At 40.4% G+C, this 232,119-nt stretch overlaps 3 protein-coding genes across 4 annotated transcripts; 1 reads left to right on the plus strand and 2 right to left on the minus strand.

The window, feature by feature from the left end:
• Positions 1-21,797: 21,797 nt before the first annotated feature.
• On the minus strand, positions 21,798-162,069 carry LMO7 (LIM domain 7). The gene is made up of 33 exons (XM_054163008.1): positions 161,985-162,069; positions 126,466-126,536; positions 122,525-122,594; positions 100,744-100,850; positions 69,224-69,254; positions 68,735-68,848; positions 68,055-68,253; positions 66,676-66,925; positions 65,250-65,540; positions 64,810-65,010; positions 63,507-64,223; positions 61,903-61,932; positions 59,479-59,596; positions 58,067-58,209; positions 56,643-57,081; positions 55,690-56,010; positions 53,044-53,158; positions 47,162-47,323; positions 45,684-45,787; positions 44,936-44,996; positions 43,858-43,914; positions 41,698-41,723; positions 41,322-41,426; positions 39,467-39,559; positions 37,747-38,138; positions 35,086-35,151; positions 34,730-34,795; positions 32,878-32,930; positions 29,813-30,032; positions 28,607-28,879; positions 27,111-27,219; positions 25,374-25,476; positions 21,798-22,526 (listed from the first exon to the last, which is right to left on the minus strand). The coding sequence occupies exons 1-33, from the start codon at positions 162,051-162,053 to the stop codon at positions 22,504-22,506; spliced, it is 5,199 nt and encodes a 1,732-aa protein (XP_054018983.1). The 5' UTR covers positions 162,054-162,069; the 3' UTR covers positions 21,798-22,503.
• A 6,347-nt stretch (positions 162,070-168,416) lies between these two features.
• On the minus strand, positions 168,417-216,597 carry UCHL3 (ubiquitin C-terminal hydrolase L3). Its single transcript, XM_054163128.1, has 9 exons — positions 216,404-216,597; positions 216,165-216,176; positions 208,246-208,374; positions 203,595-203,751; positions 202,517-202,602; positions 201,406-201,453; positions 176,009-176,084; positions 170,199-170,257; positions 168,417-169,000 (listed from the first exon to the last, which is right to left on the minus strand). Exons 1-9 carry the CDS (start codon positions 216,443-216,445, stop codon positions 168,917-168,919), a joined length of 693 nt encoding a protein of 230 aa, XP_054019103.1. The 5' UTR covers positions 216,446-216,597; the 3' UTR covers positions 168,417-168,916.
• Positions 216,598-219,862: 3,265 nt separating this feature from the next.
• Positions 219,863-228,292, plus strand: COMMD6 (COMM domain containing 6). 2 transcript variants are annotated; one of them, XM_054163096.1, is made up of 7 exons: positions 219,863-219,952; positions 220,567-220,625; positions 221,159-221,224; positions 221,411-221,487; positions 223,262-223,430; positions 224,492-224,644; positions 225,625-228,290. In XM_054163096.1, the coding sequence occupies exons 1-7, from the start codon at positions 219,892-219,894 to the stop codon at positions 225,673-225,675; spliced, it is 636 nt and encodes a 211-aa protein (XP_054019071.1). In that variant the 5' UTR covers positions 219,863-219,891; the 3' UTR covers positions 225,676-228,290. The 2 variants fall into 2 exon arrangements, with proteins under 2 accessions (XP_054019071.1, XP_009910038.2); XM_009911736.2 differs by lacking the exon at positions 219,863-219,952 and having other exon boundaries at positions 220,470-220,625; positions 225,625-228,292.
• Positions 228,293-232,119: the final 3,827 nt, after the last annotated feature.

Genomic DNA, 232,119 nt, shown 5'->3' on the forward strand with positions numbered 1-232,119 from the left:
TTTTGTTACAGATTTCAAGCAGCAAAGTAGAAAAATGTAAATAAATCACTACTGGGTCTAAAAAGGAAAACCAAAGATAATTCTAAACAATCTCATTGGAGAGATATCTGCTATAAGACTGCTTGTACCAAAACAATTTTCCCTCTTCTGATCTCTTCTCTGCTTGCTTTGTGCTCTGAAGGGATACTAATCTGCTTCTGCTTGACCCTGGCTGCATTGTTTTGGTTAAGTCTAACAGCAACTTTTCCTCTGCTCCTTTGTCCCTTTTGGACGGGGAGCGAGGGGAAGGGGGCAGAGGGACAGCTTCTTGACCAGGTCTTCTTGACCAGGGGGCTTCTTGTGTCATTTGTTAATTGCAAATACCTGTAAAATATAGTAAATACTGTCTATTTTGTACATATTCATTGCATTCCATTGTAGAGTGTAGTTTTGCCTGTAAATACAGCTTTCATTTGCTTCCAACTGAGCTGATCCAGCAAAGTTAATGTTGGGGGGTGTGTGTGATATGATCAGTAAAAGGCTATTTAATATTCAATAAGTGGAATGATTAATAAAAATATTAATAACTTTCTTAATCATAAAAATCCCTTGGAAAATATTAATAAAACCTATTTACAGGTTCAACATATTCAGTTGTGGAACAGATACCTCACCAGCAGGAACAAGTAACAATTTAAACAATATGTACAAAAATCCAGAAACGACAAACAGCGCTTTAAACTGTAAATTAAAAACAGGAACATTGGCAATGAAGCCGGAGATTGCTCACAAGGGAGGGGAACTCCAGAATTCCCTTGGGCAACAGACCTTCAATAGATGCTTATAAAAAATCAGATTTTGTAATTACTCACTGATCCTGATCCCTCGTGGCACACTTGAGGATTTAAACAAAACCAAAATGGCGTCGAGCACGTGGAAGCTGCAGGAGCACAGTTTCACTTTCTGTTGGTGTCTGCAGCTTGTTGCTGAGACAGGATGTATTCCCAAAGGCTTTGTAGCTGAAAGCTTTGTAGAAAAGAGGTTCTTCTGCTGCAGTCCTTCGCAGCCACACTCGTCACCTCTCCCAATCAAATGAAACGGTCCCGGGGGCTCAGCTCCTGCGGGGGTTTGCCTCTCGGCCCAGCAAGATGTGTCTGTCTGCTCCTGGGCTTTACAACGCTAATAGAGCAAGGGGTCTTCCTGTCTGGGTAAACTGAAACACAGTTCAGCTTCCAAGTGAGGCTTGTGATTCCTTCCAGAGCTTGGACAATTGCAAGGCAAGGCTCTGGCTCTTTGGGCTGGTACTTTAGATTTCCTGAGACAATAATGACCAGTGACAACACAGATTGCGGGATAAAACCCTGATACTCTAACCTATAAAAAGGGTTTTTCTCCAAATGTGGCCAAAGCACACCCACCTGGCCCACTTAGGCCCCAGGACATGTTCAGACAAGCCTGGGTAATGAAACGCCAGACCTGAAAAACCAAACCTACTAGCTCCTGCCTCATTGTCTGGTTCAGAGCATTTTTGAGGCTTTTTGTCCCTTCGGGATGGGGGGGAAATTTCAACCCACCACAGAGAGTCAAACAGCCTCCCATAGCACCTGCATGTATCATAACAACCACGCAAGATCTATAACAACCATCCAAGATCCACAACAATTTGAATTTTGAATATAACATAGAAGACATATGCTTCTCTTCCATTTATTAGGATTCCAAGTGTATGCAAAGGAAATACAATTGATGATTAATCTAAAAGAAAAAAAGAAAAACCCTTAATCTCAACAAATGAGACTGGTAGAAAGTAAAATAGAAAGTAGCATGTTCATCTAATTGAATGCTATACTGAGCTATGAAATCAGTTCATTAACTCCAATAAAGTTTCTCAGCACAAAAAGGCAATTAAGTACAGTATCATTTTAAAGAAAAATCTTAACACTCGTTCACTAAATATATTTAAATGGCATTTAAGGAAAAGAACATGACCTTTTATTAAATGGTCTGAATGAACTTATCCTGATCAGATTAGAATCATGCTGCCTGACAAGAGTTTTGAGGTGAAAAGAAGGTCATTAGGTTGAGTCAAAAAATGTACAGCTGCTTGTGCTAGCAGGTGCAGTTTTGTATAGTTATTTAATATTAATTATTTCCATAAGTGTCCAGTGTGGGCTGTGAGCCTCACGGCTTGGAATTCAGATCCATGGCTTCTGAGTTTAGGATCAAACTAGAGCACACAAGGACAACAGAGAACTCAATGTTTGGATGCACTTTGCAAGAAAACCTCCATGTGCTCTGAGCAGTTCTTAAGCAAACTAGAAGGACTGAATAAATTGGAGTCCTCAAACATAACAGCAGCTGAAGCCAACTCAGGGCAGAACAAAGGTTTCAGCTTTTTAGTACTGTTTCCTTTTTTCTTTTCCCCTTCCTTCATTTTAATTAAAAATTAATTAAAAGGCATATCTAACTCTTTAATCACTGTATGGATCTGCAAAGCCAGAGGCTTTGCCTCAAAAGCCACAAATGAAGCAAGGTCAAACCTACAAAGAGCTTGGATACGAAAACTCAGAGAAAATCCACCATCTAAGCAAGAAAGCGTCAATTACAGATAGTCTAAATCCAACATTGCTTCCATGAAACACGAAAAAATGTCCAGATAGAAATCCCTGAAGTTCAGCTTTTTCATCATTCTAATGCCAGTGGATCAGACACTATTGTCAATGAGTCAGTCCCAACTAAAGTATTCAAAGACAGGTCTATAGAAATGTGGCCATTGATTGAAATACAAAAAGAAGGGTTTATCCCATCCTAAAACCCAAGAATTCAAACCTGTGAGATCCTCTGTTGATGTAAAAAATTTTGTATCCAGTTGTCCATTATGTTATACAAGCCATATCTCTATCACATAGTTCTCCAGTAAAGTGAAGGGTTTGCTAAGCTAGTTATATCATCTTTGACAGTGGAATTAAATAAGGCTGTTAGAAAACATGTCCAGAGAAGGGCAACAAGGCTGGTGAGAGGCCTCGAGCACAAGCCCTAGGAGGAGAGGCTGAGGGAGCTGGGATTGTTTAGCCTGGAGAAGAGGAGGCTCAGGGGATAATAATAACATTCATGTTATTATTATTTAAGTTCTTTTTTTTTTTTTTAAACCATCAAAGTCGTAGCTCCAGATATGATAAGGGAAACAGCTTTCAGTGACTGCTAGCAATAAAGTTGGAGAGTTGCCCTTTCTTGCTGTGATTTGCCTTCATTCAAATTCCTGCAGTCAGCATTTACCATCATGCTTGTCACAGTTTTACCTAAAGCAACACACTCATCACAGAACCACCTAAAAAAGGGACAGAACCCTTCATACAGTTTCCCATACTTTATGCTTCTTGAGAATAGGATACAAAAGATGAACAACTCCCTTGCTAAACAGCTCATGATTGTATTTCTTTTACCCTAAGTTTATATTGTTCCTCCACTGCCTGATTTAGACAGCCAAAGGGTCAAAATGTACTGCTCCCTGGGGGTCTCTGACAGGAGAGGTGGCTTCTGCTGAAAATAAATAATGTCCATCGCATGGTGACAAAGAGATACACAGCTGATAGAAATCAGGAAACTCCAAGAATGCTTTGCATTTAAAGCAGACGATTTATGAAACCTACAAATTGACATGGGTACAAGGTCAATAGGGAAGAGTTCTCCTCAGCATACTGATTGCAGAAAAGCAACTTGACCCCTACCTGGATGTGTAAAGTGCTGCTGAAGCAGAGCAGAAGGGAAGAAATAATAACTTAAGCAACAAGTCACGTGCAGGCTAGCTGCAAAGAGACATCTCTCCTGCCAGCAACACGACTCTAAGCAGATAATAGCTGAGCCAACCTGACAGTGCAGTAGGAAAATGAGGAGACTGCCACCTTTTGCCATCCAGCATGGCTGCAAGAAGCCCAATGCCTACTGCTTGGCAAGTGAAACAGGGCAGTTAATTACTGGCATTATAGGGAGAGGTTGATAGAGGCCGAACATCAGTTTTCCTCCTATTTCAGCTGTCAGCAATGCAGAAAAACTGACTTTATTGCTGGAATGTGAGCATGCGGAAGATAAGGACAGCAGCCATGGTATTGCAGAGTGTTCAACCCACTTGGCCGGAACCACTAGTGAAGAAAATGCAGCAGAAAGCACTGTTCTGCTCAGAAGAGTAACTAGGTAAACATCAAATTCTGCCTGATGCAGCCCACAGGGCAAATAACTGTAGCAGCAGAAAGAAGAGACGCCATTCTCTAATGGCGGAGGAAGTGGGACAGTAGAACTTGTCTGGGATTTATCTGTCCCGTCTGTTATCTGCCCAGTCTTGCATTGAACAGCTATGGTAGATGAAAGCAATTTTGTATCTTTTACAGTTTCTAAGTGTTAAACCAGGTCTCAGGGGTTTGGGGTTTAATATCTGAGCAGAGAAATGAAACAAACACTACTCCTCCTAATCTGACACAATGCAGCAGAGAAGGACCTGTCTAGCAAGAAATTTGAGTTCCAAAATCTACCACTGCTGGAGATGATATAATGCAGTACAATCTACCCATCCACACAGTGAGTGTCCACAGCACAGAAATAATGTGCCAAAGAGGAAGCATTTTAGATTGTGGACAAACTTAAACAGAAGCACTTATTTATCATCCTTCTAAGCAGTTTCCTTACAGGTTGGTTAGTTAGAATACTAAAACCTGCTAACAGCTAATGGGTGCTACAGATATGTCTGGAAAACTTAAGTCCTCAGGTGGAAAATAGGCATACAGCTTACAAATATCTAACTAGAAAAAGTAGGAACTATTACCCAAAGACTACTTTTTTGAAGTAGTGAGGGTTCACAAACCCATCACTCAAGAGTCATGAAACACAGATTGTCTCAGATTAATTTTATAGTTTAAGAACGAATTCAGCCTTGGCATTTCTTTTGGTGAAGCAACTATCTATCAAGGGCTCTTCATGCTCTATTAGCTGATGAAATGACAACAGAAGTTCATTTTTCAATTGAACCATTTCATTTGCTTTTATTTGTTTTTCTTGAAGGGGAATAAAGGTCACCTGGTTTACAAAAATTGCCATTTCATTAGTCAGTTTGAAGTCAGAAGCTTCAAGAACATCACAAAGGAGACGTATAGTCCAACAAAATAAGTGAGCTCTCAATACTTTCACAGAATCACATTATATTGTTTTAAACACTCAGATCTCTAGCTACTCTCAAGCTTACCAAAAAATCCAAACCAATCAACCCTGGTGACACCTGTACAAGATTGCTCTGGAACCTATAAAAAAATCTTAGAGATGAGAATTACAAGGTAGTAGTAATTTAATCTGCACCGCACATAGATGTCCAGCTGAGGCAAACTGGTGCAGTTCTGCTCACAACAGAGCTGATTCTTATAATGCCATCCAGCAATACAGCCTTTAGTATTTAGCTCAGTCAAGGTTCTCACTTTACAGCTCCACTAATGTGCCTTGCTGATCCAAGTCATATTCTTGTTCTAACTGGACAGGAATGAAGTAAATCTCCAGTGGTGCAGGTTCTTCTTTCATGAAATCTACTGGATTTTACTGAACAGCAGAACACACCCATGGGTTTCATAGGGAAATCTTTTTCCCAGGAGAGAAAATGGCAGAGCTGTTGCAAGGAGTCTGTTCCATTACAGGAGGTAAAAGGCAGACAGACAAATCCCAGCTTCTCTTTTGTTGAGTGCTCCGCTTAAAACCAATCAGGCGCTGTGGGAATCGGCGAGCTGCAACTGATCTACATGTATGAGAACAGCATTGTAAATGCATCTGTTTTGCTTCTTCAGCATGAAGCCTGATCAAGAGATAAATATATTTGCTGAAAAGTGTAACTGTTGTTATTATCACAGGAAAAGAAAACATTAAGGCTGGTGAGATGGGAAAAAACAATACTTGGACTATGAAAATCAGTGAACTTGGGGGACAGACCCAGGAATATTTTTACTGTTGTTTATTTATGCTTTTATAGACATATTTCCAAGGTCATAGCCTTGAGACATTGAAGGAAAGAATTCAAATGTTTTCTAGTACTAGGTCATAAGATACTCTGGTTTTACAAGATTAATGAAGTTAGCACCTCCAGTTAGTATTTTAGTCACAATTCAGTATTATAAGCAATTCATGATCTGGCAAGAAGATTATGACTAAAAGACCATGTGAAGAGAGCTGCTGAATAGGCAGGTGTTTTGGCTTTGAGCCGAAGATATTGTAGAGAAATAAGATTTGAAACATCAGTGCATGTGATACCAAGAATACACTAAGGCTGTGTATCTTCAAAGTGCTATAGGAAAGACAGCATTAGCATAACTGGGGTAAATGGATTGTGGAGCCTGTATACCTCCTCTTGTTTTCTATCTACTCATCTTTCCAGTACCAAACTGGTGTTTATATGCTTACTTTTTGTTTCCCATTTAGCATTACATCACTAGATGCAATAGATTAAATGAAGAAGGTTAGGTGATGGTGAAATCAAGGTGGCTGGTGTAACACAGAATGTTCTGGACAACCTAAATACCTTTGTACATTGACAGAGATGACCATCAGTCAGGAATTACCTTTCCTTTATCGCTAAGTTGACACAGTGCTCAGGGAGACAAAAAAGAAAATCCTGAGGATTGAAGATGTGAGACAAGCTACAAACTATTGTGGGCAACAGAAAATTCCAAAGGCTACTGAGTCAGCCAGTCCAAAGCCAAAAATATCCAATTAGCCCAGCAGTAAAGGGCAAAGAAATTATTTGTCTTTTATATATATATATATATATAAATTTTTTTTTTTACTTGCTGATGTCCAAAAGTACTTGTAAGCATCCAAACTGTTGATAGAGACTCATACTTGTTTCTTAACATGATCTTTGCATAAAATGTGCTGACTAGCATAGCTCATGACTGCCATGCTTTATTGACAGACAGTACTGTGCCTGGATGAAGGCTTTACAGGCTTCAGTATGGCTTTTCCTAAACTGTTTCAGAGTTCTCTGATTTGGGCAGACAGGAGTGCACTGGTAAAGCTGCTGGCATTAACAATGAGATGCTGCACATACCTATCTCATAAATACAACAGTTAAACTCAGTAGGGATGAGATCTACCTAAAAAAATCCAGCATCACATGCAAGTAAAAACCATGTTTCTCTGCAGGAATCTTGTTCATGTAGGCATCAAAAGACAGCAACTGTTATCTTTACAGAGCTAGTTTGAGGAAAGTTGAACTCTTCCTATCGATACACACCAAACATAGCAGGAACTAATTGCATTTTTGCAGCTGACAGATCATACCAAGAAATAAAAATGGAATGTGATCTCGTCCCCTTTCTAACTAAGATGTGTCAGCATAGGAATCTCTGACATGTGCTTCCCCAGGACAGAAAAATTAGCAGAGCCACATGGGAATTTTTGCCACAAGTGCAATTCAATGCCGTACTAATTATGCCAAAAGATCTATAAAGCCAAATTCCCTTGTGGATATAAGCTCTTATTTGAATTTGCACATTACACAAAGAAATTCTTACAGAGCTTCAGATTTTTAATGCTCTTAATGATTATTTCCCCTCTCTTCTAGATATTTGCATGGGAGAGTTTTGTGTTGCCATTCACTGGAAGAGGGCCAGTCTATACACATGATTCTCCCATGGAGGTAACTTTGCATTTTCTGACTGATGCAAGCAATAAGGCTTTCTGTACAGGTATGAGAGTGGAGATTGTATCAGTCATATGTACAACCTAAGACAGAAAAAGTGGGGGAAAAAAATAAGTTAATCCAACTGCCTAAGTGCCTAAATCAATTTAAATGAATGGAAATAAAATGATAATAAGCCAGAAATCTCATTAAAATAAAATAGCTAAAAATAAAATTAACCTTTTTAAGAATCCTAATTAACCACTGGAAAATTTATGTTGACATGCGATGGATTTTCCATCATTTGCATACCTCAGATCTACACAGAGCTTCTTTCTAACAAAGAACACTGCTGTTCACACAGAAGTTGTGTGTTCAATCAGGAATTATTGGGTTAGAGCTTCTGGTCTTTGTAGTGGTATAGGAAGATCAAATGATTGCAGTAGCCTCATCTGACCCTGAAATCTGTGAATTTTTATCCTATAAGGGCCATATGCAATTGATGCACCAATAAATGCCACATCTGGTTGACTGCCTAGGAGCAAAAGAAAATTCCAGCTCAGGGAATCAGAAACACTTGCTCTGGCACAGCTACTTAGAAAAGGCCATTTAAGATGGCACCATACTGTGCTGCCTGCCTTCTGGCTCTGACTAAGGTGTGTTTATGAACTGTCCATTCAACTGCACTATCTTTTCCTTTCTTACATTGTAATAAATAAGAGAATCTCTGTGTGTACACACCCTTCTACATAACTTTGCAGTTGGTTAGTTGGTTTTTTGGGATTGTTTTGGTTTTTTGGCATTTTAAGTGCTTTATACAATGTTGACTGTGAAGGCAAACCTATAGAAGCTAGTGATTCCCATTGCATGACATCCCTTTTGAGTGTTTGCTGCCCACAGCAGCTACTTAACTGGCAAGTGGGTTTTTTTCAGTAGGTTGAACCAATTAAAAATCTTCGTATTTAATAAATTGATACCCTACCACTCACCTCAGAATAATCCTTTTGTGAGCAAGTGCTCTACCTAATCATCCCATGTTGGTTTATGCCAGTGCTGAAGAGCTTCCAGCATGAAGCTGCTCTTTCATGTAATTATGCCTGCTGCTAATAGCTTTTCCTTACAGTCATGGCACAGGTTTTGCTAATCCATTACAAACAGTTGGTTGGAATTGAAAAAACTGCTGCAAGCAGAAAAATTCTCACATTGAGCTCAAATAGTCAGATTTCAAACTCTTTTACCCTCTGTAATTGATAAGATGGGCCATGCTGCATCAGCTATCACCTAAGAGAATTGTTGGACGTACCATTTGGACCCTCCTCAGGGTTCACCTGTGCAGTACTTTCCTGACAATGAGATAGGCTCTATCCATTTCTGGTGTCAGTGTGAGTTCTGAATTCACACACCGGGCTCTAACAAGGGGATTGCTTCATAAATCTCACTACTAATCAGCATCACCTGCAGTACTACAGCTTGCCTGAAGAGATAAATGCATAGGTAATTGAGCTTGAAGTTCTCTGAGAAATCTTCTATAAAAAACAACTTCTTACTGAAATCTCAACAAAACTCAGAGTATATGCAGTTCCTTGAATGTCACTCTGAGATATTTGATTTTCTTTTTGTTGTTGTTCTTCTGGAATAAGCCCCCAGCAAGTCCACACTTAAAGTTACAGAAAATATTTTCTATTTTCCAAGTGTCCTTTCATTTAAACATTGCCCTGTGCCACAACCACTATCCACAGCCCACTAAGTTATAAACCCATTGTGGTTGTTTGAGGCTGTGCCTTTAAGAACAAACACTGCTGGAACACACTGGCTAATGTTTTTGGTACTAGAACCAAAACATTCTGATATTCTAAACGAATTTCATTGGTTGATAAACAAAAATTCAGCTTTAGATTGTGAAGCGGTTGGAAAATTTTTTTTTTTCCTCAGTTCAGTTCGGTTTGGGAGTTGGGGGAGTTTGGTGTTTCAGCCTGTTCTCCCTGCCTGCTTCTTCTGCGAACTGCTGGACTTGGCCTTCAGATAAGCAAACACTAATCCTGCATGGGCTTTTGAAGCTTGCTAACAACTCTTTTCCTTAGTAACTTGCCTTTCTCTCTCTCTAACCCCTTTTTGGGGAAAAAGGGAGGTAAGGGGGGGAGAGAGGGGGTTCCAAAGAGGGGATCCCTCCCTGAGGGAGGGATTTTTGTTGTGTTATTTGTCTTTGCTGTGTATTTCTGTGTATATATTGTAAATACCTGTATATATTGTGTTATATATGACCTGCTTTCCATATATGCTTGTAAATATATAGCTTTTGCTCTTCGACTGAGTTAGCTGTGGTTTCTTGCTCTGTGGAGGAGGGAGAGCTAAGCCCTCTCTCAACCTACCACATTTATTGGCTGCCCAACTCGGGGCTTGCTGACAAATTAGTTTGATTTATTGCTTGCTTAAGTCGAATGAGCAAACATGAAGGTGTTTTGGCTTTTTGAGCATCTGCTCTTCTCGGTCTTCAGTGTATTGATCTACAAGTATTGCCTGGGTATGATTATCGATAAGATAGGTAAATATATAATGCAAAAATTATATTTGTGGTTTAAGTACAAGATTCGGCTTCTGTATGATCAGTGCCTGGAATTCTTTTATGTTAAAAAGTACAGGAATGTTACATCTAGCACACTCCCTATTGAGATAAAAGAGTTTAAGATTCCGCTCGGTGAAAGGGTAATTTTAAGTGATGGCTGGGATCCAAAGCTGATTTTCTTGATGTGTGTAGTCCTGCTGATGATGATAATTAATGTGTATTTGTTGGTAGCACTGTACCGGGAGAAAAAAGTGTCCAAGGCATGTTTTGTTATAAAACGGAGGGTTAAGAGACGAAAACGCCACCCTAGCTCTGTTTCAGGAACATCCAGTGAGGATGATAATGGAGAATCTGTGTCAGTTAAAGATAAAGCTAAAAAGTCAATCGGCAAGGCAGCTCTGAATAGCAATGGTGATGATTCTGGCAAGCAGCCAGGGGCTACAGTAGCCCCAAACATGGCGGCTCCTGTGTCCCAGGCAGCCACCATTAACGAGGCAAAGTCATTTCCTCCTTCTTCCATGGCAGGAGCGGAAGCGTCCTCCAAAGCAGCTAATCTGTCTCAAAGCTTATCAGCTTCTGATAATAAGGCAGCTGGAAACCCAAACACAGCTCCAGTAAAGCAAGTAGCAGTTTTAACAACAAGGAAGGGTAAGACTAAAGCTGATTCAGGAGCTGACGGGGATGCACAGCAAGGTTCTTCTGCTGGGGAGGAAGAGAAAATCTGTCTTAAAAATATAGCTGAGTTATTGAGATCATCAGAGGATCGAGATGCATCTCTTGGTAGGACAGCAACTAGTGGTGGTGCTTCTCAGCTTAAAGGGATCCTTGAGAGGTTGTTGGGACCACAAGTTGAGGAACAGGAGGCAGAGGAGCAAGAACAAGATGACATAACCGACTGCTCTTCACCACGTGAGGAGCTTAGAAATGTGAGAAAAGACTATCTCAGAGCAGATAAGGAGCCAGTTCTCGCTTGGCTTGGTAGATGTTATGATACAGGTGCTCCAGCTCTAATGGTTGGAGACAAGTCAGCAGCCCAGCTAGGAACTCTCTCGAAGGATAATGGAATAGATAGACATCTAGGCAAGGCTCTCGGTAAGGTTAATCTGTGGATACGCCTTCTAATGGCGGTTCTCATGAGATACCCTTCCCGAGATGATCTTCCATGGAATCCTAAGCCCTGGACTACCATAGATGAGGGAATTAAGCGTCTGAGAGAATTTGCTGTTAGAGAGGTACTCTATGGTGAACATGAATCTCTGAATCCTGATGATGTTCCTGTAGGAAATGGTCTTACTAAAAAGCTCATCAAGCTTGCTCCTTCCAATTATGCAAACATTCTGGCAAGCAGAATTGTAGCAAGAAATTATGGTGGAGCTCCTCTTACGGTTGGCCAATTCACTGATCAATTGAGACAATTGGATGATAGCATGACACGTGTTTCTTTGGTTTCAGCCATTGAAACTCTGTCTGGAAAACTGGAGAATTGCATGAAAGAGCTGAAGGATGAATTTAAAAACACCATCTCCCAATTGGCACAAAGAGATGATTCCAATTCTTCCTCCAGGTGGGTACAGGTTTCATCTGTGAGGAATAGACATCCTCCAAGGAGGTCATTCCAAAACAGATCAAACCAAAACAGACCACCAAGGCAGTCACGTAGGACTATTTGGATTACCCTGCGTGATCAGTTTGGTGAGAACATGAACAGGTGGGATGGTCAACCAACTTCTAATCTTTTCAGGAGACTGAGAGAACTGCAAAGTGGCAGAACCCGAGGTAGCAATACCAGAAGGGTAGCTGTTACTTCTACAGTTCCCCAGGACAACTCTAGTAGCTCCAACAGTGGCTCCAGTTCTAACACTGCACAGTGTGCTCGTTGCACCTGTGGACATGTTCCCCATAACTAGGGGTGCCCTGCCTCCCGCCAGGGGGAGGAGAGGGGTAATACAGATAACAGAATCTATTGGGATGTGTACATCCAGTGGCCTGGCACTTCACACTTTCAGAAGTACAGGGCCTTGGTTGACACAGGAGCTCAGTGCACCATATTGCCATCAAATTATCAGGGATCAGAGTCCATAACTATTCTGGGAGTCACTGGTGGATCTCAAGAGTTAAGTAAAGTGGAGGTTAATATAAGCTTAACTGGTAAACAATGGAAAAAGCATACAGTTGTGACCGGACCTGATGCACCTTGTATTTTGGGAATTGATTTTCTGAGAGAAGGGCGTTTCAAAGACCCTAAAGGTTACAAATGGGCTTTTGGAGTAGCTTCTGTAGAAATTGATGGACAAAAACTGAAGCTGTCTGCTAGACCTGAGCTTTCTGATGAATCTGCAGTTGTGGGACAACACAAGATTCAGGACATTAAGTTGCCGGTTGCTTCTCGGACTGTGCATCACAGACAATACAGAACCAACCGTGACTCTTTGTTGCCCATTCAGAATCTGATTCGTCAGTTGGAGAGTCAGAAAGTCATCAGCAAAACTCATTCACCTTTCAACAGTCCAGTGTGGCCTGTGCGAAAGCCGAATGGAGACTGGCGTCTGACAGTGGACTACCGAGCCCTGAATGAAGTAACTCCGCCTATGAGTGCAGCAGTACCAGACATGATGGAACTCCAGTATGAGCTGGAATCCAAAGAGGCCAAATGGTATGCTACCATAGACATTGCTAATGCCTTCTTCTCTATTCCCATAGCAGAGGAATGCAGGCCTCAGTTTGCTTTCACCTGGAGAGGAATCCAGTACACTTTCAACAGACTGCCAATGGGCTGGATCCACAGCTCCAGCATCTGTCATGCAGTGATCCATGATGCTCTGGAGGAAGGTGGTGCTCCAGAACACATCCAGTTCATCGATGATATCATCGTCTGGGGTAAAACTGCTGAGGAAGTCTTCGAGAAAGGTAACAAAATCATGGACATTCTCCTGAATGCAGGTTTTGCCATCAAGAGAGACAAAGTGAAAGGTCCTACCACAGAGATCCAGTTTCTGGGAGTGCAGTGGCAGGATGGACGCCGACACATTCCAGTGGATGTGGTAAATAGAGTCTCTACCATGGCAAATCCCACAAACAAGCAAGAAACTCTACGTTTCTTGGGGATAGTGGGATTTTGGAGACTACACATTCCTGGATACAGTCAGATTGTGAAACCTCTGTATGATGTGACTCGAAAGAGGAACAGTTTCCACTGGGGACCTGAACAACAAGCAGCCTTTGACCAGATAAAGCAAGAAGTAGTCCAAGCAGTGGGTCTGGGACCTGTGCGAGATGGTCCAGACATTAAGAACATTTTGTACACGGCTGCAGGTGACAATGGTCCAACCTGGTGCTTGTGGCAAAAAGCTCCAGGTGAGACACGTGGACGACCTCTTGGTTTCTGGAGTCGAGGTTACAGAGGTTCAGAGGCTAATTACACTCCAACAGAGAAAGAGATTCTAGCTGCCTATGAAGGAGTGAAAGCAGCTTCTGAAGTAATTGGAACTGAGTCACAACTTCTCTTAGCTCCCAGATTGCCAGTTTTGAATTGGATGTTCAAAGGCAAAGGTTCCACACCACATCATGCCACAGATTCCACCTGGTCTAAGTGGATGGCCCTGATAACACAGAGAGCTCGAATGGGAAATCTTGAAAGACCTGGTCTGGTGGAGGTGATCTCAAGTTGGCCTGAAGATACCAACTGTGCTAAACCTCCAGAGGAGAGAGTAACTCGTGCTGAGGAAGCTCCTCCTTACAATGACCTTTCTGATGATGAAAAGAAATATGCTTTGTTCACAGACGGTTCCTGTTGTCTCGTCGGGAACAAGCGAAGGTGGAAGTCTGCCGTGTGGAGTCCAACACGCCGAGTTGCAGAGGCGAAGGATGGAGAAGGAGAATCCAGTCAGTTTGCAGAGGTAAAAGCTGTCCAGCTAGCTCTCGACGTAGCTGAACGTGAGAGATGGCCAAAGCTTTATCTCTACACCGACTCATGGATGGTAGCCAATGCTCTATGGGGTTGGCTAAAGAACTGGAAAAAGAATGGCTGGCAGAGGAAAGGAAAACCCATCTGGGCAGCTGAACTGTGGCAAGACATTGCTGATCGAATCGAGAGAATTCCAGTGAAAGTGAGACACATTGATGCTCACATTCCCAAGAGCAAAGCTACTGAGGAACAGCAGCACAACCATCAGGCAGATCTAGCTGCAAGTGTTTCTCAAGTAGACAAGGACTCTGAACTTGATCTCGACTGGAAACACCGAGGTGAGATATTCTTAGCTCGGTGGGCTCACGATTCGTCAGGACATCAAGGCAGAGATGCAACATACCAATGGGCTCGTGACAGATCCATAGACATTTCCATGGATGCCATCACACAAGTCATCCATGACTGTGACATTTGTGCTGCTATTAAGCAGGCAAAGAGAATTAAGCCCTTGTGGTATGGTGACAGATGGTCCAAATACAGGTATGGTGAAGCTTGGCAGATTGACTACATCACTCTACCACGTTCTCGTTCTGGTAAGCAGTACGTGCTTACTATGGTAGAGGCAAACACTGGATGGCTGGAAACTTACGCAGTCCCACATGCAACTGCACGCAACACCATTCTCGGTCTGGAGAGACAGATCCTGTGGAGACACGGAACTCCAGAGAGGATTGAGTCAGACAACGGAACTCACTTCAAGAACAACCTTGTAAAGAGCTGGGCAAAAGAGCACGGTATTGAGTGGATTTTCCATATTCCTTACTATGCACCAGCTGCAGGGAAGATTGAACGCTACAACGGTTTGTTGAAGACCACTCTCAAAGCCATGGGAGGTGGATCTTTGAAAAACTGGGAGAAACATTTAGCACAAGCAACCTGGCTGGTGAACAGTAGAGGTTCAGTGAACCGAGCTGGACCTGCACATTCTGATCTGCTACAGAAAGTAGAAGGTGATAGAGTTCCTGTTGTTAGGGAAAAGAATCTGTTAGGTAAAACTGTTTGGGTATTTTCGCCCTCAGGAGAGGCTAAACCTGTCCGAGGGGTGGTTTCAGCAGAAGGTCCGGGTCACACTTATTGGGTAATGCAAGAGAATGGTGAAATTCAGTGTATTCCACAAAGAGATTTAACTTTAGCTGAGAGAGTTTAATTTCAGAATGTTGTACAGCTACAGCGCGTCCAAAGGAAAGAGTCCCTGAGGAATCTACGGTGCACGAACCCTGAGAACCCTGAGAGCCCTGAGTCAACTGAGAGTCCCTGAGTCCCTGTTTCCCTTTTTCTTCGCTTCGTCTGCGGAGAGACAAACTGTTTTCCATTTTCTTGATTTTGGATTTTCTTGGACTTCTGAATCATCTACATCTGAGTATAGCCGGAATGGACGATGAACTTAACTTACGAACTGTAAATATTGTTCTGGATTGGATGGACAGTACGAACAGCCAATGAAATTGTTTAGAAAGGGGTGGACTGTGGTCGTTTGAGGCTGTGCCTTTAAGAACAAACACTGCTGGAACACACTGGCTAATGTTTTTGGTACTAGAACCAAAACATTCTGATATTCTAAACGAATTTCATTGGTTGATAAACAAAAATTCAGCTTTAGATTGTGAAGCGGTTGGAGAGGGACCTTGACCGACTGGACAGATGGGCAGAGTCCAATGGGATGGCATTTAATAAGTCTAAGTGCCGGGTGCTGCACTTTGGCCACGGCAACCCCATGCAGAGCTACAGGCTGGGGTCAGAGTGGCTGGAGAGCTGCCAAACGGAGAGGGACCTGGGGGTGCTGATTGACACCCGCCTAAACATGAGCCAGCAGTGTGCCCAGGTGGCCAAGAAGGCCAATGGCATCCTGGCCTGTATTAGGAATAGTGTGGCCAGCAGGAGCAGGGAGGTCATTGTGCCCCTGTACTCTGCATTGGTTAGGCCACACCTTGAGTACTGTGTCCAGTTCTGGGCCCCTCAGTTTAGGAAGGACATCGAGACACTTGAACGTGTCCAGAGAAGGGCAACAAGGCTGGTGAGAGGCCTTGAGCACAAGCCCTATGAGGAGAGGCTGAGGGAGCTGGGATTGTTTAGCCTGGAGAAGAGAAGGATCAGAGGCGACCTCATTGCCCTCTACAACTACCTGAAGGGTGGTTGTAGCCAGGTGGGGGTTGGTCTCTTCTCCCAGGCAACCAGCACCAGAACAAGGGGACACAGTCTCAAGTTGTGTCAGGGGAGGTTTAGACTCGAGGTGAGGAAGAAGTTCTTCACTGAGCGAGTCATTCGTCATTGGAATGGGCTGCCCAGGGAGGTGGTGGAGTCGCCGTCCCTGGAGGTGTTCAAGGGGAGATTGGACGTGGCGCTTGGTGCTATGATCTAGTTGTGAGGTCTGTTGGAACAGGTTGGACTTGATGATCCTTGGGGTCTCTTCCAACCTTAGTTACTGTGATACTGTGATACTGTGTGAAAATTTTTTTTTTTCCTCAGTTCAGTTCGGTTTGGGAGTTGGGGGAGTTTGGTGTTTCAGCCTGTTCTCCCTGCCTGCTTCTTCTGCGAACTGCTGGACTTGGCCTTCAGATAAGCAAACACTAATCCTGCATGGGCTTTTGAAGCTTGCTAACAACTCTTTTCCTTAGTAACTTGCCTTTCTCTCTCTCTAACCCCTTTTTGGGGAAAAAGGGAGGTAAGGGGGGGAGAGAGGGGGTTCCAAAGAGGGGATCCCTCCCTGAGGGAGGGATTTTTGTTGTGTTATTTGTCTTTGCTGTGTATTTCTGTGTATATATTGTAAATACCTGTATATATTGTGTTATATATGACCTGCTTTCCATATATGCTTGTAAATATATAGCTTTTGCTCTTCGACTGAGTTAGCTGTGGTTTCTTGCTCTGTGGAGGAGGGAGAGCTAAGCCCTCTCTCAACCTACCACACCCATATTCAAATGTGCACTTCAATTAATTATCTGGTAGCCTGCAAGCCCTAAATAAGGGCAAATGAATGATTTAGCTGAATCAGTTTCTGAGACATTTTTGGAAGTATTCAGTTAGTAGTAAGATAGGTAAGGACAGGCATGTAAAAACACAGATGAGCTAGGGTACACATGCCATTTTAAGTCAGTGAAGCTTAGACAAGCAAACATCTCATGCAACAGTGAATACCTACTTAATAGCCCATGAAATTCCACCTTTGCCCCAGTCTATAGGGAGCTGACCTTGATTTAGTTGCTTGCTCATAAATCTCTGCTGCCCTTTGAGATGCTCTAAAGCATCCCATGACACCTGCACTGGGAGCTGCATGAGTATCTCTTAGACTTGCATCAGCTGCAGCCCTGGATGGATATGCTAGACACTTGACAGCATCACAAGCAGCACAAGGTATCTGAGAATAAAGAACAGAGTAGAGTAATGAATCCAGTCAGACTTTAATAGCAGTGCAGAGGCCTAGATCATCTGTGGAGACCTTGTGGTGGGCTGAAATTCCACACCACCACCCCCACCCCCCCAACATTAACTTTGCCAGACCAGCCCAGTTGGAAGCAACTGAAAGCTGTATTTACAAGCAGAACTATAATCTATAATGGAATGCAAGGAGTATGTACAAAATATACAGTATTTACAGATATTAACAATTAATAAACAGCACAAGAGCCCCCCTGGTCAGAGACCAGGGGAAGCTACTAGCTTCTCCTTTTCTGCCTCACCCCTACCACCCTGTACGAAAGAAGGGAGAAAGGACAGAAGCAGAGGGATGTTAATACAAAACCAATGCAGCCAAGGTCAAGCAGAAGCAAGTTAGTATCTCTCCCAAGCAAAGAAGCAAGAAGAGAAGATGGAATTGTTTTGGCACAACCGATATTATGGTAGATATCTCTCCAATGGGATTGTTTAGAATTATCTTTATTTTCCTTTTCATACCCAATAGTGATTTATTTACATTTTACCACTTTTCTGCTCAAGATCTGCAAAAAATTTTAAAGGCATAGCCTAAAACTACCACAGACCTGTATTTAAGAGTTTGAACCTTAAACAAAATGTCTGATGAACTGAGGGAGACCTCAGGGTCCTCCTTGAAGAGCAGTTTAAAAATGAGTTCAACAAAATCACAGAATGTTAGGGGCTGGAAGGAACTTCAAAAGATCATCTAGTCCACCCCTACTGCCAGAGCAGGATTACCTGGGGTAGGCCACACTGGAATGCATCCAGGCAGGATTTGAATATCTCCACAGGAGATTCCACAACCTCCCTGGGCAGTCTGTTCCAGTGTTCTGTGACCTTCACAGTGAAAACAATTTTCCTTATGTTTACATGGAACTTCCTGTGCCTCAACTTCCACCCATTACCCCTTATCCTGTCGTTGGGCATCACTGAGAAGAGCCTGACTCCATCCTCTTGGCACTCACCCTTTTCACATTATAACCATTAATAAGGTAACCCCTCAGTCTCCTCCAAACTAAAGAGACCCAGTTCCCTCAGTCTCTTTTCATAAGGGAGATGTCCTATCCCCCTAATAATTATTGTGGCTCTGTGATGGACTCTTTCAAGCAGCTCCCTGTCATTCTTAAACTAAGGGGCCGAGAACTGGACACAATGTTCCAGATGCAGCCTCACTAAGGCAGAGGGGGAGGAGAACCTCTCTTGACCTGCTAATCAGACCCCTTCTAATCCACCCCAGGACGGCATTGGCCTTCTTGGCCACAAGAACACACAACTGGCTCATTGTCAACCTCCCATCCACTAGGACCCCCAGGTCCTTTTCCCCATTCACTGCTCTCCAGCAGGTCAGTCCCCAACCGATACTGATACATGGGGTTGTTCTTTCCCAGGTGCAAGTCTCTACACTTGCCCTTGTTGCATTTAATTACATTTCTCCCTGCCCAGATTTCCAGCCTAAGTCCTGCTGAATGGCAGCACAACCCTCTGGTGTGTCAGTCACTCCACCCAGTTTGGTGTCATGAACAAACTAGCTCACAGCACTCTCTGTGCCTTCATCCAGGCTGTTGATGAATATATTGAATAGTAGTGAGTACAGTATTGACCCCTGATGGACTCCACTAGATACAAGCCTCCAACTAGACTCCATCCCATTGATGACAACTCTCTGACTTCACCCCTTCAACCAGTTCTCAATCCACCTCACTACCTGATTATCCAGACCATACTTCCCCAGCTTAGCTGCAAGGATGCTATGGGAGACAGTGTCAAATGCTTTACTGAAATCAAGATAAACCACATCCACTGCTCTACCATCATCTATCCACCCCATAAAAGGATATCAGGTTGTTCAAACATAACTTCCCTTCGGTAAAACCATGTTGACTGCTCTTGTCCTTGATATGCCTAAGGACAGTGCCAAGGAGAAGTTGCTCCATTACCTTTGCAGGGATGGAGGCAAGGCTGACTGGTTTATAGTTACTTGGGTCCTCCTTCTTACCCTTTTTGAAGATTGGGCTGACATTTGCCTTCCTCCATTCTAGCAAACCCCTCCACTAGAAGTCATGTAGTTTATTTTTCCTCAGAGGAAATGTTCTCTTTACCTCTATCCCTACTGAGTGCTGGTTTAAGTAGCAGTTAATTAATGAACTGGCAAACAATCAAATGAGTCTGCTCACATTCAGTTGCACATGACACTACTGCCATGAAGCTAGGTGGAGAGAAAGGCCCAAGATTAAGTGCAAGCTCTCTCTACAACTCTCATTACGCTGAAACTTTAGTATCATTTAACAAAAGCAACCCTTTTTATAGAAGACTTAAAAACCACGGAAAGGCTCTTTATTCTGCAAATTGCACTCACACACTGCCATCTTGTGTTGAGAGTGAATAATCTGCTCTGCTGAACTTCAGAGCCAAACAGGCATCAAGCACTGTAGCAAGGATCAAAACACCCGAATAAAACAACATTCATAGAGGGTTTTCTCGACCTTATTTCCCTCCAGAGGAAAGAAAGGAGGAAGGAGTTTTCATTACTCACATTTGCCAACTCGAATTATGAAGTGCAGGTTTGAAGGAGCCTTGTTAAACCAGGCCTTTAGCAAGTGTGAGAAACTCAGCAAGAGCTTCAACTTCAACTCTTCGCGCCCCATTAAATCCAAAGATCCATTTATGGTTTGCTCCCAGGCAAGCAATTTGGTACAAGCTAATGAAATAACCCAGTTTTTCACAGGCATTTTGTGGGAAAATGAAATCAGAGCCTGCATGGAAATTCTTGACGTCATTTAGGAAAAGCCAACCTGGCTCAGAGAACATCACTCCAGGCTGTGGAACAGCAATCAGGCAGCTCTTGCAGCATTGCAGACTACAGCTGCTAAGTTGTATTTTTTTTTTTTTTTCTACTTCCATTCTTAACCCCAAGGTGATTTCCCTGCCCAAACCATTCCCAGGGATAGGGATGTGCTCAAGATGCAAAAGATGGCACGGCCATTCGTGGCCTTTCCCACAGCTTTGCTGCAAAACACAATGCCGGGAGAGGTGAAATGGATAGGCTAGGATAAATTCGCTAGTGCCTTAGAGACTGAGAAATTTTGGCCTGTGGCAAAAGAATTTGGGTCTGTCAGTGTATTTCAGGGCTGGTGATGGGGACTTTTGGGAATGTATTAGTGGGAGAGGGGCAGCTGTTCACAGGCTGATACTTGCCTATTGTAAAAGAAGGGTGAAAACTAGACAACAGCATAATCTTCTCTTGCTACCCTCAGCTATCACAGCCTCCTCAGTCTGCCGAGCTCTCTTACTGGTTCCTGACATCTCCTAAGAGGAAGGAGGCTGCTTTGTCAGTCTCATTGCAGCTACTCCCAGTGCCATGTACAAGCTTGAACTCAGAGCCCCATTGTCTTCCCTACATCTCTCAGCTGTCCCCTTCATCAGTTTCATCCACAAAATGCTCCTCTGAATTCTTCTGATCCTCTCCACATTCCATTTTTGATTCACTGCTTCCAAGGACACAGAAGGGTACATAACTAGGGATGAAGTGATCTGGGGAAGTCACTGACCAAAGCAATTTTGGAGCCACCACTGAACAACACATATTGTACATTCCAGCTTCATTTTCAGGAGGAGCAGAACCCAACCCACAGTATTTCCAGCTGGTTCTGAAAACTTCTAGTCCTGGCAAAGAAGCTTTGGGGAACTTCCACCTCCTCTAGTTGCCACACTCCAGGAATGAGTACAGGACAGTCTCACCACTTGTATTAAATGCTGAAGGCAAAAAGAATGAGGAGTTTGACAAGAGAACTATATACAAAATGTGATGTCATAGAATCGTAGAATCAGTCAGGGTTGGAAGGGACCACAAGGATTATCCAGTTCCAACCCCCCTGCCATGGGCAGGTTCACCTCGTATTAGATCAGGCTGGCCAGAGCCCCATCCAGCCTGGTCTTAAAACACCTCCAGGGATGGGGCCTCAACCACCTCCCTGGTCAACCCATACCAGGGCTTCATCACTCTCATGGTGAAGAACTTCCTCCTCATGTCCCGTCTGATGTCAATTGTAAAGGAAAGGAGAAAAGCAAGAACTATTGTTCTTGCACGTATTTAGGTGGACATCTTAATGCTTACACACACACACAACATTCCCAAGATGAAATGTAAACTATTACATATTTCAGCAAATCATCTCAGACATGTTTAGCTGGGCAGAAAGAAAAAACACCCAAACCACATAAATGCAACATCAGAAATTTTATTTACAAATATACTGTAATTCAACAACCATTCTCCACTCAGTTTGTGGGGGGGGAAAAAAGTGATAGTTACATTTTTTTCCAAATGGGAAAACTCTTTGCCTTAAATGCATTCCACAGAACATTATGCCAACACCACTGAGCAAACAGATTATTCTTTGTATTTAAGTTTTGAAAAAGCACATCATTTTAGAAACCAGCATATGGAAAGCAAACACATTTGTGTGCATTTAAATGTAGCTTCATATTAACCTAGAGAACTCACTTTCAGCATATGTCAAAATATAAAGACAGCAATTGCAAATATATATTTATATTAGCTATCTCTCTAATGCTCACCTGAAGAGCTTAGAAACAAAACACTCTCTTTTTTATACCATTGGAAAGTCACCTAGTCGATTATAAGCCTCAAAAATATTTGGAAGTTATTACTGAAAATATACTTAATTCTCCCTTGTGCTCTCTGTACTCAAAGCTGAAAAAGTGAAAGCATTTCCCCAGATACTTCCTTAATGCAATTACTTTCTTATAAATAAAAATAGTTATATGAAGAATACAAGGCATTGCTATGAAGACTAGACAAGCGAGCGTTACTCTTAGAAAAAACACACACAAAATACATATATTTATAGATCTACAACAGCAGCAATCACCTCTTCTTGTATCTGCAACAGTGGTTTCAGATCTTCATTTGCTTCACATGGAGGTTGGTTGTCCAGCTGTTAGCGAGAGACACAAGAGATTGCCGTTAAAGTGCAGCCACTGAAGAATCTTTCTGATGAAAATTAAAATTTTTCAATTCAAAAGCAGTCAGGTCATGGCATTTCCAATACCTATTGATCATGGTGTTTCCAGTACCTATTGATCATGTTAACATAAACTAAGATATACATTCTGAATCTAACAACCCAAATTTAATGAACAATAGAAATTTTAGTTTAATCTAATAACAGCACTGCAAGTAGTTCAGGCCAAGTAATATTCCACAGAAACATGCACCTTACCAAGTTGGTAAGAATGTCCAGAGAAGGGCAACAAGGCTGGTGAGAGGCCTTGAGCACAAGCCCTATGAAGAGAGGCTGAGGGAGCTGGGATTGTTTAGCCTGGAGAAGAGGAGGCTCAGGGGAGACATTATTGCTGTCTACAACTACCTGAAGAGGGGTTGTAGCCAGGGTTTGGTCTCTTCTCTCAAGCAACCAGCACCAGAACAAGAGGACACAGTCTCAAGCTGCACCAGGGGAAGTTTAGGCTCGAGGTGAGGAGGAAGTTCTTCGCTGAGAGAGTCATTTGCCATTGGAATGGGCTGCCCAGGGAGGTGGTGGAGTCACCATCCCTGGAGGTGTTCAAGAGGGGATTGGATGTGGCACTTGGTGCCACGGTTTAGTCATGGGGTCTGTGGTGACAGGTTGGACTTGATGATCTTTGAGAACTCTTCCAACCTTGGTGATTCTGTGAATTATTTTTGCTATTAGCATAGAGTCACAGGATGGCAGTTTTTCTAATCCTATCCTTCAGTTATCAAATTTATCCTTCAGTTGTCAAATTAAAATTTGCTAAACAACAGTAACAATGTTTAAAAAGAACTTTCTTGTCCTCCCTCTGTACATATTTATGGGCATCTGCCAATACACTGGTGCTTCTCTGCAACGTTCCAAGTTTAAACCACAAAATTAACATTAAAAAAAAAAGCAAAAATATCACATCATAAAATTACACAGTGAACATTAATTATCCTACAGTTTATCAAACCTTTTAGCCAAGATGTTCACGTTCCAAACTAACAAATAATTAGCCAGGTCGATGTCAAATGCCAGCTGCAAACAAAGTAATTTGCATCACAGACCAGTGCGGTGTCATCAGTATATTTTCTTGCAGTAATCACCCAGCTGGTTGGTGTTGGGGTTTTTTTTGTACTATTCAGAACAGCTAATTTAAATTACTAATTTAAATATTTTATTATGCACCTCGAAGTCCTTACAATTCCTGATTTATTAATATCTCATACAGTTGTGTTTTGAGGTGCCCACTGGCCAAAGTAGATGCAATCTGAAGGGAAGAGGATGTATAACAACTTTCTCATAGATCAACTCTGCTTCTGAAAGGCATTGCTGTAGCTTTCTGGGCTGTAATGTCAGTAAGACAGTAACAGCAACTTATCCATGGTACAATTTGCTGTTATTACCAAATCACTGAATTCCTGAAAAATGTCTTGGCAGAGGATAATAAAACCCAGATTTTTTTCAGTATTAATCTCATCCAACTCATCCAGCATTTTTCCCTCCAAAAGAAAGGACAAAGACAAAATAACATGAGCAGGGCTCCAGATTGAATCTCCCACACATCTGGGTGATTTGAATGGGAACATTGTCACATTGGTGTAGTCTTATAGTCAAAAGAGTGATAAATTCTCTGAACATGACAGATGGAAGGGGGTGATGTCTTCCTCCTTCCACAGAGGCATCCTTCCACCTAAATATTAGTCTACATGAAAGCACTGTTAGCATCAAGGCCAGGTGTGGGATTTGTAGCTCAAGCTACAAATGTGCGGACAAGCATTTCTGTGGGACAGGCAGCTTTTCCTTTTTCCTTAAGCCAAAAAGAGCCTGAAAACAGCAACAGTATCAAATGCAGAGCTTCTCTTTTTCTGAGCTATGCTTCTCAGCCAAGTAGATGCCCAAGAGCTACAGCACAAGTATCCTGTTCCCTTCACTGCCTTCTGATTCGCCACGGGAAAAATGTGCTGGGCTCATGAAAAAATGCAGACATGTTTCCCAGGAAGTAATTCATAAATCCTTTCCCTCAGCTGAATTTTATCATTCTAGAGAATTCCATATTTGTTATACACAAACAGAGCCATATAAAACACCTGAGACTTGTCAAAATTAGGAGGTTGTCTACCATCATCTATGACAGCAGAAGAAAAAAACAACTCAACACCATTATTCAAAGCCTTAACATCATGCTCCAGTAAATCAGAATTCTGCAAACCATAAAAAAAGAAAAAAAAATTTATACTGCACCTTTTAATTAAGATCTGTAAGTAAATCAATTCCTCCTGAACTTGTACCTAAATGAATAACCAATCACAGACCTATAATTCAAATAATAGCAGCATCGGAAAAAGTAACCAGCATTTGTGCCACCTGCACAGGATAAACTAACAGCTTTCCAGGTATGTGTTAGGATTGAATTAAATTCTTGCTCAGACTACTGTCTTTAAAAATGTAAGCAATTTTTCAACACCAGTTCTCTATTATCAAGACAAGTCTGTTCAGCAACTGACAACTCCTTGACATCCCTTTCTCGGATCTATGAAGCAAGATGACTATACCACATTGCTACTTAATGACAAGGTGGCAAAATCAGCTACCACAAAGTTAGAAGTTGGGAGTGACTAAACTACAAAAGACAGAAAATGGCAACCAAAGCTTGCTGAATCTATTTACTAATGTACCAGCTTAAAGTTAAACATGAGAGCTCTCAAGTGGTTCAGCTGTGCAAACACTTGAGGCTGTACAGCAGAGAGAAGCACCACAGTCATGCACACTGCAGCTGGACTGCCTTACTTTTAAATCTGATATAGCAGTCGTTGCAGAAGAGTTTATTGTTTCGGATCCTGACTTCGGCTCCTGCTCGGGATCCCCCAAGGTCGCATCCACAGGCAACACACTGTGTGACAGAAGAGTAATTAGCAGCTCCGGACAAAACATTAAGGAATTAAAATGCTGTTCAAAAGCAGCTCGGAATAAGATCAACGAAGCTTGAACCATAAACCCACAATCACTAGAAGCAAATGTGTAACAATTAGTAGATCAAAACGCAACCAACTCTGAGAAAGTATTTTAAAGGCAATGACTGGACAATGAAGAGCAGATACACCAACGAAGCAAACAGAGAGCAGACAGCTTTTAGAGATTAATTCATTAAATCTAACCTGAATTTTGGTTTATCTGAGAACAAAAAGTGACTCACCACAGTAAAGACAAAAGTTTGTTGTCTAGATGGCAACAGCAATTTTGGCACAGAACAACTGGGTATGCTGCTTGCAGATTTCCATGTGGCACCATATGCTTCTGATATCCTCAGCCCTTTAGCACTCAAAGCAGCAAATACTCAGGAACCCACAATTTTCTGGGTTTGCATCACAGAAAGAAGTCCTTACTTGGAGAGAGGGGATCCAATTTTTTTATTTTATTTTTTAAAAGAAAAACATGAATAAGGGGCTTGTTAGCTTTTATGCTGACAAGAAACTCTAACTATGGTGGCTGAATGTGACTTCGCTGTGAATACTGCTTTCCCCTGGAAGGAATGTAACCCAAAATGTAGCACTCTCCTCAGTGAATTTATGAAGCATTTAACTACAGAGGATCAGAAAGTTTGCCTGCTTAAATGAGCAATGAATCTTCTGGATGGCAGCCTGCTTAACAGCTCATAAATTTTCAGAAATTTGAGAAACATATTTGGTATTTTGTTATAGAATCATAAAATGGTTTAGATTAGAAGGGACCTCCAAAGGTAATCTAGTCCAAACCCCCTGCAGTGAGCAGGGATGTCCTCCATTAGATCAGGTTGCCCAGAGCCCGGTTGAGCCCAGCTGTGAATATCTCCAAGGATGGGGCCTCAACTACCTCCTTGGGCAACCTGTTCCAACTCTGCATATGGCTTATGCTGACTGGAAGTCACGTAACTACATCTCAGCTCTGAGCAGGACCTAACATACCCTGGCTTCTGGCTGGGTATAGTCAGTTTACCAGTACTAAACACAGCTTCTGTGTAGTGATGGGTTTTATCCTGCCAAGCTGACCACTGCCTACATGCCTTTGCCTGAAAATACCACTTGAATGCTGTTTATTAGGATTAACTTGAACGATCCAATTGCCAGGCTGGGATGTTTGGGGTTTGGTTGTTTTTTGGTTGGTTTGCTTTGTTTCTGGGTTGGTTTGTTTGTGTTGGGGGTTTTGTTGTTGTTTTGTTTGTTTGTTGTTGGGTTTTTTTAAGGAGCTGTTTTCTCTGGGATTTTTTGCTGCCAGTTCGAAGGAGGAAGAACTTTAATCTCACAGTCAACATGCCCATCTTACTTGTCAAAGTCCTACTAGTTAGCTCTGGTGTCAAAGAAACACTTCTGGAGTTGAGTGCTAAATGCTTGCAGGTAGGACTGCCTCATGGAAATATGCATGCAGCAAGCTGTCAAGAGTAGAAGGCAAAGCAGGTGATTAGTAGAGCCCCTGTGACCATAACACTGAGCAGCCATGCGTGCTCCTGATTAGTTCCTGTTTCTTCATGATGCGACTCCCAGCTCTCACCTTAAAGCACTGTAAATGATAACAAAGACCAAGAGACTCAATGATCATGGCTGCTCCTTTGCCCAGAACGTTATTACAGTATGAACAGATTTTCTTCCCACTGACTGACCTAAATATAGAATGAAAATCCTTAAAACAAGCTTGAAAAGGTTTAAAAGACAAAGAAAAGTTGTCAAAGAATTTTTTTCAGATTAAGAATACAAACAAACTGGTAAAAAGTGGAGTTTAGGGTTCCTTGGGAAAAATAAACTGAAAATTATTACTTTTTTATGGTAGATATGAAAACTAGGGGAAGCTGAAGTGTTGTAATTTAGATCAAAGTTATAGAGGAACAAATGAAAAACTTCTGTCACATTCTTGGGAAATCTTTCACTGTATAAAATACTTGACAAAAATAAGCAAAAAATATTGTTAAGTCTGGAGAGTAAGAAGATAAGCTTTGTGCTTCTGCTTTACTTGTGGGGAATTATCCTGAAGGCTAAGTTTTAGCAAGCACCCCTGCCAAATCCCACCATCTGCACCTTGTTAGATAGCAGAAGGCTAGTCCTGGACACATAATATTAAGTGTCTGAACATAAGTCATATGGAGGTCAGTTTCCATAGATTTATCAAGATGTTAGCAAATGGAAGTAAAAATGAGATAAGCCAGCACCATTATGAAGGTAACTTTCTTACATTCTAAAGGATGTAGGAGCATAGCTTTCGGGGGCAGGGGGGAGGAGTGGGGGAGAGAGAGAAAAAAAGAGGGAAAGAAATACAAGAAAAGTCAATTTACCACTAAATATCTGAGGGTTGAAGAGCTAGGGAAGCAATGTTCACACTGTTGCTGTTAAATGTATTGTATCTACATGTTGGGATGATTCTTTACAGTCTTATCCCAAGGTATTTTAAAAATGTTTCAGGCACATAAAACAGCAGAGTTCTCTACCCCACCATAACTGATTTCTATTTTTGTTTCAAAGCATGTTGCAATTCTTGCTTTCTCCTCCTAGATTAAAATCAACATTCTACTCTCTAATTCTCCAGGGTCATGGGTTATGAGCATTCCTGAGTGCTCCTTGAGATGATATTGACCACATGCCAGGAAGGGGGGAGAAGAGACCAAGATGAGGGCCATAAAGCGTGGGTTTCAGGAATCTTTTGTTAAAACAAACCTAAGAAAATAAATGTCAGAAATGCCATCTGGACTAGACTTTTACTAATCATTTTGGTAAGCAGCACACAGCTTGGAGACTGGAGATTTATTATTCCAGTCTCTTTGGGTTCTTTTTAACTGATGTCAAGCAGCAATGACAAACCCAGGGAATTTTCTGAATGACTGGCACAGGGAAGTAACATCAGCCCTTGTTTCCATCATCCATCCAGAAAACTCCAGGTACTTTTCAGATTTAATCAATGTTAATCAAGAACACTGCTCTGGACCACTATACATACAAAGTCCACTCTTTAGTGCAGCCCAAGATTTCTGCTTTCACAGTAGAAAGTCATCCACTCACCTGCTTCGTGTCTGGGACCCTGGCTGAGAAGCAGAGAGGGGAGATTGAGCCCGGGGAGCTGCCTGGGACATAGAGGGGGCTCTGGCAGAGGTGGTCACAGGAGGTACTTTGCTGGAGGAAGGAGTGCACATGTAAGCTCGGTTTGAAGTGGACACTGGACGACTGACATCTTGATTAGAGGACAGAGATGAAGAGGAGGCAGACTGGTTCAGCCATGAGTGGTGCCTCCAGGAACTTGTTCTTGAAGAATCAAGGTTGTCCAAAGACTCCCCTCTGTAAAACAGGTACATAAAACCATAAATGGCAGTATGGCTGAAGCTGCATGCTGATTTTTTGAAAAATAAACCCATTATCCTATCATTTAAAGAATTTACTAGCATAAATGTCATCACCCTGAAAAATACCCTTTGCATACTTGTTTAAAATGTTTGAGCATCCTCAGTGTCCGAGTTCTAGCGTCATGGGAAAAAAGCAGGTGAGGCAAAGGAGAGGTGGCACTTAACCACTACAGAATATAGTCAAAACAGTCTTCACTGCAGCTTTATCAGAGTGAACTGTATTATCAAAATCTGCTGTACAGAGCCGGACCTCAGCTACCAGGTTTGTTTTTGTTTTCTCCAAGGGATACCAGATGGAAAATAACAATCCACCCAGAATGGATAGCATCGTCTAGGTACAAGGTGTTGGCCCAGTAACTAAACATACTCCTAACTGATAACTTGGCTGTTTCCTAAGTGACAAATCAAACACTTAGACATGACCTAAAGCAAGAAACAAACTCCAGACTTTCTGACTATTTCTATGTTGAAGAAAAAAAAAAAGTACACTCCTTAAATTCCACAATAAATTGTCATGCTGAAATCCTTAAGCACATCTGTCAATGACAAAGCACAATGCTGATATCCATTACGGGCATACCAACCAAAAAATAAGCAGCTGAGTTATCTACAGGTCACATCCACATTCTTTACTTGCAAAACCCAAAACAAAACAAAAAACCACCCCAACCAAAACCAACAAACCCCAAACCATTTAATCCCAGATGTAATACAGCTGCTTCATTCTATCTGTGCTGCTATGCAGTTTACCTTACAGCATTTCACAGGCTCAATTTGTTTCTGTGCTCTGTAATACAAGCTGCAGTTTAGAATAACCAAACAAAAATATTTGATGAGAGACAAAGTAAATTTTTAACGTGATTCCTACCTCCTCATACTATTGCTGTACAGACTGACAGGCTCTTTATGTATACTGGAACTGCGCTGCCTAATCCAGCTGCTGTCTGTGTGTAGAGATGTTTTCTTTCTCATTTCCTGAAGGATTTGCTGTCTCTCCAACTCTGCTGCAGAAAGGTTGTGCTCCTTCTGAGCCTTCTTCTGTGACTCACTTGTGGTCCAGGACCTCTCTGAATGCTTGCTCTGGGTACCTGTTTGAACAACATGCGCAAGCTTCAGCTAGACACCTTAAGGCATAAAAGCAGCGGTCATGCATTCAGCACTGGCTATAACCCCAAAAGCAGGCATTCATCACCACATTCACAAGCTTCTCCAGTTCCCTTTCACAGCTGGATGCCCAGTACCAAACCTCAGAACACATTATTAAAATTTTTGACCCACAGAATCACAGAAACATTCAGGTTGGAATAGACCCTCAAGATCACTGAGTCCAATGATTGCCCTAGTCTACAAGGTTCATGCCTAAGGTTCATATCCCCAAGCACCACATCTAAATGACATTTAAACACATTTATGGTTGCTGACTCAACCACCTTCCTGGGTAGCACATTCCAATGCCTGACCACTCTGAAATTTTTTTTCCAAATGTCCAGTCTAAACCTACCCAGTTGCAGCTTGAGGCCATTCCCTCTTGTTCTATCACTTACTACATGTGAGAAGAGACCAGCACCAGCCTCTCCACAACATCCACTAATGTGGCTTTTTACATGATGTTTAACTTAAATACAAGTAGGCATTTTCCTTCATTTCCCAAGTATATATGCACATACATTTGTGTGTGTATGTATATACACACAAACATGTATTTTTAAAAGGCATGACCTCTTTTAGTGCCACAATTGGGACTTTTTAATCTGATACAAACTGAAGCAAGTATAGAATATATTGTTGAATGGTGGGATACGTTAATTCCCTGTAAGAGTTCATACTCCTACAGATGTTCCTGTTTTCAGTAATTCTTTCCTTTTCAAGGCAATAAGCACATTGCTTTATCTTGCTTTAGACAAACATGTATGTACATTTGGGGGCAGAGTAAAAATCTTAGCGCTTCTCTGTTGTTTGGATGTTGTGTTAACTAGTCAGTTGAAATGAGATTTTATGGTATAAATGTCCTTTGAAATTTCGGAAGGGGAAACAAACAAGTTGTCTTTCTTCACTATGTATTAACAAGTTAGAAGGCAACAATTTTTTCTATATTTCCCAGATTCAGCAACTATTATTTACAGTGAGGCTAAGAAAATTACTCAGCAATAAGTTGTTCTACTGGAATTTAAATCCCTTTGAATACTGCCCTAACTATGGATTTGCTCTTGGTTTTATTTCTATACATTACCATTACAAAATATTGTGGAAGTTTACTTGCTCATTAGTTTCAACAATCCAGCTTTAACTCATGGAACAACAGGTAGAAGCTTGAACATAGAAGATTTCACCTCAACATGAAGAGAAACTTCTTTACAGTAAGGGTGACAAAGCACTGGAACAGGCTGCCCAGAGAGGCTGTGGAGTCTCCTTCTCTGAAGACTTCAAAACCCACCTGGATGCATTCCTGTGTGGACTCCCTAGGTGATCCTGCTTTTGCAGGGAGGGTGGACCTGATGATCTCCAAGTTCTCTTCCAACCTCTAATGTGCTGTGATACTGTGATGTGCAAATAACGTCAGTCTGCCATATATCCTCTAATACAGCATTTAACTAACGGGCTGCCCAGGGAGGTGGTAGAGTCAAGAAGGGATTGGATGTGGCACTTGGTGCCATGGTCTAGTCATGAGGTCTGTGGTGACAGGTTGGACTTGATGATCTTTGAGGTCTCTTCCAACCTTGGTGATACTGTGATACTGTAATTGGATTACTGTATTTAACCATGTTTAAGACACAGGGACAGCTTCTGGGCATCTTCTACTGTAGCCTATCTAATAAACACAGTTTCTTTACTTGCTTTACACACATTACTCTAAAAACACAGTAATGTAATTGAAGGACAACTGAAGAAAGGCAGCAAGGAACTGGAGTCCAGGAAACCAGCTATTGCTGGCCTGCATTAGGAATAGTGTGGCCAGCAAGAGCAGGGAGGTCATTGTGCCCCTGTACTCTGCACTGGTTAGGCCACACCTTGAGTACTGTGTCCAGTTCTGGACCCCTCAATTTAAGAAGGACATCAAGACACTTGAACGTGTCCAGAGAAGGGCAACAAGGCTGGGGAGAGGCCTTGAGCACAAGCCCCGTGAGGGGAGGCTGAGGGAGCTGGGATTGTTTAGCCTGGAGAAGAGAAGGATCAGGGGTGACCTCATTGCCCTCTACAACTACCTGAAAGGTAGTTGTAGCCAGGAAGGGGTTGGTCTGTTCTCCCAGGCAACCAGCACCAGAACAAGGGGACACAGTCTCAAGCTGCACCAGGGGAGGTTTAGACTCAAGGTGAGGAGAAAGTTCTTCACTGAGAGAGTCATTCGTCATTGGAATGTGCTGCCCAGGGAGGTGGTGGAGTCACCGTCCCTGGAGGTGTTCAAGAGGAGATTGGACGTGGCACTTGGTGCCATGGTCTAGTCATGGGGTCTGTGGAGACAGGTTGGACTCAGTGATCCTTGGGGTCTCTTCCAACCTTAGTTATACTGTGACACTGAGTATCAAGAGCAGACTTCTAGCTATGTTACTTCTACACTAGTGGAAGTTTAAAAAGAGCAAACAGTATGTACAAAATGTGTCAAATATATTAGCATCTCGGTATGGGCAGTTTTTTATTGATAGAGTCAACATATAGAGAACACATACATCTTCAATGATACACCTACATATCCTGTTTAATCCCATAAATATCAGTGTCATCAAAAAAATAGTTAATTATGTTTGTCTTAAGCTTATATGTTGACTGTATGAAATCTTGCTGTTGCAACTTCATGGAATTGTTGCATAGTATGAATCTGAATTACAGTGCAGCTATCAAAAAGCACTTTGACAATTGTCTTATGATGACCACATCTGATACACCTTTTTCCAAAACAACACATTTTAAAAATAATGAAAATTAATCAGTACTTACCATTTCTCACTGTGTTGAACTCATTCAGTTCTGAAGTTGACTTGGACTTATTCCTAAGGATATAGAAAACATTAATTTCTCTATTTCAACTAGGCGACCTCATCTTGGACAAAGATCTTACTGTAGACTACAGACACACAGTCCATTTTTTCCACCATCAACATTTTATGTTGTACTTAAAGCAACAGGCAAAATTACCTAAAGACCAACAGGATATTGAGCAGGGGCAGGGGGGGATGGGAATATTTAGATGTCAAAAGGTAATTGCTGATTAACAGTTAAAAGTGTGCACTAAAAGCTTTCAGTGCTTCAGATATAAGGGACTGATCATTGCATTTGCTTCAACAAAACAATGTGAAAACCAAGTCCTTCCCTCTAGAAGCTTTGTGAAGACTATAGCCAGACAGTCAAAGAAGTGTTAACTTTCAAAGCAGGTTTATAAATTATTTAACTTCCTGAGTAACTTAAATCATATTTCAGCCACCTAACTAGACAGTAAACAAAACACCTCCTCAAACACTGCACACAGATTGTTCTCGGGAAATATATTACTCACTCTTTGTCCCCAGTGGCATAACTTTTTAATGAGTTTTAGCAAAGAAATGTCATTCAATATACAGGAAGACAGATGTCAAAAAGATGTTTTCCTGACAGTACAGAGCAGGAGCTTTATCAACAATGATGAGACAATTTCACAGTTGCTTGTAGTAAAAAGGAGCTCCAAAGAGTAGGTCAGCCTTGCCTGAGATGCTTTTAGCACCTAAGTGTCCTCCTCAAGCTGCACCAGGGGAGACTTAGATTGGATATTAAAAGTTCTTCACTGAATGGGTTATCAAATACTGCAATATGCTCCCCAAGGACGTGGTTGAATCATTATCTCTGGGAGCGTTTAAATGATGCATAGACTGGTGCTAAGGGATGTGGTTAAGTACCAGGCTTGGCAGTTCAATAATGGTTGGGCCTGATGAACTTTGAAGGCCTTTTCCAAGTGAAACAAGTCTATGATTTTATGATTCGAGGTGCAACTATTTAATGCAGGCACCTCCTGAAAGTTCAATATTCCATTTGCAACAGCTCCATTAGTGCTACCATGTAAGTTTTGGGGTTCTTTTAATCTAAAAAAGAAAAGGTATGCTTACTATAAGAACTTATTAAATAAGCAACAGAGATGATCACCAGAAGTCCTATGGGATACCACCTAAGACAAAGGCTTAATACAAATATTCTGGATTTAGTTAACCCCAGCATTTTTTTATCATGGTTCAGTTACTAAAAGGCAGAAGAAAGCTGTCTATTCAAAAAGCCCAAGTCTGCAGTGGCTACTGTAGTAAAACAATGAACCCCCCAAGCAAATCACAAAACAAAACAAAACAGAAAATAGCCAAGGTAAGAGATCATATCTTAACAAGTGGCACATCTGCTATCTTTGTGATATATAAGCTGCTACTGCTTCTCGCTTCCCTCCCTGCTTACTTTCTCTTGAGTTGCACAACCCTGATTGGGATGACTGCACCTTAGTTTGTATAGAACGTTATGACACAACCACAGTATTATCTGAAATTGTTTTCTAGCCAGGTAAGTCTAGTACCACCCACATATTTACTTCTTTATAATTCTGCTTCTCCCAGTAAAATCCTACTGACTAACTTGTTTACAGCACAGTGTACAATCTGCCAAAAGCCTGGCTGCTTGTTTTATAAATATGAAAGCAAGCTAGAAAAACTGCAAAACGCAGCAGCAATACAAAGCATACACTTAGATGCCATGGCTGAAGTTTGTTAGAAGCTTCAAAGCTTCATGACACAGAAACAGCATTGTAATGATCTATGCCAAGATTCAATTTCACACATACCTGTCAACAAATGACTGGCTAGGATGCTCCTCAGTGGTTTTGGAAACTTCGTAGCGTTCATAATGCCTATTAAAAATGAAAACAAACCAATGAGACTATGTTCATATACCAAAAAAAGGCATACATAGACTTAAGTATTTCCCCTAAAAATATCCAAACCAGATGCTTAAAGGAACAACATGGAGAAGCCCCCAAACAGTAAAGTTGTAAGGAGGCTTTGTTTTATTAGTGAGAAACACAACTCACTAAAGAAGGCAGAAAAAGAGAGGTTGTTCAAAAAACTGTCTGAAATTACACTTTTGGTAAGTATCAGCATGGTTAATATTTATTGATGAAGACTATCAATTTCTTATTACCTGTCAATGACAGGATGGCCACCACGTTCCTCTATTGTTTTAGATACTTCATATCGCTCATAATGCCTAGAAGTATATACAGATATAAAAAGAAAACACACATTAAAAAAACCCAAACAAAAAACCCAAACCCCAACATCTTCTGGAAATTGAGCGAACAGTAAGTACAGATAGAGAAAACTGAGGGAGTTCAGATGTGCTACAAACATGAAAATGCATGAGGAAAAAAAGCCCAAACACTTCATGTGCTGCAAGAACTGCAAGTACCAGTATATGACAGTGATTATCTCATCCATTTCAAAGCCAGTAGGCAAGCTTTCACAGAATCATAGAATGTTAGGGGTCGGAAGGGCCCTCTCGAGATCATCTAGTCCAACTGCCCTGCTAACACAGGTGTGCCTAGATCAGGTTGCACAGGAACACGTCCCCGTGGGTTTTGTTCAAACACAGCAGTTCTCTAACAGTTACATGGGTACTCTAGGAAATTGTATAGGCACGGACTGCAGCCCATGGAAAAACACTCAAAACTTCCACTGACAAAACTCTTGCAGCTGCCTGTGACCAACCTCAGTGCTCTTTCCAGCAAATAGCATGACTTCAGAGATTTTTATATAACATTTTAGATTTCAAGTCATATCTCTGGACATCATCATAAAGCAAACATTTAAGGCTAGGTATTTTAAATCTCTTTTTCACTGAACTTGCTCCTTTATTATTAAGCAAGGCCATTCTTAGCAAAATACATCCTTTGGCAGAAGCCTCAGATGCAATGAAATCCCCTGGGACTAAAGCATGCATCAAGGATTTAGATATGCAGATATTACAGAAGCTTAATAAGTTACCACACATAGTGCTATTATCTTGCAATTGGGGCATCCTAAAACTGGAGAGATATGCTGGACTCAGCTGCCAAGAAGAACCTGTTTAGCTGTTTTAACTATGCCCCTGCTTTGCTCAGCAGGGATCTCAAACAGTAGTTTTTTCCAATGACCTAAAACAACTCCAAGTCTCACAATCTCCCCTGCAAATATATGTAATTTTATAACCATATTTTCTTCTAAGAATTAAGTTGATAACATGCATTATATTCAGTCATCTCTTACTACTCACATGAGGGGAAAATCCTCAAGAGAAACAGCAAAGCTACTCATACACAAGGCAATAAACTAAAAACACATGAAATAAGGGAAAGTTACTGTTTTAATCTGTTCCAGACAGATTAATCTCCCATGATGCCTGTAACAATAGTCTGAAAAATTCTGGGCAAGAACATGAGCTTGTAAACTAATAGTGAGGAGGTTTTCTTGTTTGTTTAGGTGTGTGGGTTTGGTTTGTTTCATTGAGTTCTTTTGTTGGGTTGTTTGGGGTGGGTTTTTTGCCTGTTTGTTGATTGGTTTGGTTTTGATTTTGTTTTTTTGTTGTTGTTGGTCTTGTTGGTTGGGAGGTTTTTTTGGGGGTTTTTTTTTGGGGGGGGGGGGGGGGGAAGTTCATTGTTTTGTTTTTTGTGTTTGGTGGTGGGTTTTGGGTTTTTTTGTTGTTTTTTTTCCAAACCAAACTGCTGAAGAAGGTAATGAAATAAACTTTTTTCTTGCTGTAGAGTATCCACAGTGGGTATTTCTATCAGGCTACAATATCTAAGCCAGTATCTGTTCTCTCATACACCACAATATCTCTCATCAACAAACCAACCCAATGGTGCAATTAAAATTTATTCCTGTATTGTCAAATTAAAATGAAAGAGGAGTCTGGAAAATCAGTCATGCATTTGCTAAAAAAGAGTGAACTTAGTATGTCTTCTGAAAGTCCTGTACGCTGAGCCACTGGCTCTCAATTTATAAGCTTATGCAGGGTGCTCACAACAAACCTTCACACTATGCACCTGAGGTCATAGTATCAGTCAGGGTTGGAAGGGACCACAAGGATCGTCTAGTTCCAACCCCCCTGCCATGGGCAGGGACACCCCACACTAGATCAGGCTGGCCACAGCCTCATCCAGCCTGGGCTTAAACACCTCCAGGGATAGGGCCTCAACCACCTCCCTGGACAACCCATTCCAGGGCTTCACCACTCTCATGGGGAAGAACTTCTTCCCTCACGTTCAGCCTGAAACTCTCCAACTCCAGCTTCATTCCATTCCCCCTAGTCCTAGCACTACCTGATATCCTGAGAAGTCCCTCCCCAGCCTTCTTGTAGGCCCTCTTCAGATATTGGAAGGCCACAATTAGGTCACCTCAGAGCCTTCTCTTCTCCAGACTGAACAGCCCCAACTCTTTCAGTCTGTCCTCATAGGAGAGGTGCTCCAGCCCTCTGATCATCCTCGTGGCCCTTCTCTGGACACCTTCCAGCAGGTCTATATCCTTCTTGTAATAGGGGTTCCAGAACTGGTCATCTTTGATTTGGCTGTAACTTCTGTATTGACACTTCCCATTTAAAAAATGAGCTTAAGTGGGTTAATAGATCACTTGATGCTTTGGATAAGACTGTCATATGTCTGATCTTTCTACCTTTGTAAAGAAAGGCTATAGTGTGGTGTCTTGCAGTGAGTGATTATGGTACAAGTCTTACATTAATACCTGTATTTAGGACACACACACTCCCATTAAAAAAAAATCTGTTTGAATTTTTAATGCAAAAGGAAAAGAGTACATCTCAGGTGCACACCTTTGGTACTGAGGAATCTCCATCGATACCTCCTTCTCCCTCTGCCTTTCAGCCTGCTGCCTCTGCTCCTCCATCTCTGCCTGCCGCCTTTGCTCCTCCACCTCTGCCTGCCGTCTCTGCTCCTCAGCATACTGCACTTCCCTCTCTTTGCGTTGCCTCTCAAGCTCTTGAAGTTGCCTTTCTTGCTCAAAACGCTGGGCTGCTTCTTCCTGGATCCTCTGTTCCTCCTGACGCCTCCTTTCTTCTTCTTCACGCAGCAACTGCACCGCCATCTGACTTCCTCCACTCTCTCTTGGCTCTTCAGTATTCACTTCAGCGCTTGCTCTCCAGCTGGACACAGACGGAGCCTGCACAGGGACAGACGATGTGTTTAAGGTCAGAACAGTTTGCTCCTGCAGCAAAGGAAAGGATAAAAAAGGTTTTAGGTAAGGAAGCTGGTTTTTAAACAGGTTGCTTACTCAGAAAAGTTCACTTATTCTGTGAGGGAAGACTGTGTGAAACCATCCCAAACATTCTCAATGCAAGACTCAGGGTGTACTTTCATGTTTTGAGTGCCTGTTAGCACATTCTCCTAATGTAAGAGCTTCATTCCATGCAGTAGCCTTAGCAAGCACCACATGCAGTGTGGCCACAACTATGTGAAACATTCTGCTTTCTGGAGTATCACTTACATGGCAAGCCATCCCATTCCCACTTAAATACCCATGGAAAACAAACTCTTCCATGATACTAAGCATTCTCCCTACTGTTTTGACTTCAAAACCTGAGAGCTACCTAAGAGTGTATACACTGCAAGTGGGTAACAGACCAATGCATTTCACATGAATCCTCCTATGGAAGAAACCTAGAGCCTCCTCCATTTGGAAATCAAGCCCCAGACCTACCACTCTATGACTCTTCTCTCAAACATGAGAAAAGGTCTTTCAGTGGTCAAAAGATGTTTTTGTTGCAGAGAACAAACACTGTGTGTCGATCCAAACCTCTAATGACAGAAAGATATATGAAATGGTTTACATTCTTGCACAGTAAAGTCCTCTAAGAGAACTTTCTTACTGAAGTCCCAAGCCTTAAATTACAGTCTACTGTATAAACACAACTGATCTAGTTAGAATGGCCCGAAGCAGCACTTGCATAGCAATAAAGAAGAGATATCTGAAACATCTCCCGCACTCAGAAAAAACCTGTTCGCCATCCTATATGCAACAGCCACAGAAGTCGACACCTACAGAAACCACACACATTCAGTGTTCTGAAGCATATGATTGCAAGTCTGCAGTTGATCTGATAAGTAAGTTTATCAGAGATAGGATGAACTTGCTGCCAGCACACTTACAAGTCAGACACTTACAAACAAGCCTCACGCTGAAGTATTGATGCAGAATTCCAACAAATAGCATCAGTCAGTAAATACACAGCAAAGGTGACCACTTCATTCTGGTCATAATAATTAGCACATGCTTTAACTTTTTGCCAATGTATTTCTGGTGTTAGTTAGGTCTCAAAATATCCCCATTTATTGTTGCCTTCCAATTGTTGTGTCCTCTTCCTAGTGAGTTACAGACAACAATTTAGTTTCCAAAACGAGAAGGTAAAGTGATATAGCAAAAAAACTAAACCAAACCACCACAAACTTGTTTGCCTACTTGCATGAGTCTACTATAAGGAAAAAAAGCCATCATGAAACTAAACAGGCAAAGGTGAAGCCATACTCATAGCCTACCTCATCAAAATATTTGGAGCTTTCTTTCTCTGCTTCTTGCTTAGCTCGTAGCCATTCTTCCCTCAGTTTTTCTTGTTCCCGTTGGTACTTCTCCTGTTAGGTTAGACAGAAGTTAAACACACAAATAAGAAACATGGTGGGGTTTATTTGCATGATTGCTGGTATTTGATGTGTTTTTCTTAACAGACTAGCCTAGTAATAACATGCTGGAGCTTCACTAGGACAGTAGGAATGAAATCCTGTCTTGAATACAATCCAAAGGGGTTCTGCAACTGATTTCAGAGAATCCAGGCTTATTACATGCTAAGTTTCGTAACAACTAACCTCACATCTGTTAAATTCTCTGTCTTACAGTTTATTTACCATTTGAACAAAATCAGACATCTAAGGTATTTCTTGAAGGATGGAGTGATTATATTTGATTTGGAATTGCTTACCATACTAATGTGCCCAAAGTAATCATCAAGTGAAATATGAGGCAGTAACCTTGATCTTTTGGAGTGTTATCTAAATAAAACCCAATTTCTGTTATCTAAAAAGCCAAATTTGTCCTGTGAGTGGATTTGCTATGAAATCAATGTAATATCTTAAGGCATCACTCCAGGTAGATAACGTTTTGGTGGTTTTGTCAGTCACCCGTTACATCTGCTGAAATGCAAAATATTTAATGATGTCAAAAGCATTCTAAGATGTTGGAAATGTGCAAAGAAAGACTTAGCTTCCTTTCTCTGTTACTTAAATATTCATTGGTGAAGACAAAAAAAAAATTGGTCAAATTTACTGCTTCAGGACAGAAAAAAAGGAGAAGCAAAGGAAAGAAAAGTGATAGCAGAGGGCTGAGACTGCCCTCAGGACAGGGAAGTCAAAGTTGAGTTTTTATATCTCTTCAGTCTTTATATCTCTATATATCTTTATATCTATAGATCTTTATCTCTCTTTAGTCTTTATATCTCTTCAAGCAACAAATGGAGCACCTAAACCATAACATAAATGTGTTCAGAAAGGTGCTGGTCTTCCCTTGCAGAGTTTGTATGCTAAAAGGAATGCCAAACAAGAAATCATCGAATACCCAACAGCGTTACTATGCTGTACTTTGACATCACAGTTTTCTGCCGAATACACCAATTTTATTCTGCATAAACCCTCTTGGTAAATGATGTTCACTGACATCTCTCCTAGCCAACACACTTTAGGTAACTTTAATTTGAAGAACTGTATCTTGGTGAATTTGGTTGAATGGGCTTATGCTTCACTGAGCTAAGATCTTTGCACAGTGTTTTTGTGCTATCCTAAGATGACAAACAACTTCTGCAACACCTCTCCATCTCTAGCAACTTATCAAAGTGGTTTTGCATTAGTAAGTTCAGCTTCCTGACTCACAGAGATCCTGGGAACCAGGTTGATTCTGACTGATTAGCTGATTGCTTAATGGCAGAATGCTAGCAGGAATCTAACCACAGCACTGGCTGCCTTCTCTTCCTCTCCAGTGAGGATATTCTAGAGACAATTTTCTAAAGGGGAAAAAAAAGCCCTCATTGTCTAAAGTGAAGACTGCTGCCCCTCGGGTCTTTGTTTATCCTTTAAACGCTGTTACCATTAAGAGCATATCAGCCTTGTGATGACGAGCAGTTCTAGATGTAGTGAACTCTAAGTCTGGATTTGATTTTACGAAGCTCAGTAATGCATTGTCCTGTTTTTGCTAAATAATTGTTAGCTTGCAGTCTAACAAACATATCTGAAAGTCCTCTTAGGCCATCAATGAGAAGAGTTGTAGGAGTCACATGTTATTTTTTTGTCCCTAACAGCTGCTGTGCCTAAGGGATTGCTGACCTATGCTTATGAAGACAAATTATACCTGCAATAAACGGTCTTGCTCCTTTTGCCATTTTTCCTGTCGTTTTCGTTCTTCCTCTTGATCCCAAACGCGACGACTGGGAGCACTAATGGATGGGACTGGGAGCTGATATAGCACAGAAATGAAATATTATGTTCTCCCATGCAAATCAATTTAAAACATTTGTTTGTGAAGTGAGAAATAAAAGGCACTACAAACACCACAGCTTCATAGTGACAAGGATCTAAATTAGTCTTTTCTTCAAAGGGACAGACTGCAACCATTCCATTACACATTAGAAGATCTTAGTCAGTATAAAGCAATAGAAAGCAGTGGGCTGCTTGAAACGACCAGTATTATACAACTAATTAATTAGTGGTTTGTGAATAGTACTTACATCAGGCATTGCAGGCTCCGGGCCTCCTGTGAGATTTGGAAGACAAAACCCAAAAATCATTAGAACCTTACATACTCAACTACTGCAAGAGTTCTGTATATCTGGAAAGTCTGAGCTTCAGACTGATTTTTGCTTCCTTAGTAAGTCATGCTTGCATTTTGCCCCCCTGAACTTACTTGATGTGCTTTCAACTACCGTGTGCATCTGTTCAAAAGCTTTACATGCTTACAAGTGCCATCAGCAATTGCTTGAAGTAGCAGTACATCTCCCACTGTGGCAACACAGAGGTTCTTTCTATGCCTCTCCTGTTATTCTGAAACATAACTGTTTAGCATGCCCAATACCCAGAACACTTCTCCAAGGCAGAAAAGCTGCTCACCTACTGACCTAGATGTGAAGTAAAAGCAAATGCTCTACCACAAAATCATGCATTGCTTTTCCTTTACAACTGTCCTCTTCACCTACTCCCAAAGCACATGAAGTTGGTAAGCCACAAACCTGATGCTATTTGAGGCTATCAAGTCTGGTCTTAAGAGTGTGCCAGGGTGATGATTAGACAGAGACATATTATGCTAGAAAAATTCAGAAAATGCAAAAAACTCCACAGGTGTAAACCTTTTCCAAGCATCATCTTCATTTTGATTTGCTGCCAAGGTAGTTGATACTTAGCTGACCACCTTTCAGTTAATAAAATGCAAAAAAAGCCAGATGTCCTAACAGTTTTCTGAAGAGTGACCACATAAAGTGGAGGAAAGGTCAAACATAGCATACACAAGGTATCTAAGGAGTCATGGACTAGTGTCCAACACTATATATGCACAATTTCTTCATTATCAGATCACAACAGCCACAGTGACAATGAGATAAACAGACTTTATCTTCTTCAATTGCACCAGCAGACATTAAAGGGATGCACAGGCAGCATCCGGTTTTGTTTCCCTTTTCATTCAGCCTTGAAAGCTTATGCTGGCCTGTACAAATTTAGGAAGATAACTCTCCTGTGTCATTGCAATGCTAAAGTCTCAAAAGTTCAAAATGAACAAAACTGAGTATACACTCTGGAAATACACCCTTCTCTTCCTTCTCAAGCACAAGTTAAATACTTCAAATATTGCCATCTAATTTATTAAGATAAAAGTCAAACTTCGTAGCCAGCCTTAAAAAGCAAAACAAAACACAGTAACAAAACCAACAAAAAGAGCCCAAAACCAGACACCGCCCCCTGCCCAAACAACCAGCAACCAAATAGTACCATATTGCAGATACAATGCATCAGAAATATTTAGAAGCAAATAGAACCACAAACACAGATCTATGCTGCAGCACTTCACATATCACTTTCTGGGAAAAAAATAAAGAAGCCATCTTCACTGAAGGCAAAGTCCTGGCCCCACTAAAATAATTGGAAAAGTTCATGCTAAGCTTTCAGTGAGCCAGAATTTTACTCTTCAGGGTACAGCAAAACCGCAAGGCATACAGAGTCTGAAGACAGCATAAGACACGCAACATTAGTGGAAGTATGTGAGTTGTGACATGCAAAATGCCAAGAAGCAACCTACAAAACCAAAATTGAGTGCCTCGTTTTTTGCCTTTAAAAGCCAGCATATTCAATTCAAAATTTATATTGGCCACCTTGGGACCTTGTGACATCACCACAGAGTGGAAAGGCAGCAGCTCAGCTGCCTTTTTCCACCATTCCAAATGAAAGCACAGAGCTGCAAGTCAAGATAAACTTAAATTCAGAATCAAGCATTTTATCAACAGCTCTTTGAGATCTGCGCTAAGCCTCTGCTGGAACATTCAACATTTTTCTTGTTTTGTAGGTAGTAGCAAACCTGAACAGAGTGTGCTATCCTTCTTACTCCTACCCAGTGAAAGAAAAAACACACAAAAAATCGAAGTATGAAAAACATAGAAAAGACTTAAACAGCTACAGATATAGTAGAATACACAAAGACCCATTACCACAAAGGTAGACCCATGAATTGTAAGAATAACCTGATGACCCTGGGAAAAGAAGGGAAATTAATTATGTTGCTTCGTTATAACTGCAACAAACAATGCTGAAGAGGTATAGTGCCCAGCACCAGACTTGTTAGGAAGAGTGTGCAGCAGGAACAATTTCATGGAAGTACATGAAATGTTAGCACTTTGGTTTACCTTGTCCAAAAAATTGAGACCGTCTTTTAAAGTTTTTCAAAGAAATAGGTTCAGATGCTATTTGAAAAATACAAAGAATACAAACAGATCAATAAGGTGCTGTCTTCTCTGGGTTATTTTGGGTTTTTTTTTTCCCTCTCCTCTACATGACTGACACCACTGGATAAGAAACTTTTGTTAGATCTTCAATTTACAGCACTGTTACTTCAGAAGAATAAAAAGCCCTTGAAACACAGAGGAAATCTAATCTTCTATAATAACAAATACAGGTTTTAGTAGGTTACATCATATACTGATTAGTATTTCATTTTATCACTAAGAATGTCCAATTATAACAACAGCATAAGTGTCAAATTTGGACTCTGATTCTCCCTGTCTAATTTAAGCCTCTCCAACTGAGATGCCAAATTGGACTGCAGAGCCTAATGACCATTTAAGGCCATCAGAAAGGTATCTCCAGAGGGCAACTGATCTCTTGAGTGAATTCTTTTATAAATCATCATGTGAATTCAAGATAAAATGAAATACAAAGTTCCTATTTAAGGATTGTTGCTCCATTAGGAAGTTTACGTACCTGGTTTCTCTCACTGTCATCAAGTAAGGCTATAACTGTTCATAGCATCATAAGTAATTATTATTCATACCAGAAGCAATATCATTCTCCAGGAATAAAAATAAAATAATAATAATAAAACAACTACTGCCCCCCAAACCTCACCTCTTTAAGACTGCTCCTGGGCCGGGAAATAAATCAGTGCTCATACTGTCTCTGTCTCCACACAACGCATTACCAATTACAATGCACTGTGTGCCTTCTTTCCTTTCTCCCCTACCACAGTAAATTTACAGCCACTAATTCAGAGACAAGTTTGTTGCTGCTTTGTTTTCATTTCTCCAACTGCCGAGCACTCCGTGGAAGCAAACTACACCCAGTCTGGATGCAACTAATTCTCTGTGATGCAGCTTTCAGTACATTAAGGTCTCACTTTGCCCACTGTATAAAGCTTGTGATGATTACAAGCATCTGTGCTCACTCCAAACCCACACAATTACCAGATGAAAAGCAACAATGGTTTACCTCTTTGTTCATTAGAGCCAACATCTCCTTGCATTCCATTTATCAATTTTGTTTCTGTATCCTAAATAAATGAACAGATAAAAAAATAGGGCTTAGATTCCTTATACTTGTTGAAGTTTATACAATTATGTGTCTCCCCTGACAGTAACTTTCTAGCACTGAACACTTCAGAACACTATACACAGAAAGGTAAAAAACTCTATGAAAAACTTCCTGAGTGTATTATATGATAAAACGACTGCAGGCACTTGTGGAGATCAATAACCAGCTGCGAATTGGTGGCTGCAGTAAAAGCCATTAGTTTGAAAAAAAATGCCAGAAGCAGAGATCTTTTTGTTTCAGTTCCTTGGCAGGCAAGGTATTATTTGCAAGTAATTTGAAAGCCCATACACATTTATTCTTTGGGGATGAAACTCTCATTAATAACGGAGGTAAATGTCTTTTCTAATGAATAAAAACCCTACAGACTTGATTTACAATATAGTCTGTGAATATTTTAATACTTATCACTTAGTAGTGTCCACTCACAAATGGGTTAAGATGGTTTAAGGGTTTGCTACTTTATTTCCCTTAATACATAACTACATCTCTGTATGTGCAGAATCCTATAGGTTCCTTAAGCAATACAAGTGAAAAATAAATAAATCAGATTTCAAGGGTTTGTCCTCCATCCTCCCTCCTATCAAGGCACTACATTTTTACTTTCTTCCTCCCTCCAAATCCCATGACCCTTCAAAAACATACTCACAGAGCTTTGAAGGCTGCTGGAGAAGTCTCTTTTTGTTGACATGGTGGAAACATTTGAAAGGTGTTCTCCAGAAGTTGCATCAATCCATTTATTTTCAGAGGTACCTATAATGTTGGTAGCCATACTGGTGAGATTGAGGATTTTATGCCTTACATGTGGCAGGGAAGGCTGGTCTTTGCCCCAATCTTTTTGGTATGTGGAGGATCAAGAAATTAATGCAGACAGTAATGTCAAAGAACAGAACAAGAGTCAGTGAAAAGACATTAAAATAACACCAAAAACACATAACAGAAGAGGGAGACACAAATCATGTGGAATTTGTGAAGACAGAAGAGCGAGCTTTTAGGAGCAGACCGCCTTCCCCAAAAATGTGTTAGTAATAAGCCAGTTACAAATTTAATAGTTGTTTTCCTAACATGGACTATAGTAGTTCAACATTACAGAGTAATTAGTATTAATTGGAAACTATTTCATTATCATTAGTAAGAATTGAGAAAATTCTTCCAGCTTTACTCACACAAGGTGCAGTTTGACTCACACACTATCCAGAGGAGTGCCATTTTTCACATCCGTGCTCCTCAGGAAATACACGGAGGACAAAAAGAAGGCAGCCTAAACTAAACTAGCAAAATTGATGAGGTGAAGACAAATTATCTTCACTCAGACTCCATCATTTCTCTCATCAACTCTCTAAAATTTATTCAATGAGCTCTTCACCACTAATTTCACTCTTCATTTGTTGTAGGCCCTGTATATGTTGTGATTGGTTTCCTTCCTCTTGACCATTCCACTACTTCTTCCCCTTACTTGCTAGCAACTTACTCAAACTAGCTTCCCACTAAAAGAATGTTTTGTCTTTAAAATGTGAAAGAAGTAATTGGTGACACTTTCAACCCTGGAACAATTCTTTCAGGACTTCAAAGGGTATCCTGATCAAACCCATGGCAAGACTTTCCAAGATGAAAATCCTCAGTAGCTAGAATAGGTAGTACCCTTCTGGGATGATCTCAGCATATCTGACACTACTTGAAAACAAACAAACAAAAAAAGAACGCAAGATCCTCTCTTCTCTGGGAAAAAAAAGGAGCTGATGACTGAAGGAAAGATGCTCTAAAAATTACTATCATCTAGAGATCAGTCCCTCTGGTTTTGTGGTATGGCGGGAACAAAAATGTCGTATTCCCTTGTGTGATGGTTGCACACTTTTTCACCTGCACACCCCCTCAGACACAGGCCAGAGCACAGGAGAGGTCAGTAGTTCAATGCTTTGCAGACTTGCTTTTCAAGACAGTTCTACTGCAAGGGCAGTTAAAAAAAGCCAAGTTGTGTTAAAATGCAACAAACAGTAGCAAACTACTTAAGCTTAAGTACATATTACTACTTTAAGGCCAATTAGAACTCTCAGCTGTCAGGTACAGCAGAGGCAAAGCTTATTTGCCTTACAGAGAGCTCTGTATACGCGCGATGAAACAACTCACCATTCTTTCCATATCGTCTGACATCCAGGACTAGGTTTCCAGTTTCTAGTGCTCTGTTGATGGCTTCTTCCCACTGACTAGAGTCCATATGTGAAACCTTTGTACCATTGATAGCAATGATCTCATCATTTACATGCAACTGACAAAGTGCTGCAGGGCTCCCTGCAGAAAACAGAAGAAAAATAATATGTCTCCATTCACAATTATCTTTTTAATGCAGTTGTGACTGAATGATTCCCCCCCCCCCCAAAGAAATGGTTATTGGTGGATGTTAAGAAACTCTTGGGGGGGGGAAGAAAATAAAATTTAAAAAAAAAAAAAATCTACTTCACTGTGAATATAAACTCAGCTAAAAACCAAACTAAAACAAAACCAAAAGGGAAATAAAAAAATCCCCAAAACAATGTACTGTTTCAGTTTGAAACTTATGAAAGGGACAAAGGACATCAGTGTTTTCAACCTACAAATGCTCACACTCTGGCTAGCCCATTTAATAAACAATCTCTGGGGCCACACCTGCCTTCGATAACTCACCTTTCTCCTCTGGGACAGCGAGAGAGGCAGCACCACAGTGCCTGTAGCCAACAATTTGCTGAAATTCAGCCAGTGTTTAGGTAATCCTCTTATTTGCTTAAAAGAAATTTCCACTTAGTTATTTCTAGCAGAAGCTGGCTTTCTCAGTCTTAGTTACTTTTCTTGGGCTCTGCTGACAACAGTATGCTGCTTTATTGCTTTGCTAAAAGAGTTTGCTAACTCTGAATTGAATGGCAATTGGAATCAAGATATTGCTGAGGTGCTGTCCTGTTAGATTTCTCTGGATACTACTTATTTTGTCAATTAAGCACAAATTTTATTGCAGCTTGGACTTTGAATTCTACTGACACTCTGCAAGACAGGCTGCACTTTATACTCTTTTTCATCTACTAAACACTGACAGGTGATCCCACTAGCCTAAGGACAGAGAACACATGGGACTGCTTAATAAACTTCTCCCTATTTAATTTAGAGAACAGACCATCTGACTAACTCAGATTTGCCCAAGTAAGATTTTATGAATTACATCTGAATGTTTCTTGCATTAAGACTTAATCTCATAGCAGAATAGGAAGTGGAAAAGCTATGAGAACACATAGTTAAAGATTTCACAATAAATCCTCACTTAATAAATTTGAATTACACAATGGGAGCATTTTCCAAAGTACTGAAATCTACACATCTTCTTTAAAATATAACAAAAATAATGCTATATAGACAAGAGAAGAATTTAGACATTTTGTGTTTCATCATGACCTCCTTCTGACTCACCAGTGTAACGCTGCTTGAGGTCTGGATCACCCACTAAGGATTCAGATAATGTTTTTAACATTCCTGGCACTCAGGGAAGTTAAGAAATTTAGCAGTGCTATGATTCCTGATACTATACCAACCAGTGATCCATCACAGTTCACAGAAAAAAAACCTCCCCAACCCACAACACTAACTCCTATATTGGAAGAGCATAGCTCCATGTTCTGTTTTTATGAATTCTTATTAAAGTATGGACTAAAACCACCTTTAAGCAGCTACCAGCAGTAACATTTTTAAAAGACAACCTTTATTTTTTAACATTATAAAATAAACAAATAAATGTGCTTTTCATTTGGGTGGGGGGAGAGGGGAGGGGAAGCAACACAGGTGGTAATTTAAAACAGAAAAATATGCATTTCCTTAGAGCCAAGAAAATGTTAATGAAAACCACATTTTCAAATCTATTAATCGCAGGTACTATTAAGGATATTATTGAAGATAGTACCACTGAAGTTACTATTTTCAACAACATCCTGTAACACTTGGAATTGCATCTGATATCAAAATTTAAGATCTTTAGCACCAGGCAACTTGACCATATATAGACTGAACATTATGCTCATGGTCCAGAGAACTCTCTATGCGCAAGGATAGTAATCAGAACTAATAATTTCACCATTTTCTGTTGTGACAAAACAAAACAGGTGTTAGTTAGACAAGTTGACTGGGATGAGACCTAGCTCAGAGGTGAAAGCTCTGTTATTGTAAACATGTGAAGGGAGAAGTGGGCTACCATCTCAGGTTTTAGGGAAAGAAGAAAATTGGTTCCTCCTACACCATACCTCAATCATACAGATATGAATGAACAGCAGCAGTTTCTAGATTGTGTGTGTAAATCTACTACAACCAAGACAACCTAACTGTTTTTGGCATATAACTTTGCCAGCTGCTCTATTACCTCTACAGTGTGGCTTCTCAAGAGCACAAAACAGAGCTCCTATATTGGGTTTCTGTTCCTATTCATCTCCAGAGAAGCCTAAAGGCATTATCTGGCAATTAAGGAGTCAAAAGTTGTACAGTACCAGTTGTCTTTGTCCAGCTCCTCCAAGACTATAGGATTTATGGATAATTTCTTTATACCATGGTAGAGGATTTAAATTAAATTACATAAAACACGTATTTCTGTTCCTCAGTTTTGGCTGAAGCTAGAAGAATTTTCTTTTTAACTACCCCCAATGAAAACAAAACCATCAAAATTGCTCACTCAATTACCCATATGTATTTAGTTATCTCCGACCTATCGCCATCTGTTGTTATTACAGCAGATAAATACCAGATATTGAAGGAAGTTGGTCAAATTTACTTTGTCCTACATGCCTGCAAACATTTGACCACAGATGTGCACTCCTACATCAACACCATCTCAAAAAACATGATCATGAATAGGGTGGATGAAAGGCCAAGGACTGAAACAATAAAGATTATACAGCAGAGGGGAAGCTGGCAGAACAATGTCTAGATTAATGACTTCAAGGATTTCTTTTTACCTAGTTTTTAGCATAAAGGATGAAAGTTCTAGGAAAAAGTGAGCATTATCTTCTTTTATATGTAGTAAATCGGCCTCACACAAAACATGTTATAAGCTTAATTGTTATGATTGAGAACACTTTTAAGAAGTTAACCCAATTTTGGTGGCCAAGTAGTTGTCTTAATTTTTCAAAGGAAAAACATGTGTAGAATACTGAGTCATTCAGAAGTAGTTAAAAGAGAAATACAAGTTATCACCTGGGGAAAAACAAAATAAAATCATATAGCTAGTTAGGATGGTGAGTGTATCAAGGCAATCAGAAAGTCTTCCAAGACAGTATTTCTGAGCTCACAGAAGAGAAAACAGTAACTGAAAGCAGTTGGCATGGACTTCAAGCCTCAGTCATGCTTGATCGACATGGTTGTCTTCAGTGATTAAATGACTAGATCTACGGATGAAGGGAGAGTGGTGGATACCATTAACCTTGTATTTACAAGGCTTTTGACACGATCTTCCTCAGTATACTGGTGTCAAAGTTGGGACAGTACTGTCTACAGGGCAGAAAGACAAGATGGGTGTAGTCAGGCTCTATGGGTAGCAGTTAATGGTTCATACTCAACCTGGAGGGGGTGACAAGTGGACCTCCTCCATCCTGACACCTGTCCCCTCCAACATGTGCACCAATAACCAGGAGAAGAAACAACCCTGGCAGTTGTGGAGCTATATGAACACTAGCAGGACACGAGATCACGAGAAGTGACTATCCCCTTCACTCGTCGCACCTTATCAACATGACATCAGGAAACTGAGGCAAGTTCACAGGAGGCCATCAGAAGGGTCAAGGCTGGAACACTTGCCCTGAGAAGAGGATGAGGGACAGGGGCTTGTTCAGCTTGGAGAAGAGAAGCTGCATGGGGATGTAACAGCAGTCCTCCCAATACCTACCAGAAGGTCATTGAGAAGACAATTCTGCTCTTTATTGAAACTTACAGAAGAACAACACAGCACAGTGGTTATAAAACTGAGGCTGAGTGGGTATGTGCAGAAATTTTCTACGAGAGCATAATCATTCAATGCCCAGAGAGACTGTGCAGTTTCCATTCTTGGAGGGTCTTCTACCCACCTGAGTAAGGCCCTAGGCAACCTGATGTGAATTCAGACTTCACATTACTTTGAGCAGAGGTTTAGTTTAGATGGTGTTACAAGCCATAGAACGAAATCATAGTATGCTTTGGGTTGGAAAGGATCTTTAAAGATCACATGGTCCAACTCCTCTGCAGTGCAGGCCATCCTCAAGTGGAGCAGGTTTTAATTTAAAATCACCCCCTGTACTATTGCAATAGGCCATGACAAAAAGGTCTGTCCCGACCTTTCTGACTGGCCCTTTTAAATACTGAAAGATCACAACAAGGTCCCACTAAAGCGTCTCTCTTTTCCAGGCTGAACACCCTCAACTCCCTCAAGCCTGTCCTCACAGAAGAGGTGTTACAGCCCTATGATCAGTCCTCCTTTGGCTCTGCTTTAACAGGTCCATATCTTTTCTGTGTTTTCCTTCCCAAGCTGAATTATCCTATGACTTCCAAAGTAGGAAATCCAGCATTCAGAAGTGCCTAGCTGAAATCACATCTCACTCAATGTATTGCTCACCTCGTTCATTCCTTTAAAGGAGGGTGTAACTATTGATCAAGACTACTTCATGAGCCAGTTGGTGGGGGGGAACCCCACCTTAAACAGGCTATAAATGAGAACACCAAGATGCAGAGTCCACAATCAATTCAATCTTTATACTTTGCACTCTTCTTTGTGAGAATGCTAATAAAGTATAACCAAGATAAGAGAAACAAGGCCTTCACATTCTCCTTGCCTACAAAGCTTGGAATAGAGTCCACGTGTTCTTTTTGAATGACCAGCAGGCACATTTGCCAAAGAGACAATCCTGAGTCCTCAAGTAACAAAATTAAAGCAGAAGTCCAACAGCAGGGAAAACAAATTGAAAGTTACTCTTTATGCCAAGCAAATATTAATGGTTACAGTGTAATTATGAGAAGTACCCAGCTACAGTGAAGAGAGCTCTAACAAACCACAACAAAAAATGCGTAAAAATCAAGGCTGCTCAGGAAGTGCTGTTAAATAGGTTCCCTGCCTGGCCCCAGCAAGCAAAATGAAGGGCTAACTAAAAGCAAAGTTTCCAACTATTTCTCCATTCTCAGGATGATCTTGTGTTAGCTGTATGAAAGGGCATAATTCAATATTCCCCAAGTATCATGTCAATGGGAAAGATCACTGTTCAGAATAAAAACAAATTACAGATGATTTGCTTGGGGTTTTTTGTTGTGGGGTTTTGGTTGGGGTTTTTTTTGCATTTTTTTAAATTAAAGAAATTGAGCTTGTTGTCTGCAGGAGACTATTTAAGCTTAGAAAGAAAAGTTGTTTGCTTCATTTTAAGACAAAAAAAACCCTCTTTGCTTTTTCTCAGTATTAAGACATCTGTGGGGACAAAAAAAACCAAAACCAAAACAAAACCAACAACAAAACAACCAACCAACCCACAAAATAAACTGCACTGGAAACCAACCTAGAAGTTTCAGCTGCTTAAAAATATTAACTGCCTCCAGCATTTAACATGACTAGGACAGAGAAAACTGAAATACAAATACTAACTCCTAAGTAAACTTCTTCTGCATGTGTTTACAAACCATATGAGGTGAAATCTTGTAAGCTTTGCTGAAAACAGTCTGCATATTGGATGTCTGCATGTGCCCCTTACTACCATTCTATGAGGGGCTTGGTGAACGCTTGACTAATCATATTTATGCCTTTTCAGCAGTTAAAGCGTCCTTGATTAGGAAAATGGGGGTTTGGTATTTCTGAATTCAACTTGTTTCAAGAGATGAGGATTCAGAGAAATACGTTAGCAAACCAAACACCTGATGTTTCAATTCTTCAGCTGATTTTAAATAGAAAACAAATAAAATTTGCAGCATTTATAACAACCAATGCCTTACTTTAGAAGTCTCTGTAAATTGAACACAAGAACACAAAACTTGGGGACTTCATACATATTTACCTTCTTCAACTGTCTGCACAAAGGCCCCTGAAGTACTCCAATTTGTTGTGAACCCAAAGCTGCGACTGTGGCCAGGTCTCTGGTTTATACTGATTCTCATTTCACTGTACTGTTCCTGAAAAATAAAACATGACACTACAGTATCTGGTATCACAGGAATCTAAATGAGGGAAAGTTTATCCTCCAAATAAGTAAGGCTGCTCACACTGTGCACTTTAATCATCTATTATTAGCATCACAGACAAAGGAAAGAGCACTGAAGGCAGTTAAGTACCTAATTTGGCGGGGTTTTTTATTCAAACAGGCACCTTTTCTGTTGACATTTGTATTCTCCCTACACATATAATTAGCTGTATATTTGTTTTAATGTTTCCTAACATGATGCTACAAAATGTAAGAAATTTGAGTAAACTAGAACCTTAAATGGGTGATCACAGTGCTGGGAATCTGTGGAATGCACTGCCTCCTGAGAGAATGTCACTCAGAGATATGAAAAAGCTAAATAAGAGTAGTTTCACATTAAAAAGCTGCTAAACAGCAACTCATCATATTTTTTTTTCTTGCCCATCCTACAGCAGGCATCACCAATTTCCTTTGGTTTTTTTCCCCAAATGCTGTTAAGAGATAAATTTCAGCCATGCATGCATGGAGGAGACCCTGCATGCTTCTATGTGTGCACTAAAGGTACACCTACATTTTACTTGCCTAGCAAATCAGCCTTCCTAGAGGATGGGATTAATTTTCCCTAACTTTAAATATTTAAAAGTCTAGGTATCTAAGTCAATTTCCCAGTGCTTCTACATTGGTTGGATGCAATAAGCAGCTGCAAGGGAGCACTGAAGAGTCAGATGTAGTTATCCAGAATCTCCTGTCAGGATGCAGCCTGGGGAGGCTTCAGCCGTACCTAAGTGCTAGGTGCAGAAGACAGTAACATTGCAAGGCAACATCCTGAGGTTTCACTTCATGCTACAGTAATGTTCCTAGCACAACACTCCCAGTAACAGCCCAGGGCAGAAAATACGTTCTTTCTTCTAACCACAGTGACTAGCTTGCCAGTGCTCCCATACAAACCAAGTAATCAGGTGTGTAACAGTACATTAAGTGAATCTATTAACAGGCAGGTTAGCAAGCTAGGCTAAAGTACACGTAAGACAGTGTTCTCCTGAAAATTATTGTTATAATTGTTTTTATTTCCTCCACCCCATCCCAGCTCTTCTCCAAATCCAGCTCCAAGTAATTTGACTTCAGACACCGAACTTCATAATTTGGACAGGCTGTCTTCAAAGCACTTAGTACCCCACAAACCTGGTGTTTCTGCCCTAATGATGGCAATGATTTACAAACATGCTAAACAGAACTCGCATTCCTTAAGTCATAGCTTGGCTTGAGGCACAATACAAGCTTCTTTTTAATTTTTAATTTTAAACCCAAACACATTACCCATCTGCAGGAACGACAACTTATCATCTTGTGACTGAAGTCAGGGCAGGGGGGTGGGGCAAAGAAAAAATGAAAACTAAAAATGACTTTGTTTTCATTTAGCTTCTTTAAAGTGATAGAAAGAACCCATATCTATGTTTTCACTGACTAAAGCAGCAATTCCTCTGCCTGGTTTTGCTACAATGCAGGAAATAAGGAACATGATCTCCTTCCTTACACAATAGTCAAAGTTTCAAAACTTATGATAATTTCATTGCAATGGCCAAGGGGTACCAGGAGTATTAAACTGAAAGTTGTTCATTTTCCACAAGTGATTACAAAGCAGAATTGTTCCAGGTGACTGAATTTATAGAAAACTGGTGTGGGAAGTGATTTCCTAAATCAGCATACAAGGTCTTATGATCCTCACCCAAAATAAACAGCACAATTAACTTTTACAGCACAAGAGGAATGCAGAGAATTAATCTCTAATCTGTCAAGGGGTATGAACAACATCATTAGGTATTGCAGAAAGGTACCAACAATTAAAGCTATTGCTGGTTACTTTTCACATGAAGCAGGAACAATTGGAGGAAACAGCACTTGAAGATACACATTCCAAAATAAATAACATTTCAAGACTCAGTTCTTGGATAAGCACAAACAGATAGTGATTTGCTTTCAAATTCATTAATGTGAACATGACTTAGGTTAATTTCAAGTAAGTAACTATTTTGAAAGAACGGAAGGGCTCAAGCCACAACAGATGGAAAAAAGGATAGCATGATAGTAATGTTTGAGGCTGGCCTTTGAAAAGCTGATCTTTATTTTCCGCCACCAGTTTAAAAGTGCAAATGAATGCTACGGGCAGCTCAGATCATTCATCTAACTGACAGTCTTGACTATGCACACAACGTGCTAATTTGGAGAATAACAAAAATTTTGCAAGCTCCAAACAACATTTAGAATAAGTCTTTTTAATTAGAATGAAAAATAAAATTAAGCACAGGACACAAAGGATAAGGAAAAAAATGTAGCAAAACAACCAATTATTTTCTTTCCAAATATTCTCTTTCCCCTGAATTAAGTCAAAGGAAACAGTAGATCTCTGAGCTTTTTTCTTACTACCCAAAAAAATACTTGCATGAGATGTAATTTTTTTCCCTTGTCTTTTACTCTGCTGTAGCATTCAGTTACACTAAGTAATTATATTCTTTCCACACTTACCGGGGATTTTGAATCCTCAGGCTCTGCCAGAGTCACATTTTCTGCAGAGGATGCAAGTGAAAGAGAATCAGGAGGAGAGCAATACTCTGGTTTAAGAATACTGCTTCCAGAATCTTGGTCTTGGGATTTTACAGGTAATGCCAAACTAGGAGGAGGTGTTGACTGAACACCTTCTTTGTCCTCCTCCTCACCTCTGTTTCTGAATGCACCAGTGGAGAGAGGGTGTGCAGAGTCTGGTTGTGAAAATGAAACGCTAGTGAACAAAGTTTGGGTTCTTTTAGCTTTTTCTACTTCTCCATTGTATTTCTGGGCATCATCCATCTAGGACAAAAAAAAAAACCAGTTTGGTGAATACATGCTTTTGAATAAAGAAAAAAAAAAGTCTAATCTTTTGGCAAATCTAAATATTTAACAACAACAACAAACAACAACCCTCTTCATTTCATGCAAATAGTCTAGACTTCTAAGGATAAACTTGTTAAAATCATCTGCTTAGAATTATTTGCATTCTTGACACTTAAAAGAAACCAAACCACTGAGTTTCAATGCTTTACTGAGTAAGGAAAACTTTAGGTTAGCACAAAATTTCAATCTCAAGTCAGCAGAGCAAAGGAAACATATCACCTGAAATATTTGTCTTTAACACTTTATTATGTTAACTTAGCTTCAGAAAATTACATCTGACAAAGGCAAGTTTGCTGATAAGGAACACTAAGGAGACTTACTACAGGTAATAAAAAGATTACCAAATATATTTATCAGTCTTATTTCTAGGAGTTCCTTTAAGCACAGAAACATGAGTAAACACCTAAAGCCATGACAGAAATGCATGCTCTTAACACAGCCTTCAGGCAGCATACAATTTTTAACAAAACCAACAAATGTTAAAATTCTACTGTTCCCCCAACTATCCCCCAATATTTACAAAGTACAGGAATGAAGTGGAATTTTACCGTGAATGACCGTGGAAGTGATGAGATTCCTCTAGAGTGGACACCAAAAGGTCTTGGTGTAACCACGGATGTTAACCTAGAGGTATCAGTTTTCTGGTAACTTCTGGGGAGAGAAGCTGAAACCTGAGCTGACCCAGTTTGAGCATTCACTGAGTAGCGAGTAGATAAAAGAGCCGAGCTCTGCTCCTCTGCCAGGCTCTTTGATGGAGCAGGAGCTTCACGAGCAGCAGAGCTCTCTGGCAGGTTCTCTGTGCGCGGTTGTACAGTATGTGTGCTGTTGTCCTTAGTGTTGTAAAAGGTATCTTCTTCCAGAAGGTAATCTTTTGCTGCTGACTCTGTGGAAGGTGCTTTTTCTTCACTAAACACATCATCGTTCAGCGAATATGTCCACCTGCGGTCATGTTTTCTCTGCTCATAGGAGTCCTGATCCCTGTCTTCCCTATGGGCACAGAGCATGTTAAAAAAACCAAAGTGATCTGACAAAAAGGCAGGACCCAAGTCTTTCAAATATTGAATGTTCAAAGCAGAGCATAAACTGAAAAACTCATCTCTAGTAAGAGAAAATGAATAGCATCCTCTAAAAAAATGTTATTATTTTAATATATTTTAGAATCTACCACCTTCTCCCCATTGCAATACTCCCATATTATTCAGGCATGCTACTGTCACATTATCAGGTTGCCACCACGACAGAAGTCTTTTTGCTCAGAAAATGATACAGATTTTCAGGTTACATACTCTGAGAAATTCAGATTTCATTGAAGAATAAATGGGCAGAAGGTAATTCCATAACATTATATGAACTGTATAGCTCTGCTGATGCCCCTGCTCTCTGAAACTGCTATACCAAACATTAGATAACAAAATAAGATGGGTGTCCTGAAATTCAGATGGTTTTTTTCCTGCTATTCATTTCTCTGTCAGAAACAAACAATCAGCACAGAAATAATTTTTACCACATCATTTGAAAGATTCTGCACAGTCAATACAATTAGCATGCATATTTTTATTCAAGAGCCTGATTTCTTTACCTCACAAATAAATAATCTAGAAACTCAAAACATTCAGTGGTAGAGGAAAGGGAAATAGTTAAGCTGATCCAAGAATTAAAAGGCAATTATCCAGTTCAATACTATTGTTTCAACCTTTACAAAGCAGATGCATATACTGACTTCTCAATGTGGATAGAGTAAAACATCGTTTATAGAGCAGAATTGTTCAACATTCTGTGAAAACAATTTGTTAGGAGACCATATTCTGTCCTGCAATTGTCTAGATTGCTACACTATAATTTGCAATAAGAATTGTTGAGATCACTCCAGAATGAATTGCAACTTGCCAATAAAAGCCACTCAAGAATTTGAGGGAATAAAAATGCTTAGATTTAAGTTCTTAAACATATTACTCCTGTTAGGGCTCATTACCTCTCCTGCTGCATTTCTTTCAGTGACTTGGCACTCCTTTCAGACACTTCAGAGGCTCTCCTTTCTATTTCCTCTCTCTCTTCCTTTTTCTTTTGCAATTCAGAAGTGAAGGTCTTCCTGCGATTCTTCCATTTTGCTAGATCCTGCAAGAATAATATGAATGTACACAACCAGATTTTCTTAAGACCTTGTATATCTACAGAGGCATCCCACCACATGCTACCTACAGCCCAGATTCTGCTTGCATGTCTGCAATGAAGCCGCATTTTCATGCCTTCCCCTAAATAATAAAGGGGTCCTCATATTTCAGTAAGGGTCACAAGCTCACTGCCTGTTAAAGTTCATTTTAATTACTGCACTATAAGTGGGAAAAAAAGTTTTATCCTTTTTTTTCCCTTGTCATCACCAACTTCATCCGAGAGTCCTCCACCCAATGTCATGTAGTTTCTATCAGAGTTTGGGATATTATTCTTTTCCAAATCACTAGTATATTAGACTGTTAGATTAGCCTGAGAATAATCACGCCCTAAATTCCAAACTGAAAATATATACTTCTATATTTTCTTTATTTCCATAAACCCACAATGTGAACTGGCAACATTCTCCATGAAACACCAGAGGTGGGTTAAGAATCAGAGAATCATAGAATCAATAAGGTTGGAAAAGACCTCAAAGATCATCAAGTCCAACCTGTCACCCAAGACCTCATGACTACTAAACCATGGCACTAAGTGCCATGTCCAATCCTCTCTCAAACACCTCCACTGAATATTAAAACGGAGATGCATTAAACAGACAACCATGGACCTCTTGCTTGGTGCTCTGTTCTTAGTTTCATCTTCTGGTTAGTAATTGTTGCAAACACAGATTTTAATTTACAAATACATAAAGAAAGGCCTTCAGATTGCCTCATGATGCCATGCAAAGCTACCACATCAGTTTACAAGCTGGATTTTAAACAGAATTACTGAGGGATGGGTGCCTAAAGAATTAGCACAAGGAAATACTACTTCCCTCCCTTCTCCCAGAGGATCAAATATTCAGATGTTCCAATTGTTTCACCAAAAAGTATTGATAAATTTCAGATAACACATGAAAGTGTGCCCTGACTTTTCTTTATGTCCACAGAAATCACGCCTGAAGGCTTCGTTATAATACATACATACATACAAGTCTTATCTGGAAGCATTAATCAGATACTTGGGATTTTAAAAATCATTTCAGTTCTGCGTTAAACAGACATTGTCAAAATCACCAGTAGCTTTATAAGATGGATTGGTTTAGAACATGACCCCACAGATCACTGTGCACATGCCAAAACCTGTTTTCTAGGTACACTGAAGGTAGGCAGCATCCAGCCCTTCAGCAGGACATGTGAAAAGGAACAAAAAGGAATAAAAAGGAGTATTTACTTCTTGCCATTTTAGATCTTGCTCTTGTAGCTGCTCTTTTATCTTTTGTAGCTCTTCATAACGGATTTTGCGCAACGACTGAAGCTCATCTGCGCTGACATCATTCAGTGATTTACTCCTAGGAAGAAAAAGAATACTTGGCTGTATCACATCTTAGCTACCATTTGTGGAAGTGATGCCTTAGAGAGAGATTCATATTAGTACAGCTGAACGCTGTCCAGCGTTACTTCAAATAGAGCAGAAACACACAGGTAGCTGAACGAGCAAGGCTGGGGCATGCTCTACTGACAGCACTCCAGTGAGTAAATGCATGTTTGAGCAAATACAATCAGGTTAATGGAATAAGCAGCTCTACAGCAGCTCCATGTTTATCGGAGCTCCTCCTACCCACCTGATACTTCTGTCTGTAAATTGTTATTTTCTCTTATTGACCTTTCTTTGATCTAAAAGGCATGTCCTCCCTTCCTTAAGTCTGAATTCCTACCCTTTCACTTCCCTCCAGCAACAGCCCCAGCATCACCTTGTGGTCCGTCCTTCCTTGGGACAATCATAAAATCAAGTCAGTTATTGATGTACCCTTTTAAATGATAAGTTATTTACTGATAATGGTCAGTTCACACATGTCATGAGCCCCACTATTCTAATTCCCCCTCAAGCCTCCCTGATGCTTTCCATCCAAGTTGAGATGGCTAAGACATCTTCTCACTAATTTCTTCAACACAGCTACAAGTTCTGCCCCAAACTCCTACTGATTAGCTCGCTACATTACTCAAAGCTCACTTTTCATGCCTCTTTTCACCTCTTCCCAATGCTATTATCGCCTTTATTTTTTCACACTGCAGTGATAAATACAGCAGGACTTTTACTTTAGATATAGGAGAGGATGACTGCTTAGTGCCAACCACAAGCCCCTGAGACATCAAGCAAAATGCAGGTGTTTCATCATAAGGTTCAGTGCTGTAGCACCAAAGGAAAGCTAGATTTCTGCTGTTTGCTTGGGTTTGGCTTTCTTGTTGTTGAGGTTTGGTTGGTTGGATGTTTTTCCGAAAATATTTTTGTTTGCATTTATCCAAACAAAACCAGATTGACAGAGGGGTATAACCGAGTTCTAACTGGACTTTAAAATGCAGCACTTCATGGATACAACAGCAAACCAGGTTAAAACCAAAACTCATTCAGCACAGGGCCTCGCTCTAATCTATTACATACCAAGAGAGCTCTGAACTAACAAACCAGACTCTCTCATTTCCTCTTAAGAGGCCCACCTCATCTTTCATTGGTAGCATAAGACTTTGAACTTCGGCCTCCAGAAATAAAGGCTGGAGCATTAACTCATTATACCTGTTTGCTTATTTTCTGAATGGGAAGTATGCCAAATTTCACTAAAAAAATTAATTGTTTCCTGGTCACAACTGCTGAAGTTCTGTTCTTGTACAATTCTCTCTCCTCTCCTTCCCGCCCCACCCCCATGGTTACGTTATATTACATATCAAAATGGTTTAGGGTAACCAAGCTGTACATAAGTATATAAAATAATTTTAGATTCAGTCAAGATAACGTACATGACTATGGTTTCCATATCTTCCTGCAACAAAGTAGGAAAACCTAGACCTAAATACAACACACCCTAAGAAAGGTTATATTCCTACCAAGGAAGGAGATATCCGTTTCAGTTCTAGTCTTAACTTCAAAAGTGATTTTACCCTTCTGAGTCTCCCACCCCTAACATTTAACTTTTGAAACATTTTTGGTTTTTCCTTCTGTAAGCGCTTACCAAGTAGTCATTTACCAGGTTTTGCCTCAGGGTGAAAACAAATATGTAAATAAATAATTATAATTGTAAAAAAAAAAAAAAAAAGCATAATCATGCATAAACCAAGTATTTAACATGTCATCACACTAAGCGGGGAAAAAAATACTTCCTTCTTTCAGTCACATTACATCACAAGCAGGGCCTAAGTTCATATGGCACTAGCCAATACATTTATCACTGAGGATTCAATAATGTGGAGTATATAAAATAACCACAGAACATTCATCACTCCCATGATAAGCATCATGCCATTCATTATTTTCAGATTCTATCTATACCGCCTGTGAAATAAAATATCTACCTTCCTTTGTATTTCTGAATCTTTTAAAGCCCAATTTAAATACAGAACATCAAGTGCTTTACTCCGGCAGGAATGTATCAGAGCTGACTTTCAAAATGCCTGAGAACCGCAACTCGGATACCCTAGGTACCAGTCAGAACTTTTGCCAGGTGCGTAGGTTTTAGTCTTACATTCATTACACAAACTGCCCAAGCACAAACAACAAAGCAGCATGCACAAGTTGCTTTCAGCATGAGTTTCTAGCTACTGTGCATGCATGCAAATTTAAGTAAGAGGATAATGTAGCATTTCAAGCTTTTCTAAAACTTACCCTTGCTCATCAGAAAGCTTTTGAAATAGTCTGAGAAATCAGAAACCAAAAAAAGAGAAAAGATTCAGTGTCTTGATATTTGTAACAACATTAACACCATCAGTACACCAGCACTCTAAGTGAAGGGAAAACTGAAAGCTTAAGGACCAGCCAGCACGGAATAACACATTGCACATTTGACGCTAGTCGAAAAAAAAAAAACCCACCAACCCACAAAACGAAACAAAAACCAAAACCCTAACACATCAGGCCTTGCATGATGTGTAAATTGGGCAGAAAACTGACAGAACAAGGCATCTCACAAGGTTCCAAAGCTTGTGATTTACCAATACTGCACAAATAAGGCCTTGTATTAATTCTGCAACATTCATTCCAGTGATGCTGAATAGCACAATGCTCAAAAGATACTCCTTTCAAGAAATCAAAGTTAATACTAACTTGCATCCCAACAAGAAGCCTGACATTACAGAGGCCGTTTCCTTCCATTATTTCTGATACTGAAATCATACTTGGAACGGTTAAGAATAAAATGCCCTACATATAAGTTTAGCACTGAAGTGTGGAAGAAAATTAATCTAGTGTGATTCAAGAAAATGTTTAGTACTCTTGAGCATGATTGTTTTATTCTATCAAGTTAAATCTTAAAATGTGAAATATTTTCAAACACTTCAGAAATATCCCTCAGTGAAGTTTGCACTCTGTTAACAGTATTAAGCTTTGAAATTAAATGCAGCAACATCAAAGTATCAACCAGAACATGGAAGTGTCTTAGTCACAAAGTAATGATGCACAGCTGGGAGAACCGCAACTTGCAATGCCGTATTTTCAGAGCTAAGGAAACATTTGAAACCCCTTTCCCCCAGGAAGTACAAAACCCAAAGGAGAGTCAAGAAGTCATTAAAACAGTGCTCAGACATAGGAGAGAAATTTTGAGTATACCAGGAAAGGATCAGAAAAAAAGTATTCAATAAGGACTGTATGAAAGCAGGGGGAAAATAATGGCAGAATAAAATATGTCACAGTGTAATTTAATGTTATATGGACACAAAACTTGCATGCACCATGACTTGGGGCGGGCAAAACAATACTAATTTCCTTTTTTCACCTAATCTAATCGTCTCAAATCTGTGACAGGACAGTTTACAAATATTTTCAAGCATGGGTGCAAGCAAGAGTATCAGGTTGTCCATTTCCAGAATCTGCCATTAAAGCCTTCACGTGTTTCAGAAACGTTTCTACCATTTATAATGGGGGGGGGGGGAGGAAGGGGGAAATATTATATATTTATAGTCTCCATAGTGGCTTTAATAATCACTATTCCTGTTCAACCATGGCAAGAAATTTATGCAGAACTTTGTGCCAGAAGTAGCGGTAACATTTTTCCTAAAATAGCATCCTAAAACTGGAAAACATTGTAATTTTTTGTCGAAAATATGGTATTGCAGTCGTTAGCTTCTATTGAAAGCAAATAAAAAGCTTGTCCAGGATGGCACGAACAAATAGCAGATTGGCATTCTACAAATGGTTCAACACAAGATGATGCTTGTCTGAACGGAAAGGGTTCAACTGCACTCAAGCACAATCCGTGCAGGACACAATCTGACCTCTCTACCATCTGCCGTTTCTTGTGTCTAGCTTTGCTGGCCTCCCTGATCGCTTCCCACTTCTTCCAGTCTTCTTCGCTGCATGGACCCGGGATGAAATTCACTGGCTGGACATTGCTGCCCACCTTCCAAGATTCAATCTTCCGAGTCAGCATATCATCCTTCTTATGGTGGGAAGATGGTGACAGAACTCTACCGTCGCTCTTTTTTTCCTCTGGCGTTGCATTCTTTTCAAGTAAACACAGGAATTTGGAGCGGATCTCCTCCGGAAGACTCCAGGGATCAGGAAAGAGCGCTGGGTGGTACTTGTCTGGAGCACCTGATAAAGGTACCTCTTTTTTCTGAGAGAGGATTTTACGAAGGATCATGTCATCCTTTTCCAAGTCTGGAATCACCGTTTGTCCTTCCCTGGGCTGCAGAATTATCTCACCCTCTAGAGGAGGCTCCTGCTCAGAGAATCTTTTTAGATACCGAGGGTCTTGGAGAACAACTTGATTCACATGGAAAGCTCCAGTTTTCCGAACAAACAAGTCATCGTTTTCTAAATCTGGATACACGCATCCATTTTCTGCATCTCCTTGCTTGCATCCTGGTACAAAGGAAATATTCTTTCTACATTTTATGAGCCTAGGGCCAGAAGTAGGATCAATTTTAGTCTTCGTTTCAGAAGACAAGTAGTCAGAGTATTTTTGCAGGGCCTGAAGTAACGAAAACTGACTGAAGCATATAAAACAAGAGGAGGGAAGTAAAAATATCATTAACTAGCAAGAAATAAGCAGATCACAATGTATTGTGATACACAGTTGGTTTAGACTTGCAATATCCCAAGCAGTACAACTACATCATTTGGCATTCACCACCACTAACCGTAGCACAGCACACTTCAACCATTGTAAAGGAATCACAACATACTAACCTGCTCAGAAACAGCACACTGACATGCTCACACACAAAGCCAGTAGCTCTATAGCTCTACGCAACATGTTACACTTGTACATTAACGTTTTAGAAGACCAGCAACTTATAGCTACTGAAAAAACCCAAAACAAACCAAAACAAACAACCCTCCTCCAAAAAAACCAAACCACAAGAAAAAAAACCAAAATACCCCCAAACAAACAACCCCCACCCCCAGAAAAAAAACAAATCCTCCAACAAAACAAAAAACCACATCTAAAACCAAAATAGTAATAACCAAAAAAAGCATAACATTACAGGGCGCAGTTTAATTTCATTTAGCTGTTGCATATCCAGTCATTTCTTTTTGATGCAGCAAGAGTACAGCTCATGCAGCAGTATCAACCTGGGCTGATCGGAAGCCTCCAAGATTTTTCCTTCTGCAATCTGTGACAATGAGCTTCCCATATATTCAGCAGTTGGCTTATAGTTCTGATCCCTTCTGCAACTGCTGTTCCAGTCAAAAGTTGATCTTGGTTTATTAGCAACAATGGCAGAACTTTTTTTGTAAGCAAATTCCTCATCCTCAGAATCTGATTTCTTTCTACTGTGCAGCAGCACAAAGAATGAGCAAAGGGAAAGAAAAAAAAAGAACACATGAAGTGTACTCACTTGAGCAAAATGCACAGTGGCAACACTGCAATAATTTTTTTCTTATGTGTTATTTGTCTTAGAAAATAAGAAGACATATCCTGCTGCTCCACTAGCAACAAAATTGAAAAACAAAGTCATACCACTGCACTTCATTTACACAGAAGAGAAACAGGGGCATGCACGAAAACGCACCTGAACCCTTGAATCTCTTTATACCAGGGTTTGAAAGAGGATTTCTTGATTTTTTTCCATAGCAATTCTTCTTCTGGAGTCCAAAACTTAGGAAGAAATTTGTCAAAAGCAACAACCGTACTTGCTGCTGAAGCACTTAGCTTGCGAAAATAGAGATCATCTTTCTCAATGTTTGGGATGCCTATTTCTTCTTCCTCGTCCTCATCAAAATACCCAGATAATTCTGAAGGAATGTTAACTCCCGATTTGTTTTCCTCTTTAGTATCCAACTGCCTCTGCCTCCTCTGGTTACTGTTCAAAATACCCAACCAGTTAAGATATTTTAAGAGCAACTTGACATAAAGAATGCAAAAAGGCATGCTTTTTGGCTCAAGAGTTCAACCTCGTGAATGAAGCAAATTAGTTCTCAATTCCATCACTGCAGCACCAGAAACAACAAAACACATTAAAAAAAAAAAAAAGGTTAAGTGGTTATATCAGCATCCTATTGCCTCCAACAAAAATACACAGTTTGACAGAAAAAGCATTACAGATTAACAGCTGTATTAAAATGCCAATTAAAAGGCCAACTCTATGGAGTTATTTATGGACTGCAATTAAGGTAACACAGTAGTTACTGGATCTTGGATTAGTATCTCTGACCTCAGTGGTTCAAGCTTTGCAGCTAGCGGACCAGCTGGGTAACTTTCTTGTGAGCAAGATTTAGGAGGGTCATTGTGTAACACGAAACGATGTCCAGGTGCAGCAGAGCTCACAGGGCTCTTTTTGACTAGAAATCTACGATTTGCTAAGTCATCCATAACCAGGTCAGGTAGCCTTCTTTCATCTTCTGATTCAGAGCCACTGTCATACTCATAGATCATCTGGAAGGAAGCTGGATTTGTGAGCCCACATTCTGCTCTCCTATCTTGGCAGGAGGCTACAGGATTCCTTTCACATCCACTGAGGTTGACCAAAACAGGAATAGAATGAAGACAGTGAAGTCATGAAGGCAATGATAAAACCCAAGAGCTGCCCACTAATCTCATCTGGAAGAAGAAGCTGGACAACCAAAATTCATCACCGTATTTTGGAAGGCTTTAATGAGAAATTAAAATTATAGGTCTGTCTCTTGTGAACTTGCGTTTAAGATCACTTTAATTCTCTTTATCTGGATAAAGAATCTGAGCAGCATCAAAATATTACTCAAACACCAGAAGACTAATTATGGGGGAGGGGGGGAATAAAAAATAAATAAATCAAAGAATCAAGAAAATCAAACCCAATGCAAACACACAACCACACCAAAACATCCCCCTGAATAAATTATGGACCCTCACATACTGCACTTTGTATTGCAGGAAGAGCAGCTTTTCTTTAACAAATAAAGAAATAAGTTGTTTTTAAATAAATCCATGTCTTTTTTATTAAGGCTGCACTCTGATACCTTGAAAATGTTCCATCTGACTCGGTGACAGGACTTGCCCAGCTCCTCCTGTTGTCCTCATTCTTCTCTGTCCTCTTCTTCCTCAAGGGTGCTGGCACATATGCCGTCTGCTTGTTTTTGTTGGGTAAGAAGCGGTTGAAGTCAGTGGTGGGTTTCGGTTCAATCACAGAAATCCTGCGGTAAGACCTGTCGTCTTTATGGGAGTCATGCATTTTGAAAGGCAGTTCCAAGTCTGTGTCACTGTCACAACCTTAGAAGAATGGGGAAAGCATAAAAGTTATTCTATTGATGTAAGATTTTAGCTAAAACATACAGCAAAAATCTTCTAAAATCAATTTAATTCCATATTCAGGATGTTTTGCCAAATTTGCTGAGCTACTGATGGGACAGTAGGAGAGGCATTTGTAGAAGGCAAGGGCAAAGCTGCAATAAGGTCCATTAAGATGAGCTTGGTTTGCATGACCCTGCTACCATTGTTCCATTCTTTCATTATCACTGCTCCCTGCAGGAAACAGTGCAAACCTGTAGGCTGAAGACATAAAACAGCACAGAAGTTTTTGATTTAAAAAAAAACAAAAACAAACACTTGCCACTCAAATTTACTAACAGCAAACAGTACAGCAATGTGCTTATCTTACCAGATTAATGCCCAGTAGAAGCCCAGGGTATGTCACATGTATAGTGTAGCTACACGTTGCTTTGCTCAAATCAGAAATGCTCCATGTGGCCTCAGCCCAATGATTTTATGTTATTTGCATGGAACAAAATCCAAAAGCTCACTACTTTCTTAACTTTAAATTAGACTGCAAGTTTATACTGAATCTTAAAGCTGGGAGAGAAACACAAGTTAGTGTACAACTGTAGGGATCCAACATCACAAGCTTCATACTACATTGCTTTCCCTGTCTATCAAAGGTAATAACTAGTATTAATGTTTGAACACAGGTGGGGAAAGAATCCTACAGAATACTGACAAATGGAGTGAAGACAGAGGTTTGACACATGCATGCTAGGAGCAACACAAGAGACTTTTGCAACTGTTGAATTTTAGGTCATCCTATTAGGGTCTGAATTTTAGAAATTTCCCTTCCTGAACACAGGAAAATGCTCTGTCCATACCATAAATACTCAAATCTGCTAGTGAGAGCAGAGGTTCCAGCAACCCCTCCTATGAAAATTCATGTGAGTATCTCCTTGTTTCTATCAATGGCTAAAGGTCAATATTTACTTAGGCAAAACACAAGTGCAGCAGTTGCAAGACTAGAAGTTGTCTTTCAAGCCAATTTAGGTATGGGCACCCAAAGTGTTAGGTTCATACACCGTCTTCCCCCACAGTCATAAAACATACGTCAACAAAAGATTTAAAGGGGAAAACATACCTTCACTGCCACCTTTCAAAGTTATATCTGACGAAAAGCTTGTAGAGGATCTTGAGCCGAGAGAGTCCAAGCTATCAAAGGAATCGTCTCTTTTATGGCTAGCTGAAGATGGAAAGGGCTCTCCCCGGTCAACGTACCAAATATCACCGTACCCACTATCCCTGCCACTTCTGTTCAGGTGGCCGGACTCTTCAAGTGCCTATGAGAGTAAACATTGCATGACCTTATACAATAACTTAAGATGCAAATGCTACTCATGAGTTTTCACTCACCTGTTTTGATTTTTTTTTAATGTATTGTGAATGCATAAACTTTAACAAAGACTACTGTAACGCCTCCAAAACACATACTGCAGTGTGGATAGAACACTCAACACAAGATCTTAAATTTCTCTTCTCTCAGCCAAAGGGAATCAAGACAACATTTTTAACAATCTAACACATCAATCAGAGCAAGTGGATTCTGAATTTCATTATTATGCGGGTCACATAAGAATCAGTGAGAGCTCAAAATTATTCCCTTCACATGGACATTGGGAGCAAGCAGAAGAAACAAATTATTACATACTCCAAATTAAGAATAAAATTAAACACCCAAGATATTGCTTAGAGTTGTTGCTAGAATGTATAACAAACTATAAAAACCGAGCTTTAGTTTACTATTCTTTTAAGATTCCTTACCTTAGTCAATGCTTGCCCTAATAACTTCTCAAATGCCTTAAGATTGAGGTATGGACCATTATAATGAGGGCTACTTTGAGCTTTTCTCCCAAGCCAGTATAATGTAATCAAAACCTAAACATAAACAACAACAAAACCAAATACAAGTTTAATCACTGTCATGCTACACCATGTTTCAACATAAAAGAATCTCAAATGAGATTTTTCCACTATGAATTGTAAAATCTTGTTTATAACTATGATCTCCATCAAAACAAATTAAAGTGTGTTACGATGCACCTCATGTATCTCAAGTAAGTAGAAATAAACAGTGTTTCATATTAGTACAGCTCTATACAGATCATTGTAAGATGGCAGTAATTTGCATCAGATAAATGAACAGCTGAAGAATAAGGTAAAATTGACAATGCCATAAACAACAATGTTTTTAAAATTAATCATAATTCATACAAAATTGTTTCAGAAGGCATTGAAATAGATGTGTCTTACATTTTTCACTCTTCTGTTGGTCTCCTCCGGTCTGAAGCAGGGCAGGGAGTGAGAAAAACAAAATAAAGAAGTTATTTTAAAACATGTGACTTAAAATGTAATTATTATCCAAGATCTAAAAGGTTTCAAGTGCAATTAGTTGTGTATTTTATACTGGCCTGTATGACTGTTACAAAAGAAATAAAAGCATGTAGCATTGCACTGATATTCATAACACTGTACTATTCCAGTCATTAGAAAGAAAGAAACAAACTAGCTCATCGGTTATAGTTTCTGATTTCAGATGTCCTCAGAAAGGCTCTAGGCCTTTTTTTGATTAGCTAAGTAGTTACCAACAAAATAAAAATGGAAAAAAATAGTAATGATTTTGTGAAATATAGCTTTTAGTAGCCAGGAAGATCTGCAGTTCCATATGAAAGCACACTCAAATTCTTACTTTTTCCCTGAGTGTATTAATGTTTTCTAAACTATTCTCTTCAGCCTAGAGAGAATCTCCCTGGAAAGGAAAAAAAAAATAAAAAAGGAAAAAAAAAGAGAGAGAGAGAATGTAGAGATAGAAGGAAAACAGAGTAATTTTTTTTTTAACTATATAAAGCCAATTTGTGGCACACCTCAGAAGTATACCAATGCAGTGGTCCTGTTCTCCTGTTCATTTTAAGAACAATAAGAAACTTTTTGGATGGAACACCCCCAAAGGTAAGGTATCAAAGATTCAGTCCTCAGGTGTAAAGATTCAGGACAGGACTGCAGGCAGCAGCTGAACAGACATCCCTGCACTGTCAGCAGTTACGGAAGAGCAAATGGCTCAAATACACCAAAACAACTTTTCGCTGGCCTTAGTCACTGCTGGCCTGAGTCACTGCTGGCCCGTGGTTGGTTCAGTGTCAAGCTTCACACATATCACAGTGAAGGGGGTAAAAAAAAAAAAAAAGGAAAAGGAAAATAAAAAGAAAAAAGAAAAGCGGAGAACAAACATACAGCAGCAAAAAGGCCCCCACAAAACCTCTTAAAAGGTCAGACTAATGGTCTATCAGGGCACCATCTAGGAACAAGCTGGACAAGGGTTGCAAGAAAAAGGCAGAAAAACTCTTCAGAGGATGGGGCTGCAAGTGAGCAGAATGATGACATGTCCTGATAAGCATATATGGCAATATGAGAACTTTCAGGAACACAGATCATCCCTCTTTCTTCCTAGTTAAAGAGTGTCAGATCACACCTGGTGTACCTGTAATTGCCTTGCCTATCCCTACACCATAAAGAAATCAGGCTGCTGGCCATACAGAGTTCTAGGATGGATTTGACCTGCATGGTGCTCACCTGCAACTTACTTAGTATCACATGCCAGAGACACTACTGGTTTTGTAGTCAGTAATCTTTTTCTCACAGATATGAAGGAATTATTCTTAATGTGATATATAAATACTTTAAATAATTTATTGTTCCCCCCCCTTTTTTTCCCCCTTAAAAAAAAAAAATCCTTCCCAAACAGAATGCTGTTGTGTTTTTTTTCCACACTAGTCTACTTTTGAAGGAAAACTTCCCCTTCTGTTTCATCAGCATGTGCATTTCTTTTCCTGTGTCCATGCTGCAGAGCACACAATGGCATGGCTGTCACCTAATATTCTGACTAGAGACAGCAATGTAGTTAGGAGTGAAAAACTCTGCCCTTAGTCAGCTGGAGCCTGTATCCAAGAGTTTGCCAACCTGCATGTAAAGATATGACCAAACACAATCATGTCTGCTTGTGCCTTCTGCGAGTTCTCTGGGATCATTTAGAGATCATTTGCAACAGGAACAGCACATATACACCTTGAGTCCTCTGTCCAGTTCTGGGCCACTCAGCTTAGGAAAGATGTTGACTTGCTGGAATGTATCCAGAGAAGGGCAACAAAGTTGGTGAGAAGTCTGGAGCACAATCCCTATGAGGAGAGGCTGAGGAAGCTGGGGTTGCTTAGCCTGAAGAGGAGGAGGCTCAGGGGAGACCCTACTGCTGTCCACAGTTACCTGAAGGGAGGTTGTAGCCACGTGGGGGGTTGGTCTCTTTTCCCAGGCAACCACCAACAGAACAAGAGGACACAGTCTCAATCTGCACCAGGGGAGGTTTGGGCTGAATATTAGGAAGAAATTCTTCATAGAAAGAGTGGTTGGCTATTGGAATGGGCTGCCCAGGGAGGTGGAGTCACCATCACCAGAGGTGTTTAAGAAGTGTGACCATTTCAGGCTGTGCCTTTAAGAAAGGGACAGTGCTGGAACACTCTGGCTGAATGTTTTGGTGTAGAATGAAAACATTCAGATATTCTAAACAAATTTCATTGGTAAATAGGTAGAATGCAACTTTAAGTTTTAGTTCAGTTGGAATCTTTCTCAGTTCCACTCTGTTCTGCCTTTCCAGCCTGTCTGCTTCTGAGCAACTAGCCAGAGTTGACCTTGAATACCAGATAAGAACTAATCCTTGCATGCGCTTGGAACCTAACAGAATTTATTCCTTAATAGTTACCTTTTCTCTCTCTTTCTAACCCTTTTTGGGACAAAAGGGAGGTAGGGGGAGAGAGAGGGGTACGGGGGGGCAATCTTCCTCTGGACAGAGGAGGGTTTTGTTCTGTATTACTTTCTTTGCTGTATATTTCTGTATATATTTTAAATATTGTATATATTGTGTATATACAACCTGCATTCCATATTGCTTGTGAATACAGCTCTACCTTTTGCTTCTCCAACTGAGCCAGCCGTGGTTTCTTTCTTTGTGGGGGAGGGAGAGCTGGAGATTGGATGGGGTGCTTGGTACCATGGTTTAGTTCATTAGATGGTGTTGGATGATAGGTTGGACTTGATGATCTCAAAGGTCTTTTCCAACCTGGTTAATTCTATTCTATATTTGTCTATTTCAGTATGTTGTCTATACAGCATAATCAGTGGCTGAATATGAGCCAGCAGTGTGCCCAGGTGGCCAAGAAAGCCAATGGCATCCTGGTTTGTATTACAAAAGCTGTGTCCAGCAGGAGTAGGGAGGTGATTGTCCCCCTGTACTCAGCACTGGTGAGGTTACACTTTGAGTATTGTGTCCAGTTTGGGGCACCTTAATACAAGAGGAGATATTGAGGTGCTAGAGCAAGTGTAGAAGAGGGAAACAAAGCTGGTGAAGGGCCTGGACAATAAATCTTATGAAGGGCGACTGAAGGAGCTGGGGCTGTTTAGTTTGAAAAAGAGAAGGCTAAGGGGAGACCTCATCACTCTCTACAACTACCTGAAAGGATGCTGTGGAGAAGGTGGTGCTGGTCTCTTCTCAGAGGCAGAACAAGAGGGAATGGCCTCATGCTGCAGGTTTAGACTGGACATTTCTGTGGACTGTGAAAAAATTTTCACAGAGTGGTCAGACATTGGAATGGGCTATCCAGGGAGGTGGTTGAGTCACCAACTCTGGATGTGTTTAAAGGTCATTAAGATGTGGTGCTTGCAGATATGCTACTTTGCAGGGTAGGGTTAATGGTTGGACTTGATGATCCCAGAGGTCTTTTCCAACTTGAATAGTTTTAGAATAGAATAGAATTAACCAGATAGGAAAAGACCTTCGAGATTATTCAATCCAACCTATCACCCAACGCTATCTAATCAACTAAACTGTCGCACCAAGCGCCCCATTCAGTCTCTATTTTGTGATTCTGTGAACCATAATACACTAGGCTTGGGTATTTGGGCTATAAACAATGCAAAACTTAGGACATTCAGTTAAACCAATAAGCACAGTTGAGACTCAAAATGCAGGCAGAGAGATATTTCACACACTTGAATGAGATTGTGCTCCATTCACATGTTTGCTCAGTTAACAACAAAAGCAGATGGACAAGTTGTTTACTCTTTGTGAGCAAAGTTTCTTTGCTTGCATTACCACTCTCCTCCAAACTATGCCTATTAGTCTCTAAGCTTTTTCAGTGACTTGTCATGATAGATGTAGTCCAAGCAGAAAAGCAAACAGAACAAGAAAACCCCTGCTAATCTAGAACATCACTTCCTCATTTATATAGAGATATATTAATTCTTCAATGGTGCTTAAAGAAGGAAAAGGAGGAGGACTCTGCTTGATGAATGAACTGTTGTAGAATCTGTGTAAAACAACAGGTATAGCATTCTTTGCCAAAAAGAAATCCTGTATAAAGAAGCAACGTTCTTATGAAGTCCTTAAAAGCCATTTGTCACCTACAAACTTCACAGTTGCTTCTCCCTGAGGCATGCAACTTGCAGAAGATGTAATTTAAATACACTTGCTAACATTCTCTGAGCGAGGTAAGAGGCTGTATGTACGTACAATCTGGCCAAGTTCATGATGCACATCTGGGCTTATGCATACAAGCCATTGCCCAGTTACCCTCCAGTACACTGCATTTAAAATATCTGGGCAAATCTCGACTCCACAAAAAAGCATCTCAGTTTGAATCACGCTTAAGAGGAATGACTTTATGCTGTAAGCATCAACATAAAACAAAAAATGCAAGATTTAAATTCAAATGCAGTAAATGAAAACATAAATTGAATTTATAATAATTGAATTTATAATAATTAAATGGAAGTTCTTCTTGAAGTGCTATCACAATGTAATTATAACGCAGTATTATGCAAAGAATTCAACTGTGGTCTTGTGCATAGTTCTGAACAACTGCAGGTCATAGCATGAGACAAGACAAAGGCACCAACCTCAAGCCTTGCAAGCTCTTTGCTGCTGTGAGATAAGGCATGATCCTGCTGTCTCCGACAGCCTGTTGCTACCCAACAGCAGGTTCCTGTTCTCACCTCCTCTCTCAGGTCTGGCTGTAAATACACAGGGCTGAAACACCGAGTTTCTCATGCTGTGCTTAAAATCAGTTACAAGATGGAGTGCAAGAAGTTCAGCAATGTAAACTTTATGCTTTTTAAACACTCCTGGACAGTTATAAACTTATTGTGAGATAAGTCCATGGCAATGAAGTGCATGTGCAATTCTGCTTGTAGAGATGTTTGTCCTACTATTTTAGGAACTGAAGAGGTAACCTTCATCAGTGCAAATAACTGCAAATCCTTCATTGGGAAACTGTGAAAGAAGTCTGCTTTTTAAAGTTTTCATTCAAAAATCTTCATCGCTTTCAGCCGGTGCAGGCTGTATTCTTTACAAAAACACTCTTTTTAACCTAATTTCTGGCTTGACTAAATGAATACCATTATGCTGAAAGTTATTAAGCAGGCTGATGCTTTGCTTAGGAGGGCACAGCCAAGGCAGCATCTTAAAAACAATTTGCTAAAAGAAGTGGGCTCCTCTCCAAATGACAGTGCAACTCTACTTACTGAACCACTTTCTGTCATTTCAAGCATTACCTTCTCTGTCTTCCTAGAACTTTTTAGATCTCCTTTCACTAACAGTTCAGCTCACTAACAGTTCAGCTTCTGTAAGGATGTGTGAACTAAGCAAAATAAGCTGCTCCTGCCAGTCCCAGCATTTTAGCATTTGTTCTGCAGTTGAAAAGAAAGGCAACATCAACCCCCTCTGTTGCCCAACCTAGCTCCTACGGCAAACAAAGAGGGATCAAAATTTGGAAAGTACAACTTTGAAGTCACAAAGCATGAGTCTTAATTGCTCAGTTGGTTTCAGTGAAAGTTTATGTGCAACTTCCAAGATTAGCCATTCTGAAACGGAGCTATCAAATATTGCACGAAAGTCTAAAGGTCATGAGATAACAATATGTGGGAATCATTGTAACAGTTATGAAGTACAACGGCATGATTCCAAACTGAAAACTGATGCAAAGAAATGTGAAATCACCTGTGAAGAAATAATACCTTCTGTGTAAATCATCTCATCTACGTCAATCCTTTAGCAAACAGAAAAGAAAAAAAACAACCCACCACAAAAACCAAATGGGACAGAAATAGCTCTCATTTGCTAGTAGGTGTTATGCTTAGAGACCAATTATCTCTGTTACGTCTGACCATGACACACATTCGCAGACATCACTTAAGCTTGGACCAACGGGTATTTTTCTAATAAGGACCATTCTACAAGAATAAAGCAAAATGACATGGTAAATCATCAGGCTGAGACATAGCTTAAGGAATTTATTCTCAGCTCTGTTGTTTGCTTAAGGTTAAACAGCAAAATTAGTCAACAAGGCCCTAGCCTGACAATTACAAAGGCTTTGGCAGCAGCTGTAGCTGAAGCACTTCCTGGTCTCACTCTGCCTTCCAGCCACTCCTGTTTGCTGTCCCCGTGGTTATGCCAACAAAACTCTGATTCACATTGTAGTTCCACACTGTGCATCAGGACCAGAGGGCTGTGTAAGATTTTCCTAATACACAGTTCTTGAACCCCAGACTAACTCACCTATCTGGTTCACAGCATGCTTATACAAGTGAGGGTCAGCAGTGCTGCAGAGGCAATGGATTGCCACAGAGAGGGCAGAGGGCTCTACAGCAGAGGACCCAGCTCCACACACCTGGACCATAGGAGTTCTGGCATGATGAAACCTCAACTAGAGGTGGCCTGTGCTTCCCCTTAATCCACTGACATCTCAAAGTAGAGCGAGGAAAGCTTGCTAGCATTATGTTAATGCACTTTGAGGTACTTCAATAATGGGGGGGGGGGAATTTAGAAATTGTACAAGACAGTCCTATACCTCACAGTAGCTAGCAGACCACAGTACTTTTAAGAAATCATGAACTAAGCTTTGCCCATAGATACATTTTTATAACTGGTTAATGCTGACACCTATAGATATACCCCTCTAGTGACTCCTTGCAAAAGAGCAGTGCCATTTTAAGTAGCTATGTTTGGGTCGACTTATTTCAAGACTTCTAGCGACTATGCCCTCTTGTTTGGATAATGTACTAGGAAAACAGAATATGGCTTGGTTCCCTTACATATTAAGTGACAGAAACTATCACTTCCTTATGTCAAATCTACTTTGACACTTCACTTAATTCTATTGTCCAGGGATAACATCAACATGCAGTTCCAGACCAAATCCAAAATACTGAGAAAACCGAGCAAAATTCTGGAAGATGATTTTACAGCACCCTCTGTAGAAAGTATGGTTTTCTGAGGCCCTGTTTCTGAAACATATTTACAGCATAGAAATCAATCTATTATTTAAGACCAAAAGAAGCTAGATTAGAGAATCCCTCTGCCCTAAATGAGGGTAATTTCCTGGGAAGAGGCTATGCAGTCACACTAAATGAGGTAAGACATATCCAAATACATTTATATGGAGAAAGAAAGGACAGAGACACTCCTACTGATAGAAAGGAATGTGCCAGTGACACATGTGCCCTGCCCAGTGCCAAACCCTTTCCCTGATGACAAATACTCCAGAAACACCAACAGCTGCCAAAGCTATCTGTTTTCCGTCCATTTCTCGGTACTACAGATGTCACAAACACAGGACTTTAAAAGATTTTTGTTCAGAATGACGTATCAGTGCTCTCCCTTTAAAGTTCCATCCACCAAGGTTGCAGTTCCACCTCCCAGATGCCTCTTGATGGGCTTAAGAGAGCCATGCTCTGCCCTGGGAGTGAAAGCAGACCAGCAGGCTGCAGATCAAGCCTACTCCCAAGCTCTTAGCCAACCTCCAGGTGCTCTAGCCCAACACCAGACAGCTTCACTTACACTTCTGACGAGTACGGCTGAGGGTGTGAAGGATTCCTCACCCTTGGCGAGCTGTGCTGCACAGGAGATGAACACCGTCTGTCCAACTAGCAGAGGGCTTGTGCTAAATTTTAATCTCTTTGGCCACCTACTCAACTGCTATTAATATTGCTGTTATCAGATTTCACTGAATTCCCATGTGCTGCTGAGAATAGAATGCCTCTAGTGGAAGATGGGGCTGCCGAATGGGTACAGAAACATAAGGACATTCCTCCAGCACTTGGATTCTTACCAAACTGATATTCAACCCCAAGAACTGCAGTTCACTGCTGAAATAAAATGGTTGGGTTATGGTTGCAGTGTTCAAGAACAGCTTTTGGAAATGCACCTTTTCTGTTTGACTATAAAAAGCACATTTATTTTTCCATGGCAACATATCCACCAGACCCAATGCCACCTACATCGCAACAGCACATGGAGTCAGGTATAAAATGACTGCAGAAAGCATTTCTCCATGTCCCCAGAAACCCACTGCCTGGCAGCATGGAGTTCTGTGGGTCCCCCTGACTGAGCCACCTGCCTCTACAGCTTTGCCTACTAATGAAGGAACTGAGGGGGCAGAGATGAGATGCCCAAGAAGGGAAAGGCAGAGAAGGAATGCAGTCAGCCAACACCTTCCATGGGAATGCATCCTTGTCCATTGCCTCAGAGCCCATCCTTTCATATCACCTCTTGGGCATAATGCTTCCTTGCTGACCTCACCCTTTATGCTTCCATGTTATTCTTAAAATCCTTATCAAAACAAAACCAGACACTTCAAGAAATGCATTCTAGAAGTGCATCAGCCCTGAAAGTCACCAGACACTAACATTACCCATTTCTTCATGCTTTTTTCCGACCCCTCCCTGGGTGGTCCATCTCTCTCAACTTCCTCATATCACAGTTTATTTTACTGATGCTCTCAAAGAGAAAAATCAGTATTTAGGGTAGTGTAAGGCAAAAGGAGTATCTGTCAAATAAAAAGAATAAAAGTAACACCACCACCACCAATCTATCCCCAGGGGGGAATAGGGGGGAGGGGGGAAGGGGGTGTGCAAAGTATCTGTGCAGGGGAGAGCACAGTCAATAACCTGAGCACTCCTTGGCTCTCATCTTAAGGGTGGGCAGGGAAAGAGGGATAGAGCATTGCTGCAGCAAAAACTTGCAGAGAAAGAGGAGATGGATAGGATTTGGCAGCTTCCTACTCAAATCTTAAGCTATATAACAATCAGTGTTTTGTTGTTGACCGGTTTGTATTTATTGTTGGGGTTTTTTCTGACTCCATTCCTAAAAAACACCTAAAAGTCAGCAGCTTCATTAATCAGAAGTAGATAATTAGGTATTTATTCTACTGTTTTGTTTGTGTGTTTTTCCAGGGCAAATCTAGAATTTTTTTCCCAATCTGTACTGGTTGCTTTAAATTCCATATCTAGACTGGTACCTATGGAAAAATAAACAGTGATTGTTTTGTTTCTGAAAGCTACCAGTCACGTGCCATATACTTTGGCCAAGAAGCCTGAGAACATCCATTGACTCTTTAGAGAAGTGATGGACTATCTGCACAATGAATTAGAAGTTATGAAGTTGACTGCAAGCTCACAAGGAACATTAGAAGATCTCAAAGGAAAACAAACATTTATTCACATGCAAAAGGATGTTTGAATTTCAGAGATTAAATCTTTTTCTTTACAAGAAAAAGACCACTTCAAGCTACACAGTAAATTAAATAGATTGATAGAGAGTTATCATATCACCACTTACATACCCTCTAGATTTTTATAACTTCCAAAGTATTGGTCTTTATAACTTGGAGAAGAGTACTTTGATGAATCTCTCCTTTTAGCTCCCTGATGCCTTTTTTTTTTTAACCTGTACATAATTCAGTTGACCCTTGCACCAGGGTTATACTAAATGTTACCAATTCTACCTTTTTCCTTACTTGTACCATTTCAAAATGTTCAGATTTTATACTCCCCGCCCCCAAGAATCAACAAACTTGAGCTTATCCTGTGATCATCAGCATAACTGTTAACTTCTCTTGCACTTCTCCTCAAAGCTAACTTTGAAGATCCTTTACCTTCACTCCCCACCCCGCTCCCCCAAGCTAGATTATATTGTGTAAGTTTTTGTGTAATTTGAAGAGAAATCTATATGAGGAACACATAATTGTGGTCGCACTGTTTCAAAAAGGAATAGTTGGCATATACTTGGGAGACAAGGTAAAGTATCAAAATAGGCATTTAAGTGCAATCCTGTAGGTTTTTAGAAATATTTACAAAACCCATGGTGCTGCAGGCCTTAACAGTACAGAAATAGTTCAATAGCACTATACAGATTATATTTTTGTAAAAAGTATATTATGTGCTTTGGACAAGTTGCAGCAACCATGGCAACTCAGCATTTTTTTCAAGATAACACCAAAATTTACTTTCCATATTTGCCTGAAATCCTTACAAAATGGTTGTCCTTTTTATTCCCATTACTACAAGTACCCATTACTACAACTATTACAAGTGCCTCTTCCCACAGGCGGATACCTGAGGTAACTTTGTAGAACAGCCCCCAATACTGACTCATTCATTCTCTCCAAGCATCACTCAGACACCTCTGCACCAACTTTGACTACAGATAAATTACTGAAAGATAAGTCAGGGTGAGGAAAAAAAACTTCACCTCCATCAATGCCTCCATAGCAGTTGTTTGTGTGCACTCTTTTACCCTTGAGCCCCAGGATTAATACAATTGTTCAGTTAGGATAAAGCGTTCAGAGGTAGTCCCTCAGGAAGAGCTAGGATTTGGCTGGGTAAACAACTTTGCCGGTTCAGAAAGACAAGAGAGGTTTTTATAGCCTCTATAATCAGAGGGGAGGGAAAACACCCAACCAACGAACCTCCTGCATTCAGTCTCCTCCCTTGGTTCACTCCCTGGGAATTATTCAGTAAATGCAACCCTTTGTTATTTTTGTGTCAAGCAAACAGGTGTGATATACAAGTGCCTTCTGTATAAGCAAATCAGTTTATCGCAGCTTATAGCACTGAATAGCAAGGTTTATTTAATTTCTAGAGGTATGCAAAAACGGGATAACAAGACACAACTCAAGTGCATCCTCTAGAATTTATGCCATATTATTTGGTAATGAACATCTCTGCTGATAAAGAAAAGGAGGTGACTGGCAGTAACTTATACTGAGTATCGCTATGTTCCTGCCTGCGCTAACATCAAGTTTCAACCAGTCCAAATAAGTATCGGCTCGCTTGCTGTTCTAAAACATACACAGGACAAATCAGCACAGAAGTGACTCACAGAGTTAACATCAAAACCTATAGATGTCCTCTCTTCCCATAAGTGGCAAGTGATCACAGATGTCTCTCCACTCTAGTCATCTCTTCAGGGCAGCCCAGACCTATAAATGCCAGCTATACCCACGAGAATGGATATATCCTCCTGATAGGATACAGACCCCCTGCTAATGCAGGGCTATGCAAGTACCCAGGAGTCACTTCAGATCTATGATGCCTCTTTTTTTTTTTCCCTCCACTTGACCAATTACATTGTTGTGCTGGCCAAACTATTGTACAGTAGGACAGAGAATTGGGGCAGGGTCTACCCCAGCCCCTCTTTTCACATTCTCAACTTTTGTCATATTATTAAACAAGTGTTTTAGCACTTTAAAGTGGGGCTAGTAAAAGCACAGCTTTCGGAAAGGTGTCTTACAGGTGATATTTGGGGCAAGAAATATTTTGATTTATTTATAGAGATGGACAGAATGAGGATGACAAAATGGAAGTGGAAGGTAAGCACAGTTTATTCCATGATAAAGATTTTGGAAGCAAGCTAAAGTGATGTGGTAACTATCCTGAAGTAGAAATAAATCACTACTGCAAGACTGCATCATTTAGTTTAGTCTCTACATTTGGAATACGACATTTACAGGACTACTGGGTTTTCTCACCAATGTTTTGGCAAAATATTTCACAAGCAAGTAAGCAGCACTGAAAAAATTCTAATGCTTCCTTTTTGAAATGTTACCATATTTTCTCCATGTTTCTCCAGGTTACCCTAGCAACGCAGAACACATCATCACTCATCACACAGAGCACAAAAGTATGAATCTGACTTCTCTCTACTTCTCTATTAACTGAGGTTGATGCAGAGGTACACAGATACAACTGAACTTTATTATGACCAATTGTCTCTTGATCTGCCTTCATTTGTGAGGATGCATTTAGAATGAGGAAGAAACACTTTAACATCTGACTCCACATTAATTAAGTGTTCACTTTTATCAGAACTGAATACTGAAAGATGACACATTGCCTTGGACTCCCTCTCCCAGAAGACACGGCATGGAAGAGCCGTACCATTTGAAATACACAAGATGCACAAACACACACACAAAAAATCAAGTAAAATACACAAAATGTATTACTCTTAGGAAAACCCTGCCCTTCAGTTTTGCAGAAAAGGCAAGATCTAAGATGAGCAAGTACTATTTTCTGTATTTGCTACAATTCTCACCTCCCATACTCTGTTCCTGCAACATCCACATGTAAAGGAGTTCTTTGAAGATGTAACTATTCATATTCAGGTTCTTTATGGCTTCACATTTATCAGTGTAACATTTAAAATTACTAAATTATATTTATTGCTATCAAAGTTACTGAATAAGTATTAGCTTTTTGGGGGGACAAAGAGAATGTCCACCCCAGTGGACAACAGTGCTTTAAGGCTACTTAGAGCAGCCCAGTCGGAGGCTATTTTTACACATTTGGTCAAAACATTAAGCTTTTCAGGCCAGATGATTTTCCAGCCAAATTTTTAATGTTGGAAACATGAATGCTTCTTTACAGCAAAGTGAGAGAATGGGTAAAAGTCCAAATACTTGCTCTGCCAGAATGTTAGAAAGCCTGTGTGGGAGGCAAAGGAGGGAGGGAGAGAGAGAAGAAAAATTAAGCTAGTCTGACCATATATATCAATCAATTCTGAGCATCCCAACCTAGTGAAACTGAATCTGCTATTAGTCACTTGGGAGTTTCTGTTGTAAGGTTTGAAGAGTCTGAGAATAAAAACTTGAACAAAATTAATGATATGAGAAAGCAATCCCAGACAGGGAACTCTTTTACTGGTACTCATGAAGCATGTAATTTCTGCCACAAAACTGATGACCAAGGGGAAAAAAAAAAAAGGAAGAAAGACAAAGCAGCTTAATACACTAATTAAGACACCACCAAACATTCCAACAAGCTGTTACAACTAAATCTGATGGTAGAGAGAACAAGGAACAAAATGATCCCATTCTGCTCCAAGTGAGGCCATGGCAATATTCCTAACATCTTTAATAGGAGCATGAGTAAATGCTAAATTAGGAATCTTCCTTCTCACAAGAAAGGAGATACTATATGCACCAACTCTTGGAAACTACAGTGAGCCATCTGCAGAAATACACCAACTGTTTAGCCAGATGAAACACTGGAGAAATAGGCTACTTCAGACACACATGGTGGTTGCAAGCTATCCTTCCCAGAAGTCAATTAAATCAAAGAGCCAAGACAACACAGAACTAACTCCTGGGCTCTGGAAGAGGCAGATCTACAAATCCTTTCCTCAGTCATCCTCACCATCTCTTCACAAAGACCAAGCAGACCCAGATGAAATTAACAGAAACCTTGAAACTCATCTAGGAATCCACAGCTTCTAAAGTCTAAGGGTCTCTTGAAATCCCTGGGAATGGCAATCATTATTGCATTTGATCATCATGAAGGTTAAACTGCAAAGTATAACAGCAGCACCAGCTTGCTACAAGGCTCAGCTACATAAGGGACAGTATGCATGTTGTGTTAGTGACTGCTAAATCCAGACCTGCTATCTCAGAAGTGTCTACAGAAGCAGCCCTCTTATCTTTTCAGTCCAATTCAAAATTCCCAACAACACTAGTGTTGTCCCTACATTCACTGTTCAACAAATCAATGAAAAGCCAAGACCTTATAATTCTCCAATTAAAACTGATAATCTAGATGGGATGAGAAATGCAAAGGCAGTTTGCTAATACTAATTGGATGGTTCTCCTCTTGAATACACTTAATTCTAGTGTAACCAATCTGAAACAAATCATTATTGGGGAAGATTCACAGAGGAATTCACAGATCACCAACGTGCACATTAGCACAGTGAGACTCAGAGTAACTTCCAAGAGTTCCTCTCCTGTTCACCTTGAGCCTAACTGAACTACATGAATAACTCAGTGCAGCAGAGGAATAACCAGAAGCATCCTCCAAAGAGAACAGGATAAATCAGTCTCTGCTGATGGTTTAGGAATAGGATGTCAAACTGCCAGGTTTTGCAGCAGTTGACAAGAAGGCAACCACCATAAAGCACAGGAGAAGAGAATGGTATTTAAATACCTTTATCCTTTGACCCAGAGAGCATACACAGGAGATAACCCTGGGCATTACCATCATGTTTCATTGCCAGATGACAAACTGCTGACCACGTTATCCACACAACACTGAAAGCTTCTTGCAATATACTTTCACTTTCTTGCTGCATAGGTGGAGAAGACTGTGTATTTAACATCCTCTCTACATTTCAGAGTGGATGCAGTCAGTGGCCAAATTAACCTGCTAGAGTATACATTTTAAAAATAAATTTAGTAAGAATCATTGTTGTAGGCTTGGAGTTGTTTTTAGCAAGTAAAGGTACAAAGACATGCAAAAGTCTTCACCATCAAGGAAATAACAGTTACGAAAGAGTAGGACAGTGTACAAGTCTTCTAAGGTACTAAAAAATAGCTTATATTACAGTGTAAGTTATGCAAGTCTCAACTTTAGCAACTTAAATCAGAACTATCAAAACCAGCTCATGATATAACAAATCAGCCATCTGCTCGATGCTAATTTATTAGAAGACACTAATTCAGAACCACTGCAGTAGTCAGATATTTGAGAAAGAAGATGAATGTGAAGTCTTCTGCCACAGTGCATTAATTAAATGCTTTTCACTTGGAAAACAGCACATTGAGTACATGTGAAAATATGCACCTCAACATTTTTTTCAGGTAGGAAAGAATCTGTGGAAGATTGTGCTAGGCAAAGAAATCCAAACTGTTGCATGAACTCCGGACAGAATGCCAACTTTGTAATAATTTGAACTATTATTAAAGGTAATATAGTTATTACTTAGACCCTTGAAGAAAAAACCCTAACATGCAGAGGACAGGTACATAGCTGAATATATTTGAACTTTTTTGTACAATAAAGTTACCAACAAAAATCAGGCTATGCTGCAAAACTGAAAGCCATCAAGAAAGAAATTAAAAGCACAGAGTTACTGTTTTTTGCAAAGAAGGAAAAAAACCCAAACACCTCCAATCAAAAGCACTCCCAGACTGCTTCTCCTCTTAAGCAGTGAAATTGAAATTCTAGAATGAATGTAGATAATTTAGAAATCAGCAGATTTTAAAATACACACAAGTTCATTTAGGGTTGATTTACAATGTATAAAATCTCAAATATACTTATTTTGAGTTCACAAAGAGACTTAAGCATCCAGAGCAGCTCACTGAAGTAAAAATCTGATCTCCTTCTATGTTCAGGTGACCTGCCTGGTGGATGTGGGGAAGGCTGTGGATGTAGTCTACCTGAACTTCAGCAAGGCCTCTGACATCATCCCCTACAGCAAACTCCTGGCCAAGCTGTCAGCCCATGGCTAGGACAGCAGCACTCGGCACTGGGTTAGGAACTGGATGGAGGGCCGAGGCCAGAAAGTGGTGGTGAATGGTGCCACATCCAGCTGGCAGCCAGTCACTAGTGGTGTCCCCCAGGGATCAGTGCTGTTCAATATCTTTCCTGATGATCTGGACAAGAGGATGGAGTCCATCATCAGTAAATTTGCAGATGACACCAAGGTGAGGGCAGGTATTGATCTGTTAGAGGATGGGAGAGCTCTGCATAGGGACTGTGATAGGCTGGACAGATGGGCAGAGTCCAAGGACATGAGATTTAACACATCTGAGTGCTAGGTTCTACACATTGGCCACAACAACCCCAAGCAGCGCTACAGGCTGGGAACAGAGTGGCTGGAAAGCAGCCAAACAGAAAGGGAGCTGGGGGGACTGGTTGATAGTAGGCTGAACATGAGCCAGCAGTGTGCCCAGGTGGCCAGGAAGGCCAATGGCATCCTGGCCTGTATCAGGAACAGTGTAGCCAGCAGGAGTAGGGAAGTCATTGTGCCCCTGTACTCTGCACTGGTTAGGCGACGCCTTGAGTCCTGTGGCCAGTTCTGGGCCCCTCAGTTTAGGAAAGATGTTGAGTTGCTGGAACATGTCCAGAGAAGGGCACCAAAGCTCCTGAGGGGTTTGGAGCACAAGCCCTGTGAGGAGAGGCTGAGGGAGCTGGGGTTGCTTAGCCTGGAGAAGAGGAGGCTCAGGGGAGACCTTATTGCTGTTTACAACTACCTGAAGGGAGGTTGTAGCCAGTGGGGGTTGGTCTCTTCTCCCAGGCAACCAGCACCAGAACAAGAGGACACAGTCTCAAGCTGTGCCAGGGGAGGTTTAGGCTGGATGTTAGGAAGAAATTTGTCATAGAAAGAGTGATTGGCCATTGGAATGGGCTGCCTGGGGAGGTAGTGGAGTCACCATCACTGGAAATGCTTAAGAAGAGACTGGTTGGTTAATGCTATTCTATTTTAAATTGTTTCAAAATTATCTTCTTCAATGGCTTTTATTTTTGCTATCTTTTGGCATGCAGAGAGGCTCCTGTGTTTTACAGGTACAGCCAAACCTTACCAAAGTGCTTTCACAAGCTGAATATTGGCCAGTGAATACCACCAGTGGTAAGAGCTTTAGTTAAACCAAAAAAGAAATACTCTATCAAAAATGCAACCTATTGTTTTAATTGGATAATTATATCACATACATGCTCTCTTAATTAAATTTTATTGAGGGTACAAAGATTAGGACAGACTGCAACTCACTCTGTTTAATGAGACAACTTTTTTCTGCTCTCTCCTACAAGGCTTTTAGAGTTGACCATCTATACCCACTTTGTTTTATACTCATCTTTGTCCCTGCATCTTGCTTACTGACCACCACGTAAAGAGCCACATTCTTTCAAACCATGGCTATAGATTAATTTTTGTTATAACTTCCACCACAAGGAAAGTACCACACATTTTTTTCCAATAATTATCCACCTTTTTTTTTTTTTTTTAACATGTAAGTATCAAGGTGTTACACACTTTAATAAGGAAATACATTGAAACCTCCTCAGCTAACTTTTGTAATACCATTAAGGCTAACTTTTTATAACTGCCACCTGCCCTCTACTTCAAAGTCTGCACTCTTTGATGCTGACCTAGTGTTGCTGTTTGTTTTGTGAGTTGCCTGGCAGAGGCATCCATGCAATGGAGAATGAAAACAGCAAGAAATCTTGGCTGCCTATCCCAAATTAGCTGTACAGTTATCAGAAGACTATTTTGAATGGTGGCAGTGCTGGCATTCAGGCCACCCACAGTCAAGGAACTAGAAACTGAGAAGATTCTACCACCTCTTCATTTACAGTGAAGGCAGATTCTAGAACATTTTACAAGATTAATGTGAATATATTTGTTTTGAAACTGAAGGGCATCTTCATAAATAACTGTATAGTATTATGAAGAAGTCACAGTACAAAGATGATGGAACCTGGAGTACTTTCCTATGGGTGAAGCACAAACCCCCCACTGTGTAGTAGTTTCCTTCCACTGTTTTCACTGCTACTTATTTCAGCTTATAACACACCGAGTCTCTCCTGCTACAGGTGCACAAATAATAGGAACATGTTCCATTAAACATTGCATGCCAAAACCTACATGCAATTAAGCTTGACCAAACAGTTTCTAGGAGCTTGAACATATTTGCTTTCCTGACAAAAAATTCTGCAAACAAAAGCTCCTTCTCTAAGTAAGGTACACGTGCCTTTGGTAGATGTCCATCAAAAAGATTTCTTTCCTGGGAGATAAAAGCAAGCTTCTGTCTCCCCTCTGATCAGACAGCAACACATCGTTTTCACATGATGAAAACCACACAAACACATTCCTGGGCCATGGGATGCAACAAGAAATTTCCAGTGTTCACTGCCTCCCCCTCCCCTAACTGGAATGAAGCTTATACAGAAACTTACAACTCAGGCTCCTCTCAGACCTTAAAAACAAATAGAAAAACCCACAACAAACCCAAAGTCTGTACATAGGTAAATGCAAACCATCCTACCATATGATGTGTTGTACATGAAAGTGACAAAACACATTTCTTTGATACTGAGAATATTCCCAATGCTTCTCTAGGACTAGTGACCCAAAGAGACACATTTCTCCGTCAAAGTTCAAGTGAAGTGCTTGATTCTTTTACATTAGTTTTGAGTCAAATTTTGCTTCAATTTCTTTTGTCTCCACTATGCTGTCCTCTAACAAGTTCTATAGAGGAACACATTAATTTGGGTAAGCTGAGGTTAAATGGCTACATCAAGCAGCATGGTACAGATGGATTACAACTCTTATGGAAGGGGAAAGATAAGTGAAGGAGAAAGCTGTGATGTGAGGCTATTCCAGCAGGGTACAGTCACAGGCACCCACAAGGTATGCTCCAGATGTGCCACAGTGGCACACAGCTTTGGGTCAGCACTTGCAGTATTATCAGAAGAGGCTACTGTTTCCATGGCTCAGGTGTTAGGCCAACACAGCACCAGTAGACTCCTTTCTTCTTCACAGACTATGCTAAATGGGAAGAAGCAGTCACTGGTTATTGGGTGTTTTTTTTTTTACTTCTTTTCACTGAGGTGCTCATACTTGAACAGCTTGAGAGAATCGAGCCTTTGCCTTTTGTTCTCATATATAATGATATTCAGTTTGCATTTCTATTTAGGTATTTTTTCAAGCCATTGCACTTTTTCACTGTAAAATTCATCCTTTGGGAAGGAATATATAAAAAGGACATTTTAAAAAGTGCCAAGAAGTGAACTTATTTATCATACTGAGTTCATTCTTAATTGTAAGATTTCTTATCCCTTCTCAGCTCTATTTTGGTTAAAATTTGAGTGAAGATGTCACAACTGCTCAGATTAAGCTCCAGTTTGAGAATGGATTTTGAATCCTCTTTGAATTCAGACTCATGTTTTTTACCTTGCCTAGCTTCCTCCCCCTTCTCTGCCCTTGCACTGCAGTGCCTCATTGTGTAAATACACTTTGAGAAGACCAACAATCATCAGTCCTTCATTCCAGCTTTTCTCCCACTAAAACTTACATTGTCCATTAAAGACAGCAACTTAGAAAAACTATCAAGCAACCTTATCTGACACCTAACACAGCATAAACACAGAGTACCTGCCTTAGTTTATTCTGAGAGTCTGATCCAGCAATCTTCCAAATCAGTACTGGGCAAGCCAGGCGATGAGCTGATGTGTCCTCCTGGGTTGGCAGCCTGGTGTGCTGCTGAAAGCAGCTACTGTGTGCTCACGTGGTACCCAAGCAAGCAAAGCATGGGCACGCAGACTCACACTGTTTAGTATCATCACTTCCTAGATCCCATCAGTCCCAATCAATGAAAGAGATATGCTGAACAGAAATAGAAGTAGTGACTTTACAAATGCAGTCACATCATTTTGGTAATGATTACCACCCCAGCCTGACTACATCCCCTGAATAACTGGAGATTTCTCTATAGGTTATTAAATAACTAAACAGGCTAGCTTGTTGAATACATTCACAAATTATCCAAGGCAGTATCAGAGACAACCGAATTAAAGGAATTTGACTGCAGCTCAAAGAGGAAGATGCTTCAGAAAAACATTGTTGTTTGTAAAAAGAAAAGCATCCTTTTGCAAGAGAATCCTTTTCCTCCTGAAGGAATGAAAGCATTGCAATGAAATGGCAAGCTCCAGTAAATCACCAGCGCTAAGTGATTTTTGCACGATTTCTCAGCAGCAGTCAACATTCAATACAAGAGGCCAGCTCAGATTTCAAAGAATAAAAATGTTCTGCATAGAGAAGGCGAGTGCTTTGCAGGATGAGCATAGCAGAGGAGTATCATTACTTATGCATCTTTTTCTGTGCTTATTCAATCTGGGTGGGTGTGCCTTCTGCATTACCATCTGATGTGCGATCTTACAGTTACATTACCCATGCCAAAATCAGTAACCAAGCCTCCTAAATTAACTGATCTTTTTACAGCAAAAGTAGGTTTTAAGTAATGATGCTGAATATAGTATATGCAAATAATGTGCCATTTTATTTCAAGATTAAATTCATCCATTCTTATTATTCTAATGAACTTTTACTAAAATTTTGAATGGCTTGATGAAAAATACCATCAAATGTTACATTCCTTAGAACTCATAATAATGGTTTTTCCCCTGTGACTGCATAAGATGGCCACACATAGTAGTAGTCAGATACTGGCCTAGATTAAGAGATTTATATTCCTTCCCTACCCCACTTTATATTCATCTTTTCAGATACCTCTGCACTCAGTGTTCCATGCTTGCTACATCTTAGCAATAGTAGATTGCTTGACTGCTCTGCTAAGTCAAATTAATTGCTTCCATAAGATTCATGTCTGGTTTTTCCTATAGTCTTGCTTCTTGGAAGAGACTGTTACAGATCTACAGAAGTTAAAAGCAGGTTTCATGGGATGTGACATTTCAAAATGACACACAGGATCATCCACATTGGGCCACATCAAAACTATCTAACCCAAGATCCTATCTTCTCCTGCAACCTCAAGAGGTTGCCCAGGTTAGAATGAAAACATAGCAGGCAAGATGCTTTTTCCCTTGAGGACTTTGCATGCTAGATGTGATTTCCTCCTATTAAGTCACTCTTCAGAGATTTCCCTTCTGTGAACTTCTCCCACTACGCCTTGAACTCAAATAAGCTTTTATCAACCACAGCATCTGTTGACAAGGAAGACTACTCCCCTTCATTTGATCCATCAATCATTCGCATAAGATGGAACATAGCAACTAGTTGAACCACTTTATCCATTTGCTAGGGGTTTGGTTTTGTTTGCAGCTTGCTGATTTGTCTGTTTCTCCTCTTCATCCATCATCTTTCAGGCTCTGGACTCCTGGTACGTTTAACTAAACATGAACTTAAAGCTATTCCTACCTCTAGTCAGATAAGCATCATGAGGAAGGAGGTCTTCTATTTCCATAGATTTGAGTTTGGGGGTATTTGGGGAGGCAAGGTGGGGGTGCAAGGAAAGGGAAAGTGATTGAAGTTCAAAGCTGCATATGGGTACTTAAACCCCTGGCAAATTACCTGAAGCAGCGCAGTCACATATTTATTTTTTTCCTCCCCCATTATTCCTAATACTTCTTAATGTTTGGGGGTTTGTGTCTGGGTTTTTTGAGATCTAGGGAGGGGGGTTTGTTTGTTTGTTTCTGTGTTGTTAGAAGGTTTTTTTCCTTCCCCTCCCCTTGGATTGACACTACACAGATCACCTCATGAAACTCTCACAAAACTCCTAACTCTGTTACATGAGGCCTGAACAATATCAGCTGTTCTAGAACTTATTTTATACACCAAGTTGGAATTGTTCCAATTTTCCTGCTCTTAAGTAATCCAAGTTTTCTTTCTATTTTATAAATAAAAAGGTCACAGTTTCCAAAACATTAACCTGTAAACTATCAGAAGCTGTTTACTAGAGTAGTCAATACTGGTAAATTTTGACAGATTAGAATTACTTTGTGGAACTGTACAGTAATTCCCTAACTGCACAGATCTGTGATAAAAATACCTCACACCCTGAAGTCAAAGCATACACAAATATACTTCACCTTCTGTTAACTCGGGTATATTTTAGCCAGTGTTTTCCCAAGTACCTCCCTCACCTCAGAAAGTGATGACAGCTGAGAACATCATACAATCATCAGGTCACAGAGTTAAAAAGAAGGCATTACTGCACCGTGAATCTGATAAGCATATTTCAGCATTTATTCACAAGGCACAAGTGGCTGTGTGTAATTTAATAGCCTTTGCAAAAGTAGACATATTCTGAACTTAGCCTCCCTTTCCCCACCCCAGTTAAATATTTTATCATATAACACATTGGAATCTACGTCAGGTGATGCATATCTGTACAGTGAGTTCAAAGGTGTGTACATGTTTACATTTGCAGGGCTTCTTCTTCTAGAAGGGAAAGGAAAGACAAAAATGTCATCTACATTAGTCAGCCTTCTTCCTCTAGTGCCAGCAATCAGCTGCAGCAACATTCAAAATCCTTCTGAGTCAGTTTCTGATACCACACTCCCTTGAGCAGACAGGAGCACAGGGAGGGTTAGGTCAATAGACCTGAGGACAAGGCTACCAGGGCTGGTTCCGCAGGAACCGAACCTCATGACATCCAACAAGGACAAAGTCCAAGTTCACCACCCCAATGGGCCTAAACTCTGCAATGGCAAACTGAGAAAGGGGAGCCAGGATCCTGCTGGACTGAGCATCAGGCAGAAGAAAACCATGGCAACACCAGCCAGCATCACCTGAGGCTGTATGAAATGGAGCATGGCCAGAAGGCTGATGGACCTGATCATCCCCACCCTTTCCTCAGTGCTTGTTACACCTGTCTATAAAGCTGACATCTCCAGTTTGGCACCCTTGAGTACAGGAAAGACCTTGATAAAGTGGAGCAAGTTAAATGGAGGTCATAGGCATGGTCAAAGCTGGAGACTCTGAGCTTGATCGTCCAGCTTGTTCAGTTCAGAGAAGAATTCTTCAGTTGGTTTTTCTTTCATTGTTGTTGGTTGGGTTTTTTATTGATGGGGGATTGGGAATTTTTGTTTGGTTGGTTTGGTTTTGTAACAGATCCCTTTCATTTAAAAGAAATATGAAAAAGTGATGCCTCTGTGTGGTTAAGCTTGGCTGATATCTAGCACTCTCTCCCCCCGCCCCCTTTTTTTTTGTCTTCTAACCATATGGTGAGATATTATTTCATTTAACTGATTTCAGTGATAAGATGAAAATGACCCTCCAACTCTTTTGACACTTTATAGAAGTATTTCAATTTCTTATTACATTACCTATCACATTTTGCTACTTACAGAAGCAAACCTGTTAATGCCACATTGGAGGATACTATGAATGAGTGGTCCAAATAAGCTGTAATAACAATTAAAATGGAAATCTCTGAAAGTGCTGTAACAATAGCATTAGTCACAGCTCAGGAATAAAAATGGCCAAGTCATTAGCCCTACAGTTTTGTATGAGGTAGGAGACAGAACTGACAATTCAACATTCACCTTCACTTTATTTACAGGCTATGGTTAACTGATGGAACTCCTGTATCCATGGAAAACTTGACATCACCTTCTCCCAGTGTTTAAACAGAGGATCTCTTCCTACTGAATTGTCTGTCTACAGAAAAGCTAACTCAAGTTTAAGCAGTTTAATGACAAAAAATATATTAAAATAACACAACAGTGAACTTGCATACGTGTACTTTGTATTATTAAGGTATCACAGGCTTATTCTTCATAGGACTGTTTCAGCTTCTAGCCTCAGACACTACTACTGTCTTGGTATGCAACAACCCCAACTCACAAGCCAACAAAAAACACACCACAGAAAAAAACCACAAAAATGAAGCCAAACAAAACACCAACCAAAACCAACCAAACAAAAGAACCCCAGGTTTTTCTCTTTACCTTTTTTGGTAACTCACTGCTACTCATACAAATGTTTTCCCTCTACTGCATTGTCTTATAAACTGCATTTAAACCTGGGAAGCTAAGGGATTGATGTGCATGCTTAAAATGAAGACAGGTGCTTAAAGTTTAAGCTTTTGGAATTCCATTTGGAATCCATCTAGAGACACTTCTCTTAACACAAAGCAAAAGTGTCTTGAACAGTCTATTAAAGGATTTTGGTAAAAAAAGCTTTTTGTACTCCCTCCAACACCATCCCACCACTCAAAAAAAAAAAAGTTATTCCAGGGATATATTTAAAATGTAAAAGGATAAAAAAAAAAAAAAAAAAAGAGTTCGTTGAACAAACCAACAGCTTTCATCAGAAGGCTACTGTAACTCCCTTCAGCAAAACATTCCATTTCGTAGCATTCATTATTTAAATTTCAGTATAAGACTATAGATCTGTGTCATTAGAGCTCCCTAAGTGCCCTCAATAAAACTCACACACATTAATGCAATTGTTATCCAAATTTGTTCAGATTCCTCCTGTACACACGTAGATACAGGTATACAACTCCAGCAGCTTTTCATTCTTACAGCAGAGTCATCTCACTGAACAGATACTGGGTAAAATCTAACACTACCAAGAGTATAATCCCATAGAGGAAGGGCAAATGAATTAATGTTAAGACCCAACAGAAAAGACAAACTATCTCTTAATGTTGAGAAACTCTTTGGAGAAAGCAGAAATATCGAAACAGCACCACACCCAACACTATACAGACTTTACACTGAGAAGGTGGAAGTGAATTTCTTGCAGGTATGGTCCAAAGTCTGGAACATATTTTATTGCCTACAACAGTTTTACTGCCACCATGCAAATCTTTTGCAAAATTAATGACGTGTGTGAATCTTTTACACTAAGTGCCACAGTTTCACAAGCCTGATAAAATATTCTCTGTTTTAGTTTCATCTCTACGTAACTGTCATCAGTATGAACAAAAGTTAGATGTGAGAACTAATTTTAGTATTATGTAACCAAAAGAAAGCAAATACAGCAATTTCAGTGTTCAGAATATAGCTATGCCAAGGAAGATTAGGTGCTACAAATATTACCCATTTCTATGAAAAGTGCCTATAGGAAAAAGAAAATTCCCACACGTACAAAGTTGCAGGAACATTTCTACAGTCACTCTGAAGCGAGGGTGCTGCACTTTTCCACTTCAAGGGAAGTGTCACTAAGAAACTCAGTTACCACAATAAATGCCTATTACGACCACATGTGTCATAAATATTATTTCCTGGAATATAAGAAGGAAAGAGAAGCAGGGGGGGGGAAGGGGAGGGAGAAAGGTGGCCTTCCTTGTTGTAACTAAATTTTGATTAAATGGAATGCATTTCACTTTTCAAGACCCACAAAACATTGCCTTTTATTCCTTTCTTCTCAACTTGAATTCAGACATAGTTTCTCAAACCCTTATGTTCATGTAGTCACACAGGTAGTATAAGACCCGTGCTAAAGACCTTATACAGGTGCAAATCGAGGCCTATCATACTTCCTGCACTGAAGTGTTTTGTGGCATATTAAGGGCATGGACCCCCAAATCCCCACAGTACTTGCCTTTCACCCAGTCCACAGCTTTCTAGTTTACACAGCATAAGAAGGCAGGAAAGGGTGGTTCTGTGTTGTGTGTTTTGGTGGTTCTAGGGTTGGGTTTGGGGTTTTTTTGGTGTGGGGTTGTTTGTTGTTGGGTTTTTTGGGGTGGGGTTTTATTTTTGGAGGGCACGGGTGGAAGAATTCATTACACCAAGTTAAGGCTCAGGTCTTAGGAATTCAGTCTTATCAAACACCATGTCACCAGCTCTGGATCAGGTAGCTCAATCTCCCTGGCAGTGCAAGCCAATTTGTGGGCAGTTTGTCTCTCTTGACTGTTCCCTTTGACCAAACATGGAGGCTTTTGCCAAAGCAGGATAACAAATCCTTAAGGAGTATCCCATCCTTACACCTCAAGCTTCTAGTTAGGTCTCTTGCAGACAGTTCAAAGATCTGAGCGTTACTAGTAAAGCAACCCCAGAAAATTCCTCCTAAGACTGGGAGTTGGTACTGCTTCCACAATTAAAGCTCTCAAAACCTCAGATTTGTAGAAATACTGACAATAACCATCCACTTAAAAAGAACATATTTTTTAGTGGTTTCTATGCAGACTGTTTCTTTAGTGATTGGTTTGGTAGCACACAACAGTGTCTTTTTTGCTCAGGGTACTTCCTTTTGTAGGGTCAACAAACACAAGCAGAATGCCTATTTCCCAGAACTAGGCAAGAAGCACATGAAGGTAATGGGGGGGAAATAAATTTATATTAGAAGACAAAAAATCAACTATCTTTTCTAATTTGAAACAAAAAAATCTACAGATCTTTTCCTGCTACATGAAGAATGGGAAATTGCTAAAGGACTGACCACAGAAGTGGAAGAGGCTATGTCTGCATTTGACCCTTCTCTACTACTGCTTCATTGCTATTTACAGGAACCTCATTATACCCGCACTTTTGTGGTTGCACCCAAAAAGATAAGTGAGTCTGCTTCATCGCTGAAAGGAGGCACTGGCTTTATCCCATAATTTAGATTGCAGTTAAGATGGTAGGTACTAAAGGAACCTTTGTATTTGTCTTATCTTGGTGCTAGACGACTTCCTTTTTGACAACTCCCCAAAGGAGGAGATGGTAGCTTAGAAAGGGACAATAGTTGTGATATGGCAGGTAGTAATCCTGTATGTATGCTTAAAATTTTTTGTGTGGGTATAAGGGGTATAATCGTTCGTTCTTACTGAATTAGAAGAGCCATAAAATGTATCCTGCTCCAGATGGATGAAAAGATGCAAAATATATGCTTGCAATACCATCTCTTAGCAACTATTTAATTTTCTCAGGCTTTATTTTAAAAAGCATATAATCTCTGAACAGCTTTGTGGCATTTTAAAAATCAGAAAGTATTACATCTGAACGGAAATAAAGAGCCTGTCTCAAAAAGTCAGCTTCTGAAATGCATGAACACAAGGATGAACATGACATAACAGTTGTTATTCCCTTCCAGTTGGCTCTAGTTATGTAGAGCTACTGAAAGCACAATTTATTTTTCAGGATCATATTTTGTTTTAGGAAATGATGAAAAAAAATTAATATTAAAGGAACATGAAAAATCAGTAGAGAAAACTAACCAGAAGTTAGAAATGTCAGGGCTAGCATCAGAGCTCTGTTGCTTTGTCTCACGTACATTCCCAATCCTACTCCAGCAAGACTTCTCTAACAGGGTTATTTGCTTCATAAGGTTTACACTCCATTTAGCACACAGATGAGTAAGTGAAGAAACACAGAGGAGCAAAAAGTTGAAGGTCTTATCCAAACCCAAGTTCTGCAAGGTGCCAAAATACTTCCAGTTATCTCTGGAGATGATTTTAGGATTTCATTCAAGACCTACTCAAGACCTACTCTAAATATTGGAGTCTAAATTCAAGACCTACTCTAATACTCTATAGTACTAAAATTAAGAGAAGCCAAATATATATTAAAAAAAACACAAACAAACAAACAAACTTAAATTTAGTAAAACTTCAACATCAGGACTTCAGGGTTTCTGGTAGCTTTCAAAGTTTGCTATTTAGGATTGTAGCTCGCTCTATTTAGATTTAGGATAAAACAGTGCATTTTCTGTTTTCTTTTAGCTTATTTTATTATTTTAACCTATTAAACCACTGTAGTTTGGATTTATGAGGAGTATTTAATGAGATTCTTTAAGTGAATATCTCATTTTACAGAATCAGAATTGTTTTTAGCTGGAAGAAGTAATTTTCTTGAAAGACAAGACCAATTTCAATTACGCCATCTGATTGTTCAAGGCTGACCCCTTGAAAACTGCTAATTGGGGTAACATCAGATCAGAATTGATTTTTGGTGTCTGGTTAAGCAAATTCACTTTTAACTCTATGGCATGATTTTACTGAGAACCCTCCCACAGCTGGCAACAACTGGGTGTGTCGCTTCTAAAGAGCTGGGTACGGAAGTGCTTAGCATTTTTAAATAGTAACCATGATGACAACTGAGACTCACTAAGCTCTTACTACATTCTTATTTGACAGAACTAAAAAAAGAATCAAATTGAGAAAATCTTGCAGTGCTATTAAAAGAATCAGCACACCGTTGGCCTTCCAGGCTTTAAAATAACATCCCCTGCGAGTAAAAGTTACAAAAATTGTAGACTAAATGTTTTAAACAAATAAAATATACTGAAAAAATCTGAAGAGGGGGAAACACACACATTTATACAAGTAACTACCCAGGGAACAAGAAGATGACTACTGGACATGGTATATGATGAATAAATCCATCTGGATAAACGTTATTGGAACACATGACACATTACTGTACTATACCATTGAGCAATAACTTTTGCAGATTTACAGAAAGACTGAACTATAAATCTCAGGCATTAATTCATACTCCCATTTTCATTGGCAGAAAAGAAATCATCCATGCCAGCATATTTTTTCCGTATCAGCCAACTCCTAATCTCATTGCTGATCTGGCGAAGCGTAATGTTTGCTAGGCTTTGAATAGCAACCAGTAGTTTTAACTAGTCCTCTTCACACACACTTCTAAACAATAAAATTTTAAAGAGCTTTTTCTTTGCAAAAAGGATTACCACATAATCACTTGGAAGCAAGAGTTTGGATATTTAAGAGGATTCTTGCCTCTCCTCTCCCATATACTAGAGTAATTACTGAGAAAAGTTTCACATTTTGCCTCTGCAGCATCTCAGTTGCAATAGAAAACAAAATAGAGGTTAAAGTTGCAACCTCCTTACCAGATAGGAAGATTATTTTCTTAATACAGCTTCTGGCAAGCTATGAGGAACAGAAGGTCCCTACCTTAACTCAAATGATACAAAAACATAACACCACATACAAAATAGAGTGTGGTATCTCTGAATGGCTTGGTAGTGTTGCTGATGAGTCAGACCATGTGCTGTCACTGACAGTAGAGTGAAAGGCAGGAAGCACACTCAGAAATTAAGTAAAAACTTTTCCTGCTGGGAAGGGAACCTGCCCTGGTGGGACAGGACAGTGGTTTGAGATGCATGCAGCCTGATGATATAGGATCTCCCATGAGGTAAGAAGGAGGTGTCCTACAGAAATGCCAGGCAGCAGAGACAGGAGGAACAGAGGAAACATTTCAGAGAACACATGATCCTCAGCGGGGAGGTGTTTCTGTCAGGACATTCCCAGCACCACAGTAATGAGCCAAGTGTACAAAGCCAAGCCTGGCACAATGCAGAATCCCAGCCAGTGCATAAACTGGTTTAGTACTGACACAAGATGACAACTCTCATGTCCTCCTTAGCAGACCCCACCCTTTTAAATGCTACCTTCCTCTTATCTGTTTTCCACATACAAGGCAAATGAGGCATCTTCCTATGCCCAGCAGTACATCCGTCTATCCTCCCAATATACTGTTCTCAGCAATCCCAGCCTGAAAAGCTGACTGCTTAAGCCACAGTTTATTTAATCTATTTTGGGTAGATAAAAGCACACGCTAACAGTGGTGCAACAGCAGAACACTGCAATATTGCTGAGGTGTCAAAATACACACTGCTTCAGGCACACGTTAATGTTATCCTGTACAACCTATCACAGCTGGGTTAAGATGTGGGCAAATTAGCATCAGGTGACAGCTGCAAAATGAATTTGCCTAGGAATGTTAAAAAGCCAAACATCAAACACACTCTTTCATAAAAATCAGCATGTTAAAAAAAAAAAAAGCCTTCCCTCTTTGGACAAGAAATTATTTACTTCTAATGATAAAACTAAGGTTAACAAAGGGTAACACAACAGCAAGACATGAAATAGCATCCCTCTTCTGAGGCCTGGCATCCTACGAGTTTTGAAAGAAAATTGTAGTTCAGCTTGAATATATTAAATTGATTTCTATCAAAGAATTTTTTAAAATCACAGAAGATAAAGCTCCTGACCCAACAGCATTTCTCTCCTGACACACACATGACTCTCTGGAAACCCTCAACTAGCTTGCCCTCTGGGCAATCAAATGATACGTAATTAGTTTTTCAATGCAGAGAGTTATTTCCTTTACTCCTTGGAATAAAGCTTCCCTCCTGTCCCTCTCCAAACTCCTAAACTTATGAAAATGTGCTAGTATAGTTAGGTTACCACTTTACAGCATGCTCAAATACAGAAGTTTTAAATTACTCTGCAAGCATTTTACACACACTGTGGGACTGTCATATGATACACAATGTGGGGAAAAATCAAGCTTACATTGAAACTAATTAAAAAAGCATGGCTTTACAGCTGGCAGCTCCTTTTTGACTCTCACTCAGCTCCCTTACATTGCTGTCCATAAGTACTCAGTGGCTAAATCTGCCCTTCCCCCCCCCCCCCCCCCCCCCCCCGAAGAAAAACATTAATCTGTGCCAAGTAGGTATGACGTAAAACCCCCAGTGCCTTATGGTAACTTCAAATTCCAACCTTACTCTCTGCTACCGGAAAAGATGGAAAGATGATGAAGGAAATCAGCAGAACTGCAAGGATTCAAAAAACAACCAACCACCAAAAAAACCCAGAACAAACAAACAAAACCCCCCAAACAACCAAAAAACCCAAACCAAAGCAAAAAACAACCCCAAAAACCCCCAACCCAGCTACAGACCCAGTGGATGAATTTCATGGCTGACCTCACTTGGGTTAATGTAGGGACAAGTTGGACAACATACCTTGCACAACGGTTTGCTAACTCGACCTCCCCAGGGTTTCAGCTTCACTATTGACACGGCTGAAGAGCAGCTCCTAACTGCCTCCAACTCTTTCCAGCTATACCTTTGGAGCAAACCTCCACCAAAATAACTTCAGCAAGGGTTTTGCAAGATAATTAAAGCATGGCAGAGGTTACCAACACTCTGGCTTTTAGCATGACGTAGGAACCAAGGGAGAGAATACCAGCCTCCTGGAAAGATGCCAGGTTCCTAAACACCACATTAGTGAGAAACTATGTTTCGGGTATGAGTCAAAGGTTGGAAAACACATTGCCATCTCAAGTATCAGACCTCAAAACAGTATGAACTTTCATTCTGAAACCAGGCAGAGACTATATCAACACGTTACTGCCTGATCCACCTACAAATGATTTCTTTGTAATTAAAGCAGTTATGTGTCATTTCACATTCTTTATTTTTCACTTGTACTTACAGAAGGATCACTGCCTATTAATCTGTGATAAACCTAGCAATTTAAGGCAGGAATCAAATCTTAATGTTTAACTTGACAGGTTCCCAGCAAAACTCACTGAATCTTTTTAAAAAAAAATAATAAAATATTTTTTGGAGACTTAAATTCACTCTCAGTACTAAACACAAAACCAGCTAATAGTGGAACAAAGCAAGATGCCCCAGATGATTTTTTTTTTTTTAATCTTAAAATACCTGCTAAGTGTCTATATAGTTTCAGCTTAATCTTGCAGAAATTAGTAATAAAACCTCTATTACACACACTAGTCCTGAAATTTGAGAATCCACTATTTATATTTCAGAACCAAACCACTGTTATTTCACAGGAAAACTTTCCTCTGTAAACATGACAATTGCCCTTTGTGCAATTCAGTACTTGGTTTCTACTCGCTCACACTCACCCTCCTTGACAGGAGATGTGACATTTGGTGACAAGCACCTGATTAATCACAGTGGTGAGACCAGAGGTCCTTTAGGAACACCATACCCAAGCCTCATAGCCATTCAGGTAAGTATCAGAAGTACCACCTCAGCCTTTCAGATTTTATATCGGTAATCTCAAAGCATAGAGGGAAGTGATGCTTTAGATACCATTTAACAGCTAAATTTGCTCCAAGTTTAAAATAATCTGAACAGTTTCCATCTCATCTATTAAATGCTTTAAAAATTCATTAGAAATAGGTTGCTTTTAGGGCACAATACTACTTCATTTTTTGAACTAAATTTGTGCAAATCTCATTTACCAAACTTATAACAAGGTTTAAACCCTCACAACAGTATTCAGACCTACTTACAGCAGATTAAAAGAAGAATTTTCCATAGGCAAACATTAAGAAAAAGGACTGTGAAACAGTTTAAAGGACAAAGGGGGGGGAGGGGTGGGGGGGAAGTGGAAGAAAATAAAAGGAAAAAAAATAATCAGAAAACTTACTTGACTGTAACTCGATTGGACAAATCCTGAAGGTCTCCTGGGTGAAAAAGCTGAGCTTCTTTCAGTCCAATATTTTCACACGCTTTCAGAAAAACATTTATATTATCCTGCGAAGAGAAGTAGAAAGCAGTTGCTTAGTTAAAAGCACTAAGCAGGTTTTGCAAGATGATTAGTGAGAGTCTTTAAATGTCAAAGTCCAGCTCATGGAAATAAAACTGAAAAAGCAATCTTCTGGATCATATATGCAGATCGTTTCTCATGCACACAGGCAGGCTGGGTTGTGATCTCTGTGACTGAGGGGTACGTTAAAGATTACCTGGCATAAGGCAGTGGTGAGCCAGTAGGCAGCACTCTCCACTTTGATGTCAGCTCTGCTCAGCAAACAAACGCCCTCTTCCTAGCTTTGCACGACAAGCCTCACCTCCTGCCTTTAAAAATAACTCCAGCTACTGACATTCACCACCCAGAAACTCTTGGCAGGGGAGGAAGAAGAGGAGGGACGCGCCGTTTCTATGCTCACAGACCGATGAGGGAATACTGCACCTGGAGTCTGGGTTTGGTTGCTGAGCAAAGCTCTGAAGAGACAGAAACCAAACTGCATTCAACTCTACTGCTTCCTTACTTGGGGTGTTTCCTCTCATTTGTTTTCCTCCCCTTCTCCACCACCCCCAGCTCACACCAACCTATAACAAAATACAGGTGCAGTGCATTACAGCACCCACTTGCTGCACCTGCTGTGAATCAATCGACTCACATGAGCAAGGTTTAAAAATAAAAAAATTAAAATTAAAGCAATATAGAGGGAGATTATACAACTTGTGATCTCTTTCCACTTCATAAACAATAGGCATCGGCAAGAAATTCCTTCTCGTTAAGGCGGAATGCTATCAACAACAAAAGAATGTGCCCTCTTGCGCACTTGTTCCCTTCAGCTGGAAGCCACAGGAAAAGGTACACAAAGTTACTTAATTCATAAGCTACACACAGCCCTGTCATTGAAAGAGTCTGCAAGCTAAAGGACTGGGGTCAGAGTTTCACAGTATGGGAAAGCTCTGCTTCAGAACTCTAATACCCTTTTTGGGGTTTGGTGTGTTGTTTTGGTTTTGTTTTTTACAGTCACAGAATTTAACAATCATTCCATTATTTCAAATGTATTAAAAAATGAAATCCACAAAGAAAACAGCTGCTTCTAGTACAGACATTAAACAGTAAAACAAACTGAAGAATCTCCATAACTTACTTTTTTCTTTTTGAAAGTCCCTAGGATTCTAGTATTTCTTATCAGTCTGTAAACATGCCATCATTTAAGGAAAATATTTGAACAAGGTATTCCTTGTGCAGGCTGAGGGCACCACGTTACCACATTCAAAAGATCCCAAGTGTCTCACATTGTGAAAGCGACGCTCCAAAGCCTGATGCACCATAGTGAGGGCTGTTATGTTTTGGGGGGAATGGATGCATCATGACAATGATAATGGGGAACACAATATGGTGTCAGAGGAGTGGAGAAGGATGGGAAGGATGAAGGACGGGCAACCTTGACTCTGCACGAACTCCTGCAGTACCCAAGCGGCTGTTTGCACAACAGGTCTAGGACATAGCTTCATGCTGGAGGGTGCAACCTCAGGAGGGGCATTTACCTTCCCTTTCCATACAATGTCCCTTTTTTCTTGCCATGAAATACAGGCAAAGCTGGCTAGATGCGTCAGTCTTATTCAAAGAACATCTGAGTGTCACATTAGCACAGAAATCCCAGGGGCTAGAGAAGGCATCAAGAGGCCACATGTTAAAATCCCTTTGCAAGAAGAGGAACTACTTGTTAAACAACAAAACACATCCAACCATCATGTCAGCATTCAGGGCTGTGGGGAGTCCAAGAAACAGGCAGGTAAGGTGAAAAAAAAAACAAAAGAAACTAGTAGTTGCAAAGTCCTGCACAGAACTGACACCAACACCAAGGCACAGACATGCCCTGATTGGTCTGACCGGTCACCGAAACTCAGAGCAAACTCCCAAACTGATGGGTTACATCAACTGGACTGCAGAAGATTAGCACATTGTGCAGGTAAACAAGGAAGAAGAGTTTGAGATTTAGAGAAATGAATGCTGCCTACACCCCAAGCCCAAGGAAAACAAAGCAGAGGAATTGCTCATCAGCGGCTGCTTGGCGGCACAACCATCAAACTGTTGGCACAGGAGAGAATTAAATAATTTTAAAAGGTCTTGCAGCAATTAAACCTATCAGCCCATGAGAATGTTGTTGACGTGAGTCAAGACCTTCCAAAGCAGGGCAGAGAAGCAGATAACACAGGAGGCAGAACACAGCTTGTTGCAGCACTCATTGGCATGCAGGATAAAACAGGATTCAGAATCGACCTTCCTCCCCCATCTCTGAAGCCAACAGTTTGATCATGTCTGCCATCTCAAAGGTGACTGCCCAATCCCCAGCTCTCCTCTAGTCAGGGCCTGGAGACCCAAAAGGTTATTGCTCGGTATTTGACATTGACACAATAAGGTATCATTGCAACAAATCCACACTTCTAAGTACTGTCCTTGCCAAGTTACTCTTGACCACCTCTAATCAGCATATTAAATGACTGATGTTACAGGTCTCAAAATAGCTAGCAGCCATTTTAAACACTACCAGAATAATGAACCTGAAAATGAATTTTTAATAGCACCACAGAAATAACTAGGGGCAGGGAGGGGGAAAGAGAGACAAGCTATCAACCTTGCAATTAGATTTATCATTAGAAATGCGAACAGGAACATTGTTCGATGATTAATGCATTCAAATATAGAAGCCATCACACTATTCCTTTTACCACTATAACTGTACTTTAGTAAGACTAATGGTCGTTATCACTTCAGCTTCAAAGAGTAATACTACAAATCTGAATCTCATTGCACTCCACAAAAGTGATTCTTTTTGAACATTCAGAACACAAAAGCCTGCAGAAGCACAATACACCAGATCTATCTCCTGGCGACCACAAGTCACCCAGGCAGCATGATTGAGAAAAAATGGTTTCATTCCTGTGTCCACAACACCTCCTCTGCCACTGAGGCATACCCAATCTCTGTAAATTTAAGCAGCCTGCCCTTGATTAAGAAAGGTTCAAATCAGCAGAGTTGCAGAAAAATAGGAGAACACTAGACACTAGTGAGAGAAGACAAGGCACCTACCTAATGAGAACTGGAAAACTCTGTTGTTGTATCAATAAAGTGTGGCATAAGAGGCAATACTGCTGCCATCTACCAGCCCAGGGAAAGCAAAGCATGAAGGTAGAAGAGCTGCTCAGTCCAAAAGTAAGGATCCACAGACAGGCAGATCTAACACATTTTTGCAGAAAATAACATTTCTGACCACTGAAAAAGAAAGCTCTTGACCTAACAGGAATAACATAGACTACAAGCAATTAGATTATTTTACTATGGAGCTTGATCAATGCTTTTCCATCAGCATCTGAGGTTGGAATTAGCATGGGAGAACTACGAGTTTTAAATCGTAACAAAAATAAAGCCTGAAGTCTTAACCACAATATTCGACTGCAATTTATTTCTGGTATGTCATTACTGCTTTATGTGTTTTGTTGGGAAGGGGTGGGGAGGTTGGAAGGAGACTGGGGGGGCTGTTTTTTTATCCCAGATGGCATACATGATGAAACAGCAGAGCATTTCAGAGCTCCCAGTGCAACTTGAGTTTCCCACATGCCATACAGACTTTCATTAAAGGCACACCACAGAATGCTGACTAGGTAGAGCTATTACCATTCAGCATTTCATTTTTGCTTCAAACTTCAAAGTAAACCGCGCCCAAAAACTCTGCAAAGTTGTAACACAGGAGGGATGAAGCTGGCAGTGGGAAGCAGGTCATCCACGAGCAGGCATTTAAATACCACTGTTCACGGGAATGACAAACAATACTGCAAGATTTCAGGCATGTGGCTGCCTTTCTGGTCCCCATGTGGCACGTAATGGGTTGGGGCAGATCCCCTCCCCACCACAGGCAGAAATAACGACTCAGGCAAACGGATTGCAAAAGTAATGAAAGTTTAAATAGAAAGCAGTGAATGTTACAGAAAACCCAAAGCGCAGTGACAAAGAAAGATCCCATCCCCACCTGAGGGTGCATCCAAAACCCCCAGGGCTCCTTCTTCCCCCTCCCTCTGCTGGGCTAGTCTCAGCTGGCCAGGCCTGAGACTGCCCATCCCTCTGTGGCCTTGGGCCCAATCAGGCCCATGGCCGGGAGATCTCTCCCCCAGTTACCAAGTCTCGGAGAGGGAAGGAAAGAGGAAGTGCCAGACCCCGCACTGGATCTTATAGTGGTGCAAAGAATTATGGTAGGAAATACACAATTTCCTGTGTCCATCCCTCTGGGCTGGACTTCTGGACACAGGAAGTGAATGCACCAGGGGGGCACCCAGCTCAAACTACAACATGGCATAAAACCATCTCTCTGCCTATTGCTTAAGCATCCCTCTCTAACCAGTGTTGAAAAGGAGCCAAGATACTGAAAGGGAGACTTTGGGCCATGCCCTCCCTCCAATGTCCTAGCAGACTCCACCAACTTTATGGACACAAGGAGAGGAAAGAGCTGTCTGCTTTGTCCTTTGACAGACTGCAGTGCTGCTTCTGCTCTTAGGCAAGGGTTGGACTTGATGATCTTTGAGGTCTTTTCCGACCTTATTGATTCTATGAGAGAGGGGCAACACCAGAGCTCTGGATGGTGTGGGAAGAGCAGAGTTGATGCTTCAGGGCTCCTCAATCCTATCACTATCCTACAGACAGCAAAGAAAAAAGCCAGCCACTAGAAGGGAAAACACAAGAATATGAACAGCTTTCTTTAAATAACTAATAATTAAAAGATGTAATTTAAAGTAAAAATAAATTTGAGGGACCATAACCAGCAGTGCTACTGTGTCTGCACTTGTAATTTGCTTCTAATATATGTTACTGTGGCAAGAACTTTAGACAAAGGTGAAGCAGCACTATGAAAAAAAGATGACAAACATACAATGCTGATGAGGTGGTGGAGGAAGTACCCGCCAGCATTTCACATTTGCGGTACATAGGTTCCTCAACAACTGAAACAGCAACAGAATAAAAAGAAAGAACACTTCTAAATGAGAAAAAAAAATAAGAAGGTATCATGAGCAACAGGGAACTGATGTAAAAGACAAAAGTAGAGATGGAAAAATAATGAAGACAGTTGCATGAAGTAAGGATAGGAAAAACAAGCAAACAAAAAGAACCAAACAAAACCAACAACCACCTAAGCAAGCATATACAGTGCATAAAATACAAAAATACTTTAAAAGAAATCTCTAAGGTGAAAAAGTATTAAGTAAAGGGTAGTTAAGAGAGATCTCCACAAAAGAATGCATACACACAATTGTATTTTGATTATTTATGTACAACACAACATCGCACTAAATTTGGCTTGTGTGTTCAAGCTACAATTTCATTAAATAAATTAATCCCTCATTATCATTGGGGTGGGGCAGAAATAGAATTTAAACAAATGTGTAAATATATTTTTCTTTCTTTAGGGTGCAGTCATGCTGTGTGGTAAGTCTGCCTTCTCCCTAGTTAACTGTTTCTCTGAAGCCCTATGCACGCACCAAAACACAGTGAGATCTTGTAGACATACAAGTTGTGGCACATCTTTCCATTCACTTGGCACCTCAGAGGAAAATAATTTCATTAACATGATGTCTTTCTGTTTTTCCTGGCTGCATCAGCCAATAGATGAAGACAGTCTGTTGTCTCTCACTCTCATGCCAATATCCACTGTTTTAGTTAGAGTCCTTACTTCTACTGCTATTCAAGCTCTGTTTTGGTTTGGTTTTTTTGATTTGATGGGAGGTAGGGTTTTTTTTTGTTTGGTTGTGTTTTTTTTTTCCCCTCCAGAGTGTGAAGGAGAAGGATGCCAGAATTTCATAATGGCACCTAATGCTCCCAGGACTGTGAAGCATACTTGCATGGAGTATTACAGCATCACCAAGACTGTGACTCAGAGCCAAAAGTTGTTTTCAATCTCCAGGCTCAAAAAAAAAAAGAAAAAAAGGCAAACAAAAGGAAAACTCAGAACCTGCAGTGCCTAGCAACACAATTTTTTTATATTTTCAGAAGCAAGGCTGATGCAATTCCTTTTGGGTAAAGATTTCAGAAAATCATCCAAATAGATCATATTTAACAGGCATGTCTCTTAGTCCTACATTTATGAAGACATGTGGAGTCACCTTGAAAGCTTATACTGTGCCTCCTTCAGCTCTGCATTCACAATAAACCCTCCTTGCTGGCACCCTCATTCTCTTAAGCAAGAGCTTATCTCCTTTACAGCAAGTATTTTTTGAAAGTAAAAACGTTCTTCATGGATGCAGCACTGTACTGTCTCAAATCAGTTTAATACAGAATCTAGAGCTGCATTTTGCAGCATCACCGTACAACAGATATATGCTGTTTATGTTCAGAGGTGGGGTAAGCGAAGAAACCAACAGCAGGAGCTCGTTGAACAAGTTGGGTAACTTGCTCCTCCTCAGAGGTACATTTCAGTTGTTAATGCTGGCTGGGTGTGCGGGGTGGGGGGGAAAGCAAAGGGGTGAGGAGGGGAGCAGGGCTGAAACAACTTCGTGGTTTGACCACAGGCCTGGAAGCCAGGAACTCCCAATTACCACCTTAGCCTTGCCCACTGGGATGCTCAGTGCCCATTACTCATTTATCCCATCTGTAGACTGAAATCACAGATCCTACAGCTCTCCATGTTTCTGAAGCTCTGAAGGCTGCTAACAAGTTCAACCTTGAACTGAAAGGAGGAGTGGGTGGAATAGCTAAAGCACTTTTTCCATCTCTTGTTGGGCCCCAAACTAAAAATAATATTTAAAAGAAGCATAATTTGACTCAGAATGACCCCAAGGGTTGTTTGGTAAATTATCCCTTCTATTACAGTGTGCAGCGAGCGCTGTATTGGTCAAAGATCAGAAATAGTGCTAACTGCTCTGCCACTCCCTTCTGTGTGCCTTTTGTTGTTCCTCTAAATTGCGTTAAATAATAAATGTGATCCTTGACAAGGATTCCCTGCTCCAGCTCTACGTGCAATTACAGGTACCAGCTCTTCAATTATTCACTCACAGCCCTCCTTTCAAAAAGCAAGCACTTCTGATGCCAAATACAGGAAACTTTCTCCGTGAACTTTTCTCTTAACTTGGTGCTCCCAGTACCAGTAATAATAAACTGTAACCAGGAAGAAGAATTCCTCTTTGCTGTTACAATTCACAGGTGCCACCAGAGTTCAGTCATTACAGAAACCACATTCTGAAACAGTCTTGGATGAGAAGCATCTTGGCTTGGGACAAAAACAGTCCATCTCCTAAATCCTAACTCCATCTGTGATGACAGCATCTGGTCATGGATCTTTATAAAACCAAAGTATGCCTTAAAGGATCTTCCCCAGAATTGGTTCCTTGGCTCCTAGCATTGCCCACTGCTGAAATGGCTAGCAGAGGACCTCTATGCCCAGCTCACCTCATTGCATTTAACCTCTTGCAGTACCAAACTCCACACTTTAATTTCAACAGGAGTAATGAAATTAAGGAAAACACACAACATATTAATGGGATTTTTTTCTGAAGCAGGACTTTCAAGTTGACAGCTTTCAAAGTGTCTGACACAGGAAGGGGCCAGCTACCCCCAGTGACTCAAAAACCCTCACAGCCCCACATATCTTACTGTGCTACAGCATAACCTTGGCTATGACATTACAGCAACAACATGTACCAAGCAAGCTTTATTTGTAGGAGAGAATGAATACCAGGCTGTAAACCATAGGTGTGTTTCTGGGATGTCACTGCTACCAAATAAGGCCAGATGGAAAGGAGAAGGGCAAAAGTACAGCAGGTGGGCACCCAGGACAGACTTGCCTTGTTCATCAAGAGAACTTTTTGCACTTCAGAGCTTCATCCCGTTTTGGACAGTATGAAGGTTATTTAGCTCACCCAGTCACAGGTATTCTTATTGTAAAGAAAGTATAGGCTTGAAAAGCCAGGATGGAATAACCATCCTGGGCTATTTCATGTTTAGACAAACCTTAACTTTCCCACCAGTTACTTACATTCCAATCAGTGTCAAGGGGAGAAGGGAGAAAAACAAAACCAAACCAAACAGACAAACAAAACACAACCCACCCCACCAAAACAAAACCACCAATAAAACAAACCCAAAACATACCCTACCCCCCATAATAACAGTTTAAATTAAAAAAAAAAAACCAAAAAAAAACAAACAAAAAACAAACACCTTAAAAAACCCAACCCATACCCCAAAACAACCAAGGGATGTTTCCCACCCCAAATGGTTTACACAAAACAGACTTTACAAGCGAAGTGTGTAAAATACTCCAGCACCACGTAACACCACTACACAGAACTGCAATGACAGTAATCCACTTAGAAGGTGAAACTTCCCTGAAGCCTAATGAGTAATAAAAGAAGTAAAGACCTCTTGTTCTTGAAACACTGAAGGTTTTGGCAGAGCTTGCCTTCCCGCCCCCCCCCCCCCTTGTTTTTTTAATTGGATACTCAAGTTTTTCTGTTTTGCTTACACAAGTTAACAATATGATATAGACAAAATTCAGCCCCCTCTGTACACAGTGCTTGAAATACAGCAAATTGCCTCAGGCCCTCATTTCATGTAGTCTCTGACTATGATTCAGTGCTTCATTCTTAGAAGAGAATGTGGAAGTTTCCTCTAACTTTCCTTCCTTCACCAGCCAGGCATCTTTTGTTTCTCAACAGGAGTAGCATCCTACTACTCTAACTCTTGCTTCCCTGGAGTTAGAAAAGCTCCCTCTGCACACCTGGGTCAACAAGCATGTTGGGAGATGATCTGCCTTAGATCTGGTCTTCCTTGCATCTTCCCTAATCCCCATGCCCCACAGAAAGCAAACTTGGTCACTGCAGCAACAGCGTCTCAGCACCCTACATATGGCAGCAGCTGGTGTTGGTATCATATTTAATTGATCTCTTACACACATTGCCAGAGGAGGTTGATTCAGCATGGGTACATGGGCACAGAGGTGTTCAGACAGGCGTTAAAAGTATGTGGTATGAGGATTTCGTACCAAACAGAAGAGCAAATAGCACAGCTGTGTGGCTCCAGCATTGATACAGCAGGGGAAAAGTTACTATAGCTGCAATTATCATCTACTTTCTTTGGAAATCAGCATGAATTTTAAGCACCTCACATTAATAAATATTTGACAAGCCAGAGAGAAAAGTACTGTAGTACCCAGCTTATGAAGATTTAATGCAGATAAACACCGACTGCCACAAGAAATCTCAAATCCACGTTTCCTTGGCAAAGGCAAGACAAATCAGATTATGAATGCCACAAGTATAATTTAAGGTGTGTACCTTTTCTGCGTGGTTGACATTCCTTTTCTAGTCAGTAAAGAATGTTTCTTTACCAACACAGAAATAGTCATCAGTTATTTAAGGAAATAAAAATAGCATATAAATGGCAGAGTATACTAGAGACCACAGCTGATTGAGTTCATAAATAGATTTTTTTTTTGCAGTTTGTTTGGCAACAGTATTTAAATGCTGGCAAGTTGAGGCAAAAAAAGGTGATACTTTTTTAGATGTTTGGTTTAGAGCAGGAAGAAAGACAAAAAAATTCCACATTAGAAAATTCTTGCTGCAAATCATATTACTTTACACTTAGTTCACAAGACTTTTCAATTAATTCATTAGCATTTTGACATCTCTTCCCAGTAACACACTGGAAGCATCAGTTTGGAACATACACTCTCCTTTAAAGTATCCCCAAAATACTACTTTTAATTCACAGAGATCAACCAACAGGCACAGGACTTCCTGTACCTTGACAAGAGACCAGCATGAGTAGTTGACACAAGGTTTCTCAGGGCCTGCACCCATACCATTTCTCCCCAACTTACGTCTCCTAGATACATTTCACTTCAACATCACCCACCCAAAACCTGTCAAGTTCAATCCAGCATCTGGGTCTCATTCAGCCTGACTGAAGTCTTGAGCAGCTACTAAAAATGTCACAAAGAGTTTGCATCAACCTCCCCTTTCCCCACACCCTACATTTCAAAGTGTTTAGGCAGCAACAGAAAACAATTAAAGGAAATTCAGAGCTGAGGCTGAAACATACCATATGTTTTCAAGCAGAAGGGCACAAAACATCAGTAAACCACTGCTGAGATTACATACTCCCACTATCAGGCATTGAAAGACTACAGAACAATGTCATCTCTAACTATTAATAGCCATACTTCCTTTCTAGCACACAATCCTCTTTTCTTAATTGTCTAAGAAAGGTATTTCCATATAAGCCACACTCTTCTTTCCCATAAGCCAGCAGAAAAAGTACCAGAAGTGATGCATAGTGCCACATACATTCCTATCAGGTCTTGCATCACTCCTGACATTTGCTAATTTATAGTTTTAGGTTCTCAGGACTCAGGCCAGCAGGGCTTTTGGGGAGCAGTGAGGGAGGGCTTGCACTGTAGTATATGAGAAGACTGATATTATGACTCTCAGTCCAACTCTATCCTACTCTTACTGACTGACCTGAGGAAAGTCATCAAAACTCCCTCTGCCCACAATGCTATCTTCAGGTATAGAACTGAAACCATGGTCAAGAGCTCCTTGAGAAGTACTTTGAGATCTAACCGTTGAAAAACTTCTTGTGTAAGAAATAAGACTTTTCTTAAATTCTTAAGCATAATGATCAGGTCTCTACAGTGCTTCATAAATTTACAAAGACAAAAAGATAAGTCATAACTTTCTGCTTTAAATTATTATTCTTCCCCACACACACCCCACAATATATATCAGGTTTTAATAGATTCATAGATTGGTTTGGGTTGGAAGAGACCTTAAAGATCTTCTAGTTCCAAGCCCCCTGCCATGGGAAGGGACACCTTCCACTAGACCAGGTCGGTCAAGACCTTACCCATCCTGGCCTTGAATGCCTCTAGGACAGAATTCACAAGCTCCCTGATCAACCTGTTCCAGAGACTCACCACCCTCACTGTGAAGAATTTCTTCCTACTATCTATTCTAAATCTACCCTCCTCAAGTTTCAATCCATTCTCTCTCACCCTATTACTGCAAGACCTTGCAACGAGTCCCTTCCTCGCTATCTTGTAGGCCCTTTTCAGGTACTGAAAGGCTGCTATTAAGATCTCCCCAGGGCCTCCCTTCTCTAGGCTGAACAGCCCCAACTCTCCTGTCCCCACAAAGGAGGTGCTGCTTTGTGGCCCTCCTCTGGACCCACTCCAAGAGTTCAACATCCCTCCTATGCTGAGGGCACTAGAACTGGACACAGTACTCCGGAAAGCAGAGTAGAGGGGCAGGATCACCTCCCTTGCCCTGCTGGTTACACTTCTTTTGTTGCAGCCCAGGATAAGGTTGGCTTTCTGGGCTTTCCTCCCTCCAGTTTCTATGCCAATCATTTACACAAATCTGAAGCAACATCTGCTAAGGAGTTTGAAGTCATGACTTCTGAATTTCAGAACAGAGGCACACACACCGATTTCCAATTGCATTTTTATAGCACTGACAAAAATCTCACTAAAATTCATTAAGAAATTTAATCCATGGCTTGAAGGTTACATTTGAAATACCATGCTGCTTCACTTTCCAGGTGAGAAGATATTTCCTCAGACTAATAAATTATTTTTGCGTCCAGGAAACTTGCTTGAGCACTTCAGCTGAACCACTGATCAAAGAAAAAAGTTTCGCTTCCCATGTAATTGTACTTGTCAGAACAAAACTAGATACTTAAGGTGTATCCTAATCATCTGTTTGGTAATAGCCAGGTAGAAGTCCTCATCTTGTTTAAGCACTTTATAAGTCTGAAGATGTTACTGCACTTACTTTTAAAAATGCAGTAAACACACCACTGCACATTAAAGTGATTTGCACTATTTAATTAAACTACAATTTGCCAGAGCAGACAGCTAAGCATAACAACAGGCTGAAATATCTGGAGGGGATTTAAAAAAAAAAAAAAGTAGAGAGAGAAGAAATCTAAAGTAACCCCACAGAGTACAGAGAGTATGGGCCCCTGAGGGGCACCACTTGTAACCGATGTCCATCTGGACATCAAGCCCTTGATCACTACCTTCTGGATGTGACCCTATCCAACCAAGTCATTACCCACCAAACTTTCTACCTATCAAATCTGTATCTCTCCAGTTTAAAGAGGGATGCTGTGGGGCATAGTCAAAGGCCTTACAGAAGTCCAGAGAGATGACAACCATAGTTTCTCCCTTGTTCACTGATATACCTGAAGGGAGGTTGTAGACAGACAGATGTTGGTCTCTTCTCCCAGGCAGCCAGTACCAGAACAAGAGGACACAGTCTCAGGCTGCACCAGGGGAGGTTCAGGTTGGGTGTTAGGAAAAAGTTCTATACAGAGAGAGTGATTGCCCATTGGAATGGGCTGCCCGGGGAGGTGGTGGAGTCGCCGTCATTGGAGGTTTTCAGGAGAAGACTTGATGGGGTGCTTGGTGCCATGGGTTAGTTGTTTAGGTGGTGTTGGATTGGTTGATGGGTTGGACGCAATGATCTTGAAGGTCTCTTCCAACCTGGTGTATTCTATGTATTCTAACCTAACAGCATGAATACTCACACCATCAAAGACTCCTAGGTTGGTCTGCCAGGACTCATCCTTAGTGAAGCCATGCTGGCTGTCCTGAATCACCTCCCTCTCCTCCATGTGCTTTAGCATAGCTTCTAAGAGAATCTGCTGCATGCTCTTCCTAGACACAGAGGTGTGGGTGACATGCCAGTAGTTCCCAGAGTCCTCCTTTTTACTCTTTTTAAACATGGGTGTAATGCTTCCCATTGTTTAAAATGGGTGTAATACTTTCCGTTTCCCTCTTGCTTCCCACAAGATAAAGGAAAATAACACATTTGGTCAGTTTTGTTACCTGAAGCACTGCCCTGGTTTTAGGCAAGACAGAGTTAATTTTCTTCCCAGTAGCTGGCATAGCGCTGTGTTTTAGATTGAGTACAAGAATAATGTTGATAAGAAATTGATGGTTTTAGTTGTTGCTAAGTAGTGCTTGTACTAAGTCAAGGACTTTCCAGCTTCTCATGCTCTGCCAGCAACAAGGCTGAAGTGGCACAAGAAGTTGGGAAGAGACACAACCAGGACAGCTGACCCAAACTGGCCAAACAGCTATTCCATACCACACAATTTCATGCCTAATACATACTAGAGGGAAGGCTGTCCAGGGGCCACGGCTCAGGAGACGACTGGGTATGAAGTGGCAGGTGGCAAGTAATTGCTTTATGCATAATTTCTTTTATACATTCTAATTCTTTCATTATTCTTATTGGCACTTCATTATGTTTTTCCTTTTCTGTCCTATGCCTATCCCTCTGTCCTATGTCTATCCCAAGCCATGGAGTTTACTTTATTTCTTCCCTGATTCACCTCCCTATTCCATAGGGTGGGAGGACTGAATGAGAAGCTGCGTAGTGCTTAGTTGCCAGCTGGGGTTAAACCATGAGAAGCATAAAAAGGAGGTAGGTAACTACTACTGTAAAGAGGAACCTGACCTCATTCCTGCCATCTGCAGTTCTCCTGAGCTTGCATTAAATATACAGACCACTTTATACAGGACATAAGCCATAAGCATAAGCTGGATGCAGGACAAGAGTTCTGTCACAGCATAGGGACTTTCACTTTCTCTCTCTTCAGTTTTAGATATATTGAATTTAAAAATCACAAGAAAACACCAATTATTACTGTGAAACAAATACCTCCACCCATGTAACTAAATATTATACCAAGCAACTAGAAATTTTAAATACTTGTTTTTCTGTATTCCCCAATAACTTGGGTATATTCACCAGGAAAACAGGTGAGCATGCCTCTTGAACTTCATTTACACATTGAAAGTACCAACTTTTCAGAAAAAAGACATGTACCATCTTGTGCCTTGCCTTATGAAAAGTCATACCAGACTAATCAGCTCTCAGGTGAAAGACATCAAACAGGACTTATGCAACTTCACTCTTTGCAGCAACGCTGCGTATGCACTCCCTGTGCACCTCTCAACTGAGAGTCCAGTCAAATCAAACTTCTAAGAGCCAAGTCAGCCACAAAAGATGACAACAAAGAGCCCATAGCTGCTGTGTTAGCCATGATGTCTTCTGGTCCTCAAACAGGCAACTTAAACCTTCAGAAGAAAAAGCAATGCTCCACATAACCCAGTATTAGTCCCTCATCACCAGACAAGCAAACAGAGCCTGTAAATGGTTATTAATTCATTAGTCAGCTCTTGGCCAAAATTTATAAGGCTATTTCTTATGAGCAATTTCGCACACTTGGTACTTGCAGTGCAACCAGCAAGCCTATCTGGATTTGAGCCTTTATTTTGGTGTGTTTGGTAGCAAAGCAAAGAAATCAATAGCTTTTATGCAACTTAGTTTACGTATTTCTGATTTGCCCTTCCACATTCACCAGGAAGAATAAAAAGGGGAAGTTCTTAATACTCATTTTCTCATACCAAATAAGTTGCTATTCATATTACTAAGGCAGCCCATTCTAGTCAAGTCACAGAGCAGGAGCTAAATATTTAAAAATTCAAATTACTTAAAATCAAACAGCAAAAGACAAAATGCAGGAAGAAAGCAAACACGGACCATTATAGGCTATCCTACACATGAGGACATGAACAGCAGGAGAAAATAAATGCTCAGAATTTACAGTATGAAGCTGTTTTGAAAAAAGGGTTCTTTCTTTAATTAAAATACCTCATTAACATAACCATTAGATTTTTAAACTTAATTGGAAAACATGACTAATTTGATTGTAAGGAATCTACAGAAGGAATTTTGTAGCCAAGTTCTAAATAAAACATACAGCTGAAAATCTTCACTTTGCAAGTCTGGATTTTACCTGAAAATTGGTTTTTAATGTGTCCTATAATAAAGTCAAAATGTGATCTGCATGCCATTCCCTTGCAACACACAAAACACCCAAACTCTGCCTAAAAACAACAACAAACCCTTTCCCACAGAAAAGGGAATTTTGGCCAGCTCTACTTGATGACAAGAGATAAGGAAGTACCAGGGCGGTTCCATGGTTTGCAAAGTGTTAGGCACAAAGAAAAACATTTTTTAATAGCAGCATTTTTTGTCTTCTCCACCCCTGTCTTTATCTCCCCTTTCATTTCAGTATAGCTTTCCTCCATATTGCTCCTTTCTTACCTTTGTTGTCCCCCAATTGGCTGATGTAGGAGGTACATGCCAATGATCACTATAACAAAGCAGCTCTCCCTCACTGTTTGAGGTGGTTGTTTTGGTGCATGTGGAATTCATATCTTATGATAGATTAAGTAAATTATAGAATGGCATGGTGTTTCACTAGATTGCATTAAAAGAGAGGGAATAATGATGTATGAGTAGCACTTGTCAGAAGGTTATGTTGGACCTTAGTGAACCAGGAAAGTAAGTGTTTGAAAAATCCTACCTGTAAAACTCTCTTCACCATAAAAATAACCTGATGCCTCACTGGAACAAAGAAAATCCTACTCCACAGTACTTCAGATGCCCCTCACTGAGCCTGGGACTGCCTAGATACGTGCAGCTTTATTCTCTTGTGTGAAAGGGAAACGAAAGTTCACCAAAAAAAGCCCTATTACCAAAGCTGAAGAACTTCATGAAGATGACATCTGGTGCCAATAATCATCCAGCACTGATGTTGAGAGAATCAGTTAGCAACATCTCCACTCATTTGAAATTAAGCACCATCTTAAGAAAAAACAAAGGTGGTAATATAATTTCATTTACAATTTGAAAAACACAGTAGCTTTCTTCTTGGTCCTGTGGTTTGATCATAGCCCTCAAGCCTCTAGTATTATGACACACTTCCCAACCACTTCCATCTTACTCACAGGAAAAATAGATGGTTTGAACAGCCAAATCAGCAGGTTGCATCACAAGTTTCTCCTTTGGAAAGTGGTAGCTAATGGGATTTCATCCCTGAATTTGCTTTACCACCTGGCCTCAGCTGGAAACTTATTTTAACTAAAAACCTACCATGCTACAGAACATACAGTTATTTATCCTGAGCAATGAGGATCATTATTCTGTCAGAAATGTTGAACTTGTGTATAATACACACAACTCATTTATCTTCCAACTGTCTCAATGTCCCATGACTTCCATCCCAGTTCATGAGTCTCTGTTCAGCCAAGTGAGTGGGAAATGTGACATGCCTGGGGAACAAGGACACCTCAAAATGCTCCACAGAGCCTTTTTGGAAAATACATTGTCTGAGCAAGTCCTCCCCCTTATATTACTATAACCAAATCATCTCACTTGCTGAGACTCAAGCTGAAAAGCTCATATTCATCAGGAATCAGGTTTCCTTTGAGCTTTCTTTTGCTAAGTATCGGTTTCATTTCTACCACAACTCCCCACTCCAAGAACTCAAAAATAGATCCTGCAAAATTGAGCCCAGTAAGATTTATCCATTTAACTAGTTTTCTTTAAATTCTATCTCTGTTTCACATAAGTACCTAACAGAAAAAGTAGATTTTAAAAGGCTGACTTCACTTTCATTAGCACAGACAATGAAACCTCAGCTTTCACAATCCTCTGACCTTTCAGTTACCTTTACCACATCCCCCAGGAAATTGTGGTGTGGTGCTATGTGCCAGTTTTGCTTGCCTGGTCTGCTGTACAGGGAAAATATATGCACTGCTCTTTACACAAACTGTCTATTTCAAGCAGTTGGAAAAATAAGCAGGAATTAGATTTTCATTTTTCAGAAACCATTTTAATGCAAAGGTTTTACATAAACAATATTAAGGGGGAAAAAATTCCAAACTTAGAGAAAACAAAGCAACAGCTACACCCCAGCTAACTCCTCATGAGACTCTACCTGGAGCAATGCATCCAGCTCTAGTGCCTCCAGCATAAGAGGGACATTGAACTCATGGAGTAGGTCCAGAGGTGGTCCACAAAGGTAAGAGGGATGCAGAACCTTCCCTACAGGGACAGGCTCTGAGACTTGGGGCTGTTCAGTCTGGAGAAAGGCAGCTCTGAGGAGATCTCATGGCAGCCTTCCAGTACCTGGAAGTAGCTTACAAGAAAGCCAGGAAGGAACTTTTTACAAGGGCTTGTAGTGACAGGGTGAGAGGGAATGGATTGAGGAGTACAGATTTAGACTAGATATTACAAAGAAATTCTTTACAGTGAGGTTGGTGAAACAGTGAAATAGGCTGCCAAAGGAGGTCATGGATGCCCCCTCCCTGGAGATCATGTTGGATGAGGCCTTGACCAAGTGTCCCTGTCCATGGCAGGGGAGTAGAACTAGATGACCTTCAAGGTCCTTTCCAACTTAAAACATTCTATGAAGCAGTTCAGGTTTTTAAATTGGAACATAACGCAGTAAATAAACATGGCTAAGATGATGGCTACCTTTCACCCCAACCACAAGAGGTATATGTCTCTGAACAGAAATCGAGCACCAGGGCTGCAGTGGCAAGCTGCTAGATGAAGTCATGGTCAGATGCAACTCCTTCCTAAACTGTGTTAAAGGGTTTATTAAAACAAGCTGCAGCCCAGCTTTCCCACAACATGCTAAACCAAGTGTAAGTTGAATTATTTTTTAAAGTCTGCATGGTATCAAGTGAGTACTTTTTTGCTAAATGAATGCCAAGTTTCATTTCGGTATTTAATCTAAGATATATATGGGTTTTCTTTATCCATTCCACCATTATTACATCTGAACCACTGCAATCCACACCCAAAAACGTTAGATGAAAGCTATAGTTATTTTTGTTCTTTAAAATGTGTTTGGAATTTAGGTGACACTGCTAATATAATGTCCCTATTAGATTTTATGAGAATTAAAGTGTCATAGAAGTGACACATGACATAAAAGATTTACTTCATTTAAGAGAAACTAGAACACTTCTCCCTTCTTATATATATAAATCTAGCATGTAATATTCCATATAAAATATAACATTCTAATATTCTTATAGGCTTTCACTTCCTATTTTACTCAGGAAATGTGTTTTCAAAATAACCATGAAGTCACAGAAATTATGTGATGAAACCCTTTGGAGATTCAGCTGAAGATGCCTGTTGAGCACTGTATTTCTACAATGCCGAAAAAACAGCTGCCAAATATTTATAGTGAACACAAAGCTTAAAAAACACACCTCTATGTAAGTCAAATATATTAACTCCCTCTAGAATAAAAACAAACCTAAAGACATTCCTAGAGAAGAGGGAAAAACACAAACAAAAAACACAATTTGTTTTCTTCCGATTCCTTGCTAGAATCAATTGGAAGTAGGGAGAATGGCTGTGTGAGATATCAGCAGGTGCACTATTTGCTCAGTCTGGCAGTACAGCTAAGTAGATAGGGTAAGGAACATTAGGGAGTTGGAGAGATAGACATATGGAACCACACTGAGGCCTCCCTGAGGCAGAAACAACCACCACAAAAACCTCAGAATAAAAGGGATCCCACAATCTCCCCACAAGGATGTAGGTAGGGTCTGGAAAGTAAGTAATGAGTGGAAGCGAAGTCTGTTAGGAAAGGCAAGCAAACCCTCTGGTTGCCCACCATGACTCCCTAGTGCCATAGGTCAGTAGGTATGAGACTCTAGAGGTGGAGGATCATTCAGTAGACAATATGGGTGTTGATTCATCCACACCAGGAGTCACTAACATCAAAAAGAACCAGCTTCCATAGTATTGCTACCACCTCCATAAAGAAGGAAAGAGAAGTCATAACTGTAGGTGACTCTTCTGAAAGGAACAGAGGGTCCGATATGCTGGGCAGACCATTCTCACAGGAAGGTCTGTTGCCTCTTAGGACCCCAGGTTAGAGGAGCTGGGGTTATTCAGTCCAGAGAAGAGGAGACTGAAGGAAGACCTTATCCCTCTCTACAACCACCCACAGGGAAGTTAGAGCAAGGAGGGAGCCAGCCTCTTCTTGATGACAAGTGACAAGACCAGTGTAAATGGTTACAAGCTGTGCCAGGGGAGGTTTAGGGTGGATATTATAAATATTTTTTCACTGAAAGGGTTATCAAACATTGGAATGGTCTGCCCAGGGCAGCAGTGGAGTTGCTATCTCTGCAGGTGTTCAAGCAAAATGTGGACCTGGTGCTTAGGGACATGGTTTAGTGTTGACCCTTCTGTGCTGGGTCAAGGGTTGGACTGGATGATCTTAGAGGTCTCTTTCAACCAGATACACCCTGTGATACCACTGGGAAATTCCCAAGCCTGGTGAGACCATTGGACAACTACCCACTATTACTCTTCCATGTGGGTGGTGAAGAAGCTGTAGTAGGTAGGCCGAGGGCAATTACAACAGACTTTCCTGCAGTACCCCTGCTTTTCTATAGATGCACAAAACCATTGGCTTGGGTTTGTCTTTTACACGTTGGGTATTTCAAACCCAGCACAGTCCTCTCAAGCCTGAGAAAATCCACTTCCTCTCCCACTAATCTGCATTCATAAGCACATCTTCTCAAACCCTCCCATTATGGCCCTCATAATCATGGCCTTCTGAAATGGATGTCTGTAAAGCTTTTTCCATGGGTTTACAGAAAACCTCTCTCCATTACTATCTTCCAGTAGTATTTTAACAACAACACATCTGGATGATCTTGGTTTAAAAGAATCATTCATCTTTTGCACTCATGCCATTATTTTTGAAGACTTGTAGGTAGTAGAATCAACTTGCAGGAACAATATACTACAAGCAAAATATAAACACACCCAATGAGTACTTCAAATACTCCATCTGGAAACAAGAAAAAAATGCATGTAAAATGAGAGTTCTTACACTTATGATTCAAGACAGCATTGAAGTCACCACAGGGGAGGGGAAAAAAAAACACCAAAGGAATCTAGGCTATGGTTTTCTGTTTGGATCAAATGGCTACTTCAGAAGCCATTCAGGCAATTAAATTGCTGATAGAATAACTGTGCTGTCCTCCCCAGAATGACTTTGGTTTCATTTTAATTCTTTTTTGGATGCCTCATGGGAAAAGAATGTGCAGCACTCATTATTCACAGTGCCTAATACCCTAAACTCTTCTGGGACAAAGGCAATTAATACTTTCTACATTCATTTAATGTGGAAAAGCACGTTCTCGGCTTGTGCAATAATATATGGCAAGGTAACCCAATCTTATGACCTCTGGGCAAGTTAACTACACTTCTTCTCTAACAAAATATATAACTGGAGAAGAGGAGGCTCCAGGGAGACCTAACAGCAGCATTCCAGTACCTGAAGGGGGCCTAGAAGAAGGATGAAGAGGGACTGTTTACAAAGGCCTGCAGTGACAGGATGAGGGGCAATGGCTTCAAACTAGAGAAGAGCAAATTTCAATTGGAAGAGGTTCTTTACTATGAGGGTAGTGTAACACTGGAAGAGGTTGCCCAGGGAGGTGGTTAGGGTCTGCAGAGGGGGTTGGACTAGATGACCTTTGGAGTTTCCTTCCAACCCAGAGCATTCTATAATTATATGATAACCAGCAAAAGAAAATGTTTTGTTGGCTCATCCCACTACAACATATGAATACTTGTCTCTCAGGATGGCCTGCATTCTACTCCTATCAAAAAATTGGGTAGCTTTCACTAATATTGAGGCTGCAAGTCCAGCATGAAGTGGGATCAGTCACTTGTTACCACACAACCAAGCCAAGAAAGCTTTCATAGGAAAAACTTATGAAGAAATTTTATTTTAATTCATTTAGTCACAAAAGGGTTTCTTACGCTGAACGGCTACAAAATTTATCCTAGTCTCTGATCAGTGGATTTGCCAGACAGCATATAGGAAATTTTAAAAATTTCCTGTGAAAGTTACATGTGTCTCCCCCTTTTCTCCCTGACAACACGATCTACAACCAAAACTCTGTCAGATCCCTCAAGGGAAACCTAAGACTTTTGCACCAGAGGTCTTTTAACACAGATTCTAGAAATACTTCAGCTCCACAGAACATTTCCTAGTCTGCCCATTCCCTAATAAAGGGATATCTGCACTGGGTTATGAATGTAAGACAGTGTCCTTTATTTAAAGATAAGTGACACTATATAGATTTGTGCACAGAAACCATCAGTGTCTGGTACTCAAGGCCACACCTTGTGTCCTGTGTCCAGTTCTGGGCCCCTCAGTTTAGGAAAGATGTTGACTTGCTGGAACGTGTGCAGAGAAGGGCAACAAAGCTCCTGAGGGGTTTGGAGCACAAGCTCTATGAGGAGAGACTGATGGAGCTGAGGTTGCTTAGCCTGGAGGAGAGGAGGCTCAGGGGAGACCTTATTGCCGTCTACAACTACCTGAAGGGAGGTTGTAGCCAGTGGGGCTTGGTCTCTTCTCCCAGACAACCTGTGACAGAACAAGAGGACACAGTCTCAAGCTGTGCCAGGGGAGGTTTAGACTGGATGTTAGGAAGAAGTTCTTCACAGAAAGAGTGATCAGCCATTGGAATGGGCTGCCCAGGGAGGTGGGGGTGTTCAATTCTATCTGGGGATAATGATGCAGTAGCAAGCCAATTAAAGTTACAGATCCAAATCACAAAATAATGTAAACTTTGCATTCTAAAAGAATATGGTTTTTTAAGTGCATAAATGGTACACTCTTAAATGAAAGTGGAGCTAAAATTTTGGCAACTTAGTAGGTGTTCCTGGCAAGACCATGTAAGACCAGGCAAGAGAGTGCTCATCTTACTGTAGGTGCTAGATTCGATGTCATTACTTACCAAGCCAGCTATTGGAGTTGACAGACGATTGATCTTCTTAACAATGCCAGGTTTGATCTTGTTAATCAAACTAGAAAGAAATCAGATGATTTTTCTGTTACATAATCAACCTTAATTTAAGCATGAGCATCAATGTCTACTAAGACATACTTTGTATATAGTTCTGACTTACGTGACTAGAACTAAGTAAAGGTGAACCAATTAAAACCTCATTTTAAACATCTTTTTTCCAATCCATTCTCAAAAGAAGTGACAAGCAACAGACTGCAGATGCAAAAAATGGGACAAGTCACACAGGCACCCAAAAGAAGACATTTCTGAGAATGGCAGTGAGAAAGAAAAGAGAATGCTTGGGTAGGCGTAGGCAGGAATGGGTCTGTGTTCCTACAACACAGGTGGTGATGCTAATCAGATTCAAATTTACCATTGAAAGAATTTCTTCATATTAAAAGTTCTGATGCAGAAGATGTCAAAAAATGTTTCAGAAAATTCCTTTTCAGAGATCAGTGTGAAAGCACCAATATTTCTGTAAGAAATCAACTCAGTTTTCATAATGCAGTCATTTTGGGCACATAATTTACATATCCAAGTCATTTTCAGTCTCAGCCAGAAGAGACTGTGCCTCACAGCAAACTTACTTTATATAAAACTCATAGTTAAAGGGAGATGACAGGGCAGGCTAACCCATCCCTATTGAATACACAATCCCAAATGCATCCCTTCTCCTGCAGTGAGGATGAGGCATGGAATTCCTTATACTTTTGTACCCAGGTTTTCAGTCAAGAAGGTAGGGAAACGCTGTGGTTCACTAAATTAGATGCCAAACCACAGAATCAGTGGAGAATGCGGACCTCAGGACACCCTGCAGACTTCATCTGCCTATACACCTTTGAAGATACTGGACTTGTTCCATCTCCTCATTGCTGTTTGTCTGGCCATTCTGTTTACCAAAAAAGCATCAACAAGATTGTGTGATATACCCATGCCAATGCACAATCATGACCCAGAGTTTAAAGTTTTTTCCTCAAGCAGCACATGTGCTTGTAAAATAAAACCACACAATCCAGAGTTTATCTCTACATATGCAACGGAAGATAGATTTCTAAGTGCCTGCAAAAGAAGAAGAAATAATGGCTGCCAGGTTTTTCCACTGCATTAAGTTATTCAGCAAACAAAACACATTTGGTGACTTTTCCACCTGCTTTTTGAAAATAATCTTATAAACATACAATGTATTTGCTGTATTGTACTTAAGAAAACAAAGCCGCATATGATCAGGAAAACTTTATTCATTTTCTCCCCCTAATATATACACAGGAGCTCTGGTAACACATCAAAGGCTTTATTTTGTCAACTACTGATTATCCAGCACTTGGCCATTAAGTGGCTCAAAAAAACTGCTATAGGAGGATGCAGTGCAAGTCTAGGTCTTACCTGGTATATGGTCAAATATACCTTTTCCAGAGAAAATATACCCATGATTGACACCTGCCTAAACATGAGCCAGCAGTGTGCCCAGGTGGCCAAGAAGGCTAAGGGCATCCTGGCCTGCATCAGGAGTAGTGTGGCCAGCAGGAGCAGGGAAGTGATTGTGCCTCTGTATTCTGCATTGCTTAGCTACACCTTGAGTACTGTGTCCAGTTCTGGGCCCCTCAGTTTAAGAAGGACATCGAGACACTTGAACGTGTCCAGAGAAGGGCAACAAGGCTGGGGAGAGGCCTTGAGCACAAGCCCTCTGAGGAGCGGCTGAGGGAGCTGGGATTGTTTAGCCTGGAGAAGAGGAGGCTCAGGGGTGACCTCATTGCCTTCTACAACTACCTGAAGGGTGGTTGTAGCCAGGAAGGGGTTGGTCTCTTCTCCCAGGCAACCAGCACCAGAACAAGAGGACACAGTCTCAAGCTGCACCAGGGGAGGTTTAGGCTGGAGGTGAGGAGAAAGTTCTTCACCAAGAGAGTCATTAGCCATTGGAATGGGCTGCCTGGGGAGGTGGTGGAGTCGCCACCCCTGGAGGTGTTCAAGAGGGGATTGAATGTGGCACTTGGTGCCATGGTCTAGTCATGAGGTCTGTGGTGACAGGTTGGACTCGATCTTTGAGGTCTCTTCCAACCTTAGTGATACTGTGATGAACCCTAAACTAGCCATATCACAGGTGAACCAAGGAAACAGGCAACATCATGTTTAGTTCCTCTCTATTTTAAGATTTTGCATTCTATTGCCTCACTGAAAATTGGACATCTGATATATGGTATCAGATCTATGATTTCACGCAACATAATGAGGCATCTTTTTCTTTGAAGAAAGCTGTGTATCTCTTAAGGCAAGCTGCTCAGCTGAAGCAATTACAGCATGTTTTTCTTGCATACAGCTACTAATTACAGATAAATTTAACTGATGTGCACTTGGCAGATGGACACTCATACTCTTTTGCCAAATAACCATCAACAATGAAGATATCAGAGGATTAGAATATATCACTACACTGCCAATTCTTAAAGACACTATTTAAAAGTTACAGTTGAATACAATACACACATCATCCTAAAGAGATACCTGAAGAAATGCCTTCTTATTAAAAACACAAACTGTTTTTATTACCACATGCTTATGTAAGTAACAAAAAGATATTGTCCATCTCTAAAACATCTGTCAAAATTAATCAGCTCCCCCATACCAAAGATAACTGCAGAAGCGGCTAGCAAAATAAACTGTATGGGCAAAGAGACCAAAGTGAAAAATAAGGACAAGGAGAGAAGACAGTAATATTGACAGAAGGGAAAATGCACAGATGTTGATTTTCTGTATTTACTTAGGTTATTTTTTATACACAGTAGGAACAAAAGGGGGGGAAAGAATGAGAGAGTTCAGGAAACTGAACCTTTACCAATGTTTTCTAAAAGTCAGCTTGGCTGAACTGAATTAAAAGTGGTTCTGCAATTTGGGTAAGCATCCCAGGTAGTCCTCTAACAAGATTTCTCTTGCACTGGTGTTCTAATAGCATTTACACCTGCCATTGCTTAAAATGCTAAGGGATTAGCACCACTTCCAGTCCTGGAAACCTGTTCCAGTAAGCACAAACCCAATTACACACATGTGGAAGAGACCTGACAAGCAGACTTTTTACACCTCTGAGTCAGTCTAGCAACGAAACCAGACAAGTCCAATTATTGTCAAACCTATAATATACAAGTACAAGAAAGCTTTAAAGAGAAAGCACTCAAAAAAAAAAAAAAAAGAGCTGAGGTCAGGGTTTGTTATTGAAAGCAGTAACTCAGTCCAGAAAGTACTGAAACCTGGAGTGCATGTGCACATACAGCTTTTTTTTTTAAATTCAGAAAAATATGTTTTTATAAAGTGTGTCAAATGACATCCAATGGATTCTACATTATTGAGATCCCTGCATGTAACTAGTAAAGCAACGGACACTGGAAATAAAATGCCTGCCTACTATGAGTAATTTTACCATTTTGTAAAGCCCACTTCTGAAATGTAGTGCCTCTTAATTTTCTGAGTATAGAGCTCTCTAATAGCAGTAGGTAGCTTCCAGGATTCAGAAAACAATTAGCATATAGAATTTACAGTAATTTCTTACAAGAGTGTGGGCTTGGAGGACAGGGGTAACCAAGTGCTTTGATCCCAGGCATAGCCACATCACTGCAGAAACTGAAGAGAAAGCTCAGTGATACCATGCACATCATAGCCAGTACAACCAACCAAATAAGCCACAGAATCAGCACAGTCCTCTTGGTAACACTTAAAGTGTTTGAGACAGCACAGAGAACATGTCAACGTAGAAAAAGGATACCTAAAAGCTCTTCTCTTGCATGGCAAACAAGAAATATTGAAACAAAGTGAAACACAACCACAGCACCCCCAAACAAAACAACTACTTGTTGCAACATCCTTCTAGTACTTCAAAATAGTACAGGTAAGGCAATACTCACTCGCACAACAGGACTCCGTTTTCTAGGGCTGCTCGGAAGTCTTTAGATCCAAAGCTTTTCCCAGTAACTGTCTACAAAAATAAGAACTGAAAGTTAATTGAACACGCACACACTATCAGGACTAGCAAGAGTATAAGTAGTACTAAAAAACCCTCAACAAAACAATAAATCAGGAAAAAATTTATTCCAATACTTAGTTCACACTATTGGGTTTTTTATATTAATTTTAGAAGACAAAAAAAATTAAAAACAGTTCCTTGTGCCACAACCACTCCATGCAGTGCTACAGGCTGGGAACAGAGTGGCTGGAGAGCAGTTAGGCAGAAAGGGACCTGGGGGGACTGGTTGATAGTAGGCTGAACATGAGCCAGCAGTGTGCCCAGGTGGCCAAGACCACCAATGGCATCCTGGCCTGTATCAGGAACAGTGTGGCCAGCAGAAGCAGGGAAGTCATTCTGCCCCTGTACTCTGCACTGGTTAGGCCACACCTTGAGTCCTGTGTCCAGTTCCAGACCCCCTCAGTTTAGGAAAGATGTTGACTTGCTGGAACATGTCCAGAGAAGGGCAACCAAGCTGGTGAGGGGTTTGGAGCACAAGCTCTATGAGGAGAGACTGATGGAGCTGAGGTTGCTTAGCCTGGAGAAGAGAAGGCTCAGGGCAGACCTTATTGCCGTCTACAACTCCCTGAAGGGAGGTTGTAGCCAGTGGGGCTTGGTCTCTTCTCCCAGACAACCTGTGACAGAACAAGAGGACACAGTCTCAAGCTGTGCCAGGGGAGGTTCAAGCTGGATGTTAGGAAGTTCTTTATGGAGAGAGTGATTGGCCATTGGAATGTGCTGCCCAGGGAGGTGGTGGAGTCACCATCACTGGAAGTGTTTAAGAAGAGACTGGATGAGGCACTTAGTGCCATGGTTTAGTTGATTAGACGGTGTTGGGCGATAGGTTGGACTTCATCTCAAAGGTCTTTTCAAACCTGGTTAATTCCGTATTCTGTAAAAGAAGTCTGAACCAACATCTTCAAGTAGAGTACCTGAAGTTTCCTCTAGAAAAAAAATCTTCAGCTAAATTCTGTGGGAGCACTTATTATTGTCTAAACCAATATAAGCCACACTGAAAGGCATTAAAACTTGTCTGAAACTACCTGAAAGGATGTTGTGGAGAGTTTTGTGCTGGTCTCTTGTTACAGGTAATTAGTGCTACAACAAAAGGGAATGTCCTCAAGATGCAACTGGATAGGTTTAGACTGGACATTAGGAAAAAAAATATTCACAGGAAAAGAGGTCAGGCATTGGAATGGCTGTCCAGGGAGGTGGTTGAGTCACCAACCCTGGATGTGTTTAAAGGTGATTTGGATGTGGTGCTTGGGGATATAGCTTCGGGGTGAACCTTGCAGAGTAGGGCTATCAGTTTGATTTGGTGATGACAAGGGTCTTTTTCCAACCTGAACATTTCTGTGATTCTGTGAAAGTGCAAGAGAAAGTTTTTTCCCCTTCTCCTTCCTATTACAGTGTGTATACTCATGGTAAGTGGCACCAAACACTTTAATAGGATATTTTTTTCCTGCTCTTGCATCTAAAGCATAGTGACTAAAGAATCACTCCAACAAGTCTCTATTGCTGTGTGCACATTAACTCTTACACCTTGGCAAGTGACAGGACTATACTGTTGGAACTACTTTTTATTTTTAGAACAGACATGAACAAGAACAATGTCTTAATAAAGGATTTAAGATACCAAATGCCAAAAGCATTGCCTACAGGTTTTCAGCAAAGGTGTTTTCTACAATGCTTCTGGCATAAACTCCCTCCCTCTCAAACCAGACCAAACCAGCACCTTAAGTCTAAACTCATCTGGAGTCTTCCTGCTAGATCTTTCCTTTGCCCACATCTCTTTAAGGGACCAAATTTGGCAGGTTTCTTCTAAACACACACACAAGGCGGAAAAGGAGCCAAAATTCCTAAAACGGTTCAAAAGAGGCTTTTAACCCACTTGGGTATAGACATCCAACACTTGGAAGGATATTTGTTTGAGTTTAGAGGTCACCAGGTTCAGTCACCTCCTAATTATAAGACTCCCCAATAGTGCACAGGACTCTAGGAGCAACAGCTAAACATGCTGTGGAATCTGCGTGCATCCAGACCAAAGCTACTGATTACCACAGTAATTAAGGAAATTAATTATGAAACAAATGAGCTGTACTTGGCAAAAGAGCAAAGGTGAGGACGTTGCTCTAAGGATCTCTTGCATTATCACCCTATTATTTTTTCTAAATCACAAGAGGAACATACACTGACACCAGGAAACTTAAAACTTGAGTACTTCATTTTAATATCAGTTCTCTTTTAAGCAAAAAGCTGTAACTTCCATTCATTTGAGGACAAAATTAGATACTAAAGCAATAGTGATAAAAAAATTAAATCCTAGGAAAAAAGGTAAACTTGGAGTTAACAAATAGGAAGAGAAAAATGATGGCACATCAAACTCCAGCTTAAGAAAAAATTCAAAATTCTGGGAAAGAAAAAAAACTCCACCCTTTTAACAACCACAAAGGATGACACTGATTCCCTTCAGAGAACTGCATTCTATACAGTATTTCTATAAAAATTTGTTCTTACAGGAGAGTAGATGTTGCACCTCAGCAGTGTAATTCAAGAATCACAAAAATACAGCATCCAAAGATTATCCTGATCTCAAATGAAATACAGCTTTTTGTTTCCAAATCTGTATAGTCAGTGGTAATAATTTTGAAGAAATCAGACAATGTAAAATAACAGCACTGGAAGTTCAAATATAAATATTTGTGTTCCCTAGGTAATAGGGAATATGGTTTATAAATTAAGGCCTTCATTCTGCAAGCTAAAATCTTGAAGTCTGCAAGTCATGCAGCAGAATTGTCTCTAAAACAGGGGCTGCAGATGAGGCTTTAGCTTTATTATGTTATGTTATTATGTTATGTTTATTATGTTATGTTTCAAACTCCAGTAGATTCTTAAGAGTCCAAAAGTTGTTCTGGAGTTGCTGCCAACATCTACAGAACTACCCAGTCACAGAATCTAAATGTTTGGTTTTATGTAGATGGTTTACTGCTATCTCGTCATCTATGGCATGCATAACTTGTTTACTTCCTTTAGAGTTGGGCCCATCCCAAACCTGCAGTGTCACTCCTCAAAAATTATTCTTCAGAAGTTAAGGCACATGTGCCAGTGAAGACACATTAAACTTCAGCATAACCCCTCCAGAAGTGTCACAAGGCAGTGCAAAATTAGGTTTTGGTGGTGCATCTTGTGGTCTTTTCCACAAAAGACACCGAAACAAAATCCAACATCTCAATGTCCAAAGTGGCACATGGAAGATTTCCGACTGCCACAAACTCTTCAGACACATGACCTCCCGTAACTAGAAGCCACCCTTGAACAAGAGTATACATGGCTGCAAATCTTGCAGACCTCTTAAAATTAAGTTAGAGGCCATTACAGTGGAAGTGACTATGTTATTTGTGCAGCCACTCACTGTGGCAATCCACACTGATTTGAGATACAGGATGGAGCTGTTAGACCAACATTGTGACCCATAGATTTTGATGACTATGTGGTTTGTTGACATTAAAATGTAAGCGTCAGCATTGCCAAGTTAGGCTTCATGAATATTGACTTTTGAAGGATAACTAATAATTAAGTAATTAAGATGTATTCTCTGGGAACAATTTAACACTGGTGGATTGAAACCAAAATGTTTTCCAAGTTGCACAACACCTTGAACTATTTCATTTTAAACTCTGCAGAGATGGAGGGCTTCTCTCAGCATGGACTTTCATCAGGCTTATGCCCACTGCAATGCATTGAGCTCAGCTATTATAGCCTACAGGCTATAATAGCAATTTATCATTAAAAAAAAATGGAAATCCATGGACTGCCTCAGAATTTCTTGACTTTTAAGAACCTGAGTAAGACAAAGTGAATCCCAGCCTGAGATATTACATCTTCAAACAATGCCTGAAATTTGTGAGTCACTGTTCATTCATTAAAACTGGTTGTACTGGGTGTGATACTCTTATGTAATTAGCATAATTGATTTTGGACAATTTTTCAACCACTTTGGCCATGGAAGCCACCAAATAAAGGAAATATCTTGAAAATATGATTTTTATCTGTGCTTGAAGAACATCTCTTTTCCAGTTATGTCTTTTCTCACCGTCATTCAGCTGAATGTAGTCTGCTGTATTCTCTGCTTTTTTTTTTGCCAGAAAGAGAGCAATGGCATAATTAAATGCTATATTATAAAATCACACTTAATTGCTGCTATAAAAAGGTTTGATTTTTGCAAGACAGCATGCTTTGATAACTTGCAGTTGTCAGGTCCAAGCAATTTACTTCAAACAGTATGCAAATCAAGTCTTTACCTAAATTTAGATATTTGAAAAGTACTTCCAAACAGAGTGCTAGTTTAATTTCAGGATTGCTATGACTTCTGCAGAGGGAGGCAAATCAAGAAGATACAACCAAAGATGGCATGACATCAAAATCACGTTGGACTGAAAAAGCACATGGCACAGAATCACAGAGCTTGCTGAGGGTGCACTCAATGCCACTGTCCATGTCGACAACAAACGTGTTAAACAACTCAGAGAGCAAAGGACTGGCAGGTTTCTCAGTTGAGCTTTGCTGTGGTACAAACACTGAAGCCTGACTCTTCCCCTCCAATGCAACACTCACACCGTATACACTGGTTAATGGCTTCTCAATACGAAAGCATCAGCTGCTCAGAAACACAGAGGCAACACAGCATCGCGCTCAGCCTGTAACCTGAATGATGTCTTGCTGCAGAAGAGACATACACTCACTACTCAGCCAGCTCTGCAGTTCATGCAGGCCAGTCCTGCTCTCTCCATCTCTTTCAGAGCTCCTCTGCCACCATCCCATGTGGACTGCACCACCTCAAACCAGGCAAAAACTCCACAGACCAACTGTACTCTTATCAAGAACACAGCTCCCTGATGCAGGGGCGTAGGTTAGGCATGAAAGATTCAAAGAACTAAACCATATATGATAGTAACAGCCTTAATGATCACAGAAATATTCATGTTGGAAGAGACCCTCAGAATCACCAAGTCCAACCGATAACCCTACTCTACAAGTTTCACCCCTAAGATAACACTTGTGTGAGTATCTCACAGGGCAAGCAGTTTATCAAATAGCAACCTCAAGAACACTACACTGATTTATGAACTTCAGGTGCTGTAGGGAACTGGGATAAATCCAATGCTGCTGTACCATCCTCACTACAGAATTTTGGCTATGCTTGCCAGTTTGTGTCACAGCGCCTTGCCAAATCACCTCACATGCATCATGTCTGAATTACTGCCTGGCTAATGGCTTTCCTTCCCCCTACCCATTACCAAAAGACTGAATTAGACTACATGGCAAATGGCTAAACCCTCACATAATCCAAATGTTTCATATTCCCGTTTACAGCACTCACTTGGCTCTAACTGCCCTCTCCCAATAGATCACTTCAGAATAGTATCATCACTGTGAGATGCACAAGGAGTTATACAGGCTACACACACAGCCCAAAAGCAAGAGTCCAAGCATCTCCCAGTGCTCTGGCATCTCTATGGTTTGGCAGGGCCTGTAAGTAGATTCATGACACATTTTTATATGGCATTTTGAGTCCACTGCATTTTGCATACAGTCACCAGAAACATGCTCTACTTCAGACTGACAGATTTCACCTTTTAATATTGCTCCTCATTTGTGATAGGCTTTAAAAAAAAGCAAAGCAAACAAACAGGGATTTTCCTCCTCTCCTGTGTTCCTGTAAGAACTGGTGGTTCCTCTGGACTGTGACAGTGAGAAGCTGCTTTGTAGGACACTTGAGCTGCAATACCTAAAGTCCTGCCTCTCCCTCTTATGGCTATTTGTCATCCTCTTAAACACCATGCAATATACAAGACTGTCAACAAATGGCATACACCACAGCTGTCAAAAATGTTGCCATTATGCTCTGAAGTAAGGAGCTTGTTGTGTTTGGTCTTTAAAGACTTTCTACCCAATTTTCTTCTCCCCACTGGTTCTTCCTCTAATTTTTTTTAATTTCTTCTAAAAGCAAAAAAAAATTTGGTATTCAATTGATTTATCAAAATCCTTCCCAAAGTGCAGACAGTAGGGAGCATGTTCAGAGGGCTGCTGCACACAATCTTCAACACACAAGTGGCAAAACCAGTTGTTTGGTTAACAGTCTTTGGTGTTGCAGCAAACATCCCAGCCACAACTAGATTTCTGAAGGTCAAGTGGTAGAAAGAGTGACTTTTGAGTGATTTTTGAGGCCAGCAGTATTTGTCTCCCTGAATTTTGGGCCCAGCTAAGGTATTGTTATTATGTATAGAAAGAGGTGGCATTCATGTCTTCCACCCACAGGAGAACACTGATGGCATTTCACCTCTGATAGCAGGAGGGACACCAGGTACAAAGCAGCCAGGGTCATAGAGAGAATTGCACTGCTATCTTCCCTTCCAATCACAATTTCATTCATGGTCCAACAATCTCCTGAAAGGTCAACAAGTGCTCAAGAAGCTGGTACCCACAGAGGCTTTCCCTGTGGTCCAGCAAAGAACTTACAACATTGCTCAGTCTCAGAACTTCAAAGGAAATCAAGAGCAAGGCCTGGATGTCTACAAAAGGAAACTCCTTGTTTCAAATTCACGCATCTCATTGCTAAAATCCATGACAGATACTACTTCATGAAGGAAAAGAAGTGGCTGGAAGAGCCATATAAATCTAATTATGTAGCAGAAGTAAGAAGGCTTAACAAGGTGAATATTTTTGCCATTGATCACTTATGAGCATGTGAATGTTCCCCTTTATATCCATAACACTATGTTTTTCAGTTTGGAATAATTCCCATTCTACTGCTCAATGCAAAGCTGTACTCTCCTGTTTAACCCCATACCCCAAATCCCTGGGTATTATTTCATTCCAGAGGATGTGGAAATTTTTCAGTCTGGCCAAAACTGCCTTTGATAGTGAACAAGAATAGACATTTATGAAAGGAAATGGCTGATTATTGAAAAAGTCTTACTGTTATTTTCTATCATCAACATAATGATGGGGTCTTATTGTGGTATGCCTTCTGGACTGACATGCCAAGACTCCTGAAATAACATTCAGCCACATTTTTACAAAGATGAAGAAAAACAATGAATAAAGGGCAATCAAGAGAGGACATGATCATTGGTGTGGTAGGTATAGGAAGTATAGATCTCTGCTCATCTTTTTTTTCAGCTCTTCAGTAACATGGCTTATCAAAATAAGATTTGAAGGACAGAAGTCAAGTTTTTCTTACAATATTTCAAGGAATCCTTGACTCAGAGGAACAACACTGCAGAAAGAGCAAGGTTAAACATTTGGGGTCAGTTCAGTTGAGCTGCTTCTCCCCACAAACACAATCATCCCACAGAACAGCAAGATTTTGTGGGGCTGGCTGAGCAGCACAATCACAGAAGAAAACCATGATCTTCTTGCTGTCCTGAAATGGCACAGAGCCTCCTTGCTCACTGTCTTCTTCCTGCCCATTGGAAGGGTTTGCATTTAGAAAGTGTACTGCAATCACCCAGATAACTTTGTGCTTTAGTACAAAAAAAACCAAACACCAAACACCAACACAAAACAAACCCAAAATGCATGACACAAAACAACAACAACCCCGATGTAACTGCCTCAACACATCCCACTGCCTCTTCCCAGCCACAAAGTGACCACAGCAATTGAGTCAGGCATTCCAAGCACTGAGGAAGGGCACCACAAGGCTAGGGCCACAGCACACTGCAGATGAGAGAGGGCTAATGTTTGGACTTTGTGCAGATTCTTGAGAGGCTTAACATACCCAAAGATTCAGTGATTCAGCACCCTGACAGCCAGGCGATACCAGATTAATGAGAGGGCTGGCCATGCACCCTCAAAGAACTTCAAGTTCAGACAACAGCAATCATAAAAAAACCCAACACTGAAAGCCACTTTGAAATCTGTCCATACCATTGCTTTCACTAAAGGAAAAAAACAAAGTTTGTGGCAGCTGCAGCACTTCAGTTTCAGGTGAACAAGAAAAAAAAACACCACAGTTTTTTTACAACCTTAAAACAGAGGTATTACTTGAAATATTAGCAGATAAAATATTAGTGCTACTGAAATCACATCTGTCTAGGGCAAATGTATAGAAAGGATTAAAGCAAAGAAACTTGGACATCTTTGTTGCATAGGTACTAAAATCAGGTTTATCTAAGTCTAACATTTTAATACATTGTTTTATATTTATGTATTGTATCCACTGCACTGTAATTGAATTTTTAAATATTTTGTTATTTTTCATCCAGAACAGAATTCACAGAATTGTCAATGTTGAAAGGGACTTCAAGGATCATCTAGTTCCAACCCTCCTGCCATAGGCAGGGACACGCTCCACTAGATAAGGTTGCCCAGAGCCATGTCCAGCCTGGACTTAAAAACATCCAGGGATGGGGCTTCCACCACCTCCCTGGGCAACCTGTTCCTGTGTCTCACCACCCTTAAGGTGAACAACTTCTTCCCAACGTCTCATCTAAATCAACCTTCCTCCAGCTTGGATCCATTCCCCCCAGTGACCTGACAGACCCAACCTGACAGCCTAAAAAGTCCCTCACCAGCTTTCTTGTAAGCCTCCTTCAGATACTGGAAGGCCACAATAAGGTCTCAGAGCCTTCTCTTCTCCAAACTGAAGAACCCCAGCTCTCTCAGCCTGTCCTCACAGGAGAGGTGCCCCAGCCCTCTGATGATCCTCATGGCCCTTCTCTGGGCACATTCCAGTATACCTCTGTCTTTCCTGTAATAGGGGCTCCAGAACTGGACACAATACTCCAGGTGGAGCCTCACTAGAGCAGCGTAGAGGGGGGAAATCACCTCTCTCAACCTGCTGGCCACACTTCTCTTGATCCAGCCCAGGATATGTTTGGCTTTCTGGGCTGCAAACTATAAAAAGCTTTCTCATGTTGGTATTTAAGTTTATAGCTCACTTTTACCACTACTGTAATTTCAGGTCACAGAGTCCATACTGCAAGTTTCAACAGTGACTTCCAGTTCCATAGCATTTATTCTTATAGGAAAGACCTTGAAGAAAACACTGTATTTGCTTACACTGATTAAGAAAAATACACTAAAACTCTGCTGGTATTTGCAAGTAGGTCTCTGCTGGGATTATTTGTGTATGTACGTGGCAGAGAGATAGAGAGATACTAAATGAAGTGGCTGAACCCAGAGCACACTTCCGCTCTGGTTTACAATCACCTCTTACAAATCAACTGCTTTGATCTTGGTTGTATTTAATACTTTGATTTTTCATATCCTTTACATATGTGCAGTTCTCTGGAGAGCAGCACCAGTGCCATGAGTGAACCAGGGACCTAACCACAAGGTCTTGAAACTACATTCAATAGTAGGAGGAAAAAAGGAAAAAAAGGCATCAGATATAAGAATATGCCCACAAGGGGGAAGGCTTTAAATACAGTTGCTTTTGCCTGTCTAGCAAAGCTACTTAGGCAAGGAAGTAATTTCTTGTTATTATTGGTGATTTGTCAGTCTTTACTCATTCTCCAACTTTCACTGGAAGCAGTACTTTGAGCAGCAGACATACTCAGACATGCTTTGACTCAGTTCCAGAAGATGACATTCATGAACACCCCACTTTTCCCTCTCACACATACATATACATGGACACACATAGGGTTTAGGAAACCCACAGCCTTCTCTCTACAGCTTCTCTTCTATCCCCATATCCCCTGACATTATTATCTCCTACACCCGCAGGGTTGCCAACCCATTTCATCAGGTTTTCATAGCTCATTAAGAAGGCAAGAGATGGACAGCAAGCAAAGAAACTGTAGAGAAATTAACATTTAACAAGGTCAAAAGGCACCACAAAGGCAATTAGTGTCACAGAGATACAAAAAAAGAGACATCACTTCCCAGAAAACTATGGCACTTGGCATTAACTGCAGCACCTAAACAACAACATTTAGAAATTTTAATACTATCTAGCAGCAGTCAAGTAGAAATAATTCCAGTGACTTCCACATGATAGTTTAACACTGAATTCAACTGCAGAAATACTACACTTTCCTCTGGAGCTGGAATAATTCAGGAGGTGAAGATTAGCCTTCAAGAACTCCATCAGTATCATCTGTTCAAAATAAAAGCAAAAGTGTAAAGCTCTTGAATGCTATTGTGTTTAGTGTTTTGGTGGTTTTCTTTCCATCATTTTACTTTTGAGATAGGAGAGAGGGTAAGGAGTAGGAAAAGGTATATGGAACTGCAACATCAACAAAAGGAAATGGTATGTTGGGGGTTGGATTGATTTTGTGTGTGTTTTTTGTCTTTTTCTTTTTTAATCTGAAGTTTAAAGGAATACAAAACATACAAATAATTACATTGGAGTATTTGAAATACACTGTATGTGCACCAAGTTACTAATCCGGGAGTGTGACTCCTGAAAGCTCCATTTCCCAACGCTTGTAGGGATAGACTGCATTGCAAGTAATGAGCTCCTGTATTACAGCGTCGGACAACAGAGGCCACTGCCACTGCTTTGCAGCACCATCTAATGACAGATGCCAGGTACGACAGATGACCAGAGGCTCTGTGCTTATATATAGTCCCCCCCTCTCTGGCAGAAGATGAAAGAAATGGCCTCTGGCAAAAATATTAAATAATTGCAGTCAGAGGAGGAAGGATGGCTGTGAAGGAAACTGAAGTCCATGGGAGGAGTGAAAGGATCTGAAAATATGACAAGCACTACAGGAAGCAGAATATCAGTCTGGGCAAAGGAATAAGGAAAGTTAGGTTTAGTAAGTATTACTGACCACCTCTTGGTTAATTATGTTTTTTGAGGATTCTAAATTGTGAACCCTGTGCCCTTTGAAATGGAAAGGATTTAAACAAAAAGGAATATTTGATCAATATTGCAAGTTACAGAAGTGTCTTTATGATACTTTGAGAACTGTGAAATGAACATAGTTGTGTCTGATGACCAGCTTTCAGCTTTTCAGGGGATCCTGTTCCAGCTACACCTTCTTCAAGACACATCATCTCACACAGCAGACGTAGTACCACTCTGGACAGTGACCTGCTACTCACCTCTTATTCCTAATTATATACATTACCCCCCTACCCCCCACCCCAGCCCATCTCAATGTAAGTTCTTAACTGCTTGAGATATGTTTGCCTTTACAAAAAGAAAAACTCACTACTAACAGAAATTAGGGATCAGGCTATCAAAAATCAGGTCTTAATCTTACTTAAGGACTAAAGAGTACATGAAAAGGCCTTTCCTATGTGCCACACCATCTTGTCATCTGTTTTTCCTATCTGGACATTTTTGCCTAGTCATTTGAGTATTTCCTAAGCTAAATAAACTAATATTACACTCTTATTCTTTATGGAACTCTTCTGCATGGTTTGCAAAACCACAGATAAAGGCATTGGAAGCTATCAATGTCATAGGTGGCTCCACACAGGGATAACTGCTGCACTTCAGCTAAAGAATTCAAATGATGTGCACAGAAGAGGCATTGTGGTCCAGAAGGGAAGCCACAAGGGACAAGTGCTACTCTCCCAAATCCAAGGCTTCCCTTTTCCTATCTTTTCTTTTACATCATCACTTGCCACTCCACTTCTGATGTGGGGTGAGCCCAATGCATTACACAACCACTTCCAGTGTGACACTTCCTCCAGCCATTTTACTGCTCCTCTGCAAATGCAGCTTTATTTAATTATGTAAAAGGCCAAACTGGTTTGACAGAGTGCTTGCCTCCTCACCTGGGTGTGTTCAGAGGAACCCAAGATAAGACTGACTGTCATAGCAGCTACACAGGGTTGCTACGTACACTGCCCAGAGGTAGGATTTAATTACTAGTCGAAAGCAGCCAATGTCTCCTTTATTGCAGCAGACAATTATAATGTGCTTGTATTTATTATGACATCCTTGCAGAAATGTTCATCATTCTTTGTAAACAATTCCATACCCTGCAAGGGAGAGGCAGAAAGTTAGCCTACAGTTTCCATCCTCAACCCATTAAGCAGTAAAAATACAAATCCTCAATATCAAGTTTTGAAAGTTATTATTAGAAAATTCTACATTGTGGGGGGAAAAAAAAAATTCAACCAAACAAACAAAAAACCTACCACCACACAAACACTAATATTATATTGAATAATTTATTTGCCAATGGCTGATACATCCTTTCTCAGAGAGAGTCACTGGCAAGACCAGTGTAGAAAAAAATACCACACAGGAGATGAATCTGTAACAGGCTGCTTGCATGAAAAAAAACCAAACAAGAACACACCCAAAAATGCATGCAAGAAAAAGCACTGAGATGCAAGTAGAAGTTGTACTGGAAAATGTTCCATCCAGAGCTATAAAAGTAGTCTTGGAAGACTACTCTGATCCATTCATTTAGCATTATTATGCTTATACCTTGTAACCACAGAAAAGATGCAGGGTTTGGATTGTAACACAGATTCACACACTTTGGGCATTTTATTTTCTGTAGCTTAACTTTGTTTTGTCTTTAAAAAAAATAGCAATGCATTAAATGGAGAACTATTATCATTAACCCATACAATTGTTCATACAGTGAAAATTTCCATGTTGCAAGAATGAGATTTTCTTCTACCTTAGGCAAGATGCCTCAAGCACTTCAGGTTTGAACCACAACGGTTTCTATGACCAGCTGCCTTCCAGGGCATGTAGACTTCAAGGATGTCTGAAGTTTTGCCTAGCAACTGAGACAAAGCACAGACATCTCCCAATTTAAACATTTTACTCTATACATATTGCACGAAGTTGTAGCAGATTAGGCACCAGAAATTGGCATGTGATTACCATTTCTACATGAAAATGTGTACCATTTTATTCACAGCTCAGCAGAGCAGTTGAAGAAACTTTTCCTGCCATAACAAAAACCAAAACTGGGAAGTGTTCTGAAAATTAGATTACTGCTTCAATCAAAGCAGAATGATATCCTTGGGGGTTTTCAAGTTGAAATTCCAGAGAGAAAGGAATGTGTTTGTATCATTGATGTTTTCTCCCATGCAGTATTTGATTATTTCTTTTTCAGGGCCATGACAGAACTATGCCTTTTATTGGACATATGTTCTGTTAAATAGTTTGCTAGAACAAAAATCTGGATGAAATTTCGTCTTGAAGCACTCAAACATCAGTTGTGTAACGTTTACAGACTAACAAAGGAATTATCCCATGGAGTTAAACTAGTTATTGCCCATCTTGCCCAGCACCCTTGGTCTCAACAGCAACCTGTACAGGGTATGGCAGCACATTCGCAGGGTGGGGAGGGAGGATACCAGTACTTTTACATTCAGAGGAGGGGAGTAGATCTCCTCTCTATAATTACATGGTAAAAAACACAGAGCAATGTATCTTTTCATAAACTGTGTAATGATTTCTGATGCAAGAGCACTAAGGAGAAATATCACCCACCATTTCCTCCTGCCCCTATATGCCAACTCTTAAATGTTTGTTTGCTTAAAGGTTTCCTTGTAATATACAGTAAGATAGGGAATCATGCATCCGCAAATAGGTAGGCACAAGTCTAACTTGTGTTAAGTCCAAAGTGTTAAATCTATACAATACATTTTTAATTAAGCCATGTAACCATGAAAATGCCATTAGTAAGTCCTATCTTATGCTAGCCAACATTCTCCAAGACTGGTGCCTCAGTTTGAGAGGCTGTGCTCATATCAGGTGGGAATTCACACTGAATCCTAGTGTCACTACAAAAAAAAAAAAAAAAAATCAATCTCGCATATCTGCTGACATATTCTGACCTCTGCTGTTGTAAAGTGGAATTTATTGTGGCCTTTTCATCTTTTTTTTTTTTTCTTTTTCCCCCCCTCTTTGAAACTTTGTCTTCAGGTGAATAAAAATGTTCACTATCTGCAGCTATCTTGAGTAAAGAAATGCTAGGAAAATAACTTCTGGAGCACAAAACTAGAGTACCCAAAGGTTTCTTCCCCCCTCATGTTCCCATCATCCTGTCATTTATTATAAGGTGCATATTTGACTATTATATAAAAAAACATTTACTGTGTTCTTTTGATATCTGAGCTCTACATATGACACCAAACTGAGTCTCACCTTCCTCTGAGAACACCTTCTTTTAGCTTTTTTATGACAGATACCAGCAAAACCACCAAGCACAACAATATACAGGCCATCACTAACCTGAAACTATTCAAACAACTAGTTTTAGGGAGCAGTCTTTCCCCCCCACCTTCTTCCCAGCCACCCCCCTACCACACAAGTTTAAATTGCATTTTCACTACTGAAATATTCTGCAGTAGACTAGGAAACTCTCCTAATTTTATACAAGTCTAGGACTCTACACTGGTTTTGACAGTACTGGTTAGTAAAGAAATCATATTCCAAATATTCTGTACATTAACACCAGTGAAAGTATAAATCTGAGTAATTATACTATATTAGTTGGCAAAAATTTGAAGGCAGCAAAGCATCACTTTTTATGTGGAAGACATACTCAAAGGGGAAGAAGTGAAGTGTCCATTAAAATGCTATACTTCTAAACCTCTCTTGCCTTCCTGGATAAGAAGTCTCCTCTCAGACCTTGATCTTGAAGATGAAGGCACAGACCTTTACTGAACTTATTGCAAATGCTCAAAGAACATCTGCTCTTCCTTTCCCATCACAACGCCTGACAAGCTTCAAAATAAGGCTGCACCTACAGCTTGTGCTGTTTCCGACAGACTTACTCAATTCCCACGGCTTGGGAGATGATAAAGTATTTGATCAAATATTTATAAACAGCAAGAATCCAAGACTCTACTTCCAGACAACACTTCTGACTAAGGAACAGGAAGACAGCAGCACAGTGCCCAATGAATGTTTTAGCACCAAATGCTCTTTTTATCCTCATGTTTAACTAGAAAAAGGACCCTGATCTCATATCAAGAAGTTAACCCTGATGCCAAGAGCCTACTGTTTCCAGAGCTAGAAATAGGAAATAGTCTCTTTCAGTTCTTGGGCAACATTTTTGCCTTCTATAAAAAAAAAATAAGGGGAGAAAAAAATAAAGACTATTTTCACTAAAACTGTTGTTCTTTACCCGTTTTGTTTATTTTCACCATCATGCATATAGTTAAATGATGGATTTTTTTGTTCAGCCATTGAAGATTTTGCCTCTGCTGGAACAAACAGATGGAAGTTTGCCATAACACCTCTGTTGGAGCGAAAGCAGGAAATGCAACCACCTAATAGGAATAAACCACTGAATCTTAAAGGATCCTGAATGATAACCACAGTCATTAAAACTCGGCACAGAACCTTACTCCATCACACACATGTCCAGGAGGCTACCTATTAGCTTACACACACACTTTGTTCCAATAACCACCCCTCATGTTCTCTTTTGCCTCCAACGACAACCACCACCTGCTAGAAACTAAAACAAAGAGAACACCCCACCCCCACAAAAAAAAATGTTACTGCAAGACCAGTAACATCAGACTTAGTAATTCCAATATCTAGACTGTCAGCAATGGGTTTTACACACTACAAGTGCCCTTTAGTTTTTAACATTAGAATTGATACTTTAAAATATGGCACTACTTTAAACAAGGCACCTCAAGATAGTTCAGCTTCCCATTCAAGTATTTCGTTAACGAAGGCAACAGTTCCACACAAGATAGGGAGACAGTTCTGCTGTCTGTATATAGAGACTACCCAGCAGAACTTTGCTCATGGCCTCAAAACTTTGTTTTAAAGGCCACTACAGAATCTGTTAGGTGTTGAATGAGATCAGTAAAGTACTATAGTAAGTTTAATTTTGTATTCTTTAATGTGGTGAGAAACTGAATGGCCAAACACAAATAGTAATATGATTAAACAAGAACTCTTCAAGGAACCAATTAGAAAAGACAGAAGTGAAGAAAATTCACCTAACTAACATAATAAAAAGCATCAGGCAACTTAAAGGGAAAAAGTAACTCAAGACAGGATGTAGAAGGAATTCTAAGGCCATGAGAGGGGAAGAAAAAAAAAAATAGAGAAAGAATAAATAGTGACAAGATGGTTATGATGTCAGCTAAAGAGCTGTCAGGTTCTTCAAAGAAGCCTGGGACTGTGAAAACAACCATTGAGAGTGTTGAAGGTGGCAAAGCCTAGAAGAATTTGCTTAATTAAAGTTCTTCTGTGTTCCAGAGCTGCTCTAAACCACCAGCAATTATCTTCAACTCAAAGGCTTGGAAAAGTCTTATTGACTGAGAAATTAAAGAAACCTTTCAGAGGTGTGACAACACAAGAAGAAACTGGAATAAGAGTTAGAAAAACGTTCAGACTACTCTCCAAAACTTCAGTGTCTAGAAGAATATTGCATGTCACCGTCACCATCAAGCCACAGCTGTTTAGAAGGGAGATAATACTGTTTGAAAAGTCACATATAACAATTTAGGTGTTCCTGCTTTGGTAAATTAACTGGTCTGATGCATGAGAAGAAAACCAGTAAGCTGGCTACAGATGGACTTAAAATGATGCAACTAGCAAAAAGCCTTTACATTTAATAAGACAGGCAGATTGTGGAAATATAGTCCAGGTAAGGAGATTAAAAACCCATTATGTGATGGCGGGAAGATGATCACGGATGTAAAGAGAGGGTTTCTAAGAAGTAATATCCAACTGGACTAAGGTACTAAACTGGACCCAAGAGAAAACATTTCCAGTTCCAGGACTCTCTAGCATATTCTTTACAGAATTAGGTGACGGACCACAGCCATGTTATTTAGAAATCCAAGCTGTGACATAGCATGAGAATTCACTGTTCTAGTCCTAAATTTGGAGTATTTTCTCTAAAATCCAGTAAGAAAATCATGCAGAGCTCAGTTAAGCTTTTTCTTAAAAACAAGGCAACCAAACACTAGGCTAGGATATGGCCATCTCTCAAAACAATTAAAAAAATTAAAACAAAATAAAAACCACAACCAACACACAAATCCCACTCCAAAACCCGAAACACACCCCCCCTAACCTCCCCCCAGAAAACCCCACCAAACAAAAACCAACCCAGACTTGACCCTCATTTTGTAGTCAGTCACCCCCACACTGTTAAAGTGGTACTGCCTCAAGTTGTCATTTAGCAGTCTGTATTGAGCAGCAGTTGCTCTACTCTTTGTTTAGTATGTGCTATTGTTATGTAGTGCACTTCAGGACATGACAGAAAAAAGGCTTAAGATTACAAGGACCAGTTTTTATAAAGAGATGAGACTGTGAGGGAACATTTATCTCACTAGTTTATCAACGTTGTACTAAATACATGCAGCAAAGACTGCCACTTATTAGGAAGAAAAATTGGCTGCAAAAGTTATGTACCATAGACCAGTTTGACAGTTCTTAAGAGGTTAAAAAGAATATATGCTAGGAATGGTCTAGGTATAAGAATATCCAGTCCTACAAGAGAGCAGTCACGAACTACATGACCTCTGAACTCCTTCCAGCCATATATGCAATTTCCACATGAAAGAGGTTATTACTCATTCAGTCTCATCATCTGAATACCAAACCAAGAGAAAATTCTTGGTTAAGCATGTATGCATCTGCAGGATTTAGGACATAAAAAGAAAACAGTGAGTTTTGTGGGAACTTCTGGTGTTGTTTTGGAAATAAGGTACTTCACAGCAACTGCTCAACACACATGATAAACTAATTTATGTGTAGATGTATTTTTTTATATCTAGGCTATTTTAGGTTGCATGCTCTATGTGTCAAGTCAGAAATTCAAATCTATAATGCCTACTATGAGCTGACATTGCAAAACAACAAAACCAGAAAAGTAAAATACAAGGTTCCTCCATATGGCCTGTTAACTGTCATGCCTTACTGAGGATGAGGAAGAAGGGACTGACCGGTCTTCATGTGCAAGGTTATTAGTGTTGCACTGCTTTGAGAAGCTCTTGCTGGTGCAGCTGCACTCCTCTAGTGGCCTGGTACCCTAGAACCACTGGAGGTGCCTGTGTAGAGAGATGAGAGTGCAATGTGGTGGTACTTGGGACTTTCTACATTTCTACACTAATTAGGTGTTGGTGTCATACAAAACAAAAAATAAATATAAAAATCTGGCTTCCCTTTCCTTGAGGGAAAATTATCTTGCTCTAACAAAAACAAATGACCTACAAGCTCTGAAGGACAAAGGGCTCCTTCAGGGCACCTCCAATGACACAGCTACGTGGGAATGGAACAAGTACCAGTAGAGAGGATAGCTACAGCTACTGCAATATTTTCTTTGATGAACATCCAAAAACCACATAAGAAAAATAACAAACTTTTTTTCTTTTTTTTGAGGGGAACATTCAAAGTAAAAGCAGGTCTGGACTTTGTTACACAGCTATTTGGTCACAGGTGCTACAAGAATACACCTGCTCAAGGCATCATTTTAGACATACACAAAAAACACCAAACCACAAAGCAAAACAAAACAACAAACCCCAAACCCACACACTTTAAAACAACCAACTCACCCACCCCAAAACAACACTAAACAAAAATCCACCTAGAGCCAAAACCCTGGTTTTTGCCACCTCGGGAAAGAAGATGCAAATGCCCACACAGCTTACTGCCAAAGGAGGAAACAAGACAAAAGTGGAGAACCCCAGAATGCAAGCTTTTCCTTTCTGCCCAGTCCCCTCTAGCACATGCTGGCAGTATCCAGCATAGCCCTCATGTAATCTTGCCTCAGATTGGCAGTGGGGAAATGACTTTAGCTGCACCTTTGTCTCCTGTCTTTGCTATATCCAGTGCTGGAGAAGGTGCAAGTCTGACTAACTCCAGTTCCACTGCTGCTTACTCCTTTCCTCCCTGGAAAAATACATTCCACATTATTTGAAAACACTTGACTCTGGAATGAAATATTTCCCTTATAAATATTGTAATGGTAAGTCAAAAATCCCAGGAAAATACCTGCTGAATCCTGAGGAAGTCACAATACACTGCAATGGAAGGCACTGTATTTTAATCATACCTGAAAACTTTGTATGAAGTGAAACGGAATTAAGCAGTAAAATTTGCTGGCTAAAGTTTTTGTGAGAAAATTTCTGATACCAACACGTCTTCTAAAAATAAAAATCCCAAACAAATAACAAAACAGAACAAATAAAACTACATGTGAAAAATAGTAGGGCAGAAAACTCTTTGTAGCTCTTTAGCAATTTTGCAAACACCACAGAGATGTGCTGTGCAAAAAGCTACAGCACTGCTCAGATAAACAGAAAATAACCAACATAAAACATCAACTCCTGTGTCTTGATCTTGTCTACTCCCATAAATGAAACACTTGTGAAATTCATAGCATCTGAAGGCCGAATACACATTTTTTCAGTATGACATAGTGAGGCTATTTTAAGAGGCTGGAATGCCATTAATTTGTGCCCCTTAGCTCAGCAATTTGTAAATTATTAGCTCTAGAGCACCAAAACAAAGTAAAGCCTGTCTAAGCCCATTTCATCCAACTACTAGCATTTAATTTTATCATGATTTCAAGATCTAATGCCAAACCCCAGCATATACTATTTATTGTAAAACTGAAAAGGAAGCCTGGTGCATGATATACCCACAGGAAAATAAGAACTTTTTTTAAAGCCTAGTTTGGCCCTTTCAGTTTCCCAAGATTTCAAACAAGTACCTATACTTGTGCTGATAAGGAAGCCCCTGAGGAGCAAGTTTAGCCTGAGCTGTCACTGTCAAAACTTTTTCCTATAGTGTCAGTAGGAGGGGAGGGAAAGAAGAATACAATTAAGTATAATGCTGTTTAAATACTTTTTTTTTTTTTTTCTGGTTGCAATAAATTCCTGCATTTAGCAGCAGCCTCACACCTTAAAGAGGGAAGAGCACCTTGTGCTACCAGGTCCTACCAGGTCCTTGTTCTGTTTTTATGGAACGTTAAGTCCTTGATTACTGTGTTCCATGGCAGGGGGCTGCACAAAGTATTACAGGGCTGTGGCACTTCTGTAGCTCTGGTCTCTGGAAAAGCCTCAAACTCTCAGGAGGTCATAAGACTCCCCAGACAAGGCTAGAAGTGAAATTATACCAGGAAAGTGGGAGGCTCCACAAAGTTTATGGAAGTTTGGCTCTAGGAGAGAAGCTCTCTCAACAGTAAGCCACCCTGAATGAGGCAGCAGACAGTACTGTGTTTTTTAAAACCCATTAAACAGAACACACCTATGACTTCTCTTTTCATCCTGAGCAATTCATTCAAATTCAAAGCTTTGGTCTGAAGTTTAAGGTCTTGTATTTTGTCCTGGGCTAGCCTTGAGGGAGCAGTGAAAGAAGTTTAAAACTGGTAACATCATTCACTATGAACTACAAGTTACCTGCTCTTAAGCACCTATGGAGTACACCTGTTTCAAGTTATTCAAGTTTGAGGGGAAAAAAATAAAAACTGGACTTCAAAAATTCCTTAATTACTTGCTCTAGCTTGACTTGAAATGAGTTGAATCACTATGAAGAAACAATAATTAAAAAAAAACAACACACATTTCAGCATCACCTGATATTTTAAAGTAGCAGCTTTAAGAACGGTTACTTTACTGTTTAACTAATCCCCCACCTCAAGCCACAGACCCTTCATACTAGGCTTCAAGAAGATGGGAGTAAATAAGCAGTGACCACACTGGCATAACTCAGACTTGGGTAATGAGAGACTGAAGAGTCACAAATGGTCCTGCTGCATGGTCCCACTTCTAGCCAGCTCCTCTCTGATGGGTGTCTCTGATCTTGCAACAGAAAGGACAGAAGGGTGCCTCTGGCCCCCTCTGCCCCAAACCAAAACATCTTAATCAGATAATTTCAATTCACATATATATGAGAATTATTGATGTAATAATTCTACAAATCTTCCTTATTCAAAAGGGCATGGAAGCCCAAGGAACACATTGAGGAAGAGAAATTTTGAGGAAAGCATGATCTAGACTCCTCCACCACACTTAGACACAGAAAAGTAAAATTTAGTATCATAGTATCAGTCAGGGTTGGAAGGGACCACAAGGATCATCTAGTTCCAACCCCCCTGCCATGGGCAGGGACACCCCACACTAGATCAGGCTGGCCAGAGCTTCATCCAGCCTGGGCTTAAACACCTCCAGGGATGGGGCCTCAACCACCTCCCTGGACAACCCATTCCAGGGCTTCACCACTCTCATGGAGAAGAACTTCCTCCCCACCTCCAGCTTCATTCCATTCCCCCTAGTCCTGTCACTGCCTGACATCCTGAGAAGTCCCTCCCCAGACTTCTTGTAGGCCCCCTTCAGAAACTGGAAGGCCAGAATTAGGTCACCTCAGAGCCTTCTCTTCTCCAGACTGAACAGCCCCAACTCTTTCATTCTATCCTCATAGGAGAGGTGTTCCAGCCCTCTGATCATCCTCATGGCTCTTCTTTGGACACAATTTAAGCATCCAATTCTTAATTAAAAAAAAAAACAAAACCAAAACCCAAACACCAAACAAAAAACCCACAATACCTAAGAGTTAATTTTGATTGTGAGCAGTTATCCAGAAGTTTTGTAAGTCCTTATCCACCTAAAAGAAACATTAATGAGGGAGGTATCACACTGAAGCATTGAAATACAACCTAAATCACTTCCGTCACCTCAGAAAATACATTTCAAGTTTCTTTTCCCTGGAAACTGTTTTAATCCCTGGCTGGAAATATCTTCTTTCAGTTTGGTGCTGAAACAAAAAGTTTAACTACACCGGCAGGCTACCGCAGCAGCTTTGAGTTGAGATGTTCCTGCTCACTTCAGCTGGGCAATTTCCTAACTCAAATGGGTGCCACTAAAGCAATCAGATTCTTTAACATCTGATGCAAATTACTGAAAATGAATGCTCAAATCCACCAGCACACATACAAATGGAAATTAGCAAAAAGCAGCAATATGGTAATTCAGCATGATGCTGAACTTAGTACAAACATCAGTAAAGGAAGTCAGCAGGAGATAGGAAGCAAGACAAATTCTGGGACTGTAGCATGAGTTGCAGCAGAAGGTCCATATTACCATATTCAAAACAGAAAATCCCACTCCACAGACTGTGGTTTGTTCTGGAACAAAGACTTTACCTGCTCCTAAAGAAAAATCCCAACAAACCAAAACAAAAAAAAAAAATCCACATAAAACCTCCTCCAGCCATGAGTACATCTTAAAGTTGGTGTGGCAGACATTCAGTACTTAATGCCTTGAACCTTCTCCCACACACAAATTTAATCTCTGTGTAGTTAAAGAAATATTAATAATTGAAAAGTACACAAAGTGATTTTACTAAGGGGGTAATTAACAACTTCATTTCAGTTTAGCAGCTGATTTTTAGTTGGCATTAAACCAACAGGAGCTTAAAAGAGCCTATTAACACACAGGTAGGATTCTGATTAACCTTGTGAGTTACTAGCTGGCAGTTTGATGTGGCCCTTAGACTTCAAAGGCCTCTTTCATAAGAAAGCAGGACAAAGGCAGAGAGGTCTTTATCATCTTTTATGGTAAATAAGACAGACAAATCCACTACTTACTAGAAAGCTGATGTAAGGAAAAGACTGAGCTTTGCATGAGCTTCAGTGTTTTAGGAGCCTTAAATTACCGAGTGCGGTTTTTTCCCCCCATTAGAAGGTGACAGCAGTTTGAAAATGCAAGAGCAAATGGTCCAGTCAACCAGAAGGACTCAGAATGTTTCTGCTACTTTGCTATCAGAAGATGCTTGGGAGAACACATCACCAGGTTGCAGCACAAAACATGCCAAAGTGTTCCTTGACACCTTAAGTGAACAATTCAGAGCCTCCCACCCTGGGCACACGGAGCTCAAACTCCAGTCATTTTCAGTTGCTCATCCTTAACGGTTCTTATTACCCTAGTCCAGGCTATACAGACAGACAGGCAAAACTGATAATCCCTACTGTTAGAGGAACTGCATGTTAAAGTCTAACCACTAAATACACACACTGCTGACAATTAGGCCATGTAGAAACACAAGGATCTCCCCCCTTACCAGAATTCACTGATGAAAACTCAACAAGGACATGCAGCTTAAAATTAACAGAGTGTGAAATTAAAAGTACAAATCTTTAAATGGAAAGCTGCCTAATGTAATTTGCACAATTACCATTTAATTTAGGAAGCAGATCAAAGAAGTGCATCATTTACATTCTCAAACATTAAGTTTTAAAGATCAAAGACCTCCAGCATTTCCAGACTGAATATATGTGAGCAACTTGGTTAGAGTAATGAATCTATGCAGAGGGAGAATATGAGCTGCTCATTTGCTCCACACAGCAGTTTCCCTATCATCTAAGGCCAGCAAATGGTATCTGCAACAAGCATCATCAACAAGCACCCACTGACACTCTGTATAAATAGAAGCAAGGGGCTTCAAGGTATAAAATAGCATTATATCAATTTTCTTAGTGCTACAGAATTCTCTCCCTGAAACTAACCACTGCTTCAACAATGTTTTTTTCCACAACTCCAGCCTGACAGCTATGATTTAACAGGGCTTATACCATATTCCAGAGGTCATTAAAGACTCCACTTCATTGTAGTGTTTAAACAAAACCATGTTTTCATGACAGTGCTGTAGCTCCATTATGCCAAAAAGTTAAATAGAGAGAAGTGCACTAAGTAAATATTCCAAAACACGTCGGTTTAATCCTACATAGAAAGGAAATATCAGCAGTAGAAATGATATTTTAATGACCACTGGGAATTGCTGCAACAGACCCTGGTCAAATTCAGTGTAAAGTAGAAAGTGTCCTGCACTTATTTCCAGGAAGCAATCAAATTTTTAGTTCATACTGAAGACTATTTCTGAGCACCTCTCAAAAAACCACAGCTCAGAATTCAAGATTAAAACCAGATTTTTCTTGGCACAAAACCAGGGGCTATCACAGTCATAAAACTTGTGCTAAAAAACCCAGTGAACAGGAGCTCATGGAAGCTGAGATGGTGGCCAAAACTTCTCTAAGTTGAGGAACGTGACAATGCTACACGTTCAACACACAATGATATTCGGTACCCAATACCCACTGTTGTAAAAACATTCAATGCCCAGAGTCTTACTCATTGTATGCCAAGATCCTCAATGCACCATGTGGTCCATCAGACTAGTCACAAACACAGGATGGATTTTTATCTGCATCTTCTTTATGTTATTTATTTCCCTTCCAAATTACAGGTTTAAAACTGTTGTTAAAAAGCAGACAGGAAGGGATATGTAATGCTAATTTTTACACAGAGATTTTAAATCTTGTATCACTGTATTAGACATCTAATACAAGAAAGAGGAGGGCATATGAAATCCAAATACCAATCTCCAAACAGGAAAGGATTTAAAGTAGCTTTCTCAAGAGAAGCTTCTCCAACAGATACTTCTCACGGTAAGGATGTTACATTCTGTAACTATGAAGCTCATCTAAAAGGACAAACAAGTCATTATATTTTACAACAGTTGAGGAACCTGGGCAGTATTAGTACTCTGAGAAACAGTCTTCCTGACAGACAAAAGTAGTTACATAGAAACAAGTTCCACACAAAACAAAAAGGTGAGTAATACCCAGGCCCTTTAGATGAAGAAAGCGATGAGCTGTGTCTGGCTGCAATTAACTCCCAGCAGTCTAATCTCAAAGGATGTTTATGTTGCATAAAACAGTAGAACACATGGGTATTCCTGCCAGACCTAAAATGGCTCACATGGATTTCTGTGTGACAGCAGCCACACTGCTTTCGGTTCTCAGCCTACATCACGTAGGTAGACACAACCAAAGCGCTTACAGGTCTAAATCTGCATTGATGCCAAGACCAAAAACCACTATGTGCAATTTAAGCTACATTATATGCCTTGGTAGATAAAAAATGTGGTGTGTGTCACATCTACCTCCACTAGCAGTCTGCAGAAGAGTGTTCCTTCCCAAAGAGAAACAAATATACACCCCCTACCTCAAGAAGAAACAAAGGCACGTGTTTCTTTACTTGAGTGGAGAGAGACATGCTGAGCTTGGGATGAGAAGGATACAGAAATCCAGGCCTCTTCTGCATATCCTCCCCCCAGAGCCTGCACTAGGTTCATCTGTTCCCAGACTATGCAATAGTGCAAGACTAAATGCAAGATGTGGCAAAGCTACAGCCACAGCACAGCTGGCTTAGGGATAACACTGAGGAAATAATAATAAAAAAAGACAAAACAACAACAGCCCAACCAAAAGCAATGCCACACAACAACAAAACAAACAACACACACACAAAAATGCCCCCACACCAAACCACCCCCAAAAAACAAACACACACCCCCCCAAAAAAACACACACCAAAATCCACCCCACACACCCCAACAAAAATGACCAAACTGTGGAAGACTGGCATACCTTTAAAAACAGCTGAGACACCCCAGTACCCTTTCCAGATTTCCCTCCCCAGTATCTGAAAGGTAGTGTGACAGAGATGCCTTCCACTGCCTGAGAGACACCCTGATCTATCCCACCTCTTTGTCTGATGGCAGGGGAAAGAAAACAATCAGATGAGTCACTGCTGGAAATCTGCAGGGCTGGATTGCATCTAGCCCATCTAACACACCAGACACAGGAAACCAAATTACTGCCAGCCTCCCAACCACATCTGTTTAGATGCTGGAAAACGCTGCTCCAAACTTACACTTTATTACCCTGACCAGTAGGCACAGTTCTTTGAAGACACTTAGCTGTATGCAAAGACCAAATCTCATTGCTGAAATGTACACCTTAAGTATTCTGTATTCTCATTGAATTAATCATTATATTGAGAACAAAAACTGACTTAGTTAGCATTCTTCTTCTTAACTACAGTATATCCAAATACGTTTAGGAAAAGAACACTCACCTTTTTACTGTAATTTTCAAGGGGAGGCAGTTTTCACAAGGGAAGATCAAACCTTCCACTTGGAAATGGAATGCCACAGTATTTTTAATGTGGCACTAAGATCATGAGGCTAAGAGCAAGGAAAAAAAAAGCGAGCCACAGAGAGACAAACAGGCATTTTTCAGCCAGGTCTGACAGTAGGCTTCCATGTGATGTGGTAGGTAAAGCTGATGAGGTACTGATTTTTATAAATACAAAAGTGAAAAATATAAAGTAAGTGTAATAAGGCATTCAGAAATTTAGAACCATTTGAGACTCTATTCCCCCAATCTTTCAAATGACTCAAATGCAAAATCCCCCAGATTTAAGAAGCCAGCACATTCTACAAAACTTCATAATTTAAATACTTACGAGGTAAGAAATTCACTCCAGTAAGAAGAGAAAAGTAATTGAACAAATAACCTTAGGTGCACATTTCTCCTCTTCCCTTTCCAAGTTTCTCTCTTCTGTCATTTCTCCACAGCTCACAGCTCCCAACCCCATCCACTGACACCTAACATGAAGAACTTCCTGGAGTCATTAACAATGTTCTCAAAAGTGATTACAGCCCATGTCTGAAAGACCTACCCCAACGTCACAGAGGACTTCTGGATTATCAGATGCACGAAAGCCAGGTCATTAGTGAGCAACCCAGTCTGTGCATCTTAATGGGAATTTGTTTTTAAAAAAAAATAAATAAATTCATCAACATGTAAGACTTGTAGTTGTGAGGCAATACCCTCTTGAATAGTCATCAAGTCAATGTTTATTACATCAGGGCTTTTTTTCCCCTCCATAGCATCAAGCAAACATCTGTGAAAGAGATACCCATATGTACCTGGAGCTCATGCCTTCATCCTCACCCCATTTTCATTCAGTCCAAGTAAGAGCAACTCCACACAACCTTCTTATTGAATGCCAAGAACTAGCAATGGGGATGCCCACCTGATATTTAGAAGAAGAGTGCACACACACAGCCCCAGAGGTCAAACTTTTGCAGTTAGTTACAGTAATTGATGTTGCATTGCTTCAATCCCTTCTATATGCAAAAGAACCTGCAATCAGAAGTCTGGGCCATTTTTTCCTCAGGATTATATTTTCCAGGTGTTATTGAAAAGGTACATTTTATCATCGGGACTGCTTAGGCAAATGGAGCATGATGTCACAAGGAAGAAAACAGGTTTTTCCTCAGCTGGAAAAACAGTAATGGTTTGGCCTACACTTCACCTAACCTGAAAGGAAGAAGCATCTCCAAGCAGTGCAGCAGCTGTTCCTACAAAACCCCCCACCCCTGCAGTATCAAACCTGGATCTTCATTTTTCTTCCTCTTCTGCATAGCCACTTTGACATCTGGCTTCATTTGCTTCCGTTCTCTCTCACACTATGATTTACCAGCTGACACGCTTGGCAAGTCGCAGATCAAACTCCACATCCTAGATGTTTCAAATTCCTTCCCGAAGTAAAAAATAATAAATAAAAAAATTAATATCTGGAACAATAAAGTACTTCCAGGAAAGAACTTACAAATACTGGAAGTGAGATCTGGCATTAGTTTGCCCTCATGAAGAACACAGGGGACACAGTCTCAAGCTGCGCCAGGGGAGGTTTAGACTCGAAGTGAGGAGAGAGTTCTTCACTGAGCGAGTCGTTCGTCATTGGAATGTGCTGCCCAGGGAGGTGGTGGAGTCACTGTCCCTGGAGGTGTTCAAGAGGAGATTGGATGTGGCACTTGGTGCCATGGTCTAGTCATGAGGTCTGTGGAGACAGGTTGGACTCGATCCTTGGGGTCTCTTCCAACCTTGGTGATACTATGATACTGTAATTCTTTGCAGAATTGCTGGGCTGGACAGCCCAATACCTCTGAAGGACCATCTCCCAAACAATGAAACTGCAGCAAGACACGGTGGCTACTTCTGCCAGAGGAAGTCAGTGTATAAGTGTACCAAATACTTTTAAACACTGTGGCCCAGAGTCTCCTGGGGAAAAACCTCTAGTTAAAACAGCTCCAATTGTATTTTTAAGCTCTATGAAATTTATTCTGAAGAATTCATTTATGGCTAGAAGCCAGCCTCCCTAATTCAGGTGTCTAGCTTATACCTTGACTCCAGGCACCTAGCAAACAGTTCTCAAGTCATTTATGAGAGAGAATCAGGCAATGAGCAGAAGCAGATGACTTAAGAAGCCTCCAGGGAAAGAGATGGCTTGTTTAAATTTGGGTGTCTGTCTTTCCATCCCACCAGCTCAGCTGCAACCCATGAGCGAGCTGCCACCAAAAGGCCCACTACACCAACACTACCTCTTCCTGGGCCTGAGCCTCCCAGGAGTCAAATGAATACCAAACACCACAAAACTGGCCAAATTTCCATCATCAGATGAACTCCAAGCCAAATCAATAACGGGTCAGAAAAACTTCTGCCACCACAAAAAGAGAAAGAAGCACAAGCCAAGCACAGGAGTTTCAATGACACATTGCTGTGATAACATCCCAGCACTAAACCAAAACCACACCATTGTGAGACCTGCGCTTAGGAGGACCGCTTGGTCCAGCCAACAGTTTTTACTGTCTATGCTAGCTGAATTGATTCCAGTCTAGATAGTCCTTCAAACCTATGCTATATGACAATCATTTTGACTTTTTTTTCCCCCCCTTGCCAAGTACTCTTTCCCAAAGTTAGTACATGAAGTTGCTTTTCTAACTGTAATAACTGAAAGCTGAATCACATCCAGAAACAAGTTAGGACTTTCACAAGAGCTGGTGCAAAAAAATAAATAAATTAAAAAAGGCAGCACCAACACACCCAAAACACAAGTCTTATAATCCCTTCTAAAATAATCCCAGATGTTTTGCATCACACATGCAGAATGCTGTTGAAATTCAGTTCCTGTATTTGCTGCAACACAAATGAAAGTTTTACAACTAAATATCCAAGTGGAAGCTAGCATGCTGTGAGTCAGATCCATACATCTTTCTTTTCACTGGAAAATTAAAAGAAAAAAAAAATAGAGCTATTCATAAATGCTAAATTTAAAACTGCTTGCAAAAGCTCACAGCCTGAGGAACCAAAGAATGCATTTAGAAGTAGCTTATTCACTACAGTCCTTCAAATTTAGATTTTTTCACTTGGCTTGACAGTATTCACATGTGAAAAAACCCAACAAAACAGCAAACCCAAGACACTCCTCCAAAGGTAACTGGCATAACGAGTTCTGTGTGTCAAGCACACCTCAGACCAGAAGCACTTGTAATGTGTTGGCTCTGAGAGTATGTGCTGTTTTTCATGGAATTTCTGAAGCTGGAAAACCCATTTAAAAAATGGTAGTTAAGAGTCATGTCAGTCTTGTTAAACCTAAAGAGCTGGGGATTTTTGGTTTGTTTTTAAAAAACACCACCACCCCCCCAAAAAAAAAATTCTAAATCCCCCCACCTCCTCCAGGAGAGGACAAAGGAACTTTAAAGAGGAGGAGTGCTAGGTACAGAAACCAGCTGGAATGTAGCTGGCTCTCACAACACAGTAAAAACCAAGTGTTTCCAAAAGCTCAGCAAGGTCACCATCTAATGTAACACACCCAAGTACTCATTAAACACAAAAATGTAGACAACACAAAAGTGACAAAAAAAAGGTGCCAAAAGGGAGTCCACAGTAATGAGGAGATGGGAAGTAAACACACTAATCATCAACTTGTCCCTTCCCCAAGCTCTGGGCAGAAAAAAAAAAGTGTATAACTTCACCAAATTGAAGAAGGATCAGAACACAGGTCAAAAGCCAACCAAACAAAAAGAACAAAAGTAACAACATGACTAGTTATAGTTAGTAACCACAAAAATACAGAAGAATACAAAAGGCTGGTCAGAACTGTCTGTAGATCCCTTTAATCTGCAATGCATTTCCCCAGTATAGAAGACATACCCATTTCTATAGTCAAGTTAATTCTTCCTGCTAAAGTGCCTGCAGATGCTGCTTTTATGTGACATTTAAAAACAAAACTCAAAACTACAAAGAGAAACTGTTCAAAGGGAACTACACTGTGAACTCAACTCAAAGCTATGCATGTCCATCACACAGGGCTTCATGCAGACAAAATTCAAGCATCTCTGAGAAATTCCAACACAGAGTTCACTTGAAAACACATAAACCCACCTTGCAATAACCAGGAAACAGATTTTACTCTCAAGCAAAAATTTCTCTCAAACACACCACCAATACCTTTGCTGAAGTCCAGAAGGAAGGGGACAAGGTGAAAGAAAAAAGCTCAGCCAGACAGAAAACCGCTACTGTCACACTCTCCCTCCAAACCATTCTTGCTAGCACTGTTACATGACATTAAGCCACAGCACTTTCATAATCTGCAGCCAGCAGAGAACATAATTTCTAGGATTTACATTCCCACAGCATTTACTTGACAGCATGTATATTCATGTATCAATTCATAGTTCTATATTAATTGGATACATTTAGGTTTACTCTATGCGATGGCTCACTGCCAAGAGTCTACACATAATGAAATATTGATGCATCCACCTAAAGGAGGGTTAAATACATCCCTTCTGCAGACACGAGCCAGGACCTTGGCAGCCGTGCGTAAGAAGTTCTGCAGAAATCAGCCCACCCAGGTTTTATGACTTGACAGAATTACTCAGTATTAGACATGGTTTAGGCAACACAATATACAGATTTTGCCTTTTCATTCACACATTTTTCATTCTGACACCATCTAGGACATTGACTGGCTCTACACACAGTATCCAAAAATAACTTACCCAGAACTGAGAAAAATGCTTCCATAATGATTAATTCAGCTAGAATAAAGGCACCTACAAGAAGAGGCTTTGAATGGTGAGTCCTCTGTCTCTACAGTTATTCCTCCCATATGCCATACCAGACTGTATGCATTAGATTCATGCTTGGGGGAAAAACAAAACAAAATAATCACTGAGGTAAGATCTCTATGGAAATACAGGGGGAAACATTGCTGCTAGACCTCTTGCTGCATTCACAGAAGTCATAAAAATATACAGTAGAAATGCAGACTTCGAACAGTTTCAACAAATAGAAACATTTGGTGACCACATGTCAGAGACCATTCACTGGATTTGATTGCTGTACTGTTGGTCCAAAACAAAAGATTTCAGTTAAGTAGTCCTGGCTCTCCAGTTTTATCCTCAAGTAAGACTACTCTGCAAATCTGCATTTTAAATCTTCTGAGCAGGCAGGGGTGTGTGGGGGGATGCATGTCTGTACACACATCTGAAAACTAAAAGCCCCTAAATAGTTTTCCAACATCCAAAATGTAAGAGATACTTTCAAATCACAAAGGAAAATAGTTTTCAACTCTGAAAAGCACACAGTTAACAAGAATAAATGACGGTATTATCACAAACAGCAGCATTCAGACAAATTAGGTTGTTCCACTACCTAGTTAATGGTCATGGCAGATAATAGGTGACAGAACAACAGCAAAAAGATTTAAATGGGGCCAGGGAAGTTTGCTTGGATATTAGGAAAAAATTATTTACTGCAAGAGGGGTCAGGCAAAGGAATAGGCTGCCCAGGGAGGCAATGAAGTCACCATCCCTGCAGGTGTTCCAAAAACATGTGGACATGACACTTGAGGACACAGTTAAATGGCCATGGTGATGTTAGGTTGATGGCTGGACTTGACCTTAGCAGTCTTTTCCAACTGAAACAATTCTATGATTTTATGATTCTACCAATGCCATCCAGACACATTGGGCTGCCTATCAAGTGATAAAATTCTGTATCTTGCTACAGAAATCAATGGTGAAACATCTCTCCATCAACACTGGATAGTGTTGGTACTTCTGTTTCAGTGCAGCATTCCCACATGAGAAATGGTCCCTGGACTACAGCATTCTGCTTGTGACTTTGAGGCTGGTGTTTGACAGCAGCATCAGATGAAACTAGTAGCTTTCAGAACATTTGACTTTTAACAGCTCTAGATCAGTTATTAGGGGAAGAAATTCAGTTCCCAAGAGGCCCTATAACAGCTCGTGATATTAAGAGTTACTTGGCCCAACACCAATTTTTCACTTGAGTGGATTTGCCAAGGTTGCACCATGTGCTTTCCTACAGTTCTGCTGTTTCACTCCAACAATTCATTCAGGCACACGCTCACTGCCCACCCTCCCTCAGACAGGATCTGTACATTTGACTGCTTCAGGTGAACAGAGGAGAAGAAAAAAACAACAAAAACAAATCCAGGTTTTGGTGGTGTTTGTTTTGGGTGTGGTTTTTTGGGGGTTTATTTTTGCCTCTGGGCACTCTAACTAAAGACTTACAGACTTCATGGATCAGGTTTCAAGTTGCTTTACCAAACAGTTTCAAGCTATAGACATTTACCTGAAGATTATAGTCAATTTAAGACAAAGAACAGAAACCAAAAGCTGAGACATTTTACAAGAAAACAGCTCAGACTCTTCATCCCTCTTGAACTCTTAGAGGGGCATGACCCCTAAAATGGTGAAGGGTGTTTTGGGTGAGAAAGACAATGTCTCCCGTTCTTTCACGTGGGTGAACTTCACTGTGGACTGTAAAGAGGAAGAGGCAGACAGACTGCCCTCCCACATCTTGAGGCAGGAAAACAGACTCTGCAGTCTGGGATATTTAATAGCTAGGGGAAAAATGCTTTGGTTTGGAGGAACAGCTTTTGGCTTGCTGAAGTTATAATATGGAACAGAACACAGTAAAACGTTTTTTAACCCAGCTATTTCTAGCTCTGGCAAACACAGCTCTACCTTAGAGAAACTATTTCCAAGTTGTGGTGTTTCAGTGTTTAATTCTGGTCTCGGCACACACCATTTTTCCCAGCTGAGGTGCTAAGCAAAGGCTTAGCTGCACGAGTTTGATCAGCTCCAGTTGTTACAGAGAGAGTTTAGAAAGCTTCCAAAGTCCAAGACGCAAGAACCCAACACCACTAACAAGTTCAGGGTTCTGAATAAGGGACACTTAAGAGCTTGAGTATGGAAAATGACTACTCTTTACCTAAAAGAAGCAGATGTCCTCAACAGCCTCTCTCATAACCACCTCCAGCTAGAGTAACCAATACCAAGACAAGCAACATTCTTTTTCCTCCCAGTTCATCACAGTACTCAAAACACAAGAGGTTGAGACTTACACTTCAAGAGATCTTTGCACCGTAATGACTGCATATCTGCCTTGTCTGCATTATCATAAACTACATCTCAACATGTATCTGAATTAAAGAACAAAGTCTTCATTAACTAACACCAGATATCAGATGTGTTTTTTGTTATTATTCTTAATGAAGCAGTTGGGGGGGGGGTGGTGGCTGAAGGCTTTTTCAGTGGAACTAGGATCATATGTTTCAGCTCCCACCAGCCAGGGGCTGCCATTCAATATGAAGCCTCCACCCGGGAAAAGAAAGTAACTGACCAAGATGCAATATTCTCTCACCAAAAGCTTAAAGAACAGATAGGGTGATTTTTTTATTGGGGGGTTGTTTTTTACCCTGCCCCCCACTAGGATCTGACAAATACAGCTGCTCCTTTCACTTTCAAACAGCCTTCAGCTTCAAAGCTTGAGGTCAGGTCTTCCAAGCTTTCTTAAAATCCAACTCCCAAAAACTCTGCATTGAAATACATGAATGTGTTAACACAGATGTCATTAGTGAAGGGTAATAGTTACAGTTTACAAAGAGCCTTTTGCTTGTTCTTTTAAATATATAGTAGCTAGTGTTTGTATGCTTTCATCTTCCTCTAATGTTAGGGGGAATCTGGCACACAAAACCTTACCAAAACTTAAGAACTTCAAGTCCATAAATATTTGGAAATCTGCCTCATCTTCAAAACCAATTGCTTAATCATTAGGACTGACCCAGATTCAATCATGTATACAACACTGCATTTCACCAAGACACATAAAACCTTGGGACATGCCTCTAAAAATATCTTAACTTTTCTCATAGAATAACGGAAATGGTTGTCTCAGCTTTTTAATCCATCTGGATTGAAAGAGCAGAGAAACACAATGGACTCTCTGAAACACAAACCTCTTTCAATAGGGGAATAAACATTTACATTTTCATTCAACATTACAGAACCCTTAGCATCACATTTATCAATATGTTCAGGTTTTTAAGTTACTTGAAGCCGAACATATGTTTTTCCCACTATACAAACAGTGTGTGCTTTACAGTCACATCACTTCGCTAGTGCTCCCATGTGCTACTGGCAGGCAAAGAGGGAACCATGAGCAGGCGTGGTACAACCAGCCAGAAGCAAATGAAAAAAGTAATAACTGAAACAAAATCCCCAAACTCTTGAAGTAGAATTTTTGAAAGATGACATTTTATCACCTTCATTAAACTATTTAAAGTAAGTTTTCCCCCATGCAAAGGAAGCAATGCAATAAGTGTATACGTGAGAGAAGAATGATTTAATTACTTAAACTCACAGCTAGCTCTTACAGAACTGACACTTTGGAAAGCCAGGACTGCTTTAATTACCTATATTCACTACTAGCACTTACAAAACTGACACTTGTGGAAGTCATTGGCAATACCCTCGCCTACGGTGCTCTCAGTTCTACATTCTCAATAGATTTTAAGCACTAGATGTCATCGTTTTGCAGAGGAAACAAAGCAGCCTGAACTAGGGTCTTGACAAACTTACGAAGATGAGGATTAAAAAGTAACAAATATCCTTCTTTAAATATTGACTAATTTGCAAGTTACCGGGACAGCATTTCTGACAATAGAAGTTTCATCTCAAGTGAATGGGTGCAAAGAAATAAGCTTAATACATTAAATTACATACAAAAATCACACGAAAGCACTTCTTTAAAAGCACACACTGACTCTAAGTGAGGCTGTTCAGCATCTCCCAACACTTCGTGACACACCTTCCATAGCAGCAGCCTGGTGTACTCAGCCGCACGCTAGCCTGGGTGTGCTCACACACAGGCTCAGGTACGCCTACGAGCTGCCTCCTTTCCCCATTCATTATTATCACATACAGCACCAGCGCGAGTTTGTGCAACAACACAGAAAGAGAGATATTGACGTCAAGCGTTATGTGCAGTCAGACACTCATGTTTAAAAATAGGAGAGAAGAAAATTACTCTAATTTCAGGTTACTCTCCATCCTGAACTCTTTTGAGACAGGAAGAAGAAGATTGCCTTTAATTCAGACTGTCTCAGAGCAAGATTTTAATTTACAAGACGACAAGAAGTTATAAGCCTTAATGACAGGAGGATAGTAGCCACTTCAGCCTTTAATTTGTATTTTGGGGAGGGGGGCGTGGGTGATACCGCACAGATAGATCTCTGCGAGCTTTCACGATACTTTCTAAAAATAGCAACCCACAACTGTCGGCAACGAAACAAAGTTTGGAAGCCGCGTCCCTAGAGCTCCTGCCCTACGACAGGGACAAACCCATAGCAGCGTCCGCCCGCGTCGGCCGTACGGGGACGACAGCGAAACCCCAGAGCAGCGCAGGGGTCCCGGGGAGACGGACAGCCCACCTCCCCCACAGGGAGACAGCCAAGGGTGACAAGAGAATGATACACAAAATGACCGAGACACCTCACCTCTACCCATCGCTGAGCTTCAGCAAACGCTTCCTGGCAGTCGTACTCCGCGTCCTCTCTCCCCTCCATGGCTGGGTGTAAGCAAGCGAAGGGGTGGGGGTCGTCGGCGAGCAGCCGGTCGTCCGCGGGGTGGGGGTACGAGGAATAGCCGCTGTCATTCAGCTGCCGCCTTTTAACGCTCCCCGCGCCGTCTCCTCCCCCTCCACCGCCTCCCCGCGGAGCTCCCCCTCCCAGGAGCTCGCTGGCGCTCGGCGACCGCAAGAATTTGAAGGAGTCGGTAGTTGTAAAGCAGCGCTGCCGGCCCCCGCGGGGAGGGGGCAGCCAGACGCCCGGGAGAGGCCGCACTCCCCGCGGCTGCGACGGCGGCTCCGTCCCGCAGGGCCGCGTCGCCCCTCGCCCTCCCGGCCGGTGGGGTCCGCCCCCGGCGGCTCCCGCCCCGGCACATACCAGGCATAGCTGGGGACAATCGCACCTTTCAGGGCCGGCCTCCTCCGCCCGGGCCCCCGCCACCTGCTGCCCCACGCACCCTCCCCACCCGCCCCGCCGGGACTACCCCGCTGCCGCCGCCACCTCCGTCCCTCCAAGAGGGCAGCGGTAGCCATGGCCCCGGGCCGCCTCCCTCGCCGCCTCACCAGCATATCTGCCCTAGGAGCCATCGACAGCGGCGAAGGGAAACGTGTCCACGCTTTTCTGCAACATTGTCCCGTTTAGGGGACCTAGGTAGGAGCCTTTTCCACTGCTTTGGAAGCCATGGGAGATCTACAGTTTCGAACTCTTTTCACACAAAATGACCGAAGCAGAGATGCCTGGGGCAGAACTGGAACCGCACAGCTCAGCTGCCTCCGTGTTTCCCTCCGGCCCTCGGCCCCGTTTGCCTCGTTTTCCTCATGGCTCATATCATTGCCCTGTTTCACTCGTGTTTTTTGCCCACGATACACAGCAACGGAGCCTTTGTGATTTCACTCCTCACGCCAACCCCGTCTCACTAAGGCCGTTTGCGGCTCGGCCTTCCCCTGAGCTTGCGTGGTCACCGTGCTGGGCTCCTACCCCAGCGGTAACCACACGCAGTGGGGGAGTTGGGCTCATGCCGCCCGCAATCAAGGTTCTTCCATTCTGACCTAGGCACTCGAGCTGCCGCTTGTGTGCTGTCTGAACACAGCAAAACCATTCCTGACGGTGGAGGAGTGGTCACGCATTAAACAGAATGGAAGTTAATGAAATACCAGGAGGGGAAAAAAAAAAAAGAAAATAGCGCTTTTTCTGGACTATTTGTGAATTGTATTAGGGTTTAGTTTGTGGGGTTTTTTGTTTGCCGTTTTGTCTTGGTGTTTTTATTTGTTTTTAATAAGAAACAAACATGCATGCTAAGAGGGTATTTAAGTGAATCTTTTTGTATTTGTGCTTGCACAAATCTTATGCTCATATAGCCTATGACAGAACAGAGGTGATTTTTTAAAAGGACAATCCAGAACAGGTAACTTAAAAGTTGTACTGCACACAACTTAGCTCCTCCTAAGGTGCTTACTTGGGAGCACATCTTATTTCTGCTCAGTAAACAATCTTCTTAGAACGGGAGAGAAGATTTTAGGAGGTCATTTCAATATACCACAAAGCTGTTAGCCATCAGTTCCTGCAGTAGGTGGAAATTAGCATTACTGGTGGTATACATAGGAAAGATAATGTTCCAAGTTTATCGGTAAGTTTTTGATGAAATGTGGTTGATGCATCACGTACCTTACCTTGAATATGATGCAGAACAAAATTATATCCATTGTGTTCTTTTTGTGTTGACAGCTTAGACACAAAATACATGATTTCTGGACCAAAGAAAAGCCAAGAAGTGCATCCCAAAGTAACCCTGGGTAGTTACAATGCTAAAATAAACATCTCTAGGGTAAAACTGAGCATTCTAAGTGGGGAACCTTTCCCCCAGAGGTTTTCATCTGATAGCATACATCTGCATATTTTGGGACGGACAGGGAAGTATGACTAACTAGTCAAGGGTCCAGTGCTGCTATAAACAGTGTGTGCCTTGAAATGATGGGGGAAGGAGGGGGTCTGGCTGTTGGCAGATGCCTGGCACCCAATTCTGCAGAAGAGAAATAAAGACAGATAAGTCTATGTTAATTGGCTTTTTGCACACCAGGTGAAGAACCCTTATTAGGGACATCATGGCTGAAATAAATGTCAAAATCTGTTGTGGAGCTTAAATTAAAAAGGTGTAGAAATGATGCAGTTAGGTCCTTACAGTGGTGTGACTTGAGATGTTTATGCTACAGAGCCACTGATGAATGAAAAGATAGTCAACACTCTCATGTTGATGACCAAATACAAGTCATAGAATCAGTCAGGGTTGGAAGACACCACATCTAGTTCCAACCCCACTGCCATGGGCAGGGACACCTCACACTAGGTGTGAGATCTCTTCTCCCAGGCAACCAGCACCAGAACAAGAGGACACAGTCTCAAGCTGCACCAGGGGAGGTTTAGGCTGGAGGTGAGGAGGAAGTTCTACACAGAGAGAGTGATTGCCTATTAGAATGGGCTGCCTGAGGAGGTGGTGGAGTCACCAACACTGGAGGTGTTCAGGAGACTTGATAGGGTGCTTGGTTGCATGGTTTGTTGATTAGGTGGCGTTGGATGATAGGTTGGGGGCAATGATCTTGAAGGTCTCTTCCAACCTGGTTTATTATATTCAAATGCAAATTAGATCAGGCTGGCCAGAGCCTCATCCAGCCTCGTCTTAAATGCCTCCAGGGATGGGGCCTCAACCACCTCCCCAGACAACCCATTCCAGGGCTTCACCACTCTCATGGTGAAGGATCTTCATTTTTCTTGAATGGGAAGCTTAAGCATCAGAAAGCAACCCTCTCATTTATTTAACATTCAGGACTACAGAGGCTAAACCAAGTCTAAATAAAGCACATATGTGCTGCTGCTGGCTGACATCAGCTTGTATTAGCTGTCATTCCTAACCACTTCTCTGGAGAACTACTGCAGCCTTTCCCAGATTCTTAAGGTCTGCCTTTTCACTTCACATAAAAATATGATACTTGGCCCTAAATAGGAAAAAGTAAACACAAATACGATAAAGTAAGTTTAAATTTATTTGAGAGTAAAATTCTATCAAGCAGGTTTGATAAAAAACAGTTTCCAAGTGTTCAGTTATTCCTGGGTGTTCTATTTCACTTAATGGCAAATAAAATAACTTTTCTTACAAATCAAGTGTTTAATGTTTTAGATCAAATAATTTGACTAATTTAGTAATTTGAGTCATCAAGTAATTCAATTAAATCCTCATTTTAGTATGCTGTATGGGTCACAGCAGCTTTCAAGTCACAAGTTATTCACCAAATAAACCCAAAGTTCCAACATGCAAATGCCTTCCTCCAAGTGAATTTTCACAGGTAATTTATCCATGTAAGCCTGAACAATCAAAATAGCTTAATATTCCTTTGTGCCAACAAGGTGTGTCACTAGACTCTTAGATCAGAATATGACTGCCAATTGTTGGTGTCAGAAGTAGAAAACACGATACTGATCTGCTTGGCAAAATAATAAACCCTTTCAAAGTATGCCTTCCTAGGGGCAAGTAAAACAACGGTTTACATCATATTCTTTTCATGGAGAGGTCTACAAATACTTGATACAATAATATTTTCTACCAAAGCAGGCTTCTTCCTTTAAGGAAACACCAGGTTTATTTTCTAAATGTAGGCTGTTAAATGTTCATTTTCTAAAACTTACATTTCAATGCCAGAAAAACTTCTTTCTCCTTCTTTCCTTAACTGAATCACACAGCCATGATTGAAGGGGCATTGTACTAGTTATTAAATTCATAGTTTCTTGACTAAGTGCTTGTAATAACATGGGCAAATTTACACCAATGTACTTAAAAGAGCTTAAACAATCCCAAGTGCTTAATGGCACACCAGCTCCACTCAGCTAAATTTAATATAAACTTTGAGAATGCATCATCTCTCCACTCCTACATGCACCATTTCCATAAGATGATGTGTATAGCCAGTACAGAATGCAGGAGCAGGAAGGATTTCCTGGCAATGGCTAGTGCTGCCTGCCTGTGGCCAAAGCATGTTCCACACAAAGGCAGTGAGGCTCTGACAGGGCTGCACAAATTAGGAAATACAGCGTAATTTTCACACGGAGCTTGAGCTAATAAGCACAGATGGTACAGATACGGCAACGTCTGCATGGGAATCACAGAGCCAAAAGCATCATGTGGTCTGAAAGGCTTATCAGCCTCTGGTCAAGACCTTGCTGGACTGTACAAGTTAGCCAAGTGTTTGTTACCTCACTTCTTTTATCTCCAAATTACACAGGTTCTCTCAATGCCAAAGATATGCCAACATGTTGCAGATTCCTTCAATTCCCGTGCTCCCCAAGATGGTAACCAATGCCTGTGCCAAAGCTGTTACACCATGCATGTTAGGAAAGATATTATTTCTGAAGTTCAGTCTTTCAAAACTTCACTTGTTCAGAGAGCAGATACAGCAGTGAGCAGTCCAGCATAAAACTCACTGCATCACTCTTCATTTGTCACTTCAAATCATTAAGAATCTTTCCAACAGCCATCTTCATTAAAAAGTACCCTCTTATTTATTAATAAACTGTAAATTGACACTAAAAGTAAACAAAATAGAAAGAAATCTTACCCTGCAGGACAAGCAGCTTGAAGAATGCTGAGAGAGTAAGTATTGCTGAAATACTACAATTTTTCATTTGTAAGTCTTTACTTAAGATTCAAAATGTATTTTTCCAGCATAACCATGAAAAAATTCCCGCCCCCTTTCCTGTCTAACCTTGATTTTGTCATTAATTCACGTAATTCTCATACTCAAAGCTCCAGCTCTGAAGTGATTTTGCAAAAAAAAAGTAACTGCACAACAGAGCCCCTCCATTTATTACCTAAAATTACCAAACTCTTCTGAATACTGAAAAGCATAGATGGTGGGATTATTTCCCTAAAGCAGTCAACTGGTTTAACAGCTTTGAACTGAACTTCCTCTTTCCTCACCCTCCTCCTTACCCCCAACGTACCTTTATCTATATTAACTATGGTTTACTTTAATCCTCCAAGTCACCTTTAGTATAAAGTATGCAACACCTCAATGAAATGTGACAACTTTTACTTCACTTTTCTGATACTAGCAGGAAGACAATGCAGCTGCTTTCATTACTAAAGCCTTTGATCTTTATTTTAAAACAACTTTTAGGGCTTTACTAATGAGCATGGCAACACAAAGCAGGTCTTAACGGTACTGCATTTTATTGGAATGAAAAAGCACTCACAAATAGAAGCTCTTTAGTGTTGTTCTTGTCCCTCACTTCTCCAAACAACTGAATTGTAGAAAACAGAGCCTTCTTGTTAGTGGACTCTACAGGTAACATGTTTTAAACAGACACTCCAACTTTTTCTTTAGAGTGCAAAAGATGTTCTTAGGAGATAGCAGACTCCCAGGACTCTTTTTTCCCTATGAGGAAGGAAAACTCTGCCAGACTGCTTCTGGCATCGCCCCATTTGTCTTTCCTGCAATGGCAATTGATGAAGAATGAAAGCATTCTCTGGGACGCCATGGGTTCAGTTTCCTTTGGCAGTGGTCTTGATTGGAAGCAAACCTGAATTATTTATTTTACTTCAAAGCAACAAATAAGGAATAGTTTTCTGGAATGTTAAACACATGCACAATTAACCAAAACAAACCTTCACAAGAATGCTAAAGCATAAGACTGCTTTGCCAAAAAAGCCCAACCCACCACCACAAAAGCAAAAAGCCAACAAAAAAGCAACCACCACCACCACCACCAACAACAAAAACTCAACACACAACCCCACAACAACCAAGTTACTATTAATTCAAGTGTAGAAATTGGTCAACAGTACCTTAAGATCCAGTGAGTGGGAGGGATGGCACAGAGGAAGGATATCACATAGCATTCAGTCATGCCACCTGACCAAGTTACAATAGATACGCCTAAAGAGGTTAAAAACCCCCCAAAGGTACACGACCATTGCGGATCTCTTAAAACCTGTAGTCTGTTTCTATTCTGGCTACACAAAATTTCATTGCAGCAGTCATTACTTCACTATTACTTATTTCACTTTGGAGAGATACTTCACATTGCTGTATTCATTTCAGCATGCTCCCCGTAGTCCTAGCATTTGAACTAGTGTGGCTTTTCTGGGGCAAAACCCCGTGCAGTTTATCCACATCTACAAACAGCAAACACTGGTCTACCTAAAGCTTGTTGACAGTTTATTAACATTATTAGGCTTGAGAAACAAAATAAAGCTTTATTCAAAATGAGAAGATAGTTTTAAAATGTTAGTGCTCACCAAGAGTAAGAAGAAACAGTCTTTTTTCTGCCTTTTTTCTTCCAGATATTTATTTATAAATAATGCACTGGGGGAAAAAAAAAAAAAAAGCTCTTCTCCGTTGAGTCACCTGCAAAAGTTTTTATAATATGCTTGTGTCATAATGGAAGTAAGAGGTTATCTCCATCTTTCAAGTTTTCACCCACTGACATACTACATACTCAAAATATTATTCATGAATGACACAAATGATAATCCTGCTCTGAAGTAGCTCATCATTATGATGATGAAATATCACAGACAGCAATTCCCAAAACTTTTAAGGGGAAGGAGGGGGGAGGGAAGGGAGGGAGGGTGGTGGGAGGAGAAAAACCCACCACATAGAAGTCTTGCACAAAATGCATGCATGTATATAAATACCCAAAATTGCTTTAGGAACAAGTAGCAAGATATAACAAGGACAAATGCAAAGTTTATTCCACGTATGCTACAATTAATCAACATGTTAGAGAAGTATCAAAATTTGTATTATTAACATATGGCAACAGTTTTATTGTTACAATACATTTCAATAGATTAACCCCACTGGAAAAGGCTTTTAAGCTGCAGACAGTGCAATTGCATTAAATCTTAACTCTTCTGGGTCACGTTCCATGAATTTCTTACAAACTTCTATTGCATCCTAGGGAAACAAACAAAAAAACAAATCAAAATTCACTATAAATCAAACATCTAAAAAAGGAAAGAAAAGCCAATATTGAAAGATATGCTTTATACACAAAGTATGCTCAAAATGGGATTTTTTCCACAAAGGATTGCTAAATAAATGTGACAAATCTACATATGCTGGATTTCTGATCTGAGTTACCACTATTCTGATTATTTACAGGGCAGTGTAAGAGAGCAGAGCCTTAACAACACTGTGACTGAGTATTACTTTGTGCAACAGATGTGTTGCCTGTCTGAATCTCTAAATGCATCGCTGAAGCTGCCTTTGCCAGTACTCAGAAATTTTCCTTTTGTCTCAAGATGAGTCTACACTGTGTGGGGTAAGTGAAAGATTTTAAGTAATTCCTTCATCTAGCTTTAGGGTGCAATCTGGAAAACATGTGTTATCAGCAACACAGAAAAAAGCCACATATGAGAAATGGAAAGCTTTATCCAGCTTCTCCCCCTGCCCAAACAAGCACAAATTGTACACAAACTTTACAGACATTAGCCTATGCTACTAAACTGTGAAAGGTTGTGTTTGTTTCTTTTTTAGTTTCTTCCTTTTGAAAGGCAATCCAGTTTGAAGACCATAAAAGTCAGATCTACACATTGCATCATTCTTTGGGGATGACCGTTGTGATCCCAATTCAGTGTATTTCTGTCCAATCAGTTTCTCTACTAAATAGGACCTGACAAGAAAAAAGCACACGGAAGCAGCCACAAAACTGGAGAAGAATGATTATTAGGAAGTATTAGCAAGGAAATTAACTAGCATGACACCTATCAAACTGTAACTGAACCAAAGTAAAGAGAATGAACATATTCAATCTGATGACCTCATCTCATATACAATTTGAAAGGAGCAGGGGTACATGAAAATCACAGCACAGGAGAAAAGTCAGTCTGATCTGCTGTAGTCAGCCTTTCTGCCCTCTTACTCTGGCCTCTTACTCCGTCCTCCATCGTCACAACATGAGCATTCTGAAAAACCGGTTTTAAATCTGAGTCAACCTAATTGTGTCTCACCATCTCACTCACTCTATTCTTCATCCAAGCATAAATAGAGCAGGACTTCTGTATAAATATTTGTATATTTCTACTTAATAAATTCTGTGGAAATACAGCAAGGATTTTGTGTAATGCCATTCAAGAAGGTTGTCTACTCTTACCTCTAAAAAAGAATCATCACTAGTTTCCCCATGGTTTATTGGAAATGGCTTGCGCCCATCTGTTGAAACACAAAGCAGGACTGAACAACGCATTCATAAAATTAGAGAAGCTTCATTTTTCCAGTTAAAACTGCTTGAACACTTAAAAGAAACGCTACCTCATTTTTCATAAAAGAATGACACATGCAGCTAGCTATTCCCTTGCCTGTTACATTTAAAAAAATACAATCAAAGCAATGAAATACTTTTTAACATTTGATTTGAAAACTTTGAGAGCTGTGACGCTTTCAGCACTGATATAGTACTTTGTTTTTCCAGGCACAGAAGAACAATTTCAACTACACTTTAAGGGGTTGACCCAGAGAAAGAGCTATGCATCTGTGGTCTTTGACAGCTGTGATCATGGACTCCATAACAGAACAGAATACCAAACCACCCAGTTTGAAGAGTCTGGCATAACTGAAATGTTCCTCTCATTTCCAATGAATGAGAGAATGAACCCGCACTTTCACAGGACTTAAAAATGGTTGCTGGAGGTATTTTTTCCCTCCCATTTGCAATATAACAGTTATTCTCAGCATTTTACAAATAATTTCAGGAGGAGCTAAATGGTATGAGAATGTATATCAGGGTATCCCAAGTATTCCCTTTAAAAAACTTTCCCCTCTCCGAAGATAAGTTGACAATACTTCCAAACTACATTTTCCATTAACTAAAAGTAGACTCAATTTTACAAAACATTTGGATTTACATCAACAAGAGGTTGTTCAATATTGTAACAACCATAGTATCATAGAATCAGTCAGGGTTGGAAGGGACCACAAAGATCATCTAGTTCCAACCCCCCTGCCATGGGCAGGGATACCCCACATTAGATCAGGCTGGCCAGAGCCTCATCCAGCCTGGGCTTAAAACACCTCCAGGGATGGGGCCTCAACCACCTCCCTGGACAACCCATTCCAGGGCTTCACCACTCTCATGGAGAAGAACTTCCTCCCCACCTCCAGCTTCATTCCATTCCCCCTAGTCCTAGCACTACCTGACATCCTGAGAAGTCCCTCCCCAGCCTTCTTGTAGGCCCCCTTCAGATACTGGAAGGCCACAATGAGGGCACCTCGGAGCCTTCTATTCTCCAGACTGAACAGCCCCAACTCCTTCAGTCTGTCCTCATAGGAGAGGTGCTCCAGCCCTCTGATCATCCTTGTGGCCGTTCTCTGGACACGAAAACACAATGCAAAACCCTCAGAACACACCAAGGAAACAGAGCTGAACGCCCTGCCCTGTTGCAAGCTAAGTATGAGTTGATTTTTTTTTTTAAAGATGTCTTGGCAGAAGAGCATTTTAATTTCATGTGCCTATAAATAACATGCTTTCTATGGCAAAAACATCATAAGCATGTAACATCCATGTGCTTCCTTAGCATCTGTCTGCCAAAGCCCACATGTTGGCCACAGTGACTGAAGACAATACATCAACTGGAGAACTTTCTCCCATTTTCCTACTTCTTCTTTTTTTCTACTTTTTGCTTTCTCCTGTTGGTACAGAGAGAAGTTATTTTAAAAAACAAAGGAAACAGCAGCATTGGCTTTCCGTTACACAGTGCAGCTGAATGTTTTTATCTTCCTTTAGTTTATTTTTTTTAATTTAATCAAAAAAGTCAAGTATGTTTTATCTTGCTTCAAACTTAAGGAAAACAGCTTAAAAGATCATTGTAGTCTCCAGTGTGCTTTTTAAGCACACGCAAATTAATGCCCAATGAAAATGTAACATGAAAACAGTAGCACATAACTAAAAGGAGTGTGATCCATCCATCCACCCCACCCTGAGATTCAGAGTCAAAGTATTTATTACAGAATGCAGAATGAACCAGGTTGGAAAAGACCTTAGAGACCATCGAGTCCAACCCATCATCCAACACCATCTAATCAACTAAACCAAGTGCCTCATCCAGTCTCTTCTTAAACACCTTCATGATGGTGACTCCACCACCTCCCTGGGCAGCACATTCCAATGGCTAATCACTCTTTCTGTGAAGAACTTCTTCCTAACATCCAGCCTAAACCTCACCTGGCACAGCTTGAGACTGTGTCCTCTTGTTCTGGTGCTGGTTGTCTAGGAGAAGAGACCACCCCCCACCTGGCTACAACCTCCCTTCAGGTAGTTGAAGACAGCAATAAGGTCTCCCCTGAGCCTCCTCTTCTCCAGGCTAAGCAACCTCAGCTCCCTCAGCCTCTCCTCATAAGGCTTGTGTTCCAAACCCCTCACCAGCTTTGTTGCCCTTCTCTGGACACATTCCAGCAACTGAACATCTTTCCTAAACTGAGGGGCCCAGAACTGGACACAGGACTCAAGGTGTGGCCTAACCAGTGCTGAGTACAGGGGCAGAATGACTTCCCTGCTCCTGCTGGCCACACTATTCCTGATACAGGCCAGGATGCTATTGGGCTTCTTGGCCACCTGGGCACACTGCTGGCTCATGTTCAGCTGACTATCAACCAGTACTCCCAGGTCGCTTTCTGCCTGGCCGCTCTCCAGCCACTCTGACCCCAGCCTGTAGCACTGCATGGGCTTGTTGTGGCCAATATGTAGAACACAGCACTTAGATGTGTTAAATCTCACGCCCCTGGACTCTGTCCATCTGTCCAGCCTGTCAAGGTCCCTTTGCAGAGCTCTTCTGCCCTCTAACAGATCAACAACTGCCCCCAGCTTGGTGTCATCTGCAAATTTACTGATGCTGGACTCAATACCCTTGTCTAGATCATCAGGAAAGATATTGAACAGCATGGGGCCCAGCACTGATCCCTGGGAGACACCACTAGTGACTGACTGCCAGCTGGATGTGGCACCATTCACCACCACTCTCTGGCCTCGGCCCTCCAGCCAGTTTCTAACCCAGCACAGAGTGACAGCTTGGCCAGGAGTTTGTTATGGGGGATGGTGTCAAAGGCCTTGCTGAGGTCCAGGTAGATTACATCCACAGCCTTCCCCACATCCACCAGGCGGGTCAGGCAGGACCTGCCCATCCTGAATCCATGCTGGCTGGGCCTGATCCCTTGACCATCCTGTAAGTGCTGTGTGATTGCACTCAAGATGACCTGTTCCACAGTTTTGCCTGGCACTGAGATCAGGCTGACAGCTCTGTAATTCCCTGGCTCCTCCAACCGGCCCTTCTTGTGGATGGGCATCACACTGGCCAGCTTCCAGTCTTCTGGGAGCTCTCCAGTGAGCCAGGAGTGTTGAAAAATGATGGAGTGGCTTGGCCAGCTCATCTGCCACCTCTCTCAGCACCCCAGGATGGATCCCATCTGGTCCCATGGACTTGTGGGGATCCAAGTGACTGAGCAGGTCTCTAATGGCTTCCTCCTGCATTACAGGGGAACTATACTGCTCCCTGACTCCATCTGCCAGCTCAGGAGGCCAGTTGTCTGGATGACAACCTATCTTAGTATTAAAAATTGAGGCAAGAAGGTGTTAAGTACCTCTGCCTTTTCTTCATCTTTAGTTACTATATTCCCTTCCATGTCCACTAAGGAGTGGATGTTGTCCTTGCCTCTCCTTTTGCCATTAATATATTTATAAAAGCATTTCTTGTTGTCCTTCACAGCAGTGTCCAGTCTAAGCTCCAAATGGGCTTTTGCTTCTCTAATTTTTTTCCTGCATGACCTAGCAACATCCTTACACATTTCATGGGTTACCTCACCTTTCTTCCAAAGATGATGCACCCTCTTTTTTCCCCTTAATTCACTCAGAAGTTCATTGCCCATCCAGGCTGGCCGTCTGCCCCGGCGGCTCATCTTCTGGCACATTGGCACAGCCTGTTCCTGTGCCTTCAAAAGTTCTTTCCTGAAGTAGGTCCAGCCCTCCTGGACCCCTTTGTTTTTCAGGACTGTATCCCAAGGTACCTTCTGAGTTAGTTCCTTAAGTAACCTGAAATCCACCCTCCAGAAGTCCAGAGTGGAGGTTTTGTTGCTGCCCCTCTTAGCTTGACTTCATATTGAAAACTCAATTATCTCATGGTCACTGGACCCCAGACAGCCTCCAACCACCACATCTCCCACCAGCCCTTCTCTCTTTGTAGAAAGAAGGTCAAGCAAATCCTTACCCCTGGTAGGCTCACACAGCAGCTGGGACAAGAAGTTATCCTCCATGCACTCTAAGAACCTCCTAGACTGCCTCCTCTCTGCTGTGTTAAGTTCCCAGCAGATATCAAGCAGGTTAAAATCGCCCATAAGAACAAGGTCTGGTGATCTTGAGACAGCCTCTAGCTGCTTAGAAAATAATTCATCACCCTCTTCATCCTGGTTGGGTGGTCTATAACAGACTCCAACCAGGATGTCAGCCTCATTGGCCTTCTCTCTAATTCTCACCCACAGGCACTCAACTTGATCATTCTTAATCTCTAGTTTCATGGTGTCTAGTGCCTCCCTGATGTACAGGGCCACCCCTCCACCCCTTCTCACTTGACTGTCTCTCCTGAAGAGCCTGTAGCCATCAATTGCAGTGCTCCAGTCATGTGAGTCATCCCACCACGTCTCTGTGATGGCAACTACATCATAACTTTCCTGCCGTAACAAGGCTTCCAGCTCCTCTTGTTTGTTACCCGTACTTCGTGCGTTAGCGTACATGCACTTCAGCTGGGCTGCTGGTTTCAACCCTGACTCCAGCTTACCACCCTCAGACTCCTGTCTGGAGGGACTGGTTTCAGCCCCTCCCCCCTTCAAGTCTAGTTTAAAGCCCTGTCAATGAGACCTGCCAGCTCCCTTCCTAGAACCCTTTTCCCTCTATGGCATAGGCTATTTCTCATGCACTAGGATCATTCTGCCCATCTGGGACAGATATGCTCCATGTGCTCCTAGCATCCCACAGCAGCTACCTCACTATTTGATCTGTTTCACTGAAGACATATAGCATCATAAAAACAGAGAAATGTGTGCCTATTGTCATAACTTGGCACTGGTAATAGCCCTTAGATCACCTTAGTATTATTACTATAAGCACTTCTTATATACCACTTGTGCCCAGGTTGTCACCTGTTCAGGGCACTGTTTAATTACATGCTGATTTTCAAGAGATTAAAATGGTCTTGCCATAAAATAGTGCAAACATTATGTTAGGAAGGACCAGTGACTTGCAGTTTTCAAATCCTGATCTACTTGCTAGTTTTCTGAAGTGCCTGCAGCAAAACCTAGTTGCCTAGCAACATGTTTAAGATTGGAGTCATTGGAGAATATCTGAGCAGAACTTGTTGCTGCACAACCTGAAGAAGGGAAAAACCAGCTGTAATTCAGAAAACAGAGACTACTGTTTTACAGTTAACTGTCTGGTGAACACTAAAAAGTAGAAGAAACAATAACCCATGTGTAATGAATGAGTTGCAGAGTATTAGTATCTGACAATATCCTGACTTAATAATTTCAGTTAAAACTGCAGCCTGTTATTTAATAATGTAGCTAAAACTTCTAACATGGCATACAGTTAATTTATTAATTCCACAAGCAATTCAGGGAAACAGTACTTTCCTCTCTGAAAGTTGGAGTGTTCATCAGTTCTTTGTAACTCAGGAAGTTGAGAGGCAGTCCAGTATTCTGTAGCATTTGATCTTAATAGGAGCCAGTTGAGGGAAGGAGAATCCAAAAAACTGAGCAGGCTGCTGCAATTCTTTAGCAGAACCTTGCAGGGCCTATGATGCGGTTAAAAAGAACCTAAGCCCTGTATTACCTCAAGTAATCTCTCTCTAACTTTGATAGTTAACATTACTTACTTGCATTTGTTTCAAACAAACGGAGAGAGCAGACAAAAAGTGTTCTTACCCAATTCATAGAGATGACCACCTACATTAACTAATGCAATAAAGTGAAGATCTACTTTTTCATCTATACTTGGTGCCTGCAAGACAAAACAAAACAAAAAGAAATCATGTTCACAAAACACTCTTCACACAATGTGGTTAATGAGAACATATCATCGTAATACACAAAATACCTAGCCAAGAGGAATCTCAACTGAGAAGCACATTTGGATCTATACAGAAAGGCACAAGTCAGACTGCAGAACATTTTGGAATATAAAGCAGCTTTCTGCAATGTACAGATCAGTAAGAATCCTTTCAGTGAAGTATCTGGAAGTATTTCCAATTATAGATCTACATAAAAGCTTTATTTTTCATTACTGAATTAGGAGAAGCTCAAATGCATTAATATTAAAAATAGGTATTATAGCAACTCCTTCACTAAAATCATCTCCCATGCCAAACAGAACTGAACTCTCAACCTGCAGTATTTTGAAGCCAAAAATATTCACCTTGTTGAAATATTTTTTCTTTTCATAAGCCATATATAGTACAGTTAACCTGTCCCCTCCTCAGGAGCAGCTGAAATACTGTTTGCACACCTTAGGCGGCGAGGACAGAAAATAACTAGAGGTGCCTAGACTGCAATTTCCATGTGGCATTTCCATTAGAGCTGTAAAGATTCATCTAACCTAGTACTGTGTTGCCAACTACAGCAAGGAAAAGTTTTTTTCAGAAGAAAATAGGGCATGAACAGCACAGCGCTCTGCCAGCACACATTCCCAGCATCCACTAAGCAGAGGGGCCTGAACTTCCAAACCAAAAGATGCATCACCACTGTTCATTCAACAGCAATTGATAGCCTTCTTCATCAGTCTTTCCAGCCTGCATCTGAGCCTCAATCCACAAGTCAAGAAGATACTGTTTGAGGGAATGGCAAAAAGCACCTTGTTTTTCCTTAAGTTATGAAGAATCTGACTTCTGTGAGCATGTATTTCATGGAAATTTCTTCCATCTCATTATTACTGTTAGCCAGTTAAAGCACAAAGGGCAGAAATACCCTGTTTCACCTCTGTTTCAGAGGGCTTAAAATTGAGAAAGAACATTCCTGCAACTGAAAATGAGGCAGGTATGAAAGGGAGGAGAGGATCTTTCCACCAGAACTCCAAGGAGTCTTTTCCCCCCACTGCATAAGTGAATTGTCTTTGAAAATGTGGTTTTGAAGAAGGTCAAAGAGAGCCAAGGCCTAGGAAAAGAAGCAGCCACAAGAATTGGGCCAACTCAGTTGTAAACTTACAAGGGCCACAGGTTTCTGGAGCTTCCTGAAAAACCAGACAAGACAACTAATGGCTTATTGCTATTCTTATTGATAAACTGGTTTTTGCTTTTTTTACAGGTATTTAAACTGTTGGGCTACAAGCATGCAGGCAGGCAAACCTGAGAGTTCTTGCCATAATACACATTGCCACTTAATTATCTTTGAAGGCATTTTATGGATGCTTGCTGAACAGTTAAACCTACCAACTAGTAAATCTGGTCTTCAGGACTTCCAAGGTAAGGGGAAAGACCACTGCCAGTTAGTCTCACTTGAGGAAGGAAATGGCTCAGCATCTAAAAGCTTGCTTCTGAACATATGCTACCTGAGCTCAAATTGCCATTAACTGAAAGAACTCAAAGTATCACTGCTTCAGACAACTTTGAGGTGTTCATTTAGAACAAACTATAGTTGCCCCTTTGACATGTTGAGGGGTGTGTTCTTTGCAGGCTTCTTCTAATGCCTTTTCTATAGAGAGACACACTTGGCATGATTGGAATGCTGAGTCTATATACAGCTAGAAGACAGATAGGGAAGCCATAAAAAAGTATGATTAACTTCTCCTAGAGTTTACTTGGAGACAGATTCCTATAGAATCCTGCTGAGTTTTTGTACGTGCCTAATCTAAATAACATGCTTTCATTGTGCTAGTGCCACAACCCATGAGAAATATTGTTTCTCACATTTTTTAATTCCTCAGCCTCAGAAAGAGAGAAAAAGTGCCATGCCATTACTGAAGTTTCTACCACATGTCCTAACATGGACAATTACCTTCCCTTACAACTTCTTTTCATATAATGCACATAGCAAAATTACTATGAAGTAAACCTGTTACCTTTCTTGAAAAAAAAAACACCAGCATTTCAATAATTTTTGACAGACAATTATGTTATATTATAAGAATCTATTGTTTATGACTTAGGTAAACAAGTAACTGGATTGAAAACTTTCCTAACATAATGAATCTGATTCAAATCTCCCCACCCCTCCTTCGGGAAAGAAAAAACATCCACTGCCTGTGCACACAGACAGACAGATGCACACATGAAAAGAAGCCCAGTCAGGTCAATTTCTATTTCACTGGGAAGCTCTAGAAATTCTAATATCATAAGCTTTTCAATTTCAAAGGAATAGAAAGGAGGGGGAATGTCAGCTTCTGGGAGATGTCTTTTGTGGTCTCCTTGAAAAGCTCTACCTTCAGCCAAATTTTCAGCTTCTAATAGTTTGTATGAATGCTTACAAGATAATATAGCTTTAAGAAGCATGTTCGTTACTAGGTAGAATTTTAAGTACAATTACAGAGGAATTTCTCTTCTCTGCTGTGGTCTTTGACAAGAAACTTGGACATCAGTGAAGTGTTGAGACGATTTGTTCCTTTAGATTTGCTTCACTTAGAAGCCCACTCAGTGTGCAAAAGGTGATAGCAGAGTTGAATGACTGCATGTATGAAGGACAAGGAAGAACATGGGGGTCCAAATAAGATGGTTGTCTAATGAGGATTTGTAACTAACCTATGGGATTCAAGACACTTTCCAAGTCTTTTGAAGAGCTGTAAAGTGAAGAAAGTATACATTTCTTTCCCATACAGAACAGAACAAACGACAGCATCTTGGGTAGCTTACAGAAGGTTATGTTACCATTTCAACCTTAGTCTAAGAAATGTTTCTGTAGTCTGGGCTAGTGCAGGTAATTTTTTCAATTTTATCTCTTCAAAAGAAAAAAAAAATCTGAAAAATATATTTTCAGTAGACTTGAAATTGATTTGGAACTGCAAAAAGGTTAGTGCTAGAGGTGGTGGTTCTGAGAACATCTCAAGGTATTTAGGTAATGCTCGATGGTAAAAATACGGTGTATCTTCATGAATTCCCAGCCTCAGACATGAAAGTGACAGCCACGGTTGTCATGCCCTCCAATTCTGGATACCACAGTAAAAGCACCTAAACGACCAGAGGATTTTACCTCCTTCTCTGCTAACATGGGCATTCAAATTAAATAATAATAATAAATAATAAACAACTGCTGACCGCTGTGAGAAGCCAAATTTAATTGATTGTCTAAGGTCAATACCCATTAGTTCATGTTAGCAAAACAGCACCTCTACATTTCTTCCTTGGTTTGTCATTAGCAGACTGCCCATAAGTAATTTTAAAATAGTACTTCCCAAAGTTTTGACTGCACAAATGATAACTCTTCCTACTCCCTCATGTTGCACTGAGGAATCCCTTGATTTACCTTGCACCACTGCATGCTGCCCTGCCCTCATGAACTACAACAGTCTCCTTTCTTGCTGTTGCACTAACCTTCAGAAATTCAGGTGGCACACCCCTACGTCACTGTTTGTCCAGTCACATCAGCTAGTCTAATGAAGTATGTTTTCATCACCTACAGTTTATCTTGCTAATGCACCTGGACCATTATCTCAATTCAAAAGTCAGTATGCAATTTTCATGCATTTGAAGTCTTTCTTTCTTTAAATGTTAATAACTCAGAACAATTTTTTTTCATCAAATTTCATGTGCAACTAGTTTCTTTTTCTCAAAACTGCATTTCTGGGACAAACATACAACTGAGAAAAAAACACCACACTTTGCCTTGTTCTTGTGGACATACTAAACAAATCCTTACTGCATCCTGCTTAAAAGTTGTTTATCAAAGACCACAATGTGAAAAAAACAGGTTCGATGTCATGTAATAGATCTTAAATACTTCCAACTAAATCTTGTATTATTATTTCCTTACACTAGAGCTCTGGAGAGAAAGGAGTGAAGCAACAGGCATCACAGACCAGTGTAGTAGAATACTATGCATTATAGGTAGTGACTGGCAAAGTTGAAAACACCACGTGTTAAGTCAAGAAACTGGCATCAAGAGTCTGTCATGTTCTGTAAGACTAGACTAGACTAGACCAGACCAGACCAAGCACCCTCTCAAGTCTCCTCCTGAACACCTCCAATGATGGTGACTCCACCACCTCCCCAGGCAGCCCATTCCAATGGGCAATCACTCTCTCTGTATAGAACTTTCTCCTAACATCCAGCCTAAACCTCCAACTGATAATGGAAAGACAATTTTGCAGAACCTTGAGGAATAAGAAGTTTTCGATGCATCCAATTGAAGTATCACAAGAGAAGCAACTGAAGTCTAAGAGAAGGAAAAACCTGGGTGTTTTAACTGTACAGTTTCATTCAGAAGGAGTTACAAGAAGCTAAAGAAAAATATTATAAAAAAATGAAGTTTACACAACAGAACATTAGGTATGGTTTGGATTAAAAAAACAATTTAAGGGGAAAAAGTGATGCAATTGCTATTTGGTAGATCAGGCATCTGTGATTTACATTTTGAAGCGTGAAACATGCTTGGGCAGATGTATTGCGTAGGCCTGTAAAAGGCATTTGAATCCTGGTTAAAATACTACAATTAAAACAAAGACCACTGGAATGACGATCACAAGTTTCAGCAAGGTTACTTCTGGCTCATTCTCACAGAATTGTGACATCTCATGTTCAATATACTGCAGTGAGTTCACAGTATTTCAAATGCTGAGATTCACAGTGGGGACATACATGCTTTAGTTTAGATTAAGGTATCCCTTGTCCAGAATACTGAAAAAGAATTTCTGTAAGAAAAGTGCTGAAGGACGGTCTTGAATGCTGACCCAAGAATGGACAAGAAGTTCCTTTGCTATGGCTTACGCATTTTTCTACCATGCTGTTATGGTAGACAAGCTGTCTCAAGCTTATTAACTCTACATCCCCAACTATAGCTAGGATATGGAAGTTTCAGGTGAGGCACGATTCCAAGCTGCAGGTCAGTAGCACCCAATTATGAATGGGAGGATGTCAAGCAAGTAGATGAAATTCGGGGATCAATGACCAGAGTATCTGGATACAGAATATTTGTACAAACATGCATCTCCCTTTAGATCCTAACATAAACAAGAGGGGGTGTTTCTTTTAAAAGAAGATGAAGTTTAGTCTGACACAAAGTAAAGGGGAGAAAAATCAAACCCATGTTTTCCAGCTTGAGAAGCGCAGGAAAGAAAAATGAATTAAGATACTAGCTTGACTTATAAAAGACAGCATAATGATCCTAAGGTAAGCAGAAACACCAGAACAACAGATGAGCTGGAAGCCTACATGATGATTATAAGAATTAAGGAAAAATTAACATTACTAATGAAGCATGCTGTTACCTATAGCTTAAATAGTTACAACATCTACTGCAGTTTCAGTGGTTTTCATAGGACAGTATTTTGAAATGTTCTTTTTTTGCTATTATATGTTCTTAACTCATCTGGAGACCTACTGTACTGGGTCTGTCTGAAATGGAGTTAATTTTCTCCACAGCAGGCCTCTCAGTGCTGTGCTTTGTATTGGTAGTTAGAGCACTGTTCATAATACACCAGTGGTTTGGTTACTGCTGAGCAGTGCTGGCACAGCATCAAGGCTGGCTTTCCAACATCACTCTCTCACCAGTAGGCTTTGAGTGAGCAAGATCTTGGAAGAGAACCAAAGCCACCACAGCTAAACCAAACTGAGCCTATACCATATCACATTTGCTTCACAATAAAAGCTAAGAGAATGGAGTGGGTGTAGGGGGCATTTGTTAGGATGTTTGTCTTCTGGAGCAACTGCTACATGTACTGAAGCCCTACTTCCCAGGAAGAGGCTGGACACCAGCTGCTGATAGGAAGCAGACAAATATTTTGTTTTGCTTTGCTTCTGCACATGTCCTTTGCTTTTGCTTTATTAAGTTTATTTTGACCACCAAGGGTTTTTTTGCCCCCCATCTTATTTTCTCCACCTTCCTCCTGCTGAAGAGGGCAATGGCAGATCATTGTGGTGGGCATCTTGTGTCCAGCTGAAGACAATCCACCACAAGAGTTAAGGCAAGTTTTCACATAAGAAAAAGGGGTTTATTTAATGAGCATGAATATTCATCATTGAGACTTTCTCTCTTAAATTTGAGACTGTTTTCCATCTTTCAGTGTTTAAGTAGTAGAAATGTACTCAGAACTACAAAAAAGTTCAACTGTACTTTAAACACAATATACAGGATGTTTCCTCCCTTCCTTAAATTTAAGTGCACAGATTTCTTACTAGAACATTTTAATACAAAACTGTCTCTGTGTACATCCAACAGCACGATCAGAGCTATACTAATAATAACTGTTAACAGGAAATGACATGACAAAACTTGAAAGACAAGGTAGTACTTACTACCAAGCCAACAGACACAGCTCTAATGCCTAAATTGCTGTCTTTTTTTTTTTTTTTTTGCATGTTAAACTAATTTACATGTAGTTGGTGTGTTCTTGCATCTGTTTGGAAAAGTATGCTATACAAAAGTGAAAAACCAAGAACAGAGTTACCAATAAACATCAGACTGTATTGTATTCAGTGCTAAATCTTTGCATAGGTGACTTAATTTTAATTGGTCAGAGACAGTCAGGGTCTCCAAGAAATTAATGAGCAGTATTTTAAAGCTACTTTTAGTGCCAAGCTTCTGTTTTGCCAGATGCAGTTGTACTGAAGGTCACTTTTTAAAAATTTATTAGTTTTTTAAACATCTTCAAAGCAAATGCTCTTTGCTAATGGATGAGGAGTTATTTTTGTAAATTTACTGAAGTACACAGACCTCTCAACTTACCAGCTATGGTTTTCTAGTATAATCACAATAGATTATGCTATAATGTCCATCTTTAGCTAAGTCATGTTTTATTTAGTGCTGAAGTAAGCTCATGGTCCCTTAATATTTTTGTTCTAGGTATGCAAATTCAAGGTCAAGTCTTCCTCCTTAAGTCTTTTGTTAACAAGCAGTTTATATAGGTCAAATTCAGAGAAGATTCTAGCTTCAAATTACAGAAGTATGACATGCAATTTTTCAAGTTCTCCTAAACAAACAAAGAAAGTCCCCAGGTAAAATGTCAGAGGCTTGCCAATGTTAATTGCATAACTATTAAACTGGGGGGAAGAAGCATAATTTGAGGAGAACTTAACCCTATGCCTCCTCAAATCCCAAGGTATTTAACAAGCTCCAAGTGGTAACATCAAGAATGTTTCATAGCTCTGAACATTACAAGAAAGTTGGAAACTTAGTAATAGCAATTATTATTCACACAGAGAGAAGTCTGGAAAAAGATCTCGTCTTGAGATATTTATCAGGATACAAATATAAAAACTCTAAAGAAATGGAAGCATTTTGACACTGATTTTTAATAGAAATAAAATGTTAAGAAAGATTTCCACACCTGGAAAGACAGATATGTATGAAGAAGGAAATTATTTCCACCCAGAATAGTTATTTCACCTCAGTAAAATATCCACATAGCTCACATGAAAATTTCTAGTAACACAGGGGAAATGTGGTCATTACCAAAGAATGATAAAAACAAAATCATTGCCCCAGGTTTACATTTAAAGACCATTCACCTCTACACATCAAGACTTTAATTTTTTAGGTATGTACTGGAAGTGCAAGCATTCCTTAAAAGGTGGATGAAATACCACTGAACTACTTTTTCACAGTGATCACAGGACAGTTTAGAAATACTGGCTATTTTGTGCATGTATTTTATTTTCTACATTTTCAAGAGTGAGTGAAGAAGGGAAAAAGTGCAAAGCATGGTATCTGGTGACAAGCTTTTCTCGTTATAATGTCTTCACCTTCAACTAGAATGTATGTCTACAAACTGGACAAAGAAACAGATGTCAAGTTCAAAAGTAAGCCAGCCCCTTGGGATAACAGGAACATTTCATCATTACAGAAATACTGAGGGACCACACTAAGCAAGAATGAAAGAAAGGGAGACTAGGTTTAGGATATGAGAACATAAACCAGGTCTCAAGCAGAAGAAATAATATAATGTGACAAAGAATTAGAAGCCCTTTGGTTTAGCACATCCAAAAGAAAGATCATGAAGATGAGGTGAAAAGACAAGGCTGGATGTGGAGCTTATGGGGGGGGAAAAAAAGGCCACTTCATGAAGGGCAAACTTCATCTATGCTTTGAAAATGATTTGGCACGTGTATTGAATCAGAAATACCTGGACAGCGAAACATGAAGTGATGACTTTTGCTGTCTGATATGGGGGAAGGAAAAAGAAAATTAAAAGGAAGAAAGAAATCCTAAGAATGGTTGAGAAAAGACCCCAACAAAAAATGATGCCTCAAAGACCAAAGTTACATGGCAGAAGGCCAGCAATGCCAGAGTAAGAAAAGACTGAAGATGGACTACACTTACAACAGAATGAAGCCCAACAGATGGAAAGCGTATCAAGGGCCGCCAACGACGAAGACGGATTGACGGACTGGTAGCCTTTGCAGGACCTACATGATTACGTTTGGCCCAGGAGAGGGATGCAGAGTGACACAATGGTGAAGCCTTCGTTCTGCTGTGGCTAACCTGAGGCTGCGATGAGGATGGTGGTGAAGACAGCGAGGACGATGACGACTACATAAACATTAAAAAAGAACATACTTAGCCCACTTAAACCTGAAGTAACACACCTAAAACGCAACTGCAAAGACGTCTGCTATTTATTACAGTGTCCTTTAAGTGATCAAATCAGATAACCGAGGATGTGTTGAGTTTGAGTGAGAAGACCAAAAAAAATTATGAAAATAAGCAAAGACATGGTCCAAATTTGAAGTTTATGACCAGGTAAGCTAGAGGTTATTCACACCCAGTGAACTTCATAACGTGAACACAAGGTAAGTGGATCATACAAAGAGATAGAGTGTTCCAAAGTGAGGAGGAAGGATATTTAAGTATCATCTCATGGAAGGAATAATTAAGAACACATAGTAATCAGTTTTGTCTACAACTACAGAAACTGTAAGCAACAGTTCTTTGATAATTTGGGAAAGATAGGTTGTGCTAATTTGGGATTTTAAATGGATCAAGTAAGTACTGTAACAGAACTCAAGAGGTTTTTTTACTGTTCCATGTATAACATGAAAGGAAAGCAAAGGAAAAAGGAAGCTTACCGTGGTGAGGTATGCAACTTCCTAAGTTTTTCACCTATTCTTCTAAAATAGCAGGCCAGTGGCAGTATTGCCATTAACACTCAGGGTCCCTTTAGTATCCGTGGAAGCAGTAGGACTATGTTAAACCATTCAAATTGTTACTATTAGAAGAAAGACCACAGAAGTATTAAAAATGACTCTCAGCTGCAACTGACAGTTACAGTAAATATATTACGACCAGAAAGGACCATTGTGATGATTTAGTTTCGATCTTCTGTCCCACACAGGCCACAGGACCAGTTTTGTTTGAATCAGAATATACTCACAGAACACAAACATTCAAGCTTAGTAATTCTTTTTTTTTGTTTTACTACTGAAATAAATCAGTGCAAAGCAAAATTTCAATCCATTGTCTAGAGCTAGAGAGACAGCAAGTAATGCATTCATACAGTTTAGCAAATACATTAGTGGTAAATGAACAGGCAACCTTTGTAGTCCCGCTTAATGGATGATATGGACATGGCAAAAAGGATTACGGTAGTTCATCTGGCCATGCTGGCAAACCAGGGGCTCACTTTTAGCTTGCCATTCACCATCATTTTCTCCTTTCAGTGAATATAAGAATCCCTAATGTCATCTTCTCTTTCAGAGAACCCCTCATCATCTGTCAGGAAACAAACTACATCTTTTGTGCTAATTACACAGCATTTATTCAACCTCAGAAAAATACTCCTTTTCTGAAGCTAATCTAAAGGGCAATCAGATTGTCCTGTGTGTCTTGTGCCTTACTACCTCCTGATCTTTTTACACTGCTTGTAGGTTTGGGGGTCTATTTTTTTGTTATCTTCCACATCACTGACAGAAGTTGCTTAACAGTACAGGTCTTCGAACCAACCCTGACAGAGCCTCACTAACAAACATACTCATTAAGAATACCCCACTTATCTCCACAGAGACCTGCCTGCTACTTGTGAATCCATTAGTTAAGCAAGCATCACAGAAACTTTAGTTCCTTAAGGTACATCACACATTATGCACTTAGCAGAATGATTCTAGGAGACTTCAAACACTGAGCATTAGAATAACTTCTCTCAAAAAAATAATTTTCACTCTTTTTAATCAATGTGCAAGTGCCAGTAAAAAAACATTTACTTTCTTTGTATTGGTTTGAAGAAATTCGTCTTCTTTCCCACTCAATTTTACTTTGTTTTCTTTTTCCTATCAACAGTAGGACAATGAATTGCATCTTTCTGGTCCCATACTGCTGACCTTAATGAACAAAGACAGGAATAGGAGTTCTTAATGAAGAACAAGCATCCAGTACAGTAGAAACTGTAGAGCTCAGATAAGTACGGAGTGTTATCAAGTCGCAATCGGTCCATGAAAATAAAGTTTTCTGCAGATTTGTCTTGTTGTGTATTTTTTGGCTTGTTTGTTTTGTGATGGGTTTTGTTTGTTTTCCATCCTTTTTTTTTCCCCCCTTTTCCCCTGTTGCTGGGTTTTGTTTGTTTGTTTGTTTGTTTTTTCTATTAGCTTCTGATTCTCAAGTGTTCTGATCCACTCCTACATCTGAACAGCTCCACATAAAAGAGGGCAAAACCCTGAAAACCTCCAGCCCCAAAATGTAACTATATGAAGAAAGAAGAATTTAGCAATGACAGTTCTGGGCCCCTCAGTTTAGGAAGGATGCTGACTTGCTGGAACGAGTCCAAAGAAGAGCAAGAAAGTTGGTGAGGGGTTTGGAACACAAGCCCTACGAGGAGAGGCTGAGGGAGCTGGGGTTGCTTAACCTGGAGGAGACTCAGGGGTGACCTTATTACTCTCTACAACTACCTGAAGGGAGGTTGTAGACAGACGGATGTTGGTCTCTTCTCCCTGGCAGCCAGTACCAGAACAAGAGGACACAGTCTCAGGCTGTGCCAGGGGAGGTTCAGGCTGGATATTAGGAAAAAGTTCTATACAGAGAGAGTGATTGCCCATTGGAATGTGCTGCCCGGGGAGGTGGTGGAGTCGCCATCACTGGAGGTTTTCAGGAGAAGACTTGATGGGGTGCTTGGTGCTGTGGGTTAGTTGTTTAGGTGGTGTTGGATTGGTTGATGGGTTGGACGCAATGATCTTGAAGGTCTCTTCCAACCTGGTTTATTCTATGTATGTATGTATGACAGTACTTCAAGGAGTCAGAGCAGCTTGCAAGAGTTTAATGGCTATTATAGTTTATCTGAACTATTGGGGTTTTTTCAAATTCTTCACAAAAAGAACTGATTTAGAATGAGACAGTTTACATTTAGGTAATATATTGGATGTCTTTCAAAACAATTTACTCTCAGCTTGCCTAAGAAAATTCCAAAATATGACTGATAAAGCACTACTGGAAGTCCTCATAGTCCACAAACCTCTCTCTGGAGGGAGCAATTTGTAAGATTAGAACCTGGGGGGGGGGGGCAGAAATTTAAGAGCTTTGCTGACTAGACAGTTCACAAACTATGTTGTGTTTTATGATTTTATAAGCTGCTGCTATCAAACCAGACAAGACTGTTACTCTTCCTAGAGTCTGCAATACAATAACTGTTATTTTAAAACAGTTTAAAAGAGTGAAACTGAGAAATTTGTTGAAAGTAGGAATTTGCTATGGCTTTGACTCAAAGTAGTTGAACTTCAGCTCTTAAAAAAAACCAACCCTATCTTTTAGGAATCCTAGTATAAATACTATGAAGTCATTAATAAGACTTAGAACTCCAAATTTAATATGCATTTATCAGTAGAGTGATGACCAGAAAAACAATTTTTTTTTTTAATAAAGTTTTGGGTTTTTTACCATTTTTGCCACAGTTCTTCATTTCTACTGATCTTACTGTTGCACTTTTCTTTTTTTTTCTGGGCTAATATCACAGAATTTCAGGGGATAGAAGGGACCTTGTCATGGTAGGGCCAAACAGCCCCAGCACCAACCCAGAGAGACACTAAGGTCTAGTTTAGACATGGTCCCCCTCTTCCCCTCCTTCCTGCAGAAAGCCAGGGTAACACAGGAAAAAGAACAAAAGGGACAGGACCATGCGTGTCTGGTAAACAAACCTGTATGTATGGTAAGGGCATGTGTTCTGGCCACAGCCTGGCAGAACCCCGTCCCATTGGGTAGTTATGTGCTGGTTTCATGCTCTATCGGTCCAATCCATCTCAGGCAAGATTTATATACAGGCTGATTTCTAGTTGCCTGTGCCTTACTTTTGCCTTGCTCAAGCCTTGCTTAGCATTGCTCAGCCTTGCTGAAGCCTTGCATGCTTAAACCTGCTTGGACCTTGTCTGGCTTGAAACTGCCTAGAGTTGCACAGCCACAAGTTGCCTGGTCCAGAGCCTGGGATAAAGCCATGAGCTTACACGCTGCAAGCTATGAGAGAAGCCACAAGCTTAGGAGTCGGAGCCAAGCCTGCTTTCCTTTGTGACCAGGATTTTGCCGTGCCTCAGTTTCCCCAGGACAAAGCAAGTGCCCACTGCAATAATGTCATTAACAGCCTGCCATCTGCTGAGGACAGACTAGTCATCAAAGACCATATGGCATTCCTGACGGCAACCAGCTGAGCCTGGCATGAGCACCCCAAAGCCTCTAATACACAGCAGCAGCACTCCCTACCTGGGTACAACCAGCTGTGAGTAATTAATTCACTGCCTCTTTGGCATAACAGTTCTTGTTGAGTCTCTCCCCCACTGCAGTCAAGAGCCATTTCGCTCCTGGGGTATCCTCTATCTGTTATATTCCTCCTGGTTTGCATAAAATAGTTAAACTGTTGTAGTTGCCCAAATACTGTACATTCCCATTGCAAATATATTCTAACTGTACATCAAACCTTTTGGTATGTTTTGGCATTTTTCATATTAATAAAGGTTATTAATATTTTTATTAATATTGTCATATTGTTTATAATAAAGGAAATATTATATATTCCTTTGACAAACCTCAAAAGATCATCTAGACCAATCCCCCTGCCAGAGCAGGATCACCTACAGCAGATTACACAGGAATGCATCCAGGTGAGTTTTGACTATCTCCAGAGAGAGAGAGACTCCAAAACCTCCCTGGGGAGCCTGTTGCAGTGCTCTGTCACCTTCACAGTGAAAATTTTTTTCCTCAAACATACATAGAACTTCCTATGCCTCAACTTCCACCCATCGTCATTGGGCACCACCAAGAAGAGCCTGGTTCCATCCTCTCGGGACTCATCCTTTACGTATTCATAAACATTGATGAGGTCACCTCTCAAGTCTCCTTTTCTCTAAGCTAAAGAGCCCCAGCTCTATCCTATTGTTAAAACAGTAAGAATATATTAAAAATACCCCTTGCTTGAATGTTATGAGACCAGAAAATACTTTTTGAGTTCTCAAAATTGAATCCACAACCTAGAATGCAATTCAAGGCAACTAATATTTTAATATTACTAGGGCATTATTGTCCTCATTTTAAATTGCATTAATTGAACCTTTTAATCCTTTATTTCCTGTACTAGTGGGTCCCTTAGGGAGATTAACCAAGACAAAAAGAAACTTTCTCCCCACTGAAAATATACTTTTGTATTTGAAAGACTGAAATTTTGACAGACAGTATATAGGGATTCTGAAAAACCAAAGTTAACACTGGATTATTTCTAATTAACAAAGTTGCAATTGCTAAAAAATTCCATGCATTGCTTTAATAAGAACAAATTAAGATGCTTCACGTGAAGTTGTTTTCAACTGAATATTAATTCAAAACAGAATAACATGTCAATATTAACATGAAACTAATGTTAAATAAACATCTCCAAATAAAAGATACAAGTTCACACATTTCACTTAATTTAAAATGTGGGAGACAAATCATAGCTTGAGACACTTATTCAAACAAGACACACAGCTAGAAACTGAGGAAGAGAGAATTAGACAAACTTCACAAGATTGAAAGATCACAGGAGTGTACTTCTGTGCTCAAAGTTGCAGGTCAGATATCTGAAGTGGTAAAGCAAAACTTCTGAACTAGAATTTAATGTTATTTCCATATAAACCAGGAAGCACATTTTTTGTGGTTTGTGATGCAGAAAAAATCATAAATTAATCATAAGCAAGCTAAAAGCTTCATGGAATAGATTAAAAAACAACAACAACATTTAGGCAGCTATCTGCCTCAATCCAAAATTAATTTCTATATATAACTGTCTAGAGACATTGAATCTAAAAGCTAAAGGAAATGTCCATAAAGTTTGTCAGGCATCAAGGGAGCTCTGCTTTTGCACATACCTAGAAGTGCAGAAGTTTATTAGTGCTGAGTAGCTCCATGCTAAAAACCTGATGGGGATCTGTCTGCTCATCTTGCTTGGGGGGACCCAATCCAGCAAGCATCTCAAGTCCGCATCTAATGAGAGACCTGACAGGACAGCAGTATCTGGGGTTGCATGACCATTTCTTCCTAAGAAGTATTTATTACTGATTAACTTTGTAGTGGTTACAAAAATTAATCTCTCTCAAAGCTCAAGTTCAGGGCATCCTCTGAGTGAAAAGTTCAAGCCCATGCCACCTTCAAGAAAGCTTCCCTGTCTAGCAGCTGGCCAACTATGCTGGGACTGGGGCTCTCTTTACTTCATTTTGAGGTCGTGTCACTGTGTAGAAAGAAATGCCAGTTGCACTAGGACATTAAAGAACTTTAACTACATACACCAACATCAATGGAAATCTGGGAAACAGGAGATACAATTCTTTAAGGCCCAGTCTTTGTTTCATATGTACAACCGTGGGCTCAAAGGTCCTGCCACATCTACTCTGTGGAGTTGTGCATGAGACTGCACCAACTCCTCCCGATACACTACGTGTCTGTGGCCTCATTGAACAGTTCCTGTACAGTAAGCCCTGCAGTAAAGATGGGATAAGGTTAAAATTATAATAAAAAGTGCAACTTTCCAGCCAAATGGGCAATATGAGAGTTATTTTAGCCTCTAGATTATATTCAGAGAAGATATTTAATATGTAATTAATATCTGTCATTTTTCCCCACTACCTTTTGAAGTAGTTGTTTGGGTTTTTTTGAAGTAATTGCTCCTTAGTGAATTAAACACGATGTTTTAAAGGGTCTGTATGAAGAGTTCAGAGTGTAATATTGTTTTACCTCCTTAGAAGTCATTAAGCTTAGTGTTAGTTTTTTTTGCATGCAAATTAAATGTATGCATCACACTGTCTGGAAAAAAAATCCTCTTCTTCCTCCCTCCTTCACAAGTGTTTTTTAATCTTTTATCGGCATTTCAAGTCTGTTTGGATGGTGGTGGTAAAATCTTGATAGACATTAAGTTCCTTCAAACTTTTATAAGATAAGCATCCAGACAGGGAAGAGGAATTTGACAAAGGAAGCTGCTTCATGAGCTCATCTCCAACCACAGAATTCACACAAATGACTGACATGAATATTTCAACTGCAAGAAAAGCCTTATTCCTAACTAGAAGTTCCTTACATGCAACAAAAGCCTGCACAACATTCTTAGGAAGTAAAGGTTCATGAACTCCACTCCACACTCGCTTTTTCAACATTACAAGTTATCAGCATTAATATGTATTAAAACCAAAATGACAGTTGTTTAACTGATTTGGGCTACATCTGCTAGCTGATCAACTACTAAGTTTAAGTAGTGTTTCTGCAGCTGGTAGAAAACCAAAAATAATCTTTCCAATATTCTCCATGGTAGTTTAATCCATGATTAAGAGTGATCAGTATCTTGAGAGTATTACTTTGCTAGACATAAGGGTAAAGACAGAGCTTGAAGGCAAGAAAAATGGCAAGATCAGTGCACCCATAAAAATATTTCTGAAACTAGTGATCATTCATCTTTCAGTGATCATTCATCTTTCTCTAAAGACATAAATCTAAGTTCTATGGTCTATGTTAGGCACAAGTCAAGCTAGATTATCACAATGGTGACTTCTGTGATCAAAAATTAGTGTAATTATAAAAGAAAGAAAATTCCAAAGGTTAGGGAGCTTTGCAAAACCTAAATGAACTTCATTTTTTCAATTTTTTTTTTTCTGCAAGGCTTTTTTTTTTTCTCCTTAAGTTGACAGCATTGCATGCTCAATTACCACATTTTTGCTTCCTTGAGCAAAGTTGGTTGATGCAACGTAATTCTCTGAGCAGTTTTAGCACACTGTCTAGATTCAGCTGTACTAATAAAATGTTGTCAGTCTTAAGGATTGTAAGTTCCTATAATAATTTTTTCCCCAAAGAATTTAGTGGTTGGATTAAAAGAAAAAAACAAAAACCCCCAACAAAACCCACCACCACCTCCCCCCAAATAAAAAACAAAGCAAAACAACAAAACTGAGAGACAAATGAGCCTCTTTTGCTTGAGGCTGGAGTGAAAACTCAGCCATCACCTGACACAATCAGCCTGCTAAAATGCAAACACATGGCTGAAGCCTGCTTCTTAGGGTCTCTTACACAGTCAGTGCAAGAGTAGCATTGGAAGTGTTATGGATTGAAGAGATGGAAAAAAAATAAAGTAAAAAAGACAAAAGGCAACAAAGCAACAAAACCAGAACAAGACAAACTTATGGCAGTTGGTTGGTAGAGATGTTGGATGCACAACTGTAGAAATGTTTTGTTTTGTTACTTTGACTCGTTACATATCTCTTATTATTCTTGTTATTTAAATTCATGGGCTGCTTTATGGGTGCGAATAGCCTCTATAGCTCTGTTTCATCCTGGGAATCAGAGTTCCTTCATATAGATTTTACAGTGAAGCATATGACCCAGAATAGCAATACAGAGCAATACTGTATTAACACCTTATTAATACCTTATTAGTCATTTTCTCAGCATAAAAATCAGATTGATGCATGTCTCTGAAACACGGACATGTTAAATAGAAGGGCAATGCTATGAGTCAAGCACTAATCAAGTATAATTTCAGAATAATTCACATGGCTCTAGTAAGCTCATTTTTACACTTCTACTGCATAAGCTGTAAAAGATACAAAGCGATCACTAACATTTTTTAGGCAACTTCACTGTCTTTGTAGAAGAGGTTACATGCCTGTTCTGTAATGCTAAGCTAAACACAAAATAATCTTAGAAACAGTTATGTGATTGATTTTATATTCTCGCAGGATGCAAATGTTCTTTACAAGACTATGGATTATTCAGAAGAAACACCGAGGAATATGCACTACTTACAAAAAAATCCAACCATAGGTTCTTGGCAGAAGTGAAAAGGAAGCTCCTTTATGATTTTTTTTCTCTAACAATAAATTGTAATGCCTCAGGGAATCAGAGATCTTTGAAAGTTCAAGTTTTATAGCAGTTGAGAACAGAGCGCATTGACTCTCCTTGGTTCTTGCCAACGTTAACGACTGTTACTGTGATCAAAGTCTAACTTAGCGCATTCCAAGCAAGATTATAATTCTCACAGCACATTGCAGTTTACAGACTACAGTTTGCAGTTATGGTTTGAGTTAAGGAAGAAGTCAAGCTGTGGTAGCTTTTTTAGTGGCTGCCAACTTCAATTCATGTTAAAAATATTCCTGATCATACTTGAGAACAAAAAGTATACCTAAGTAAACACAGTGATGCATGTATTTAACTTTTTAATGAACATCTGTGACTAGTCCTTGTGACTTTTATACTGATAAGAACCAAACATCAGTTTTAATTCTCAAACACTATTTTTTCCACTATCAGTATGTTTTATAAAGATTAATGAGGTGCAAGAATGTTGCTTTCATTTAAAATGGCAGCTCAGATGCAGCACTTCAGTCTGCTCAGTTCTGAGCCTCACTTAAGCCCAACATGTAGCTCTAGTAGCCTAAGCTGTCAGTTGGGATATAGATGTATGAAGTGTACTAAAAAAACTGAAGAAGAAGAATCACAAAACCAAAAGCAGTATAATCTGTGCTCCCTGAAATAGTTGATGTATTTTATATTCCAGTTCTGTTTTAGCCTCTCTTCCAGAATAACTAGATACTAAGCACTGTAGGTTAAGCTTCATTTAGTTGGACTTTCTCAATAGCTTCTAAGAAAAAGAAAAGAAAAGCCAGGAATCTGAGAGCTCCTAAGAATTTAGGCTATGAACAAAATAAAAAGCTTTTATTATTCTCCAACCAATACCTAACACAGGTATTTCGAGGGGCCATTTCGCTTGTATTTATTTGCTTGAATGAAACATTATTGTGAGCTATGCCACAGTAACATTTAAAGAAGCAAACTTCTCAAAACCCTCAAATCACATTCTGCTAAACTGTAATGCATAAACCATGCTGAAACTCCCCCATACAAAAAAAAAAAAATAAAATCACCCTCAAAACCCAAAGTGCTTCCATATGCTGCAAATACCACAAGACATAAAAAATTTACTCTACCATTTTAACTTTGTAAGAAAAAGTGATATGGAAAGCCACGTGTCAGCGGTTGGCCATACCTTGATATCACACAAACAGACTGCGAATTACTTAACACCACAACTATTTGAGTATTTGCTGTTCACAGCAGCAAAAGCTGATAAAAAGTCTACTTTGTTAAACCTTCTCCTCTCTTTCCAGCTGTGTGCTTCTAACACCTCTGTGTCAGCATTAGTTCCTACAAGGCTATAGGATGAGCAGTTTCAAAAAGCTGTTTGGAAAGCTAATGGAAGGCTGAAGATTTTGTAGGTCATCTGACAATGCAGAATTATTTTTCCAGCTACACACAGATGGATGGCTAAAACTGCAGATACTATCACCAGAAGAAAATACTCAAACAAGAATTAAGCATGTCAAAGACTTCAGAAATGCAGAAATTCAGTACAGATGACCTTCTAGATATAGTTTGTTTACTAAAGGCCAATTAATATTGGGGTGTTTTTTTTAAGTACTTCATATGGTAAGAGTTTGCCATTTTCCTTACTGTAGAATTGAGCTATAATGAAGCATAGCTGCAAAGTAGTGGATACGGATGTCAGTAATGAGAAGAAAACAAAAATATCTTGCTATTCACATCTTAAAAAGGTCAATGCAGACTCCATCAAGCTACCATAGCATATCATTGTTGAGTCAAACAATTTCTACAGCAAGTGTGCTTTCACATTCTTCTCCTTTCCTACTCTCTCAGAAGACTATATGGAAACCTCTCATTATTAATGAAAATGGGTAGACAGGATACAAAATAAGTTTCTTTCCCAGTTCCAAATTCAAAAGGGCTATTTGGTTTGCGAAAGCCTCTCAACCTAGAAGTCACAAGTATTTGACATGTTTTCCTGTTTTCAAAACAATTCCCCTCAGACTGTCTGATCCATATAATTATGATTGCTTTGAAAGAAAGCAACCCAGGATAGCAATACTAGAAAAAGCTAGACATAAACACAAGCTTAATTGGTGCTATTAATTGCTATTTTTCCTCCATCAGATTCTGCCATAACTTCGTTAATGACCACTGTAGAATAGACAAGTAATGAGGACACACTCACATCCAAAACCTGTCTTTTCTTATTTTTGAAGGGCGGAGTGGAGTGTTTTTTGTTTTATCTGTGCTTTTTAGTTTGGCTTGTTGGGGTTTTTTCTTTGTTGTTGTTAAAAGAGTATCAGAAATGTTAAAATATGTGGTAGCACAGAGTTTCAGCAGTTCAGGAACTGCAAAAGGAGGTGCAGGAAGGTGCAAAAATTTAAAGGGGGTGTGTGTGTAAAAACTAACAATCCCAAGCCAAAACCAACCAACCAAACCAAACCCAGAAAACCTGAACAACCCCAAAAACCTAAACCAACCCCAAAAACCTAAACCCCAACACATACAGACAAAATTAATATGAAAACTCCAACACTGTTCATTATGAAGCAACAATGTGAGGACCAGCTTAAATGTGTGCAGTTTTGAAACAAGCAGGTTATATTTTCCACATCTTCAGACATCTTAGATATCATAATCAAAAGTGTATGCTCAGCAGAAAACTCATGAAAGAATACAGAGGATCCTGAGTAACCATTAACTACTCTAGTCTCAGCAACAGCTGCCTTTCAGGAACTATCACATAGAAAGGGGAGAGAGCTGGATCCATGAAACTTTGCTGTAAAGACCCTAGATCCCTTTTTTGGCAGCTTTGGATATGAAATACCTGTGACTTGAGAAAGTGTAAGCTTCAGCACCATAAAGTTTAATGGAAAGACTGTTACAAGAGTCTTACATTAATTGTCCTCATTATGGTACTGGAACATGGGACCAGAATCAAACTACCCTTGTAAGCTCTGAAACCAACACCATGCTTCTCCTGTGGAATTACTCCCAGACCTTACTGCTTTCTATTAAAGTAATTTTACTCAGACTTACATTTTTTTTACCCATAGAAGCACCCATCTTTTATATATTTATTTTACTGTAGCAAACAAGTGAGCCATGGAGCCACATAATCTGGTAGTCTTAATGAACTTGAATCAAACTTGCTCCAATACCTGTCCTTAAGGTTATGCTAAAAATTACAATCCTTTTAATTTACAGACCTGAAATGAATTAGAAAAGTGAAAACTGTTTACCCTCTTAAAATTTAGTCTCTTTGAAAGAACTAAAAGCTTTTCTACATTTAATAAAAACTTTGTACATTTTTATACAACAAAGCCTCCCCCCAAATACTCAATTCTAATCCAGTCTATAGATGGCTTGTAAAGGTTTTAAACGCAATAGCAAAAGTTATATAAAATAGCTAGGCACAGTCTTTTTCTTTTCTTTTGAAACTAGGGGGAATAATCACAGCTATCAAACTTGAGAAGTCTGCTAAAGAACCCATCAAGGTACAATGCTCCATAGCTCTTAGCCTCAATCTGTTTTCTTAGCAATTCATCTTAATGCTTCATCTAAAGAGACCACACATTAACGCTAAATCCCAGGAGCAAAATGACCATCATAATTCTTCTCTTCCAGCAATCACTAACTGAAATGCACAATCTAGCAGTCTGCTAGTACTACAGTTATACAAGTAATATCTTGTCAGATAACTTTTTTTCCCCCAAATACAACCTTTCTTAAAAAGCATAAGAAGTTAAAATAATATTAGTACAGACTACTCTAAACCAGAAACAAATCCTAGCCACTGGATAAGATGAATAGATTAAATATATAGGTAATAGAAAGACAGCATTGCTTTACTGTGTTACTCATAGCCTTTTGTTTCTAGATAGAGTTGCTTTATATCAAGGTTTGAAACATACACAGAACTGAAACAAAAGCAGCCAATCAGCCACTGAGATGACTTAGCAAGACTGTCAAGAAGCAATCAAGTAAAGGCTTTACTTAGAAGCATTGACGGCTGAATCCTCAAATATCTGAGAAATTAGAGCTCCAGGGAATAAAGAGGAAATAAAATCAGAAGAGAATTTGTCTGCATTCTTTGCTATTTTTAAACCTTCACGCCTCAAGATTCCAGAAAATGGTACTATTATCTCAAAATACTTATCTATGGTGTGGTGGTGTGTTTGTGCACGGGGGAGGGAAAGAATAGCATCTTGACTGCAGTTACATAGTTTGTTAACCAAATCAACAAGGCCAACTGCCATACCTCCCACTTCTCTAAGCTTCTCTGCTTAATACCCTTGATCTTAAGCAACATTTTCAGAAGAATTTGAGTGGATGGCTGTATGCAGCACCAATCAAAGGGACAAAACTACCCACAGAGCAGGCTATTCTTAGGAAGCACACAAGCCAAGTTAATCATCCCAAAAGAGCAAGCCTGCTCATTTTCTTAATTTTTAATTCTGGAGGAGACCTGGAAAGGACCTTTTTCTTGCAAAGATACAACACTTACTATCATTAAGCAACTCTATGGGCCACTTTATTCAAAGGAATAACTTCTTTGCAAAATGCCCTTGTTGGTAGAGGCTGGGGAAGGAAACAAAATCCCCAGAGTCACTGGAAGACAAACATGTTCCTTTCCAGTGCACTGAAAGGAAGCTTAAGTTGTCAGGGAAGTAGTTGTTACAATTATGGATTTGCAGGAAGAATGGGATTCTCTTCTCCCTTGCTCTAAAAGGTGTTAGACATGATAAGCTTAACCTGCAGAACAAGTCAACATCCTTGTACGACCTGTACATGCTAACTTCAGCATCTTCAAGACTATGCTATTTATCAGTCCCTTCACTACTATATGAAGTGGCACACAACAATTCAAATCTACCATCGGAAGGAAAAAGACTAGGAGATTAACTCATGCTAACCCTCCGTTATACTTCTCAGCATATTTACATTTCAGATTTTGTTTTGCTTAAAAAGAAATGTGCTTTAAGGCAATTCCTCCTGTACAGACGAAAGGGAAGGCCTTGCTGCCAATTTAACTACACTACAGTAGGACAGGATCTTCAGGCAATTAGATGTTCCAGTAAGATACCTTATTTCTTCCCTTTTTGGTTGATATACCAGAACTACTCTGAAAAATGGGCCCCTCAGTTTAGGAAAGATGTTGAGATGCTGGAAGGTGTCCAGAGAAGGGCAACAAAGCTGGTGAGAGGTCTGGAGCACAAGCCCTATGAGGAGAGGCTGAGGGAGCTGGCGTTGCTTAGCCTGGAGAAGAGGAGGCTCAGAGGAGACATTATTGCTCTCTACAACTACCTGAAGGGAGGTTGTAGCTAGGTGGGGGTTGGTCTCGTCTCCCAGGCAACCAGCACCAACCAGAACAAGAGGACACAGTCTCAAGCTGCACCAGGGCAGGTTTAGGCTGGATGTTAGGAAGAAGTTCTTTATGGAGAGAGTGATCGGCCATTGGAGTGTGCTGCCCAGGGAGGTGGTGGAGTCACCATCACTGGAGGTATTTAAGAAGAGACTGGATGGGGCGCTCATTGCCTTGGTTTAGTTGATTAGATGGTGTTGGGTGATAGGTTGGACTTCATGATCTCAAAGGTCTTTTCCAACCCAGTTAATTCTATTCTATATGATCCCTAGAACATGTAGTCAGTGATTATGTTATTTCAACTTTGGAAACAAAAGGACAGGAAAAAGTTACTTTACTAGTGTAAAGAACATTTGCATAGCATTACTTCCAGATATTCAATTATGCAGAATGGAATAATTAAATCTTTGGCAAGGATAGTACCTATTCAGTATTTATGTTTACTTTGGTTTCTAAGAGAATCTTGTAAATGTTTATTATTAAATCTTCATCTTTCCACACAATTTTTAATCTGTTGCATTGTGGTCCCCTTGATCAGGAAATAAATTTGTGGAAGTTTAGGAACTTAGCTGTCCCTTAATAGGAGATTCCATCATCACTTAGATACTTTCTGAATCTTTACAAAGACTCTCAGGACCTATAAAGTCCTTGCATTTTCTTTCCCAATCATCCCATAATTTCTGCCAGAAAAATGCATAGACAAACGCCAAAAATCATGATGGTTTAAGCCTTAACTGGGAGTTAAGAGCTCAGATGGGGGCAAGGCTGAGAATCTCTCCCCCACACCCCCTTCCTCCCTCCCAACAGAGAGGGGGAAAAAAAGGAAGGAGCAAATCCAAACAACAATAATTTGGAGTCAGCTTGGAAGTAGAAAGATAAGGAGTTTTCTTTAAACTATATATATATATATATATAAAACAATAAGGTTTACAAGGGCAAGGAACAAGGATGGATGGGAGGGGACAAAAAAGAATAATACAAAACCTGTCTCTCTCTCTGAAGAGGCATGGAGGCAGCAGGGAGAAGGATCAGGCCCGACCACATAGCACAGGAGCAGGAAAGCAGCTGCAGCAGCTCTCATCTAGGGGAGGCAGGAGCCAAAAGGAGAGCTAATAGCTACAATGCCCTGCTTTTTATACCCTAGCTGGGCAGGGAGCAGGGAGCGGAACAGACTCACTTTCCCAGAGGGAAAACGCCCTGCAGGGAGGGCAAAGCACCCGCAAGCCCTCCACCCTGCTTTGTTTTTTGTTTTCAGAATGGTCGTTAACCCACCACACCACAGTACATCAAAACAACTGAGGAGGGGTTTTTTTCTTTCATAGGAATGTTAGGAAAAGATTCAGTCTTCACCAATTTGTGGGAACAATCTCCATAACCTTTCTCTTACTGGGCTTGCCAAGAATATCTAGAAAAGGAGCCATTTGTAAAGAAAACAGGTAAGAATTTTGAGAGTCCTTCACATAGAAAAGGAAGTAAACCATTAATTCGTTCTGATGTTTCTTCTTTAAATATTCAACTCAGATTAAGAAGAAGGAGTGGTTTTGTTTTTGTATTTGGTTTTTATTTTTCCAGACAACATCACAAAGTACCACCTACATAGAAATAGTTTAAACAATTATCTTAATTTTCAGTGCCAGATGGTGGGGCAAGGGGAACAGAAAGGACTGCTTCACGTTCTCCTGCATTTTTTAAAAGACACTGTGTAAGCTCCAAGAAGAAAGAAAACCTCACCTACTGTACTTCAAAAAAACAGAAAGTGGATGAGCCACTGGAGTCACAGCACAAGCAAAGGAAGGTTCCTCTCTTTGTCAAAGCTATACTAGTAACAATCTAACCAATCTTCTTTCTGTGGAGCAGATACTGAAATCTGAACAGGAGAGATGGAAAACTGCCTTACTATAACTGAAGTAGAAAGATGTTGGTTCCTAAATTTACGTGTAGTTGAAGGTTTTCTGTTGCTTTGGGGGTTACACTATGGTGGTTTGGTTTTGGTTTTGTTGGGGTTTTGTTTTGTTTCTAATCATTCAATCCATTGGAGGATAAAAGCTTATCTGAATTAGCCTTTGTACACAAAGACCACACACACACAATGCAAACCAAGTATAGTAATATTTCTATTCCTGAAGTAAAACTTCTCAGATAGTCATAAAATGTTTCATCCCACTTATGTGATTCTTGCAGATTTTTACAGTCTCATAAAGAAAATGGTAATATCAAAATCTCAACTTTCCCTAGAAGTACTATTATTGCCTCTTTACTCTGAAATGAAGCTTGACAAGATAGTCCACATCACTTAAAAGCTTAAAACCAAACAAATAAAAAAGATCCAAAATGAGCTTCAAGTTTGGTTCTCTCCCAACAACACCACTTGAATTTGTGCCTTGTTTTTTTGCACTCAATACCGCAAACCAAGCAATAATTTCCATTTCGCTGTAAACCTCCAAAAAATTATTGTCTTCACTTCAATGACATTGAACTGAAATTCACTGAACTGAAATTTTAAAATTAATACCTCAGTCTGACCTTCATGGGCACTGGATTCATGAGTGACACGAATAGCCTGCAATTGAAAACATATTTCCATCAGACTTTCAGTTTTTTAATAATTATTATATGTTCTTCAGTTTATCATATGCCACAGGTGTAATTATTTTTGTTCAATGTCTCAAATAAATAGGTAAGAGTTAACAAACAATCTCTACTTTCAAGGATCTCAGAAGAACAATGAAGTCAGTTTCATCACAATCAATTCAAATCAAATATCTAGCAGTTGGTAATGACACCTTTACACGCAGGCAACACTTATGGGAAAGTGGTTTTGTTATGTATCCTTTCTTGAGTACACAAGAGATTTCAGAAGTTCTGATCAGACATCTTGTGTCTTAACATTTCTACAGAAAATGTCATTAAACCTCTCTTTGCTACTACTTCCTTCAGCCACCCTTATTCCTGGGGGCTTCACAATAAGTTTAAATTGAACTCAGACTTGGAAATCATTCAAGAGTTGAATTTTTAGAGAGGCTCATCATTACCATCAGGAGCAAAAGCACCACTCTCCTCTTCTACCACTGGCCAGGTGTTTGTTGCATTCTTTCAAACATCACTAAAGACCTGGCTAAACCCTCTGTCATCTAGCTCATCTGTTTGGAGTGGTGAGAGAATGATTATATTTCAGCCAGATCAGCTCTCTGCATGCCTTAAACTGCTAGACACAAAGAGAGATGACTAGAAAACATACATTAAAGGAGGCAGCAGAAGGACCATCTTTCAGCAATAGCCCCAGATCAGATTAAACTGGCCGCGGAAGTGCATCCTGAACCCACCAAAAATATTATGCACACGTTTCTCATGTATTTCAAAGTCATTTTAAACTAAGCAAGTGGATTGATATGAATGTGAAACATCACAAAATCCATTCTGCTACTGAGCTATGGATAGGCAGGAATACTTTAAACTACCAAAGAAGAGTTTTCTTTGCAGCAAGTGTTTGATTACAAGCTCACATGTAAATCAAATAATTTAAGGTCTTCACTTGATCCTAAGTCCTAAGGACAGTACCTGCTCATGCAAGTAATTCTTATGCCATTTCAAATAAAAGCCAAAAAGAAAACCATGATACTAACTTCGTATGTTTCGAGATATTTGGCCCTCTCTTCAGGAGTCATAGATAATGAATCTTCTAGGAACTTTTTCAGTGATGAATTAGTTTCTTTAAAAATAAAAACAAAAAGAGATATCATTACAGTCATGCTTTAATTTCATTCAAGTTTACAGAATGCTTATATGCAACCAAGATTTAGAAATATAATTATATCTTGTCTCCAAAATAGTTACTCCTTAAGCCTTGCGTGTTTGTTGAGCTTTGGGGTCTGCAGCGCATGGAGCAGCTGTTTGTTGGGCAGTGCCCAGGCTGGGCCAGGTGGTGAGGGCAGAATGTTCCAAGTGCTGGCGGCAGCAGTGCACAAAATGGCAGAGGGCTGGGCAACTCCCTTGCTGGGCAACTCCCGTGCTGATACCTAGGGTCTGCTTGGCTGTGGCGTAAAGCTGAAGCCAAAGAGCACAAGCTCTATGAGGACAGGCTGAGGGAGCTGGGGTTGCTTAGCCTGGAGAAGAGGAGGCTCAGGGGAGACCTTATTGCTCTCTATAACCACCTGAAGGGTGGTTGTAGACAGGCAGAGGTTGGTCTCTTCTCCCAGGCAACCAGCACCAACCAGAACAAGAGGACACAGTCTCAAACTGTGCCAGGGGAGGTTTAGACTGGATGTTGGGAAGAAATTCTTCATAGAGAGAGTGATTGGCCATTGGAATGGGCTGCCCAGGGAGGTGGTGGAGTCACCATCACTGGAGGTGTTTAGGAAGAGACTTGATGGGGTGCTTGGTGCCATGGTTTAGTTGATTAGATGGTGTTGGATGATGGGTTGGATGTGATGATCTTGAAGGTCTCGTCTAACCTGGTCTGGTCTATTCTATTCAAAAGGAGTTGCTACGCCCAGTGCTTTCAGTACTTTAGTTCATGGATTAGTATGAAATACTGTTTTTGTAATCCTATGTAAAAGATGCTCTTTGAATAGACATAATGCTATCTGAATGGTTCAGAGAAAATAGAACAAAATGTACCCTTCCCTGAATGCCTCCCCACAGTTGAGGAATAAAGGGTTAAGTAAATAAAAAAGCCCCAACCAAAACAAAAAAGAAACTTACCGAAATTCATTTTATCTCTGTTGTTTGCAATAGCATGAATTAATCCAATTGTTCCACAAGCATTGTTAATGGTCTGCTTCATGAAATACACTGATGATTTGACATCTTGACCCTTAGCTTTTATTCTTTCTTCCTCTTCTGTTCTGAAAGTCTCATACTAAAAGGAATGTTAGAGACATTTCACATATAGTACTTACTCAAAGTACCAGCTCTATATTGTTTCATAAATTCATGACTTTTTAGCCAAAACCCAGTCACATTTGAAACATAATTCTGAAATGTGTCTTATCTAACACTTTCCAAAGTGTTCAAAATATTTCCTTAATCTGAGCACCTGTCACCATCTCTCAAATACAACAGAAACATTTTAAGGACAGAGGCCTAAAAGCACTGATAAGCAAACCCTATTACTTCAGGCATTTACTTAGGTTAAAGCAGTCTTACCACTGCCATTTTTGAATTTTATTTTCTGGGTTTTCTTCTTTGGCTGGAGTTTGTTGTTCTCTGATTTATTTTTTTGGGTGGGGGGAGGTGTTAATTGTTTTTTTAAAAAAATTTCACCTCAAACAGAAACATGAAAATGTTCCACACAGTGCTGGTTTTTCTTCCTCCTTGGCCTCTTTTACTAAGTACTTTCGTAGAAAAAAAATAAAAATACTGAAGTAGATGTCTTTTTTACTGCAAGTATGACAAAATTTGAATGCAGAATGTTGTCAGAAAACTCCTCCTGAAAATCCATGAGAAATTTCTTTCAGACTTTATGTAATGGGTTGGGGCAGGTCCTCTCCCCACCACAGGCAGAAATAACGACTCAGGCAAACGGATTGCAAAAGTGATGAAAGTTTAAATAGAAAGCAGTGAATGTTACAGAAAACCCAAAGCGCAGTGACAAAGAAAGATCCCATCCCCACCTGAGGGTGCATCCAAAACCCCCAGGGCTCCTTCTTCCCCCTCCCTCTGCTGGGCTAGTCTCAGCTGGCCAGGCCTGAGACTGCCCATCCCCCTGTGGCCTTGGGCCCAATCAGGCCCATGGCCGGGAGATCTCTCCCCCAGTTACCAAGTCTCGGAGAGGGAAGGAAAGAGGAAGTGCCAGACCCCACCGCAAAATTTATAGTGGTGCAAGGGATTATGGTAGAAATACCTAATTTCCTGAGTCCACCCACTGGGATGGACTTCTGGACACAGGAAACACCCCTGTAGCAGAGGGCACTCAGCCCAAACTACGACACTTTATGTACCATCAGGGACAGAGACAAGAAATTTTTCCAGCACTGTGATTCTCCACTTGCAGCCTGTCTGAATGTTCTGAACAGTCCAATTAACAGCACAAGCATTAACAAAGCATTTAGATTTTTGTATTACTTATCTACTAGTTAACATAAATAGCCTTAGCTGAGAACACAAAGAACAAAACAAAGAAAAAAAAAATCCAAAAAGCACAAGCAAAGGTTGAATACATAGAATACATAGAATACATAGAATAAACCAGGTTGGAAGAGACCTTCAAGATCATCGCGTCCAACCCATCAACCAATCCAACTCCGCCCAAGCAACTAACCCACAGCACCAAGTACCCCGTCAAGTCTTCTCCTAAAAACCTCCAGTGATGGTGACTCCACCACCTCCCCAGGCAGCCCATTCCAATGTGCAATCACTCTTTCTGTATAGAACTTTTTTCTAACATCCAGCCTGTATCTCCCCTGGCGCAGCCTGAGACTGTGTCCTCTTGTTCTGGTACTGCTTGCCTGGGAGAAGAGACCAACATCCGTCTGTCTACAACCTCCCTTCAGGTAGTTGTAGAGAGTAATAAGGTCACCCCTCAGTCTCCTCTTCTCCAGGCTAAGCAACCCCAGCTCCCTCAGCCTCTCCTCATAGGGCTTATGTTCCAAACCCCTCACCAACTTTGTTGCTCTTCTCTGGACTCGTTCCAGCAAGTCAACATCCTTCCTAAACTGAGGGGCCCAGAACTGGACACAGTACTCGAGGTGCGGCCTAACCAGTGCAGTGTACAGGGGCAGAATGACCTCCCTGCTCCTGCTGGCCACACTGTTCCTGATGCAGGCCAGGATGCCATTGGCCCTCTTAGCTGCCTGGGCACACTGCAGGCTCATGTTCAGTCTACCGTCGACCAGCACCCCCAGGTCCCTCTCAGCCTGACTGCTCTCCAGCCACTCTGACCCCAGCCTGTAGCTCTGCATGGGATTGCTGTGGCCAATGTGCAGAACCCGGCACTTGGATGTGTTAAATCTCATGCCGTTGGACTCTGCCCATCTGCCCAGCCTGTCGAGGTCCCTCTGCAGAGCCTCTCTACCCTCCAGCAGATCAACTCCTGCCCCCAGCTTGGTGTCGTCAGCAAATTTACTGATGATGGACTCGATGCCCTCGTCCAGATCATCAATAAAGATGTTAAAGAGCAAGGGGCCCAGTACTGATCCCTGGGGCACACCACTGGTGACTGGCTGCCAGCTGGATAAATTGAGATTAGAGGAAGTAAACAATATCGTTGCCATTCACTCCACACTAACCAAAATAAACTCTATGGCAAAATACATAAATGTCAAGTATACTAAAACCACAATTTTGAGCAAGGGTTAGACTGGATCACCTCAAGAGGTCCCTCCTAAACAGAGCTACTGCATGAGATTTATTCATTGGACCACGATTAAAATGCCCAGTGCTCACAGTATTTGCTGTCTAGAACTAGAATGCAGACTAAAAGTCCTTGACCTTTAAACTGGACAATAGCCCTGAGAAAATCTGTATACTAAGAAGGGCATCTTGCCCAAAAAGCAAGTTAAAGCAAATCGATATATAGCAAGCAAGAGAGAAACAGACGTCTACACAGAAGAACAAAGATACAGTAGGGAAGTATTTACAAAGGCAGCAGAAATAGGAGGCACTTTCATATCTCTAGAAACAGTCAAGAAACACAAATAAATAAATTAAATATAAACAGAACCATAGAACCATACAATCATTTTGTTTGGAAAAGACCTTTAAGACCATTGAGCTCAACAATTACCTAACTCTACCAAAACTGGTGCTAAATCACGTTCTGCAACACCACACCTATGCGTCTTACCACCACCAGGACTGGTGATTTGGCCACCTCCTTGGGAAGCCTATCCCAGTGTTTGATAACCCTTGAAAAAAGTATCTTCTAATATCGATTTTAAACCTCCCCTGGTGCAAATTCAGGCCATTTCATCTTCTCCTATCACTGTTACTAGGGAGAAGAGACCAACACACACCTCTGCAGGACATATTGAAGGGGAGACTGAGGAGGGGAAAAGTACTTCAGAAATACAAAATAACGGTCAAGAGTCTTGTGGAGTTCACACTGAGTAACAAAAGCTTCAGAACACTGGACATCACGAGAAAGATTGAGGCTTTACAGAGTCAGGATAAACAGGTGATAGAAACACTTGTTTCCCTACTGTTTCTAAAGGATTCACATGCTGGAGAAAACCTCAGGTCTTTGGCTGGTGGTCAAATTTGCTTGATCAATTTAACAGAGCATATGTTGTTTCTCTGGTTCTCTTTGTCATATAGTTCTTCAGGATGAAATCAGATACAGCTTCTGGAAAAAGAGGAAGGTTGTTCTTTCACATGCTCCCAGAGCTTGATCCAAGAAATTAATTTTTCACAGGCAGGGAGGCAAAAGAAAAGTGACAGAAAGGAGCTCAGACCTGTAGCTCAAGCATCCAGACAGAAACCAGAGCATACAGAAAACACCACCTCAAAGGCGACAGAAAGGAAATTTCCTGAAGACAGGTGATGACAGTTGAGAGTTTGCTTAAACTCAAAAGTATTAAGATGACTGAAATCAAGTCTGAAAAAGATTGCCTGCACAGCTGTTTTGCAGAAACTGAGAATGCAAAGGTTTACAGGACTAAATTGGTATGAGGACTGAACTATTCATCCTTCTCTCTATTTAAACAGGTTTGACTATAGTAAAGTTTTAATAACTAACTGCTTTGTTCGTATAAGCAGTCTTTTTGAGAGACATTACAAGGGAGTTTAGTCAGATTCACTTCAAACTTTGTGTCTGACCTTATCACAATCATGTAGGACTACTGTAAATTCTAAAATCAGTATGAATAATAGATTTCAACCTATTATAAGACACAAAGGAGATGTAAGATCTCAGAAATATGCCCCATCTGTCCAAGAATCAAAAGCCACATTGGTACTGATGACTGAACTGTAAGTAGATTGATCAGTGCAACAGTACAAAAACTCAAAAGTAGTTGCATTTGATTACTACACCCTACCTATTATTTTGCTTATGCTACTGTAGATTTGTGCTGTAAGCCACAGAGCTGAGCCATTTCACAATGCATTGACTGAATAACCAAAAAACAACCCACTTAAATGGTCTGTAATAGAGAAATGTGAGGAGCATTTATCTGTGCTTCTACATTAGCTTTTCTCACTCCAGATTAAAAATAAATTGGAAATACACATGCAAGGTGATCAAAAGAAGGTTCTGAAGGAAGTATTTTGTTAGTGCTTTTAATTAAGAAGTCTCTTGAATAAGGTTTGAATCTCATCTTGATTCTATTATGACACTGAAGTCCAAGATTCAAACTATCCATTCTCATTTCATTTATGACAAAAGTGATTAGCTGGTTATTAAGTAAACATTTACCTTTTCTGTTATTGGAAAGAGAAGTAATACTGCACAGACAGGTCTTGGCACCATGCTAAGCAGTTCTGGTTCCATACCATAAACATCTACGAATTGCCAGTCAGGGTGTATACCTAACTGTTTAAGAAACTGGAAAAGAAGAAGAATAGACCAATATTAAATAAGTAGACTCATATATACATATGCATCTTTTCAGAAGTATTAACAACACACATAAAATATGACATACATTGCAAGAACCCATACTTTCCAAAATTTAAAGAAAATAAAGAAAAATAAATGGGATTCAAGTTTTAAAAATAAGGCTGAATATATCATAGTGCTAACTAAGACACACAAAATCCCCATGTTTTACTTAAATAGCTTTATGAAAGTGAAAACACTCCCAGCAGTATTTACTAGAGTATTAATGTATTTCAGCCATTTTCAAAGTCTTTTGTCACAAAACAGAAAAGTACTGAATATTCACTTGAACTAGAAATCATGGGTCAGAGCATATACAAATAAACTTATGATATTATTTGACTTCATGACTACTTCAGCATACCTCACACCAGTGCTCATCTTGGAGCTGCTGAGTGTAACTTAAAGATTGCAATCTTCAATTGCCTTTTGAGCAGAGACAAGATATATATTTCAATAAGTGTAACTTTTAAGGTGTTTTACATGAAAACTTCTTTCACACTATGATAAAATAACATGTTTTGAAGGAGATAGTGCCAGTCAACAATCATGAATCTTCAAGCAATTATGTTTCTTCTTTACAACTTCCGAACAATGTCTAAACCAAAGGCATTTGATCATTTTTTTATTCATAGTATCAGTCAGGGTTGGAAGGGACCACAAGGATCATCTAGTTCCAACCCCCCTGCCATGGGCAGGGACACCCCACACTAGATCAGGCTGGCCAGAGCCTCATCCAGCTTGGTGTTAAACACCTCCAGGGACACGTCAACCACCTCCCTGGACAACCCATTCCAGGGCTTCACCACTCTCATGGGGAAGAACTTCCTCCTCATGTCCAGCCTGAATCTCTCCACCTCCAGCTTCATTCCATTCCCCCTAGTCCTATCACTACCTCATACCCTGAGAAGTCCCTCCCCAGCCTTCTTGTAGTCCCACTTCAGATACTGGAAGGCCACAATTAGGTCACCTCAGAGCCTTCTCTTCTCCAGACCGAACAGCTCCAGCTCTTTCAGGCTGTCCTCATAGGAGGTGCTCCAGCCCTCTGATCATCCTTGTGGCACTTTGTTTTAAACAAACAAACAAACCTCCCAACAACACAAAACTCCCCAGCCAACCAAACAAAAAAAACCCAACAATACAAAACCAAACAAAAAATCCAAAGGGGAAGGGGTGCATTAAAACATTTGCACTTCTTGTTCTTTTCTTGTGAAGCCAATGACCATTTTTCCCATCATTTTACTTCTGTTCCTCTGAACTATGGGAAAAGCAATGCAACTGAAAAAAATAGAGACAGACTCCAAAATGAGAAGCAGCAATGCAAGAATAGCAACATGCAAATAAGTGATTTGGGTTCTCCTGTCCTGTGCCACTAGAGGGGAAAAAAAACCACAGCCAACACAAACAAAAAACCCCACGAACCTCAAATAAGCAATATGCTCCCCAAACCCAAGAACAGATACACAGAGTCCTGAATTAAATAGTCAACATAATTAAAAGTACACACATACAGGGTGACTTTCCTTACTCATACTTCACAATTGAAAAAAGCATAAGAGTGATGACTAGAAGTGATGGCCAGCACTACAAAGATCAGCAAGAGTATAGGTTTCATATGACAGGCTGTGATCTTAACACACAAGCAGCCTAAGAACTTTATTGTGGAATCATTAAAAGATTATGTGTATTTAGGAAAATAATTAAAGAAAGGCACAAAACAGGCAAGGGAGGCATCTCTGTATATCAAGGCATTTTTCCCCATTCAGGCCTGAGGAAAAAAAGACAGATATCCTGAAAATTTAGTAAGTAGATGATTAGTAACTGGCAGCATAAGCCCTTGTGTAAGAAAGGCTGACAGATGGGCAACAGATGAACAACAGACAGAAAGATGGGAAGCACCCTTTAAACAAATATATGGAGCTTATTTTTAGTGTGGAAACATGCAAAGAAAAAAAAAAGGAAGTCAATTAACGACACAGCAAAATAAGTAGTCTTCTTGCAACTATGCTCTGAATGGATAAAAGCAAGGCAAGGCTGTATTTATAGCAAGGTCTGAGAGAAGAAATTTTGTAGGAATAAACCCAAGTTTTTAGGAACCAGGTAAAGTTCTTTAGAGGGTAAAAAAATCCATATTAGATGTGACACAGGAAGGTCAGGAAAGAGATGTCACCAGCAACAGCTTCAATTTTGGCAAGTTACCTGAATACCTTAATTAAATTAAGCCTGTTTTTTATTTTTCTTTTCTTTTCTCCCTCAGTCTTTTTCTAGACCAAAGATACTCATACAAAAATTAATTAGTTATGGATCAGAAGGTGAAGCAACCACTCATACACTAACAAAAGCATCCCTATTTCAAGACAGCAGGCAGTTCTGTATGATTTTTAAACAGTTTCAGAGGGAGAGACCTCTGCTGCTTTGCATTCCAATTATTCAGTGTTTATAGAAGGAATAAGACTGCTTAACTCATGCTAGAAACACATACTACACAAATAGATGGTTGCATTCAGCCTTTTACATATCCAATTCTTATTAATCTATATCCCTGATATAAATGTACAGTATTTTGCTTCCAATTCTTCATACATGATTTCTAAGGGGCATATTACCAACACCAAAAAATCCTTTACAGAATTAAGGAAGCCACTCAAACAAGATTTTCTTTTGGAGAATGCTACAGATACATTTGTTCCCTCTTTCATTATGACATTTATGGAATTGAAAGGATAGTTTTTCAACACTCTTTAGAGAAGGCATCTTTCACATCATTAATCAAAATGACTGACATGACAAGATGGCAGCAGCTGTAGAAACTGTAGTTCTATGTAACAGGCACACCAGAAGAAAACACATGGCTATAACTTACATGAGGTGCACTGTTGTTCTTCATCAACTATTCCTGATTTAGAGAGGCCACAATATGGGCTGCATAAACAAGAGATGCTCTCTTCTAATAAACCTGGGAAATTTATGATTTACTACAAATTCTTTAATATTCCCAAACACTGTATTTCATGATCTCATTATAAAAGTTACAGAGTCCATTTATTCTCATGGTTATTTTCTTTTTATTACTTTTTAATCAAAATTTGCAATGAAGGAAATTAATAAAAAGGAACAAAATGTGAGAAATCCTACGCCTTCAAAATTCTTATCCTTCTGATTGTGTCAGTTTCTTCATAGTATCTGAAAGAGCAACAGGGACTTGCAGTTAGTGCTACTCATCTTCAGAAAGGCCTATATTTTTAACATGTCCATCAAGCAGTTTTAAATCTGAATACTTAGGATTCCTGGGCACTGCAGTATACACCGAACCAGGACACTACACAGGCAGCAACGCACACAGAAAGCCAGGCTAACCAACTGTCCCTGTCTTCCTCCAAAACCAACCCAGCAAGCAAGAGCTTTAGAATGCTCCTAGCAGTCACGAGGTGCAGTTATTGAGCCACTGGCTCAAAACAGGACACCACATTATGCTGGAAAATCACCTGGAGTCCTGTTTCTGTATCTTGACCATTGTTCATAATGGGCAGGAGCTGGATCAATCTATTCAACACCTGGAGTCCTGTTTCTGTATCTTGACCATTGTTCATAATGGGCAGGAGCTGGATCAATCTATTCAACACCTGGAGTCCTGTTTCTGTATCTTGACCATTGTTCATAATGGGCAGGAGCTGGATCAATCTATTCTTCAAAATAAGTGGGTTTATTTATTATTTTTTACAATGTACTAAACTGTAACTGGATTCTACTGATTCTGCTGGTCCTTTAAGCCAAGGAAAACATGGAAGCAGAGAACTGCATCTTAAGTGCAACAAGATCATCTATCTCATGAACCACTATCACTTGTTTTCCATTTTGTTGCACTTCAACCACTTAAGGGGTGGTTGAGACAGAAGGGGTTTCTTTGTTACAAGTTTTTTATGTCATCCAAACAGAAATAAGAAACAGCAAAAAAATAATAGAAGGCCGTAAGTACCAAGTACAAATACATTGTTTTCTCAGCTTTCAATTACTAAGGAATATACAAAGATCTAAGTCAATCTTTCAACTACTCATATAAATAATGCTCTAAAGCCCAAAAGAAGTAATTTTCCCTTTGTAACATATCTACCTAAACTCCATAGAAGTTCCACATAGCTTGAATTATTTTCAACTAGACAATGACATTCAACACAGTGGACATCTACAATTCCATCATATTATTTGTCCTTGTGGTTACTCTGTGCTATGCTGTGCTACAGCCTCAAAACTTCCCCTTTGCTGGCTCTGTGAAAGGTTTTCTGGGGTATCCTCTTTACAGAAAGACACAAGTTGAGTCCTGGTCTTTCACTTTTTGAGGCTACATTCATAACAACAGGCTGTTTTCTGACCATGCACATTATCTCTGTTTTTTCCACCCTGCTTAAAACAGTTCAGTACCATTTCCCAGCCCCCCAACTAAAACAAAAAACACACAAGTTTAGACAAGCATTTTCCGAAAGACATCTCTGTTTCTTCACATTCTGACATTATTTCACTCCAACACAGCAGCTCACCTAAAGCATTATCATTGAACACACTTCAGAAATTGTGCCTTTCCAATTAGTTTGATCAGCAGGGTTTCTTTTTGGGGGAAGAGATAGTGTTATAGAGCTGATAAAACAGAAATATCTTTCAGCAAGAGTAAACTTTGTTTCCTTAATATACTTACTTAATTAATCACTCTATTAACCCAACCACCTCAAGAAATGCCTGCCATAATTAGATGAAGACTGGCTGTATCCAGTTTCTGCCATTAGTTCTGTTTTGAGATTTTTATTGCCTCTTGTGACTTTAAAGTCACAGCTGTCAAAGGCATCCATGAACTAAAATTACTTTCTTCATGTAGATGACTCTCAGTACCATAGTGGCTCTGGAGGGAGCAGGTGGAAGGTAGGGTCTCCCATTAGTGGGGAAAGTCTTGTAAGAGGTTCAGAAAGAAGGGTAGCACTGGTTGCATCAGGCCTGCCAGTTGAAGGCCAAAGAGAAGAAACCATTCCCTATCACTGTACACAAAGTGGAGCTTTGTAAATGCTGAATCATCAACTCTTCTGTATCAGAGATAAGACTAACAATTCATTCCACAAGACTGTAGAAGCAGAGGGGTAGAAAAAAGTGTTGTGACAATTAAGTTAGCAATGCATAATACATTTACCTACAATGTTAACTTGCATTTAACTACAATGTCTCTTTCAAAACATCATCACAGATATATGGCTGTGCTATCTCAAGTGACTGAGTGAGTGCAATTAAAAATCTTTAAAGCTAAGAAATATACCTGATTATCCTTACCACCTAGTTTCTGAACCTTTAAATAACTCTAAACACACATACAGAAAGAGAGGTCCTATATATACTCTAAGGATTTAGAAATTCCTATACTTGTATTATAACATAAATGCTTTCAGATAGAGAAAAGCTTCCAAGATATTTTGTAAAGACTTCACATACCCTGTAACTGAGAAATGCCAGTTCTGCTCCATTATCACCTGAATTTCTACCACAAAGACTGAAAGAGTCTCAAATTTAGTACTTACACATAGCACATACTAAAGGAAATGCACAAAATGCAGGTTTATTTGCTTTTCTAGTTACTGTTACAAAAAAGGGAATGATAAGTACAATAACCAAAACAGGCTAAGCATTTGTTAAACTATAATGACAATTCTGACTACAATGTTAAGAATCCATGTGTTTTAGAGGTGACTGGAATATTGGGGGGTTTTGAAGAGCTCACTACCACACCTAGCAATAACACCAACACTAACACAAGCTCCAAGGATAGTATGATATTCAAGTAAAACAAATAAAATATAATTAACCTCCCCCAACAAATAGGGAAGAAGAAACCAAACAAACAAGTAAAAAATGCCAACAACCAAACACCAAAAAACACATGGCTAGATGTCTGTATAAAGAGATTCATGTATTAAATTACTACTAGACACCTATATTATAGCTATTGGAAGCATGTCATTGCTGGTTTGTTTTTTTCAGTCCTGACAAATTCTAGAATATTTCACAGAGCACAGCAGAGAGCACCATAAGAAACTCTGTCCTTGCAACTAATGCAATAAGAATTTTTTAAAAGCACTTTTGCAATTTCATTGGAATCTCAAATTACTATTATTATTGTTTTAAACACAAGCAGGTTATGAATAACTTGTAACAGCCCTGTTGTGATGCAGTTTACCCTTGTACTGAAGTGATTAAAAGAACAATGACTGAAATGTAAGGTGTATGCAATACTGACAATTTTTTCTTTCCTTTTTAAAAAATACACACTTTTCAGTCCAGATGGCAACAACAACCACTGCTCAATTAAGACTGGAAAAATGCAGTGAAGGAGTAAATCTAACCATTCTAAAATGGCCTCTCCTGTAAAGCAAATCCTTGTGTAGTAGAAGTTCCTTTAATCCAACCCAAAATTGATACCATCCATCACCAACGCAACGCCAATGGGCAAGAGAGACAGATTCTGAACAACTTTGAATTGTTCATTTAATGTTCTTCTAGGATTTTCTCCATGTATCAAACATGTAGCGATACAAAGTAATTAAGAATTTTAAAAGTCACTATTTTCCTCCTAAATTTCTACTTTACAGATGACAGAATCTTATTTGTACTATGAGGAGGTCATCTCAAGCTCTAAAAGAATCTGAAAATCTACCAGTGATTTAATCACACTTATCTTTTTCCAAACTGAAATTCAGTCTCTGAATTTCAAAGTTTAAACAGGAGAATTATAACACACATTCAAGAAAAGCTCCCAGGAAAGTTTAATTTTAACTCAGAACTGAATAAAAAACTTGCTGCACGGTATCAATGCTGCAAGAACTGTAAAATTATTTGTCCTAATAAACTACAAAATCAAATGCAAAATAACCTAGCATCAAACAGCCCTTTACTCTCCTGCAGACTCAATTAGTATTTTACAGCAACAAAAACATTCTTCACACACAGAAATTCCTAATTCCTCAAATATTTCAACAATATAGTTTTAAGAATGTAATGCTGGAACCTTTGGAGTATTTTGGCTTAAACAGCATCCTTATCAACAGGCCTGCTGGGATCTACATCTGACTTCTCATGCTTATTAAAGATACTCAAAATTATCACTGAGAACATGATACAGGGTTGGAGTATTTGTGATTTCCTTTCAGCTGAAGTTTATCTAGTCCACTTTGTTTTGTGGACTAGAACAAGTCTCCTTTCTCTAGTGTGCATTCTACTATGCTAACAGAAACAACAATAACGAATCATGCAGATATTGTCATAAATAAGACAGTGAAAATGGTAAAGTGACATTATTTCTTATGGTCAGCCAAAGAAGAAAGAGACTGAGGCACAGTGATGTAAACAGACACAGACAAATGCACAAAGCCATTACATACAGGCCCAGAACTAGTACACAATATATATAAAAATATAGTCTTTCCATCATGAATTAAAACCCACCTTGAAACACATCATCATGTTACATTAATAGCCAGATCACATCTATTACCTTTTCCTTTTTTCTTTCATTTAGTACCTTTGCATGACACTAACTATGTACTGAGAGGTTTCAGAGACAGCAGAAGGCTGATGGTAGACACACGTAGGGGAGGAAGAGGTTACTCTCGTTGGAGAAGAAGGCTTTACTGCAGGAAAACGAAAGGAGATGGACCATAAAGCTGCAGAAAGACTAAAGGTTACCTCAAGTAGAAGGTTCTTACCTGATTCGTGACCTGAAAAAAAAGCATAAAACAAAGAATTAAGACCCAAATTAGATCAGTTCCATGTCCCCATCAGCCATCCCTCAGCCCGCGACGCCACACCCGGAGCGGCCCTCAGCCCTCTCCCCTCCGCCACTCTCCCTTCCTTCCCTCCATCTCTCCAGCAGCCAGGCACGCAAGCCCGTAGCGCTCCCGCGCACCCGGCAGTTCGCCCACCGCCCTCCAAGCCGAGCACTCACGTCGGGATTAGCCTCGAGGGGCAGCCAGCGGTGGGGCTCCATGGCGGCGGTGGCGGGGCGGCTCCCGGTACCGGCACTAAGCTGAACCTCGCACACGCCTCTGACAGCGCCTCACGCCGCCTCGCCTCAGACCTGACCCGGGGCCGTACCACCGAGCACCCCGGCAATGCGGGGTGGGGAGAGGGAAAGAAACCAACCCTCCCGCGCCTCCAGGCACACCTCTCCTCCTCTCCGAAGCGACAGGTCAAAGCTACCTACACAGAGGTGGACGCCTCCCCCCTGGGTGCTCCCAGACCCACACGGCCGGAATATTTCCCCTCCCCACCCCTCCTTGGTTCCCCCCGGCAATGGACTCTCCCAGCGGGGCAAGGGGTGGTGCCTCGGCCGCCTTTCCCCGTGCTTGCTCCAAAGTGTCGGGGCCTGCGAGGTGCGCAGGAGCCGCCAGGAGGCGCCCTACCAGCACCCGGGCTCTCCTTTATGCAGAGCAGGCCAGGGTGGGCGTGCTGGGGACAGCCGGTGCCTTCCGACACGGCAACCAGCAGCCACATCTCCGGCTGAGGTACAGCACTCAGGGAAAAACACCCGTGAGAAGGGGACAGGCCAGGGAGCCAGACGGGACACAGAGGTTACAGCGTGGGTAGGGCAGTGGCAGGGACCTACCACTACATCACCCGAGAAGACTTCAGTGCATGTAGTGCTCACAGGTGGTGAGCTCTCCAAATCACCAAAAATTACACTAGATGCACTAACCCCAATTTAAAATACTGTGTATTTTCTAGCTCTGTGAATTCCCTCATACATTCCCATCTCAGAAGCATGAACATACCCTTTCTTGTCCCTTTGGCTAAAATGAAGCATGGTGTAATATATACATCTCATATACAGTGCAATATACCTTTTACGTATCAGATTAAGTGTTATGCCTTCTTTAGAGTTAATTCAGAAAAGCTAAAAGTGAAGGAATGCATCAGTTTCTGGCCCCAGTCCTCTCCAACTACTTCTACTCACCACTCTCTCCAGGCAGCAGCTGACCTATGCACCCCTTGCATGGGCCTTGCATTTTCAGAAGCGGGCATTTGAGCAAGCATTTTGTAAAAGCCTGTAAGCTAGACCTCCAGGCCCAGCACATAACCAGAAAGATCTGGGCCAGCAAGTGGCTGAGCATGCAGGTACATCGAAGGTGAGCAGAGGGTGCAGGGAAATAAAAAACCGAGTCAGTTTACAGACAAACCAGACTCCCACGAGAGAAGGAAGTAGCATAATAGGAGCTAAGTGTTTCTGGGTACTGCAGAGGTGGGAGCACTCAACTGCCAGGTTGCCAGGCAGGCAGGGTGCTGACAGCCCAGGTTTGAGAGAAATCCAGTTGAAAGACAGACTTCATCAGCCTGAAGAGCTTTTGGAAAAAACTTGATGTAGTTCTTTAGAGACTGTTAATGCAAATCACTCTGTGACAGTTTTAGGCTATGCCTTTAAAATTTAGCTACAGATTTCGAGCAGAAAAGTAGAAAAATATAAATAAATCACTATTGGGTATAAAAATAAAACTTCACGCCACCACACACCCCTCTATTTTTGTCAAGGTTATGAAATGGGGTAAATTACCTAATGATGCTTCTATTTTGCCTTCTGTAATCACTTAGCTATACACCTGTGCCTGAAGCTTCTGACTGACCCATCAGCAATACTGTGGTCTCTTCCCCAGCCATTATGCCTACTTGTAGCTCATGAGATTTGTCACCTAGGTTCTACACCAACTGTCTCATCATACTAAGTTCCAAGTCCTCACATAGCCAAAAGATGGGCCTGTACTGTCAGATAATCACCACCACAGTTTGCACCAACCTTCCTCTGCCACTAAAAGCTTCATACAGCACATTTCAGGATGGCCAAATTTTCTAAAGATTAATTCTGGGGATGGGCAGAGAAGCCAAGATCATTACGTACTTCACCACCTTCTGTTCCAAATTCAAAGAACTAAATGCATGTTTACACATTGATGAAAATAACCTCAGAAATAACTCCGGATTTCACTAAACGATTCTGTCATTACCAAACAATCAAGATATTCCACTTCACATCTGGGAGAAGATTAAAAGTAACATAATGAGTATTACTCATAGTGCTAAAGGCACTTCTAAGAGACTTGAAAATAATACGTAAAGTTCTCTGGGAAACAAAGTACGTAATAAGAGCTACCTAAGTTAAGAACAAAGAGATTGTGAAGTCAATTCCTTGCTATTAGAGACAGATCTTACCAGTTTGCTTGTGTTTTGATAATCATAAGGTCATAAAAACACATAGTACTGAAAAATATTTGGACACTTTATTAGATACTGCAAAAACAGGAGAGGCTGAGACCAGGCAGGCCATAAATGTATAAAGCTCATAAGCACACCATGTTCCAGAATAATTACCTTTTTCTGAAATACATTATAAATCCATTCACTAACAATTATTAAAAATGTATTTTAAACTAGCCAAAAAATTGCATGACAAAACCCCCAAAACAAAACCCCCACAAAACACACAAAAAAACCCCACACCGACAAAAAACTCAACCAAACAAAAAAACCCAAACCAAACCCAAAAGGCTAAAAGCCTAAAACTAATTACTAGGGAAATATAAGAATATTTAGTTTTTAAAAGATTAAACTGCTGAAAATCAGCGTGCTCTTAGGGCTTCATCCATAACCCAAAGTTAATAAAGTTCAATATAAGCTTATTGAACATGGTTCTAGCTGCACTTTCACCAAAACCCAGGTTTTTAAAAATGTAATTCTGAAGATAATGTATCTACACAGATCATCCATGAACTGCAGTTTGTTTGCAGGTGTACGGGCTGATTCCACAATCCACTTGTAGAAAGTACCTAAGCATCTGTACTAAGTTCAATATATCCTGTGTACTGCATACACACAGAACATTGGACGATTTATGTACCCGAGATGAACAAAGCACACCCAGAAAACCCTGACGCCAGTTAATAAACCCAGGTCTATACACAACTTCTTGTGCAAGCCAGGCGTGACTTTAACTGGCATTTAGAAACGCCTCCTCAGACATCTCCCCAAGCCACTGTTAGCGTTAGGCACCAGCCCTGGGGCCTGCTGCAGTACAGGCCTGAGGCAAAACACGGGTACGCCCCTGGCCCCTCAAGGCTCTCAGCCACCGTCCGCAGGTGACCTTTTCCACCCGACGACTGCAGACCCAAGAGTCTCTTAAAACAAAATCGTGGTTTTGCTCGCTTCTATTTAAGACGTGATATGCTTGGAGAAGTGGGAAATTATACCCAGCAGGGAGCCCACCCAGTGTCTATGCGGGACAAGGGAGCCCGGCGTGCGGACGCGCTCCGTCCCGCGAGGGAGCAAAGCGCACGCTCCCTGCTCGGCAGCCAATAAGGGCGAGGTCGCTGGCCCTGCCTCATCCTGGAATCGCTTGGAGCCAATCAGGGAGGCGAGAGTTGCGTGGCGGAAGTAGGGTCTGCGCGGATGCGCGGTGCTATGGCTGCCGGTTCCGTGGTGGTGCTAGCGCGGGCGCTTGAGGCGCTGGGTGAGAGGGCAGGGAGGGCATCCCGCTGTAGGGATGGAGGGGATCTCTGGGGAAGCTGGGCGGGAGCGGGGCCCACGCGGGCGGCAGGGTGGGGTTTGTAGGGAAACGCGGCCGGCCGAAAGCGTAGACGCTCCTCGCTCCTGGGGGCTTTGCTGGGGAGGGGGGAGAGGGAGAGGAGTTCGCCCCGCGGAAGCACCTGGCGAAAGTTTGTGACGATCCAACGCGGGCCTTCTTGGGCTGTCCACCTGGATGTGTATAGCAGCAAAGCCTCAGGGGAAGTAGCGGTCTTGTGCTGCTGGTGCCAGGAGTTAGCCTTGGGCATGCCCGGCTTCCCAATTACTGCTGCACAGGGCTGGGGGAGTTGTGCCTGTGAAACCGCAATGGCATAGACTCAGCCTGAAGGGAGTTCTGCGGCCTATGGAGTCGCTTTTATTGGGCTTGGAATGATGATCAGGTTATGTTAGTGCAATTCAGGAGAAACTCCCTTAAAAGAAAGCTTTGCTTTTAAGGTAAATGTATGCAGGAAGACCTAGGAATTCTTCCGAATGAAATTAGATGGATCACTGTAGGACTTAAACGATTTGCTTCTGATCACTACTGCTTGTGTTTTTCAGATGTTGGTGATGCAGCAGATAAAATTAATTTAATACCTCAAGACTTTTTCGCAGAACTGGTAAGCAGGGTAATGGAATGTGGAAGGGCAGAGTGCCAGAAGGCACTCAGATTTTAGGAAAACTTTGTGTGTAAGCTTTTCTGGTTTTTTTTCCTGTTGCAAGGGGAAACTTAGATATGTGGTAGCTTGGATTTACATGACTTATAGACTAGTTGTGCTAAGAGTAATGGGCTTGGTTTAATTTTGTTTTTATTACAGTATATTTTTAAAGTTGTATTTCTGCCCTTCAAGCTACTTCGTCTGAAAAATAGTTTGCACTTGAACAGGATGGCTCTACAGATAGGATGAAGATGGTGTGTTAGCTAGTGAGGCAGTAACTAAGTTGTGATTGCATTTATTTGCTCTTTTTGGATTTGATATATTATCATTTCAATTACTTTGTTCCTCACTTTGCATTTAAAGCACTTTTCTGTTGTCCATTTTTGCTTTAACCCTTTTTTGTTGTTGTTTTGTAGTGTCCGAGTATACAAATTAGCTTTGTTTCTTCTATTAAGTGTCCGCTAAAAATGTTTTCAAACTTAATTTCTTTACAGTGTGAACAAATAATTCAGCATCTGAACCATAAGATCCCAGGTGTAAATACCGCTGAACTGTGTCAGGTAAATTTGGATACTAGCAGTTGCAAGCAAGTATATGAACTATATGTGCTGTAAAGGATAAAATCTCAAATGTAGTGGATTTTGGTGGGTGTGTTTGTGTGTATACACAGAGAGGTTTTTACTGTTATTGTTATTTACTGTTTTTAATGTTACAAATTTGTAATTGTTTGAACATTGTGTTTCTAGAGAATTCAAACATCTGGGATTGAGCTTAATGTTGGTGACCTGTCGAAAATAGCTAACATTGTTTCCTTTCTATTTAGGTAAGCACGAAATAATTTGCTTTGCCTTATGTCTGTTTTTCGCTCTACCCCAACTGTGGTGTTATAAAGTGACTTCACACGTGGGTTATAACATGAACTGGTTTGGGAAAAGGGCAGAAGTTTGTAACTTTTTTTTACAGAAAGAAGAACTTGGTGTAGTTTATTTTCTTTAAAAATGCTTAGTTACTTATTATATAGTCTCACCTTTTGTAATTTAAAAAGAAACTAAAATTTTCCAAGATCCTATGTGAGCTTTAGAACTACTGGCAAATAAAAGAGGAAGTTAAGCTGAGTTACAAAGCTAAGACAGCTAGGCCTTTGCCTGGAAGAAGCGTGTTCTAAAAACTTTCATAGAGATTGGAAATCAGCATTTGTGCCTGTTTGAAGAGCACAGAGTTTTACAATATTGAAGTACTGCGTTGAAGGTGTAGATTTTAGGTAGTATTTTTAGCTGTTGTTCTGCCATAATTTTTTTTATTTTTGGAAATAAGGATTTTGCTTGCTCTTTGAATACCTAGTTTCTAAACATTCTATGTTAACATTAGTATGATGGAGGATAATATACCAGTATAAATTTAACATACTGCTTCTCTTTCTAAAATGCAAAGCCTTGGAGGACCAACTCATATTTATTAGCATGTCTTTAGGAGGGTTTGGTCTGTATAAACAAACCTAAGGTGGGAATTACAGTTTTTCACTTGTTTCTGTAGAAGAAATTTAGTGACAGTTTTCTTCTAGACTTGCTGCCTTTTCAGTTAAGGGTTTATGGCATCATTTGACTAATTTTAGTACCAATTATATCATTACCTAGAGGTCCTTACATGCCTTTTAGTGATATTTAAATTACCTCTCCTAAACGTTCAATTAAACTGCCTTGCTTCTAATGTAATAATATTTCTAACTGCTCTCTGCACACATCTTTCATTGAATTATGCCTCCTTTCAATTGCAAAAGCACTCGGAGGCTGTGATTACTTTTGGTTTAATGTTTTGTGTTGTGCAAGGCCATCAAAGCTTGTTTGCTTTGACACATTAAAAGACAAGTCATGTTGTTTTTTTGCATGTAGATAGAAAAGGGGAGCAAAATACTCTGAAAAAGTAAATCAAAACCACAGGCTGCCTAATTATTGCCAAGTACATAGATATGTATATGATTTTGCATGTATGTATATGATTCTGGGCCCCTCGGTTTAGGAAGGATATTGACTTGCTGGAACGTGTCCAGAGAAGGGCAACGAAGTTGGTGAGGGGTTTGGAACACAAGCCCTATGAGAGGCTGAGGGAGCTGGGGTTGCTTAGCCTGGAGAAGAGGAGGTTCAGGGGTGACCTTATTGCTCTCTACAACTACCTGAAGGGAGGCTGTAGACAGGCTGAGGTTGGTCTCTTCTCCAAGGCAATCAGCACTAGAACAAGAGGACACGGTCTGAGGCTGCGCCAGGGGAGGTTTAGGCTGGATGTCAGGAAGACGTTCTACACAGAGAGAGTGATTGCCCCTTGGAATGGGCTGCCCGGGGAGGTGGTGGAGTCACCGTCGTTGGAGGTGTTCAGGAGGAGACTTGATAGGGTGCTTGGTTGCATGGTTTAGTTGATTAGGTGGGTTGGATTAGTTGATAGGTTGGACTTCATGATCTTGAAGGTCTCTTCCAACCTGGTTTATTCTAGTCTAGTCTATGTAAAGTAGACATTAAAAAACAGCCCATTTGGGGTGAAGTGAGAAATTTTATTAAATGAATGGAGAATGAAGTTGATGTGATGTTCTTTGGATATACCTATAGCACGGCAGCCAGAAACCATCTCTCTACAGAAGAACTCATCACCACCTTGGGCAATGCAGTCAGCGCGCTGCCTAAACATGCTGTTCAAGTTATCCGTCATGTATGGAACGAGCAGGGCAAATCCATTAGTGAATCAGAAGATGCAAGAAACATGGCCACAGTGGGGCAGGTAACTAAATGACAAAGTGCAGCTGAGTTATTAACTTTTCAGGAATGTTAGTGCTTCTTGACTGCTGAAAGCTTTGTTATTACATATATTGGCAAATGTCTAGCCAGGTAAAGGAGCACGTACAACAAAGGATGTTTAAATGCTGAACAGTTTTCTAGTAGTATTGTTTAGGTGGTAGTCACATTTCATACCTTTTTAAAAATTAGTGCTTCCTAGTGCTATTAGGTAAAGTGAGTGGCAGTCATTGTGGCAGACAATTATGTTAGCTCTTTATGTAACTGTGTCTTGAATGTAATTTGAGTTGTTCTTCAGAGTTTGTAACAGCAGCACTTGATTTATTGTCTCCCTTAAGCTTCAACTTTTTAAAGGTGCTTTCTGTGAGTTTTTGTCATCCTCTGTTCTTTTTTCCAAAGAGAAAAAGCCTGCATTTTGAGATTATTATTTTTTCTCTAACAGCAGTTTAGAAGACTATGGAATTAAGCCTTTGTCAGAGGCTTGATATTAAACTCCTAAAGGCTTTCTCTTTTATTCAGCAGTTCTGTCTCATTAAAAGCTGAAAATGGTAACTTACACATCTGAAATGTATTTGTGATGTACTTTGATTTATTTAAAATACAGTTGCAAAACACCTTAATTTTTTTCCATTACTGATACTATAATTTGTGTACACTAAATGTGTGTTTTATGTTTCCACGTGGTTTAGAAACTTCTTGGGAAAAACAAACCAACCAAGCAAAAAGTCCACCATGACAAAAGCACAAATAATACGCAAGCCATTTGAACTTTGTGGCTCTAGCTCTTCTTACTAGAGCTTTAAATAGATTGTACTTGACTGTTGACAGTACTTAAAAAAAACTCATTAAGTGAAATAACTTACTAAATAGCTTATTATTTTTTCACTAGTGAAAGGAAAGGCATTGGATTCGCAGTAATATCTGAAGCTGTGTGTTTGTTTCCCGTTTGGCTATGAGCTCTGGATGCCCTATATTGTCTTCAACAGAATGGTGATATTAGGCTAGATCTTTCTTTAACACCTTTTCAAATTGTTTCCTTCCTTGTAGTTTGTAGATCTTAAATGGAAACTGGGAGTTGCAATGAGCTCTGATGCCTGTAGGTCTCTGAAGTATCCTTACGTTATGGTGACGCTAACAGTGGCAGATCCTTCAGGACAAATAACAGATAAATCTTTTGAGATGACCATCCCACAGTTCAAGGTTTGTAGTCAGTGGTACTTGATTCAGTCTCTTAAAAACAGTGACATTGTTGTGAAAGAGCAGCCCTGTGCCTTGCTGCATACCTTTGCAGTGCTTATTTAGTAATTCAGTCATTCAAAGATGAAGCATTAATGTATTTCAAACACCAAAGCTAAGTACTTTTCATAGCATTTAATTTTGTCACACATCCAAAAGTGTTACTTTAGAAGTAATTGGTCTGCTATCCCACAAAATAAGCTAACAACTGAACACTTAAAGTCTTCTGGATATTTCTTGTCACCTGTATCTCTGCCTTATTAAAAACAAATAGAATATTGTAGATCTATGTAGCCTCAAATTCTAAAACTTGAGTTAAGCCTAACATTTGGTAATGGTTAGGAATGGAGGTCAGTGTGCTTTGTCACCACCATCTCTGAATTGCTACGCTTTTGTCTATTAACTTATGTTACTTTGTTTAAATTTTCATAGATGTGGAACTTCTGTTGCCATTCCAGTTTAAAGGGCAAATGTGTCATTTAGATTATCATACAAGCTTCTAAATAAATCCTTGAGACTTGCACTGAAAGGTATTTGAGAAGATTATTCTGAATCCTTAGGTATTGTGAAATTTTGTATTCATTCTAGTTGAAACCTGTTTAATAATTTACATTTCAATTACTGTAAGAAATTAATCCTATACTTGAGAAGCCCAGAGAAGCTGGGAATGGAAACGTTTGTGTGGCAAGTCTTCTATCAATAGGCAAACACATGCAAATAAGGCATCACCTCTGTAACTTTAATAGTTAATGCGCCCAAATGCCAAACAGACTACTAAAAAAAAAAAAAGAGCAGAAATTTTCAGTTCAAGCTGCAAATTGTAACTGAAGGAAAGAAGCAATATGAGAAATGTGGATTGTAATTATTGCTAAACGTGTTAGTTTGAACTACGGTTCAAGCTTTTCTTCAGGCAACTGAAATTTGTCTCAATTCTTGCTTTTTAGAACTTCTTCAGACAGTTCAAGGAAATGGCAGCCGTTCTTGAAACAGTGTGAAAAGAACTTCTATTTACACTGAAATTAAGGACAGACTTAAAGCAAGTAAATTTTTCGTTCTGCATACTGTTGTACAGCAAGGTATGTATCCTTGGTCTTTCCAATGGGCATTTGTCAGCATCGTCCTTGCACTGCTGTGAAGATGTCTTCACTTTTGAATACTTGAAGCCAACTCTGCAGTGCTTATGCAAACATGTTCAGCGTGTTTTCATCCTGGTAGACAGAAGATCAGGATGTGTGTGGAGAAGCTGTGCTGTAGACTTTCTAATGTCCAAGAGTAAGAAACTACTCATTTAACTCTGGAGTGGGGAAAGATACCTGAAAATGTTGGCTGAGAAGATACTGAGAGAAGTGTAAATCCTACATTGACACTTCTGTCTGTAAAATCAAGATGCAGGTAGACTCGACAATAGTATTAATTATAAGGAGTATATGAAATTACATGTAACAAGTATACAGCATTCTTAAAGAGTAGCAATGTCAAGTAGTTAGTTGCAGGTGTCTGCAGACCTGGCTTCCACTCTTCTTTTAATAACCGGAGAATATACTTCTCCTAAATTTCTCACCACTTAGGATTATAAAAACGGAGGTAATGCATTAAACTCTCCAAAATTTATTCTCTGAGATGAAGCCCAGAGTCTTAATTTTAAATAGAAGTAGAAAGATTAATTTAATCAAAAACATTTCTATATATTTTTGCCTTTGCACTTAATCCAACTCTAATCTGCTGTACTCTGATGTTTTGATCAGCAGTCTGTTATCTAATTAAATTAGAATATCAATATAGTTACCTCAGTCTAAGATGTGATCTAGAAAAATCAAGAGGAATCTTGAAAATTCAGGCTGGCACATCATAGAAAGTAACCCACTAGAAGCTGGGAAGATTTCCTCAGCTTTATTTTATGGCAGCAGTCCACTGGACTGTGTTGCATGTGCTTGCCCTCAGAGAATGCTCTAACCTGCAAAATTTCAACTTGGGTTCTGAAGAATGGGGGCATTTCCAAAGGAAATGATAGATCTGTCTGCTTGCATGCAGACAAAACAAAGTGTAAATACAGTGGGATGCAATAGAAACAGTACTGTTGCATTTCAAGATGTGTTGCTGGTGGAGCAGAGCAAGTAAATACGAAAAGAAACAATTCATGCTAATAAACAGACCGAAGTTTATGCTGCGGCTTCAGAATGATGGAGACAACCAGTTTTGCTGAGACAGATCTTCAAGTGATTTCAGACCTCCTTGAGAGTATCTACTTTTCTAACTCACATTTTTTAATTAACACTTTTAGAAGCTGTTTGAACATCATGCAGGTTATGCCTGCCTTTGTCTTGTGAAAATGTTCAGCACATAGTTTCGCACTGCAGTCCTTTCAGCAGAGAGAGATACACTCCCACTCTGGGCATTATGCGTGGTGCATGAAAACAGGCTTCTCAGCAGCTTCCAAGTACTTAGTGAAACAGTGTTGGATTTAACAAAAGATAATAAAAACTGTGAGCTGTGACTATTGATCTGGATGATACTGCTTTTGTGCTGTTGAAGTCTGAGGTGTTTGCTTTGTGGCTGGGGAGAGTGGACCGCTCTTTTCTGGTATGTAGAAGCTTCAGGCTGCTTAACTGAAATATTTTGTCATTTTGGCCTACTGAATTAATTGGTTTACATCAATAAAAGAATTCCAGAAAAATAAATACTATTTTAATAAACCCAGAGCCTTACAAATTATCCCCACCTGTTTTAATGCACTTAAGTTCTTCATGGAGCTGGTAGTATTTGTGCCTTCATTAAAAATGGGTGAAAAAGAAAACTGAATTAATCATGTCTTGACTTGTAGAAACAACAATTTAGTAGACACTAGAAGGTAATGAGGAAACTTTCAGTTACCATTTTTGTTTGATTCATTACCAAGAGGAGAAAGCCTTTCAGAAGTCTAATTTGCCTTTTATTGAGTCAAATATTGTAGAAATACTAGGGAACGTTTTCAAAATGTCCCTGGACTCCAGCATGTTGTAACTCTGGCTGGAAGTTGCCTGGACATGTGTGCTATAGTAGTTTACTGTCTTGAGAATTTTAAGAGATTTGTGGACATCTGGGAGAGGTGATTAAATGTTGGGTATGTACTCAGACTTCTGAGTCATCCTGATCACTATCACTTGGAAGTTCTGTACTGAGCAATGGTAAAATTAAGTACTTTATTAAGAAAAAAGAAGCCACAAAAACAAACCAGCCAACCCAAAAGCCCCAAACCAAAACAAAAAGACAGCCACAAAAAAATCCAAGCAAACAAAGTAATTAATGTTTGTCAGGATAGCAAAACTAACATGTTCAAACAAACTGCTGAATTATTTGTATGTGCAGCAACCGCATCTTTTCAAAGAGAATCAAGAGTCCTTGTGTGTTCCTAATTCTGCTTGTTAATTGATACAAAATTGTGTAACATCAGTTATTTTTGTAAGTCCACAGTCATTAAACATATAGGTAACAAAGATGAAGATGGTCTGTGTTTTGTTTTAAGTCTACTGCATGAAAGTCTTGTTTCATAAATACTATAATGGGTAAAGGTCAGGGCTGGACTATTACTAAACTTCATTCTTTATTAAATTAGGATGAAGTTCAAGCATATGTAGTCACTCTCTGTGATGGGTTAGCTACAGGATAACTGCAGGCTGCTGGAAGTATTTGCATCAATTGCTTACAGCTACATAAAATTCTGCATTACACCAGGAGAAGACAGGGGACATAGGATATTAATGACATTTTGCAGGAAATGTTTTTCTTTCCTTAACTGTATTTAGGAGTTAAAACAGTTTTTTTCTCTCTTCAACATTTGCCTGGAACAGAGCAGGAGGAAGGAAGTGAGGGTGAGTGTGTATTGTATAGCAAGCAAACTGAAGGAAGGGAGTAATGAAGGAATCTCCTGGCAATGATTGTCATTTTCATCACATGCCTTTTTTCTTTTCTTTCTTTCTTTCTTTTTATATTTCAACTACTAGCCCGCTAGCAGAAAGTTATTTTGTAGCAGAAGTGGAGAAAGGCCCAGAAGAAGAGTGCACAAATGGTTGTAGTCATGTCTGTCCACTACTGGTTTGTGTATTTAGCTTCTGTACACTTTTGCTGTGCAATGGACAAAGTAAAAGCATATCTCTGTTCCAGAAAACTGTACCTGCCTTTCTTTAACCTTATTTTAAAGGTATCTAACCTTGTTCACTGAGCATATCCCCCTTTATTTTTTTTCCCTTCCTGTTTTCAAGACATACTTAAAAGCCTGAAGATACATTAATGTGGACCAGTTACAAACAAGGGTTAGATGGTAAACTGTGGGAGAGGAAGAATGTTGTTTCTTCTTCTGTTCCCTATCATATTTGAATCTCTTTAGTACCCTCTTAACTGGGTATAATGAGAGCATAATTTCCACTCCTTTTCAGTCGCATGTGGAGTTCTTCTCTTTAGTCTTTATGTGTACTAGAATAACACACAAGCAGCTGAGTCATTTGATCTACCTGCAGCATGAAGTGCCCCATCTCTGAAGAACCTTTGCAAAAGGGAGGACTTAAAATTCAGCATCGTCTATCCTATCCAGTACTCTGTGGTTGATCAGGGTAGTGCTGATTTTCCAGACAGATAGCTTTTGTTAAATGTTACATGATTTGGTCGAGCTGCTAGCTTACTGGGCACTCACTTTATTAGGAAGTTGGATCTGGCAGGTCAATACATGACATGAGTATCTTGACTTTGAGTTTTCATGGTATGCTGGTGCAGTCCTCCCTTCCTGAAGGGTCAGTTGCCTCATAAACGGGATTTGCATGTCGCCTTGAACTTCTGACTGAATGTTTCCTTCTGCTTCTACTGTGCAGTGCTGTCCATACATGCTCATTGAGTTCCACTCTTGGTACTTGAGGACTTTTAAGTGTGTGAGGAAGCAGACATGTTAGAGGGATGATGCTCGGCACTCCTCATACCCACTCCTGGATGCTTTGAAAGGCTTCCTGACTCATTCCAGGCTTTTCTGGGGGAAGGTGGAGAAATGATACCTGAACTGGAATATGTCTGTAAATTATTTATGACTTTGTGCCACTGAGAAAGTAAGGAAGCTGAGATTGCTGATCTCTGCAGGCTAATTTTAGCCTTTCCGTGTTTCCTCTTCCCTGCATTTTCCTTCTATGGCTGTCTTAATTTGGGAACTGTTTCTGCTCAATATATGTAGGTGCCATTAGTTTCCAAATACTCTGTTGTTAAGAGTTTGCACTGAAAATATTGTTACATTTATAAATTAGAAATTGCAGTGTCAGTTTAGTACCTTAACATACTGGGATTTGGAGCAGTAGGTTTTAAGATGAATAAGTTCTGTTACTTAATACAATTAATTTCTGTGTTAGATAGTGTATCAAGAGAAACTTGTCATAGCATCGGTCACCAGGTGGCACTGTTACATACAGAATTGGTGCATAGTATTCCCATTCTGACTATGGGATGAGGACTTGTGTTCTCCCTTGTGTGACTTCTGTCTGGAACTGTATGTATTCGTGTCACCATAACTTCAATCCTAGTTTGTCCATTGTAGGGAAATACTCTTAACTTCTGTGTAAATTATTAATAATTAAAGTGTAAAGATTACCAGTGACATAACATTCAGCATTGTTATGATAACAGAATATATACCATGCATACTGTATTTGCAGTAGCCTGTTCTTGTTTTACATTTTTTCCCCCTGTTCAAACATCTCCTAGAGAGATGTTTCTAGATCTCTATCCTGTTCATGGTATAAGCAAGTCCTTCCAGTTTGTTATGCAGCCTGCTTTACAGTATCTTTATGCCACACGTAGGGCCATGCTTCTCTGCCACTGAAAGCTGCTCTGTTACTTATTTCCCCTGTGAATTACACTGATTCTGAAAAATAATATTCTGGTGTTCTTGGTTCTATCAAAGCTGCAAGGAATTTTTCTATTCCCCATGAATGCTATCACTGCTAGGTTGTAGGCAATTTACAGGTGTTTCTAAAAGATATTTATCTGAGAGCTTGGCCAAATTAAAGCAAGACAGACTTCCTTCCCAGAGATGCTTCTGAACTGGCAAGTACTATATGCTGCAACCATGCATGAATCTCGAGAGGGACATCAACATTTACATTTAAAAAGAGTAAAAGGAATGTAAGTGTGTCTCTTGCATGAATTACTGGTGTGGTGTGCCATGCTGCTTCTCGCAGTTGGGAATGTAAGAAGATGAGAGATGCTCAGCAGTTGACAGAATCAAGACAACAGATGTTAGTTTACCTAGGAGAGAGTGGAGGATGATGAGAGAGAGGATTAATGGGGTCCCATCTGTTCTTTTTTTGGTTGGTTGGTTGGTTGGGGTTTTTTGGCAGCTATGCTGGCACCATTCTTGGTATATTGTTGAGACCACAAGTGCCCTGTTCATGGTAATCGGTACCTTCACTATCCAGACATGCAATACTGAGCTGTGACTTCACAGTAAAATTTTGATAACAGTGCACGGTTGAATTCTTACTCATATTTGCATTTTCTTCTTGCACAGATATAATTTGTGACCACTGAATTTGAAATACTCTTGCCTTCCAAAGCATCCCTCCCAGGTTATTTTGCCATTCTACTACAGATCTGCTAATCTTTCTAACCTGTGGTTCATCTTTTGTAATAATGTATTTTTTTTAATAACATCAAGATTTTCCTTTTAGTTTGGGCAATGACAAGAAATTCTGTCCTAGCTTCCTTTGCTAGAGAGTGAGAGGGGACAAAGATCACAAAATTATGTAGAGGTAGTGGGCATTGTCAGGGAGAGAAATAGACTCTAGGAGCTGCAGTACTCTCTTCCTAATTTTTTTTTTCTCTTCTTTGTATCATAGTATCAGTCAGGGTTGGAAGGGACCACAAGGATCATCTAGTTCCAACCCCACTGCCATGGGCAGGGACACCCCACACTAGATCGGGCTGGCCAGAGCCTCATCCAGCCTGGGCTTAAACACCTCCAGGGATGGGGCCTCAACTACCTCCCTGGACAACCCATTCCAGGGCTTCACCACTCATGGTGAAGAACTTCCTCCTCACATCCAGCCTGAATCTCCCCACCTCCAGTATGCAGTATGTTACTGCAGTAATAATAACTGCAGTGTAGTTGGGTAATAGTAGGGAAGTATCTCCTTTACATAAAAGCAGAAATAATTTGGAATGTGGAAGTTCTTGTTGCAGAAGTTGCTCTATTTTCTGCAACAAGTAGCTTTTGCCTGAGCAGCTAAAAGCCACCAATCTCTGCATTACTTCAACAACAGGGATTCTAGTAAGCTTATCTGGTATCCTTTTTGGAGGAGAGAAACCTTTAACAAAACCAAAACAACAAAAAAACCCCAATAATTTCCAAACGTTCCCACCTGGAAATATGCTGTGACCACGCATAAGTATAATGGACTCTAGATTAAAACACAGTTTGAAACAAAAAG

This window comes from Dryobates pubescens, chromosome 7 (genome assembly GCF_014839835.1).
Source record: "Dryobates pubescens isolate bDryPub1 chromosome 7, bDryPub1.pri, whole genome shotgun sequence".
Taxonomy (NCBI): domain Eukaryota; kingdom Metazoa; phylum Chordata; class Aves; order Piciformes; family Picidae; genus Dryobates; species Dryobates pubescens.

Bases quoted from the DNA above. Each gene is read 5' to 3' on its own strand.
- COMMD6 (XM_009911736.2), top strand. From the start codon at position 220,470: ATGCAGGAAGACCTAGGAATTCTTCCGAATGAAATTAGATGGATCACT. The intron at 220,626-221,158 runs GTAAGCAGGGTA...ATTTCTTTACAG, and splicing joins AAGACTTTTTCGCAGAACTG to TGTGAACAAATAATTCAGCA. The intron at 223,431-224,491 runs GTAACTAAATGA...CCTTCCTTGTAG, and splicing joins ACATGGCCACAGTGGGGCAG to TTTGTAGATCTTAAATGGAA.
- UCHL3 (XM_054163128.1), bottom strand. From the start codon at position 216,445: ATGGAGCCCCACCGCTGGCTGCCCCTCGAGGCTAATCCCGAC. The intron at 202,603-203,594 runs GTAAGTTTCTTT...TTATTTTTAAAG, and splicing joins CAGAGATAAAATGAATTTCG to AAACTAATTCATCACTGAAA. The intron at 176,085-201,405 runs GTATTAATTTTA...TTTGTCTTGCAG, and splicing joins CCCATGAAGGTCAGACTGAG to GCACCAAGTATAGATGAAAA.
- LMO7 (XM_054163008.1), bottom strand. From the start codon at position 162,053: ATGGAGGGGAGAGAGGACGCGGAGTACGACTGCCAGGAAGCGTTTGCT. The intron at 66,926-68,054 runs GTATGTTTTCCC...CATTCTTCTAAG, and splicing joins TTTGAAAGGTGGCAGTGAAG to GTTGTGACAGTGACACAGAC. The intron at 43,915-44,935 runs GTAAACCATTGT...TTTTTCAAATAG, and splicing joins TGGCTCTAATGAACAAAGAG to CATCTGAACCTATTTCTTTG.